Genomic DNA, 288,358 nt, shown 5'->3' with positions numbered 1-288,358 from the left:
GCTCCACGGGAAGAAATCAACAGTGTTTGTACTTATTGATTCATTGGTTTTATTTCCTCGCCCACTGTAGCGAGTGAATCTGCCTGTAGTGAAACCGGAGGTAACGTTAGCTGGGAGGCTAGCGGAGGCTAGCTGGCTGTGCTTCCCTCCGGTCATGCTGCGGCTAACGCTCCGCTAGCCTCCCAGCTAGCCCCGGCTCTCCGTCTGGATCCAACCGGAGCACCGAGCCCCGGTTTGTTATTCAGGTTAAAGTGGGTAGAAGCAGCGGATCTGTCGGGCAGCTGAGTGAAGTGGAGCCTGCGGAGGAAACACCGGGACCGTCAGGATGAAACAGTCCGCAGAGGAACTGCTGTGTTCGGCTGCAGAGATAGGAAACACCTCGACTGACAGGATGTACCACTCTGTTTGAAAAAACGTTTTCTTTTTGGTTTATAACAGCTATTGGCAACCAGCGTATGAGGTGCATTACCGCCACCTTCTGCTTCGGACTGTGGACCAAAGATTAAATCCTGCACATTACTCCTGTCTGTCTGATAAACTCAAAGAAAACTACTGGTCCTCCCACTTGGCAGGTTCATGTGTTTTAATGCTGAGCTCCTGAACTCCAGTCTTCATAAGTTCTTCCTTCATATATTGTCTTTCTTGATCATTAGTACAATCTATGATTGCAGGTGTAATAGTCTCCTCAGCCAGGTGGATAAAATGTGCACATATATCGGCATCGGCAAAAATGAGATGGAAAATATTGGATATCGGTAAAAAATCCAATATCGTGCATGCCTAAAACACATATACAGCCAGATATTTCTGTGATTTAAACAGCTGTCTGTGCAGATTACGCTTCACTAAATGCAACAGAAATAAAAAAAATAAAACATGGGGTCTCCGTGAGACACTCAGAGTCAGTGTTGACTGCTACATTTAATAAAATGGAAGCGTTTCTGTTCCATGAGTCAAAATGAAATTGTGTTAAATACTTGTGATCTCAATATTGACCAAAATAATCGTGAGTATGATATTTGCCATAATCGAACAGCCCTACTTTAAAGCCAACAAATGTCTCACAACCATCCTGCTGTGACTTCACTTAAAGGCACGGCCTGGTCCCAACATGCTTCATCCTCTGGACGTGTTTTTGTTAAAAAGTGCCTCAAACATAACTGCTTAGCCACAGTTTCCAACTTTCATCTAGCTGTTAGCTACATGAAACTGCGGTGTGACAGTGCGTGTGCGATGTAGCTTAACTTCAGTCACGTACAGTAAGACAGGAAGTTTCCATGAATCTGAAGTTTGGGTGGGGCACAAAATCCCAATTGGACAGACAGTGCCCCCCAGTGCCCCCCTGTCCTGCTGGCTGTGATGTCAGCGTTCTACAGATATCATCCAAATGTCACCACAACATTCAGACACATATTCATGTCAACACTGATTTATAAAAAATACTTTAAACACCTGTATTGATCTCTGCACCTGGATCTCTGTGTCCCTGTGTGTGTGTGTGTATGTGTGTGTGTTCTAAAAAATAAATATCAATGATCAGACATTATTCATTAAACACATTAAATAAAATAATAAAGAAATATTTCTCCGTCAGCAAGTAAACTTGATCAATTTAAAACAGATATTAGTTGAGAGGATCTTCTGTATACAGATGTGACTCTTTACCAAAAATTATAAACATTCATTTACTTTAAAAACTAACAGTGGACATTTTCTACAGTTTCTACAGTCAGTGAACTGACCTTAGAGTCTCCAGTCTACAGTCTGGACTCTCCTTAAGATCAGACAGCTGTTTCATGTCCGAGTCCTTCAGGTTATTTCCTCTTAGATTCAGCTCTCTCAGATGGGATGAGGGGTTGGACTTCAGAGCTGAGGCCAGAGAAGCACAGCTGATCTCTGACAAACTGCAGCCACTCAATCTGAATAAAGAATAAATGACGTCACTTTAGAAAACAAAGTTCATGTTTGAAATCATGCAAAGTTTCATAATCTGTTCAGAGCTGAAGAAGGTTTAGAATGTGGAAGTTTAGAAAATGGAAACTCCAAACAGCTGAACCCAACAGGATGCAGGTTAAAGACTTTAAAATACAAACAGTGAAAAAGAGCTCTCATTAATATTAATGACAACATGCTGCTACTTCAATAAAGACGTAGTGACTTCACCTCTTAAACTCTGCAGCTCCACCAGTGACTCCATCTATACAAACTCATGTTGCTCAGCCAAACACAAGTTAAAAATCCACATGAATATTTCAGATTCTACTCAAGATCCCAACATTTATAATGATATCAAATATGTCAGCATGGATGTTGGGAAAATAAGAGGAAAATGATGTTTAACATATCGACATTATTTACATTTAATGGAATGATGTCGCCATGAAAAAAATCACAGCATCTTGTGTTTAAATATTTCTGTTAATATAAACACTGCACAGCTTCATAATAGTGTTGGAACAAGTAAATACTGGATATTATATTTGTTGCTGTCTGATTGAGGTTTTTGGTTTAAATTTAAAGAACAAAATTTAAAGTGAAGTAGGGCTGGGCAATTAACCGAAAATGTATCAAGACCGACATTAAGACCCTCTCACTGACTTAATCTTTCTCATGTTGGTTAAGTCGGTTAATAATTTCCTCAATGTGTGCGTTCATGAACTGTCCCTTTAAAACAATACTATGTTGTGTTCAGTCATGTGCCTCCGCCCCGTCCAACTAACGTTAGTGCGAGTTCACTCAAAGCAAGTTGGCACCATGGATGACACAAGCACTAACACTGAGCCAACAAATAGGCCTCAACCTGAGCAGCTTATGACTAAAAAGAATACTGTGTCTGTGGTTTGGACACATTTCAGCTTCAGTGAAGACGACAAAGAGCAAAAATAAGTCAAATGTAAACACTTTGGAAAAACAATTTCAGTGACCAAAGGTAACACCATCAATCTGTTTAATCACTTGGAACACCACCACATTACCCAATATGAAGAGTTCATGGCTCAAAAAAAGAGAGAGACTGACAAACGCTAAAGCGCTTCCACAAAGCAGCTGACACTAACACAAGCATTTACAAATGCCGCACATTATGCAAAGGATTCAAGAAGATGGAAAGAAATAACTGATGCTATTGCATATTACATCATGAAGGATATAGATCCCGTAGCCACTGTGGAACATAGTGGGTTTAAACATCTTTTTAAACCCTTGACAAAAGATACACTGTGCCATTGCAAAAATATTTTTCCCAAAAAGCGGTGCCCAACATGTACAAAACATGTCGTGAGAAGGTAGCTGCTGAACTCAAATCTGTTCAGTACTTTGTAGGAACGTCTGATCTCTGGTCAAGTACAAGGATGGAGCCATACTTGAGCCTTACGTCGCACTACATTGATGATGAATGGAACCTGCGCAACAGATGCCTGAAGACGGCATATTTTGCAGATGATGACACATCAGAAAAGATTGCACAGGGCCTGAGAAATATGCTGTCTGCATGGGACCTCATGGAATAGAACCTCATGACCATTACGACAGACAACAGCACTAATGTCGTCAAAGCTACACAGCTCAATGGACGGACACGGGAGCAATGTTTTGGACACAGGTTGCACCTGGCAATCGATAGGCAACACATCAGCTGATCAGACACTATGCTACAGTTGAGCTAGAGCTATCTTTTAGTTCACTTTAAATAAATACTGTAACAATAATAATTAACTATTCATATAGCACTTTTCTTAATGTTACAATGTGCTTCAAATTACAATGTTAACTTCACATTACAATGTAAAACAACGCTACAATGAGTCATCATTAAAGTAGAAATAAAAATTACTCTAGAAGTCTGTTATTTATCTATTATTAATTAAGTAGCTTTGAATCAAGAGATTTCTCCTCATCTATTATTTTGCAAGTTTGTTAAGTCTTTAGGTATAAGTCAAACCCTCAATAAAATAATAATTCATCTTTTCATGTGTGTGTATTTAGGAAAATGCAATGGAAGATCAACGTGTGCAGCAGGAAATGAGGGTTTGCAAAAAGATTGTCAGTGCTTTTTCCTGTTGTTGGAAAAAGAAGAAGGCGCTTGTGAAGGCACAACAAGAGCTGAACCTGCCACAACACAAGTTGAAAACTGCATGTGCCACCAGATGGGGATCAATGCAAATGATGACTGCAAGGATCCTTGAGCAAAAGAAAGCCATCACACAGGTCCTCGGTGATGATGAGAAATCAAGGCAACTTGTTCCATCGTGGGCTGACCTGGATGTCTTAGAGGCTGTCAACAAAGCTCTCTCCCCATTGATGGAGTTCACAGATGCCCTGTCAGGAGAAGAGTATGTGACCATTTCATTTGTGAACTCTGTCCTACACATCCTCCATTCATGAGTGCTGGCTGAGGAGGAAGATGACATGGAGCTGACTAAAACAATCTAAACCTGCATCCTTGAGTACCTTAAGGAGAAGTTCTCAGAACCCATCACAGAAGAGCTACTGGAAGCATACACTTCTGCACACCATGTTCCCACCATTCAGGAAGAAGTCAGAACAGAGATGATGGAGTCAGCAGCTGCAGTCCACAGGGAAAGTATCCCAGAGAGCACAGAGCCGTCTACGTCTTCATCAGAAACAAAGAAGCTTAATCAGCAGTGTTGCATTAACATTTTCACACATGGTGTTATTTAAAATAATTTATTTTGTTTGCAAGAGATGCAAGTTATTATTTTCTACTTTTTTTTTTTAGGGAACTTGCTTTTTACTTTAGAACTAAAATGTGACCTTTTTCACAAGACATCTCCATTTCAAGTGATGTGTGCTTTGATTTCAACTGTTTGAAATATTCAATAAATAACCATAAATAGTATATCTGTGTGTGTTTCAAAAATTAATTAAAAAACACAAAGTTAACATATGTTTCATTGGAAAAAAATATCCCAGTAGTTCAGCATGTTTACAGTACAGACCTTGTCAGAGAACTATGAGGGCAGTGTAAAAAAAAAAGCATATAAAAAAAATAATTGTTCATTAATCATAATCGAGGTAAAAGTTTGAAATAATCCTGATATTGATTTAGTCATATCGCCCAGCCCTGAAGTGAAGGTGAAATTTAATGTAAAAATCAAGAGTTTCAGGGGTTCAGAGTGAATTATCCAGTGTAGATTTTTCTTGTTATATGAAGGTTTTAAATGTGCAGCTCAACATTGTTCTGACAGTCAAAGGACTAAACCACTGAAGAAGAAAATAGATCCTCAGTGTGGATCAGCATAATATCAGCTTTATGTCTGCAGTTTAGTGTCACCACAACTGTCACATCATATTGATCTCAGCAGAGAAGTAAAAAATGGTGTCTTACTCCAGATACTCCAGTCTACAGTGTGGACTCTCCAGAAAATCACACAGCTGCTTCACGTCACACACGTCGTTTCCAGACAGATCCAGATGTCTCAGATGGGAGGGGTTGGACTTCAAAGCTGAGACCAGAGAAGCACAGCTGGTCTCTGACAACCTGCAGGAACTCAATCTGAATAAAGAATAAATGATGTAGATTAAAATCCATTTATAATCCAATCAGATGTGTTCAGGTTTTAAAAGGTGTAGTTCAACATTACTATGTCCTCATCAATGAGTTTTTCACTAAAAAATTGTGTTATTGTGGATCATCATGATGTCAGCCTTCTACAGACATCATCCAAATGTCACCACAACATTCAGACACATATTCATGTCAACACTGATTCATAAAAAATACTTTAAACACCTGCATTTAGATCAGTGTGTGTGTGTGTGTGTGTGTGTGTGTGTGTGTGTGTGTGTTCTAAGAAATAAATGTCAATGATCAGACATTATTGTGTAAAAAACATTAAACAATATAATAAAGAAATATTTCTCTTTCAGCAAGTAAACTTGATCAATTTAAAACAGATATTAGTTGAGAGGATCTTCTGTATACAGATGTGACTCTTTACCAAAAGTTATAAACATTCATTTACTTTAACAACTAACAGTGGACATTTTCTACAGTTTCTTTAAGAATCAGTCATCTTTTATAACTACAGACTAAACTTTGTACAGTAAAAAAATGAAAATATGGAAAAAAGAAAATGAACTTCATGGATGTAAGTTGTGTATGTTCATGAATTAGGTTCAGTTGTTAAACATTAAGATCAACAATAGTAACAGACAGTCAGTGAACTGACCTCAGAGTCTCCAGTCTACAGTCTGGACTCTCCAGAAAATCACACAGTAGTTTTAATCCTGAGACTTTCAGGTCGTTTCCTCTTAGATCAAGATCTCTCAGATGGGAGGGGTTGGACTTCAAAGCTGAGACCAGAGAAGCACAGCTGGTCTCTGACAACCTGCAGAGCCACAATCTGAATAAAGAATAAATGATGTAGATTAAAATCTATTTATAATCCAATCAGATGTGTTCCCGGTTTTAAATGTGTAGTTCAACATTACTATGTCCTCATCAATGAGTTTTTCACTAAAATGAGCAGAGTAACTTTGTGTTATTGTGGATCATCATGATGTCAGCCTTCTACAGACATCATCCAAATGTCACCACAACATTCAGACACATATTCATGTCAACACTGATTCATTAGATTAGATAATTTTTTAGTTTGAACATGTTAAAATAGCAAAATAAAATATATAGGCAGCAAAACAAAAGAAATAAAAATAACAGCAAACTTTCAGTAAGCAACACAAATAATAACCATTCAATGAAACTTTTCTAGTCCTACCCCTTTTTATAATTTATCAATCAAATCAAAGCTAAAAAACATTCAAAACAACACAAGAGAATAAAGATAACTTGCATAGAACCAATAACAACAAACAAAAACAACACAAGTCAAAAAGACACTCTGTACCAAATCATATTATTCCAGACCACCTCTTTGTTCATCCATTCTATATCTGTTCAATATGTTATTTTTAAAGATTTGTTTAAACTTACTTAATGTTCTACATGTTTTCATCTCTTGGTTGTTCCATAGATTAACTCCCTTTATTGTGATAAAAATGACAATAATAATAATAATAATAACAATAACAATAACAATACTACTACTACTACTACTACTACTAATAATAATAATAATAATAACAATAATAACAATAATAATATTTATTGAGTTGACTTCCATGAGTTCATTCATAAAATTGATTCATAAAATGCTGCTGAACTCATTCAAGTCTGAAATTAGAGGATCAATATGAAATCAGACATGTTGAACTAAACCTGTTCATTATTTATTACATGACCTCCTTCTTCCTGTATTTGGTAGTTTAGTAGGTTTGTGTAATTAAAACATGTTATTGGTGGCAGTAATGATTCCTCCTGTCCATGCTGACTGTGAAGTGGTCTCTTCCTAACACAGCTACACTGTAGGAAATGAGTTCATAAGTTCAGCTGAAGCTGATATGAGGCTTTGACAGTTTGGTAGACTCCCGCTTGATTTGTCTGACTCAAAGTTACAGACTATTTAGTTCAAAATTCCCTCTTTGAGTTATGATCCCTCCACTGCAGCTCAGCAAGGAAACACTGAAGAAACACAAAAATACTTACTTGATATGTGTAACTCAGACTGCTGAAGACTCATATTAGTTTAAACTTTGGAAATCATTTTTACATTTAAATTCTAAATTCAATTTAAATTCTACAGATTTGTGCTCAAGGAAATCCCAAAAATGTATTAACCAAACATGTGAACTTCAGTGAAGGATTTGAATTGAATATATAGAAAAAACTGCCAAAGCTACAGCCAGTGAACTGACCTCAGAGTCTCCAGTCTACAGTTTGGACTCTCCAGTCCAGCAGATAGAAACTTAAATCTTGAACCAGTCGGATCATCCTTCAGGAAGTTTGCACTCAGGTCAAGCTCTCTCAGATGGGAGGGGTTGGACTTCAGAGCTGAGGTCACAACTTCAAAGTGAGTCTCTGAGAGTTCACAGCCAGAAAGTCTGTAATGACACATATATGACAACATATGTTATCATGAAAGAGGACACTTTCTATTTACTTCCTGCATTTGATGACAAAACAGTTTGACATTCCCTATTTTGATTAACATTTGCTCTTCACATCAGTGATTCAGCTCATCTTTTTTAAAATATATATTTTTTTTCTGAGGCATTTTATTCCTTTAATGTAAAGCGACAGTTGCGAGATAACAGGAAACGAGAGGAGAGAGAGAGAGACAGGGAATGACATGCAACAAAGGTCAGCCACCTGAATCAAACCACTGATATTGTGATTATATGACATGTATCTTAACCAGTAGGCTACCAGAGCACTCCTAGTTCAGCTAATCGTATCTCACTGTGCTTGGATGAAACAAAAATTGTCATCACTCTCTCTCATACCTGCAGACTTTTAATCTTTGTTTTGCTTTAACCTTGCAGATGAAGGGAGAGAAAATGGAGTTACATTGAGGCTTCCATAATGTGCTCAGTCTGTCTGTGTGATCTGATCCCATGTCTGTCTCCACAAAGTCAGCATGAGGCATCTTGATAAGAAAAACATTTTTACTGTCCACTATTTTTAGTTTTTAATTTGACTGCAGGATATTTTTACTCAGTTCAACTCAGTGAACAGTTACAGTTGAGAAAGATCATCTCTCATTGCTACCTGCTGTTGTCAGGTTCACATCCATAAGCAGCAAAATTTAGTGACAGTTGACAAACACAAATGAAACAAATGGCTTGACAATATTAGACCTGTACATAATCAAATATTAATGTAATTCAATATTTAGATGTGCAGGACAGACGACTGCATGATGTTTAGTTGTCAACATTCTTTTCTGAGAATCTGAAAAACTGATTCAGCACAAAACACATTTAACAAACCAATAAGGTTGAATTATTTTCAACATGATGTCATCAGAAAGATGTTATCAGGGTATCAGCATTAAAATATAACATTGACCTTTAATGTGTATAAGATCTCTTTAAACAGTCTGAATTCTATCATTCTGCTCTTATATATTCATCAGACCTCTGTGCATTTCCTGCTACTACTCTTCTCTACACCAACAAGAGAGAAAACACCTGAGAGTTTCTTTCTGTGACTAACAGAATATAAGAAAGACTTAAAAACAAGACTGTGTAACATGACTTCCCTCTTTAAAATAAAAAGTTGAATTCATGAGAAATAAAAGGCACCATTGCTCGGTTCAACACACTCAGGGGTTTTGTCTCGTATGACCAGTAGTTTACTGAGGCTAATGTTGGTTAATGTTAGCAAACTTTAGATATTGTTGTATAACTGACATTATACAACAGGTAGTTCTGACCAAGCAAGACATTTAGAACGTGCTCAAATCAGCATGACAGCACACTGAAGCTGAAATTATAGTTTCTGCGTCCGTGAGGGTCCATGTGACGTAAATTTCATCAACTTGCTCAAATGAATAATGCCTCATCACTCTTTTCATATTGCTGACCAAGTTTTATATACATTAATGTAAGGTGTTAAAAGTTAAACCCTCTTTTTGTTCATTTAAAGAAGAAACAGAATCCTACATTAAAACATTGTCTACCTCATGCAATAGAAAAGCTGTGAAGACTATAAATTTGTGCTCCAAATTTAATAAACTAATATAATTGTAATGTGCACATTTATTTTTTATATCTTTATTTTCTACTGCACCATTTTCATTTCATATTTATCTGTAATCCCTGGCGTTGTATATTTGTTTGTTTTATATTTCTGTTATATTACTCCATTTATGTTATCTGTATGTGATATTGAAGTTGAATTAATAAAAATATCACTCCGCCGTTCATTAGAACTGTAGACCGTTTATGTGTTGTGTTGCTTTGCTAGTGTCTTTGGGTTATTTTGTTTTGTGGGGATCTGCGGTGAAAACCCGGAGCGGAGTTTTGAGTTTTCCTCCTTTTATGTTTGTGAAACTGGATTGAACTGAACTGATTAGGGGTTGTGGGGAAAACAAAACGGACCCTTTACCGAGTGGATTGAACTCTGAGACTGTGGGACGAGTTACACACACACACACACACACACACACACTGAAAAACCCGAACCCTTCTCCACTCGTTATCGTTAACCGGCTCCCCCATAAACAGTAAAACTGAATCATTTTCCCTTCAGTTGAGTTTATCTCAGCTTCCACTCCGGCATCCTCCATCAGCCGTGCCGGTGAGTCGGTGACACGAAGCTACTAGCTTAAAAATGTCTGTGAAGTTTGCGGACGTAGCAGCTAAATCTGTCCATGGAATTTTTTTTCAGCGGATATCTTAGTTACAACAGGATTGAGCTAGCAAAGCAGTTTTGTGTTTATAAATGTCGTATTTATTCAGTTTGGGAAATGTCGCGATCTCTAGAAAGCATTAGCTCAAGTTGGCTGGCTGACTCAACAGGGACTAGAAATCGTCTCTGTTGCTTGGTCGTTACTAAGGGTCAGTCTACTTGCTGGAGTAGTAAACTGGGTTTCATTACATAGCAGTCTAGTGACGTGAGTGATTGTTTTCCAGGTATTAGTCATATCACTATGTATTTCCATAGAAACGGATATAACACAAGAAAAAAGTTTTTTTATTTTTAGAGCGAACTGCCTCACAATATAAATACATTTTGTTTATATCTTTTATTTTGTTGGTAAATGTTGTATAATCGCAATATTACCCTCGAGGGTGTGATTTACCGTCATTGTTGACACGACAGTGATGCGGTAAGCATCACGTGTAATATCACTTAATTACTGAATCAGTTTGGTGATTTGCTGATCCCTCGTGCTCACTATGAAATGACTCAGAAACCATTAAGAAAAATAATGATGATGAAAGCAAATCTCTCTGACTTCAGAAATCACCTTTGGAAAATGATACAGATCTTATTTTAAACTCTTAATCATAGCAGTAAAAACAGTGTCTGTCTGATTATATATTATTTGCAGAAGCTTCTCATGTAATAATAACTTCACTACATTCACTGATAACTGTAAAATACTGATATATGTTCTGTAATAAAACCTCAACCACAATCTCTAAAGTCCTTCATTTGTTTTACCAGGTTTGAATGACGCCTCCGTCACCCAAAGGAAGATAAATAGAAGAAAAGACTGTAAAATCCAATAATTACTAGAAATAAATAGATTAACTGAATGACTTTGAACTGACTGAATTTGAAACAGCTCAAGAACATCTGAGATTAAATATAACTGACATATTATTTCAGCTATGAACAAGTAGAGCACTATTTTAACAATAATGAGAATTTTATATTATTTATATTTGAAGAACTAAACTACTAATCTGCACTGATTTATAATGTTAATCACATCTGGACTTACAGAGCCTTTCTGCAGTTCCTCACAGCTGGGATCAGTCTCTGTCGTCCCCCCTCTGATGTGTTGTACTTCTGCAGGTCCAACTCATCCAGAACCTCCTCTGACATCTGCAGCATGTAGGCCAGAGCTGAGCAGTGGATCTCAGAGAGTTCCTTCTCTGATCTGTTCTCTGACTTCAGGAACTCTTGGATCTCCTGATGTACTGAGAGGTCGTTCATCTCCATCAGACAGTGGAAGATGTTGATGCTTCTGTCAGGAGAGATATTGGACATGTATATGTTCATCTCCTTCAGGTTGTTGATGGCTCTCTGGATGGTTTCTGGACTGTTCTCTGTCTGACCCAGCAGGCCTCCTAAGAGACCCTGGTTGGACTCCAGAGAGAGGCCATGAAGGAAGCGAGCAAACAGGTCCAGGTGGCCATTTTTACTTTGGAGAGATTTCTCCATCGCTCTCTTCAGGAAGTCATCCAGAGATGAGTCACGGCTATCATTATTTCTGAAAAAAGCAAGAATTTTCCTGAGAATTGATTTGCTGCATTTGAAGTCTTCTCCCAGGAAGTCCTTCAGTACCTCTGTGTTGCTGCTGGTGTAACAGTGGTACATGTAGACTGCAGCCAGAAACTCCTGAATGCTCAGATGAACAAAGCAGTAGACTGTTTTCTTGGAGAACACTTTCTCTCTTCTGAAGATCTCTGTACAAAATCCTGATAACACCGAGGCCTCTGTGACATCAAGACCACACTGCTCCAGATCTTTTTGGTAGAACATGATGTTTCCTTTCTGCAGTTGTTCAAACGCCAGCCTCCCCAGCTTCAAAAGAAGTTTCCTGTCAGCTTTCGTCAGCTCCTGTGGACTCGTCTCATGTCCCTTATCATACTTGTTCTTCTTCCTCTTTGTCTGAAGCAGCAGGAAGTGTGAGTACATGTCAGTCAGGGTCTTGGGCAGCTCTCCTCTCTGGTCTGTAGTCAACATGTGCTCCAGAACTGTAGCAATGATCCAGCAGAAGACTGGGATGTAACACATGATGTGGAGGCTCCTGGATGTCTTGATGTGTGAGATGATTCTGCTGGACAGCTCTTCATTACTGAATCTCTTCCTGAAGTAATCCTCCTTCTGGTCGTCAGTGAAGCCTCGTACTTCTGTTACCCTGTTAACACATGCAGGAGGGATCTGATTGGCTGCTGCAGGTCGGGAAGTTATCCAGATGAGAGCCGAGGGAAGCAGATTCCTCTTGATGAGGTTTGTAAACAGCACATTGACTGATGACTTCTGTGTGACATCAGATACGACCTTCCTGTTGTTGAAATCCAGTGAAAGTCTGCTTTCATCCAGGCCGTCAAAGATGAACACAACTTTACAGTCTTTAGACTTGAGATTTTCTGCTGTGACCTTCTTTAATGTTGGATGGAATTCATGGATCAACATGAGGAGACTGTACTGCTCATCTTTGATCAAGTTCAGCTCCCTGAATGAAAGTGGAATCACCAGACTGACATCTTGGTTTTTCCAGTCCTCTGCCCAGTCCAGAGTGAACTTCAGCACTGAGAAGGTTTTTCCAACACCAGCGACACCGTTCGTCATAACGACTCTGATGTATTTCTGTTTGTCAGGTAAGGGTTTAAAGATGTCGTGACACTTGATTGGAGTGTCATGGCGGGTCTTCATCTTGGAAGCTGTCTCAAGCTGCCTCACCTCATGTTGGGTATTAACGTCTTCACTCCGTCCCTCTGTGATGTAGAGCTCAGTGTAGATATCATTGAGGAGGGTTCTTTCATCTTCATCAATTCCTTCAGTCACTTCTTGAAATCTCATCCTCAGACTGTTCTTATAATCTGAAACATCCTGCAGACCAGTTTCTGCTGAAAGAGAAGGAAAATATAGATTTGAACATCTATCAGTGTGTTTACATGCACTTACATAACCAGGTTACTCAGAGAAACCAGGTTATGTGGGTAATCTGGGAACATGTTAACATGCACAGTAGAAACCTGGTTACTGTAAATCTGTGTGTACAAGCAACCAATCAGTGATCAGATTTCTCCTCTACACTGACCTTATTCTCAAAGCATGACTTTCTTATTTTATCAGTATTAGTGATAGAAGACGTTTGTTAGTCCTGACTTTTTCGTCTGTTTTGCTTTGTGTGTCTGAGTCAGAACTTTTCCTCACAACATGAATGAGTCTGAATTCAACAAACAGTGAAATGTTAAATGGTGGAAACCAACTTATTTAGACTTCTATAGGACACTTTGTGTTAGTTGAAGTTTAAGTTGGACTTTAAATACAAGCATAAATCACTGTGTAATGATCTCTCCTTTCATTCAGCTGCTCCACTTTCCCATCTACAGCATTGTGTTTTATTACATGTTATGTATTTACAGTGGCGTGTTCTATGTAAAACATTGGTGGGGCACCAACTACTTCAATAAATAGGCTGCATAGCAGGAAAACTACTACTACTACTATTGAGAGAGAGAGAGAGTGTGAATGAGTGAGAGAGAGAGAGAGAGTGAGTGTGTGTAAGTGCGAGAGAGAGAGAGTGAGTGAGTGAGAGTGAGAGAGAGTGAGTGTAAGTGAGAGAGAGAGAGTGTGAATGAGTGAGAGTGAGAGAGAGTGAGTGTAAGTGAGAGAGAGAGTGTGAATGAGTGAGAGAGAGAGAGTGTGAATGAGTGAGAGAGAGTGTGTGTGTGTGAATGAGTGAGAGAGAGAGAGTGTGAATGAGTGAGAGAGATAGAGAGAGAGTGTGTAAGTGAGAGAGAGAGAGTGTGTATGTGAGAGAGAGAGTGTGTGTGAATGAGTGAGAGAGAGAGAGAGAGAGAGTGTGAGTGAGAGAGTGTGTGTGTGAATGAGTGTGAGAGAGTGTGTGTGTGTGTGTGAATGAGTGAGAGAGAGAGTGTGTGTGTGTGTGAATGAGTGAGAGAGAGAGAGAGAGTGTGTGAATGAGAGAGAGAGAGAGAGAGTGAGTGAGAGAGAGAGAGAGTGTGAATGAGTGAGAGTGAGAGAGAGTGAGTGTAAGTGAGAGAGAGAGAGTGAGTGAGAGAGAGAGAGAGAGAGTGTGAATGAGTGAGAGTGAGAGAGAGTGAGTGTAAGTGAGAGAGTGTGAATGAGTGAGAGAGACAGAGTGTGTGTGTGAATGAGTGAGAGAGAGAGAGAGTGTAAGTGAGAGAGAGAGAGTGAATGAGTGAGAGAGATAGAGAGAGAGAGAGTGTGTGTGTGTAAGTGAGAGAGAGAGAGTGTGTATGTGAGAGAGAGAGTGTGAATGAGTGAGAGAAATAGAGAGAGTGTGTGTAAGTGAGAGAGAGAGAGTGTGTATGTGAGAGAGAGAGAGTGTGTGTGTGAATGAGTGAGAGTGAGAGAGTGTGAATGAGTGAGAGAGAGTGTGTGTGAGTGAGAGAGTGTGTGTGTGAATGAGTGTGAGAGTGTGTGTGTGTGTGAATGAGTGAGAGAGAGTGTGTGTGTGTCTGAATTAGTGTGAGAGAGTGTGAGTGTGAGTGAATGAGTGAGAGAGAGTGTGTGTGTGTGTGAATGAGTGAGAGAGAGAGTGTGTGTGTGTGTGAATGAGTGAGAGAGAGAGTGTGTGTGAGTGAGAGAGAGTGTGTGTGTCTGAATGAGTGAGAGAGAGAGTGTGTTTGAGTGAATGAGTGAGAGTGAGAGAGTGTGTGTGTGTGTGAATGAGTGAGAGAGAGAGAGAGTGTGTGTGTGTGAATGAGTGAGAGTGAGAGAGTGTGTGTGTGTGTGTGTGAATGAGTGAGAGAGAGAGAGTGTGTGTGTGAATGAGTGAGAGTGAGAGAGTGTGTGTGTGTGTGAATGAGTGAGAGAGAGAGAGAGAGTGTGTGTGTGAGTGAATGAGTGAGAGTGAGAGAGTGTGTGTGTGTGTGAATGAGTGAGAGAGAGAGAGTGTGTGTGTGAATGAGTGAGAGTGAGAGAGTGTGTGTGTGTGTGAATGAGTGAGAGTGAGAGAGTGTGTGTGAGTGAATGAGTGAGAGAGAGAGTGTGTGTGTGAATGAGTGAGAGAGAGAGAGTGTGAATGAGCGAGAGAGAGAGAGAGTGTGTGTAAGTGAGAGAGAGAGAGTGTGTATGTGAGAGAGTGTGTGTGAATGAGTGAGAGAGAGAGAGAGTGTGTGAGTGAGAGAGTGTGTGTGTGAATGAGTGTGAGAGAGTGTGTGTGTGTGTGTGAATGAGTGAGAGAGAGAGTGTGTGTGTGTGAATGAGTGAGAGAGAGAGTGTGTGTGTGTGAATGAGTGAGAGAGAGAGTGTGTGTGTGTGTGTGAATGAGTGTGAGTGAGAGAGAGAGTGTGTGTGTCTGAATGAGTGTGAGAGAGTGTGAGTGTGAGTGAATGAGTGAGAGAGAGAGTGTGTGTGTGAATGAGTGAGAGAGAGAGTGTGTGAATGAGTGAGAGAGAGAGAGAGTGTGAATGAGTGAGAGTGAGAGAGAGTGAGTGTAAGTGAGAGAGAGAGAGAGTGTGAATGAGTGAGAGAGACAGAGTGTGTGTGTGAACGAGTGAGAGAGAGAGTGTGTGAATGAGTGAGAGAGAGAGAGAGAGAGTGTGAATGAGTGAAAGAGATAGAGAGAGAGAGAGTGTGTGTAAGTGAGAGAGAGAGAGTGTGTATGTGAGAGAGAGAGAGTGTGTGTGTGAATGAGTAAGAGAGAGAGTGTGTGTGAATGAGTGAGAGAGAGAGAGTGTGTGTGTGAATGAGTGTGAGAGAGTGTGTGTGTGTGTGAATGAGTGAGAGAGAGAGAGTGTGTGTATGAATGAGTGAGAGAGAGTGTGTGTGTGTGTGTGTGTGTGAATGAGTGTGAGTGAGAGAGAGAGTGTGTGTGTCTGAATGAGTGTGAGAGAGTGTGAGTGTGAGTGAATGAGTGAGAGAGAGAGTGTGTGTGTGTGAATGAGTGAGAGAGAGAGAGTGTGTGTGTGTGTGTGAATGAGTGTGAGTGAGAGAGAGAGTGTGTGTGTCTGAATGAGTGTGAGAGAGAGAGTGTGTGTGTCTGAATGAGTGAGAGAGAGAGTGTGTGTGTGAGTGAATGAGTGAGAGTGAGAGAGTGAGTGTGTGTGAATGAGTGAGAGAGAGAAAGTTGCTTTCATCTTGGATGTGCGTTGTGAATTAAAGGACATTATGGATGGTAAACCAGACGTGGCTGCTGCAGAGCAAGCGGCTGCTGCAGCCTCGGTGAAAGAGGGAAATGTTAATGAGCCAGAATCTGTAAAAAGTAAACGGTCTATTACATTAACACACAAAGCTCTTGTTGCAAAGGTGGAAAGGTTACAAAATGTAAGAAAAGACAAATTAAGTAAGGCTAAAAACCTAAGAAATGTAACTCAAGAGCTTATGCAGAGTGGTAATGCAAAAGAGATAAAACATACACTGGAAAAAATTGTGCTTTTGTGTGGGGAAGCCAAAGATGCTCATGTGGCTCTGTTGCCTTTAATGTCCACTGAAGAAAGTGACAAACAAAACACTTGGTTTGCTGCAAAAATGCTTGTTGGAAATGGTTTAATTTCTGAGGTTGAAAAATGGTTGGTAAATGATCATTGTGGTGAGGATGGTGATGATGTTCACCCTGATGACAGCATATCAAATGTTGCCAGTAGACATTCTCACCGAAAAAGCACATGTAGTGGTAAAAGAAGTAACAAAAGTGGTAAAACCAGTAATAAAAGTGGCAAAACCACAGCTTCATCTTGCATTAAGGCAGAAGCAGAAAGGGCTGCACTTCTCGCTAGAGCTGGCGCTTTAAAGGAAAGGCATGCTCTAGAGGCCCAGGAAGAGCAGCTGAGAAGAAAAAGGGAGCAGCTTGAGATTGATGCTGAAATAGCTGCATCCACTGCAAGGCCAGCAGTTTTTCAAGCTGCCTCAGAATGTTCCAGTAACTCACAAGGACCTACTGATGGAATGAATTCTTACTTGCAAAGGAAGGAAGAACAAAACCTAAATTCCAAAGGACTCAATCCTGCAGCAAACTCATTTAAACCATACACGTGGAGTGCAATGCCACAAAGCAGCTTCTCAGTAGCCCAAAAGGATTCAAGTGCACTGAACGCACCCTCTGAGGGAAAAACACATCAGGTCTTTGGATCAAAATATGAGACAAAGTGGAAAAAGGAAACAAACATCTGGAACAATGCAGTTTGGAGATACACAACAAAACCTCTCTCTGCCAGTCAACAATGTGCAGCCTGCATCAGTGGAGCAACAGCATTTATATTCTGTACCAGTACAAGGAGACCTGTGCACCATAATGCACCGAAAAAATGAAATCACAGCAGCTCTGGTTCAACAACAGCGCTTAATGTCCTTGCCTTCTCGAGACATTCCAGCATTCGACGGTGATCCTCTTCAGTATAAAACCTTCATAAGAGCTTTTGAACATAGTGTGGAATCAAAGGCTAGCAAAGCTGACTGCCTTTATTTTTTGGAGCAATTTACAAGAGGGCAGCCCAGAGAATTGGTGAGGAGTTGTCAGCACATGATTCCTGCCAGAAGTTATCAGCTGGCAAAAGAGCTTCTCCAAGAACACTTTGGAAGCCAATATAGGATTGGTGCAGCCTACATGGAGAAGGCTTTGGCTTGGCCTGCAGTGAAGGCAGAAGATGTGGGAGCACTGCAAACTTTTTCTCTATTTCTGCAAAGTTGTTGCAATGTAATGGAGGAACTTCAATATGTGCAGGAGCTGGACATGCTAACTAACATGACAGCAATCATGATAAAGTTGCCATTTAAGTACAGAGAACAATGGAGGATACAGGCACATGAAATACTCGAGAGGTACAATCGCAGAGCTTGCTTTAAAGACATGGTCTCATTTATCGAACGCCAAGTTAAGATCATTTCTGATCCACTTTTTGGGGACATCCAAGACACGATAAGTGGTTTGCCTGCAGTAAAGAGTGTTAACAAACCACATTCAAAGTTCAGCAAGGTCAGAGGTAACAGCTTCGCCACAGTTACTGTAAGTGATGCAGCCAAGGGATGTGGAACTCCGAGCTCAGTCCCACCAAGGCTGGACTTAAAGGGAATCATTCAAGAAGCATGTGTTTGCTCCTCTCAGTTTCACAGACTGGAAGAGTGTCCAAAACTGAAAGGGAAGAAGCATTGGGACAAAATTGACTTTTTGAAGGAAAAGGGGATGTGTTTTGGCTGCCTAGGTAGTGGACACAGGAGCAAGGATTGCGACAGGTGCTTAACTTGCAAAGATTGTGGTCAGAACCATCCTACAGTGCTTCATATCTCTGGAAAGATAAAAGCCATCACAGGAAATGAACACACTAAGGGCACAGCACATGTTAAACCACCTGCATCAGAAACTTGTGGACATACAGGGGCCGGAAAGGAGGATAGCATTTTGTCTATCTTGCCAGTTCAGGTTAAATCCATCAGGGGAAGCAAGATAATACAAACATATGTGTTCCTGGATCCTGGGAGAACGGCTACTTTCTGCTCAGAACATCTTATGCAAAGGCTGAACAATACTGGTAGGAAAACCAGTTTCCTTTTGCGCACTATGGGACAGGAAAGGGTTGTTTCCACTAGCACCCTGAATGGTTTGGAGGTAGCTGGTCTTGGCAGTAACAGCTTCTACAGTCTCTCAGAAGTATTCACACAAAATAAAATGCCTGTGACCACCAGTAACATTATCACACAGGGAGAATAGCAGAAATGGCCATATGTCTCAGAAGTGCAGATCCCATGCATTGATACTAATGTTGACCTGTTGATTGGCACTAACGCCAATAAGGTATTTGAACCATGGGAGGTCATCAACAGCAGAGAGAATGGACCATATGCAATACGAACTATACTTGGCTGGGTAGTTAATGGTCCCCTTCGAGATGGAGAGAGCAGCAGGCCTAAAACAGGATTCTCGGTGGCTGCTGTCAATAGGATTTCTGTCTGTAAGCTGGAGGAAATGCTGAGCAACCAATACAGTCATGACTTCAATGAGCGAAGTTCAGAGGAACAAGGAGTGTTGAGAGAAGATATTAGATTCTTAAAGATGATGGATGAGTCAACACAGCTGCAGGATGGACATTACAGCTTGAAAATGCCCTTCAGAAAGGACCAGCTTTCGCTTCCTAATAACCTTTCTATGGTTAAGCAAAGGCTGCTGGGTTTAAAGGGGAAGTTCAGGAAAGATGAACTATTCCACAAGGAATATACCAGCTTCTTCACTGATGTAATTAAAAACGGCTATGCAGAGAAAGTGCCTCAACATCAGCTGGAAGGTGAAAATGGAAAGCTCTGGTATATACCCCATCATGGTGTTACGCCATCCCAAATAGGGTACATTGCGTGTTGTGTTTGACTATTCAGCTGAGTTTAAGGGAACTTCACTCAACAGCCAGCTGCTACAAGGCCCAAACCTCACTAGTTCATTGTTGGGTGTTCTAACCAGATTCAGACAGGAGCCAGTGGCATTTATGGGAGACATTAAATCTATGTTTTACCAAGTTAGGGTGGCTGAAGAGGACAACAAGAGGCAATGTGAACCAAGAGATTGAAGAATTTCGAATGGCAGTTCATTTGTTCAGGGCTGTCTCTTCCCCAAGTTGTGCCAGTTATGCACTCAGGAGAACTGCAGAGGACAATCAGGCTAACTTCTCACTAGAGGTTGTGGAAACAGTCAAAAGAAACTTTTATGTTGATGACTGTTTGAAGAGCTCGCGCTCAGACGAGGAGGCAGTTGCCATGGTTCAAGCTCTCACTGAAATCTGCCAAAAGGGAGGCTTCACTTTGACAAAGTGGATCAGTAAGAGCAGGGCAGTACTGCAAACCATTGAAGAGGAGCATAGAGTGAAAGACTTGAAGGAACTGAATCTGGATAGAGATGAGCTTCCAGTCGAACGAGCTCTTGGGCTGCAATGGTGTGTGGAGTCAGACACATTCAAATTCAAAATGGCGATGAAAGAACAACCACAGAGCAGGCGAGGAATGTTGTCCATAATCAGCTCGGTTTATGATCATCTGGGTTTTCTTGCCCAGTAACCCTCCCAGCCAAAGTCAAGCTGCAAGAGCTCTGTCGGAGACGTTGTGGATGGGACGACAACATACCTGCAGACATCGGCCATCAGTGGAGAAGGTGGCTGGAAGACCTGAAAAGGTTGGCAGCATTCAAAGTTGAAAGATGCATTAAGCCCAAAGACTTTGGACAGCCCATTAAGGCACAGTTGCACAACTTCTCTGATGCTAGTCAGGATGGATTCGGTACTGTTACTTACCTCAGGATTGAAAACTGTAAGATGGTCCATGTTTCTTTCCTGTTGGGTAAGGCAAGAGTTACCCCTCTAAAACCAATAACCATTCCCCGTCTGGAGCTTGCGGCTGCTGTTCTGGCTGTGCGGGTAGATCAGATGTTGAGAGCGGAGTTGGAGCTGCCACTGCATCAGTCAACTTTCTGGACGGACAGCACTGCAGTGCTTAAGTACATAAAAAATGAGGATAAGCGTTTCTACATATTTGTATCAAATAGAGTAACAAGTATTAGAGATGCAACTCAAGTCTCTCAGTTGAGGTATATTAATACCAAAGACAACCCTGCAGACTATGCCTCCAGAGGTATGAAGGTTGGAGATCTGCTGAATGGGGGTAGCTGGATTGAGGGCCTGAAGTTTCTCCTTGACCCAGAAAAGAATTGGCCTGCAGACATCACAGAGGTCACAATTGCAGATGATGATTTGGAGGTCAAAAGAGAAGCTACAGTAAACACCATCATTACTCAGGGCTCTCCGACTGCTACAGATCAGCTCTTATCATACTTTTCGGATTGGAGGAGACTCAAAGTGGCGGTGGCATGGTTTCTCAAATGGAGAATTCTGCTGCAGTTGAAACAAAAGAGAAAGGACTTACATGCTCTTGAGCTCCACAGAAAGGAGGCAGGTGGATCATCTCTCAATGTGTCGCTGGAGATGGAGAGGGCCAAAAGAGCCATTGAAAGCCAGATGTTGTCAGCTGAGGATCTCTTAGATGCTGAAATGGCCGTCATTCGCTACAGTCAACAAAAGAAGTTCAAGGAAGAAATCGCTGCCCTATTAGCTGGAAAATCTGTGTCTAGAGACAGTTCTGTGTACAAGCTTGATCCACGTTTGCAGGATGGATTTTTGAGAGTAGGAGGACGATTGAGTAATGCTGCTTTGCCAGAAGAGACTAAGCATCCACTCATTCTGTCAAAAGATCAATACATCTCCATGCTCATATTGAGGCATATTCACCAACAGGTGGGTCATGGTGGAAGAAATCACACTCTGTCAAAGCTGTGCAACAAGTTTTGGATAACAAATTCCAATGCAGCTGTGAGGAAAATCATATCACAATGCGGCTTCTGCAGGCGACATAAGGGAAGAGTAGGCGAGCAAAAAATGGCAGACCTACCGAAGGAAAGGCTTCTTCATGATCTCCCTCCCTTTACAAATGTCGGAGTAGATTACTTCGGGCTTTGGAAGTAAAGAGAGGTCGAAGTAAACGTTATGGTGTCATCTTTACCTGTCTTGCAAGCAGAGCCATTCATCTGGAAGTAGCTCCATCCCTGGACACCGATGCATGTATTAATGCTATTCGAAGGTTCATCAGTCGAAGAGGACAAGTGTCCAGTATGCGTTCAGACAATGGAACCAATTTTGTGGGAGCAGAGAAAGAGCTGAGGGAAGCGCTATCATCATTAAATCACAACCGGATACAGGGAGTTCTGTTGCAAGATGGCATCCAGTGGAACTTTAACCCACCTTCAGCATCACACCATGGTGGTGTCTGGGAACGTGCTATCCGGATGGTGAGGAAAGTTCTCACTTCTGTGCTGCACTTGCAAACTCTGGATGATGATGGTCTTCATACAGTCCTGTGTGAGGTCGAGTCTATATTGAATGGTCGTCCCCTCACCAAGCTCTCAGACGATCCTAATGACCTCGAGCCTCTCACTCCTAACCACATTCTTCTGATGGAAGGGAAACCAGTCATGTCACCTGGACTTTTTAACAAGGATGATGTATATGTGAAAAGGAGGTGGCAACAAGTTCAGTACATTGCAGATCTATTTTGGAAAAGATGGGTACAGGAATACCTCCCTCTGCTGCAAGAACGCCAGAAATGGAATCAGAAAAGGAGAAACTTCATTCCTGGAGACATTGTTGTTGTAATGGATTCTGCTGCTCCCCGTGGTTCTTGGCTTCTGGGCAGAATTTTGGAAACTTTCCCAGACAAAAAAGGGTTAGTACGCTCTGTGCATCTCCAGACGAAGACAAACGTCTTGGAAAGACCTGTCAGTAAGCTTTGTTTGTTGCAGGAAGCAACAAAGCAATTAGGGATGAGGTATAGTGACCTCCGCAAAAAAAAGGGTTATGTTTACAAATGTTTGAATTTTTTTTTTTGTTTGTTGTTGTTTGGGTTCACTTTTATATGCATGTCACTCAAGTTATGGCTCTATTTGTTTACACGTGAAGGTAATTGTAATGTCTGTGGCCATTCAATTAGGGGCCGGCGTGTTAGAGCCATTTGTATCTAAAACTGTGTTAAGGTTACTCCCTGGTTGCCACAGTAGGTGGCGTACTGAACAGCAGCATACGGAAATGTATATGTAGCGGAAGAGGCAATTACTCCTCAGGTGTGCTGCTTACCGGGAGAAGCACACAGTTTTTTGACCGCCGTTTAGAGGCTTATCTTTAAGCCTTTTGTTGTTTTCATGCAAGTTATAAATATAAGTGTATGCATAGCAAATGCTTTATTGGTGCACGTTGATAAATAAACACATCTGAAGCGCAAGTCCGAGGATGTTTGATTTAGTACATGGAGCCGTCGCATGACAACGCGTCAATTACATGTCTTGGTAACAGCCCCTCACTGTGGCTTAGGTTTTGTTTTTGTCGAAATCAAGTCACTACAATGAGTGAGAGAGAGAGAGAGTGTGTGTGTGTGTGTGTGTGAGAGAGAGAGTGTGTGTGTGTGAGTGAGTGAGAGAGAGAGTGTGTGTGTGTGAGTGAGTGAGAGAGAGAGTGTGTGTGAATGAGTGAGTGAGTGTGTGTGTGTGTGTGTGTGTGTGTGTGTGTGTGTGAGTGAGTGAGTGAGTGAGTGAGTGAGAGAGAGAGAGAGAGAGAGAGGCCTAAATAAATCAACAGGTAGTTCTGATCGATCGATCATCTGATTGATCAACTAGACATTCAGAACGAGCTTGAATCAGCATGACAGCACACATAGCGGCGCTCAAATGAAAGAAGCCTCATCAGTAAACATTCACTCTGCAGTGCATGTGGAACTCGTCTCACAGTCTCAGAGTTCAGTCCACTCAGTAAAGGGTCCGTTTTGTTTTCCCACAACTCCTAATCAGTTCAGTTCAATCCAGTTTCACAAACATGAAAGAAAGACAACTCAAAGCTCTGCAGTTCCCCCACAAAACAAAACAAACCAAAGACGCTAACAAAGCAACACAGTACATAAAATAAAGCCAGCAGAAGCGTCAGATAGGTCGGACCACCATGTTTAACTACATATCTTCAAACGTTACAGTTACGACTGAAAATGACAACAGAAAAAAAACAGTTTGCCACGTTCACAGATCTCCACAACTCAATCAACCACCAGTCATCTACCCGCAAGTGACTGTTGTTGTTAGCGTGACGTCACAGACTGTAGTTCTAATGAACGGTGGAGTGATATTTTTACTGATGAGGCTTTTTTCATTTGAGCGCGGCTACGTGTGCTGTCATGCTGATTCGAGCTCGTTCTAAATGTCAAGTTGACCAATCAGATTGCTTGGTTGAAACTACGTGTTGTATAATAACTCATAACTCATGTAATAATGTATGAAATGTATGTGACACTGCTTTTCAGATTCCTTCTCCTAACTTACCTTTTGGTCCTGAGGGGGAGTTTTGTAAACGCTGCACCAGATCCTTCCTGCTGATCTTTTCTAAAACCTTCTTGGTCAGCTGCAGAGCTCCATGATCCTGATGTTTGTGTACCATTAGATCCACTGTTTCCTCCCTTCCTGCTTTCTCCAGCTGAGCCACTGGGATGCCTTTAAAGCCCTCCAGGATGTCATCCTCCTTCAGGAACCACTTGAAATTCTTAAACTCATCTTCTTTTAATTCCTGCAGAGTTTTCCAGAGGTCCTCTTTAAGTTTCTCCATTATGCCCCCCTGCTGAAAATAAGAGACATTTTAAACAGGAAGGACATGTATTCAGTTCTCATCTCATGACACTTTACCAGTATGACTTCTGTACATGTGCATGTTAAATGTAAATCATCTACTGCTTGAACAAACACGTCACAACTTTGGTTATTTTCATAGTTTCAGTCTTTCATCACTGCAAAACTCATGACAATCCACATTATCACCTGAATTCTAGCTGAATACATTTACATCCTCTGTGAGGAAGCAAACAACAAACTGAAGCCACGTTCCAAGTGTGAAGCTTTTGATGTCTGTATTTCATATCAGATGAGTATTTCTCATTTTTATTGTTGCACTGTCGGTGAGCAGTATCATGTTTTTACGAAGTGCTGCCCTCTGCTGGTATTACAGCACATTTAAGGATAAACTTTTCTATTTTTACGTCACATAATCTCTGAACAAGACATTGTTGAAGGATGAACCTTCTTACTGCCTTTCTTGGAATGATCTTCCATTATACAATTATTTAAAATTATCTATATTTTTTACAATATATGTGCCCTTGCTCACAGTTGGCCCAACATAGAATAACTATTTTCTAACCATCCAATGCCAGCACTATGAATCCTTCAGACATAGAATCAGTAATATAGGTGGCGTCGTGAATGCATAACTAAAAGAGCACTCCACTGATTCAGCACTGCTTTCCTATAACAGCTGGAGAGTTCCTGCTTCAGCAAATCATTTAATTGCTTTTAGATCAAGTTTAGTAACAAGTTTTATATTTAATTCAATGTAAAGAATCTGGGAACAATTTGGTCAATTTTCAAGTCAATCTGAAAAACCAGAAAACTAAAATCAACAAACAAAACTTTGGGAGAAGCTAGCTACCTAACTGGCTAACTGGTACCTGCAGTCCAGGTCTTGTTCTGGATCTTTTTCCACACTGGGGACAGGAGGAGTCTCCTGATGGAGCAGACTGGTCCCAGTATGAGCTGATGCACTGTCTACAGAACCAGTGTCCACAGCTGGTAGAGACTGGATCCTTCAGGACGTCCTGACACAAAGAACAGCAGGACAGCCGCTCCTCCACAGAAACACCCCTCCTCTTCCTCTTCCTCTTCCTCTCTCTGTGGACATGAACACATTCTTTATGACATATGACATTAGTGGCGGCCAACCGACAGCTCACAAGTTGATGCAGCTCTTTCCCTCCATAAACAGTCCAGACTGTCAGTATTTGGACAGTTACACAGTTTTTTGTTCTTCAGGCTCTGAGCTTCAACACATTCAGTTTGAAATAAAATAATATATATTATTATTACAAGGGTTCAAAAGTAATTAGACAGACACAACAATGTGGCAGCAAAGGCAGAGAAGAAGAAGAAGAAGAGTGCAAACTAGTAAACATGGATGTAAACAATGCAGGATTTAAAATACCAGCTTCAAAAATCGACTTTGCAAATGTTTCATGAGGAGGGAAATGGATTCAACACATTTGTTAGACCACAAGGATTCACACAATGTGTTTTGGCTCCTTTAAGCTTCTATGAGACATTAAAAGTCAGGAAAAATAAGCAGGAGGCAACTGAGCAGAACAGAAAAGTCCACTTGTGAAAAATAACAGACTGCTGCTCTTTAGTCTTGTGTTGTGGTGCTGAACAGAGAGCTCTGCTAAATATCTTCATAATGCATCTTTTCATTTGTGTTTCTCTCTCTCACTGTTTCTGCTATAATCTCTCTCCCTCTGTGTCAGTGTCATACAACAGTTTTACACATTTGACTTTTCCCAAACGTTAAATGTCAGACTCAGTTTCCTCTGCTGCAGTGGTCAGTCTGCAGTGATAAATCAGCTGCAGCAGGCTGTTTGTATACATTTACATTACTTCCTCCAATATTTTGTGTCTTTGAACAGGAACACGTTATGACACATTTTACCTTCACAAAGTCCTTTAGTAAATAAGGAGACACAATGTCCACAGAAGCACCGCCGTCACTAACTAGATAGTAGCTTCTTATTAGTTTGCATCACTTTAACTACAACCATGTGTGTTTTCCAGCATCACAAAGATAAACTTTGACTCTGGTTTAAATCCAACAAACTGGGTGAATAAATGTTCATTTGACTTATAAAAAAGGAAGCTAAAGGTCAACGAGAATGCTGAGCTTTAAAGTTTCATCAGGAGTCATTAATAAAACCATCAAACACATCATGTTAGGAAAGTAGTTTAAACACACACACAAAGGGCGACCATTTACTGCATACTGCCGATAGAAACTGAGTACAATCAGCCACCGTCAGTAATCAACACAAACACATATTAGACTGTCAAACCAATAACTAACAGCAGTCAGCGTCAGACAACCTTATCATACTTTCACAGCTACCTGCTGTTTCTGTAGTGGTGACAAAATGTTAAAGATGTCCATAGTAGCAGTGAATTAAACTGAAACTCCCTGCGCTCTCCGGGGAAAGTATTACGCCAAACTTCCTCTAATAAATATGACATATTAACAATTCCTTACGTGTCCGCAAAAACACATAATTCTAGAAACACAAGATAAAAGGCGTCATATGTCGACAGTCTTCTTGTCAACTCGGCATTAATTTAATCCATAAAGATAAACTATATTTGTGAACAAATTTTACATTTTGGATTTTGTCGCCTCAACTCGCCACCAGCCTCCGTTGGTTAGCTGCACTATTTTAGTGGGAGAAGACGGTGGGAATGAGAGGCGAACAGTTTCAAGAATTACATTTCTCACTAAAATACGTGCTGGACGGTGGATCAGATACACGCAGAATTAAACACCGACTCGTAACATTGTTAATTCACCGTCCATCGTGTGTGACGGTATTTGAGGATTTATTTCGGTCGTTATAGTCACTTTGCTGCTTCACGTTTGGTGCTGGACTACGGAGAGCCCCTGGGGTCACATAGTAGAAAAAAAACTCGATGTGTAAATCCGCACTGGACAGAGCGCACCTTCACTATTTGCATGAGCCAAAACTAAAGACTCAGGATAATATTAAACATGTTTGATTTGATCGGAACGTCAAGACGAGATAAAGACTGAGTTGAGACGCTCGGACTGAGTTTTTTGACCACCTTACACCAAACGGTGGAAATGACGAGAGCGCGCCACAACTCTGGCAAAACTCTCATGATTTTATTCCGACATTGGAAATTTGTCTGCGACAGTGACATCTTTTGAAAAGTGGTTTGGTGTGAGGCCGACATGAGTCCTTCTTTACTGACTTCTCTCTATTTTAAACGAACCAGCGTTACATCACTGAGAGGACGCAGAAACCAGGAAAAGAAAAAAGGAAACAACGTTTGAAGACGTCAACGCTGTAATTTCATATTTTTCTGACACAGTTTAATCAACTAAACAATGAATCAGAAAAATAATCATCAGATTGATCAATAATGACAGTAATCATTATTTACAGCTCTAATATTAACACTCACCCTGCCTCAGACTGTTTTCCTCCTTCTGCTCTGTTGACTTTAAAATGGAGTCTGAAGAACAGACTGAATACTTTCACTTTCAGTGTTCCTCCCTGTTTGTTCCTCCCGCCTTCTTTTTTACCGGAAGTCACGTGTGTGTGTGTGTGTGTGTGTGTGTGTGTGTGTGTGTGTGTTTCAGATTTAGGATCAGTTAATTGGGGACAGAAACCATCTCTCTGTATAAAACAAGGAATCTCTGTCTGTCTGTATGTTTGTTCTTCGTATATCATATATCTGAAGCAATTTCACTCCACTGGCACTTTAGTGATTTTATCAACAAGATAACAAAATAAAGCAACTGCACAGAAATAACGGAATAATGCTTCAAATATAAATAAGTGGCTTAATGGGGTTTCAGTGCATCCATGTGAAGTCGTTAACATACTGTCCTATTTCATCTGAACCAGACATCACACTTAAGGAAGAAGTTCTGTCACATATTGTAAGAATAAAGTGGTTTGTATGTTTAGAAGAGGACATGGTTTAATAACGGTCATAAAGATAATATATATTTATATAATTATGATTTTAACAGAGTGCTCACCTGGACTTTTATTTTATTATATCCATCACATCTGTTATATTTCACTTTCATATTTTGATCATCTTTAAAGTATTGACTGTATATACTGTTACATATGTATCTACATTGTGTAAATGATCAATATACAATTCATTTTAACATACATGGACAATGTGTCCAAACAACCCACAGTGGAAATATGAAAGAGTAAAGGAGGCCGATTCTGCATCTTGAGACAGTCGTCTATAGAGTCTGAGCAGTAAACACTAGTGGAAACAGCGTCACATTGTGCCCAAAAAATATGTTATCACCATTTATATAAATGAAATTGTGTCTTCCATACGTGGCTGCCAAACCCATCGGTACACGGACGATACTATTTTATACTGTATCGCTGGTTCTGTTCAATTAGCCATCTGAGAAACTGCAACATTCCTTCATTAATCTCAAACTGATACTTAATGCAAATAAAACAAAATGTATGTTTTTTTCAAGATCTAAAAACTCAGACTACAGCAATCTGCATATCTCTACTGTCAATGGTTCAAACATCTAAAGGGCATCTGGCTCGACGACTGATTCACATTCAATCACCATATCAAGAACCTTGTTGACTAATTAAAACACAAAAATGACTTTCTATACAGAAATAAATCCACCTTCCCTCCGATCTGTAGAAAGAGGACTGTTGAATCAACTATCTTATCAGTCAGATTATAGGGAAGTAATTTACAGAAATGCTGCTGCCTCCACACTTTGGCCTTTAGACTCAGTTTACTACTCAGCCAGGAGATTTATTACCGGTGACGCCTTCAACACTCACCACTGTGTCCTCTATGATAAGGACAGCTGGCCTTCTCTGACTGAGACGCAATAGTCACTGGTATCTGTATATCTATAAAACCCTGACTGGAAAATTACCATCATACATCACATCTCTGTTATACTGGAACTCTGGTCCACTTCTAACCTGCTCCAGTGACTGTCTGGCTGTTCAGGTCCTTCGTGTCAGGACTGAACTTGGAAAGAAGCTTTTAGTGTTGGTGCAGCAAACTCATGGAAACTCTTACAATGTGACCTAAAACTGAATACTCTCACACCTCTTGGACACTTCAGGATATAATGAATAACTGTTCACTGCCTGTCTGTAATTGTTTTAACTGATTTTGTTGACTATGTATGTTTCCTTGTTTTTTTCTGTTTGTTTGTTTGTTTGTTTGTTTTTCCATGTGTAATCTCGGCATCATTGTAAATGAAGGTCACCCTCAAAGGTTTTCCGAGAATCTTAAATAAAGTTTGAAATGAAATGAAATGAAATCGATGACTAGACAGCAAACAAAAAGGAAAATCTTTCACTACTTTTACAGCTTCTTATTAGTTTACATGACTTTAACTACAACCATGTGTGTTTTCCAGCATCACAAAGATAAACTTTGACTCTGGTTTAAATCCAACAAACAGACTTCAAATAAACATCTGAGTCGTTCTTAACTGTGACTTCTCTCTATTTTAAACCAAACCAGTGTGTCACGTTACATCTCTGTGAGGACGCAGAAACCAGGAAAAGAACAAAGGAAACAACGTTTGAAGACGTCAACACTGATTTCTGACACAGTCTAATCAATTAAACAATTAATCTGAAAAGTAATCATCAGATTGATCAATAATAACAGTAATCATTATATGCAGCTCTAATATTAACACTCACCCTGCCTCAGACTGTTTTCCTCCTTCTGCTCTGTTGACTTTAAAATGGAGTCTGACTGAATACTTTCACCTTTACTCTCTACCTGTTTGCTCCTCCTTTACTGGAAGTCACCTGTATGTGGTTATGTGTGTGTGTGTGTGTGTGTTTGTGTGTGTGTGTGTGTGTGTGTGTGTGTGAGTGTGTGTGTGTGTGTGTGTGCGTGTGAGTGTGTGTGTGTGTGTGTGTGTGTGTGTGTGTGTGTGTGTGTGTGTGTGTGAGTGTGTGTGTGTGTGTGTGTGTGCGTGTGAGTGTGTGTGTGTGTGAGTGTGTGTGTGTGTGTGTGTGTGTGTGTGTGTGTGTGAGTGTGTGTGTGTGTGTGAGTGTGTGTGTGTGTCATCATTTAAAGTCACTCTGGTGAATATAATATTACATATTAAATGTACGTATGAATATTAGGATGTTTGACTTAGTTGTCTTAACTGGATTCAGGGCCGACATTTAATCATTTAAGCAAGTAAGTAAAGTTTATTATAAAGCGACTTTTTAGGTCAGACGTCACAAAGTGCTTCACAATAAAAGATGAAGAAAATAGAGACACAATATAAGAATAGTAAATAAAATAGAATCAGATAAATAGAACACTACTACTCAAAGGTAAGTCTGAACAGGTCTTGAGCTGCTTTTTAAAGGCGTCCACAGATCTTAAATCCAATGGGAGACAGTTTCAAAGTGCAGTCAAAGACTCAGACTGCTTTAGTTTGGAGTCTGGAGCAAAGAGCAACCAACCAACCCTGATCAGACCTTAAAACCCTGCTGGTAACCCACTGCTGATCAGTGCTGGAGAGGAACTGACTACAGAGTACTATATTTAAATATAGTTTTGAGGTACTTGTACTTTGATTTAGTATTTCCATGTGATGCTACTTTATACTTCCACTCCACTACATTTCAGAGGGAAATATTGTACTTTCTACTCCACTACATTTATTTGACAGCTTTAGTTACATTTCAGATGAAGATTTGACACAATGGATAATATAACAAGCTTTTAAAATACAACACATTGTTAAAGATGAAACCAGTGGTTTCCAACCTTTTTGGCTTTTGACGTCTTACAAAAAGCAGTGCGTAGTCGGGGTCACATTTAATCACACAGAATCTGAATAAGAATCACAGAATCTGTAATATAGCTGGCGTCATGAATGCATAACTAAAAGAGCACTAAAGCCATTCAGCATTGTTTTCCTATAACATTCACAATGGATCGTTTAAAAAACAGTATTGAAATCAAATCAGCAGAATCACATATATTTTATTCCACATGTTCTTTTTTCCTGTCAAAACTTGGTGCCTACATTACCCACAATGCAACGCGATTCGATTCAGTTTTTGTTGAGTACTTTCTGTCTTATCCTTCCCTCAGTGACATAATGTGCTGTCACTGTAAAGACCAATTAATGCACTTGCACGTGCACGCGGCTCCATTCCTCCTTTCTTCAGAGGTCCGCGGGGTCCATGTACCCTCCGGCCAAAGCTCTGTTAAATGTTTTTGATAACGGGATAAACAATTATACTATTCATTATTTCATTTATTTTCTGTTTTTCGTGTGGATTAAAAAAGCAGAAATTCATGTGCTTTTTCCGTTTTTGTCTTCAAAGCGGTTTTATTATTATCTGCACCAATTGACCGCGGGCATCTGATTGGCTCACAGGGGCCGCTTGTCTCACCTATCGTCACACCTACATTCAAGGATTACTTCCGGTCATGGCCGCGCACAGATCCCCTCTAAATGCACGTTTGGCAGAGGCGCCAACTCACGAGGAAGACTCTGTGTTTATGTAAATACACAGCATATAGCTTGAGAGCCATATATAGTGATTTTACTGTATTGTCCTAGACGAAAAAACTAAATACGCTAGCCTATGTAGCTAATGTTAGCCATGTTATGCTGTGTGCCCTTGCTTCATAAACACTTGTAGATGCAGGTGAATGTGACTCCCCTCGTTGAAACCTCCTGATAGATGTAACAGCGGAGCAGAGGAGAGAGACTGAGGTAGCGATGTAACCGACCTGCACGCTGGTATTTGATTTTTTTTATTTTTATGAAACAAATTATTGTAAAAAATCCACTATTTGTGCTTTGCTGAATAACGTATTTGTATTCGGGCACACCCCTAGTGTACACTTAAAGCAACCCAAATAACCATCACTCTGACAAAACACTCAATGCAGAATGAAACAGATAAAAGAACAGGATGAGTTAACAGACGTAGCTTAACCATGTTATGTGATCCTACTTCAGTCACTTTAACAATAAGTATTACTGGGACCACTACAGAAAATTGCAGATGAACATTTAATATTGTGGAATTCACATTTAGACACCGACTATCCCTGTAACACATTAATCATACAAAGTTCAGTCTTATACCAGGTTTTGATCTAGTCTTGTTTTACATAGCAGCCACTGAGCAACATTAGCTTCAGTGTGGAGTGGTGTCTCTGTCCATGTGAACAAATATGAATCTCTTTAGCTGTTCCACTTTATTCACCAGCAAGTCTCTAAATGTGTAAAACCAAAAAAATAGTTAAAACACTGTAAAAGGCTGATTGGAGCAGAGGGGAACTGCAGAGTCTGGTAATAATTTACTGTGGGTTCATCACTACGTGCAACCTTCCACATCACATGTACAGTCCTCATCTAATCCTTTGTTCATATAAAAATGTGAATTATACAGATATAGATTTAATGATTATTTCATCTCAGGCCTTCTCACCAGTGCAACTGTTCAAGACCTTCACAGTAAATGCAACTCAAATCATCTGCAACTTTATCAGACAGAAAACAAAAGCTCCAGTATTTTCTGTTGTTTTTAAAGGTTTTAATACCTTTTTCCTGCCGTTACAAAAATGCATCTTGCTCCTTCTTTAAAAATAAGTTGTAACTTACAACATTTAATTATGGTCTAAGTATCCTTGGTACCAGAGGAACATACTCATTTATTTACCATTTTCTTTTGACATTTTATTGCCACAGATATAAACAACTTGTATGGGGTGAACAGCAAGGATTGGTCAAACAACACTGGAAAAAGTCATCTTCCTAAATTCAACCTCACCAGAATGAAACAAAGAGAATTACATATACAATTTAAAGACCACCAATATTGAGGGATTTTATACTTGAGCACAGATAAATGTGTTTTTTAATATGTATTTAATAAAACTCACCAAGCAGGATTCAGAGTTCAGATTCAGGATTCAGAGTTCTTCAGATGTAGAAAGATGAACGATACAGTTAAATTATTCCATCTTACACTTCAACTAAAGGTTGTCTTTGAGTTCCCAGATGAAGTTTCTGCTCTTTAGTCACGTAGAGGAAGATGCTGTTTTGACCTCAGCTTGTTCTTTCTGCTTCATGTTGAATTCCTCCCCCCTTAAAAAGCTACGTGCATATTTCACAAACCGCCACTTCCTGTCATCTTTCAGTTTTGTACAGGAACGCCCATGTCCCTCTTGCTTACTTCCTCTTTCAGGGACTCTACATGAGCACAGGAACGAAGCATCAGACCACCTCCAAAAAGATATATAAGTAGAAAACAAAACATAATTCACATGTATGGTGGGAGATGTGCTTCCTTCTGCTTCAGCAAGCTAAACCTTCTTCAACTTAGTTATTACTACAATTATAAAATAAAAGGGTTAGAAAATTCATCTAATTTTCATGCCTACATCTCATCCTTGATAGTTAAAGTCAACTACAGCACACTGTGAAAACCACACGACTGATGCTGATGTTCAGAGAAAGATCTGACTTCCCTTTTGCAGACTGAAACTCTCTCACAAGAATTTTCGCCGGTCTTTACCACACATGAAGAAATGTTTAGTACATGTTGTACTTCCTGCCTCTGTCACCTTATCATTCTTGTTAGGGGCTTTTATTTCCCATAAAAGCAAAGGCAAACTTTATTTGCATTATGATTCTTTTCTGAGAGGCGAGAGTGGAACATGCACAAAGTTAACAGATAAATCTACAGACTGAGGCTGGATGCACATTATACGATGATTTGTTGGAATAAAGAGCAAATCTGACTGCATAAGCAACAATCAGAGTTAACAAACATATAATTTAGGTGTAAATTATTAAGAGTTTGATATTTTAAACTCTAAGGACTGTATGAGTGAAAAATAGAAGTACAGAAATCTCTCGTGTAAAATAATCTAAACTTTGGCAGAGAATTGTGTTCATGTAGAATCACATCAATCATAACTGAGAAACTTGGTTGTTGGGCCTTTAAAGACACTTTGATTTGTATCTCGTCCTATATGGAAACAATCAGCTCACTCATTAAATATGTGGCCTTTGCTGTGTGATGAAGCTCCACTGCCTGTTTTATCTGAATCTTGATCTGGTTAATATCAGATTAAAAAGATAAAATTGTAACAGTTTTTTATAGTTTTTATAGACGATAGCAGAGACGTTCTTTATTTCAGGCGGGAAAACGCTGCATACTATATATTATAATAACTAATGCAGGGGACAATTTTCTGCAGAATATGAACTTAAAGTACCTTTTTTCTGATAAATCTAGAACTTTCACTTTCTTCTTTTATTTTTATATTTTATCCACAGTTATCCAACAAAACTGCACAGAAAACACAGACCACAACATACGAAGTCTGACAAATAAATGGGTGAGACAAAATTAAACTACACAGATACACATACATACAAATATGCACATACATCCACAACAAATAATACTTATTATGGTGCTGATTGAAACTCCACAAAATAGGATTAAACAGCTTCCTGGACTTTACAGGGTTTCTGCAGGTTCACCAGATTAAATTTAAGACTTTTAAAGACATTTTTAATATCACAAAAATGCAATTTAATACATGTTTCACTGTCACAGTATTAAAGATATCAATAAAAACTATTAATGATCATAAGGGCTGGAATTATTTACCTGGTGCAATGTGAAATAACTGTCAATTTAAATTAATTTCACATTTTTGTCATCACTTCCTGTCAGTTTATAACAATCATAACTAATGACTCATTAATGATGAGCTGGATGTGGATCAGCAGCAGATGAATTAAATGAGGATCCCGTTTCTGTTTTTTGTTTTTTCTTTTTGTTTGTTTCTAAAATCAAGAAAATCTCTGAGACACAAAGCTGTGCAGTGTCTGTGTGAGTGTATGAACATTGGTGGTGGAAGTGGTTGTGATACAAGGGGCACCAGCTAAACTCTTGCCTTGGGCACCAAACTGGTCACAGCCGGCTCTGCATACAGTAAAATATTTTGGACCCTCTTCAAAGAAGTATAAATAAATAAATCTGTGCTGTTTGGAGTAGGGAATTACCATTTAAAGACTGATATTTATACAGCATTAACCTGCTTTTGATTTTTGGAAAGTGCCACATTCATATCAGAAAATTCTCAATCCAAACACCAAACTTGTATGTTTTAATGCCACTTTTAGTATCTGGATACTCTGAACTATACTGCAGAGACTTGCTATGCCATAAAAACTGTCTCTCATATACGTTCAACCCTCAATCATTTGTAGCATCATTTGTTTTTTACTTAATATTTACCTGTGATGTCTGCATCGCATATCTTAGATCCAGTTTTGTTTGCTTCTCCTATTTTTTATTTTATTTTTTATCTTTAAAGATTTATTTTTTAAAAAGTGCATCATATCATTAATTAAAACATTTTTTCTACAACACATTAATCCCAACTTAAACCACAAATAATGAATTATGTAATAATAAAATATATGTTAAAGGCAAAGTGTGTGATCTCAATGTAAAGTTAAAAACAGGATTGAAACCTCCTTTGCACTTGAATCATACATACAGTATAAATCCCCAACGTCACCAACTAGTGGAAATAATCTTCTGGTCAATATTTCTGTAGAAGTTCACACTGTGTGTTGGGAACATGTTTCACCTCATTTGCAAAGTGAGATAATTTCTCCACTTGAGTTCATTTTGACACACCAGCTCTATAATGTTCAGATCATTTGTTATCATGTTGATATGTGAAATATATGTCAAAATATATCATATTTCCCTTTTGTTTAACATGTAAACAATATAAATTATTGTAAAAAATAGTGCAAAACTAATTAGAAGTCATTAATATTTTTTCACCCGTCTGCAATGTAGAAATCAAATCTCATTTTAATGTTGACTCATCTGTTTATATTTGTTTATGTCCACTACAACAGACATTTTCTGTGAAACATATTAAAATGTATTTTCTCTGTAACGGTTTTATTAACTATTAATGTGTTAAGTAGACACATGGGAAACCTTCTCGTTTCTCATCAATTTCTGGAAGTTTTACATTTAACAGAAGTTCAGTCATTTTTGTAGGTGTACAGTGTAATATTAAAATTATTAATGAATTAACTTGCTGACTTTTATTTACTTAGTTATTGGTTTATTTAACAATGAAAATGCATATTAATAAACATATTAATCTAATTTGATCTAGTCTTGTTTTACATAGCAGCCACTGAGCAACATTAGCTTCAGTGTGGAGTGGTGTCTCTGTCCATGTGAACAAATATGAATCTCTTTAGCTGTTCCACTTTATTCACCAGCAAGTCCCTAAATGTGTAAAACCAAAAAAATTAGTTAAAACACTGTAAAAGGCTGATTGGAGCAGAGGGGAACTGCAGAGTCTGGTAATAATTTACTGTGGGTTCATCACCACGTGCAACCTTCCACATCACATGTACAGTCCTCATCTAATCCTTTGTTCATATAAAAATGTGAATTATACAGATATAGATTTAATGATTATTTCATCTCAGGCCTTCTCACCAGTGCAACTGTTCAAGACCTTCACAGTAAATGCAACTCAAATCATCTGCAACTTTATCAGACAGAAAACAACAGCTCCAGTATTTTCTGTTGTTTTTAAAGGTTTTAATACCTTTGAAAAATCAGCTTGTTCTTTCTGCTTCATGTTGAATTCCTCCCCCCTTAAAAAGCTACGTGCATATTTCACAAACCGCCACTTCCTGTCATCTTTCAGTTTTGTACAGGAACACCCATGTCCCTCTTGTTTACTTCCTCTTTCAGGGACTCTACGTGAGCACAGAAACGAAGCATCAGACCACCTCCGAAAAGATATATAAGTAGAAAACAAAACATAATTCACATCTATGGTGGGAGATGTGCTTCCTTCTGCTTCAGCAAGCTAAACCTTCTTCAACTTAGTTATTACTACAATTATAAAATAAAAGGCTTAGAAAGTTCATCTAATTTTCATGCCTACATCTCATCCTTGATAGTTAAAAGTCAACTACAGCACACTGTGAAAACCACACGACTAATGCTGATGTTCAGAGAAAGATCTGACTTCCCTTTTGCAGACTGAAACTCTCTCACAAGAATTTTCGCAGGTGTTTACCACACATGAAGAAATGTTTAGTACATGTTGTACTTCCTGCCTCTGTCACCTAATCATTCTTGTTAGGGGCCTTTATTTCCCATAAAAGCAAAGACAAATTTATTTGCATTATGATTCTTTTCTGAGAGGCGAGAGTGGAACATGCACAAAGTTAACAGATAAATCTACAGACTGAGGCTGGATGCACATTATACGATGATTTGTTGGAATAAAGAGCAAATCTGACTGCATAAGCAACAATCAGAGTTAACAAACATATAATTTAGGTGTAAATTATTAAGAGTTTGATATTTTAAACTCTAAGGACTGTATGAGTGAAAAACAGAAGTACAGAAATCTCTCGTGTAAAATAATCTAAACTTTGGCAGAGAATTGTGTTCATGTAGAATCACATCAATCATAACTGAGAAACTTGGTTGTTCGGCCTTTAAAGACACTTTGACTTGTATCTCGTCCTATATGGAAACAATCACCTCACTCATTAAATATGTGGCCTTTGCTGTGTGATGAAGCTCCACTGCCTGTTTTATCTGAATCTTGATCTGGTTAATATCAGATTAAAAAGATAAAATTGTTTTTTATAGTTTTTATAGACGATAGCAGAGACGTTCTTTATTTCAGGCGGGAAAACGCTGCATACTATATATTATAATAACTAATGCAGGGGACAATTTTCTGCAGAATATGAACTTAAAGTACCTTTTTTCTGATAAATCTATAACTTTCACTTTCTTCTTTTATTTTTATATTTTATCCACAGTTATCCAACAAAACTGCACAGAAAACACAGACCACAACATATGAAGTCTGACAAATAAATGGGTGAGACAAAATTAAACTACACAGATACACAAACATACAAATATGCACATACATCCACAAAATATAATACTTATTATGGTGCTGATTGAAACTCCACAAAATAGGATTAAACAGCTTCCTGGACTTTACAGGGTTTCTGCAGGTTCATCAGATTAAATTTAAGACTTTTTAAGACATTTTTAATATCACAAAAATGCAATTTAATACATGTTTCACTGTCACAGTATTAAAGATATCAATAAAAACCATTAATGATCATAAGGGCTGGAATTATTTACCTGGTGCAATGTGAAATAAATATCAATTTAAATTCATTTCACATTTTTGTCATCACTTCCTGTCAGTTTATAACAATCATAACTAATGACTCATTAATGATGAGCTGGACGTGGATCAGCAGCAGATGAATTAAATGAGGATCCCGTTTCTTTTTTTGTTTTTTCTTTTTGTTTGTTTCTAGAATAAAGAAAATCTCTGAGACACAAAGCTGTGCAGTGTCTGTGTGAGTGTATGAACTTTGGTGGTGGAAGTGGTTGTGATACAAGGGGCACCAGCTAAACTCTTGCCGAGGGCACCAAACTGGTCACAGCCGGCTCTGCTTACAGTGAAATATTTTGGACCCTCTTCAAAGAAGTATCAGTAAATAAATCTGTGCTGTTTGGAGTAGGGAATTACCATTTAAAGACTGATATTTATACAGCATTAACCTGCTTTGGATTTTTGGAAAGTGCCACATTCATATCAGAAAATTCTCAATCCAAACACCAAACTTGTATGTTTTAATGCCACTTTTAGTATCTGGATACTCTGAACTATACTGCAGAGACTTGCTATGCCATAAAAACTGTCTCTCATATACGTTCAACCCTCAATCATTTGTAGCATCATTTGTTTTTTACTTAATATTTACCTGTGATGTCTGCATCGCATATCTTAGATCCAGTTTTGTTTGCTTCTCCTATTTTTTATTTTATTTTTTATCTTTAAAGATTTATTTTTTAAAAAGTGCATCATATCATTAATTAAAACATTTTTTCTACAACACATTAATCCCAACTTAAACCACAAATTATGAATTATGTAAATAATAGAATATATGTTAAAGGCAAAGTGTGTGATCTCAATGTAAAGTTAAAAACAGGATTGAAACCTCCTTTGCACTTGAATCATACAGACAGTATAAATCCCCAACATCACCAACTAGTGGAAATAATCTTCTGGTAAATATTTCTGTAGAAGTTCACACTGTGTGTCGGGAACATGTTTCACCTCATTTGCAAAGTGAGATAATTTCTCCACTTGAGTTCATTTTGACACACCAGCTCTATAATGTTCAAATCATTTGTTATCATGTTGATATGTGACATATATGTCAAAATATATCATATTTCCCTTTTGTTTAACATGTAAACAATACAAATTATTGTAAAAAATAGTGCAAAACTAATTAGAAGTCATTAATATTTTTTCACCCGTCTGCAATGTAGAAATCAAATCTCATTTTAATGTTGACTCATCTGTTTATATTTGTTTATGTCCACTACAACAGACATTTTCTGTGAAACATATTAAAATGTATTTTCTCTGTAACGGTTTTATTAACTATTAATGTGTTAAGTAAACACATGGGAAACCTTCTCGTTTCTCATCAATTTCTGGAAGTTTTACATTTAACAGAAGTTCAGTAATTTTTGTGGGTGTACAGTGTAATATTAAAATTATTATTGAATTAACTTGATGACTTTTATTTACTTAGTTATTGGTTTATTTAACAATCAAAATACATATTAATAAACATATTAATGTTAGTTAAGAAAATAGCATGCAGCACATCATACTACATTGTCAGCTACTATTTAAAATATGCGACACAGAAACACATCATACAAGACATATAAAGCAATAAATTGGGAAATATTAATATTAATATAAATTTAGACACTAATAGAAACATGAAGAACAGAAGCACAGACATGAAAAGCACAAATAGTTCATAAGATCCTGAACAATAATCACTGTGACTGAATTAAACATCAACTTGTAACAGTCAATCTAAAATAAACACTCACATGACTACAATGAGTGTTCTAACTTTACAACCCATCAGATCAATATTGTCATCAATCGCCTTTTAATTTCACTCCAGACTGAAAAGCGAGGTGTGCATTTATATTATTAGATTGTTTGATATTTAAACGGTAAAATGTTTTCTTACTCCACTTCCTGTTTTGTTAGTTATGCTGCTCTTCTGTCATGTCTTAATCTCTTACCTGGAAACTTATTTATCACAAGTTGACAGTTATTGATCACCTCTTTGCTTTGGGACTTAAGTTGTCTCATTTTATACAACAAAAGTAGGTGATCAATCATCTTTCTGTTCTTTCTGTTTATTGAGTTTGAGAGAGAGAAGTTGTTAATGACCAATTTAGGTTAAAAGCAGATGCTGTAAGCTTTTAATGGCCTTTAAATCACAGTGTTATTGTTAGTTACAGATGTGGAAGTTATGTATATAGTGAAGTTGTTGGAAGTGATTTGCTGTTAATTGCCATGATTGCACTAAACTATAATGATGTGTGGTGAATGGTGAGGCAGGAGCTGTATGACATGCAGGTGTTACCAGTTAAGGCTCGGTGTGCATGTTATCTTTATTAGTAAAGTTAAATACCATATTCTTGTAAAATCTATGGTTAGATCTAATAGTTATTATACATCTCAACTTTTCTTTATGTTGTGCATAGTAGTAATGAAAGATAATTTACATTATTATATGATTTGATTGATAGTGGTTGAACTACTCTTTGCTACTCGTTATTTTTCATCACTTTGGCTGATAAGTTAAATTAGTGATTATTTCCTCAATAATGTGCATAAGAGTATTATTATTTGCAGTTGTTTCACTCGCTATATATTCCTTTTATATGTGTTTCAGAAGCACACACCCTCCTATCCTCATACACCTTTAAATGAGGCAACAATGAAGGTTCAAGTTCAAGTGGAAATGACCAAGTTTGTCATTTAACCCCTAAAACTAAGAAACAGTGACTAATCAGACGTCCTGCAGCGATTCCTCTCTTCACATCAGCAGTTAGTAACCTTGAGATAACCTTCAGATAACCTTGAGCAACAACAAATCTGCCAGTCTTGAAGATTGCATGCTGTTATTTGTCAGCAGAGGGAATGCTAACTGTTAGCTTGTGGATGACAGAGTAACATCAGACAGCTTGATGATCCCTGACTGTTCCAGGATCAGCAGCTTGGACAGCGGTTGTGTCTCTTTGCTGCAGAATGTTGTAATGATCCACCTGAGCTGTACAGGAGAGCAGGAGGAGGAGAGAGACTGGAGACTCTCAAACCTTTATCACACATCAACACATTATTTTACACCAAATACCTTTTCAGTTGACTGTAGCTTTGATGTGATTCAGAAGACTCCAGAGAGATGAATCAAGCCACCGAGGCTGAAATGTTGCTTAACAGGTTAACTGTTCACAGCATGAAGCAAAGAAACACACTGTATTAAAAACACAACAAGCACAGATCAGAAACACCTGCAGCTTCATCAAATTCCTGCTTTACAAAGAAAAACACACCTGCCAGCTGTTATTTAGCTGCACTGTACATAGACAAAGTCCCAGCCATAAGTATCTGTGCTGTATGTGTCAGAGCAGGACTGACTAACATTTATCAGTTAGACTCAACAACATGAACAGTGACGCTGATCAGAGAGTGAAATCTAACGCTGCATTTTACATGTGAAAGCAGAACTGCTCCAAGTATCAAAAACACCTCACTGATATTCATTATTAACATTACACAGGACAACCTGATATTTATTGATCAGCATTGATCACAGAGACACACTGGTACAACTAAATATTAAAGTGAACACAGACTGAGCTGTCTGACCTTAAACCAGATGATTTGTTCTCACCTTCCTCTGAAGAAAAACATCCACCATTTTATTCAAATCCAAGTCGGATTCATTTTCCAAATGACAGAACTGAGATGTTTTCTTGGTTTTCTTTAGAGACGCACAAATCTCACTTTTTCTCTCCTGATACTGACTCTCAGTACTCAGAGTATCTGCTGATACTGAGTACCGATCAATACCACTGCTCTCTTTTCCCCCAAATTACAATCTGTAAACCTGATTGGGATCATTTTAATGTGAGAATATGAGGTCAGAGATGTTGTGGCAGTAAAAACTGAGTCAGCAGCTGCTGAGACTGAATGAATGTTGAAAAACCAGCCACAGTTTGTGACCAGTAATAAGAATAAAAACTAAACTGAAACTATTTCATTCATTCATCATCATTTATCATTAATGACTTATTATTATGGCAGCTTGAATCTGCTGAAAATACAGTCTTTTAAAAGTTGATTCATGAGTTTTATCCTGTAACATTTTTCCTTCAGAAGTTAAAAACGATACTGATGTGATGTTTTCTTTCTGTGAATTACAACCTGAAACTGTTTCTCTCTTATTGTGGAGCTGCAGATTCACCCATAAACTCTGGAAAGACATGAAGACCTTCATAGTTCAAAACTTTTCCCTTTTCTTCAAAGATGTTATTTTTAGTTTCTATTTACATGATAAAGACAATGACTCTTATTTAACTTATGAATTTATATTTTATTATTGCAAAATTCTACATCCACAAAGTAAGTTTAATAAAACAAAACATCCGTTTAGAGCTGCTAGGATTAGTAGATTAATCAAACAGAATGGGGAACTATTCTGATTATTGTTTATAGTTCTTTTATGAAAAAATGACAAAATAATGGTTCTAGTTTGTCAGATGTGAATATTTTCAGTATATTTTTTCACTGCTATAATAGTAAACTTGTTAACTTTAAGGATCATTTTATTTCAGAAAAAGCTGCTCAGCAATAAAACCAACATTGTTAAGCGTTCAGCTGATTGAGGCAGTGGAGGAGAACAAACACCTCGAGATCTACACTGATAACAAACTGAAGTCAAACTATCACACTGACTTTATTTTGAAGAAAAGACAACAACGGCTTCTTTGATTCTGACTGTTTTATGTTGAGATCTTTTTATACGTTTTTTATTCAGTGTTATGACATTCTGCATCCTCTGTTGCCATGGTAACGCTGATGCTGCACAGAAGGACTTGCTCAGCACAATAAACGGCGCTGAGCAAGACAGCCTTACCGACATCTACCAAACCCGGAACCTGTCAAAGACTGAAAACCTGCTGCTTCACCCACAACACCCTGTTCAGTGAGCTTCAGCTCCTCCCATCAGGCCCACGTCTTCAGGCCTCCAGCTGCAAAAGTAACAGAGCGAGGAATTCCTTTATCCCATCAGCCATCGCTCTCTATAACACACAGCAGCACATAAAAACTCCTAGTACTCACAGCAGTACTGTAGTCAGTGGAAAGTATGGTATTGTGTATATTTCTGGGCTGCATTGTGTCTTCTCTCACATTGAATCTTTGTACTCCAGGAGCACTGCTGGACGCTGCTGTGTAGTAGTTTAGTGTGTTTTATGAAGGATGTGTGCCATGTGTGGACGATGTCTTGGATTGCTTTTTTCTTCTTAGTGTGTGTTTTTCTTTTATTGTGTTTGTTAAGTTTTGGACAAACACTGCAAACCAATTTCTGGATCACATGATCTCACCTACAAGTTTAAATTATATAGTTATTGTTAAAGCCACCTGATTGGCTGATCAGTGTTTACTTACAGCCTGATGCAAATGACTTGTTAAATATCGTTATGAGATATAAACTATTCATTTTGACATAATAATCATCATCATCATCATCCTCATCAACCTTTATTTAAACAGGGAGGGCCTTTGAGAACAAGCTCTCTTCTACAGGGACGAGTAGCTACACTACATATAAAAGCTCATGAAAGTTACAGTAAACATCAGCAACAAATCATATATAAGAACAACAGAAACCATAAAAGTACATATAAAAACAATTAAAGCCACAAAAATAACAGTATCAACAGATTATACAACAGCTGCTTTCAATTTAAATTGATTAAAAGAGATTAACTCGTCTAATTTTACAAGCTTCTGCAGATTGTTCCAGTTGTGTGGAGGAAAGTATTTAAAAGCCAGTTTCCCAATATCAGTACTAACATGATGATCTTTTAAGACTGAATAGTCTTTGGGACCAAGTACAATGTGACAATGATCTATAGTTAAAAAGACATATAAAAGCATATAAAAGCTGGATACCTTTAATATTTACACACAGAGCAACTCTGAAATGTCATCTGGAGCCATGAAGAGTCCTTAAAAGTAATCAATCAAATCTTTCCAATCAATCCTAAAACAAACAGGTAACCAGTGAAGTGATGATAGAAATGGAGTAATATGATCTCTTTTCCTGCTTTTACTTCAAAGTCTGACAGCAGCAGTGTTCTGTGCTGGTTTTATAGATATTATTTGAATATGTTTTAATGGTGAAAACAGGACTGGACCAGCTGCTGATATGATCATCAAAACTTAGACTGGAATCAAAAAATACAAAGTTTTTCACCACAGAACCAAGATATGATTTGACCTGCATGCAGGTTTTTTGGACCAATGATAAATTCTTTCTGAATTGAACTGAATGAAATTTGTGGACATCCAATCTGTCACATCTGTCACATCTGGGCCCGTATTTATCAAGCGTCTCAGAGCAGGAAATCACTCCTAACTGGCCAAAAATGATCAGAGTGACGCATCTCTGCTTCTACTTTTAGGAGAAAAAGCCTTTTATCAACTTTCCAAACTTGGTAAATGATTCGTATCTCTGCCAATATTTCGGAGCTGCAGGAGATGGAGTTCAGGCAGAGATATTCCCTGAGAGGAGAGATGTTTTGGGAACGCTTGATGACACTGAGCTTATTAAAAGATTGTTTGGACTAAAACAGAATCATTAGTGAGACTGACTTTGTGTGTGATGCAGAGGAGAACACATGATGTTTCTACACAACATCATTTAAATAAATACAGAACGTCCTCACAATGTTACACTTTATGGTAACGGAGAAAATGCAGCTGTGCAACAGTGACGATTCTGTCAGAAGCAACAATGATGGAAGTCATGAATCAAACTTTGATCTGGCTTAATGCACGTCGTAAAGATAATGAGCATGACGAGGGTCCTCAGTTACAGCCCACTAAAACTTTGATTTACACACAATCATGTCAGCTGCATAATGAAGGATATCTCAACTTCATTACAACAGCTCAAATATTTTATAGGCTTATTTTTTATTGAGGCTCCTTCAAATAACAGCAGAGCTACAGCCTGATATTTGAGAGAGGAGGATGCACCTGAACAATATATGTTTCTATTGTTACGCTGTATTTACCTTCATGTAGAGAACACAAGTTAACTTGGGGTGTAGTTGAAAGAGGAATTGGACAGTGGAAGAGAAGATGTTCTTCATGGAGAGGGTTTGCAACATGTGTCTGTGCAATATGTGCAAGATGCAGCACTATTACAGGCTGTGAAACCATGTGGCTGAACCAAGATCATTTCACACAGCTGAGTCTAATTACCTGTTATCTTCATTAACATATAGGCTACATTTATCTCTCAGGCTTTCTTTACACTTTGTAAATATCATCTTATAATGAATTTTGGCATCATAGTTTTGTTCCATAACCTTGGTAAGTTACCTGCCTGGTTACCTGCTTATACACATAATATACCAAATTACCACTGTTTCATATTTCCAGCTGAGACTGTGAGAAAACTACAACACGTCATCATTATTTCTACTTTGCTGCTCTGACTGTGGTAAAACAGCCACGTCTCACTCTCTCCCAGGAGTAATCCTTCTCCTGCTGACAGTCACAGTAAATTCTCTTCTGCTTCATTAATTAGTTTTAGTCCTCGTTAACTCTCAGTGTGATTCTGAGACGCTTGATAAATATGGGCCCAGGGTCAGAGTCTGACTTATAACACCTGTTTATTAATCTTTTCTGCATCAAACAGCTCATGTATAACACATCTGTAAAGTGCTGATTCAACCAAATCCAGAGATAACTGTTCAGTTTGTAGTCAGTTAAGAGACTTAAGTGAAGATGACAAAATCCAGATCCAGACTCCGGTCCAGATGGATCATCAGGATCCAGCTGATCCTCTCTCAACACACACTCCTGGATGTTCACTCACACTCTGACAGAGATCACCACTCCCAGCTGATGAGAGAAGAAGAAACAACAGAGGTCATAAATCAGTGTTTAGTGAGACTCACTTCATCAGCTGTCAGTCAGTGATGCAGCACATCCAGTATAAAGAGCAGCAGGGACTTCAGTCCTGTTCAGACCAGAAGTGGAACAGCTGTGCAGCGTAGCCTGCTTCCTCTCAGCTCTCATGTTAACGTGGTGGAGTGAACACACTGAGCTCCAAGCTCACACACCTGCACAGACTTTTGCTATTAAGTCTGTTTACTCTGCAGATTTCACTCAAGTACACAGAGGAAATAAAGTGCTGAGAGTCATGAACACATCATTACTGCAGAAACAGAGACATTCACTCATCAGTTTACTGATGGATTTACTGTTGATACATGTCAACTGTTAGAAAAGTTGAAAGCTACAGAGTCTCTGTGGGATTGAAGATCTTTCCTGCTGTTAAATCATCACATGACAATCAGTCAGAGCTCTCAGCTAAACAGCTGCTGTGATTCCTGGACTTCAGCAGAGGTTCTGGTCTGTATAAAGACCACATGGTTACTAAACGTAATGATGCTTGTGTGAAATCAGAGCCAGTGATTTGCAGGCTGCAGTCAGACTGATCTTAGAGCTCTGACAAAGATGAACTGATCAATTCTTTAGTGTTGAAATGAGAGAACAAACACTTTCAGATCAGATTTGATGGTAGAACAGTTTGATGATGAGGACCACTGTCTCTATACATCTTGTAAGGCTGTCAGCTGTAATCCAGCTTTATTTCCTGCAGACATGAACACAACAACAACAGTCGTCTTCACATCAACTCAAACACATGATCACAACAAGCTTCTGGCTGATCTGATTGGCTGACTGTTCTCTCTCTCTCTGTCTTTCTGTCCAATCCTGAAGCCTGTCACCATTCTCCTCTCACAGCTTCACTGAGGAAAGCAGCCACTGAGAAGGTTGAAGGTTCACCAGGAAATACTGGATCTTTGCTTTGATACTAACTGTGTTTAATACAATACTGCTGAAACCAGCACAGACTGACTCCAACTCTCTACTGACCTCAGATCCTCCAGTCTACAGTCTGGACTCTCCTTAAGATCAGACAGCTGCTTCACGTCCGAGTACTTCAGGTTATTTCCTCCTAGATACAGCTCTCTCAGATGGGATGAGGGGTTGGACTTCAGAGCTGAGGCCAGAGAAGCACAGCTGGTCTCTGACAAACTGCACTCTTCCAATCTGAATAAAGAATAAATGACGTCACTTTAGAAAACAAAGTTCATACTTGAAATCATTCAATGTTTCATAATCTGTTCAGAGCTGAAGAAGATTTAGAATGTAGAAGTTTAGAAAGTTGTAGATGTGATCTCTAGATCCCCTACGAGACAGCCAGAGTCAGCTGACCATCCTGAGTCACCACAGTCCCGTAAACTGCGGCGGGTCCACAGACTGAAACTATTCACGTCACGGTTTACGGGACTGTGGTGACTCAAGGCAGCTAATATAGCAGCTAGCATCTACGTTACTTTTACACTTAAAATAAGATTTTTGTGCACGTTGTAATAACTGGATTTAAACAAAGTGGACATTTTACACATCATGCTGCTCTAACTGAACCATTTACAACAAGTAACCACTGCACACACACAACACAGAGCACATGTACATGTTTACTGAGTAAAGACACAAATGCAAAGATCCATCTCTGGATTTCAATAATCAATTATTGATCATTCAAATAAGAATCGCAATTAATCTGAAAATCTATTTTTTTGTCCTAAAGTTTAGAAGATGGAAACTCCAAACAGCTGAACCCAACAGGATGCAGGTTAAAAACTGTCAAATAGAAAAGATAAAAACAGAGTTTCAGAGGTTCAGAGTGAATTATCCAGTGTAGATTTTTCTTGTTATATGAAGGTTTTAAATGTGCAGCTCAACATTGTTCTGACAGTCAATGGACTAAACCACTGAAGAAGAAAATAGATCCTCAGTGTGGATCAGCATAATATCAGCTTTATGTCTGCAGTTAAGTGTCACCACAACTGTCACATCATATTAATCTCAGCACAGAAGTAAAAAATGGTGTCTGACCTCAGATCCTCCAGTCTACAGTGTGGACTCTCCAAAAAATCACACAGCTGCTTCACGTCACACACGTCGTTTCCAGACAGATCCAGATGTCTCAGATGGGATGAGGGGTTGGACTTCAGAGCTGAGACCAGAGAAGCAAAGCTGGTCTCTGACAACCTGCAGTACCTCAATCTGAATAAAGAATAAATGATGTAGATTAAAATCCATTTATAATCCAATCAGATGTGTTCAGGTTTTAAATGTGTAGTTCAACATTACTATGTCCTCATCAATGAGTTTTTCACTAAAATGAGCAGAGTAACTTTGTCATTGTGTTATTGTGGATCATCATGATGTCAGCCTTCTACAGACATCATCCAAATGTCACCACAACATTCAGACACATATTCATGTCAACACTGATTCATAAAAAATACTTGAAACACCTGCATTTAGATCAGTGTGTGTGTGTGTTCTGAAGAATCAATATCAATGATCAGACATTATTCATTAAAACACATTAAATAATATAATAAAGAAATATTTCTTGTTCAACAAATAAACTTGATCTAGGGCTGTGTGGTTAATCAAATTTAACTTCCGATTACGATTTTGGCTTCCAACGATTATGAAAACAAGATAATGGAGATAAAACGATTATTGTTTATTATTGTCATTTCGCAGTGAATCTCTCGTTTTGTCTTGTGTTATAAATCCAGCAAACCTCTTTCCTTTACAGCGGTGCGCTTTCGCTCCTCCTTAAACGCCTCCGACAGGCGTTGAGCGTCTCTGTCCACAGACTAACCTGCCTTCACCAGGCTGACTGACAGCTGGGATTTACTGAACCTAAATAGTTTGCATGTCGGCTCCACGGGAAGAAATCAACAGTGTTTGTACTTATTGATTCATTGGTTTTATTTCCTCGCCCACTGTAGCGAGTGAATCTGCCTGTAGTGAAACCGGAGGTAACGTTAGCTGGGAGGCTAGCGGAGGCTAGCTGGCTGTGCTTCCCTCCGGTCATGCTGCGGCTAACGCTCCGCTAGCCTCCCAGCTAGCCCCGGCTCTCCGTCTGGATCCAACCGGAGCACCGAGCCCCGGTTTGTTATTCAGGTTAAAGTGGGAAGAAGCAGCGGGTCTGTCGGCCAGCTGAGTGAAGTGGAGCCTGCGGAGGAAACACCGGGACCGTCAGGATGTAACAGTCCGCAGAGGAGCTGCTGTGTTCGGCTGCAGAGATAGGAAACACCTCGGCTGACAGGATGTACCACTCTGTTTGAAAAAACGTTTTCTTTTTGGTTTATAACAGCTATTGGCAACCAGCGTATGAGGTGCATTACCGCCACCTTCTGCTTCGGACTGTGGACCAAAGATTAAATCCTGCACATTACTCCTGTCTGTCTGATAAACTCAAAGAAAACTACTGCTCCTCCCACTTGGCAGGTTCATGTGTTTTAATGCTGAGCTCCTGAACTCCAGTCTTCATAAGTTCTTCCTTCATATATTGTCTTTCTTGATCATTAGTACAATCTATGATTGCAGGTGTAATAGTCTCCTCAGCCAGGTGGAAAAAAATATGTGCATATATATCGGCATCGGCAAAAATGAGAGTCAAAAAGTAATTGTGTTAAATAATCGTGATTATGATTTTTGCCATAATCGAGCAGCCCTACCGTCTATACAAACTCATGTTGTTCAGCCAAACACAAGTAAAAATGTCGAAAAGACTAAAACACGACACATTTATATGTTTTAGGTCTACATGTGCAAAACAGTTGAGCAAGAATAATAAAAGACCTGCATCACTTGCAAGAGCTTCATCATTATGTACATTTAAAACACATAAATGCTATCCCATAATGCAACACATGGACTGTCAGTACCTGCTGTTTCAACTTTATCACTTTGAGCACAGACAGCAGAAACTGAAAGTCTGCTCATTAGTTCATCTGCACTGTTTGTATTTGTGTTGACATCAGTGTGATACCTGCAGACAGCTGCTGGCTGGCGTTAGCTCCCCGGCAGGTAGAGACAGACTGAATACAGTAGAATCTGCACACTGTTCAGTCCACTTCCACGCTTTCACATCTCGTAGTCAGAGATAATATCTCGTTAACAAACACAAACCCAGAGCTCAGATCAGTGTGTGGAGTCTTTTTTCAGTCTGTTCCTCTTGTAGATGTGATCTCTAGATCCCCTACGAGACAGCCAGAGTCAGCTGACCATCCTGAGTCACCACAGTCCCGTAAACTGCGGCGGGTCCACAGACTGAAACTATTCACGTCACGGTTTACAGGACTGTGGTGACTCAAGGCAGCTAATATAGCAGCTAGCATCTACGTTACTTTTACACTTAAAATAAGATTTTTGTGCATGTTGTAATAACTGGATTTAAACAAAGTGGACATTTTACACATCATGCTGCTCTAACTGAACCATTTACAACAAGTAACCACTACACACACACAACACAGAGCACATGTACATGTTTACTGAGTAAAGACACAAATGCAAAGATCCATCTCTGGATTTCAATAATCAATTATTGATCATTCAAATAAGAATCGCAATTAATCTGAAAATCTATTTTTTTGTCCTAAAGTTTAGAAGATGGAAACTCCAAACAGCTGAACCCAACAGGATGCAGGTTAAAAACTGTCAAATAGAAAAGATAAAAACAGAGTTTCAGAGGTTCAGAGTGAATTATCCAGTGTAGATTTTTCTTGTTATATGAAGGTTTTAAATGTGCAGCTCAACATTGTTCTGACAGTCAATGGACTAAACCACTGAAGAAGAAAATAGATCCTCAGTGTGGATCAGCATAATATCAGCTTTATGTCTGCAGTTTAGTGTCACCACAACTGTCACATCATATTAATCTCAGCACAGAAGTAAAAAATGGTGTCTTACTCCAGATGCTCCAGTCTACAGTGTGGACTCTCCAGAAAATCACACAGCTGCTTCACGTCACACACGTCGTTGTAAGACAGATCCAGATATGTCAGATGGGATGAGGGGTTGGACTTCAGAGCTGAGGCCAGAGAAGCACAACTGATCTCTGACAACCTGCAGCCAATCAATCTGAATAAAGAATAAATGATGTAGATTAAAATCCATTTATAATCCAATCAGATGTGTTCAGGTTTTAAATGTGTAGTTCAACATTACTATGTCCTCATCAATGAGTTTTTCACTAAAATGAGCAGAGTAACTTTGTCATTGTGTTATTGTGGATCATCATGATGTCAGCCTTCTACAGACATCATCCAAATGTCACCACAACATTCAGACACATATTCATGTCAACACTGATTCATAAAAAATACTTTAAACACCTGCATTTAGATCAGTGTGTGTGTTCTGAAGGATCAATATCAATGATCAGACATTATTCATTAAAACACATTAAATAATATAATAAAGAAATATTTCTCCTTCAACAAATAAACTTGATCTAGGGCTGTGTGGTTAATCAAATTTAACTTCCGATTACGATTTTGGCTTCCAACGATTATGAAAACAAGATAATGGAGATAAAACGATTATTGTTTATTATTGTCATTTCGCAGCGATGCTCTCGTTTTGTCTTGTGTTATAAATCCAGCAAACCTCTTTCCTTTACAGCGGTGCGCTTTCGCTCCTCCTTAAACGCCTCCGACAGGCGTTGAGCGTCTCTGTCCACAGACTAACCTGCCTTCACCAGGCTGACTGACAGCTGGGATTTACTGAACCTAAATAGTTTGCATGTTGGCTCCACGGGAAGAAATCAACAGTGTTTGTACTTATTGATTCATTGGTTTTTATTTCCTCGCCCACTGTAGCGAGTGAATCTGCCTGTAGTGAAACCGGAGGTAACGTTAGCTGGGAGGCTAGCGGAGGCTAGCTGGCTGTGCTTCCCTCCGGTCATGCTGCGGCTAACGCTCCGCTAGCCTCCCAGCTAGCCCCGGCTCTCCGTCTGGATCCAACCGGAGCACCGAGCCCCGGTTTGTTATTCAGGTTAAAGTGGGAAGAAGCAGCGGGTCTGTCGGCCAGCTGAGTGAAGTGGAGCCTGCGGAGGAAACACCGGGACCGTCAGGATGAAACAGTCCGCAGAGGAGCTGCTGTGTTCGGCTGCAGAGATAGGAAACACCTCGGCTGACAGGATGTACCACTCTGTTTGGGGGGAAAAACGTTTTCTTTTTGGTTTATAACAGCTATTGGCAACCAGCGTATGAGGTGCATTACCGCCACCTTCTGCTTCGGACTGTGGACCAAAGATTAAATCCTGCACATTACTCCTGTCTGTCTGATAAACTCAAAGAAAACTACTGCTCCTCCCACTTGGCAGGTTCATGTGTTTTAATGCTGAGCTCCTGAACTCCAGTCTTCATAAGTTCTTCCTTCATATATTGTCTTTCTTGATCATTAGTACAATCTATGATTGCAGGTGTAATAGCCTCCTCAGCCAGGTGGAAAAAAATATGTGCATATATATCAGCATTGGCAAAAATGAGTCAAAAAATAATTGTGTTAAATAATCGTGATTATGATTTTTGCCATAATCGAGCAGCCCTACCGTCTATACAAACTCATGTTGTTCAGCCAAACACAAGTAAAAATGTCAAAAAGACTAAAACACGACACATTTATATGTTTTAGGTCTACATGTGCAAAACAGTTGAGCAAGAATAATAAAAGACCTGCATCACTTGCAAGAGCTTCATCATTATGTACATTTAAAACACATAAATGCTATCCCATAATGCAACACATGGACTGTCAGTACCTGCTGTTTCAACTTTATCACTTTGAGCACAGACAGCAGAAACTGAAAGTCTGCTCATTAGTTCATCTGCACTGTTTGTATTTGTGTTGACATCAGTGTGATACCTGCAGACAGCTGCTGGCTGGCGTTAGCTCCCCGGCAGGTAGAGACAGACTGAATACAGTAGAATCTGCACACTGTTCAGTCCACTTCCACGCTTTCACATCTCGTAGTCAGAGATAATATCTCGTTAACAAACACAAACCCAGAGCTCAGATCAGTGTGTGGAGTCTTTTTTCAGTCTGTTCCTCTTGTAGATGTGATCTCTAGATCCCCTACGAGACAGCCAGAGTCAGCTGACCATCCTGAGTCACCACAGTCCCGTAAACTGCGGCGGGTCCACAGACTGAAACTATTCACGTCACGGTTTACAGGACTGTGGTGACTCAAGGCAGCTAATATAGCAGCTAGCATCTACGTTACTTTTACACTTAAAATAAGATTTTTGTGCACGTTGTAATAACTGGATTTAAACAAAGTGGACATTTTACACATCATGCTGCTCTAACTGAACCATTTACAACAAGTAACCACTGCACACACACAACACAGAGCACATGTACATGTTTACTGAGTAAAGACACAAATGCAAAGATCCATCTCTGGATTTCAATAATCAATTATTGATCATTCAAATAAGAATCGCAATTAATCTGAAAATCTATTTTTTTGTCCTAAAGTTTAGAAGATGGAAACTCCAAACAGCTGAACCCAACAGGATGCAGGTTAAAAACTGTCAACTAGAAAAGATAAAAACAGAGTTTCAGAGGTTCAGAGTGAATTATCCAGTGTAGATTTTTCTTGTTATATGAAGGTTTTAAATGTGCAGCTCAACATTGTTCTGACAGTCAATGGACTAAACCACTGAAGAAGAAAATAGATCCTCAGTGTGGATCAGCATAATATCAGCTTTATGTCTGCAGTTTAGTGTCACCACAACTGTCACATCATATTAATCTCAGCACAGAAGTAAAAAATGGTGTCTTACTTCAGATCCTCCAGTCTACAGTGTGGACTCTCCAGAAAATCACACAGCTGCTTCACGTCACACACGTCGTTTCCAGACAGATACAGATGTCTCAGATGGGATGAGGGGTTGGACTTCAGAGCTGAGGCCAGAGAAGCACAGCTGATCTCTGACAAACTGCAGGAACTCAATCTGAATAAAGAATAAATGATGTAGATTAAAATCCATTTATAATCCAATCAGATGTGTTCAGGTTTTAAATGTGTAGTTCAACATTACTATGTCCTCATCAATGAGCTTTTCACTAAAATGAGCAGAGTAACTTTGTCATTGTGTTATTGTGGATCATCATGATGTCAGCCTTCTACAGACATCATCCAAATGTCACCACAACATTCAGACACATATTCATGTCAACACTGATTCATAAAAAATACTTTAAACACCTGCATTTAGATCAGTGTGTGTGTGTGTGTGTGTGAGAGAGAGAGAGATTATTGTGAAGGATCAATATTAATTATCAGACATTATTGTGTAAAAAACATTAAATAATATAATAAAGAAATATTTCTCCTTCAGGAAGTAAACTTGATCAATTTAAAACAGATATTAGTTGAGAGGATCTTCTGTATACAGATGTGACTCTTTACCAAAAGTTATAAGCATTAATTTACTTTAACAACTAACAGTGGACATTTTCTACAGTTTCTTTAAGAATCAGTCATCTTTTATAACTACAGACTAAACTTTGTACAGTAAAAAAATGAAAATATGGAAAAAAGAAAATGAACTTCATGGATGTAAGTTATGTATGTACATAAATTAGGTTCAGTTGTTAAACATTAAGATCAACAATAGTAACAGACAGTCAGTGAACTCACTCCAGAGTCTCCAGTCTACAGTCTGGACTCTCCAGAAAATCACACAGTAGCTTCACGTCTGATTCCGGAAACTTCATTCTTGAGCTTGACATGATGTCTTCAGAAAGATCCAGCTTTCTCAGATGGGAGGGGTTGGACTTCAGAGCTGAGACCAGAGAAGCACAGCTGATCTCTGACAAACTGCAGTCAGTCAATCTGAATAAAGAATAAATGATGTAGATTAAAATCCATTTATAATCCAATCAGATGTGTTCAGGTTTTAAATGTGTAGTTCAACATTACTATGTCCTCATCAATGAGCTTTTCACTAAAATGAGCAGAGTAACTTTGTCATTGTGTTATTGTGGATCATCATAATATCAGCCAGAGCGGCGCCAGACAATTATCAGCAGGGGGGCACAAGGTCGTCACGGGTGGGCACTCCTTTTTACATGCTCATAGATCAGACATTTCCTTCTTTTTTTTTGGTAGTTTAACGTAAATGAGTCAGATGAATGGCTTTCTATACATAAAAGAAGAAATAACACAATAAAGTGGAAACTGCTTATATTGATCACATCTGTCTGGATCAAATTGATCACTATCAACAGATGATTATTATAACTGATTTTTAAACATTTTTTCTTTATTTCTCATGCAGAATACCATCTAATTGACATTTGTATATTTATTACATGAATATAAAGTAATGAAACGAGCAGCTTCTCTATTTAATGAATTTTACTGACTGTTTCAAAATACAGTACAGCTGTTTAAACGCTGGTTGTTGTGTCACTGCTGCATCTCGTTGGCTGGTTTTTGGCAGTTTGTCATGAGCTTCGAGGAAACAACGTTTTTCATTGAGAGAAAATGATTTTCTTTTTCCCGTCATGATTTCAATGTGCAGGCAGCAGCAGCCTCAGGTCACCAGCTGGAAGCAGACGGGTTACCACGAGGCAGTAATGGTGCCGCAGCCGCCAGCAACATATCAAACATGTTTCATGGGAGTAAAATAAAAAAAATAGAATTACTGAAGTTGTACAATTTTTTCCATATGTTTTCATGTATGAAAAGACCCAAAATGAACACTGTACTTGATTAGTATAAGCAAACTATTTAAACAACATTTGTATAAGAATGATTCAGTCTCAAGCTTTGTGATCCATATAAGCGATTGATCACTGTAACTGTGATCAATACAGGCGGTTTCCACTGTAATAACCAAACCAACACTGCATAACACTTGAAACAAATTGAACAATGAATATGTTACAGTTCAGAACTTCCTCACAGAAACCACAATCCTAACATGCCACGGCGGGCCAGGATAAATAACACTGGCTTACCTGCGGCTACTATTCCTACACAAGGCCGAGTCTTCTGGGCTTTGAGTTGGAAAGGTTGATTATGTCTTTGTAATCACAAGTCTCAGTTAGTTCTCTTTCAAAAGACAAAAACGTCAAGTTGTTCAGGTGTCCAGTCAACATGGATGATCTGATGCGCATCTGGATCTGTTGTTACACCGTATTTGGTGACTGAAGGGTCCTTTAGAGTAGGAATGTGCGATTAATCGAATTTTATTTTTTTGGCTTCCAACGATTATGAAAACAAGATAATGGAGATAAAACGATTATTGTTTATTATTGTCATTTCGCAGTGATGCTCTCGTTTTGTCTTGTGTTATAAATCCAGCAAACCTCTTTCCTTTACAGCGGTGCGCTTTCGCTCCTCCTTAAACGCCTCCGACAGGCGTTGAGCGTCTCTGTCCACAGACTAACCTGCCTTCACCAGGCTGACTGACAGCTGGGATTTACTGAACCTAAATAGTTTGCATGTCGGCTCCACAGGAAGAAATCAACAGTGTTTGTACTTATTGATTCATTGGTTTTATTTCCTCGCCCACTGTAGCGAGTGAATCTGCCTGTAATGAAACCGGAGGTAACGTTAGCTGGGAGGCTAGCGGAGGCTAGCTGGCTGTGCTTCCCTCCGGTCATGCTGCGGCTAACGCTCCGCTAGTCTCCCAGCTAGCCCCGGCTCTCCGTCTGGATCCAACCGGAGCACCGAGCCCCGGTTTGTTATTCAGGTTAAAGTGGGTAGAAGCAGCGGATCTGTCGGGCAACTGAGTGAAGTGGAGCCTGCGGAGGAAACACCGGGACCGTCAGGATGAAACAGTCCGCAGAGGAACTGCTGTGTTCGGCTGCAGAGATAGGAAACACCTCGACTGACAGGATGTACCACTCTGTTTGAAAAAACGTTTTCTTTTTAGTTTATAACAGCTATTGGCAACCAGCGTATGAGGTGCATTACCGCCACCTTCTGCTTCGGACTGTGGACCAAAGATTAAATCCTGCACATTACTCCTGTCTGTCTGATAAACTCAAAGAAAACTACTGCTCCTCCCACTTGGCAGGTTCATGTGTTTTAATGCTGAGCTCCTGAACTCCAGTCTTCATAAGTTCTTCCTTCATATATTGTCTTTCTTGATCATTAGTACAATCTATGATTGCAGGTGTAATAGTCTCCTCAGCCAGGTGGATAAAATGTGCACATATATCGGCATCGGCAAAAATGAGATGGAAAATATTGGATATCGGTAAAAAATCCAATATCGTGCATGCCTAAAACACATATACAGCCAGATATTTCTGTGATTTAAACAGCTGTCTGTGCAGATTACGCTTCACTAAATGCAACAGAAATAAAAAAAATAAAACATGGGGTCTCCGTGAGACACTCAGAGTCAGTGTTGACTGCTACATTTAATAAAATGGAAGCGTTTCTGTTCCATGAGTCAAAATGAAATTGTGTTAAATACTTGTGATCTCAATATTGACCAAAATAATCGTGAGTATGATATTTGCCATAATCGAACAGCCCTACTTTAAAGCCAACAAATGTCTCACAACCATCCTGCTGTGACTTCACTTAAAGGCACGGCCTGGTCCCAACATGCTTCATCCTCTGGACGTGTTTTTGTTAAAAAGTGCCTCAAACATAACTGCTTAGCCACAGTTTCCAACTTTCATCTAGCTGTTAGCTACATGAAACTGCGGTGTGACAGTGCGTGTGCGATGTAGCTTAACTTCAGTCACGTACAGTAAGACAGGAAGTTTCCATGAATCTGAAGTTTGGGTGGGGCACAAAATCCCAATTGGACAGACATTGCCCCCCAGTGCCCCCCTGTCCTGCTGGCTGTGATGTCAGCGTTCTACAGATATCATCCAAATGTCACCACAACATTCAGACACATATTCATGTCAACACTGATTTATAAAAAATACTTTAAACACCTGTATTGATCTCTGCACCTGGATCTCTGTGTCCCTGTGTGTATGTGTGTGTGTGTTCTAAAAAATAAATATCAATTATCAGACATTATTCATTAAACACATTAAATAAAATAATAAAGAAATATTTCTCCGTCAGCAAGTAAACTTGATCAATTTAAAACAGATATTAGTTGAGAGGATCTTCTGTATACAGATGTGACTCTTTACCAAAAATTATAAACATTCATTTACTTTAAAAACTAACAGTGGACATTTTCTACAGTTTCTACAGTCAGTGAACTGACCTTAGAGTCTCCAGTCTACAGTGTGGACTCTCCTTAAGATCAGACAGCTGTTTCATGTCCGAGTCCTTCAGGTTATTTCCTCTTATATCCAGATATCTCAGATGGGATGAGAGGTTGGACTTCAGAGCTGAGACCAGAGAAGCACAGCTGATCTCTGACAAACTGCAGCCACTCAATCTGAATAAAGAATAAATGACGTCACTTTAGAAAACAAAGTTCATGTTTGACTCATGCAAAGTTTCATAATCTGTTCAGAGCTGAAGAAGGTTTAGAATGTAGAAGTTTAGAAAATGGAAACTCCAACCAGCTGAACCCAACAGGATGCAGGTTAAAGACTTTCAAATACAAACAGTGAAAAAGAGCTCTCATTAATATTAATGACAACATGCTGCTACTTCAATAAAGACGTAGTGACTTCACCTCTTAAACTCTGCAGCTCCACCAGTGACTCCATCTATACAAACTCATGTTGCTCAGCCAAACACAAGTTAAAAATCCACATGAATATTTCAGATTCTACTCAAGATCCCAACATTTATAATGATATCAAATATGTCAGGATGGATGTTGGGAAAATAGGAGGAAAATGATGTTCAACATATCGACATTATTTACATTTAATGGAATGACGTCGCCATGAAAAAAATCACAGCATCTTGTGTTTAAATATTTCTGTTAATATAAACACTGCACAGCTTCATAATAGTGTTGGAACAAGTAAATACTGGATATTATATTTGTTGCTGTCTGATTGAGATTTTTGGTTTAAATTTAAAGAACCAAATTTAAAGTGAAGTAGGACTGGGCAATTAACCGAAAATGTATCAAGACCGACATTAAGACCCTCTCACTGACTTAATCTTTCTCATGTTGGTTAAGTCGGTTAATAATTTCCCCAATGCGTGCGTTCATGAACTGTCCCTTTAAAACAATACTATGTTGTGTTCAGTCATGTGCCTCCGCCCCGTTCAACTAACGTTAGTGCGAGTTCACTCAAAGCAAACTGGCACCATGGATGACACAAGCACTAACACTGAGCCAACAAATAGGCCTCAACCTGAGCAGCTTATGACTAAAAAGAATACCGTGTCCGTGGTTTGGACACATTTCAGCTTCAGTGAAGACGACACAGAGCAAAAATAAGTCAAATGTAAACACTTTGGAAAAACAATTTCAGTGACCAAAGGTAACACCATCAATCTGTTTAATCACTTGGAACACAACCACATTACCCAATATGAAGAGTTCATGGCTCAAAAAAAGAGAGAGACTGACAAACGCTAAAGTGCTTCCACAAAGCAGCTGATGCTAACACAAGCATTTACAAATGCCGCACATTATGCAAAGGATTCAAGAAGATGGAAAGAAATAACTGATGCTATTGCATATTACGTCATGAAGGATATGGATCCCGTAGCCACTGTGGAACATAGTGGGTTTAAACATCTTTTTAAACCCTTGACAAAAGATACACTGTGCCATCGCAAAAATATTTTTCCCAAACAGCGGTGCCCAACATGTACAAAACATGTCGTGAAAAGGTAGCTGCTGAACTCAAATCTGTTCAGTACTTTGTAGGAACGTCTGATCTCTGGTCAAGTACAAGGATGGAGCCATACTTGAGCCTTACGTCGCACTACATTGACGATGAATGTAACCTGCACAACAGATGCCTGAAGACGGCATATTTTGCAGATGATGACACATCAGAAATGATTGCACAGGGCCTGAGAAATATGCTGTCTGCATGGGACCTCATGGAAGAGAACCTCATGACCATTACGACAGACAACAGCACTAACGTCGTCAAAGCTACACAGCTCAATGGACGGACACGGGAGCAATGTTTTGGACACAGGTTGCACCTGGCAATCGATAGGCAACACATCAGCTGATCAGACACTATGCTACAGTTGAGCTAGAGCTATCTTTTAGTTCACTTTAAATAAATACTGTAACAATAATAATTAACTATTCATATAGCACTTTTCTTAATGTTACAATGTGCTTCATATTACAATGTTAACTTCACATTACAATGTAAAACAACGCTACAATGAGTCATCATTAAAGTAGAAATAAAAATTACTCTAGAAGTCTGTTATTAATCTATTATTAATTAAGTAGCTTTGAATCAAGAGATTTCTCCTCATCTATTATTTTGCAAGTTTGTTAAGTCTTTAGGTATAAGTCAAACCCTCAATAAAATAATAATTCATCTTTTCATGTGTGTGTATTTCAGAAAATGCAATGGAAGATCAACATGTGCAGCAGGAAATGAGGGTTTGCAAAAAGATTGTCAGTGCTTTTTCCTATAGTTGGAAAAAGAAGAAGGCGCTTGTGAAGGCACAACAAGAGCTGAACCTGCCACAACACAAGTTGAAAACTGCATGTGCCACCAGATGGGGATCAATGCAAATGATGAGTGCAAGGATCCTTGAGCAAAAGAAAGCCATCACACAGATCCTCGCTGATGATGAGAAATCAAGGCAACTTGTTCCATCGTGGACTGACCTGGATGTCTTAGAGGCTGTCAACAAAGCTCTCTCCCCATTGATGGAGTTCACAGATGTCCTGTCAGGAGAAGAGTATGTGACCATTTCATTTGTGAACTCTGTCCTACACATCCTCCATTCATGAGTGCTGGCTGAGGAGGAAGATGACATGGAGCTGACTAAAACAATCAAAACCTGCATCCTTGAGTACCTTAAGGAGAAGTTCTCAGAACCCATCACAGAAGAACTACTGGAAGCATACACTTCTGCACACCATGTCCCCACCATTCAGGAAGAAGTCAGAACAGAGATGATGGAGTCAGCAGCTGCAGTCCACAGGGAAAGTACCCCAGAGAGCACAGAGCTGTCTACGTCTTCATCATAAGCAAAGAAGCTTAATCAGCGGTGTTGCATTAACATTTTCACACATGGCGTTATTTAAAATAATTTATTTTGTTTGCAAGAGATGCAAGTTGTTATTTTCTACTTTTTTTTTTTTAGGGAACTTGCTTTTTACTTTAGAACTAAAATGTGACCTTTTTCACAAGACATCTCCATTTCAAGTGATGTGTGCTTTGATTTCAACTGTTTGAAATATTCAATAAATAACCATAAATAGTATATCTGTGTGTGTTTCAAAAATTAATTAAAAAACACAAAGTTAACATATGTTTCATTGGAAAAAAATATCCCAGTAGTTCAGCATGTTTACAGTACAGACCTCGTCAGAGAACTATGAGGGCAGTGTAAAAAAAAAAAGCATATGAAATAAATAATTGTTCATTAATCATAATCGAGGTAAAAGTTTGAAATAATCCTGATATTGATTTAATCATAATCGAGGTAAAAGTTTGAAATAATCCTGATATTGATTTAGTCATATCGCCCAGCCCTGAAGTGAAGGTGAAATTTAATGTAAAAATCAAGAGTTTCAGGGGTTCAGAGTGAATTATCCAGTGTAGATTTTTCTTGTTATATGAAGGTTTTAAATGTGCAGCTCAACATTGTTCTGACAGTCAAAGGACTAAACCACTGAAGAAGAAAATAGATCCTCAGTGTGGATCAGCATAATATCAGCTTTATGTCTGCAGTTTAGTGTCACCACAACTGTCACATCATATTGATCTCAGCACAGAAGTAAAAAATGGTGTCTGACCCCAGAGACTCCAGTCTACAGTGTGGACTCTCCAGAAAATCACACAGCTGCTTCACGTCACACACGTCGTTTCCAGACAGATCCAGATGTCTCAGATGGGATGAGGGGTTGGACTTCAGAGCTGAGACCAGAGAAGCACAGCTGATCTCTGACAACCTGCAGGAACTCAATCTGAATAAAGAATAAATGATGTAGATTAAAATCCATTTATAATCCAATCAGATGTGTTCAGGTTTTAAAGGTGTAGTTCAACATTACTATGTCCTCATCAATGAGCTTTTCACTAAAAAATTGTGTTATTGTGGATCATCATGATGTCAGCCTTCTACAGACATCATCCAAATGTCACCACAACATTCAGACACATATTCATGTCAACACTGATTCATAAAAAATACTTTAAACACCTGCATTTAGATCAGTGTGTGTGTGTGTGTGTGTGTGTGTGTGTGTGTGTGTTCTAAGAAATAAATGTCAATGATCAGACATTATTGTGTAAAAAACATTAAATAATATAATAAAGAAATATTTCTCTTTCAGCAAGTAAACTTGATCAATTTAAAACAGATATTAGTTGAGAGGATCTTCTGTATACAGATGTGACTCTTTACCAAAAGTTATAAACATTCATTTACTTTAACAACTAACAGTGGACATTTTCTACACTTTCTTTAAGAATCAGTCATCTTTTATAACTACAGACTAAACTTTGTACAGTAAAAAAATGAAAATATGGAAAAAAGAAAATGAACTTCATGGATGTAAGTTATGTATGTTCATGAATTAGGTTCAGTTGTTAAACATTAAGATCAACAATAGTAACAGACAGTCAGTGAACTGACCTCAGAGTCTCCAGTCTACAGTCTGGACTCTCCAGAAAATCACACAGTAGTTTTAATCCTGCGTCTTTCAGGTCGTTTCCTCTTAGATCAAGATCTCTTAGATGGGAGGGGTTGGACTTCAAAGCTGAGACCAGAGAAGCACAGCTGGTCTCTGACAACCTGCAGAGCCACAATCTGAATAAAGAATAAATGATTTAGATTAAAATCTATTTATAATCCAATCAGATGTGTTCAGGTTTTAAATGTGTAGTTCAACATTACTATGTCCTCATCAATCAGCTTTTCTCTAAAATGAGCAGAGTAACTTTGTGTTATTGTGGATCATCATGATGTCAGCCTTCTACAGACATCATCCAAATGTCACCACAACATTCAGACACATATTCATGTCAACACTGATTCATTAGATTAGATAATTTTTTAGTTTGAACATGTTAAAATAGCAAAATAAAATATATAGGCAGCAAAACAAAAGAAATAAAAATAACAGCAAACTTTCAGTAAGCAACACAAATAATAACCATTCAATGAAACTTTTCTAGTCCTACCCCTTTTTATAATTTATCAATCAAATCAAAGCTAAAAAACATTCAAAACAACACAAGAGAATAAAGATAACTTGCATAGAACCAATAACAACAAACAAAAACAACACAAGTCAAAAAGACACTCTGTACCAAATCATATTATTCCAGACCACCTCTTTGTTCATCCATTCTATATCTGTTCAATATGTTATTTTTAAAGATTTGTTTAAACTTACTTAATGTTCTACATGTTTTCATCTCTTGGTTGTTCCATAGATTAACTCCCTTTATTGTGATAAAAATGACAATAATAATAATAATAACAATAACAATACTACTACTACTACTAATAATAATAATAATAATAATAATAATAATAATAATAACAATAATAATATTTATTGAGTTGACTTCCATGAGTTCATTCATAAAATTGATTCATAAAATGCTGCTGAACTCATTCAAGTCTGAAATTAGAGGATCAATATGAAATCAGACATGTTGAACTAAACCTGTTCATTATTTATTACATGACCTCCTTCTTCCTGTATTTGGTAGTTTAGTAGGTTTGTGTAATTAAAACATGTTATTGGTGGCAGTAATGATTCCTCCTGTCCATGCTGACTGTGAAGTGGTCTCTTCCTAACACAGCTACACTGTAGGAAATTAGTTCATAAGTTCAGCTGAAGCTGATATGAGGCTTTGACAGTTTGGTAGACTCCCACTTGATTTGTCTGACTCAAAGTTACAGACTATTTAGTTCAAAATTCCCTCTTTGAGTTATGATCCCTCCACTGCAGCTCAGCAAGGAAACACTGAAGAAACACAAAAATACTTACTTGATATGTGTAACTCAGACTGCTGAAGACTCATATTAGTTTAAACTTTGGAAATCATTTTTACATTTAAATTCTAAATTCAATTTAAATTCTACAGATTTGTGCTCAAGGAAATCCCAAAAATGTATTAACCAAACATGTGAACTTCAGTGAAGGATTTGAATTGAATATATAGAAAAAACTGCCAAAGCTACAGCCAGTGAACTGACCTCAGAGTCTCCAGTCTACAGTTTGGACTCTCCAGTCCAGCAGATAGAAGCTTAAATCTTGAACCAGTCGGATCATCCTCCAGGAAGTTTGCACTCAGGTCAAGCTCTCTCAGATGGGAGGGGTTGGACTTCAGAGCTGAGGCCACAACTTCAAAGTGAGTCTCTGAGAGTTCACAGCCAGAAAGTCTGTAATGACACATATATGACAACATATGTTATCATGAAAGAGGACACTTTATATTTACTTCCTGCATTTGATGACAAAACAGTTTGACATTCCCTATTTTGATTAACATTTGCTCTTCACATCAGTGATTCAGCTCATCTTTTTTAAAATATATATTTTTTTTCTGAGGCATTTTATTCCTTTAATGTAAAGCGACAGTTGAGAGATAAAAGGAAACAAGAGGAGAGAGAGAGAGACAGGGAATGACATGCAACAAAGGTCAGCCACCTGAATCAAACCACTGATATTGTGATTATATGACATGTATCTTAACCAGTAGGCTACCAGAGCACTCCTAGTTCAGCTAATCGTATCTCACTGTGCTTGGATGAAACAAAAATTGTCATCACTCTCTCTCATACCTGCAGACTTTTAATCTTTGTTTTGCTTTAACCTTGCAGATGAAGGGAGAGAAAATGGAGTTACATTGAGGCTTCCATAATGTGCTCAGTCTGTCTGTGTGATCTGATCCCATGTCTGTCTCCACAAAGTCAGCATGAGGCATCTTGATAAGAAAAACATTTTTACTGTCCACTATTTTTAGTTTTTAATTTGACTGCAGGATATTTTTACTCAGTTCAACTCAGTGAACAGTTACAGTTGAGAAAGATCATCTCTCATTGCTACCTGCTGTTGTCAGGTTCACATCCATAAGCAGCAAAATTTAGTGACAGTTGACAAACACAAATGAAACAAATGGCTTGACAATATTAGACCTGTACATAATCAAATATTAATGTAATTCAATATTTAGATGTGCAGGACAGACGACTGCATGATGTTTAGTTGTCAACATTCTTTTCTGAGAATCTGAAAAACTGATTCAGCACAAAACACATTTAACAAACCAATAAGGTTGAATTATTTTCATCATGATGTCATCAGAAAGATGTTATCAGGGTATCAGCATTAAAATATAACATTGACCTTTAATGTGTATAAGATCTCTTTAAACAGTCTGAATTCTATCATTCTGCTCTTATATATTCATCAGACCTCTGTGCATTTCCTGCTACTACTCTTCTCTACACCAACAAGAGAGAAAACACCTGAGAGTTTCTTTCTGTGACTAACAGAATATAAGAAAGACTTAAAAACAAGACTGTGTAACATGACTTCCCTCTTTAAAATAAAAAGCTGAATTCATGAAAAATAAAAGGCACCATTGCTCGGTTCAACACACTCAGGGGTTTTGTCTCGTATGACCAGTAGTTTACGGAGACTAATGTTGGTTAATGTTAGCAAACTTTAGATATTGTTGTATAACTGACATTATACAACAGGTAGTTCTGACCAAGCAATCTGATTGGTCAACTAGACATTTAGAACGTGCTCAAATCAGCATGACAGCACACTGAAGCTGAAATGATAGTTTCTGCGTCCGTGAGGGTCCGTGTGATGTAAATTTCATCAACTTGCTCAAATGAATAATGCCTCATCACTCTTATCATATTGCTGGCCAAGTTTTATATACATTAATGTAAAGTGTTAAAAGTTAAACCCTCTTTGTTCATTTAAAGAAGAAACAGAATCCTACATTAAAACATTGTCTACCTCATGCAATAGAAAAGCTGTGAAGACTATAAATTTGTGCTCCAAATTTAATGAACTAATATAATTGTAATGTGTACATTTATTTTTTATATCTTTATTTTCTACTGCACCATTTTCATTTCATATTTATCTGTAATCCCTGGCGTTGTATATTTGTTTGTTCTATATTTATGTTATATTACTCCATTTATGTTATCTGTATGTGATATTGAAGTTGAATTAATAAAAATATCACTCCGCCATTCATTAGAACTGTAGACCGTTTATGTGCTGTGTTGCTTTGCTAGTGTCTTTGGGTTATTTTGTTTTGTGGGGATCTGCAGTGAAAACCCGGAGCGGAGTTTTGAGTTTTCCTCCTTTTATGTTTGTGAAACTGGATTGAACTGAACTGATTAGGGGTTGTGGGGAAAACAAAACGGACCCTTTACCGAGTGGATTGAACTCTGAGACTGTGGGACGAGTTACACACACACACACACACACACACACTGAAAAACCCGAACCCTTCTCCACTCGTTATCGTTAACCGGCTCCCCCATAAACAGTAAAACTGAATCATTTTCCCTTCAGTTGAGTTTATCTCAGCTTCCACTCCGGCATCCTCCATCAGCTGTGCCGGTGAGTCGGTGACACGAAGCTACTAGCTTAAAAATGTCTGTGAAGTTTGCGGACGTAGCAGCTAAATTTGTCCATGGAATTTTTTTTTTCAGCGGATATCTTAGTTACAACAGGATTGAGCTAGCAAAGCAGTTTTGTGTTTATAAATGTCGTATTTATTCAGTTTGGGAAATGTCGCGATCTCTAGAAAGCATTAGCTCAAGTTGGCTGGCTGACTCAACAGGGACTAGAAATCGTCTCTGTTCCTTGGTCGTTACTAAGTGTCAGTCTACTTGCTGGAGTAGTAAACTAGGTTTCATTACATAGGAGTCTAGTGACGTGAGTGATTGTTTTCCAGGTATTAGTCATATCACTATGTATTTCCATAGAAACGGATATAACACAAGAAAAAAAGTTTTTTTATTTTTAGAGCGAACTGCCTCACAATATAAATACATTTTGTTTACATCTTTTATTTTGTTGGTAAATGTTGTATAATCGCAATATTACCCTCGAGGGTGTGATTTACCGTCATTGTTGACACGACAGTGATGCGGTAAGCATCGCGTGTAATATCACTTAATTACTGAATCAGTTTGGTGATTTGCTGATCCCTCGTGCTCACTATGAAATGACTCAGAAACCATTAAGAAAAAAAATGATGAGGAAAGCAAATCTCTCTGACTTCAGAAATCACCTTTGGAAAATCATACAGATCTTATTTTAAACTCTTAATCATAGCAGTAAAAACAGTGTCTGTCTGGTTATATATTATTTGCAGAAGCTTCTCATGTAATAATAACTTCACTACATTCACTGATAACTGTAAAATACTGATATATGTTCTGTAATAAAACCTCAACCACAACCTCTAAAGTCCTTCATTTGTTTTACCAGCTTTGAATGACGCCTCCGTCACCCAAAGGAAGATAAATAGAAGAAAAGACAAAAAATCCAATAATTACTAGAAATAAATAGAATAACTGAATGACTTTGAACTGACTGAATTTGAAAAAGCTCAAGGACATCTGAGATTAAATATAACTGACATATTATTTCAGCTATGAACAAGTAGAGCACTATTTTAACAATAATAAGAATTTTATATTATTTATATTTGAAGAACTTAACTACTAATCTGCACTGATTTATAATGTTAATCACATCTGGACTTACAGAGCCTTTCTGCAGTTCCTCACAGCTGGGATCAGTCTCTGTCGTCCCACCTCTGATGTGTTGTACTTCTGCAGGTCCAACTCATCCAGAACCTCCTCTGACATCTGCAGCATGTAGGCCAGAGCTGAGCAGTGGATCTCAGAGAGTTTCTTCTCTGATCTGTTCTCTGACTTCAGGAACTCTTGGATCTCCTGATGTACTGAGAGGTCGTTCATCTCCATCAGACAGTGGAAGATGTTGATGCTTCTGTCAGGAGAGGTATTGGACGTGTACGTGTTCATCTTCTTCAGGTTGTTGATGAGTCTCTGGATGATTTCTGGACTGTTCTCTGTCTGACCCAGCAGGCCTCCTAAGAAACTCTGGTTGGACTCCAGAGAGAGGCCATGAAGGAAACGTACAAACAGATCCAGGTGACCGTTTTTACTTTTGAGAGATTTCTCCATGGCTCTCTTCAGAAAGTCATCCAGAGATGAGTTACTGTAGTCTTCTCCCAGGAAGTCCTTCAGTACCTCTGTGTTGCTGCTGGTGTAACAGTGGTACATGTAGACTGCAGCCAGAAACTCCTGAACGCTCAGATGAACAAAGCAGTAAACTGTTTTGTGGAAGATCACATTCTCTCTTTTGAAGAACTCTGTACAAAATCCTGATAACACCGAGGCTTCTTTGACGTCAAGACCACACTGCTCCAGGTCTTTTTGGTAGAACATGATGTTTCCTTTCTCCAGTTGTTCAAACGCCAGCCTCCCCAGCTTCAGAAGAACTTCACTGTCAGCCTCCGTCAGCTCCTGTGAACTCGTCTCCTGTCCTTCATCATACTTGTCCTTCTTTCTCTTTGTCTGAACCAGCAGGAGGTGTGAGTACAGGTCAGTCAGGTTCTTGGGCAGCTCTCCTCTCTGGTCTGTAGTCAACATGTGCTCCACAACTCTAGCAGTGATCCAGCAGAAGACTGGGATGTAACACATGACACGGAGAATGCTGGATGTCTTGATGTGTGAGATGATTCTGCTGGACTGCTCTTCATCACTGAATCTCCTCCTGAAGTACTCCTCCTTCTGGACGTCAGTGAAGCCTCGTACTTCTGTTACCCTGTCAACACATGTCAGAGGGATCTGATTGGCTGCTGCAGGTCGGGAAGTTATCCAGACGAGAGCCGAGGGAAGCAGATTCCCCTTGAAGAGGTTTGTCAACAGCACGTTGACTGATGACTTCTGTGTGACATCAGACACGATCTTCCTGTTGTTGAACTTGAAATCCAGTGAAAGTCTGTTTTCATCCAGGCCGTCAAAGATGAACAAAACTTTACAGTCTTTAGACTCGAGCTTCTCTGCTGTGACCTTCTGTAATGTTGGATGGAAATCATGGATCAGCATGAGGAGACTGTACTGCTCATCTTTGATCAAGTTCAGCTCCCTGAATGAAAGCGGAATCATCAGACTGACGTCTTGGTTTTTCGAGCCCTCTGCCCAGTCCAGAGTGAACTTCAGCACTGAGAAGGTTTTTCCAACACCAGCAACACCGCTCGTCATAACGACTCTGATGTCTTTCTGTTGGTCAGGTAAGAGTTTAAAGATGTCGTGGCACTTGATTGGAGTGTCATGGTGGATCTTCATCTTGGAAGCTGCTTCAAGCTGCCTCACCTCATGTTGGGTATTAACCTCTTCACTCTTTCCCTCTGTGATGTAGAGCTCAGTGTAGATCTTGTTGAGGAGGGTTCTACTTCCTGATTCATCAATTCCTTCAGTCACATGTTGACATTTCCTTATTAGACTTTTCTTATATGGATCTGAAACCATCTGCAGACCATCTGCTGAAATGGAAGAAAAATATAGATTAGAACAACTATCAGTGTGTTTACATACATTTATGTAACCAGACACTCAGAGAAACCAGGTTATGTGAGTAATCAGGGAATGTGTTAACATGTACAGTAGTAACCTGGTTACTGTAGATCTGTGTGCACAAGCAACCAATCAGTGATCACACTTCTCCTCTACACTGAAGTTATTCTCAAAGCATGACTTTCTTATTTTATCAGTATTAGTGATAGAAGACATTTGTTAGTCCTGAATTTTTGTTCTGTTTTGCTCTGTGTGTCTGAGTCAGAACTTTTCCTCACAGCATGAATGTGTCTGAATTAAACAAACAGTAAAATGTTAAGTGGTGGAAACTGACTTATTTAGACTTCTAGAGGACACTTTGTGTTTGTTTAAGTTTTAGTTGGACTTTAAATACAAGGATAAATCACTCTGTAATGATTTCTCCTTTCATTCAGCTGCTTCACTTACCCTATCTACAGCATTTTGTTAAGTACATGTTATGTATTTACATGGCAGAGAAATTGACATTCTCCAGGAGAAATCTACCTGGGGAAATAATAAAAAATAATTAAATAATAGATTTAATTTGTTCTGCACTTTTCATTCATGTTGAAACTCAAAGTTTCTCTGATCCACAACCTCGATTACAGTAACCAATAACAATTACTTTGTAGGACCACCTGTCAGAATTACATCACTGCCCACCTGACAAGAGTTCATTCACATTTTCCACAGTTGCATCCACAATCTTTCAATAACCCAATGATGACTCCCCAAATTAACCACACAGTGTGAAACCAGCCTCCAGGAAGTCCTATATGTTGTGTTAAAAGCTCTATAGTGACAGAGCAACTTTGTGTGGAAAAGAAAAACCACTATGTATTAAACGGTTTATATCTCCCACACAGTTCTTTCTATGTTGACGTAAACCTACTGAAATTAAAGCTGAGACTTTAATGTAGAGTCAATTATTTTATTTTAAATTGAATGTGCTGAAGCACAGAACCTGAAGAACTGAAAAAATGTGTAACTGTCTGTTACTGTTTGGACTGAATCTAAAATTATGAAAAATATAAAGACACAGGCTGTTTCTCCTCACAGATCTGCTGTCTGGATGTGATGTCATGTTTGTATCTTCCTGTGACCTTCTGCTCCTGAGCCGATGTTTGACAACTCCCTCACCAGATCATTCCTGATAACTGACAGAACAACTTTGTGTGGAAAAGGAAAACCAGGATCCAGGGCCGGACTGGCAAAATCATTCAGGCCAGGAAATATAGCACGAAATACAGTCCCAGTCAGGCCACTTTCTAAGCGGGGAGTCTGAGGGTCCCCAACTAGGAACATTTTAGTTACAAATACTTGATTTCCTGCATTCTGGTGAATTTTAGTGCATGTGAATAACAAACTAATGAGCCAACATCTGCTTAGTATAATGTACTGTTATGAACCTCAAATAAAACCAAAACTGCACATCAATAAGGAGGGAGACAACACAAGGACTAACTTTCGACAGTTTCGATAGTTATTAAATAATAAATAACTAAATAAATGACTAATATACTAACAAAATAGAAAATGTCTTGTCCCTGCAGGTTGCTCTGAAGTAGTGGGCTTCTGTACTGCTGTGGCATCAGTGCTACTCTCTCCACCTTCAAAAAGCAAAAAGCAAAAGCACAACACACCAGATCTTTTAATGTACCAATATAATACAGTTAACAACTCTCTCCATCTATTCAAGGAACACAGCAAGAGCACAATACCCTCCTCAGTTTACTGATATACACTAACAGTTAACCATCGAAGGTTAAAATAGCCCTTTAACCAACACAAACATTAAATAACACAGATCTTTAACTTTCAACAAATGACAGTAGCTTGAATAGTGACAGAAGACGTTGTGTTGTCTCAATAATTTTCAATTATGAGCTCAAAGTATGAACTCACTGACTGAGATTTTCACCAAAATGCATTAATTTTCAAATATTCACCACATTAACTAGACTAGATATGCCAATTATGCCATCAATGTATTTGAGGAAGTTAAGGGAACAAACACTTTTATTATTGATTATCCAGTTTTTTGGCAGCTTTAACATTAGCTATGTTAGCTAGGTAGCTAACGTTAGCTAGCTAGCACGTTTATTTACTGACTTACATGGCGGCATTTAGCTGCATCTCCTGCAAGCACCTTTCTTTTTTCTCTTTCCCTCTCTGCTCCACCCTTCCTCTTTTTTCCACCGTTCATCACCGTCATTTATCCTCTAAATGTAATTACTGCCAAATGAAACCTCTCTCTCTCTCTCTCTCTCTCTCTCTCTCTCTCTCTCTGAAATTCAAATTCAAATAAGCTTTATTGGCATGACAGATAAGAAACCTATATTGCCAAAGCAGTACAGAAAATTATAAACATTGACAGATGATTAATAATTATACAATAATCTCTCTCTATCTCTCTCTCTCTCTGCGGGCTGCGGCGGGCCGTTTAGCAGGCCAGGCCACCGGGAAGAGTCCCGCTGCCAGTCCGGGCCTGCCATGACCCTCTTCTGGAGCAAGCCCTGAGAGGGACCTGGAGGCCACACCAGCACCGATCTGACCCAGTTAAACTTTACCCACAAAAGCAACATGGGGTTGCTGCCATGCTGGCTCACTGGGGTTTGTTGCATTGCCAGTCAGATGGTGGATGAAGGTAAAGGTCTTGGTGTTCAGACCCCAGACCACCTTCATATTCACTTGAATGAGAAAGTGTGTCCAAACTTTTGACTGGTACTGCAGGTCTGCTGGTCTCATTGAAGAATGACGTTTGCAAGTACTGGACATATTACATAATAATGTTTTTTTAAGTGATGTACTTATTTTGAGGATCTCAGAATTCGAATAATGTATTGATTTTTAGTTTTTATCCTGAGAACTTTTGATCACAGTATGTTGAATTATTTGGTGCTGTACAGCAGCAGCTGTGTGTGTCCAAGGCAAATTTCCCGCTGAGACAATAAAGACTTATCTTATCTTATTTGTAGCCAAGTATGAAGTGGTTGAGATAAGTTCTAGAGGCTGTAAAAAGTTCTTTATCTCATTATCTCGTCTGGGTCCCCAGTGAGAAAGTTCAAGTATCTTGGGCTCTTGCTTCCCAGTATGGGTAAGATGGAGAGTGAGACTAACAGATGACTGGTTGCAGCAGCAACAAGGATGCGGCAGGTAAAAACAGGAACACAGTTGTTGTGTTTTCATGTTGTGAGCCAGTTAACCAAATTTATTTTAGCTTGTGAGACATTTAAGAAATATTCTTTATCCTGCTACTTTTTGATGAAGGTGGTACCATAAAGAACGATAAATCAATCTCTAACATTATTTCTACATATTTTTGTTAACACATTACTATTAATAGAACACTATAACTCATAACTCATGTAATAATTTATGAAATGCATGTGACACTGACTTACCTTTTGGTCCAGAGCTGGAGTTTTGTAAATGCTGCACCAGATCATTCCTGCTGATCTTTCCTAAAATCTCGTTGGTTACCTGCAGAGCTCCAGGATCCTGATATTTCTGTACCATTAGATCCACTGTGTCCCGCCTTGCTGCTTTCTCCAGCTGAGCCACTGGGATGCCTTTAAAGCCCTCCAAGATGTCATCCTGCTCCAGGAACCACTTGAAATCCTTAAACTCATCTTCTTTTAATTTTGCCAGAATTTTAAAGAGATCCGCTTTAAGTTTTGCCATTATGGCCTCCTGCTGAAAATAAGAGACATTTTAAATAGGAAGGACATTTATTCAGTTCTCATCTCATGACACTTTACCAGTATGACTTTTGTACTTGTGCATGTTAAATGTAAATCATCTACTGCTTGAACAAACAGATCACAACTTTGGTTATTTTCATAGTTTCACTCTTTCACCACTGCAAAACTCATGACAATCCACATTATCACATGAATTCCAGCTGAATACATTTACATCCTCTGTGAGGAAGCAAACAACAAACTTTTTGAAGCCACGTTCCAAGTGTGAAGCTTTTGGTGTCTGTATTTCATATCAAATGAGTACATCTCATTTTTATTGTTGCACTTTCGGTGAGCAGTATCATGTTTTTATGAAGTGCTGCCCTCTGCTGGTATTACAGCACATTTAAGGATAAACTTTTATATTTTTACCTCACATACCTCTACAGGAGTTCATGAATGTTCAGCTGATAACGTTGGACGCTGAGAGGAGCTGTTTGTCCTGCAAAAACCTGAAGGGAAAATAATAATGATGAGATACTACACTTCACCATTTTCATTCCTGGTGCTTAAACTGGGAGGTCAGAGGTCAGCTGCTGATCATGAGCCAACAGACATACAGTGTCTTTCTCAAGGACAACTCAGAGGGAAAGATGCTTGTCAACATTATGATTTGAGGAACCACTGAACCTCTTGTATCATCTACTAGTGCTGCTACAGTTGTTGGTGATAAACACTCATCCTGTTTCCTCTGGTTGAGCTAGATGCCAAAACCTGCAGGAAAGTTTATTTATACAGTAAATTTCATACATAAAGGCAGTTTAAAGTGCTTTACACAATATATTGAAGTAGAGAATAATGACTGTCTGCTGTTTTCACAATTCCTGGAGTCCGCTCAACTTCTTCAGCTAAACACCAGGAAAGGAAGAAACTGTGGCTGCACCTCACAGCAGGTATTTTTGCTCTTTGATTGAAATGTCTCTGAACAAGACATTGTTGAAGGATGCACCCTCTTACTGCCTTTCTTGGAATGATCTTCCATTATACAGTTTTTTAAAATTGTAATATATATATATATATATTTTACAATTTTATGTGCCCTTCCTCACAGTTTTGGCCAAAAGTAGGATCACTATTTTCTACGCATCCAATCTCATCACTATGACCTCCTCAGACACAGAATCTGTAATATAGCTGGCGTCATGAATGCATAACTAAAAGAGCACTGAAGTCATTCAGCATTTCTTTCCTGTAACATTGCCGGATTCACAATAGATAGTTTAAAAAACAGGATCGAAATCAATGCAGCAGAACCAGAGATATTATTTTTTATTCCACACGTTCTTCTTTCATGTCAAAACCTGGTGCCTACATTACCCACAATGCAACTCAATTCACTCCACTGTACTGATTCAGGTGTGAGTGTCACAGGTTTAACTCCTCCAACTGGCCTGAAATCATGTTTCAAAAAACAGTAAATGAACTGCAGATACACTGCAGCTGACAGAAAGAGGATGTCATATTATACAGAGAAATATTAGTTTTTTCTTGGTGAATAAATGTTCATTTGACTTATAAAAAAGGAAGCTAAAGGTCAACGAGAATGCTGAGCTTTAAAGTTTCATCAGGAGTCATTAATAAAACCATCAAACACATCATGTTAGGAAAGTAGTTTAAACACACACACAAAGGGCGACCATTTACTGCATACTGCCGATAGAAACTGAGTACAATCAGCCACCGTCAGTAATCAACACAAACACATATTAGACTGTCAAACCAATAACTAACAGCAGTCAGCGTCAGACAACCTTATCATACTTTCACAGCTACCTGCTGTTTCTGTAGTGGTGACAAAATGTTAAAGATGTACATAGTTGCAGTGAATTAAACTGAAACTCCCTGCGCTCTCCGGGGAAAGTATTACGCCAAACTTCCTCTAATAAATATGACATATTAACAATTCCTTACGTGTCCGCAAAAACACATCATTCTAGAAACACAAGATAAAAGGCGTCATATGTCGACAGTCTTCTTGTCAACTCGGCATTAATTTAATCCATAAAGATAAACTATATTTGTGTACAAACTTTACATTTTGGATTTTGTCGCCTCAACTCGCCACCAGCCTCCGTTGGTTAGCTGCACTATTTTAGTGGGAGAAGACGGTGGGAATGAGAGGCGAACACTTTCAAGAATTACATTTCTCACTAAAATACGTGCTGGACGGTGGATCAGATACACGCAGAATTAAACACCGACTCGTAACATTGTTAATTCACCGTCCATCGTGTGTGACGGTATTTGAGGATTTATTTCGGTCGTTATAGTCACTTTGCTGCTTCACGTTTGGTGCTGGACTACGGAGAGCCCCTGGGGTCACATGGTGGAAAAAAAACTCGATGTGTAAATCCGTACTGGACAGAGCGCACCTTCACTATTTGCATGAGCCAAAACTAAAGACTCAGGATAATATTAAACATGTTTGATTTGATCGGAACGTCAAGACGAGATAAAGACTGAGTTGAGACGCTCGGACTGAGTTTTTTGACCACCTTACACCAAACGGTGGAAATGACGGGAGCGCGCCACAACTCTGGCAAAACTCTCATGATTTTATTCCGACATTGGAAATTTGTCTGCGACAGTGACATCTTTTGAAAAGTGGTTTGGTGTGAGGCCGACATGAGTCCTTCTTTACTGACTTCTCTCTATTTTAACCGAACCAGCGTTACATCACTGTGAGGACGCAGAAACCAGGAAAAGAAAAAAGGAAACAACGTTTGAAGACGTCAACGCTGTAATTTCATATTTTTCTGACACAGTTTAACCAACTAAACAATTAATCAGAAAAATAATCATCAGATTGATCAATAATGACAGTAATCATTATTTACAGCTCTAATATTAACACTCACCCTGCCTCAGACTGTTTTCCTCCTTCTGCTCTGTTGACTTTAAAATGGAGTCTGAACAACAGACTGAATACTTTCACTTTCAGTGTTCCTCCCTGTTTGTTCCTCGTGTGTGTGTGTGTGTGTGCGTGCGTGTGCGTGTGTGTGTGTGTGTGTGTTTCAGATTTAGGATCAGTTAATTGGGGACAGAAACCATCTCTCTGTATAAAACAAGGAATCTCTGTCTGTCTGTATGTTTGTTCTTCGTATATCATATATCTGAAGCAATTTCACTCCACTGGCACTTTAGTGATTTTATCAACAAGATAACAAAATAAAGCAACTGCACAGAAATAACGGAATAATGCTTAAAATATAAATAAGTGGCTTAATGGGGTTTCAGTGCATCCATGTGAAGTCGTTAACATACTGTCCTATTTCATCTGAACCAGACATCACACTTAAGGAAGAAGTTCTGTCACATATTGTAAGAATAAAGTGGTTTGTATGTTTAGAAGAGGACATGGTTTAATAACGGTCATAAAGATAATATATATTTATATAATTATGATTTTAACAGAGTGCTCACCTGGACTTTTATTTTATTATATCCATCACATCTGTTATATTTCACTTTCATATTTTGATCATCTTTAAAGTATTGACTGTATATACTGTTACATATGTATCTACATTGTGTAAATGATCAATATACAATTCATTTTAACATACATGGACAATGTGTCCAAACAACCCACAGTGGAAATATGAAAGAGTAAAGGAGGCCGATTCTGCATCTTGAGACAGTCGTCTATAGAGTCTGAGCAGTAAACACTAGTGGAAACAGCGTCACATTGTGCCCAAAAAAATATGTTATCACGTTATTTTCCCTCTCACATATCAAAGTGTAATTTTCCAGAAGTATTTTCTAGCTGACAGAAGCTGCTGCCTGGACTTCAGCCTGATATGACCTGTATGACCTCATCATCAAAATACTTTAAACCTGATGTCTTCACATTATTTTGTGTGCAAACAGGTCAGTTGTGGATGTGGCCTGCTGTGACTGCAGGCTCAGTCACCAAAGACTTCAGTTTGTATTGTATTATTATTATTTTATTGTATAATCTGAACTGTGTATTAAATAATATTTAAACATTGGAAATGAAACATGAAAGGGAACAATTGCTTCTTAAAATATAAAAATATTTCAGTCTGTTGAGGCTTAAATTAAACTCACAGTCACTTAGTCTCCATTTATTTGTTGTATAAAATTATTATTGAATTCACTTGATAACTTTATTGGTTGATTTAACAATGAAAATGCATATTAATAAACATATTAATGTTAGTTAAAAAAATAGCATGCAGCACATCATACTACATTGTCAGCTACTATTTAAAATATGCGACACAGAAACACATCATACAAGACATATAAAGCAATAAATTGGGAAATATTAATGTTAATATAAATTTAGACACTAATAGAAACATGAAGAACAGAAGCACAGACATGAAAAGCACAAATAGTTCATAAGATCCTGAACAATAATCACTGTGACTGAATTAAACATCAACTTGTAACAGTCAATCTAAAATAAACACTCACATGACTACAATGAGTGTTCTAACTTTACAACCCATCAGATCAATATTGTCATCAATCGCCTTTTAATTTCACTCCAGACTGAAAAGCGAGGTGTGCATTTATATTATTAGATTATTGGATATTTAAACGGTAAAACGTTTTCTTAATCCACTTCCTGTTTTGTTAGTTATGCTGCTCTTCTGTCATGTCTTAATCTCTTACCTGGAAACTTATTTATCACAAGTTGACAGTTATTGATCACCTCTTTGCTTTGGGACTTAAGTTGTCTCATTTTATACAACAAAAGTAGGTGATCAATCATCTTTCTGTTCTTTCTGTTTATTGAGTTTGAGAGAGAGAAGTTGTTAATGACCAATTTAGGTTAAAAGCAGATGCTGTAAGCTTTTAATGGCCTTTAAATCACAGTGTTATTGTTAGTTACAGATGTGGAAGTTATGTATATAGTGAAGTTATTGGAAGTGATTTGTTGTTAATTGCCATGATTGCACTAAACTATAATGATGTGTGGTGAATGGTGAGGCAGGAGCTGTATGACATGCAGGTGTTACCAGTTAAGGCTCGGTGTGCATGTTATCTTTATTAGTAAAGTTAAATACCATATTCTTGTAAAATCTATGGTTAGATCTAATAGTTATTATACATCTCAACTTTTCTTTATGTTGTGCATAGTAGTAATGAAAGATAATTTACATTATTATATGATTTGATTGATAGTGGTTGAACTACTCTTTGCTACTCGTTATTTTTCATCACTTTGGCTGATAAGTTAAATTAGTGATTATTTCCTCAATAACGTGCATCAGAGTATTATTATTTGCAGTTGTTTCACTCGCTATATATTCCTTTTATATGTGTTTCAGAAGCACACACCCTCCTATCCTCATACACCTTTAAATGAGGCAACAATGAAGGTTCAAGTTCAAGTGGAAATGACCAAGTTTGTCATTTAACCCCTAAAACTAAGAAACAGTGACTAATCAGACGTCCTGCAGCGATTCCTCTCTTCACATCAGCAGTTAGTAACCTTCAGATAACCTTGAGATAACCTTGAGCAACAACAAATCTGCCAGTCCTGAAGATTGCATGCTGTTATTTGTCAGCAGAGGGAATGCTAACTGTTAGCTTGTGGACGACAGAGTAACATCAGACAGCTTTATGATCCCTGACTGTTCCAGGATCAGCAGCTTGGACAGCGGTTGTGTCTCTTTGCTGCAGAATGTTGTAATGATCCACCTGAGCTGTACAGGAGAGCAGGAGGAGGAGAGAGACTGGAGACTCTCAAACCTTTATCACACATCAACACATTATTTTACACCAAATACCTTTTCAGTTGACTGTAGCTTTGATGTGATTCAGAAGACTCCAGAGAGATGAATCAAGCCACCGAGGCTGAAATGTTGCTTAACAGGTTAACTGTTGACAGCATGAAGCAAAGAAACACACTGTATTAAAAACACAACAAGCACAGATCAGAAACACCTGCAGCTTCATCAAATTCCTGCTTTACAAAGAAAAACACACCTGCCAGCTGTTATTTAGCTGCACTGTACATAGACAAAGTCCCAGCCATAAGTATCTGTGCTGTATGTGTCAGAGCAGGACTGACTAACATTTATCAGTTAGACTCAACAACATGAACAGTGACGCTGATCAGAGAGTGAAATCTAACGCTGCATTTTACATGTGAAAGCAGAACTGCTCCAAGTATCAAAAACACCTCACTGATATTCATTATTAACATTACACAGGACAACCTGATATTTATTGATCAGCATTGATCACAGAGACACACTGGTACAACTAAATATTAAAGTGAACACAGACTGAGCTGTCTGACCTTAAACCAGATGATTTGTTCTCACCTTCCTCTGAAGAAAAACATCCACCATTTTATTCAAATCCAAGTCTGATTCATTTTCCAAATGACAGAACTGAGATGTTTTCTTGGTTTTCTTTAGAGACGCACAAATCTCACTTTTTCTCTCCTGATACTGACTCTCAGTACTCAGAGTATCTGCTGATACTGAGTACCGATCAATACCACTGCTCTCTTTCCCCCCAAATGACAATCTGTAAACCTGATTGGGATCATTTTAATGTGAGAACATGAGGTCAGAGATGCTGTGGCAGTAAAAACTGAGTCAGCAGCTGCTGAGACTGAATGAATGTTGAAAAACCAGCCACAGTTTGTGACCAGTAATAAGAATAAAAACTAAAGTGAAACTATTTCATTCATTCATCATCATTTATCATTAATGACTTATTATGACAGCTTGAATCTGCTGAAAATACAGTCTTTTAAAAGTTGATTCATGAGTTTTATCCTGTAACATTTTTCCTTCAGAAGTTAAAAACGATACTGATGTGATGTTTTCTTTCTGTGAATTACAACCTGAAACTGTTTCTCTCTTATTGTGGAGCTGCAGATTCACCCATAAACTCTGGAAAGACATGAAGACCTTCATAGTTCAAAACTTTTCCCTTTTCTTCAAAGATGTTATTTTTAGTTTCTATTTACATGATAAAGACAATGACTCTTATTTAACTTATGAATTTAGATTTTATTATTGCAAAATTCTACATCCACAAAGTAAGTTTAATAAAACAAAACATCCGTTTAGAGCTGCTAGGATTAGTAGATTAATCAAACAGAATGGGGAACTATTCTGATTATTGTTTATAGTTATTTTATGAAAAAATGACAAAATACTGGTTCTAGTTTGTCAGATGTGAATATTTTCAGTATATTTTTTCACTGCTATAATAGTAAACTTGTTAACTTTGAGGATCATTTCATTTCAGAAAAAGCTGCTCAGCAATAAAACCAACAGTGTTAAGCGTTCAGCTGATTGAGGCAGTGGAGGAGAACAAACACCTCGAGATCTACACTGATAACAAACTGAAGTCAAACTATCACACTGACTTTATTTTGAAGAAAAGACAACAACGGCTTCTTTGATTCTGACTGTTTTATGTTGAGATCTTTTTATACGTTTTTTATTCAGTGTTATGACATTCTGCATCCTCTGTTGCCATGGTAACGCTGATGCTGCGCAGAAGGACTTGCTCAGCACAATAAACGGCACTGAGCAAGACAGCCTTACCGACATCTACCAAACCCGGAACCTGTCAAAGACTGAAAACCTGCTGCTTCACCCACAACACCCTGTTCAGTGAGCTTCAGCTCCTCCCATCAGGCCCACGTCTTCAGGCCTCCAGCTGCAAAAGTAACAGAGCGAGGAATTCCTTTATCCCATCAGCCATCGCTCTCTATAACACACAGCAGCACATAAAAACTCCTGGTACTCACAGCAGTACTGTAGTCAGTGCTGCACAGTGGAAAGTATGGTGTTGTGTATATTTCTGGGCTGCATTGTGTCTTCTCTCACATTGAATCTTTGTACTCCAGGAGCACTGCTGGACGCTGCTGTGTAGTAGTTTAGTGTATTTTATGAAGGATGTGTGCCATGTGCCGGCCGGCTCAAGGCATAGGCCATATAGGCGGCCGCCTAGGGCGCCACCTTGTCTGGTGTGCGCTGGTCTCCCTCAAAGGAAAAAATAAAATAAACAAATAAAAAATAGATAAATAAAAATTTGTCGTTGGGCGCTCCTCCTCATTTTCTGCCTTGGGATAAAATATGAAGAAATACACGAGGAAAGGTAGAAATACACTTTGCACCATTGTTCCTCACAATGTTTCATCTGCTCTGCACCTGTACTGTGGCACTGAAACAGAGATGATGTATCACAAAGTCCGTGACGAGATGTCAAGAGGCAAATATTCACATTTATTTCATAATGAAAAGGTCCAAATCTTCAAGTGCACAAGGAAGAAAAACAGGAGGAGGAAAAGAAAGCCAATGTAGAGGTTTGTCGTCTTCTGTTGACATTAAAATGCCGTTTTGTGTGTGATGTTAGATGTTTCATCTGTATGATAGCTGCTGGACTCAGATAACGTTACAGATTGAAGGATATGAATCTGAATGGCAGCCAGTAGCAGCTATCTGGATAACTGCTCCTTCCTACAACGTAAGGCACTGTGCTGAAATTTCACTGACCAATATCAGTGATAATAACTAATGCAATTTCCATAAAAACATAGATTTCTGTTCTGAGTTGCACCAGTTATGTATATATTTTAGTACAATTCTATCATTTAATACACAGCACTACATTTTTAATTTAATAAGAGTCTATAAATGTTTAATCTAAATAATTTCAAAAACTACTGTCAACCTATCCCAAGAGAGGCGTCTTTTCTTACCTTAAAGGAGCACCAGTATACCTCAGTGATTAGCACGAGTCAGGAACTTTGGTTGGAGTGTATAAAAATACAAACCAGTTTTATTTGGTTTTACAAAGCAAGCGTTCTAAGATTACAAAAATAGTAAAATACAAAAATTAAAAATTAAAGAGAGTCTCTAAGAGATCTCAAAATTAAAATCTTTTTAAAAAATGTTTTTAAAATTAAAATCTCAAAATTTTTAAGGCTTTTCACCTCCTCTTCCTTGTATTACCACATATTGTTTAGCTTCAACACATCTGACAACTTCATGACTTTACATAAAAAGATGAACATTCTGTCACGTATAAGGTACAGAAAACTTTTGTTTTTGAGGTCGTTATCAAAGGATTTCTGCAAGATGCAGGAACACAGCTCCTGTATTGCTTCAGAGTTTCAGGTGGTTGCTTAAGTTTGCCATGTTTGTTTGTACTTTTATGGTCATTTCTAGAAGGGACAGTTCTTAGTTTGGGACACGTTGCACACGTTAAGCAAATTCATCAGAAGCTGGTGCAACACATTATGTTAATTTGTCTCCAACTTGAGTGAAAAACAGTTTAGAAAAGGCCTGAAAGTAGGCCTGAATAGAGTTTGTCTCGGCCACATATAGTGGAACTTTGAAGAGACTCAACGACTGGAAAAATTGCAGTGAAAAACTCAAAACCCATGAGAACAGTCCAGAACATTTTAGGCACATGACATCATGGCAGGAGTCATCTATCGAGTGTAATCTATGAATAACCAAGTGCCAGTGTCTGTATGTTACTAACAGGTAGTTGGTAATATTTCATTATTTATTCATTTTTTGATACATGATTCGTTTTTTAGAGAAATTAATTTTAAATTCTAAAAATAAAAATATATATTTTTGTCTTGAAAGCATTGTGGTGTCTGATGTTTGTTTTCTATATTTTTACTGTAGAATGAGCGAGTGGTGACGAGGCAGCACTGGTGGGGTAATTTGGGTGGAATGTGGTTGGGAGGGGGCATTAAAATGGCTAGAGCCGGCCCTGTTTGAATCTATTGTACAAACATCATAACAATATGTTTGTTTCCAAACATCAACAACAACAACAACAACAACAACAACAACAACATAACACTGAGCTGGAAACTTGAGAAGAGCCAGTTTGTAATCTCACTACTCAGCGGGTTTGTTTGGCAAAATCTACACAAACTGTGACAAAATTATGATGTGAGGTTAGAAGAACTGCATGTTCAGGGTGGATATTATTTTCAATCTACACATCACTTTTATGAAATGGACAGAATACATTTGTGACATCATGAAAATACAACTGATGATAATGGAAACTTTTTTCCCCTTATGTTTCCGGTGGGAAAGCTGTGTCACTTTATCACAGGTCACATATTTGTCTTAAAAAAATCAGTTGAGATTGGCAGAAACACAATCAGACCTCCAATACGACGGCCAGTGGAGGTGAAAGCATAATTATACTTCACATTAGGCTGGTGCTGAACTTCTGGTATAAAAAAATGTGTGTCTCTTCATGTCTGCTGTTGTGCTCGTCATTTATGGCTTATTATTAATATAAACACACTTATTTAGGACGGTCAAAATGACATCCAGCAGGAAACTGTACTATAAAATATAAGTAGAAAATGCAAAGTAGCTACGTAGACTGAGCTCAAACAAACAAAAACCAACAGCAGACAGCTAAAAAATAATGATCCATCTTCCTCTTTCTAAACCCTGTTGCTCTATTTTCATATTAATTCATTAATTCATTTTCTCCTCTATGGTGTGTTTGTGTGAATGCAGCAGTTAAACACAAACAAAAAGGAAATGATCTGACATTCAGAAGCCTTCGCGGGCGAACCATTGCGCTCTGGCGACCACGTCGTTGGCAAATTCACTGTCTATGTCTTCATATTTCTCCAGAAGAATGCCTGTTATGTAGCACGTCAACGCTCCTAAAGAGAGAGAGAGAGAGAGAAATGTTATTATAGGAATACATGTGTATGTAAAACATCTGTTATTTTCTGTGGCATCTATAAATGAAGCTTTGTATATATTATTATATATACTGTGTTTATTTACTGATTTCCTACATTTTCCAGAAAGCTTAAGTCAACTTCCAGACAGCATATATTTTTCTGGAAGTTGTTTTTAGGCCACAACTAACAATTAGTGTCATTATAAATTAATCTGATCCAATTTATCCATCAATTATTTGATTTATAAAATGTCAGAAAAAGGTGAAAAATGCCCGTCAGATGTTCTCAGAGTCCTTGTTGACGTCATCAAATTGTCCAATCAACAGCTCAAAACCCAAATCCTCACATTGTAGGAGAGAAATTTGGACAAAATTCTTTAAAACGTTACTTAAACAGTTAATATTCTGTCAATTGATTAAGTGATTCATTGTTGCAGCTCTACATTCTGTTGAAGTTGCACTAAAATGATTTTCTTTCCTGCTGTCCAACCAAATATGGGACCAAATGGGTCAAATAATCAGTATTTTCAGCCAAACAAACTTAATAATAAGGAATTTTTTCATAATTGAAGATACAAATTACAAATTTGAGGGATTGATTTATCAAATATGTAACCAGAAGTTAAGTAGCTTTAAAGTATCTCTGCAATGAAGTTAAGTGTTTATGGTGACTGACAGGAAGAATGAAACTGTTTAATTAGTGTAGTTAGTTCATGTAAAATGTGCAACTTGAACTGTTCACGATTTTCGCAACAATTCAACAAATCACGAGTGATCACACAGTGAGGAAATGAGGTAGCAGTCGTCCACGTTTTTTTACCTTTGAGCTGCTGTTCTTTGCTCCAGTTCCTCTTCCTCATCCGCATGGTCTTGATGAGCCCGATGAAGACTCTGATGCCTTGTTCCAAGTGATCCCTGCCGAACGGGTCGTCTTTCACTGCGTGGTAATCTTTATTGAGCTGCACAAAAGAGACACAGAGTCTTCACGTCTGTTTCATTACCCAAAACTGGATGTTTTCTTTATTTTATGGCTCACCAGCTACACAGCACCGTAGTCTCGAGATACCAGACAGACGGAGATCTCCGCCGACTGATTGTCTGGGGATTTCTAAATGCTCAGTAGTTGCTTGAACGGCCGCTAACAAACTTACACCCCTTACATTTCGTCAAGGGCATGGCTTATTGGAAATGATGCTCTCCTCTCCATTCTCCTCCACAGTGAACTGCATGTTACCGCCCCAATATGAAGGGCCTAAAGACTTTGGATTGTTTTTTTTTTCTAACTCTCTAAATGTTTCCACTCGGTTTTAACAATAAAAGCTGGGAGATTGTTCTCAGTCTCAAAGTGTTTAGACACTGACTGTGAGTCTAACAGCACCCAACCATCATGCACAAGGTCAGACAGACAAAAAAATCTGCAGTCTTTGTCGACACAAGACACACACCTGAAACAAGGATTTTAAATATGACTAGGAGGTAATGAAATGTTAATTTTATAAGTCTCCCATCTGATCATAATCCATTTTCAGTAGTTTAAAACACTGTAGAAGTTTTTGCACCAATTTAACATTAACTGGTTGAAAGTCAAATTTTCAGACATTATCATTTTATTCATTAAACGATTTTTAATTAATTGTCCTGAAATTTAATATCTGATCAAATCATTTCATTTGTAGGTTTTTCACCTTTTATTACAAAATAGTCATTAAAATAATTGTACAATATCACAAGGTTTTGAAATTCAGTTACCTTCTAATAAAGTACAACACAACAAGCTTCGTTTGATCACGTTTTTTAACTTATTCCTCATGATGTTCACATGATGAGCAACAAAACTGTTAAGAAACATGAACACCAGCTCCATCAACATCTTTCAACAGTTCAAACTGCTCTGTGATCAGAAGGAGACCTTCACACAATTTAGGAGATAAGAATAATGTTGCGGCCGAATGTGACAGAATATAACAAGATGTAATGAATCACATGGTGGAAAAGTGGTTCTATCATTAAAAATAACAGGATAACAACAGTAAGAATCAACACAGACACACCTGCATGAGGCCGAAGCAGTTCGGGTTGCTCTGTCCGAAGCCGTCAGGTCTTAGTTGGGTTCCTGCCTGAGACTGTCTGGAGATGATGGCGCCGATCAGAGCCGGGTGAACTTTGAGTCTGCAGGAGAAAACAGCTAACATGACTTTAATAGTGTTTAATTTACCTCAGCAACAATTAATGAAACTATATCATTAGGACAGTCCTGATCAGGCTACTTATATTTATGTAGTTACATACACAAGATACTGCCTGAGATACAGTATGATGAGATATATATGTATCTGTCCCATTAAAATAACGCTCTCTCTCTACACTGTGGACTGTCAAAAAGGCAAAAATGCCCCAAAATAAATAAGTACAGACGCAAAAAACTACAAAGATGCAGAAAAAAAAAACTACAAAAAAATCTATCAAAAAATGAATAAAATGAGACACAAAACTGCTAAAAAGATGCAATATGACCAAAAAGATGAAAAAAAGGCTACAGAGACACAAGACGACCACAAAGATGATGTCTAGTTGAACTAAATACAGAAGTTGCAGCCTCAGTTTTTCCACGAATGTCAGCACCTTCTGGTTCTGCACAATATCACTGAAATGACGCTGCCCTCACTGTGAATGTTTTTATTTAAATGCAGCAGGTTTGAGTTGCTGTTTTACATACTTTTCTCCTACACTGATGATGTTGTCTTTGTACTTCGACATCTCCTCTTGGTCTCTCTCTGCCAGCCTCGCAGAACCTTCAACACCGACCAGATGTTCATCTGAAGCAGAGAGTCAGACATGTGACTGTGAAGGTTGTAGTAGTAGTAGTAGTAGAAGTAGTAGTAGTAGTACAACAGACTCTGTCTCCAGAACTATAAGAACCCAACATAAGATCAGTTATTTCATCTTAATTATGAGATCAAGATGAAATATCCTTTATGACCATCAATCAGGTGACGTCCAGATGAACGTGGCAGTAAGAAGTTGTTTGTTGATGCAAAGCAACATTTTCTCCCACAAAGTCAGTCACAAGAAAAGTTTGTTTTTGTCAAGATGATCTTTTAATAAGCTCAATGTCATCATGATTTCCCTCCCACTGAAATACTCCTGCAGCTCCTAACAGGAGCCTAAATATAGGCTGTTACAGGCTTTACTTCCCAAGAAAACTGATAAAATGATTTTATTCCTTCTCAGCTCTTCCCATCGACATGGAGGTGAAGTTCCTGAGTATATAAAAAGCTTCCTGTCTAGGTGAACTGACCTGTGCCGTGCAGCGGGTTTGCTCTCATTGTTTCCTCAGAAGCTCCTGTTGTGTCCACCTTGGTGATGTCTCCATACTCTGAAACACACAGATCACACTTGTTCAGCACCGTCTCATCACTTAACAATAGACCTTAATACAATAGACCTTAATATCACAGAAACTCACCAACAGTATTTACATCACTGGAAGATTTTACTGAACTAGAGCTGCAACAATTAGCTGATTAATCAATTGTCCGCTATTTACATTAATTGCCAATTGTTTTGAGAACTGATTAATTGTTTTGAGTCATTTTTTGAGAAGAAAATGTGTGAATATGTTTCTTTAGTCTCTATGACAGTAAACCGAATATCTTTGTTGTGGACAAAACAAAACACTTGAGAACGTCATCTTGGACTTTGAGAAACACTGATTCACATTTTTCACCATTTTCTGAACCAAAATAATCAATTAATCAAGAAAATAATCAAAAAAATAATCATTAGTTTCAGGCCTAAACTGAACTATTTTGATCTCTGGTTTAAAAGGAGACTTTACAGTATTTAACTAAAATCCTGACAGGAAACAGTGTTTACCTGTGTATCTGTCATTACCTGCAAAAACAAAACAGAAAACATCAGTTTAGGAGCAAATTATTGTTAAAAAAAAACATAAATAAAATAATATATGTATAACTAATTATAATAATAAATAATAATAATTATATACTCATTGTTTTCTCAGAAGTTCCTTTTGTGTCCATGTTTTTGATGTCTCTGTTCTCTGAAACACACAGAAGCAATCACACCTGTTCAGCACCGTCTCATCACTTCTAATGACAGTGAAGACGTCATTCTGGTCAGTTCAGAGCTCTACTATTGGTTCTGATTCTCTCAATCGTCCTCGTCTGTTTCTACCCAGATGGGGTGAAGTTATTTTCCTGGAAGTGACATCACTCTAACAGACGTTTGAATCACAGAAACTCACCAACAGTATTTACATCACTGGAAGATTTTACTGAACTAGAGCTGCAACAATTAGTCGATTAATCGATTAGTTGTCCTCTATTAAATTAACTAGGGCAGTGCCCGTTCAAAATGTGCCTGTTCGAGATGGAACGATTTCTCAACACCTAGAGAGAGTTGTGCCCCTCCCTTAAACGCCTCTCATACAGACTATTGGTAGACGCTACAATTTACCCATGTTCCCTAAACGCCTCACGTGCAGAATATCTGAAGACTATAATTTTGAGCTGAGCTGAAGTTGATGGGATGAACTGTAGTGCCTGTTCAAAACATGCCTGAGACATCTTGCACTGTGTCTTGAACATACATACAAAGTTCCTGCGTGTGAGAAACGGAAACAGAGCTGAACTCTTTAAACCTTTTTCAGTTCATTCTCTATGGTAGCTCTCATCAGGTACTTGCTGTCACTGTTTCATCTCATATCATGCAGTACTTCACTCATGGTTCTGACGATGTCACTCGTAATTAACAACCCCGCCTCTTTCACATGAACGCGCTTGTAGATGGAAAACCTAGAGTTGACTGAGCTGGGTGATAACCAGCTCCATAGTTCTAGTTATCTGGATGGACAATGTAAGGCTCAGTGAATGAAAAGATAATGAAAAGATGTCCTGGGTATGCTGAACTTGCTTCGTAGTACAGGCCTCAGGTTACTCAGAGAAACCAGGTTAACTGACTTATTTAGACTTCTAGAGGACACTTTGTGTTTGTTTAAGTTATAGTTGGACTTTAAATACAAGGATAAATCACTCTGTAATGATTTCTCCTTTCATTCAGCTGCTTCACTTTCCCTATCTACAGCGTTTATTAAGTACATGTTATGTATTTACATGGCAGAGAAATTGACATTCTCCAGGAGAAATCTACCTGGGGAAAAATAAAAATAATTAAATAATAGATTTAATTTAATTTAATTAATTTTTAATTAAACTGCCAGTCAGATGGTGGATGAAGGTAAAGGTCTTGGTGTTCAGACCCCAGACCAGACTTCATATTCACTTGAGTGAGAAAGTGTGTCCAAACTTTTGACTGGTACTGCAGGTCTGCTGGTCTCATTGAACCATGACGTTTGCAAGTACTGGCTTGATTTCTAAACGTCCGGTGACACGAGAGGATCTCAGAATTCGAAGAATTTATTGATTTTTAGTTTTTATCCTGAGAACTTTTGATCACAGTATGTTGAATTATTTGGTGCTGTACAGCAGCAGCTGTGTGTGTCCAAGGCAAATTTCCCTCTGAGACAATAAAGACTTATCTTATTTGTAGCCAAGTATGAAGTGGTTGAGATAAGTTCTAGAGGCTGTAAAAAGTTCTTTATCTCATTATCTCTTCTGGGTCCCCAGTGAGAAAGTTCAAGTATCTTGGGCTCTTGCTTCCCAGTAAGGGTAAGATGGAGAGTGAGACTAACAGATGACTGGTTGCAGCAGCAACAAGGATGCGGCAGGTAAAAACAGGAACACAGTTGTTGTGTTTTCATGTTGTGAGCCAGTTAACCAAATTTATTTTAGCTTGTGAGACATTTAAGAAATATTCTTTATCCTGCTACTTTTTGATGAAGGTGGTACCATAAAGAACGATAAATCAATCTCTAACATTATTTCTACATATTTTTGTTAACACATTACTATTAATAGAACACTATAACTCATAACTCATGTAATAATTTATGAAATGCATGTGACACTGACTTACCTTTTGGTCCAGAGCTGGAGTTTTGTAAATGCTGCACCAGATCATTCCTGTTGATCATTTCTAAAATCTTCATGGTTACCTGCAGAGCTCCAGGATCCTGATATTTCTGTACCATTAGATCCACTGTGTCCCGCCTTGCTGCTTTCTCCAGTTGATCCACTGGGATGCTTTTAAAGCCCTCCAGGATGTCATCCTGCTTCAGGAACCACTTGAACTCATTAAACTCATTTTCAGTTAAGTTCTTCAGAGTATTCAAGAGATCCGCTTTAAGTTTTGCCATTATGGCCTCCTGCTGAAAATAAGAGACATTTAAATATGAAGAAAATGTATTCAGTTCTCATCTCATGACACTTTACCAGTATGATTTTTGTACTTGTGCATGTTAAATGTAAATCATCTACTGTTTGAACAAACAGGTCACAACTTTGGTTATTTTCATAGTTTCAGTTTTTCACCACTGAAAACTCATGACAATCCACATTTAAAGTTTCATCAAGAGTCATTAATAAAACCATCAAACACATCATGTTAGGAAAGTAGTTTAAACACACACACAAAGGGCGACCATTTACTGCATACTGCCGATAGAAACTGAGTACAATCAGCCACCGTCAATAATCAACACAAACACATATTAGACTGTCAAACCAATAACTAACAGCAGTCAGCGTCAGACAACCTTATCATACTTTCACAGCTACCTGCTGTTTCTGTAGTGGTGACAAAATGTTAAAGATGTACATAGTAGCAGTGAATTAAACTGAAACTCCCTGCGCTCTCCGGGGAAAGTATTACGCCAAACTTCCTCTAATAAATGTGACATATTAACAATTCCTTACGTGTCCGCAAAAACACATAATTCTAGAAACACAAGATAAAAGGCGTCATATGTCGACAGTCTTCTTGTCAACTCGGCATTAATTTAATCCATAAAGATAAACTATATTTGTGAACAAACTTTACATTTTGGATTTTGTCGCCTCAACTCGCCACCAGCCTCCGTTGGTTAGCTGCACTATTTTAGTGGGAGAAGACGGTGGGAATGAGAGGCGAACAGTTTCAAGAATTACATTTCTCACTAAAATACGTGCTGGACGGTGGATCAGATACACGCAGAATTAAACACCGACTCGTAACATTGTTAATTCACCGTCCATCGTGTGTGACGGTATTTGAGGATTTATTTCGGTCGTTATAGTCACTTTGCTGCTTCACGTTTGGTGCTGGACTACGGAGAGCCCCTGGGGTCACATGGTAGAAAAAAAACTCGATGTGTAAATCCGTACTGGACAGAGCGCACCTTCACTATTTGCATGAGCCAAAACTAAAGACTCAAGATAATATTAAACATGTTTGATTTGATCGGAACGTCAAGACGAGATAAAGACTGAGTTGAGACGCTCGGACTGAGTTTTTTGACCACCTTACACCAAACGGTGGAAATGACGGGAGCGCGCCACAACTCTGGTAAAACTCTCATGATTTTATTCCGACATTGGAAATTTGTCTGCGACAGTGACATCTTTTGAAAAGTGGTTTGGTGTGAGGCCGACATGAGTCCTTCTTTACTGACTTCTCTCTATTTTAACCGAACCAGCGTTACATCACTGTGAGGACGCAGAAACCAGGAAAGGAAGAAAGGAAACAACGTTTGAAGACGTCAACGCTGTAATTTCATATTTTTCTGACACAATTTAACCAACTAAACAATTCATCTGGAAAATAATCAGCTTATTGATCAATAATGACAGTAATCATTATTTGCAGCTCTGATATTAACACTCACCCTGCCTCAGACTGTTTTCCTCCTTCTCCTATTTTGACTGAATACTTTGACCTTTCAGCGCACACATACACACATATACATCAGTGGTGGCTGGTGACTCAAAAAATTGGGGAGGACCGGAGGAAAACCAACATGGAATCTTACAACAAACCTCCTCAAACTATATCATTGTCCCACCTGATGAAATCTGAGGGGTGGGGGGCAATTTTATATACCAATAAAACAATTTGCTTCAAAAAACAAAAACCCCTGAGTGGTGAAAAGGCTGCTTCTTTAAAGACATTTAGCATATACATAATGTCTCTAAACAAAGAAGTGCCCATTTTAGCCATGGAGTGGTTCAGATGTGTGGTTTTACTAACAAAGTGAAATTCAAACATAAATTTGTTGTCACAATAGAACAGTACTATTACTGTTCTATTGTAACAAATTGATGTTCTCATCAAAAACAGACAAGATATCACATGATTTACACGTGTTTCCTATGTATTTTCTTGGTATACAGAAATATATAAAGTAGCACAAAGCTTATAATATGATACAGGTTCAGATCAGTGCTGAATACTAGAAAGACTGAACACTAAAATCATTCACAGATCTAAAAGTGTAGGTTCACATCAGAAAGTATTAATGGATGTATCAAATACATGACTCACACACTCTTATCTATATGTACGATATACAAAATATAGTCTACAAAGCTGACATGTTAACACTAGGGGTGTTAACATGAACACAAAACGGTTCGGGTCGTATCACAGATTTGAGTCACGGATCAGATCATTTTTAGGATCAGCGAAAAAAAGGGAGGAGACAAATAAAACTTTGTTTTCCATTTATTCTGTTACACACTTACAGCCAGAAACAGCAAGGAACTTTTGCCCATGGTCTAAAATGAAAACAACATTTAAGATGTCCAATGTTTAAATAAAATAAAATAAAATATATAAAATATCCAATGCTCAGTTATTGCAATAGGAGGCACGAAACCTTCCTCTTTTAAACATTGAATGAAACAGCCTCTGTCCACATCATCAAAACTGGATGATAACAAACATTCACCGCCAACGTCAGTTAGCAGCTAGATGCTAATTAGCTTCTCAGCTGCGGCACATTAAACAGCAGGTAAACAACTCAAATGTCACATCGGACCGTTAGATGCTGGTTTGATCGCTGCTCTTCAAAGTCCCTGTTAGCGACACGCTGTCTGCCCATGACTTGTACTTACAGCTTTTTGTTTACTGTGTCTTAACTGAGACATTAAATTTTGCAATTAATCCGCAGTTCATATACCTGCCGAACCGTAGAGGGCGATCCATACGGATCACGGATCAACTACAATCAGTTACACCACTAGTTAACACTAGTGATTCTGGTTACTTTAAGCTTATTACTCAATATACGTCTCAACTTAAAAACGAACTAAAGAAACTGTCAGAAGCAAGCAGCCAGACCTCCTGCACACTAATCATACAACATCAACAGGTGACTGAACAACCACTCAATTAAAAACGAATGAATGAGTGAGTCCAGACAGCTCACTGTAACTTCAACAAGCAAACTAACGTTACCCACAACACATTATATGATATCTGCTGCATTCTTGTTAAGGAGATAAAAAATACAAAAAACCCACACAGAGACATTTAACCATTAGAGATTAAATTAGCGACCAAAGAGACACAGAGAGAGAACAGGACAGCCTCCCTTGTAACGTCTTTTTACGTGTCATGGCCAAGCACAGATTAGCATGAAAAAAAAAAAGAAATACATTGAGTCCAATGTAAGAGATCCCGCCCTGTGGCGGTCAGCAGGCACCCGCCCTCCTCTGTCCCCCCAAATGTTTCAGAGAAATCTGTAATTTAATCAAAGTAGTCGCATGTCAATGGCGTCATACCTCCTCTACCAAAGAGTAAACACGCACAAGATGCATACGGCGACGCTGTGTTTGTCCGCTACAATGTCGTCTACCAAAGAGTAACTTACACACATACAAGATAATACATCGGCGTTGTGGTTGTTCCACACATACTGTTATAAATGGACTTTTATTCAGTTTTAAGTCACATTTTCATGATAAATTTAGATGGCTTTTAACTATATCTTTTAGCCGGAAGAAGGATTTTAGTCATTGGATGTCTGGATCTTAAGTTATCAGAGAAATACACTGGGCAAACGTTAGCGGCAGCTCGGCTAACAGCCCCTCCAAGATGTCCGGAGGTAACCAAATATTGTCGGAGAAATATTGATTTTTTTAGGCGAAACAGCTTTAATTAGTATTTTTAACTATTTTAATCTGCGTGTACGTTTGTTTTTGGAGAGGAGGAGACCTCTGCGGATAATTCGGCTCACAGGAGAAACCGACCGAATGTCTGGATCTTATGTTATAAGAGAAATAAACCGAACAAGTGTTAGCAGCAGCTCGGCTAACAGCCCGTACTGGACGTCCGGTGGTCGCCGTACATCGTCGGAGAAACACTGTTTTTTGTGAAACAGCTTTATTTAGTGTTTTTACCTGTAATCTCCGGGTCCATTTGTTCTGGAGAGGAGGAGACCTCTGCGGGTAATTCGGCTCCCGGTAAAAACATCCCGAATGATTAACACTGGAGTAGACCTAATCCCATCCCGGTGAAGCTGGTTATTTAACGACGAAGACAACAACTCCCATGATCCCTTGCTACTTCACACCGTCATCACACTCCGTCATTTGTTATTGTTTTGATTGAGACCCATAGCGGCTGAAATGACATATTGTGCGTTTAAACAGAATTTCAGCAATGGATTTTTTCCAAAGAAGAGAGAAAAAATACTTAATAAATATTGAGATTTGGTAATGGTTTATTTCAACCAAATATTCTTTTTTTATATTTTGATCTCCCTTTTGCCTCTCAAAAAATAGAGGAGGATCAACCTCCTCTGCCTCTATGGACCAGCCTCCACTGATATACATATATATACACACATGCTGCTGTCATAGACTTAGCGAAAGCATTTGACACAGTCGACCATTCTCTACTTGTAGATAGACTGCTCACCACTGGCTTCGATAGGGATGTTTGCAGATGTTTCCAGAGTACTTCTGTGACAGACGTCAGTGTGTGAGGGGTGGGGAAGCCCAGTCTGGATTCTTGCCTGTTACTAAGGGGGTGCCACAGGGATCCATTCTGGGCTCTGTCCTGCTCACCATTTATATTAATGAAATTGTGTCTTCCCTACATGTCTGCCAAACCCATCGGTACACGGACGATACTATTTTATACTGTGTCACTGATTCTAATCAATTAGCCATCTGAGAAACTGCAACATTCCTTCATTAATCTCAAACTGATACTTAACGCAAATAAAACAAAATATATGTTTTTTCCAAGATCCAAAAACTCAGACTACAGCAATCTGCATATGTCTACTGTCAATGGTTCAAACATCTAAAGGGCATCTGGCTCGACGACTTATTCACATTCAATCACCATATCAAGAACCTTGTTGACTAATTAAAACAAAAAATTGATTTTCTATACAGAAATAAATCGATTGTTGAATCAACTATCTTATCAGTCAGATTATAGGGAAGTAATTTACAGAAATACTGCTGCCTCCACACTTTGGCCTTTAGACTCAGTTTACCAATCAGCTGTGAGATTTATTACTGATGACGGCTACAATATTCACCACTGTGTCCTCTATGATAAGGTCGGCTGACCTTCTCTGACTGAGAGACGCAATAATCACTGGTATCTGTATATCTATAAAACCCTGACTGGAAAACTACCATCATACATCACATCTCTGTTACACTGGAACTCTGGTCCACTTCTAACCTGCTCCAGTGACTGTCTGGCTCTTCAGGTACTTCGTGTCAGGACTGAACTTGGAAAGAAGCTTTTAGTGTTGGTGCAGCAAACTCATGGAAACTCTTACAATGTGACCTAAAACTGAATACTCTCACACCTCTTGGACACTTCAGGATATAATGAATAACTGTTCACTGCCTGTCTGTAATTGTTTTAACTGATTTTGTTGACTATGTATGTTTCCTTGTTTTTTTTTATGTTTGTTTATTTGTTTGTTTGTTTTTCCATGTGTTGTTCCATGTGCATCTGATTTCTGACACAGTCTAATCAATTAAACAATTAATCTGAAAAGTAATCAGTTGATTGATCAATAATAACAGTAATCATTATTTACAGCTCTAATATTAACACTCACCCTGCCTCAGACTGTTTTCCTCCTTCTGCTCTGTTGACTTTAAAATGGAGTCTGACTGAATACTTTCACCTTTACTCTCTACCTGTTTGCTCCTCCTTTACTGGAAGTCACCTGTATGTGGTTATGTGAGTGTGTGTGTGTGTGTGTGTGTGTGTGTGTGTGTGTGTCATCATTTAAAGTTGCTCTGAGTTTTCTAGAATCACTTACAGCTTAAACAGCAAGTGGCGAATATAATATTACATTACATTTAATATTACATATTAAATGTACGTATGAATATTAGGATGTTTGACTTAGTTGTCTTAACTGGATTCAGGGCCGACATTTAATAATTTAAGCAAGTCAGTAAAGTTTATTATAAAGCTACTTTTTAGGTCAGACGTCACAAAGTGCTTCACAATAAAAGATGAAGAAAATAGAGACACAATATAAGAATAGTAAATAAAATAGAATCAGATAAATAGAACACTACTACTCAAAGGCAAGTCTGAACAGGTCTTGAGCTGCTTTTTAAAGGCGTCCACAGATCTTAAATCCAATGGGAGACAGTTTCAAAGTGCAGTCAAAGACTCAGACTGCTTTAGTTTGGAGTCTGGAGCAAAGAGCAACCAACCAACCCTGATCAGACCTTAAAACCCTGCTGGTAACCCACTGCTGATCAGTGCTGGAGAGGAACTGACTACAGAGTACTATATTTAAATATAGTTTTGAGGTACTTGTACTTTGATTTAGTATTTCCATGTGATGCTACTTTATACTTCCACTCCACTACATTTCAGAGGGAAATATTGTACTTTCTACTCCACTACATTTATTTGACAGCTTTAGTTACTTTTCAGATGAAGATTTGACACAATGGATAATATAACAAGCTTTTAAAATACAAAACATTGTTAAAGATGAAACCAGTGGTTTCCAACCTTTTTGGCTTTTGACGTCTTACAAAAAGCAGTGTGTAGTCAGGGTCACATTTAATATATATAATATATATATATATATATATATATATAATGTATAATGATATATCAGTCAGAGGGACCAAACCACTACTTTTACTGCAATACTTTAACTACATCAAGCTCATAATACTTATGTACTTTTACTGTAGTAGGATTTTTCATGCAGGACTTTTATTTGTAATGGAGAATGTTTACATTGCTGTATTGGTACTTTAAAGGATCTGAGTACTCTTCGTCGTAGTGATGAAGGTTTTACTGTTGATGTAATTCTACCTGATCGACACTAGATGACAATGTTGTGTAGAAAGAAAATCCTTTTATTTACAGACTCAGTGTTCAAAATGTTCCAGGTAACTTTAAAGGACGAGTTGACAGTTTTTCACGTGTGTCTTAAAACAGCAGTCAGGTGTCCATATGAAGAGTGAAAGAGGTTTTCCTCGCTGTAATCATTCCTCCTGTTCATACTGGATATTAAAAGATCCTTCAAATGTGCTTTCAATGGAAGTGATGGAGACCAAAATCATATCAGGTGGATATCTGACACATTTACAGTCTTTTTAACAGAGCTAAAAGAGAGTGAATATTGGTGGACAGAAACACGACTCCAAATGAATGATAATGTTGATCCGTAACTGCTGGATGTGGAAACAATCACCTCACTCATTAAATATGTGGCCTTTGCTGTGTGATGAAGCTCCACTGCCTGTTTTATCTGAATCTTGATCTGGTTAATATCAGATTAAAAAGATAAAATTGTAACAGTTTTATAGTTTTTATAGACGATAGCAGAGACGTTCTTTATTTCAGGCGGGAAAACGCTGCATACTATATATTATAATAACTAATGCAGGGGACAATTTTCTGCAGAATATGAACTTAAAGTACCTTTTTTCTGATAAATCTATAACTTTCACTTTCTTTTTTTATTTTTATATTTTATCCACAGTTATCCAACAAAACTGCACAGAAAACACAGACCACAACATACGAAGTCTGACAAATAAATGGATGAGACAAAATTAAACTACACAGATACACAAACATACAAATATGCACATACATCCACAAAATATAATACTTATTATGGTGCTGATTGAAACTCCACAAAATAGGATTAAACAGCTTCCTGGACTTTACAGGGTTTCTGCAGGTTCATCAGATTAAATTTAAGACTTTTTAAGACATTTTTAATATCACAAAAATGCAATTTAATACATGTTTCACTGTCACAGTATTAAAGATATCAATAAAAACCATTAATGATCATAAGGGCTGGAATTATTTACCAGGTGCAATGTGAAATAAATGTCAATTTAAATTCATTTCACATTTTTGTCATCACTTCCTGTCAGTTTATAACAATCATAACTAATGACTCATTAATGATGAGCTGGACGTGGATCAGCAGCAGATGAATTAAATGAGGATCCCGTTTCTGTTTCTTTTTTGTTGTTGTAGTAGTTGTTTCTAAAATAAAGAAAATCTCTGAGACACAAAGCTGTGCAGTGTCTGTGTGAGTGTATGAACTTTGGTGGTGGAAGTGGTTGTGATACAAGGGGCACCAGCTAAACTCTTGCCGAGGGCACCAAACTGGTCACAGCCAGCTCTGCATACAGTAAAATATTTTGGACCCTCTTCAAAGAAGTATAAATAAATAAATCTGTGCTGTTTGGAGTAGGGAATTACCATTTAAAGACTGATATTTATACAGCATTAACCTGCTTTTGATTTTTGGAAAGTGCCACATTCATATCAGAAAATTCTCAATCCAAACACCAAACTTGTATGTTTTAATGCCACTTTTAGTATCTGGATACTCTGAACTATACTGCAGAGACTTGCTATGCCATAAAAACTGTCTCTCATATACGTTCAACCCTCAATCATTTGTAACATCATTTGTTTTTTACTTAATATTTACCTGTGATGTCTGCATCGCATATCTTAGATCCAGTTTTGTTTGCTTCTCCTATTTTTTATTTTATTTTTTATCTTTAAAGATTTATTTTTTAAAAAGTGCATCATATCATTAATTAAAACATTTTTTCTACAACACATTAATCCCAACTTAAACCACAAATAATGAATTATGTAAATAATAGAATATATGTTAAAGGCAAAGTGTGTGATCTCAATGTAAAGTTAAAAACAGGATTGAAACCTCCTTTGCACTTGAATCATACAGACAGTATAAATCCCCAACGTCACCAACTAGTGGAAATAATCTTCTGGTAAATATTTCTGTAGAAGTTCACACTGTGTGTCGGGAACATGTTTCACCTCATTTGCAAAGTGAGATAATTTCTCCACTTGAGTTCATTTTGACACACCAGCTCTATAATGTTCAAATCATTTGTTATCATGTTGATATGTGAAATATATGTCAAAATATATAATATTTCCCTTTTGTTTAACATGTAAACAATATAAATTATTGTAAAAAATAGTGCAAAACTAATTAGAAGTCATTAATATTTTTTCACCCGTCTGCAATGTAGAAATCAAATCTCATTTTAATGTTGACTCATCTGTTTATATTTGTTTATGTCCACTACAACAGACATTTTCTGTGAAACATATTAAAATGTATTTTCTCTGTATACATTATGTATATGTTCTCTGTTTTATTAACTATTAATGTGTTAAGTAGACACATAGGAAACCTTCTCGTTTCTCATCAATTTCTGGAAGTTTTACATTTAACAGAAGTTCAGTAATTTTTGTAGGTGTACAGTGTAATATTAAAATTATTATTGAATTAACTTGATAACTTTATTGGTTGATTTAACAATCGAAATACATATTAATAAACATGTTGATGTTAGTTAAGAAAATAGCATGCAGCACATCATACTACATTGTCAGCTACTATTTAAAATATGCGACACAGAAACACATCATACAAGACATATAAAGCAATAAATTGGGAAATATTAATGTTAATATAAATTTAGACACTAATAGAAACATGAAGAACAGAAGCACAGACATGAAAAGCACAAATAGTTCATAAGATCCTGAACAATAATCACTGTGACTGAATTAAACATCAACTTGTAACAGTCAATCTAAAATAAACACTCACATGACTACAATGAGTGTTCTAACTTTACAACCCATCAGATCAATATTGTCATCAATCGCCTTTTAATTTCACTCCAGACTGAAAAGCGAGGTGTGCATTTATATTATTAGATTGTTTGATATTTAAACGGTAAAACGTTTTCTTACTCCACTTCCTGTTTTGTTAGTTATGCTGCTCTTCTGTCATGTCTTAATCTCTTACCTGGAAACTTATTTATCACAAGTTGACAGTTATTAATCACCTCTTTGCTTTGGGACTTAAGTTGTCTCATTTTATACAACAAAAGTAGGTGATCAATCATCTTTCTGTTCTTTCTGTTTATTGAGTTTGAGAGAGAGAAGTTGTTAATGACCAATTTAGGTTAAAAGCAGATGCTGTAAGCTTTTAATGGCCTTTAAATCACAGTGTTATTGTTAGTTACAGATGTGGAAGTTATGTATATAGTGAAGTTATTGGAAGTGATTTGTTGTTAATTGCCATGATTGCACTAAACTATAATGATGTGTGGTGAATGGTGAGGCAGGAGCTGTATGACATGCAGGTGTTACCAGTTAAGGCTCGGTGTGCATGTTATCTTTATTAGTAAAGTTAAATACCATATTCTTGTAAAATCTATGGTTAGATCTAATAGTTATTATACATCTCAACTTTTCTTTATGTTGTGCATAGTAGTAATGAAAGATAATTTACATTATTATATGATTTGATTGATAGTGGTTGAACTACTCTTTGCTACTCGTTATTTTTCATCACTTTGGCTGATAAGTTAAATTAGTGATAATTTCCTCAATAACGTGCATCAGAGTATTATTATTTGCAGTTGTTTCACTCGCTATATATTCCTTTTATATGTGTTTCAGAAGCACACACCCTCCTATCCTCATACACCTTTAAATGAGGCAACAATGAAGGTTCAAGTTCAAGTGGAAATGACCAAGTTTGTCATTTAACCCCTAAAACTAAGAAACAGTGACTAATCAGACGTCCTGCAGCGATTCCTCTCTTCACATCAGCAGTCAGTAACCTTGAGATAACCTTCAGATAACCTTGAGCATCAACAAATCTGCCAGTCTTGAAGATTGCATGCTGTTATTTGTCAGCAGAGGGAATGCTAACTGTTAGCTTGTGGACGACAGAGTAACATCAGACAGCTTGATGATCCCTGACTGTTCCAGGATCAGCAGCTTGGACAGCGGTTGTGTCTCTTTGCTGCAGAATGTTGTAATGATCCACCTGAGCTGTACAGGAGAGCAGGAGGAGGAGAGAGACTGGAGACTCTCAAACCTTTATCACACATCAACACATTATTTTACACCAAATACCTTTTCAGTTGACTGTAGCTTTGATGTGATTCAGAAGACTCCAGAGAGATGAATCAAGCCACCGAGGCTGAAATGTTGCTTAACAGGTTAACTGTTGACAGCATGAAGCAAAGAAACACACTGTATTAAAAACACAACAAGCACAGATCAGAAACACCTGCAGCTTCATCAAATTCCTGCTTTACAAAGAAAAACACACCTGCCAGCTGTTATTTAGCTGCACTGTACATAGACAAAGTCCCAGCCATAAGTATCTGTGCTGTATGTGTCAGAGCAGGACTGACTAACATTTATCAGTTAGACTCAACAACATGAACAGTGACGCTGATCAGAGAGTGAAATCTAACGCTGCATTTTACATGTGAAAGCAGAACTGCTCCAAGTATCAAAAACACCTCACTGATATTCATTATTAACATTACACAGGACAACCTGATATTTATTGATCAGCATTGATCACAGAGACACACTGGTACAACTAAATATTAAAGTGAACACAGACTGAGCTGTCTGACCTTAAACCAGATGATTTGTTCTCACCTTCCTCTGAAGAAAAACATCCACCATTTTATTCAAATCCAAGTCTGATTCATTTTCCAAATGACAGAACTGAGATGTTTTCTTGGTTTTCTTTAGAGACGCACAAATCTCACTTTTTCTCTCCTGATACTGACTCTCAGTACTCAGAGTATCTGCTGATACTGAGTACCGATCAATATCACTGCTCTCTTTTCCCCCAAATTACAATCTGTAAACCTGATTGGGATCATTTTAATGTGAGAATATGAGGTCAGAGATGCTGTGGCAGTAAAAACTGAGTCAGCAGCTGCTGAGACTGAATGAATGTTGAAAAACCAGCCACAGTTTGTGACCAGTAATAAGAATAAAAACTAAAGTGAAACTATTTCATTCATTCATCATCATTTATCATTAATGACTTATTATGGCAGCTTGAATCTGCTGAAAATACAGTCTTTTAAAAGTTGATTCATGAGTTTTATCCTGTAACATTTTTCCTTCAGAAGTTAAAAACGATACTGATGTGATGTTTTCTTTCTGTGAATTACAACCTGAAACTGTTTCTCTCTTATTGTGGAGCTGCAGATTCACCCATAAACTCTGGAAAGACATGAAGACCTTCATAGTTCAAAACTTTTCCCTTTTCTTCAAAGATGTTATTTTTAGTTTCTATTTACATGATAAAGACAATGACTCTTATTTAACTTATGAATTTAGATTTTATTATTGCAAAATTCTACATCCACAAAGTAAGTTTAATAAAACAAAACATCCGTTTAGAGCTGCTAGGATTAGTAGATTAATCAAACAGAATGGGGAACTATTCTGATTATTGTTTATAGTTATTTTATGAAAAAATGACAAAATAATGGTTCTAGTTTGTCAGATGTGAATATTTTCAGTATATTTTTTCACTGCTATAATAGTAAACTTGTTAACTTTGAGGATCATTTCATTTCAGAAAAAGCTGCTCAGCAATAAAACCAACATTGTTAAGCGTTCAGCTGATTGAGGCAGTGGAGGAGAACAAACACCTCGAGATCTACACTGATAACAAACTGAAGTCAAACTATCACACTGACTTTATTTTGAAGAAAAGACAACAACGGCTTCTTTGATTCTGACTGTTTTATGTTGAGATCTTTTTATATGTTTTTTATTCAGTGTTATGACATTCTGCATCCTCTGTTGCCATGGTAACGCTGATGCTGCGCAGAAGGACTTGCTCAGCACAATAAACGGCGCTGAGCAAGACAGCCTTACCGACATCTACCAAACCCGGAACCTGTCAAAGACTGAAAACCTGCTGCTTCACCCACAACACCCTGTTCAGTGAGCTTCAGCTCCTCCCATCAGGCCCACGTCTTCAGGCCTCCAGCTGCAAAAGTAACAGAGTGAGGAATTCCTTTATCCCATCAGCCATCGCTCTCTATAACACACAGCAGCACATAAAAACTCCTGGTACTCACAGCAGTACTGTAGTCAGTGCTGCACAGTGGAAAGTATGGTATTGTGTATATTTCTGGGCTGCATTGTGTCTTCTCTCACATTGAATCTTTGTACTCCAGGAGCACTGCTGGACGCTGCTGTGTAGTAGTTTAGTGTATTTTATGAAGGATGTGTGCCATGTGTGGACGATGTCTTGGATTGCTTTTTTCTTCTTAGTGTGTGTTTTTCTTTTATTGTGTTTGTTAAGTTTTGGACAAACACTGCAAACCAATTTCACTCTTAATCTTAATTCTTCTCTATTTTTTTGACATTTCATAGACAAAATGAGTAATAGAGACATCTCTAACTAGATTTACTCTCCTCTCCTCACATGTTTTAAAATGTCTGTTTTCATGTATTTATTCCTCCTTGTTGTGTGTGTTCAGTCTGAATGGGTTGCTGTTTTCTTGTATTGTCACATGGTGGCGCTGTTTCCTTGTTTGTATATTTCACTTGATTTCAGCAATAAAGTTAAAGAATAAAGAAAACACAGACAATCTAAAGTTAGTAAATTTCCTGGAAAGAACCAAGTACTTTAGCAGTAATTTATAGGTCAAATAAAGACAGTGTTCAGTTGGTTCACTTCCAATGAATGAATTCCAGTTGCTAAGCTAGCATAAGCTAAAGTCGTTTAGTCAGTTCACAGCAGGTCAGACAAACATGCAAACATGTTTCATCTGCAGAAAAACACACAATTCAACATATATGAGAATAAAGTTTCCAATAATAAATGACTGATGAATAAATATTAACTCAGGTGGAAATGGAAATCTATAAATAGACCAAATTACACAGACAATTTATTCCCTGGAAACTTTGAAGAAATTAATGAGAAATTATAAGAATAATGGAGCTTTAAAATAAAGCATAACCATAAACTCAGATGGCGTCCTGGTGGTCCAGTGGTTAGACAAAAAACATCTAACAGATCCACAGAAACAAAACTAAGAACACAGATTCAATCAAATATGCTTCATTTATACACAAAGACAAAAACAATGACTACAATAAAAATAGATGTTATACATGAAGCTGAAGCTTGACACAGAATAAAAACACTGCAAGTTCATTTATTTCCACAGATGTTTATTAGAATTTGGTCTTTGTTTCCCACCACCATCATCCCACCACCCTCCCTTCACAAGTCTATAAAACTTCTCAAAACCAACGTTACACAATGTTTTACACAAAACTAACAAACATACAGGAAGAAAATAAACCAGTAAAACACACATTAGATTCACATTTTAGATGTACAGCATATAAAACAACAATAATCAGTAGATCAGTGGATAAAATGAGTTTGAAGAAGTGATTTAAAGGAAGATAATGACTTATCAGACTGAGCTCCTCAAACAGGTTGATCCAGAGCCCTGACAGCAAAGACCAGGACCCAAATTTATCTGTGCTGATAATCAGCACTAATTCATTTCCCATCACTCAGTGTCAAGTTATAGAAAAACAAGCTGCATTCATGCAAATGGTGGCTTTATTTATTTCATGATTCATTAGTTTTAAACTGCTGATGGCAGAGATATATTTCAAAGAGCTGTAAAGACACATAAGTCAACAGCAGGTTTAGCTGGAGATGAGTTGGACAGTGGAGAAGATACATTTCATGGTTTAATGAAGTTGTGCCCAAAGTCTGTTTGCATCATTATCACTGTGTGCAGTGTTGTACAATACATGCAAGATGCTGCACTAATGCAGAAAACAAGATGTAAAGGATGTGATTGGATAGAGCTGGATCACATGATCTCACCTACAAGTTTAAATTATATAGTTATTGTTAAAGCCTCCTGATTGGCTGACCAGTGTTTACTTACAGCCTGATGCAAATGACTTGTTAAATATCGTTATGAGATATAAACTATTCATTTAGACATCATATTTTTGCATCATCATCAACCTTTATTTAAACAGGGAGGGCCATTGAGAGCAAACTCTCTTTGACAAGGACGCCCTGAGTCCAGTACATATAAAAGAACATGAAAGTTACATTAAACATCAGCAACAAATCATATATAAGAACAATAGAAACAATAACAGTACATATAAAAACAATAAAAGCTCTTAAAAATGAAAGTATCAACAGATTATACAACAAACAAGCCAAAGACATCAACATAAGGGACAACATCAATTCAAACACAACTGCATTCACACTGATCTATGTCAGTCAGAAGAGATTTCAATTGATTAAAAGGGATTATTTTGTCTCATTTTACAAGCTTCTGCAGATTGTTTCACTTCGTACTTAAAAGCCAGTTTCACAATCTCAGTACTAACATGATAGTTAAAAAAACATATAAAAACATATAAAAGCATATAAAAGCTGGATACCTTTAATATTTACACACAGAGCAACTCTGAAATGTCATCTGGAGCCATGAAGAGCCTTTAAAAGTAATCAATCAAATCTTTACAATCAATCCTAAAACAAACAGGTAACCAGTGAAGTGATGATAGAAATGGAGTAATATGATCTCTTTTCCTGCTTTTAGTTCAAAGTCTGACAGCAGCAGTGTTCTGTGCTGGTTTTATACATATTATTTGAATATGTTTTAATGGTGAAAACAGGACTGGACCAGCTGCTGATATGATCATCAAAACTTAGACTGGAATCAAAAAATACAAAGTTTTTCACCACAGAACCAAGATATGATTTGACCTGCAAGCAGGTTTTCTGGACCAATGATAAATTCTTTCTGAATTGAACTGAATGAAATTTGTGGACATCCAATCTGTCACATCTGTCACATCTGTGCCCGTATTTATCAAGCGTCTCAGAGCAGGAAATCACTCCTAACTGGCCAAAAATGATCAGAGTGACGCATCTCTGCTTCTACTTTTAGGAGAAAAAGCCTTTTATCAACTTTCCAAACTTGGTAAATGATTCGTATCTCTGCCAATATTTCGGAGCTGCAGGAGATGGAGTTCAGGCAGAGATATTCCCTGAGAGGAGAGATGTTTTGGGAACGCTTGATGACACTGAGCTTATTAAAAGATTGTTTGGACTAAAACAGAATCATTAGTGAGACTGACTTTGTGTGTGATGCAGAGGAGAACACATGATGTTTCTACACAACATCATTTAAATAAATACAGAACGTCCTCACAATGTTACACTTTATGGTAACGGAGAAAATGCAGCTGTGCAACAGTGACGATTCTGTCAGAAGCAACAATGATGGAAGTCATGAATCAAACTTTGATCTGGCTTAATGCACGTCGTAAAGATAACGAGCATGACGAGGGTCCTCAGTTACAGCCCACTAAAACTTTGATTTACACACAATCATGTCAGCTGCATAATGAAGGATATCTCAACTTCATTACAACAGCTCAAATATTTTATAGGCTTACTTTTTATTGAGGCTCCTTCAAATAACAGCAGAGCTGCAGCCTGATATTTGAGAGAGGAGGATGCACCTGAACAATATATGTTTCTATTGTTACACTGTATTTACCTTCATGTAGAGAACACAAGTTAACTTGGGGTGTAGTTGAAAGAGGAATTGGACAGTGGAAGAGAAGATGTTCTTCATGGAGAGGGTTTGCAACATGTGTCTGTGCAATATGTGCAAGATGCAGCACTATTACAGGCTGTGAAACCATGTGGCTGAACCAAGATCATTTCACACAGCTGAGTCTAATTACCTGTTATCTTCATTAACATATAGGCTACATTTATCTCTCAGGCTTTCTTTACACTTTGTAAATATCATCTTATAATGAATTTTGGCATCATAGTTTTGTTCCATAACCTTGGTAAGTTACCTGCCTGGTTACCTGCTTATACACATAATATACCAAATTACCACTGTTTCATATTTCCAGCTGAGACTGTGAGAAAACTACAACACGTCATCATTATTTCTACTTTGCTGCTCTGACTGTGGTAAAACAGCCACGTCTCACTCTCTCCCAGGAGTAATCCTTCTCCTGCTGACAGTCACAGTAAATTCTCTTCTGCTTCATTAATTAGTTTTAGTCCTCGTTAACTCTCAGTGTGATTCTGAGACGCTTGATAAATATGGGCCCAGGGTCAGAGTCTGACTTATAACACCTGTTTATTAATCTTTCCTGCATCAAACAGCTCATGTATAACACATCTGTAAAGTGCTGATTCAACCAAATCCAGAGATAACTGTTCAGTTTGTAGTCAGTTAAGAGACTTAAGTGAAGATGACAAAATCCAGATCCAGACTCCGGTCTAGATGGATCATCAGGATCCAGCTGATCCTCTCTCAACACACACTCCTGGATGTTCACTCACACTCTGACAGAGATCAATACCGCCATCTGATGAGAGAAGAAGAAACAACAGAGGTCATAAATCAGTGTTTAGTGAGACTCACTTCATCAGCTGTCAGTCAGTGATGCAGCACATCCAGTATAAAGAGCAGCAGGGACTTCAGTCCTGTTCAGACCAGAAGTGGAACAGCTGTGCAGCGTAGCCTGCTTCCTTTCAGCTCTCATGTTAACGTGTTGGAGTGAACACACTGAGCTCCAAGCTCACACACCTGCACAGACTTTTGCTATCAAGTCTGTTTACTCTGCAGATTTCACTCAAGTACACAGAGGAAATAAAGTTCTGAGAGTCATGAACACATCATTACTGCAGAAACAGAGACATTCACTCATCAGTTTACTGATGGATTTACTGTTGATACATGTCAACTGTTAGAAAAGTTGAAAGCTACAGAGTCTCTGTGGGATTGAAGATCTTTCCTGCTGTTAAATCATCACATGACAATCAGTCAGAGCTCTCAGCTAAACAGCTGCTGTGATTCCTGGACTTCAGCAGAGGTTCTGGTCTGTATAAAGACCACATGGTTACTAAACGTAATGATGCTTGTGTGAAATCAGAGCCAGTGATTTGCAGGCTGCAGTCAGACTGATCTTAGAGCTCTGACAAAGATGAACTGATCAATTCTTTAGTGTTGAAATGAGAGAACAAACACTTTCAGATCAGATTTGATGGTAGGACAGTTTGATGATGAGGACCACTGTCTCTATACATCTTGTAAGGCTGTCAGCTGTAATCCAGCTTTATTTCCTGCAGACATCAACACAACAACAACAGTCGTCTTCACATCAACTCAAACACATGATCACAACAAGCTTCTGGCTGATCTGATTGGCTGACTGTTCTCTCTCTCTCTGTCTTTCTGTCCAATCCTGAAGCCTGTCACCATTCTCCTCTCACAGCTTCACTGTGGAAAGCAGCCACTGAGAAGGTTGAAGGTTCACCAGGAAATACTGGATCTTTGCTTTGATACTAACTGTGTTTAATACAATACTGCTGAAACCAGCACAGACTGACTCCAACTCTCTACTGACCTCAGAGTCTCCAGTCTACAGTCTGGACTCTTCTTAAGATCAGACAGCTGCTTCACGTCCGAGTAGTTCAGGTAATTTCCTTCTAGATCCAGCTCTTTCAGATGGGATGAGGGGTTGGACTTCAGAGCTGAGGCCAGAGAAGCACAGCTGGTCTCTGACAAACTGCACTCTTCCAAACTGAATAAAGAATAAATGACGTCACTTTAGAAAACAAAGTTAATTCTTGAAATCATTCAATGTTTCATAATCTGTTCAGAGCTGAAGAAGGTTTAGAATGTAGAAGTTTAGAACGTTGTAGATGTGATCTCTAGATCCCCTACGAGACAGCCAGAGTCAGCTGACCATCCTGAGTCACCACAGTCCCGTAAACTGCGGCGGGTCCACAGACTGAAACTATTCACGTCACGGTTTACGGGACTGTGGTGACTCAAGGCAGCTAATATAGCAGCTAGCATCTACGTTACTTTTACACTAAAAATAAGATTTTTGTGCACGTTGTAATAACTCGATTGAAACAAAGTGGACATTTTACACATCATGCTGCTCTAACTGAACCATTTACAACAAGTAACCACTGCACACACACAACACATGTACATGTTTACTGAGTAAAGACACAAATGCAAAGATCCATCTCTGGATTTCAAGAATCAATTATTGATCATTCAAATAAGAATCGCAATTAATCTGAAAATCTATTTTTTTGTCCTAAAGTTTAGAAGATGGAAACTCCAAACAGCTGAACCCAACAGGATGCAGGTTAAAAACTGTCAAATAGAAAAGATAAAAACAGAGTTTCAGAGGTTCAGAGTGAATTATCCAGTGTAGATTTTTCTTGTTATATGAAGGTTTTAAATGTGCAGCTCAACATTGTTCTGACAGTCAATGGACTAAACCACTGAAGAAGAAAATAGATCCTCAGTGTGGATCAGCATAATATCAGCTTTATGTCTGCAGTTTAGTGTCACCACAACTGTCACATCATATTAATCTCAGCACAGAAGTAAAAAATGATGTCTGACCTCAGAAACTCCAGTCTACAGTGTGGACTCTTCAGAAAATCACACAGCTGCTTCACGTAACACACGTCGTTTCTTGACAGATACAGATATGTCAGATGGGATGAGGGGTTGGACTTCAGAGCTGAGGCCAGAGAAGCACAGCTGATCTCTGACAAACTGCAGTCTTCCAAACTGAATAAAGAATAAATGATGTAGATTAAAATCCATTTATAATCCAATCAGATGTGTTCAGGTTTTAAATGTGTAGTTCAACATTACTATGTCCTCATCAATGAGTTTTTCACTAAAATGAGCAGAGTAACTTTGTCATTGTGTTATTGTGGATCATCATGATGTCAGCCTTCTACAGACATCATCCAAATGTCACCACAACATTCAGACACATATTCATGTCAACACTGATTCATAAAAAAATACTTTAAACACCTGCATTTAGATCAGTGTGTGTGTGTGTGTTCTGTAGGATCAATATCAATGATCAGACATTATTCATTAAAACACATTAAATAACACAATAAAGAAATATTTCTCCTTCAACATATGAACTTGATCTAGGGCTGTGTGGTTAATCAAATTTAACTTCCGATTACGATTTTGGCTTCCAACGATTATGAAAACAAGATAATGGAGATAAAACGATTATTGTTTATTATTGTCATTTCGCAGTGATGCTCTCGTTTTGTCTTGTGTTATAAATCCAGCAAACCTCTTTCCTTTACAGCGGTGCGCTTTCGCTCCTCCTTAAACGCCTCCGACAGGCGTTGAGCGTCTCTGTCCACAGACTAACCTGCCTTCACCAGGCTGACTGACAGCTGGGATTTACTGAACCTAAATAGTTTGCATGTCGGCTCCACGGGAAGAAATCAACAGTGTTTGTACTTATTGATTCATTGGTTTTATTTCCTCGCCCACTGTAGCGAGTGAATCTGCCTGTAGTGAAACCGGAGGTAACGTTAGCTGGGAGGCTAGCGGAGGCTAGCTGGCTGTGCTTCCCTCCGGTCATGCTGCGGCTAACGCTCCGCTAGTCTCCCAGCTAGCCCCGGCTCTCCGTCTGGATCCTACCGGAGCACCGAGACCCGGTTTGTTATTCAGGTTAAAGTGGGAAGAAGCAGCGGGTCTGTCGGGCAGCTGAGTGAAGTGGAGCCTGCGGAGGAAACACCGGGACCGTCAGGATGAAACAGTCCGCAGAGGAACTGCTGTGTTCGGCTGCAGAGATAGGAAACACCTCGGCTGACAGGATGTACCACTCTGTTTGAAAAAACGTTTTCTTTTTCTTCTTCTTTTTGGTTTATAACAGCTATTGGCAACCAGCGTATGAGGTGCATTACCGCCACCTTCTGCTTCGGACTGTGGACCAAAGATTAAATCCTGCACATTACTCCTGTCTGTCTGATAAACTCAAAGAAAACTACTGGTCCTCCCTCTTGGCAGGTTCATGTGTTTTAATGCTAAGCTCCTGAGCTCCAGTCTTCATAAGTTCTTCCTTCATATATTGTCTTTCTTGATCATTACTACAATCTATGATTGCAGGTGTAATAGTCTCCTCAGCCAGGTGGAAAAAAATATGTGCACATATATCAGCATTGGCAAAAATGAGTCAAAAAGTAATTGTGTTAAATAATCGTGATTATGATTTTTGCCATAATCGAGCAGCCCTACCGTCTATACAAACTCATGTTGTTCAGCCAAACACAAGTAAAAATGTCAAAAGACTAAAACACGACACATTTATATGTTTTAGGTCTACATGTGCAAAACAGTTGAGCAAGAATAATAAAAGACCTGCATCACTTGCAAGAGCTTCATCATTATGTACATTTAAAACACATAAATGCTATCCCATAATGCAACACATGGACTGTCAGTACCTGCTGTTTCAACTTTATCACTTTGAGCACAGACGGCAGAAACTGAAAGTCTGCTCATTAGTTCATCTGCACTGTTTGTATTTGTGTTGACATCAGTCTGATACCTGCAGACAGCTGCTGGCTGGCGTTAGCTCCCCGGCAGGTAGAGACAGACTGAATACAGTAGAATCTGCACACTGTTCAGTCCACTTCCACGCTTTCACATCTCGTAGTCAGAGATAATATCTCGTTAACAAACACAAACCCAGAGCTCAGATCAGTGTGTGGAGTCTTTTTTCAGCCTGTTCCTCTTGTAGATGTGATCTCTAGATCCCCTACGAGACAGCCAGAGTCAGCTGACCATCCTGAGTCACCACAGTCCCGTAAACTGCGGCGGGTCCACAGACTGAAACTATTCACGTCACGGTTTACAGGACTGTGGTGACTCAAGGCAGCTAATATAGCAGCTAGCATCTACGTTACTTTTACACTTAAAATAAGATTTTTGTGCACGTTGTAATAACTGGATTTAAACAAAGTGGACATTTTACACATCATGCTGCTCTAACTGAACCATTTACAACAAGTAACCACTGCACACACACAACACAGAGCACATGTACATGTTTACTGAGTAAAGACACAAATGCAAAGATCCATCTCTGGATTTCAAGAATCAATTATTGATCATTCAAATAAGAATCGCAATTAATCTGAAAATCTATTTTTTTGTCCTAAAGTTTAGAAGATGGAAACTCCAAACAGCTGAACCCAACAGGATGCAGGTTAAAAACTATCAAATAGAAAAGATAAAAACAGAGTTTCAGAGGTTCAGAGTGAATTATCCAGTGTAGATTTTTCTTGTTATATGAAGGTTTTAAATGTGCAGCTCAACATTGTTCTGACAGTCAAAGGACTAAACCACTGAAGAAGAAAATAGATCCTCAGTGTGGATCAGCATAATATCAGCTTTATGTCTGCAGTTTAGTGTCACTACAACTGTCACATCATATTAATCTCAGCACAGAAGTAAAAAATGGTGTCTGACCTCAGAGTCTCCAGTCTACAGTGTGGACTCTCCAGAAAATCACACAGCTGCTTCACGTCACACACGTCGTTTCCAGACAGATCCAGATGTCTCAGATGGGATGAGGGGTTGGACTTCAGAGCTGAGGCCAGAGAAGCACAGCTGATCTCTGACAAACTGCAGTCTTCCAAACTGAATAAAGAATAAATGATGTAGATTAAAATCCATTTATAATCCAATCAGATGTGTTCAGGTTTTAAATGTGTAGTTCAACATTACTATGTCCTCATCAATGAGCTTTTCACTAAAATGAGCAGAGTAACTTTGTCATTGTGTTATTGTGGATCATCATGATGTCAGCCTTCTACAGACATCATCCAAATGTCACCACAACATTCAGACACATATTCATGTCAACACTGATTCATAAAAAATACTTTAAACACCTGCATTTAGATCAGTGTGTGTGTGAGAGAGAGATTATTGTGAAGGATCAATATCAATTATCAGACATTATTCATTAAACACATTAAATAATATAATAAAGAAATATTTCTCCTTCAGCAAGTAAACTTGATCAATTTAAAACAGATATTAGTTGAGAGGATCTTCTGTATACAGATGTGACTCTTTACCAAAAGTTATAAACATTCATTTACTTTAACAACTAACAGTGGACATTTTCTACAGTTTCTTTAAGAATCAGTCATCTTTTATAACTACAGACTAAACTTTGTACAGTAAAAAAATAAAATATGGAAAAAAGAAAATGAACTTCATGGATGTAAGTTATGTATGTACATAAATTAGGTTCAGTTGTTAAACATTAAGATCAACAATAGTAACAGACAGTCAGTGAACTGACCTCAGATACTCCAGTCTACAGTCTGGACTCTCCAGAAAATCACACAGTAGCTTCACGTCTGATTCCGGAAACTTTCCTTCAGACAGATCCAGCTTTCTCAGATGGGAGGGGTTGGACTTCAGAGCTGAGACCAGAGAAGCACAGCTGATCTCTGACAAACTGCAGTCAGTCAATCTGAATAAAGAATAAATGATGTAGATTAAAATCCATTTATAATCCAATCAGATGTGTTCAGGTTTTAAATGTGTAGTTCAACATTACTATGTCCTCATCAATGAGCTTTTCACTAAAATGAGCAGAGTAACTTTGTCATTGTGTTATTGTGGATCATCATAACATCAGCCAGAGCGGCGCCATACAATTATCAGCAGGGGGGCACAAGGTCGTCACCGGTGGGCACTCCTTTTTACATGCTCATAGATCAGACATTTCTTTCTCTTTTTTGGTAGTTTAACGTGAATTTCTATACATAAAAGAAGAAATAACACAATAAAGTGGAAACTGCTCATATTGATCACATCTGTCTGGATCAAATTGATCACTATCAACAGATGATTATTATAACTGATTTTTAAACATCTTTTCTTTATTTCTCATGCAGAATACCATCTAATTGACATTTGTATATTTATTACATGAATATAAAGTAATGAAACGAGCAGCTTCTCTATTTAATGAATTTTACTGACTGTTTCAAAATACAGTACAGCTGTTTAAACGCTGGTTGTTGTGTCGCTGCTGCATCTCGTTGGCTGGTTTTTGGCAGTTTGTCATGAGCTTCGAGGAAACAACGTTTTTCATTGAGAGAAAATGATTTTCTTTTTCACGTCATGATTTCAATGTGCAGGCAGCAGCAGCCTCAGGTCACCAGCTGGAAGCAGACGGGTTACCACGAGGCAGTAATGGTGCCGCAGCCGCCAGGAACATATCAAACATGTTTCATGGGAGTAAAATAAAAAAAATAGAATTACTGTAGTTTTACATTTTTTCCATATGTTTTCATGTATGAAAAGGCCCAAAATGAACACTGTACTTGATTAGTATAAGCAAACTATTTAAACAACATTTGTATAAGAATGATTCAGTCTCAAGCTTTGTGATCCATATAAGCGATTGATCACTGTAACTGTGATCAATACAGGCGGTTTCCACTGTAATAACCAAACCAACACTGCATAACACTTGGAACAAATTGAACAATGAATATGTTACAGTTCAGAACTTCCTCACAGAAACCACAATCCTAACATGCCACGGCGGGCCAGGATAAATAACACTGGCTTACCTGCGGCTACTATTCCTACACAAGGCCGAGTCTTCTGGGCTTTGAGTTGGAAAGGTTGATTATGTCATTGTAATCACAAGTGTCAGTTAGTTCTCTTTCAAAAGACAAAAACGTCAAGTTGTTCAGGTGTCCAGTTGTTACACCGTATTTGGTGACTGAAGGGTCCTTTAGAGTAGGAATGTGCGATTAATCGAATTTTATTTCGATTACGATTTTGGCTTCCAACGATTATGAAAACAAGATAATGGAGATAAAACGATTATTGTTTATTATTGTCATTTCGCAGTGATGCTCTCGTTTTGTCTTGTGTTATAAATCCAGCAAACCTCTTTCCTTTACAGCGGTGCGCTTTCGCTCCTCCTTAAACGCCTCCGACAGGCGTTGAGCGTCTCTGTCCACAGACTAACCTGCCTTCACCAGGCTGACTGACAGCTGGGATTTACTGAACCTAAATAGTTTGCATGTCGGCTCCACGGGAAGAAATCAACAGTGTTTGTACTTATTGATTCATTGGTTTTATTTCCTCGCCCACTGTAGCGAGTGAATCTGCCTGTAGTGAAACCGGAGGTAACGTTAGCTGGGAGGCTAGCGGAGGCTAGCTGGCTGTGCTTCCCTCCGGTCATACTGCGGCTAACGCTCCGCTAGTCTCCCAGCTAGCCCCGGCTCTCCGTCTGGATCCAACCGGAGCACCGAGCCCCGGTTTGTTATTCAGGTTAAAGTGGGAAGAAGCAGCGGGTCTGTCGGGCAGCTGAGTGAAGTGGAGCCTGCGGAGGAAACACCGGGACCGTCAGGATGAAACAGTCCGCAGAGGAGCTGCTGTGTTCGGCTGCAGAGATAGGAAACACCTCGGCTGACAGGATGTACCACTCTGTTTGGAAAAAACGTTTTCTTTTTCTTCTTCTTTTTGGTTTATAATAGCTATTGGCAACCAGCGTATGAGGTGCATTACCGCCACCTTCTGCTTCGGACTGTGGACCAAAGATTAAATCCTGCACATTACTCCTGTCTGTCTGATAAACTCAAAGAAAACTACTGCTCCTCCCACTTGGCAGGTTCATGTGTTTTAATGCTGAGCTCCTGAACTCCAGTCTTCATAAGTTCTTCCTTCATATATTGTCTTTCTTGATCATTAGTACAATCTATGATTGCAGGTGTAATAGTCTCCTCAGCCAGGTGGATAAAATGTGCACATATATCGGCATCGGCAAAAATGAGATGGAAAATATTGGATATCGGTAAAAAATCCAATATCGTGCATGCCTAAAACACATATACAGCCAGATATTTCTGTGATTTAAACAGCTGTCTGTGCAGATTACGCTTCACTAAATGCAACAGAAATAAAAAAAATAAAACATGGGGTCTCCGTGAGACACTCAGAGTCAGTGTTGACTGCTACATTTAATAAAATGGAAGCGTTTCTGTTCCATGAGTCAAAATGAAATTGTGTTAAATACTTGTGATCTCAATATTGACCAAAATAATCGTGAGTATGATATTTGCCATAATCGAACAGCCCTACTTTAAAGCCAACAAATGTCTCACAACCATCCTGCTGTGACTTCACTTAAAGGCACGGCCTGGTCCCAACATGCTTCATCCTCTGGACGTGTTTTTGTTAAAAAGTGGCTCAAACATAACTGCTTAGCCACAGTTTCCAACTTTCATCTAGCTGTTAGCTACATGAAACTGCGGTGTGACAGTGCGTGTGCGATGTAGCTTAACTTCAGTCACGTACAGTAAGACAGGAAGTTTCCATGAATCTGAAGTTTGGGTGGGGCACAAAATCCCAATTGGACAGACAGTGCCCCCCAGTGCCCCCCTGTCCTGCTGGCTGTGATGTCAGCGTTCTACAGATATCATCCAAATGTCACCACAACATTCAGACACATATTCATGTCAACACTGATTTATAAAAAATACTTTAAACACCTGTATTGATCTCTGCACCTGGATCTCTGTGTCCCTGTGTGTATGTGTGTGTGTGTTCTAAAAAATAAATATCAATTATCAGACATTATTCATTAAACACATTAAATAAAATAATAAAGAAATATTTCTCCGTCAGCAAGTAAACTTGATCAATTTAAAACAGATATTAGTTGAGAGGATCTTCTGTATACAGATGTGACTCTTTACCAAAAATTATAAACATTCATTTACTTTAAAAACTAACAGTGGACATTTTCTACAGTTTCTACAGTCAGTGAACTGACCTTAGAGTCTCCAGTCTACAGTCTGGACTCTCCTTAAGATCAGACAGCTGTTTCATGTCCGAGTCCTTCAGGTTATTTCCTCTTAGATTCAGCTCTCTCAGATGGGATGAGGGGTTGGACTTCAGAGCTGAGGCCAGAGAAGCACAGCTGATCTCTGACAAACTGCAGCCACTCAATCTGAATAAAGAATAAATGACGTCACTTTAGAAAACAAAGTTCATGTTTGAAATCATGCAAAGTTTCATAATCTGTTCAGAGCTGAAGAAGGTTTAGAATGTGGAAGTTTAGAAAATGGAAACTCCAAACAGCTGAACCCAACAGGATGCAGGTTAAAGACTTTAAAATACAAACAGTGAAAAAGAGCTCTCATTAATATTAATGACAACATGCTGCTACTTCAATAAAGACGTAGTGACTTCACCTCTTAAACTCTGCAGCTCCACCAGTGACTCCATCTATACAAACTCATGTTGCTCAGCCAAACACAAGTTAAAAATCCACATGAATATTTCAGATTCTACTCAAGATCCCAACATTTATAATGATATCAAATATGTCAGCATGGATGTTGGGAAAATAGGAGGAAAATGATGTTCAACATATCGACATTATTTACATTTAATGGAATGATGTCGCCATGAAAAAAATCACAGCATCTTGTGTTTAAATATTTCTGTTAATATAAACACTGCACAGCTTCATAATAGTGTTGGAACAAGTAAATACTGGATATTATATTTGTTGCTGTCTGATTGAGGTTTTTGGTTTAAATTTAAAGAACAAAATTTAAAGTGAAGTAGGGCTGGGCAATTAACCGAAAATGTATCAAGACCGACATTAAGACCCTCTCACTGACTTAATCTTTCTCATGTTGGTTAAGTCGGTTAATAATTTCCTCAATGTGTGCGTTCATGAACTGTCCCTTTAAAACAATACTATGTTGTGTTCAGTCATGTGCCTCCGCCCCGTCCAACTAACGTTAGTGCGAGTTCACTCAAAGCAAGTTGGCACCATGGATGACACAAGCACTAACACTGAGCCAACAAATAGGCCTCAACCTGAGCAGCTTATGACTAAAAAGAATACTGTGTCTGTGGTTTGGACACATTTCAGCTTCAGTGAAGACGACAAAGAGCAAAAATAAGTCAAATGTAAACACTTTGGAAAAACAATTTCAGTGACCAAAGGTAACACCATCAATCTGTTTAATCACTTGGAACACAACCACATTACCCAATATGAAGAGTTCATGGCTCAAAAAAAGAGAGAGACTGACAAACGCTAAAGCGCTTCCACAAAGCAGCTGACACTAACACAAGCATTTACAAATGCCGCACATTATGCAAAGGATTCAAGAAGATGGAAAGAAATAACTGATGCTATTGCATATTACATCATGAAGGATATAGATCCCGTAGCCACTGTGGAACATAGTGGGTTTAAACATCTTTTTAAACCCTTGACAAAAGATACACTGTGCCATTGCAAAAATATTTTTCCCAAACAGCGGTGCCCAACATGTACAAAACATGTCGTGAGAAGGTAGCTGCTGAACTCAAATCTGTTCAGTACTTTGTAGGAACGTCTGATCTCTGGTCAAGTACAAGGATGGAGCCATACTTGAGCCTTACGTCGCACTACATTGATGATGAATGGAACCTGCGCAACAGATGCCTGAAGACGGCATATTTTGCAGATGATGACACATCAGAAATGATTGCACAGGGCCTGAGAAATATGCTGTCTGCATGGGACCTCATGGAATAGAACCTCATGACCATTACGACAGACAACAGCACTAATGTCGTCAAAGCTACACAGCTCAATGGACGGACACGGGAGCAATGTTTTGGACACAGGTTGCACCTGGCAATCGATAGGCAACACATCAGCTGATCAGACACTATGCTACAGTTGAGCTAGAGCTATCTTTTAGTTCACTTTAAATAAATACTGTAACAATAATAATTAACTATTCATATAGCACTTTTCTTAATGTTACAATGTGCTTCATATTACAATGTTAACTTCACATTACAATGTAAAACAACGCTACAATGAGTCATCATTAAAGTAGAAATAAAAATTACTCTAGAAGTCTGTTATTAATCTATTATTAATTAAGTAGCTTTGAATCAAGAGATTTCTCCTCATCTATTATTTTGCAAGTTTGTTAAGTCTTTAGGTATAAGTCAAACCCTCAATAAAATAATAATTCATCTTTTCATGTGTGTGTATTTTAGAAAATGCAATGGAAGATCAACGTGTGCAGCAGGAAATGAGGGTTTGCAAAAAGATTGTCAGTGCTTTTTCCTGTTGTTGGAAAAAGAAGAAGGCGCTTGTGAAGGCACAACAAGAGCTGAACCTGCCACAACACAAGTTGAAAACTGCATGTGCCACCAGATGGGGATCAATGCAAATGATGACTGCAAGGATCCTTGAGCAAAAGAAAGCCATCACACAGATCCTCGCTGATGATGAGAAATCAAGGCAACTTGTTCCATCGTGGGCTGACCTGGATGTCTTAGAGGCTGTCAACAAAGCTCTCTCCCCATTGATGGAGTTCACAGATGTCCTGTCAGGAGAAGAGTATGTGACCATTTCATTTGTGAACTCTGTCCTACACATCCTCCATTCATGAGTGCTGGCTGAGGAGGAAGATGACATGGAGCTGACTAAAACAATCAAAACCCACATCCTTGAGTACCTTAAGGAGAAGTTCTCAGAACCCATCACAGAAGAGCTACTGGAAGCATACACTTCTGCACACCATGTCCCCACCATTCAGGAAGAAGTCAGAACAGAGATGATGGAGTCAGCAGCTTCAGTCCACAGGGAAAGTACCCCAGAGAGCACAGAGCCGTCTACGTCTTCATCAGAAGCAAAGAAGCTTAATCAGCAGTGTTGCATTAACATTTTCACACATGCCGTTATTTAAAATAATTTATTTTGTTTGCAAGAGATGCAAGTTATTATTTTCTACTTTTTTTTTAGGGAACTTGCTTTTTACTTTAGAACTAAAATGTGACCTTTTTCACAAGACATCTCCATTTCAAGTGATGTGTGCTTTGATTTCAACTGTTTGAAATATTCAATAAATAACCATAAATAGTATATCTGTGTGTGTTTCAAAAATTAATTAAAAAACACAAAGTTAACATATGTTTCATTGGAAAAAAATATCCCAGTAGTTCAGCATGTTTACAGTACAGACCTTGTTAGAGAACTATGAGGGCAGTGTAAAAAAAAAAAAGCATATAAAAAAAATAATTGTTCATTAATCATAATCGAGGTAAAAGTTTGAAATAATCCTGATATTGATTTAGTCATATCGCCCAGCCCTGAAGTGAAGGTGAAATTTAATGTAAAAATCAAGAGTTTCAGGGGTTCAGAGTGAATTATCCAGTGTAGATTTTTCTTGTTATATGAAGGTTTTAAATGTGCAGCTCAACATTGTTCTGACAGTCAAAGGACTAAACCACTGAAGAAGAAAATAGATCCTCAGTGTGGATCAGCATAATATCAGCTTTATGTCTGCAGTTTAGTGTCACCACAACTATCACATCATATTGATCTCAGCACAGAAGTAAAAAATGGTGTCTGACCCCAGAGACTCCAGTCTACAGTGTGGACTCTCCAGAAAATCACACAGCTGCTTCACGTCACACACATCGTTTCCAGACAGATCCAGATGTCTCAGATGGGATGAGGGGTTGGACTTCAGAGCTGAGACCAGAGAAGCACAGCTGATCTCTGACAACCTGCAGGAACTCAATCTGAATAAAGAATAAATGATGTAGATTAAAATCCATTTATAATCCAATCAGATGTGTTCAGGTTTTAAAGGTGTAGTTCAACATTACTATGTCCTCATCAATGAGCTTTTCACTAAAAAATTGTGTTATTGTGGATCATCATGATGTCAGCCTTCTACAGACATCATCCAAATGTCACCACAACATTCAGACACATATTCATGTCAACACTGATTCATAAAAAATAGTTAAAACACCTGCATTTAGATCAGTGTGTGTGTGTGTGTGTGTGTGTGTGTGTGTGTGTGTGTGTGTGTTCTAAGAAATAAATGTCAATGATCAGACATTATTGTGTAAAAAACATTAAATAATATAATAAAGAAATATTTCTCTTTCAGCAAGTAAACTTGATCAATTTAAAACAGATATTAGTTGAGAGGATCTTCTGTATACAGATGTGACTCTTTACCAAAAGTTATAAACATTCATTTACTTTAACAACTAACAGTGGACATTTTCTACAGTTTCTTTAAGAATCAGTCATCTTTTATAACTACAGACTAAACTTTGTACAGTAAAAAAATGAAAATATGGAAAAAAGAAAATGAACTTCATGGATGTAAGTTATGTATGTTCATGAATTAGGTTCAGTTGTTAAACATTAAGATCAACAATAGTAACAGACAGTCAGTGAACTGACCTCAGAGTCTCCAGTCTACAGTCTGGACTCTCCAGAAAATCACACAGTAGTTTTAATCCTGCGTCTTTCAGGTCGTTTCCTCTTAGATCAAGATCTCTCAGATGGGAGGGGTTGGACTTCAAAGCTGAGACCAGAGAAGCACAGCTGGTCTCTGACAACCTGCAGAGCCACAATCTGAATAAAGAATAAATGATTTAGATTAAAATCTATTTATAATCCAATCAGATGTGTTCAGGTTTTAAATGTGTAGTTCAACATTACTATGTCCTCATCAATCAGCTTTTCTCTAAAATGAGCAGAGTAACTTTGTGTTATTGTGGATCATCATGATGTCAGCCTTCTACAGACATCATCCAAATGTCACCACAACATTCAGACACATATTCATGTCAACACTGATTCATTAGATTAGACATTTTTTTAGTTTGAACATGTTAAAATAGCAAAATAAAATATATAGGCAGCAAAACAAAAGAAATAAAAATAACAGCAAACTTTCAGTAAGCAACACAAATAATAACCATTCAATGAAACTTTTCTAGTCCTACCCCTTTTTATAATTTATCAATCAAATCAAAGCTAAAAAACATTCAAAACAACACAAGAGAATAAAGATAACTTGCATAGAACCAATAACAACAAACAAAAACAACACAAGTCAAAAAGACACTCTGTACCAAATCATATTATTCCAGACCACCTCTTTGTTCATCCATTCTATATCTGTTCAATATGTTATTTTTAAAGATTTGTTTAAACTTACTTAATGTTCTACATGTTTTCATCTCTTGGTTGTTCCATAGATTAACTCCATTTATTGTGATAAAAATGACAATAATAATAATAATAACAATAACAATACTACTACTACTACTACTACTACTACTAATAATAATAATAATAATAATAATAATAATAATAACAATAATAACAATAATAATATTTATTGAGTTGACTTCCATGAGTTCATTCATAAAATCGATTCATAAAATGCTGCTGAACTCATTCAAGTCTGAAATTAGAGGATCAATATGAAATCAGACATGTTGAACTAAACCTGTTCATTATTTATTACATGACCTCCTTCTTCCTGTATTTGGTAGTTTAGTAGGTTTGTGTAATTAAAACATGTTATTGGTGGCAGTAATGATTCCTCCTGTCCATACTGACTGTGAAGTGGTCTCTTCCTAACACAGCTACACTGTAGGAAATTAGTTCATAAGTTCAGCTGAAGCTGATATGAGGCTTTGACAGTTTGGTAGACTCCCACTTGATTTGTCTGACTCAAAGTTACAGACTATTTAGTTCAAAATTCCCTCTTTGAGTTATGATCCCTCCACTGCAGCTCAGCAATGAAACACTGAAGAAACACAAAAATACTTACTTGATATGTGTAACTCAGACTGCTGAAGACTCATATTAGTTTAAACTTTGGAAATCATTTTTACATTTAAATTCTAAATTCAATTTAAATTCTACAGATTTGTGCTCAAGGAAATCCCAAAAATGTATTAACCAAACATGTGAACTTCAGTGAAGGATTTGAATTGAATACATAAAAAACTGCCAAAGCTACAGCCAGTGAACTGACCTCAGAGTCTCCAGTCTACAGTTTGGACTCTCCAGTCCAGCAGATAGAAGCTCAAATCTTGAACCAGTCGGATCTCTATTCAGGAAGTTTGCACTCAGGTCAAGCTCTCTCAGATGGGAGGGGTTGGACTTCAGAGCTGAAGCCACAACTTCAAAGTGAGTCTCTGAGAGTTCACAGCCATAAAGTCTGTAATGACACATATATTACAACATATGTTATCATGAAAGAGGACACTTTATATTTACTTCCTGCATTTGATGACAAAACAGTTTGACATTCCCTATTTTGATTAACATTTGCTCTTCACATCAGTGATTCAGCTCATCTTTTTTAAAATATATATTTTTTTTCTGAGGCATTTTATTCCTTTAATGTAAAGCGACAGTTGAGAGATAAAAGGAAACAAGAGGAGAGAGAGAGACAGGGAATGACATGCAACAAAGGTCAGCCACCTGAATCAAACCACTGATATTGTGATTATATGACATGTATCTTAACCAGTAGGCTACCAGAGCACTCCTAGTTCAGCTAATCGTATCTCACTGTGCTTGGATGAAACAAAAATTGTCATCACTCTCTCTCATACCTGCAGACTTTTAATCTTTGTTTTACTTTAACCTTGCAGATGAAGGGAGAGAAAATGGAGTTACATTGAGGCTTCCATAATGTGCTCAGTCTGTCTGTGTGATCTGATCCCATGTCTGTCTCCACAAAGTCAGCATGAGGCATCTTGATAAGAAAAACATTTTTACTGTCCACTATTTTTAGTTTTTAATTTGACTGCAGGATATTTTTACTCAGTTCAACTCAGTGAACAGTTACAGTTGAGAAAGATCATCTCTCATTGCTACCTGCTGTTGTCAGGTTCACATCCATAAGCAGCAAAATTTAGTGACAGTTGACAAACACAAATGAAACAAATGGCTTGACAATATTAGACCTGTACATAATCAAATATTAATGTAATTCAATATTTAGATGTGCAGGACAGACGACTGCATGATGTTTAGTTGTCAACATTCTTTTCTGAGAATCTGAAAAACTGATTCAGCACAAAACACATTTAACAAACCAATAAGGTTGAATTATTTTCATCATGATGTCATCAGAAAGATGTTATCAGGGTATCAGCATTAAAATATAACATTGACCTTTAATGTGTATAAGATCTCTTTAAACAGTCTGAATTCTATCATTCTGCTCTTATATATTCATCAGACCTCTGTGCATTTCCTGCTACTACTCTTCTCTACACCAACAAGAGAGAAAACACCTGAGAGTTTCTTTCTGTGACTAACAGAATATAAGAAAGACTTAAAAACAAGACTGTGTAACATGACTTCCCTCTTTAAAATAAAAAGCTGAATTCATGAAAAATAAAAGGCACCATTGCTCGGTTCAACACACTCAGGGGTTTTGTCTCGTATGACCAGTAGTTTACGGAGGCTAATGTTGGTTAATGTTAGCAAACTTTAGATATTGTTGTATAACTGACATTATACAACAGGTAGTTCTGACCAAGCAATCTGATTGGTCAACTAGACATTTAGAACGTGCTCAAATCAGCATGACAGCACACTGAAGCTGAAATGATAGTTTCTGCGTCCGTGAGGGTCCGTGTGATGTAAATTTCATCAACTTGCTCAAATGAATAATGCCTCATCACTCTTATCATATTGCTGGCCAAGTTTTATATACATTAATGTAAAGTGTTAAAAGTTAAACCCTCTTTGTTCATTTAAAGAAGAAACAGAATCCTACATTAAAACATTGTCTACCTCATGCAATAGAAAAGCTGTGAAGACTATAAATTTGTGCTCCAAATTTAATGAACTAATATAATTGTAATGTGTACATTTATTTTTTATATCTTTATTTTCTACTGCACCATTTTCATTTCATATTTATCTGTAATCCCTGGCGTTGTATATTTGTTTGTTCTATATTTCTGTTATATTACTCCATTTATGTTATCTGTATGTGATATTGAAGTTGAATTAATAAAAATATCACTCCGCCATTCATTAGAACTGTACACCGTTTATGTGCTGTGTTGCTTTGCTAGTGTCTTTGGGTTATTTTGTTTTGTGGGGATCTGCAGTGAAAACCCGGAGCGGAGTTTTGAGTTTTCCTCCTTTTATGTTTGTGAAACTGGATTGAACTGAACTGATTAGGGGTTGTGGGGAAAACAAAACGGACCCTTTACCGAGTGGATTGAACTCTGAGACTGTGGGACGAGTTACACACACACACTGAAAATCCCGAACCCTTCTCCACTCGTTATCGTTAACCGGCTCCCCCATAAACAGTAAAACTGAATCATTTTCCCTTCAGTTGAGTTTATCTCAGCTTCCACTCCGGCATCCTCCATCAGCTGTGCCGGTGAGTCGGTGACACGAAGCTACTAGCTTAAAAATGTCTGTGAAGTTTGCGGACGTAGCAGCTAAATTTATCCATGGATTTTTTTTTTTCAGCGGATATCTTAGTTACAACAGGATTGAGCTGGCAAAGCAGTTTTGTGTTTATAAATGTCGTATTTATTCAGTTTGGGAAATGTCGCGATCTCTAGAAAGCATTAGCTCAAGTTGGCTGGCTGACTCAACAGGGACTAGAAATCGTCTCTGTTCCTTGGTCGTTACTAAGTGTCAGTCTACTTGCTGGAGTTGTAAACTAGGTTTCATTACATAGGAATCTAGTGACGTGAGTGATTGTTTTCCAGGTATTAGTCATATCCCTATGTATTTCCATAGAAACGGATATAACACAAGAAAAAAGTTTTTTTATTTTTAGAGCGAACTGCCTCACAATATAAATACATTTTGTTTACATCTTTTATTTTGTTGGTAAATGTTGTATAATCGCAATATTACCCTCGAGGGTGTGATTTACCGTCATTGTTGACACGACAGTGATGCGGTAAGCATCGCGTGTAATATCACTTAATTACTGAATCAGTTTGGTGATTTGCTGATCCCTCGTGCTCACTATGAAATGACTCAGAAACCATTAAGAAAAATAATGATGAGGAAAGCAAATCTCTCTGACTTCAGAAATCACCTTTGGAAAATGATACAGATCTTATTTTAAACTCTTAATCATAGCAGTAAAAACAGTGTCTGTCTGATTATATATTATTTGCAGAAGCTTCTCATAAAAATACTCAAAATACTGATATATGTTCTGTAATAAAACCTCAACCACAAACTCTAAAGTCCTTCATTTGTTTTACCAGCTTTGAATGACGCCTCCGTCACCCAAAGGAAGATGAATAGAAGAAAAGACTGTAAAATCCAATAATTACTAGAAATAAATAGAATAACTGTTTTCATTAACTTAACAGCTATAAACTTAAAAATCAACATTATTTACACTCACAACATTTGAAACAACTCAAGAACATCTGAGATTAAATATAACTGACATATTATTTCAGCTATGAACAAGTAGAGCACTATTTTAACAATAATAAGAATTTTATATTATTTATATTTGAAGAACTAAACTACTAATCTGCACTGATTTATAATGTTAATCACATCTGGACTTACAGAGCCTTTCTGCAGTTCCTCACAGCTGGGATCAGTCTCTGTCGTCCCCCCTCTGATGTGTTGTACTTCTGCAGGTCCAACTCATCCAGAACCTCCTCTGACATCTGCAGCATGTAGGCCAGAGCTGAGCAGTGGAACTCAGAGAGTTTCTTCTCTGATCTGTTCTCTGACTTCAGGAACTCTTGGATCTCCTGATGTACTGAGAGGTCGTTCATCTCCATCAGACAGTGGAAGATGTTGATGCTTCTGTCAGGAGAGGTATTGGACGTGTACATGTTCATCTTCTTCAGGTTGTTGATGACTCTCTGGATGATTTCTGGACTGTTCTCTGTCTGACCCAGCAGGCCTCCTAAGAGACTCTGGTTGGACTCCAGAGAGAGGCCATGAAGGAAACGTACAAACAGATCCAGGTGGCCGTTTTTACTTTGGAGAGATTTCTCCATGGCTCTCTTCAGGAAGTCATCCAGGGATGAGACACGGTAATCATCATCACCATCATCATTGTCGTCATCACCATCATCATCATCATCATCATCATCATCATCATCAGAATCAGAATCAGAATCTTCTCCCAGGAAGTCCTCCAGTACCTCTGTGTTGCTGCTGGTGTAACAGTGGTACATGTAGACTGCAGCCAGAAACTCCTGAACGCTCAGATGAACAAAGCAGTAAACTGTTTTCTGGGAGGTTGCATTCTCTCTTTTCAAGATCTCTGTACAAAATCCTGATAACTCCGAGGCCTCTGTGACATCAAGACCACACTGCTCCAGGTCTTTTTGGTAGAATATGATGTTTCCTTTCTCCAGTTGTTCAAACGCCAGCCTCCCCAGCTTCAGAAGAACTTCACTGTCAGCCTCCGTCAGCTCCTGTGGACTCGTCTTCTGTCCTTCATCATACTTGCGCTTCTTCCTCTTTGTCTGAACCAGCAGGAGGTGTGAGTACAGGTCAGTCAGGGTCTTGGGCAGCTCTCCTCTCTGGTCTGTAGTCAACATGTGCTCCACAACTCTAGCAGTGATCCAGCAGAAGACTGGGATGTAACACATGATGTGGAGGCTCCTGGATGTCTTGATGTGTGAGATGATTCTGCTGGACAGCTCTTCATCACTGAATCTCCTCCTGAAGTACTCCTCCTTCTGGGTGTCAGTGAAGCCTCGTACTTCTGTTACCCTGTCAACACATTCCTGATCTAGGATCTGATTGGCTGCTGCAGGTCGGGAAGTTATCCAGATGAGAGCCGAGGGAAGCAGATTCCCCTTGAAGAGGTTTGTCAACAGCACATTGACTGATGACGTCTGAATGACATCAGACATGACCTCATTGTTCTCGAAATCAAGTTCAAGTCTGCTTTCATCCAGGCCGTCAAAGATGAACAAAACTTTACAGTCATCGAGCTTCTCTGCTGTGACCTTCTGTAATGTTGGATGGAAATCATGGATCAGCATGAGGAGACTGTACTGCTCATCTTTGATCAAGTTCAGCTCCCTGAATGAAAGCGGAATCACCAGACTGATGTCTTGGTTTTCCGAGCCCTCTGCCCAGTCCAGAGTGAACTTCTGCACTGAGAAGGTTTTTCCAACACCAGCGACACCGCTCGTCAGAACAACTTTGATGGTGTGTTTCTGTTGGTCGGGTAAGACTTTAAAGATGTCGTGGCACTTGATTGAAGTGTCATGGTGGATCTTCATCTTGGAAGCTGTTTCAAGCTGCCTCACCTCATGTTGGGTATTAACCTCTTCACTCTTTCCCTCTGTGATGTAGAGCTCAGTGTAGATCTTGTTGAGGAGGGTTCTACTTCCTGCTGCATCAGTTCCTTCAGTCACTTTTTGATATTTCCTGCTCAGATTAAACTTATATGTATCTAAGGCCTTCTGCAGTCCACTATCTGCTGAAAGAGAAGAAAAATATAGATTTGAACAACTATCAATATGTTTACATGCATTTATGTAACCAGGTTACACGGAGAAACCATGTTACGTGTGTAATTGGGGTGTAACACTGCCACAAGTGTGAGGGGAAGAGTAATATATAGATATCTAAATTGTATGGTTTAATACAAAAAACCCTTGCAAGGTTAAACCTCTGATTAACTCTATCCCTGTTACCCATACTTTTACTCTGGTGTGTAGTTTCCTGTAGGGAACACTGGTCAGAAAACCTGTGGCAGCCATGATCACAAGTGTAGGGGTGTGGGCCAGGGAACAACAGAGAGAATTGTTTGGGGCAGAAAAAAAGAAAAGCAAAGGGAGAAATGCTTCTGGAACGAGACAGAGGAGATCTGTGAGATCCTGGCTGTCTTCAATAGATAAAAAAAGGCATTTAGCTCCTTTTTTATGGTGATTTCTCATCCATGTGGAGATAAAAGGAGATTCTGTGAATTGAGGACTATAACAATTGAGCTGAGGACTGGAGATCAACTCTAGGTCGGACCCGTTCCCTGTTCTACATCCGGCGAGTTTGATTCTTTTGGACCCTTTTTCTTCTTTTTTGCAATGCATTGCTGTTCCTGATTCTATTCTATTTTTGCATTTTGAAGGGAGGACATATACATCCATTTTTGTTTTTTTGGGACATTTCACTTGGACTATGTGAGCAGTATAAGGAGGTTTTTCTTTGAGTTGGACTAACATTGGACATTCAAATGGATGCTTAATGTGTGAATTTATTCTGTTTTCTTGATACATTGTTGTGTTTGCATACATTTAAGTTTCCAATTAGTACATTTGTTTGTCAGCGTCAAGAGAGCTTTAAAGACATCCAAAACCAAATATCCTCATTTAACCTGATTGTATAAAAGGCTTGGACATTTATGGGTGCTTATCACTTTAATACTCACATTATCAGGCCGTAAGAGATGACGTATATTTACTGCGCTAGCATTTACCATTGTGTGTGGGTGAAAGGAGCGAGTGCTAATGCTAAGGTGTATCGTGTTGAGGTTAAGTTCACTCACCTGTGACGACCCATAAGTCTTTTTTTGAGCATCCTTATTTTGCCTGTGTGGTCCAGTGGTATTCCCAGTATTGCGTCAATGACTAGAAGTAAGTGTTTGTTATTCTGTTGTTATGTTTACACCTCGTAAGTTTAACTACATATTTACATGTGTCCAGCGTGACGAGCGATACTTCCGGTGTTGTTACGGTGCTCATGCAATAATTTTCTGGAGGAAGTATTAAGTTAGTTACGGTAATCTTTCATATGTTTAAGTTAAAGTAGTATTGTTTACACTATTGTGACGAGTTAACTTAATAACACCTCCATTTAGGAAAATGTCCGTGGTGTGTGGTCGCCATTATGTAGTACTTTATTTGATCAATAGGTGTCGCCATTATACTTTGTTATACTTTATGTGACTTGGTCAGTGATATATATGAGAAGTTTGTTTATTTCGCTGAGGAGTATTCTCATCTGTATGTAACTCAAGTATTATTCTGTTAAATGGGGACTGCGATGCTTTGATATATTTATGTTTAACTGAGTCTCAGTGGCACCGTGGGTGTATATATTTCTTTATTCATGCTTAACCGTAATTATGACCTGTTGCGGTCAATATGACAGTGCCTAATGGTGATTTATTTGTTATTTCAGACTGATGACAATACTAGTGTTGAACTGCCGATAAACACAGCTGGACCACAGCACAGTTCAGAGAAGCAATTACGTCTCTTCATCCTCATTCCTGTATCCTGACCGATACACCATCCTGTTTACTGTCAAACCCTAAACGAGCTAGCCCTGCCTAATAAGCTCTCTAACACTGATCTTAGTAAATAGATCACAGTAGCTCTCTAATTGTAATTGTAACTAAGTTTAAAACTTAAGCTGATTGCTACAGGGGTAACGTGTTAACATGCACAGTACTGGTTACTGTAAATTTATGTGTACAAGCAACCAATCAGTGATCAGATTTCTCCTCTACACTGACCTTATTCTCAAAGCATGACTTTCTTATTTTATCAGTATTAGTGATAGAAGACATTTGTTAGTCCTGAATTTTTGTTCTGTTTTGCTTTGTGTGTCTGAGTCAGAACTTTTCCTCACAGCATGAATGTGTCTGATTTCAACAAACAGTAAAATGTTAAGTGGTGGAAACTGACTTATTTAGACTTCTAGAGGACACTTTGTGTTTGTTATAGTTGGACTTTAAATACAAGGATAAATCACTCTGTAATGATCTCTCCTTTCATTCAGCTGCTTCACTTTCCTATCTACAGCGTTTTATTAACTACATGTTATATATTTACATGGCAGAGAAATTGACATTCTCCAGGAGAAATCTACCTGTTGAAAAATTTTAAATAATAATGCAATAGATTTAATTTGTACTGCACTTTTCCTTCTGATCCACAACTCTAATTACAGTAACCAATAACAGTTACTTTGTAGGACCACCCATCAGAATTATGTCACTGCCCACCTGACAAGAGTTCATTCATGTTTTCCACAGTTGTATCCACAATCTTTCAATAATCCAATCCCCAAAATACCCGCACAGTGTGAAACCAGCCTCCAGGAAGTCCTGTATGTCTCAGAGCCGCTAACGTCTGTTGGTCAGTGGAGGAGATATTACCAGATTTAACGTGGGCATCAGCTTATGTAGTTTTGTTTGCATCATTGTATGATTGTTTAGTCTGACATCATGTGTATCTGTCACGTTACTTTTGAGCACTATGTGTTAAAAGGTCTTTATCTCCCACACAGTTCTTTCTATGTACGTAAACCTACTGAAATTAAAGCTGAGACTTTAATGTGGTATCAGTTATACTATTTTAAATTGAATGTGCTGAAGCACAGAACCTGAAGAACTGAAAAAATGTGTAACTGTCTGTTACTGTTTGGACTGAATCTAAAATTATGAAAAATATAAAGACACAGGCTGTTTCTCCTCACAGATCTGCTGTCTGGATGTGATGTCATGTTTGTATCTTCCTGTGACCTTCTGCTCCTGAGCCGATGTTTGACAACTCCCTCACCAGATCATTCCTGGTAACTGACAGAACAACTTTGTGTGGAAAAGGAAAACCAGGATCCAGGGCCGGACTGGCAAAATCATTCAGGCCAGGAAATATAGCACGAAATGTAGCCCCAGTCAGGCCACTTTCTAAGCGGGGAGTCTGAGGGTCCCCATCTAGGAACATGTAAGTTACAAATACTTGACTTCCTGCATTCTGGTGAATTTTAGTGCATGTGAATAACAAACTAATGAGTCAACATCTGCTTAGTATAATGTACTGTTATGAACCTCAAATAAAACCAAAGCTGCACATCAATAAGGAGGGAGACAACACAAGGACTAACTTTTGACCAACAGTTATTAAATAATAAATAACTAAATAAATAACTAATATACTAACAAAATAGAAAATGTCTTGTACCTGCAGGTTGCTCTGAAGTAGTGGGCTTCTGTACTACTGTGGCATCAGTGCTACTCTCTCCACCTTCAAAAAGAAAAAAGCAAAAGCACAACACACCAGATCTTTTAATGTACCGATATAATACAGTTAACAACTCTCTCCATCTATTCAAAGAACAGAGCAAGAGCACAATACCCTCCTCAGTTTACTGATATACACTAACAGTTACCCATCGAAGGTTAAAATAGCCCTTTAACCAACACAAACATTAAATAACACAGATCTTTAACTTTCAACAAATTACAGTAGCTTGAATAGTGACAGAAGACGTTGTGTTGTCTCAATAATTTTCAATTATGAGCTCAAAGTATGAACTCACTGACTGAGATTTTCACCAAAATGCATTAATTTTCAAATATTCACCACATTAACTAGACTAGATATGCCAATTATGCCATCAATGTATTTGAGGAAGTTAAGGGAACAAACACTTTTATTATTGATTATCCAGTTTTTTGGCAGCTTTAACATTAGCTATGTTAGCTAGGTAGCTAACGTTAGCTAGCTAGCACGTTTATTTACTGACTTACATGGCGGCATTTAGCTGCATCTCCTGCAAGCACCTTTCTTTTTTCTCTTTCCCTCTCTGCTCCACCCTTCCTCTTTTTTCCACCGTTCATCACTGTCATTTATCCTCTACATGTAATTACTGCCAAATGAAACCTCTCTCTCTCTCTCTCTCTCTCTCTCTCTCTCTCTCTCTCTGGGCTGCGGCGGGCCGTTTAGCAGGCCAGGCCTGCCATGACCCACAAAGGCAACATGGGGTTGCTGCCATGCTGGCTCACTGGGGTTTGTTGCATTGCCAGTCAGATGGTGGATGAAGGTAAAGGTCTTGGTGTTCAGACTCCAGACCACCTTCATATTCACTTGAATGAGAAAGTGTGTCCAAACTTTTGACTGGTACTGCAGGTCTGCTGGTCTCATTGAACCATGACGTTTGCAAGTACTGGCTTGATTTCTAAACGTCCGGTGACACGGTTCCACCAGCAACACGGACACGCAAACAAGTGATGCATGTTTTTTTAAGTGATGTACTTATTTTGAGGATCTCAGAATTCAAAGAATTTATTGATTTTTAGTTTTCATCCTGAGAACTTTTGATCACAGTATGTTGAATTATTTGGTGCTGTACAGCAGCAGCTGTGTGTGTCCAAGGCAAATTTCCCTCTGAGACAATAAAGACTTATCTTATCTTATTTGTAGCCAAGTATGAAGTGGTTGAGATAAGTTCTAGAGGCTGTAAAAAGTTCTTTATCTCATTATCTCGTCTGGGTCCCCAGTGAGAAAGTTCAAGTATCTTGGGCTCTTGCTTCCCAGTAAGGGTAAGATGGAGAGTGAGACTAACAGATGACTGGTTGCAGCAGCAACAAGGATGCGGCAGGTAAAAACAGGAACACAGTTGTTGTGTTTTCATGTTGTGAGCCAAATTTATTTTAGCTTGTGAGACATTTAAGAAACATTCTTTATCCTGCTACTTTTTGATGAAGGTGGTACCATAAAGAACGATAAATCAATCTCTAACATTATTTCTACATATTTTTGTTAACACATTACTATTAATAGAACACTGTAACTCATAACTCATGTAATAATTTATGAAATGCATGTGACACTGACTTACCTTTTGGTCCAGAGCTGGAGTTTTGTAAATGCTGCACCAGATCATTCCTGTTGATCTTTTCTAAAATCTCGTTGGTTACCTGCAGAGCTCCAGGATCCTGATATTTCTGTATCATTAGATCCACTGTGTCCCGCCTTGCTGCTTTCTCCAGCTGAGCCACTGGGATGCCTTTAAAGCCCTCCAGGATGTCATCCTGCTCCAGGAACCACTTGAAATCCTTAAACTCATCTTCTTTTAATTTTGCCAGAATTTTAAAGAGATCCGCTTTAAGTTTTGCCATTATGGCCTCCTGCTGAAAATAAGAGACATTTTAAACAGGAAGGACATGTATTCAGTTCTCATCTCATGACACTTTACCAGTATGACTTTTGTACATGTGCATGTTAAATGTAAATCATCTACTGTTTGAACAAACAGATCACAACTTTGGTTATTTTCATAGTTTCAGTTTTTCACCACTGAAAACTCATGACAATCCACATTATCACATGAATTCCAGCTGAATACATTTACATCCTCTGTGAGGAAGCAAACAACAAACTTTTTGCAGCCACGTTCCAAGTGTGAAGCTTTTGGTGTCTGTATTTCATATCAAATGAGTATATCTCATTTTTATTGTTGCACTTACGGTGGGCAGTATCATGTTTTTATGAAGTGCTGCCCTCTGCTGGTATTACAGCACATTTAAGGATAAACTTTTATATTTTTACCTCACATACCTCTACAGGAGTTCATGAATGTTCAGCTGATAACATTGGATGCTGAGAGGAGCTGTTTGTCCTGCAAAAACCTGAAGGGAAAATAATAATGATGAGATACTACACTTCACCATTTTCATTCCTGGTGCTTAAACTGGGAGGTCAGAGGTCAGCTGCTGATCATGAGCCAACAAGCATATGATTTGAGGAACCACTGAACCTCTTGTATCATCTACTAGTGCTGCTACAGTTGTTGGTGATAAACACTCATCCTGTTTCCTCTGGTTGAGCTAGATGCCAAAACCTGCAGGAAAGTTTATTTATACAGTAAATTTCATACATAAAGGCAGTTTAAAGTGCTTTACACAATATATTGAAGTAGAGAATAATGACTGTCTGCTGTTTTCACAATTCCTGGAGTCCGCTCAACTTCTTCAGCTAAACACCAGGAAAGGAAGAAACTGTGGCTGCACCTCACAGCAGGTATTTTTGCTCTTTGATTGAAATGTCTCTGAACAAGACATTGTTGAAGGACCCTCTTACTGCCTTTCTTGGAGTGATCTTCCATTATGCAGTTTTTCAAAATTATATATATATATATATATATAATTTTACAATTTTATGTGCCCTTCCTCACAGTTTTGGCCAAAAGTAGGATCACTATTTTCTACGCATCCAATCTGATCACTATGACCTCCTCAGACACAGAATCTGTAATATAGCTGGCGTCATGAATGCATAACTAAAAGAGCACTAAAGTCATTCAGCATTGCTTTCATGTAACATTGTCGTATTCACAATAGATAGTTTAAAAAACAGGATCGAAATCAATGCAGCAGAACCAGAGATTTCATTTTTTATTCCACACGTTCTTCTTTCCTGCCAAAACCTGGTGCCTACATTACCCACAATGCAACTCAATTCACTCCACTGTACAGATTCAGGTGTGAGTGTCACAGGTTTAACTCCTCAAACTGGCCTGAAATCATGTTTCAAAAAAAAAAAAAAAAACAGTAAATAAACTGCAGATACACTGCAGCTGACAGAAAGAGGAGGTCATATTATACAGAGAAATATTAGTTTTTTCTGGGTGAATAAATGTTCACGTGACTTATAAAAAAGGAAGCTAAAGGTCAACGATTAATTGATTGGGCCCACATTTCTCTTCCGGCCTACATACCGCGTGGAATGATGGCACTTGGGCGGTCCGCTCCTGTTTGCTAGATCCAGGCCACAAGCCTGGTTTGCTTGTGGCCTGGATCTGGCAAACACTGTGATTTCATATTTTTCTGACACAGTTTAATTAAACAATTAATCTGAAAAATAATCAGCAGATTGATCAATAATAACAGTAATCATAATTTTCAGCTCTAATATTAACACTCACCCTGCCTCAGACTGTTTTCCTCCTTCTGCTCTGTTGACTTTAAAATGGAGTCTGAAGAACAGACTGAATACTTTCACTTTCAGTGTTCCTCCCTGTTTGTTGAAGGCAGGAGGCCTTCTACTTTACTGGAAGTCACGTGTTTGTGTGTGTGTGTGTGACTTTTCCCAGTGGCCTGGCCTGATAAGTGGCCCGCCGCAGCCTGCAGATTTTTTCTTTTCTTTTTTGGACCCTGAATGACCCTGAAATATTAATTTTTTCTGAATAAATGTTCATTTGACTTATAAAAAAAGAAGCTAAAGGTCAACAAGAATGCTGAGCTTTAAAGTTTCATCAGGAGTCATTAATAAAACCATCAAACACATCATGTTAGGAAAGTAGTTTAAACACACACACAAAGGGCGACCATTTACTGCATACTGCCGATAGAAACTGAGTACAATCAGCCACCGTCAGTAATCAACACAAACACATATTAAGTTGTTAAACCGATAACAAACAGCAGTCAACGTCACACAATCTTATCATACTTTCACAGCTACCTGCTGTTTCTGTAGTGGTGACAAAATGTTAAAGATGTACATAGTAGCAGTGAATTAAACTGAAACTCCCTCTAGAAACACAAGATGAAAGGCTTCATATGTCGACATTCTTCTTGTCAACTGTGTGACTTTTCCCAGTGGCCTGGCCTGATAAGTGGCCCCCTGCAGCCCGCAGATTTTTTCTTTTCTTTTTTGGACCTTGAATGACCCTGAAATATTATTTTTTTCTGAATAAATATTCATATGACTGATAAAAAGTGAAGCTAAAGGTCAACGAGAATGCTGAGTTTTAAAGTTTCATCAGGAGTCATCTCAGATACGGAAGTGGGCCACTTCAGGCAATGATATGGCACTGCTGGTCTTCTTCTGGCCCGGACAAAAGGGATATGAGCCTGAAGTGGCCTACCTGTAAAATAACAAATATGGCCCAAATATCCCAAAACAAATGTGGACCATTTTTGGCAAAGGTGCGGTGCTCTCGGCGATATGTGAACTGGATGTGACCCTAAAGTCGACCATTTACTGCATACTGCCGATAGAAACTCAGTACAGCCAACGTCAGTAATCAAGACAAACACATATTAAGTTGTTAAACCGATAACAAACAGCAGTCAACGTCACACAACCTTATCATACTTTCACAGCTACCTGCTGTTTCTGCAGTGGTGACAAAATGTTAAAGATGAACATAGTAGCAGTGAATTAAACTGAAACTCCCTCTAGAAACACAAGATGAAAGGCGTCATATGTCGACAGTCTTCTTGTCAACTTGGCAGTAATTTAATGCATAAAGTTAAAATATATGTGAGTAAAAACTACAACTAAAAATACAACTCGATTCACTCCACTGTATAGATTCAGATGTGTTATGTTAGCAGAGAATAACGTAGCCTGGAGCTGGAGCCTCCAGCAGAGATGAAGAGCTACAGAGGTCTGGTCATTTTCAAACTTCCAAGTTATATATTATATTATGGCTGATACATAAACGTGTAGCTGGTCATATGGAGATAATTTGGACTACTTTGTACACTGTTTTCATCCATATAAATGCATATTTTTTAAAATGATCATATAATCAAATTTGTAGGTAAAATCTTTGCAAAGTCAATAGTTACTCCAGCTGTCAGATACATTTAGTGCAGTAGAGAGAACAGACACTGACTCAGAGACTTTGAACATTAATAGTAACGTGTTATTAACACTCACCCTGCCTTATACGTCCTGTTTTCCTCCTTTTTCTCTGTCGACTGTAAAATGGAGTCTGAACTGAATGATTGTATAATTTCACTCTCAGTGTTTCCTTCCCTCAGAGTTGCTCCTCCCCTCTACATATCCTGTACTTCAGTACTGTGGAAGATTTAAAACATCTAAATAAAAGGAATCAAACAAAGAAATAAAGTAAAATACAATAAACACTATGAAGTGTATTTACTTTTTAGGTAGTTATTTACAGTGTTAATCATTGTCTGTAATAGCTGTCATAATTGAATAAAACATGTTAAAAGGACAATTATTGAGCTTTTTGAGTTTAATTAAACTGAATGAATTATTTTTCATTCATTCAACTCTGATTCTTATACTTCATCAGTCCCTGTTACAGACGGACTGTAGTATTACAGTGTAGAGATGCCATTTTATGTAGCCCCAGTTTTATAGTAATATGAATAGTAGCAGTAAGACTAATACTGGCAGTAATAGCAACAGTTGCACTAACAGTGATATAATAGTAACAGTAATACTATCAACTCAGAGCTCAAGACTCAAGACAAACAAGTCTGCACAAGTGAACAGGAAGACCTGGGAGTAGCAGCCAGTAGTGAGAACAGGAAGTGATCTTGACTGTAAAATGGAGACTGAAATGAATGATTGTATAATTTCACTTTCAGTGTTTCCTTCCCTCAGAGCTGCTCCTCCCCTCTACATCTCCTGTACTGCAGTACTGTGGAAGATTTAAAACGTCTAAATAATGCTCTCTGAGAGATTTTTACTATTTAAAATTTTTAGTACCTCAGTGCATGAGTTATTAGATAAATGTTTGTAATTAATTGATCCACCATACATAAAATCATGAATCTTTTTAAAAATCATTTTGCTTGGTAAACCATTCCAGTCTATCTGTAAATGTTGATGCTGTGTAATAAAGTCTCCATATACCAGTTTGTACAGAGGACCATGTCTGGCTCTCCCTCTCCTCTTCCTCCACATGGAGAGATCTCCAACCCAGAGAGCATTTCTGGAGACATTTTTAACAAAGGCTACTTTTAATCTGGTACCAAACTCAAAAGCTCCCAACCCACCATATTCTTTGCTTTTATATCATAAATCTCGTTTGGTGACTTCTCTAGTTGTTCAGCAGATTAAATTAACACACTGTTTGTTTATTTTTGTTATCATTTTGTTGGCTGGAGGGAGGATGTTAGCCAAAAAGAGGAGTTTGGACAGGATGAATGTTTTGACTATATTTATTCTTCATTTGTAATTAGTATTTTTATTTTCCCATTTCTTTACCTCTTCTTTAATTTCACCCAGTTTTTTCTCCCAGTTTATTTCACCACAGTCTTTGTTGCAGATAGTCAATCCTAGTATTTTAATTTCTGGTTTGATTTGAATGTTTATATTTTGTCTGTTACTTTCCTCTCCTATCCAAACTCCTTCAGTTTTGGCATGGTTTAATTTTGCTCCAACAGCTTGCTCATAAATAAGTAAATGATTTACTAAAGCATCCATCCCAGCTTGATTTTTAATAACCACCGTGACATCATCGGCGTAGGCAATGGCTGCCACTACGCATGCCCCACAGATGTGCCTGTGATGCGGCTGTCAGAATTTATTTTTGATATTAAGGGACTGATGGCTAAGATATACAGATCAGCGCTCAGAGGACAGCCCTGCTTCACTCCTCTCTCCACCTCAAACCTTTCTGATAAAACCCTGTTTACATTTACACAGACACTAGTTTTTACATACAAACACCTTTTTTATACAATAAGCATAAAACACCTTCATGAAACGAGTCCCCCATACAGCTGCTTTGCAGACCTTCATCAAACATGGAGGTGAGTTGATAGAACTCAGTTGGTAGACCATCTGGACCAGGACTCTTCCCAACATTTAATTGTCTGATGGCTTGAACCACCTCTTCTTTATTTATTTCTCCAATAAGTGGAGTAAAAGTCAACAGACTGTATGAAGGGACACCTTTCAAAAAAGTGCTCACAATGTCTTTGTCAGTTTCTATTTTTTTTGTATGCAATGACACATAAATCTTTAATGGCCTCTCTTTTCATATCTTCACAAATAACAGTATCACCTTCTTTGTTTTTAATGAGTTTAATGAACTTACTTTCATGTTTTTTTTGACCGGAATTAATGGCATGAAGAAGATTTCCTCTATTCTCTATATCTGACTGTTTATATATATTATATAATAATTCATAATTAAGGGTGTCTATTTGTGTTTTTAAATTTAATATTATTTTTTCATCTATAGTAGATCTTTGTTTCTTCTGTTTTAAACTAATATACTGATTTATTAATGTATCATACCTTATGTTCTTTAGTTTATTCAATTCTTTACACTTAAATTTGAAAAAATCTTTTATTCTATATTTTAGTATTTCCCATAGTTTAGTATACGATTTAATTAAAATATTTAATTTAGTCACCTTATGAATTTTTGTTTTAGTTCAGTTATCAAATCTTTATTTTGTAAACTCTGTACATTTCACTTCCAAAAACCCTTGTTTACTGAGGTTCCAGATAACACAGAGGTTTTAACGAGTAGATGGTCAGAAAGATCATTCAGAATTGTTCCATAGTGAAGTACTCTGAAATTTGAAGACACATATATACGATCAATGCGAGTTTTAGTTTTTGAATCGAACCTGGTAAAGTCTGTACCAGAGGGGTTAACAGCTCTATACATGTCAGTTAACTTTGCTTGTTGACAAATTTCTTTTAATAATTTACCCTCTGGGCGCAGTTTAAACACTGTGTTGGCAATTCGGTCATTTTCTTCTGTAACTATATTAAAATCTCCACATAAAATAATGTTAAAACCTACCAACAAAAGCTCTCTAAGTCTTTTAAATAATTGACATTTCTTTTGTGCTTCTGGAGCAGTATAAACATTAATAATACAATATTTTTTACCTAGATAAAAACAGGTATTATGTCTCTTCTCCTTATTATATTTACTTCATGATTTTAAAAAAATATACCAATTCCATCTGCCTTATTCTTCCCTATTGATATTACACATTTACCTTTTGTCCATAAATTACTAACATCGTTCACATCATTGTTTGTGTTTAGTCTGAGTTCTTGCGTACGGTTCCTTTCTAGAGTCTGTACTCAAAGAAACCGATCTTTCCCCTAACCCTAACCAAGTGGTCTTTGTGCCTAAACCTAACCAGACCTTAACCACAGCGTTGTCACACCATAAAACATCATTATTCAACGGGTAGAAATGTTAATGTGCTACGTTTGTAGAAATGTTGACATGATACGTGATTCATGTGTTGAAACGTAGATATTCAACGTTTCTGTGGTTTGCAGAAACGTTCAATGCCAACGTTTTCTTCTGGCGACTGGGTTGTACGTGGTGACCCCCGATTCTACAGAAGTTATCATTGGGAAAGGGGAACGAAATGCAAGAACCAGAAGTTGTACAAGACAGTCATGACACCATATATGGAATTGTTATTGATTATCTTACGCCTGGGACACACTGGATGCGTGAACCTCAGCAGTGCGTCGCTGAACTGCTGCGTCTCTCACGCTTGTAGCGTCCACACTGGAAGCGTGTCTGCTGCGGCACTTCTGCCACTGGCAGCCCTATCTTTCTATCGTCTTCCCTGTCTATTTCTGCTGAGAACTGCACGCGTCACGCGGCGAAAATAGGCGAGACCTCGAATTTCTAGATGAAGTGACGCAGCAGCCTCGCGTGAGACAAAATGAATGCCAAAATGAAAAGCAAGGGGTTCCTCGACACACACGCGCTGCCCGTGTGTCCCAGGGGTCACAGGAAACAGGTGTCTGCAGACAGTGAAGTGTGATTTTAGTAATAACTTCACCTGCTAAATTAGGATCTGCTTTCTTTCTTTAAAATCAGTGTGAATTATCCAGCTAATAGAGTTGGGAAGTAAGAGGAGCTACTTTGGGCACCCCTGGTTCCTGGAGTAAAAATCCCATTCATTTTTCACATAGACAATGTTACATGACTCATAGTTTGAGCACTTCTACAGCCTGGATTGGCATGAAACTCTCCTGGTTAAATCATCAGTACAAAAGATGAATAACTGCATTAGAAAATATCTGGTTTACATGTCACTCAGTGCAACGCTGTGACTCATTGACGTGTTTTTATATGTTTTTGGACAACAATATAGTGTACTGCAGTGCTGTAGTACTTTGGTGTCTAATAAACCTTTAAACTCAGATCTGTTACTCAAACTGTCCATCATGAATGTTATTCCACTGTCTCACCAATACCTGAGACAACTGTGATAGTTGCCAAACCATAACAAGACGTTCAGGTACAGTAGTTGTGTACTTGTCTGTTATGTTATTAACCACAGTGGCACTGACATGAAAACATAGTAAAATGTTGTTAAATTAAGAGTATGAAAGAAAACTCCTACTGGCATCTCTACCCTGTGGTACTGTATTGATAGCCCCAGTTTTGTAGTAATGTTATCAGTAACAGTAAGAATAATACTGGTAGTAATAGCAACAGTTGCATTAATACTAGTAGCACTAACGGTGATATAATAGTAATAGTAGTACTATCAACTCAGCACAAGACTCAAGACAAACAAGTCTGTACAAGTGTCACACCCATTGGGGAGAGAACAGGAAATAGCAGCCATTGGGGAGAGAACAGGAAATAGCAGCCAGTAGTGAGAGAACAGGAAATAGCAGCCATTGGGGAGAGAACAGGAAATAGCAGCCAGTGGTGAGAGGACAGGAAGTGCTCTATGGCTTTAAATATCTTTTAAACTCTGTCACCTCGACACAGATCTGCTTCTTGACTCAAACATGAAGCACAAAATAGATTTTTTATCAATTCATAAGTCAAAAGAAAGTTTTACATTCTCTCAATAGTGTGGCAAATATTGAAAATGTTCTTAGAATCAAACACAAAAATGTCCCCAACAGATGTCTTCCCTCTACAGTCCACAGGGAAATGCTGACTTAGAGACTTACATTAATAGTAACGTGTTATTAACACTCACCCTGCCTTATACGTCCTGTTTTCCTCCTTTTGCTCTGTTGACTGTAAAATGGAGACTGAACTGAATGATTGTATAATTTCACTTTCAGTGTTTCCTTCCCTCAGAGCTGCTCCTCCCCTCTACATCTCCTGTACTGTGGAAGATTTAAAACGTCTAAATAAAAGAAATCAAACAAAGAAATAAAGTAAAATACAATAAACATTATAATGTGTATTTCCTTTTTAGGTCAAAAGGACAATTATTGAGCCTTTTGAGTTTAATTAAAGTGAATGAATTATTTTTAATTGAGACATGAATTTCCATGCCACATTAAAATCAAACCACAGCACAGAAAACAAGCAAAGAGGTTTAAGGTGTTTCAACTTTTTAAATATACTTTATTGAGTTTTTGCAGAGGAAAGTTACAAAGTACATAAAAATAAATAGAATGAAATGATCAATCTCCATCATCATTATAATACATCATCAACAATAATACATCATTAAATAACAGTGATATGTGAGACATTATGTAGGTAAAAGTAAGAAAACAACTTAAATATTTTTTTAAGGAACATATTCAATATAATCGTTAATCTTAATCATTAACATAATAATACATTGTCAGCAGCAATACATCAAACAACAAAAACACAGAGAATACACTTACAATGTTAACAAGTGTCAAAGTCTGAGTCTCTTTTGTTACCACTGTACATATTATTGTCCAATAAAATTCATGATGTGACCTTTGGCATTCTTTCTAGAAAGACACCATACATCACTTCATTGTAGTTTACATTTACATTAAAACCAACACCTGCCAATTTCCCCCACACATCTTTAGATCTTTGACATTTTAGGAGTAAATGTTCAATAGTTTCATTCTCGTTATAATTTTCAATAGGGCACTTTTCAGTTTTGACATAACAGCTTCACTTGATAACTGCTCAGACTGCTAGTCTCCCAACTGAATTTTGCCGCATGGTGTCTTGTTTTTACTAAAAATATTTTTAATACATACCTGTGATTCAGAGTCATCTAAATTTGCGTAGGGGAACACGCCGCCATACATGTTATCTTGTAGTTTAATATATATATTTTTACTAGACATTTCGACCCAAACAAACTTAGTTATAAAATCACTGTACATAAGTTTATAATATGGAACAGAGCTTCTTGCACATCCCTTTTTTTGGTCCAGCTCAGGGCTTCACCAATCCACATGGCATTTCTTTTAATACCTACTGCAATGTTTTTACAAAAAGCTATCTTTAATTTTAAACCTAGGTCTACAGACCGCCATCTTTTTTACTATTGTATAGTAACTGCCTCTTTTGTAACTTCCCTAGTGGTCCCCCATATAAAATTGACTGCCATTTTATTTATTGTTTGTTTTTTTGGAGGGAAAAAAGTAGCTAAAAATAACAATTTAGATAAAATAAAAGTCTTTATTATTAATACTCTAATTTTATAATTATTTGATTTATTTTCCCATTTTTGCAGTTCCTCTTTTATCTCCCTTTCCTTGCCATCCCAATTTTTTTCATAACAGTTTTTATTACTTATTTGTACACCTAAAATCTTCATGTCGTATGTCTCTTCTTCTAAACCAGACTCCTTCGGTTTTGTTATGATTGAGTTTTGCACCAGATACTTCTTCATATAACTTAAAGTGTTCATTTATTATGTCAAGTTCATTTTGGTTTTTAACTTTTACAGTAATATCATCAGCATATGCTAGGACTACCACCTGCTCCCCATTACTGGTTTTTGTTCCACTAAACCTGTTACCGTCCTTAATTCTCTTCAGGAGTGGATTTATAGCTAAGACATAGAGGGCTGCTGATAAAGGGCAACCCTGTATAACACCTCCGCTAATTTCAAATGTTTCTGTTAAAAACCCATTAACATTGATTTGAACTATAGATTGTGCATACATTAGTTTAATAACATTAATTAAATCTTGTTCAAATCCATACACTCTTAACACCTCCCACAGATATTCCTGAGATATAAAATCAAAGGCTTTCTTTTGATCCAGGCCTATAATGAAGAATTCATCCCCAGAATTGTTACTGATTGTATCTCTCAATGTTGCTAAATTATCCCACATCAGCCTTCCCTTGATAGCACATGTTTGTTCTTCTTCAATTACTTTTTGCAGGGTATCATACAGTCTATTCATAACTATTTTTGCAAGTATTTTATAATCAACATTCATGAGTGTGATATGTCTCCAGATATCTATTTCATATTTCTCTCCTTTCTTATAAATGAGTGATATAATACCATGATTCCAACATTAAAGACTGAGATTAACAGGTCTGTAATCTCATCTATACATGTTTGATAAAATTCACTAGGAAGTCCATCTGGACCAGGAGCTTTACCTTTATTTAATTCTACAATTGCTCGTTTAACTTCATCTTTAGTAATCTCACTTCCTAATGAACGTAGGTCAACCTCATGCTTTTTAACTGAATCAAGAAATGCACACAATTTAGAAACATTTATATCTATTTTCTTATACATTTTTTCACAGAGTTCTCTAATCGTTTCCCTCTTTGTTTGCTTATCTTCTGCCCATCATTATTTCGAATTGCAGCAACATGTTTATTCTGTAGTTTCTTTTTATGTAAGTTTGTCAGGCTATAATTATTACCGGGACTGTCTATATTGTTATCTATACCTGCCTGTAAACGACGGCAATGAGAGACATCATTATTCATTTTGGTCAATTCCGATTCAGTTTCACTCAAAGTATCTTTATCATCTTCTGTTTTATTTACTTTTATTTGTGGATCAACATACTTTAACATTAACACTCTATATTTTTCATTTCGTTCTTGATTCAGAATTTTACGTTTATATTTAAAAAAAAATACACACATCTTTCTTTCATGATCTCCCACAAATAAATATCAGATTTGGTTAATATATTTAAAGTCTTCATAATTTTAATTTTGTGCTTCCATTCTGCAAACATATTATTATCATTTAAACAATTTAATTTCCAGTACCCTTTTTTTATTAGTTTTGCCAAAACGTAAAAGTACTTCTACTGACTGTCTTAAGTTCAGTGATTGTACCTTAGTCAAGAGTCAAGTCAAGGTTTACCAGGAAATTCGATGATTTAATACTTCATCACTGCGGGGCCTTAACTGGATCAGGCATGATTAGTTTGGTGGATTTTCTCAAAGGAATAAGGTGTTTAAGGTGTTTCACTGTTGTCCAGCAGAGAGCAGCATAGACCTGCCAACACTAAATACAGAACTGCCATTAGTTTTCATGAGGAGGTGCAGGGCAGCTTTTTGAAATGAAAATGGTGATTTAATTTAATTTGAAATAAATTAGAGAGAAAAGGCTAAATAATTGTCGTTTTACCATTGATTTTCTTTTCATTATGACACAGTAAATACGTACATAATTTTAGGGAAATACATATAACAATGTGTGCTGTAGTTCAATGTAGTTATTTTTTAGATTTGTTTGCAATTAGATATTTTAAATCTTCCATACAGTACTGCAATGTTGAAGAGTCTGATAAACCTTTAAAACTGAAAAATAGATAACAGTAATTGTTCTGAGTGAAGATATGATCACAGTTTACTTGTCAACCATGGATGTATTAAATAAGAGCCTTTATAATACATCCATGTTCTCGACATACATCTCTTTGGCTCGAATTCTACACACTATTATTGTCCTCCAGGCAAAGTATATAATACAAAGGTTCCTACCTGCATAACCTTCTTGTGCAGCCTAATGCTACAGTAATAGTAATACTAATAACAGTCATAACACTTTCAGTAGCAGTAATAGTAGAAACACTATCACTGCCATCATCAGTTAATCATCATTAATAATTTAATTGATTGCAAATATATTAATCAATGACATAGAGGAAGAAGGACATACGTCTTCCTCTTTGTCTGAACCAGCAGGAAGTGTGAGTACAGGTCAGTCAGGGTCTTGGGTAGTTGTGTTGTAATATAAGTTATCAAATGACATTAAAAAACTGAGTCATCTTCAGGTCAGTTTACAGTAGAAACCGTCTCTCACTTTGTGGTGCAGGTTCTGCACAGACAGCTGTTTATTGCGAAGGCCTACTTTGGGTGTTGAATATCCTGCTGCATGCGTTATGAACTTATTTACCTGATCTCCCAGTCTGTCTGTGAGCTGCCTGTTTCACTGCAGGCAGACTGGTAGCTCACTCGCTACAGTGGGCGGAGAAATGAAGCCAATGAATCAATATATTGAAGAGGAGAGCGTTATACCTGTTCAATCCACACCTACTCCGACCTGCATTCAGTGTTTCTGTCTACAGAAGCAGCTGCAGATCCTGAGAGGACAAACTGCCTTCAGCAGGCTGACTGACAGCAGAATGAACTGTTGTAAATTGTTGTTTCTGTGTTTGTGTCACAAATCCTTGCTTACTCATGTCATTTATACATGAGTAAGCTGATATATGTTTTGGTTACTATTGTAACCAAAACATATATCAGTAATTAAACAAGGTTTATATATATATGTGTATATATATATATGTGTGTGTGTGTGTACCAACCCTGATCAGACCTTAGAAACCTGCTGGTAACTCACTCCTGATCAGTGTTGGAGAGTAACTGAGTACATTTACTGAAGTACAGTTTTGAGGTACTTGTACTTTACTTGAGTATTTCCATGTGATGCTACTTTCTACATTTCAGAGGGAAATATTGTACTTTCTACTCCACTACATTTATTTGACAGCTTTAGTTACTTTTCAGATGAAGATTTGACACAATGGATAATATAACAAGCTTTTAAAATACAACACATTGTTAAAGATGAAACCAGTGGTTTCCAACCTTTTTGGCTTTTGACGTCTTACAAAAAGCAGTGTGTAGTCGGGGTCACATTTCACATGTCTATGAGTTGTTAACAGCTCCACCAAATAGTGATTTTTCCCTCTAAACTTCTCACATGCTTTCATTTCAATAAATTTTCAAATGATCCAATATTTCACCAAAAATCAAAGATTAGAGAAAAAAATCCAAAAACTGAAAACAGATTTGTCTCGTGATCCTATGGAAGGGCCCGACCCCTAAGTTGGAAACCACTGGATTAAACTAGCTAACTTATGTTAGCTGGTAACATACGTTGGACAGCAGTTATGTCCAACTTACGTGACTAAACTGTGGGAAATATTAAAATATAGAATAAAATATTTATTTAAATTGAAATGCAAAGAATTAAATAAACATAAAAACAAAAAGTATGATGCATTAATAAGTCAATATATTAGTATGGAGCAGATGAAACAGATCAACTATTGATGAAGAAACAATATTAAACATAAAAACACAGAGATACACTTAATTATGGATATTATATAAAATATATAAACATATCTACATATCTTCAAACATACAGTTCAATAGCACCACACACCTACTACGACTGTTACTGCCACCACTGTGCTAACACTTCTTACGCAGAGATCAATAATCATAACTCAGACACGTTTACCAAACTATACACGACGACTATATCAAACAGCAAGCGGACATTATCAATCAGTTAAGGAAGGAGCCGCGCTGGTGACACCAATTAATCAGATAACTACAAACACCTTCATTATCTAAATAAACTGGTCAATCTCTTCTTTAACTTAGATGCAAACACAGAGCACTAAACTGCAGCCTCGTCACTGTTCCCCTCTGACTTCTACTGTGCAGGTTACTGAGAGACACTCATCACATGGACCTTCACATAGTTGATGAAATAAAGCTTTATATAAAATGTGATGTAGCTATAATTTTATACTATCTCTAAGATTATATAACCATCAGTTATTTCTCACTTTTGATGACACGATTTTAGATTGTGTCATCACTAACCTCACTTATCTTCTCATTACAATCTTTATATTTTTAGCTTTAGCTGCTACTTGGAAACACCATTATATTAATGTGAATACACTGGTGTGATGCACAGTGTGATGTACCCTGTCAGGCTCTGTTGCCACAATTAAAATGTAAGTTAAAATGTATGTTTATGGGGTTAATATGGCCAAAGTACAACAATATGACAACATGTTCTCTCAGCTTCAAAAAACTTGAAGTTGTGATGATATAAAAGTTCTCCTCAGTTCAATCAATCCTTGAGAGAAGGTTCGGACAGTGCAGACACACCAAGTTTACAGTAATACGGATTCCTGGTTTCCAAAACATCTTGTCATTTTTGGTATTCAATTTTAGTTTTTAAAATGAGTACAACTTTAAGTTGTTTAGTGTTATCATGGCTCAATGATTACATATTAAGATCATTTCATTATAATGAAAATGTGGGAGAAGATTAAACACATAAAATGATAATCTGCTGAGGATTTGCATTTGTATATTTATTTGCTATATTGCTTCCTTGAAAGGATACTAGACATATGTAACAGACATAAATTGACAGAAAGAAAGGTAAACAAAGGTCAACAAAGGGGTAAACAGAACAGTAAAGTTAACACACAAGGAAATAAATATAAGGACGAATGGGGAGAGTATAATGGGAGTTTAGCTCCAGTCAAAAGTGGCAACATGGTAGTTTAATTGTATTTATTTGTGTATAATAATTTAGAGTTTATGTGTTGTTTGCTAACTCTCTGGTGCTAACGAATTGTAATAGCTAATTCTAACAAAGTTTTAACTTTTTTATCTTGCCTTCTGTCTGTACTTTTCTGTTTAGAAAACAAATTAAACAGCTTTGGACCATCAGTCAAGATTGATTATTTATTCGACTGAGACGCTATAATAAAATACATATATTGTATTATATTATATTATATTATCTTATATTACTAATATCTGTCTCAGCAGCATTTGATTTTTCATCATGCCACGGGGTTTGATCATTGTTTAATTGAGTGAGATCAAACACTCACATCGTGTGAATTTAATACACCAAAAGTTTAAATGTAAAACGTGTTCATCCTCATCTCTTATGATTATTAGTTTTGAGACAGATGGCAGCAGGCTGTGATTCACTGAGCTGCTAACACCATCAGACCGGAGCCACTGTAGTTGTTATGGTTACCAGCAGTGAGACCACGAGCAGCTCAGCCAATCACAGGAGGGCGGCAGCACAGCAACATTTGCATGGAGCCTGTATAAATAAAGCTGCTGTTCTTACCGCCGAGTAACGTTGCAGAAAAAATGCCTGAACCAGCGAAGTCAGCGCCCAAGAAGGGCTCCAAGAAAGCCGTGACTAAGACCGCCGGCAAGGGAGGCAAGAAGAAGAGAAAGACCAGGAAGGAGAGCTACGCCATCTACGTGTACAAGGTGCTGAAGCAGGTCCATCCCGACACCGGCATCTCCTCCAAGGCCATGGGCATCATGAACTCCTTCGTGGGGGACATCTTTGAGCGCATCGCCGGTGAGGCTTCCCGCCTGGCACACTACAACAAGCGCTCCACCATCACCTCCAGGGAGATCCAGACCGCCGTCCGCCTGCTGCTGCCCGGTGAGCTGGCCAAACACGCCGTGTCCGAGGGCACCAAGGCCGTCACCAAGTACACCAGCTCCAAGTAAACCCGCTGTTGGTCCCAACAACTCAAAGGTCCTTTTCAGGACCACCCACACCTTCACCTCAGAGCTTCAGTCCTTCATGATGTTTCTTCAAGTTTATATATTGTGACTGTTGGTTTCTGGTTAAACCTAAATCAGTTTTCCAGCTGGTTTATTCAGACTCAAAATAAAAACAATCTGTTGGTTCAGTTTGTAATAAAATGGTAGCAGCAAACACAGAGCTGTTCAGACTATAAACGGACACAATGTTCTCTGTCTAGACATACGCATGTTGGGGAAGGGAAATATTAACACATCCAACAAAATTATACCCAGTGCAAAATATTTAAATATAATACCCTTATTTTATTTTGATCCACATGTAATGTGGAATAGACAAGATTATATACCAACTAATATTTATCATGTGTCAAATGTTAGTATTATAATGGGTTTTCCCAATAATTGTTTTTTTGAACATGTATATGTTAAGTATACAAACGGGTAGATTATGTGTTACTCTCTTTATTTAGTTTAAAATAACAGAACTACAGGAGAAGTAGCAGTTTTGTCCACTTTTTATTTTATTTTAGACACACAGCCAATTTAAGTGTATATCATGTGTAAATATGTCTTATTGCTTCATATACTGTATTCATATTACATTTGACAATAAAAATATTAGTTTATATATTATATTACAGACCAAACTCACTTTTTTCATTTATGTGAAGCTTAACAACGTCTAACATATATAAAAAAAGAAAACAGATATACTTGAAAAAGTAATAAAATATAAAGAACACTTCCAGACTTATAGTATAATAGTTAACTTTTGTTCAGTCATTGGTCACTTTAAGTGGTTCATGATAGAAAGAGAATTGATCTCAATATCAATAGACAGATATTGCACTGTTGAAATGGCCGAAATGATGGATTATCAGTGCTTTATACAACTAGAAAGTTTATTTTTTTAAAAAAAAGAAAAAGCATGTATATACAGTAACAGAACAGTGTTATTAATACAGTGACATAACATGTTAAGTTATTGGGCTCAACATCAAAACATTTCTCCATCCTTAAAATCATTTATATAAGACACAACAGTCAGAGAAAAGGACATCATTTAGATGGACATATCATTACTTTGATAATTCTCAATGTGTGGTGTAATATTTTATGTTCTTTCCTCACAGTAACCTTTATAGCAGCCAACACTTATTGTGAAAAGTTCTCTACTGATCAACTTCAGTGTAGAAACGAGTTCTTCAACCATTCATACAAAATCTATCCTTAAGTTTTTAGTCAAAAATAAACAGTCACAATATCTAAAATTAGGATTATGATTGACACTGAACATCATGAAGGACTGAAGCTCTGAGGTGAAGGTGTGGGTGGTCCTGAAAAGGACCTTTGAGTTGTTGGGACCAACAGCTGGTTTACTTGGAGCTGGTGTACTTGGTGACGGCCTTGGTGCCCTCGGACACGGCGTGTTTGGCCAGCTCACCGGGCAGCAGCAGGCGGACGGCGGTCTGGATCTCCCTGGAGGTGATGGTGGAGCGCTTGTTGTAGTGTGCCAGGCGGGAAGCCTCACCGGCGATGCGCTCAAAGATGTCCCCCACGAAGGAGTTCATGATGCCCATGGCCTTGGAGGAGATGCCGGTGTCGGGATGGACCTGCTTCAGCACCTTGTACACGTAGATGGCGTAGCTCTCCTTCCTGGTCTTTCTCTTCTTCTTGCCGGTCTTGGTGGCTTTAGAGACGGCTTTCTTGGAGCCTTTCTTCGGTGCTTTGACTGGATCAGGCATGATTGATCGTTGAATTTCCTCAAACGAATAACGATTCCGGCTCCAAACGGCCTCTATATATCCATCTGATGCAAACTTTACTGCGCTGTTGCTCGCACAGGATTGGTTGACTCGTTGTTAGCGAGACTGAGCATGCGCAGCGCCCCAACCCTTGAGAATCGATCTGACCGCCTTTTTACTGAAAGATCCGCCTCATCTGAAGAGTAGCCACAGTTTATAATATAATATGCTGTACAAAACCCATAACTATAGAGACATAAACATGTTATATTTAGATTTAACATTCATTCAAGCTGATATGTTTTATTAAAAAAAAAATCCATGAATAGATTTTATGTCATTAATCCTCAATCAAAAGTTGCTGGTGCTTTTCTCTCTGGAATAATAATACTGTAATAATACACTGTAATGATGTTAATATGAATTTTATTGATTCTCCCAGCTGACACATGAAGATGGTGTTTCTCTGCTCAACAAAAAGAATAATAGTGATTCCTGCACTCTTCCAACTGAATGTAATGTCACCTTTTACTGGAACAACTTTATTTCTAATATTTCCTGACTTTACCCCACAAATACATGATGAGAAATGAAGTAAAATATGTTTCCTTTAAAAGTTAAGTTACAGATTTTTACCCTGCTAGTTACTCATTTACAAACATTGTCTAGAAAATTCTTTACTAAAACCTCTAACTTTGCTCTGCTTCACTTTATTAGCATCAGACTTGGCACAGATAATGTTCAGATGTTGTTTTATGGTTTGCTAGAGGTTTGGGGGTTGCAACTACATAATCATAATGGAGACATTCACGCAAATACTGAACAGTTTTTTTAAGGCGGACATGTAATCTTTCATTTACTCTGACCCAGAGTAAGTGTTACTTTTATCAAGATATAAAGATTATTCATATAAACCTTGTAGTTGCAGAGATATACTAAATTTATTTTGAGTTTGCCATTTTCGAGAAGGGGCCTGAGCCAGAGGACTAGAGATTAAGAGGTTAATCATGAGCAGAAAAAGAATGAATGAATAGATGAATAGAACGGTTTATGAAACTTTTGTTTGTTTGTGTTTTGTACTGCTTTGTATGTTTTGTTTAGTTTTGTGTTGTAATGTGCAGATTTGTATTATTGAGTATTATGTATTTTAAATGCACATCCAGGAATGAGAACTGCAAACTAGCTTAATCTGTAAATCGATGTATGAGGCAGAAGTTCACACTATGTACAAATAAACATCTCTTGAACAATAACATTGAGGATTTTTCAGGCAGGTTTCACTATAATCAACATGTATGTCCAATATGTTTTAACTTGCATTTCTGTCTACGGCAGGCATGAAATAAATAAGACCTTTGTGAAAAGTATTCTTAGAGGAAACCTGCAGATAGTCTGCTTTTGGTTTAAGTGTAAAAACACAAGAAAAAAAAAACTCAGTAAAACTAGAGTTACAGCAGGAAGCTTTACTTTTGTATGACATGATAATTCTGCCTTAAGAGTACTTTTATAATTTGGTTCTGTTCAAGACCTACAGACACCTCGTATATAGCAATAATAAACACAAGCAGCATAGTTCATAACAGAACAGCTTTGATGTCTGGCGCCAAAGTTAAATTTTATTCTAATGTGCAGCTATAACTGTTTGACAGGATATCGTCTCTTAGAGGAAGTGGCGGCTCTTAAAAGAGCCTTTGAGTTCTTGTCTCAGTGGATCTGGATCAGGTTTAACCTCCGAAGCCGTACAGGGTGCGGCCCTGCCTCTTCAGCGCGTAAACCACGTCCATGGCGGTCACGGTCTTCCTCTTGGCGTGCTCGGTGTAGGTGACGGCATCACGGATCACGTTCTCCAGGAACACCTTCAGCACACCGCGGGTCTCCTCGTAGATCAGACCGGAGATACGCTTCACGCCGCCGCGGCGAGCCAGACGGCGGATGGCGGGTTTGGTGATTCCCTGGATGTTATCACGGAGGACTTTACGGTGACGCTTAGCGCCTCCTTTACCGAGTCCTTTGCCGCCTTTTCCTCTTCCACTCATTTTTAACTGATCTCTTCTCGATCAAGACGAAAGTTAAATATAATTCGCGTCGGCAGAGCTTCTTAATTTAAAGCGTGTCTGCGGACGTAAGGGAGGACAGGCTGCGTCAACTTTACTGGGCGGAGCCAGATTCAGCCTCGCTTACGTAGTTTCGCCTCCATTTTGTATCTTTCTCTGTGATATTTGGCAGGTTAACCTGACAGTTAACTTCCTGCTGCTGGTTAGAAACAGACTCTCAGCTGTAGTATTTGTGTTGTTCTAACTGGACATGAAAAGAAGCTGAATGTGATGCAGCTCCTCTCATATCATATTATATAATATAACTCGCTGTACTAATGCATCAGGCAGAAGGAACTTGATGTTTCCCTAGCATGACAGTTGAAGTAACATTATTATGTAATTATTGTAAATAGTGTGATTTTTCTGTGTAGTGAGAATAAAAGTTTGTTTGAAATGAAAGCTGTAATGCTCACATGTCCATTTTATCTCAGTCCCTCATTTGGTGAAAGTAGAGCGACTATACTTCTAATTAAAAACAATATGACAAAATGTAATTTTAGACATTTTTAAACATTTATCTATTATTTTATTCATGTATTATATTATTTTTATGGACCTAAGACTTTGGTAAAGGTATGTATGTAAAGAGTTAGGGATAATTTCTATAATCGGAGTTAAAATATTTCAGCTCTTGGGCCAAATTATCTCTTGACACAGTGCTCTACGTCATACTACAGAAAGCTGAAATTGTTCTGAACATTTTGATATGAAACACTTGGGTATTATTTTATAGGCAAGTGCCTTTAAAAGGCAAATTTAAGAAGATATATAAAAATGGGGAAAGTATCCTTCGACCCCAGAGGTTAACCAACACTTCACATGACCTCCATCTGACAACAAATAAAAGATTTTAAAATGGAGGACGGCCTACTATGGCGGGAAATACTTCACAACAGTATGTAGATGTGTGTGTAAATATATGTGTACGTGGGGATACAGGAAATGCCATGAATGCCTATGTGTATCAGTTTTTACAGGGCCTCGTATTTATTCAACTATTAAAAGTAAAATTCTGGATTTAAGTGAAAATGCTTCACTTTTACTCACAAACGTCACAAAAAAAAAAAGTTTTATCAAACTTGTTTTGAGTGTAAAATGCTGTTAAATGTCAGAGAGCTGCAGAGGTGTGTTCAGAGTAGATCCTTGATGACTTCATTTCATTGACCAGGATCAATGATACATTACTGAAACTGTACCATTAGGAATAGAGTCATTTTAGGCGATTATGTTATTTGTATTTGAATGTTTGATAGGATATTACACCACTTTTTCCTTTTATTTATATTTATCAGGGGTGCAAACAAACAAACAAAAAAAACATTGATTTTATTTCCAATCATTTTCTGATCATCTTCATTGTCTACACTTGTCAGCGTGGAACTGAATCCTCCTGATGTGATCTCTGGAACGTCTCGCTACATCATTGTTTCCATTTCTGACAATTTCCTGTTATTTCAGCCCGATTTATACATTAAAAATATATTCGATTGTTGTTCATTTCACATGTTAATTATTCCTGGACATTTTAGGATAACTTTTTGACTCTTAAGTTGGTTCTATAAAAGAGTAGCTTCATTCTACTACAGGGGTTTATTATTATATGTAATCTGATTGTATAATCTGGAATTAGGACACATGGAGAAATGGATCTATGTGCTCCTGGCAGACATGTTGATTCAGCACAACAGCAGCTCATAAAAAGTAAACTGAGGTAAAAACAAATAAATAAATAAACCAAAAGGCTTTTTTTGTCATTTGAGAAAAAAAAAACAAACATAATATAGCACTGTAATGATATACCATACAAATATAGTTGATCAAACATAACTAATCTTCATTGTTCAATGAGGAACCTGGTAATTGTTTTAATTGCAGGTTTTAAGTGTCGACTTTTAAGCCTTTAATTCCACAAACTCGTTTGTAATACTCTTGGTAAGAATTAAAGTTATATTATTTCTCCCTTACATGTAAACATCTAATTGTTACTCTTAACAAGACTTTATTGATCCCCAGAGGGTAAATTTGCATGTTACAACAGTGCAGGAAAAAAGGAAAGTGATAAGATCTACAAGTAATGAGATTAAATCTATATACACACACACACACACAATACTTGAACTATACACACACAATTTAGCTGACTTGTGGATTGTAAGAAATGGGCAAAAGTGAAGGATCTGATAGATGTAGCTATAGTTATACAGTCTGTTATATAGGAGAAATGATACAATATTAAGTTAAATATGCAGTAAATGTAATAATTGTACCAATATGTAAAATACTGTAATGTCACAATTCTCTAGTAAAGAAACTTGCATACTGAAGGCTTGTTTTGTCATAATTAAGTCAGATACCAGTATGGCATCAATATCATAGTTTAAACACATGACTTATGTCAGCTATTGATAAGACCGTAAGGAAACGCTCTTTGATGAGGTGGTTGGCTCTTAAAAGAGCCGTTGTTGTGTTGTTGAGGAGCCGGTTCCGTGTTTACTTCTTGGCGGGCTTCTCGGTCTTCTTGGGCAGCAGCACAGCCTGGATGTTGGGCAGCACGCCGCCCTGAGCGATGGTCACTCCGCCCAGCAGCTTGTTGAGCTCCTCGTCGTTGCGGACAGCCAGCTGCAGGTGACGGGGGATGATCCTGGTCTTCTTGTTGTCGCGGGCAGCGTTTCCGGCCAGCTCCAGGATCTCAGCGGTCAGGTACTCCAGCACCGCCGCCAGGTACACCGGGGCTCCGGCACCGACACGCTCCGCATAATTACCCTTCCTCAGCAGCCTGTGGACTCTGCCGACCGGGAACTGAAGCCCGGCCCGGGAGGAACGGGTCTTTGCCTTCGCTCTGGCCTTACCGGCGCCAGTTTTTCCTCGTCCAGACATCTTGTTTTCGTCGTTCTTCAGATTACAGAAGTACAATGCCCTTTGTCACCGGAAGCCTGGGATATATAACCCCAACGGCTCACTAGCTGGTCGTTCATTGGTCAGATGGAGCTTCAGTGTGATCGTCCAATCAGAAGCGATTATGGCAAGTTACTGCCGGAACTACACAGTTTCCGGCCTGAGTAATGCAAAACAGCCACGATAAATAATAAGGTTTATTATAGATTATTGACTGGAATTTAGTGCAAAGTGAGGCATTACAAGATGTGTTTGGATCTGCATTTAAGTCTTTACTATAATAATAATTCTTAATTATTTTTAACTAATTAAATAGGTTTATGAGAGTGAAAACAAAGAATATGGCGGTCTGGGTGCTGTAGATGGTGACAGATGAAAAATCTGCCGCCATCACCAGAAATGCTCTCTGTGTTGGAGATGTTGGAATAAAAAGTGTAATAAAAGAAGAGGCAGGGCAAGACACAGCCCTTATTATAAATTATTATACAGGAATTTTATTACACAATACCAACATCTACAATAGACTGGAGTGTTCTGCCCAATAAAATGATGTCTAATAAAATAAATGATTTTAAATATGAGGGATTTATTAATTATCAAAATTTAACTTATAATGAAGGCACAGTGGTGATTAAAACAAAAACAACAAATATGTCAGAGAGCATTAAGGATGTCCGGTGGCTGATATCTGTGGGAAGACGTTGGTTACGTATCATAACCCCAGATCCTATGAGTATAGGCTTCGCCCTCTAAGAGCTGTTGCTATTGGGTTTAGGGCGAAGCTGATGTGGTCAATGCTCCACTGTGCCGCCACAGTACACAAGCACGTAAACACACACTAGTTCACAACTCCATTAGGGCAGAGCACAATAAAATTAAATAAAAAGGCATAAGGCATGCTATGTTGTCACCCTGTTCCCGCCCTGTGTGAATGGTCAAAGTGAAAACATTACACTCATTCACCTGGCACACCTGCTGCTGTGGAGAGTGGGGACGATAATTACGCACTGTAAAAATGTCCCAAACGTAAGCAGAGCAGGTGATGAAAAGGGCGAAATAGCCCACTAATCCACAAAGATGTGAGCAGAGGAGGATACACATGGTGCACACAGGTGTGCACAGAGAGCGCATAAGCACACATTTCACACACATTTCACACACAGTGAACTTATGTTGGGAGAGCACGCAGGGTCGACTGTTACGTACTGTGGCAGCCCCAGAGACTCATTCAAATAAGTTAAAAGAGAGTTTGAATATGTGCCAGCTTGTAGCACATATAATGGCTCTCTACCAGATGAATGTGTGTGTGTAACGCGCTCAGAGCTGACAGCGTGTCACTGATCGTTGAGCACGTTCAACACTGAGTGAGTCAGGGAGGACTCAGACACGTCGTGTAAGTAGAACTGAATAAAAGGAGACGGTGAAGCCCACGATGCTGCCTCACAAATGTCTGCCGCTGCCATCCCTCTGAGGAGAGCTGTGGAGGAGGACAAGGCCCTCGTAGAGTGTGCATGAATGCCCAGCGGGGGATTCACCCCAGCTGCAGCATATGCCTGTGTGCTAGTGTCACACAGCCAGTGGGCCAAGCGCTGTTTTGTCAAACAGCTGCTGAGGCTTGCTGTGCGCGTCACATAACGAGACAACGCATGCAATGGGCAGAGACAGCGTGACGTTTCCTGATGCCTTTCACCATCTCAGGAGGAAGCACGCCGGGCTGCCTAGTCATGGCGGAGACAGCAGAGGAGAGCAGGGCAAAGTTGTTAGCAGCTGCTACTGTCTGTGCAGCACACTGGTGCTCAGTAAGGCGGGTGGTAACTTGGTCCAGGGGAGAAGGTGGCGTAAGCTTGCGTCTGCTTCTAGTGATGGGACGACAGGGAACCCATGTTCTGTATCCCTGTGAACTCTGGTGAAGGGATTGTAACGAGCCACCGGTGCCTTCAGCTTTCCAGGTTCGGAAAAAGCTGCATCAATAAGCGGCCGAAACTCTGTGGCACGAGGCCACACCGGGAACTGCCTGGACGGGATCTGCCAGCTCCGAGACATAGACATCACCTCCTAAAACGCTGTGAGCAGGTGCAGGTGGATCTGCCAGCATAGGAATATCCTTCAGGTCAGCCGCCATCTTAATAATGCTCGAAAGATCTTGGAGGAGAGCCTTGGCTGGAAGGTGGCCAGCAGGCTGTGACGAAATAGCCACGCGAGCAGGGCTCCCTTATCGTTGTCGAGCTCCAGGTCTCCCGACGGGGAGAGGGGAGAGCCGGGGGGGCTGCCAGCGATGGAGGAAGCTGAGTCATCGGACTCGTGCCCAGCACCGTGCACCATCTGGTTGGAAAAATCCACGGCTTATTCAACTGTGAAGCTAGCACGGTCATCCCATTTGTCATCTCCATCGCCCTCTAGCTGCAGCGCTGCAAAGGCCTCCGCTTGTCGTCACAGGTCTTCCGTTGGCAGGCGAGCGCTGAAGGCGCATGTTGCCCGGGCGGTGAGTGCCAGTCCTGCGTGTTTGGCACCGAGGCATGTCTCGCAGCGGGGGTGGAAGTCAGAGGCCATTGTGTAGCCGATCTGACAGTAGGGGCGCAAACATACCGCTCTGGCAGGGTGCTGAGTCTTGCTTGAAGACATAACCTCCAACTGCATACAAACGCTGAGGAAAAATACAAATATAGTTGATATTTGTATGGTATATCATAACAGTGCTATATTATGCTGAGGAAAAAATGGGAGCAGATCTCTGGTTACACCGGTATAATATACCGTGGATGTGGACCTGAGAGGGGCAACTGTGCAGGGCACAATGGCGCGAAAGATCATCTTCACGACTGCACATGCACGTGGGGATAAACCCAATAGAAACAGCTCTTAGAGAGCGAAACCTACACGAAATAGAAGTGGTTATGATGTTGGGCGTGAATGTGGGATTCGGCCTCAGAGTAGCTGCGCTCCCGTCATCTCTGATAACGAGACAAGAGGGAGAGGCTGAAAGCCCACATAAATCACTAATTCTCTTAGTCGAAGTCAGGGCTAGGAGAAGTGCTGTCGTTAATGACAGCTTTGAGAGAGATTTGCAATAGAGGCTTGAAGGGGGGTTCCCCCAGAGCGCATAACACCAGGGGTAAATCCCATTGTGGTGTCAAAGAGAGATCTCTGTTGCCTGACTCCTTTTAGAAAGCACTTAAGCAACGAGTGTGCAAGAACAGATCTTTCTCCATATCCTTCATGACAGGATGAAATGGCTGCAGCATAAGTTTTAACCATCGGTAGAGCCAAAGCCCCTCTCCACACACCAAACCTAATTTCTCCAGGAGCTCCCGTTCAGGGGCCAGACCCAAAACTGACTTATCAACAGGAATTGTAGGATTTCACCGTCCAGCTGCAAGAGTGCGTCCCTGTGCCATGGGAGTTGCCATGGTTTCCCTGATAGCAGCTGTATCATTGTCAGGAACCATGACGTACTTCTTGTGCCTGGAGATGACGGGCACATGAAAACAAGCGTCTTTTAGGTCGATGGATGTGAACCAATCACCAGGATGCACACATTCCAGCACGTTTTATGGTTAACATGAAACGGCCTCTTCATTATGGACTTGTTGAAGAGAGATGGGTCCACCCTTGCTCTCCTCGCCTGGGGAAACTCGGGAAATAGCTCCCTTTTCCAGGAGCTCCGACGATTCTGCCATCAGAGCAGCTATCTCCGTCTGAGATGACATGACAGTCTCCAACACCCCGCTGAATGGAGAGAGAATTAATCTTTCCATCCATTTGTTCATGGAAAGCAGACTTTGCCACGCTGAGCAGCGCTCTGAAAGCAGGCGTGCAAACGTTTGTGGAGCCTCTGTGGACATTCCTGACAGCCATTGTAACATCCTCACTGCCGCTGTATGAATCGATAGCTCGCTCGACACAGCCAATGGGAGGGCAGGGATGAAAGGGCTGCATGGGAGGATGCGTGACAGTGAGTGTGTCAGCATCTGCGCAACCAGACTCTGAGTCTGATTCATGCCATGGCGAGAAACCTCCACTAACTCGCACCGATTGGTGGGAAGTAGGGTGGGCGCAGAGAGGCGGAGAGTGTGTGCAGGCTGTTGTGCACATTTGGGAAGAGAAATGATGCTCATAAAAACATGAGAGAGTGACAGGACTGCCTCAGCGACTGATGCACTGTGTGAGAGTGCAGCAGAGGTAACGTGTGTCTCGGCACAAACAGTTGCTGTTTGAGAGGAAACTGCTCTTAAGTGACAGATGGGTGTGTCTGAAAAGAGCCGTTTTGTTTGACAGATTCTGGAGAAAAACACACTTCCCCCGCATCCTGTCGATATATCTCAGCTGTTTGTGAGGTGGCTCAACCGGTGGGTTGGACCAAGTGCAGGCCGGGCGCCAGCCTCTGGCGGCGGGACGGCGTGGAGCTTGTTGAGCCGTGGCTGGAGGACGCTGTGGTGGAGGAGGAGGCTGTGCAGGTGCGGGCCGAGGTGCAGCTGCAGCACTGGCTGTGGGGCGCCTCTGTCTGGAGCATGTGTCCCGGCGGTCGCGCCAGGAGTCTTGAGTCTTCTCACTGTGTGTGGTGGCGCTCTGAGGGAGCAGCCCAAACAGCCCCTTGGGGCTGATGGGGCCATCCAGCAGCTCCTGTCAGATCTGCACTGGGAGCTGGGACATGTGGAGCCACATGTTCTGCTGCAGTATCGTTTGCCACACCATAATCCAAGCCTGAGCCACTGTTGTCGCTGTGGAGAGGGTCAGGATAGCTGATGTCTGACGCTGTCTCTGGACGGAGCACGCTGGGCTGCTTAGCCATGGCAGAGAGAGCAGGGCGATGTTGTTAGCAGCTGTCTGGGCAGCACACTGGTGCGCAAGGTTTGCGTCTGCTGAAAAAAATCACTTTAAGCAGCAAAATGGTGGCTAGACTCTCTTCCGGGTCCAGAAAATGCTGCATCGATGAACGGCCGCAGCTCAGTGACACAAGGCCACACCAGGAGTTGCCTGGACGCTGGCTCCGGAGGTCTTCAATCCTATTATTTATTTATGCTAGAGATAGGCTGTTCACACAGTGCATTTCCCAACACTGTGTGACATCAGATGAATAACATTTTTTCCCCTCATGTAGGAACATGAGTTAAGAGGAGGTGGAGGAGAAGTTGCCACACAGTGGTGGTTTATAACCAAGGGCGTAGGTTTGGTTTATCTTTGATATGAGCATGTTTGTTGGATGGCCAAAATAGTTCTGTATGTGCACTTGCTGTCTATCTCTCTTTTCTCTTTCATATGCACACATGAACACACACATAAAGAGCCTGACTCTGCAAAATGTTTACTTTAATAAATATGTATGTGTTGACTTGCCTGAAACCAAACTTGTAACATATTTTTTTCTGAATGAATTTTTACATTTCATTCTATTGATATAAATCTGAGACCAAATAAATATTCAAAATTGACATTTCATAGACTGTTACAATAAAAGTAAAACAAAATAAAAGTATAATAACCTGTAAGTACTGTTAAACCAACTGTCTGCTGTAAGGTTTTCAAACCTCACCTGAGATTCTGCAGCTCTGTCCTTTCGGTTTGTTGATTGATATCTTTGAATCATCTCCAAAACTTCTACACGTATTATTTTTCATTCAACTCCTGAACTCATGGCTACATCTTTCACTATGACATCGGCGCTCACCCGAGAGGCTGCAGCTCACCTGTCTGTAGGCTGCTGCTGGATTTTCGTAATAAAATGATGCCTGACAGTCACAAACCGATCAGTTGGACAAGCTGTGGCTTATTTAGCTTATAAATGATGTCCGTGTCTTAATGACACAATAACTCTGCTCCTGATCCACTCATGTAAAAAGGGAGAGACGGCATTAAATAGTTAATATTTCTCCCACTTATTTAAAAATTAGTTTATTATGATTATTATTATCATTATACACTTTATTTATATAGTACCTTTTATAACAAAATGTAGCTCAAATTGCTTTAAAAGAAAAGATATTAAAACAAAAAGACAGATATTTAAAAATAAGAAACATTAAAACAATAAAAAAAACAACAATAAACAATAAAATCCTAAAAAGATAAAAATAGGTAAAATCATAAGGAGTTAAAAAAGACAATATTGGTGGTAAAAACAACTGATAATAGTAAAAGCAATTTTAAGATATAAAAACCATGAAACAATATAAAAGAAATATCAAATAAAGGTTAGATTAATTAAAAGCAAGACCATAAAAATAAGTTTTGAGCTGCTTCTTGAAATTATCATCAGAGGTTGCTTGTCTAATATGCGGTGGGAGTCTGTTGCAAATCTTCGGTGCACAGACTAAGAAAAGCTGCTTCAACGTACTTTTTGCAATTTATTTGTGGCACATTTAGGACGCCAGTTTTAAGCGGCCTAAGCAAACTGTTTGGAACATACTCCACCAAGCAATCTGAAAGATATGAAAGTGCTAGACCATTTTGGGCTGTAAAAACAAATAAAAGAATTTTAAATTCTATCCTCAACGTTACACATAGCCACTGCAATGACGCTAATACTGGTGTAATGTGTTCCCTTTTGCTAGTTTTGGTTAAAAGTCTTGCTGCTGAATTTTGAACGAGTTGCAGCTGATCAATGTTTTTTTTTTGTTTTTTTTTTGGTAAACCAGTATAAAACACATTACTTCACATTAATCATAGCGTGAAAATACAAAGGCATGAGTCCTAGCATCTTCCAAAGACAGGTAGGGTCTGATTCTTGCAATGTTCCTTAAATGATAAAAAGCTATCTTTGTAACATTACTGATATGACTTTTAAAATTCAGTTCAGAGTCAAGGATAACACCAAGTTTTTTTACTTCTGGTTTAATCTGTAGAGCCGGATTTCCAAGCCTGCTTAAAATTTCTTCTCTTTGTGCATCTGTGCCAATTATAAGAACTTCTGTTTTGTCTTGATTTAATATAAGGAAGTCACCACTCATCCACTGTATAATACTAGAGAGGCAATGTATCAAGGGATTTAGGGCCTCCTTATCATCTGGTGCAACAGATAAATATAACTGGGTGTCATCTGCATAACAATGAAAATTTACACCACGGTTGCAAACAATTTCTCCAATTGGAAGCATACAGGGAAAACAGTAGTGGACCAAGAATTGAACCCTGAGGAACACCAAAGAGAAAATTGCTCTTGTCTGAAACATGTTCACCAAGGCTAACAAAATAGCATCTGCTAGCGAGGTAAGTATTAAACCAGTTCAGCATGGTTCCAGAGAGTACAATTCAACTTTCAAGTTGGTTTAGGAGTATCTCATCACAGATAGTATCGAACACAGCACTTAGATCAAGAAGAACAAGGATTGAAATATTTTATTATCTGTGCTCACTCTAAGATCATTTATTACTTTTACAAGTGCTGTCTCAGTACTATGTCCTCTTCTAAAATCTGACTGGAATTTTTCATGGATGTCGTTTGGATTGTTTCCAGAACAATTTTATTAGCTAAGCTCAGTTGTCAGAGACACTTTGGTTCTTTTTTTAAAAGAGACCTGAATTCACTTTGGGAGGCATATTCACCTACAGTAGAGTTATTCAATCAAATGACATGTCCAAGCAACAATCACAAATTAGCTATCAACACCCAATGCCTGAAATTTAAATATAATAACAAGTGATGTTAGTTTTGTCCGGTGAAGTCAGGTAGTCAAATCGAGTATCCCCCATATCCCGTTTTTTCAGTCTTTATCACAATGTCTCACCTTTTGCAGAGAACACACAAACCTGGCAACCCTCAAATTGCCCTTTGAAGTTGTGAAGATCGGCCAAAATGTCCTCACAGCACAGAAATGTCATCACAATGCTGGTTTTCAACTGAAATTGGTTCTCTGAAAGATAGACAGACATGCATACAGTTACACACACACACACACACACACACACACACACACACACATTTTGATGGTTTTGATGTTGATATACTGTATTTCATCTAATAATATGTTGTTGCTAATATTGCTGTTCTTTGTGTATTGTCCAAATATTTGGTCAATTTGTATTTTGATGCTTTGGCAAAATTGTTCTTGTGACTTTCAGGCCAATAAAACCATAGAATTGAACTTAGCAAAGCAGAGTAGTGTAGAATAAAGTAGAGTAGAGTATAGTAGAGTAGAACAGAGTAGTGTACAGAAGATTACAGTAGAATAGTGTATTATAGAGTACAGTAGTAAAGCGCAGTAGAGTATAGAGTAGAGTAGAGTAGAGTAGAGTGATAGAGGCTCAGGGGTCAGAGGGGAAAGGCCTCCCAGCATCATCGCTGATGATGTCGGCCATCTTGGATTGTAGCGGGGAAGAAAGATTGATGCGGTGAGCTCCTTTTTTTATTCCTTTACTTTCTTTTCTCGGCGATGATCAGTTAGAGCCGCCTGGTGAAGAGCCCTGCGGATAAATGATAGTTAACCACGAAATCCGGCTGTGAACGAAAGTGGAAATAATTGTGATTTTTGTCCAGAGGTCCGCTTTCGCTGCTTTCTGTTGTTGTTTTGGGAGCTAACCGACGGAGGCCCCAACCGGGACACAAACACAGCAGCCCGCCGGTCCGCTCTCCTCTCGGGCAGTCTGTTCACACAACTGCATCTTAACCGATTTCATCGGCTCACCAACTCGTGTTATACCGGCTCAGAGGTGCTCCAGCTAGGGCTTTTAACGTTGTTTTTAGCCGAATAGCGCGCTTGGTTGTGTTAGCTTGGATGCTAACGCTCCCATGTATTCGAATAGAACTAGCTGTTAGCATTTAGCTGTTAGCTTCCGCTACGGACTCAATGTATGAGCAGCTAACAAAGTAACACCAACTGTTATATGTGTTGAGACTTTACAAAGTGAACACTGGGCACCGTAAGTCGGTTTATTTGGGTTTGAACACCCTAACGGGATGTTTTATGTTAGAATTAGTCATAGTCATTAGCATTAGCTTCGTGGCTAGCATTAGCCTTTTGCGACAGTGCTGCAGCTCTTAACGTCGTTAGCTCCTAAACAAGAACAGGGAAGCTTAAAAAGCACTCGGCTGGCAACACACGGAGCCTTCCCACCAGAAACACACCGGTAATACACACTTTTATATAATATTTTAACCGTGTAAGCTCACAGTTTTTCACATTGTTTGGCGCTGTTGCACCGTCGGCAGTCGGCTAACCTAAGTTACTCTAGTAAACAAAAATATTTCTGAGAGATTCCTGTGGATCTCTGTGTTTACATCGCCTCATGTTTATCAGGGATGACAGACAAACTACAGACTAGCAGCTTTTCATCATGGTTTAAACATTTTATAGCTGGCTGCTAGCCGTTTACTCTGCCTGACGAAAGCTGATTACTACGGGGGAAATTAAGTCAATTTTAAAATGTCCAGAAAATAGTACTATTGCTTCATGTGATTGCTCCCAAATTATCGCTGAAATCGTTTGATAAAACTGTTGTATGTTAACTGGATATTGTGTTCACTCGTTTGTAGTTTGTGACAGTTGTGTTCATCTGCTTGTAATGTTTGTGTTTATTGTTGTAACAATGTTTATGCTGCTCTCTTGATCATCACTCTTGTAAAAGAGATTTTGATCTCAATAAGACGTTTACCTGGTTACATATATTCAGGGCTTAACAATACACTTAACTTATTAGAGTTCGTTTTTTTTTCTCAGATTCTCCGTGGAAATCTGTTTCAGGTTTCTTTATTGTTACATCTCATTACGCAAGTATAAGAGAGTAAAAATATTAGGTTTCAGCTTATCCACAATGCAATAAGGAAAAAAATAAATATTTAAAACTAACAGATAAAAGTATAAACAACAAGAATGACTGTATATAAAGTGAAGTGTGGATGTTCTACCTAAAATATATATGAATATCTATATGTGTATGTACATATATGTGTGCTTACGTGTGTGTGTGTGACATCAGGCAGGCTACAGGCCATCAGTGTCCGTTGTTCATAAGCCTGCGATACAGCTTGCCAGACAGTAGCAGCTGAAAGAGTCCATGGTTGGGGTGTCTGATGTCTTTAATAATCCTACGGGCCTTCCTGACACACCGCCTGTCGTATATGTTGTTGATAGACTCACAACGACTATTACCAGGATTCAACCCGTCTGCTGGCGTTGTAGTAATAAGGGAAGTGCTGATATCTAATTTCATGCCATAATTATCACAGTAAATGGTATTATCATGATAATCAGCATTTCCTGAAATCCTTCTGTTAGTTGTTGGTAACATATAGTTCCGTTAGTTTGTGACAGTTGACTGGAAATTACTTTAAATTCAGGTCCGTGTCTGTGACTCTTAGATTTCTATGCACTCATTCATAATTTTAAAGTGAATTACAGTTCATGCATTTTGCAGCAAATTCAACAAATTGTATGACCATTTACAACACATCTCTGTAGTGTCGGGCTGCAACTAACTATCACTGTCAGTATTGATTAATCTGATAGTCTAATTGATTTATTGTTTAGTGTATGAGATGTCAGAAAATAGCAACATCACAGATTCCCAGAGCTCAGGTTTGTTATCAGGTTGCTTGTTTGTCTGCCAAACTATTCAAAACCAAAGTAATTCAGTTCACTATCATTGAAGACTAAGAATTGTTGGTTTGTGGTGTTGGTATAAACATTATTCTCACTGTTAATCAATCAAATATACAGTAGTTGTTATCTGTCGATCAGCTTTCGGGTTAATCTACTAATCATTGCTGACCTGATCTAAGACACCACAGTTACAGTCTCTACTGAGACTAGTTCCATACACATCGATGTATAAAACGCATCATACAGTCTCTCCTTAAAGAGTGTTTCAGATGCTGTTCGACCATCAAGTCTCTTCAGTTCTGACCGTTTTCCCGTCTTGTCTGGTTTCACAGGTGACACGCGGCATGTTTGGTGCTAACCGGAAGAAGTTTATGGAGGGAGGGGTAGAGAGCGACTATGCGGATGACTCCAGCCTCTACTACAGCCAACAGTCCATGTTCCCTCCACACCGCCCTGACAAAGATGTAAGCTCACAGAACATCCTAAACATCCTAAAGTCTTCTGTAAGATCATTTCAAAAAGTATAAAGACTTAGAAGAGCTGTTAAAATTGAATATTTTAATGTTAGTGTAACTCTAGATCTGCTGGGATTACATATTCTAAAGAAGGAAGAGAAAGTGTGATTATGTAATATAATAATAGAGGGTGTAGACTTGTATCAATACTTTTACAATATCAACTGAAATATGTCCATAACACTGATTATTGAAGCACTGAAAGCGGCACTACATGTCTGGTTAGTTTCATAATTGTGTTTTCTTATTCTTTGATCAGCTTGTTAGTGATTGAAGTTATTGTTTAGCAGCTTGTGTTTAGACAACATTTAACATCTGAGATTTTTGGTTTGTTACAAAGTGTTTTGTAGAAAAATATGTTTATATATCTTGTCGGTATCAGAACCAGAACTTAGAAACGTATCGCATCTGCACGAGTGTTGAAGATTTTCAGCTTTAGTGTAGACGGACGTTTATTTTTGTCAGACTTATTTATTTTGTCTTTACGTATCTTCTTAATTACAATTATCCAACATAACATTTTTTCCCCAGTGGACCACTTGGCCAGTAGATCAGAGTTTTACTGACCTCTTATGTATTTTCACTGCTCCGGCAGCCAAAAAATGAAAATAACTCATTTTTTTCCTCATAATTTTGGTGATTTATTCATAATATACATCATACGTACAGCAGTGAGGTTGTTTTCCTGTAGTTATGGTTTCTTTATGTTTTGTCCTTCCTCTGCTGCTGGTAGAGAGGAGGGGCAGGCTGGTGTCGACCTCAAGTCTACAAGAATCCAACTCATTTTAAGATTCTTAGCTAATTAGACTTAATCGTTACGTCCGTTGTGATCCCGTTAGTAACAGTTCTCTATTAGCATAACGAGCTCCGTATAGCAGCTGTGGATGAGAGCGGAGTCGCCTGCTGGAAGCTCATGTTCTGCTTGTTTAACGGTTGTTTGATAAAGTGCTCGTACCGTCTTTCTTACTGCAGGATTTAGTTGTACTTACGACAGCGAGCAGTCGTAGTCGACTCGATTTAAGTACAACATGGAGTCTGTTTCATTCTGTCTGCTCTGTGTGTGTGTGTGTGTGTGTGTGTGTGTGTGTGTGTGTGTGTGTGTGTGTGTGTGTGTGTGTGTGTGTGTGTGTGTGTGTGTGTGGGGCACTCAGTTAACGTCGTCAGGAGATGTATATTGTTACGTCGTTTGGCGTCATCCAGCTGTAGAACTACGAGGTTAACTGATGTGTTTGTGTCTCTTCTGTCTACAGATGCTGGCGTCTTCCTCTGCGTCCTCAACGGGTCAGCTGTCACAGCTAGGAGCCAGCTTATATGGCCCGCAGAGTAAGACGAACACACACGCAAAGATCGAATTAAGCAGGAAAATTAATCGACAACTATTTTGATAACTGATTAACTGTGAAGTCGTTTTTGGATTCTTAAATGTAAGAATCTGCTGCTTCTCTCAGTCTCACATGATGGTAAATTGAATATTTTTGGACTGTTGATCAGACGAATCAGGACATTTAATGACGTCACCTTGCTCTCCAGCATGTTGTGATGGAGAATTTTTACTTACTCTGATTTATTTTCCAAACGATTCATCAAGAAAATAACTGGCGGATTATTTCATAATCAAAATAATTGTTAGTTGCAACACTACATTACTGTTGATTATTTTAATAAAGCGTGAAAGTTTAAAAAGACACTTTGAGATGAAGTTACAGTACATGAACGATGTAGACGAGGTGTTAGTTTGATGAGAATAAACACTTTGTTGTTTCCTCTCTCCCTCTCTTTCTCTCTGTTTCTCTCTCTCTATTTATCTCTCTCTCTATGTCTCTGTCTATGTCTCTCTCTCTCTGTCTCTCTCTCTCTCTCTGTCTCTCTTTCTCTGTTTCTCTCTATCTCTCTCTCTCTCTCTCTATGTCTCTCTCTCTCTCTCTATGTCTCTCTCTCTCTCTCTCTCTGTCTCTCTCTCTCTCTCTCAAATTCAAATAAGCTTTATTGGCATGACAGATCAGGAACCTATATTGCCAAAGCAGTACAGAAAATTATAAACATTGACAGATGATTAATAATTATACAATAGTATGTAAATATAAACAGTCATATTAAATACAATATAATAAAAGGCATTCTCTCTCTCTCTCTCTCTCTCTCTCTCTCTCTCTCTCTCTCTCTCTCTCTCTCTCTCTCTCTCTCTGTGTGTGCAGGTGCTTTGGGATTTCCCATGCGTGGTATGAACAGCAGTGCAGCACCTCAGTTAAGTCGAAGTGGACTGAACCAATCTGCCAGCCAGCTCCCCAGTCATGCCAGTACACCCAACGCTGGCACAATGCACACACCTCCCTCGCCTAGCAGGTACAACACACACACACACACACACACACACACACACACACACTCTCTCTCTGGCAGTGCATTTACGGGTCTGGAAAACATTTAAACTAATTTATTAAATCAGAATGCTGTTAAAACGGGTTAATTCCAGCTGGAAATCTCGTCGTCTTCACTGCTTGTGGCTTCAGTCTTAAAGTCTCTCTCTCTCTCTCTTTGTCTCTCTCTCTCTCTCCAGGGGTATTCTGCCTATGAGTAGCAGGAGCGTGCTGAACCACAGCCAGCAGGTGGGGGGTCCGACGGGGCAGCCGATCGGGATGGGAGGAGGGGGAGAGAGGGGAGGTGGAGGAGGGAGGAGTGGCAGCATGGGGAGTCCCAGCCGGTCATCACCCAGCATCATCGGCATGCCCAAGCAGCAGCAATCACGGCAGCCTTTCACTATCAACAGGTAACACACACACACACACACACACACACACACACACACACACACACACACCTCAATGCTGCTTCGACCTTTCATGAATCACACCGTCTGAGGTCGTTCTCTTAAAGGATGATTCCACTTCATCACAACTCATCGATAAGAGAGAGCTGGGAACACATCACTAAACCAACGAACCAAGAACATCTTGAGAACCTGCGTTTCAAGGGACTAAATTTAGCTCCTGTATGAGGTTCGCTGATTGGTCAAACGCCGCGGACACCACGGCTGCTTCAACTCGCGCACCGCCATGTTCATAAAACGAGGAAGTACTCCGATGTCGATGAGAAGACATTTCTTGTTGTTTATTAAGGTTAAAAATAAAGTTAGGCTTGAGAGAACCATCAAAACACTCAGAGTCACGTCACAGTAAATATAAAGAACAGGACGACTCGTTTTTTTCCTCTTCAGAATTTCTTTTTAGTCCGTCATTGGTCTAATTTGCGTAATTTTCACGATTCTTCAGGAAATTGAGATTTGTTCCTCTGGTTCTGTACTTCCTGGAACCGGAAGGTGACCGGTTAAAAACATGACACAAAGTATCTGTTGTAAACATCCATCACAGTTTTCCTGACCGGTGTGATGGACCACTCCTATCTTCTCCAGTCGGACTTCGTTGTAGTGATGTCGCTCAGATCTCAGTAACGGATAGAAAAGATGGTCTAAACTCTGATAATATAAGTCGTGATGGTCCTAAACCATCATGGGCAGTTGAAATAGTTGTGAAAAGTTTGAAATATTTTAAATAATAATAGTTTTAAGGCACTGTTATCGATCTTAAACGGGTTTAATCTCTTGTGATTTCAGTTCTGTATTATTTTTTTTTAGGATTGCAGCTCTGAGAATAATCCATCTGTCTGTTTTGTGTGTGTCAGTATGTCAGGGTTTGGGGTGAACAGGAATCCAGGTTTCAACATGAACAACTCACTATCCAACAACATCTTCAATGGCACAGGTAAGAAGATACCAGTTTGGCTTTAATGGTTTCGTCTTTTTTTTGGGTAGAACTTCAAATATGTTGAACTTTTCTGTCATTTCTGTCTCCAGACGGCAGTGAGAATGTGACGGGGTTAGACCTGTCTGATTTCCCGGCGTTAGCGGACAGGAGTCGAAGGGACGGAGGCTCGAACCCCACCCCGCTGCTGAACCCGCTGGCCGGCCGGGCGCCGTACGGTACGAGTATGTGTGTGTGTGAGTGCGAGACCATAAAAGTCCTTTTACTTCACATTACATACATAATTTTTAACCTTCAGTTTCAGCGCACCACTGACTGCTTTCACCTCCTTTTTTTCCAGTTGGCATGGTAACAAAGCCGTCCAGTGAGCAGTCGCAGGACTTCTCCATCCATAACGAAGATTTCCCAGCTCTCCCTGGGCCAAACTACCAAACAAAAGACCCCACCAGCACCAGCGAAGACAGCAAACCGGTTAGATTTCCTGCTTCTCCACGTCTGTATTTCTCTGTTTTTGATCCGTAAAGGGCTGGCATGGTGGAGCCTACTCAAGTCTATCTCCTCTGTCTTTTTAACTTAATATGAAAATGTGAACCTCGTGGCTCCAGAGCGAGCGATTGTTGAGGCAGTACTCGTTACGACGTCACACCAGAAAGTCAAATCAAATGTGCAGGAAGTTTTAGCGTGAGCTCACCGCCGCCGCCGCCGCCGTAACTTCTGTAGTCGCAGTTTGTATTCCGGCCGGATGACGAGCGAAGCAGCACGCTGGAAGTGTTGCCGGTTGTTCAGCAGCTGAAAAGTCTTTACAGCCTTCCAGAGGATGGAAATTTACATCAGGAACGGCTGAAATTCATTTTTGGAGACAGTCTTCCCTCCGTTATCGGCGAGCGGTCGTGTGTTCGACACGTTTTGCAGCCGACTGTCTGCTTAACGAGACTCAGCTGCAGGATTTTCAGCTGGATGAAGTTTTAAAACATGGTTTCTTTCTGTTACTCAGCTAAAGGAATAATGTATCTGTGCTAAAGCTAAGCTAGCAACCTCCAGCTACGTTTGAAAACAACAGGATTCAGGATCAGACTCCACTAGATACTGTCTAACATCTCCAGCTGCAGACATTACTGCAGGTATTCATTAGGTCCTATTCTGATTGGCTGAGGGTGAAAGTCGGGCCACACCTCCAGCCAATCAGAGTAGCTGCTCATCAATAATGCAGATTTTATGTAAATATCTTCAGAAACATCCTGTTGGAGGACAGAGAGGAGTCTGGGCTGTAAGGAAAGATGGATTTGGAGACATCTAAACAACTTTTGTTAAATAAAATGTCACAGATATGTTTAAAAAAACTCACATTTATAAAAAGGAGTCAAAAAAGGCTGTAATACCAGATCTTTAACTTGTCTTCTGCTGTTACTTCATGTACTATTTTTCATCATGGTGTCCTTTTCTTGCTTAACTTTCTACTGTTTTTTTTTTAATTGTTTTGTTTTTGTCCCATCAGAATCTGAACTCATCAGGAAAGCCCGCCTCTAACTCAGATGGTCCTAAGTTCCCCGGCGATAAGAGCTCCGTGGCGCCGAGCAACAACAACCAGCAGAAGAAAGGGATTCAGGTGCTTCCTGACGGTGAGACACACACACACACACACACACACACACACACACTCATCCACACACGGAAACGATGAAGTCGGGGTGTCAGTGACAGACTAACTCGTCTTAATGTGTGTGTGCGTGCGCGCCAGGGCGTGTGACCAACATCCCGGTCGGCATGGTGACGGACCAGTTCGGAATGATCGGCCTGCTGACGTTCATCCGGGCAGCGGAGACGGATCCCGGCATGGTCCACCTGGCACTGGGCTCTGACCTCACCACGCTCGGCCTGAACCTCAACTCACCTGAGTACGACGAACACACACACACACACACACACACACACACACACACACACACACTGGCTGCTTTATAACTGAGCCAACAAGTAGTACAATGAGTCGACAGAAAATTAATCGCCAAATATTTTGATAATTAATTGTTTTTAGTCATTTTTTAAAGAAAAATAATCTGGTTCCAGCCTCTCAAATGACTATTTCTGTTCTTCACTGACAGTAAACTGAAAATCTTTGGGACAAAACAAGACGTGAGGATTCTGGGAAAGGTGTTTTGAAAAAAGTAAAGTAACTTCAGGATATGCAGCAGACTAAATGTCGCTCCACCGCTGCTGCTACACATTTTTTTTTATCCAGATCATGAAGTTGTGTTGTAGATTTATTAATGTGTTATTTGTGCAGCCACATCGATTTATCGGTTGATCGACAGAAAATTAATCTGCAAACATTTTGATAAACGAACAAATCGTTTGTCATTTTTGGTGCAAACATGCCAAACATTTGCTGGTTCGAGGCTCATAATTTATGAGAATATGATGCTTTTCTTGGATGATAAATTACAGTAAAGTTTTGGACTGTTGGTTGAATAAAATAAGGACGGATGTTGAAATGAGCGTTTTTTTTAAACAGCTCCGGTTGTTTGTTCCTTCCAGGCAGCCGTTCAGGCCAAAGCTGCGTTACTGTCAGAGCAAAAACAACCACAGATGATGTTCGTTGTCGTGTGTTATGTAACTCAAGCTTTAAGTCTCTAAAAGTTTAATCCCGCTGTGATGCGACACTTCTGACTGAATCTAGAATCAAAGCAGGAAACACACAGGAGTAACAACAAGTCCCAGTGAGCCCACACACACACACACACACACACACACACTAACATGTACATGTAAATAAAATGCAGCCGTGACTCATGTCATTAATGACATCTCTGCTTGTTCTTCTATGACAATCCACAAAATCCACGAGAGCATTGAATCTGTTTGCAGTCTTCTCATTTTTTAGGTTTTATCAGCTGCATCAACTTGTATTTTGTGTTTTAACTGAACTATAAAGTCGACACTTGGCTGTTTTTATTTTTTTAAAAGTAAAGGTTGTATATTTTTTGCTGTTCAAAAAGAGACAACAGAGTCTTTTTAATCAATAAATGATCTAGTTTACTGAGCACATCCTTCCATCCCAACCTGGATAAGTGGATTACTGACCAGCAGCTAACTGTCCGAACCTTAATCAGGATTTACAGACATTCAGAGCCGAGCAGCGACTCGTCCTGTCAGTTAACTCAGTCAGTGAAGAACTAAACTGCTGTTAAACTGTTTTACTGTTAGTCATCAGTATGGTTTATAATATCCTGTCTAATATCAGTAATTTTAATAGTATTTTGGCCCATGTGACCTCTCCTCTGATGATTCAGTTTTATTGATTATTGTCTTTTCATTGCATCATAATAACGAAACTCACTTCTGCTTCTGCAGGAATCTCTATCCTAAGTTCGCGTCTCCCTGGGCGTCAGCTCCGTGTCGACCGCAGGACATAGGTGAGTTTGACGCTTAAACGTTGTATATTTATGGAGTGAATGTTGGACTCCCGTTCATCGGGCGGAGACAAACACAACTTCAGTGACTCGTAGACAAAAAAGGAGCTCGGTTTGTTCACAGATGTGAGCGAGAACGCAAAAAAAGACACAGATAAGATCGAGCAGCAACTATAACTGAGTAGAAGATGGACAGAACGTTAATTATTCCAAGAATAAATGTCAAACGTTCTCTGCTTCCAGCTTCTTAAATGTGAGGATTTGCTGTTTTTCTTTGTCATGAACAACATGACAAGTTGAATATCTTGACGTCACCGTCGGCTCCAGGCTCTGTGGACACCAGTTTTCACTATTTTTGAACATTTCATAGACAAAATAATTATTAGATTAATCGATAATGGAGATAATTGTTAGTTGTGGCTTTAATTTCAGCATTTGAACTGTTTGTCTGTCGGTTTTGGAGTTTTTCTGCCTCCAACCAGTTAAATCGAATTAAAGCATCTTGAAGTTTTGACACTCAAGACTCAAGAGAACTTAAACATAAATATCTGTATCTTAAATAACATTTAAGCTTTTTCAAAAAGTCAATATAAGGTGCATTTAAAAAGCAAAGGATTTGATCAGTTTAGATTCTATAATTGTTTCTCCTCCTTTTTTTTGAATCATTTCCTTCATCAACACCTTCTAGATAAACTGCAAGATTAAAACAAGTTCACACAGAGACTTGACAGTGTTTTTCTTTTTGCTTCTCTTCCTGCAGACTTCCACGTCCCCTCAGAGTATTTAACCAACATCCACATAAGGGACAAGGTATGTCCACCAGAAAACATGAGAAGGATCCTTTTTATTTGATCTCGTTAGAGGAAAAGGAACCGTAGAATAATTCAGTCCGCCTTTATGTCTGAGCATCTTATTTTACTACTTTCTTCTGTGCTAGAAATATTGTCTTATATCCGTCCACGATTGTGATTGAATGAAGTGATAAATGTCTCACTTTAACCTTTAAATCCACACTCTCATGTCTCCAGTTAGCAGCTATTAAGTTGTCTCGGTATGGTGAAGATCTGCTGTTTTATCTCTACTATATGAACGGAGGAGACCTACTACAACTCCTGGCTGCAGTAGAACTGTAAGTGAACGCTGTGAATGTTTATATATTCATGCGGTCGAAGAAGAACTGACGTCACTTACAGGTTTGTCTGTCGGCGTTCCAGCTTTAACAGGGACTGGCGGTACCATAAAGAGGAGCGGGTTTGGATCACCCGGGCTCCAGGTATGGAGCCCACGCTGAAGACCAACGCCTACGAGAGAGGGACCTACTACTTCTTCGACTGCCTCAACTGGAGAAAGGTTGCCAAGGTGATCATACACACACACATATTTCACACTTGTTACTGAGATACAGCTGAGTTTAACGCAGGATGACGTCAAATCTCCCTTTACCGTCTTTTGTTATTCTTTTCTTATTTTGTCCAGGTGATCAGCTTAACTTGTAATTCATCATAAAATTGTGATGTAAGAGAGTTTGTGTGATCATTGTCATTAAAGATCTTTCATGCATTTTATTATCACTGAAAATGACTCATCATACCTGAAGAAGACAACACACCACCAATACAATAAACAGCCGTTTCATTAAAAAACATAAATTATGATTGTAATTGACTAATTACTTATTCAGTTAAGGGCTCTATACAACTTTAGGGCAACCGTAGTTGTATCTTTTAGTCTTTTTTTTACTAGTAGAATGTCTTAAATTAGCGTTTAGATGATTCAAACTACAACTTAAAGCTGTATTTTTAAAAATAATCTCTCAAAACAATGATCTTAATTTAACAATCTTAAAATTAAGGCTGCAACTAACGATTTGTTTTTGAATATCAAGTAATCTGCCAACTATTTTCTGGATTAATGTCTGTAAAATCTAAAAAAAATGCCCATTAAAATGTCTAAAAGTCGAAGGCGACGTCTGGAAAAGTCTATAATGGATGAATAAAAAATGAATAAAAGGAGTAAGTAACCATGGAGATAGTCGCCGACGTCGCAGCTCTACTTCATAAATTTATACAGACGCAGAAGTAAAACTCTCTTATCTGTTTTTTTTTTGTTTGTTTTTAGGAGTTTCATCTCGAGTATGACAAACTAGAAGAGCGACCTCACGTTCCCTCCACCTTCAACTACAATCCTGCCCAGCAGGCCTTCTGATTGGCTCTCCCTCCTCCTGCCTGCCTGCCATTGGCCCTCCTGGCTCATCAGTCATCACCCCTCTAGGTTTTTCCACCTCCACACACTCAAAGTGAAGCTGGCCAATAAGGACTTTTTGGACTCCTGGCCACCCCCCCACCCCCCAAACACCTTTCTGAATAGACTTTATCATTTTAACTTTTCTGATTTTGTTTTTCTTTACCTCATTCTCTCCTTTTTTTTTTAAATTTTTATTTCCCACCCCTCCTCCATGAGTTTGGTTTGGTTGATCTGTTATGTGGAGCACAGACTTAATGTCAACAGACAGCACAGTACAACACAGAGACTCAGCACTGTAAATAACTGTCCATCTGATCGAGTGATTCATGTTTCTATTCAGTCTTAAGAATCGACTATTTTTGTCTAGTAAAGCTTTTAAGAAGAACCAGATTTTAACACAGGATTCAATCACCTGTCAGGATGGATAATTATTTCACACTGTGTCACGCCTCTCTGGCATTTTTGGCAGGAACTGAAAATATTTATCATTTTTTTGTCTATTTTTACCAGGTTTTCAGCATTACAGATCACACACACACACACACACACACACACACACACATCAGAAGACAGTCGACAGTCAGGAGAGGAAATGCAATGTACATTGTAGCACTATTTCTTAATAAAAGAAGAAAAAATATCTTTTTTTGGTTTGTTTATGTTATGTGGTGATACATGAAGCATTTTAAAGGCTCAACTTTTCGGTTTTTGACCTAATTTATCAGGCAGAAACAGCAGCTTATTAATTATAGACAGATACAAGCTGAGAAACGTCACTGACTGGGACGTGTTTGGCGTTTTTAATGAACCGTTACTGTTTTTCACAGTTGGCTTGTTATTTACCTCGTAAAGGATCAGACTGACGTTATATACATATCTTTTCTTATTGTCAACAAATCCCGACAACAAAAACAACGTAAATCTTTAAAAAAAAAATTTCATGAACATATAGTTTAATTTTTCAAAAAGGCTCAGTAATTTCCTAAAACAGCTGATCGCTGTAGTTTTCAGCAAACAAACAGAAGGAAATGTTGCATTTGTTAGTTGCATTTTTGAAAAAAAATCAGAAAACAATCAACGTAATGTATTTATATTTCATATCTGTTTGATCATCACTGTGGAAAAATTTTCTGGCTAAAATAAAATCTATAAAACCTTAATTCTTAAAAAAAAGTGAAAAAATCTGCAGGTATAATGAGAATATCAACAGAAATCAACATATTAAGTTTCTGCATCTTGAAAGGAAAGAAGAAGGTTGATGCTCTAAATAGATTTTAGAAATTAATTTAAATAAATTGATTTACATTGTAAAATGTAAGGAATAAGAATATATCAGGCTTTAGATACAAACACAATACTTGATAGTAGATCAGTTTGTTGGTTTGGAAACATGAGATTTGTTGACAATTAGAAAAAATATAGAAAATAGAAAATCATGTTCTTTACATGTCAGCAACAAAATTCACAGAAACAACAGATGCTTGAATATCACAGCTCTGTGGATTAAAGTAACTAGAATTTAAAATGCCAGAGTATCCTTCATACACACAGATTTCTCTGTTTTCATTGTCTGCTTTCTCATCTTTTCTTTTTTTTTTTGGTTTAAGATCCATTTCTACTCTGTTTCTTCACATTTTAATATTTAACTCCCTTTTTTTTAAGTTCTTTTGCTTTTTTCTCTTCTACCTCCCGCATTTATTGGCAGTGTTTATTCTCTGCCTGGCAACAGTCAAACCAATCAGGCTTTCTGATCATCATAAAGGTTCACCAAAAGGCAAAAGTAACCAAAAAAAAAAAGTCCCTATTTTAAAGGTGCACTATGTACGATTTGTTGGCCTGAATTTTAGTTTAAAACATTCAAAAATTAACAAAAATTATCAACAGAATGTGAAGAACATGTCAGACATATTGTGTTGCAGAGATGTCTACTGAAGTTAGCACCCAGCTAGCTAGCGCCGGTCCGTCCTGTCCTGTAATACCACTGTGTACCTCAGCAGGCGATGGTGAGTCACTGTAGCGTCCAGTCTGTCCTCGGTCCAACAACAAGAGAGGAAGAAGAAGTAGCGTCGCCCCGAGCAACCGGCCAGCAATGGCGGAGATTTTGAGCCATGCTGAAAGCTGCTGTGAGTTTCGCTGTAGGACTGTTTAATATGTTACTTCAAGTTTTTTCAGGCGAGAACATTTAGATTCCCAATATGTGGTCAGTTATTCCAAATAACGCCTGTTTGGCAATTAGCTCCGACATGGTTGGAGATGCCGCTGCTGCAGCCGCTGGCCGGGTGAGACAGCCGGTTATCTCAGCTGCATCATCTAATGTTGACGACGCCATCGCACAGATTCTCTGTAAACAGTAACCTTTATGCAGTGAGAATTCTGAGAGTGGTGGTGGGTTTAGAGGAGGGGGGGGGGGGTGGCCAAATCTTACATATTGCATCTTTAAGGCTAAGTATCATATTTTTTAAATTTTTATTTCCATTTCATGACATTAGTTTTAAATTCCCTCCAGGAGGCACCGATGTTCAGTCATGTGTATATATATATTTTCTATATATACATACATACGAGGCAGTATTTTTAAGAAAAGTGGAAAAACAAAAAGAGAAATAGTCAGAAACGAGGAGGCGCTCCCTCCTCTGGCCGCCAGTAAACGATGCAATACTAGACTTCCCGTTACCACGGAAACCACCATGGAGACGGTTTACAGGGGACCATGCCCGACTCCACCGACACCAACCTTTTAGCAACAACAACAACAACCGCTGTGCCGCGACGCGACGCGACGGCGGCGACATCTGTTGCCGTGACTACAGGGGCCAGCTCGTTCACACTGCAGCAGCAAAGCCAAGGACACGCCCACAGACCCATGTGACCTGTTCGAGAAGATTTTGATTGGAGGATGAGGACTGAGGCGCTTGGCCGTTGGCTGTTTTATTAAATATGGCAGCTAGTGTTTTAATAGAAAAAAGAATAAAATAAATATTCTGGTAATGAAACTGAACGAGGAGTCCTGAGTGTTTTTTTTTTCTTGTCTTTGTGGTGCAAAAATCTTTTGTTTTCCAGGACGGAGGAGCTCCAGAAGGTCCGACGACAACCTTCTTTTTCTTCAAACATAACTTTTAAAACACTCACTGTAAATATTATATTATATTATGTTACGTCTAACATATTTCTGACTCAGTGGAGAAAGCTTTTAGTGGAGCTTTTGTTTCTTTTATTGTCAGATCTGTAATTATTGATAGAAAACTGAGATATCAGTCTCATATGGGGCAACAATTAATTATCGCATTTTTGATTAATCAAGTGTTTGGTCAATAAAATAAAGTCCGACCGACAGTCTAAAACCCAAAGATTTTCAGTTTACTGTCACACAAATTTTCACAATTAAAACGCTGGTAACAAATTAATTTTCTTCCGATTGGCTGATCAGTTAATCAGTAGTTTCAGCTGTAGTTTTATATGTTTGTATTTAAATATAAAATGTTTATGTAAAAGTTCAGAGATGCCCTCCAGACATGTTTTAAGACGCTTTGAATAATAATTTGTATCTGACGTTTTGTTTTGTTTTTGTTTGGGTTTTTTTTCGCAAAAAAGTGAAATCACCTTGTTAAAACCTTGAATTACTTCGAACTGAAATCTCCTTCATGTAAAAATCCTGAATCTCTGAATATGTAAATGTTGATGATGATGATGATATCTCCTTCATCACTTCATCCTCCGTGTTTGTGCTCGTAGGTAAACGTGTTAAACTGAGATTTAAGGTGAGTTCAGAGAAACTTTCCTCTTTTAACAGATGAAGATGAAAACAAACTGCACAACCGTCCAACTGAAGAGTAAAAAAAACTGTTTTTTGTTTGGAGGAGGATTTTAAAATGAGCGACTTCTGACTCGTTTCTTCCCGAATTATAAACAAGAACATCTTAAATAACCGATTTACGTTCTGCCTGACAGAAATATGTATTTACATGAGCAGCAGATCATAAGATTATATTAGAAAATGAATTACTGTTGTCACTAAACACAGTCCACACTCCTCACTTCAAGGTCCACTTAGTGACTTTTTTTTAAAGAACTTTCAATCATTTCACACATCTTCATCAGCAGGTGAGAGTTTGCTCAGTTGTTCTCATGGACTTGTAGCACTTAAGTTAAACTTCAGTGTTAATTCTTGACCTTGAAAACAGCAGCTGACAAAACATTAATAATAACTTTATCTGTAAAACATCTTTCATGCAAATATTCTTTACAATACGAGATCAAAAACAACGTATGGGCAAAATACTAAATGACATGAATGAAAGCTCCGGAGCAGCTACTAAATGGACCTTGAGGTGAGATCGTTTTGTCAGCTGTGTTTCAGTAGTTCGTCCTCAGGAGGGCGCTGTAAGCTAAAGGAACCTCAACAGGCAGGCGAGCAAGTCAACTGCACTGATTAAACTGACGCTTCAATCTTTATTTAATCTATAAATTATCGATATATATCATATTTTATGTTCTCAGAATCTCTTATTTACATCCACTGAAAGGATTCATGTTGGATAATATGAAGCAGAGAAGATTATTGTAATATTTCTGCAGCCAGGAAACATTTTGTATTATTACACAACACTGAACGCTTCTAATTTTGTCGAAAGCAAATTGATTAAATTGACTTTTCATTACTGTTAATTTTCCGCTCCAAGCAGCTGAATGTGTGATGACGAGGTGACGGCTGAAGAAAATGAATAAAATGAAGTTTATTGGAGACTGTTCTGGGTCAAGGGCTGGTTTATAGCCTGCAGGTAAACACACACACACACATACACACACCATACAGACGCTAAGCATTCTGGTAAAAGCAATAAAGACTTAATGTGGTGATAAAAGCAGAAACCGGCAGATTTTACTGCAGCAGTAGAGACACAGTGGAGATTAAAATCAGCTGTTAAATTTAGAGGAAACGACTCCAAACTCTCAAACCAACCGAAAAACAGAAGAAAGAAAAACTGCAGAGTGATGGAGGAACTAACGTTGCATCTGATCACATCATGTTTGCGTTCAGATGATCGACTAACCTGCCAATTATTCCTTCTCGATTAATCAAATAACTGTATTACCAATGAAATATCAATATCAGAGCCCAAAGTGATATCTTCAAATTGAAAGTTGTTTTTTTTTTTTTTTGTTAAACAGTCAAAAACATGAAGATATTTAATTTACAATAATATGTGATCAAGAAAAGCAACAAATCATCTTATTTGAGAAGCTGGAGAACGTTTGAAACCTTTTCACTATTTTTGCTTGAAAAATGACTGAAATTGTTATTTTTCTGTCGATCGACTAATCTTCTACATGTATGTTTATGATTTGGTGTAGATATGTATCCACACGTGCACATACGTGTTTTTATTACCTTGTTTCATCTCAGTAATATTCTATTATTTAACTGGTTGTTGATCAGCCTCAACGCTGTTCTGTCTTAACAGTTATTTTACTGTCGCTACTTTTATTTAAATCTGTCCTGGTTTTGTTGCTCTATGAAGCACTTTGTAATCAATCAATCAATTCATGGACTAATTGCTTGAATTAAAACAATGATATGCTTTGTTGGAACATCGAGTCCTTCATCTTTTACATCACTGATTTAAAATATCAAACATCCCGAGAGACGATCAGAAACGTCACCTTCGTTTAGACCGCAGGGACTAAAACTTTCTCCACTGAATAGTTCCAGGAACTTTTGTATTTGACGACCGACTTGTTGGAGCTGTTTCTCTCTTATCTTGGTCCAGTTCTGGATCATCGTTTTTCTGAAAATGCTAACTTTGTTTTCAAGAAGTACAAACATCACAAATAAAATGTTTGAAATCGATGATGACGCCAGATGTCAAAGTTCACAAAGATCAAGAATGTCTGCACCCGAATTTAATACAAACAAACAGCAAGTGAAGATGAGGAGACTGTAACCTTCCTCACATCAATACATGAAACTAACAGAAGCGTCATTTTTCCATCATGGTTTTTCTTTGACTGTCGCTCTTTTAATGACGTCATCCCGTCGTGTCTTCTTCTTCTTCTTCTTCTTCTTCTTCTTCTTCTTCTTCTTCTTCTTCTTCTTCTGCGGCGGTTTAACGGCACCGACTGTTTATCTCCTGATATTCACACAACAACAGCAGGTTAGAAACATCACAGGAAACATCAGGTAGAGTTCCTGAGTTACTAAAATTGTTCCTGGTGCTCTGGAAATATTCTCACAGGACGTCTCAGTCTTCAGTGCTGAACTTCACACAAACTCAAGACTCATAACTGCTTTTTTTCTTTCATTTGCTTGTATTTAGTTTGTAAATTCTCTGCATATATAGTTTCCATGCCTCCTGATATTCAGTTAATATAAATATAATGTTATTAGTGTTTAAATAGCAGTTATGCAACGTATCTAAAAAAAAAAAAAAAAGTGTAACAAAGAGTGTGAGAGTGAGTGGGCGAATGTGAGAAGTTAAAACTGAAACTTACTTTCTTATTAAAGCAGATGAAGAAACTCCTCTTTTAAACATCACAGTCACACAACATTAACTTAACTGAAAACAACATCACGACTCATGACGTCTTTTTGTTGTTACCTTGTCTCATACAACAACAACAACAACAACAACAAGTTTCCTGTAATCTGTAATGAATCAGTCATCAGTCGGAGCTCCACAGCTGTTGAGATGCAGCAGAAACTAACATCCAAGAGTTAAAGAAACTTGAGTTGCTGAGTTTTGTTCCTGCAAAAAATATCAAGACAAACTACTTCATTTAAGTACAGAAGTTACAAAACCTTTATTATTGTGGCTTCAGTACACGATTAAAAACCAGACTGATGTGTATCGACCCAACACTCGTCTGCCTCAAGGTCAAACAATCACAGACCGACCAGTAAATACACTCAATCACACACATGAGACTCTGCAGAGAGTATTGATGAAAACAAAGATACTTGTGGATTGTCTCCAAACAATACAAGTTAAAGAACAGTAAATTTAAGTCATAATAATAATAATAATAATCATTCTGGGAGATTGACAGATGGATATTTATCCTTTGCTTTTTACTACTCTCTGTATTTCCTTTAATGATGATAATAATATCTTTATTTGTTCAACAAACAGGATTAAAACATCTGTGACAGTTTATTCTTGACTATGTGAAAGCAGTGTGATAAATTCAGCTGTTTATTATTTGTTGCAAAAACTAATTATCTAATAATGTTAGTTATATAAAGTTATAGAAAAAAATTAGATTAAAACAACAATGAAAAGTTAAGCTACACAATTGTGAACAACATAAACCAAGACTATTATATGTAATTAAATAAGGTAAAACAATTATAAAGGCGATACTTAATAGAGAGACTGTGTTAAATTAATGCAGATAGGGAACAAAATCCATTTAAAATCACTAAAACACTTCAAGAACCAAGCATCCACATCATTACTGTTTGTGAAACAGTATTTTAAACTTTATACAACCTGTTGAAATTTAGTCGTAACTTCCTCGTTTGTCAAATTACAGGACTGACTGTCGTTTTGTGTTCGGCTTCTGCTGCTGTCAATGTTTGGAGTCGAAATAACACATTGAACGTAATACGCTGCCCTCAGTATGATGGTGCAGAACAGGGCTGCAGCATCACTCCATTACATTTTTTTCCATCACAATGCTTTGAGAGTGGCAGCCATCATCTCCATAATGAGGGATATTACCTGCCGCTGGTGGGATTTTCAACCAAATGTTGCCTTTGCAGTGAAAGCACAGCCGCTCTTTGTACAGCAGCACGACTTCTGCTGTTTGAGGACAGCGGGAGCAAATATTGTGCAGCCTGATCGCATCGTCTGAATGTTGATTTGAGTCAGACGATGCCCTTTTCTATCTGTTCTGTTTTATTTTCTGAAAGCACAAATCCAGTCCAAAGAGGATACCAACTGTCGACACAGTCTGCATCATTTACATCCTTCATGCTAATACATCTCTGGAGATGTGTATATATATATACATATATATATATATATATATATATATGTATATATCAATTCCCTCCATTTTGCTTGCTTACATCCAGCCTGAGTTTTAATCTCAGGTGTGCTGAGTGATATTTTCTGTGCTCTTCCTCATATTGCTGTTTTCTGATGCTCGGTGCTTGTGAGCGCTCTGCAGAGACACGTGTTCCTCCACGCTGATGTCCGTTATTATTTGTAATCTTTTGATCCACAGAGATGATAATAATCCTGCCACATGCCTCCCTGATTACCAATGCATAATGCTGAGGCTTTATTCTGGAGCCTTTCAGTGCTTCACGTTTATGCAACAGGCCGAGACAGAGCCGCAGCAGAGGGAGATAATACCGTACGTCCACTAGAGGTTGAAGGATATCATTGTTTAAAGGTCAACACTGATATTTTTACCATGCAGCTGCAAAAAAGTGACAGGATTCAATAACTTCACTATTATTTGACCATTTTCATAAAAAGAAAACCCTTCCAGTATTCAGTGTTTATTGAGGGAAAGACTCTTAAATACTTAAACAGCATTTCGATGATGAAACTAAATTTTTCCCCTGCAACAAAACTGATCAAATGTTTGAACTGCAGATAAAAAATGACACAAGTTCTTCCTTTGTGACAACATGCTGTGCAGTCTAGCATTGTTCAAACCCACAGAACTTTATTTGTAATTCTGGTGGACATCTGGAACATTGCAAATATACCAAATATGTCAAGCTGAAATTTGCAAGCGTATGAGTCTAAAATGATACACAGGACATATATCAAATGTTTACATTGGAGGAAATGGTGCAGCCATAGAAAGTCCTCTGATTTTGAATATTTCACTCAGTGTCAGAGCTGGAACGAGATGTATCAGGACTGCAACTAATAATTATCTTTATTATTGACTACCATCACATGGTTAAGAGAGACTCTCAAACTGGCTGATTTATCTGACTTTCAGTATACTCCAACAGAAGTGTTTGTTGGATGGTCAAACTGTGTCTGAAACCCCTGTGATAGTTCCTGAAACTTTCTGAAACAGTGCATACATTTCGAGCATACCCTGACCTCTAGCCTCCTTCAGCTCATTGTTTTCTTTCTGGCTGCACATGGATGGTGTGGTTCAGTCCCTTAGACTCTCCAAACTTGCGGTAAAATTATAAGCAGCTATTTCCAGGAGACAAGTTCTGATGAACACCATTGTACATGACCTGCCCTGCACCAAGCAGCGGACAAAGTTAGAGACTAGCTGGTGAAGAAAGTGGAACATCTAGCAACTAAAGAGACAGATTTTTTTTCTCAGGAATTGGTGGAGACCAAACCAGAGCTAAAAGATTTTGGACTTACTGTGTGTTCAGACAGCACACAAAGTGAATTTTAGAGGTGGCATGATTGCATACAAAGCCAATGGAAAGATGAGATTAGGCACAAATTGCCTCAGGGCAGTGCAAATAAACACAAATGTGTCCATGTGAGCAAAACATTTGTGCATATCTTGGGGATTTACGTATCTACTTAAACGTAGAGGGACTAGAGGAAAAAGGAGAAAGGCAAAAATTTGTCTTTCAAAGGCGAAAATTTGCTTCAATTTCTTTCTGGACACCTTTACATCCATCAGTTGGACACAAACATGACACCAATGGGACGATCATGTTGTTCTGTGTCTACTGGATGTCTAAATAGGTTGCTGTTTGCTAACATGTTAGCCAGAACAACTTGATAAGCTTCTGTTCCTGTGTTCAGCAGTCTTTCTGCCCCCTGGTAGTTAACAAATGATTAAAAGCAGCCTAAACTATGCTGTCCTACAGGGATCCGTTCTTGGGCCCTTACTATTTTCCATTAACATGCTACCACTTGGTCACATTAGTAAGAAACACAGTCAGTTACCAGTTCTATGCCAATGATTCACAGTTATATCTCCTTTGACACTAACGACATCAATCAATTAAGTAATCATAGAAGATGAGAAATGTGGACGATGGTGTCTGTGTTTACAAAAAGAGTCTGATATTTGGACAGGCTGGGACAGACCACCGGCCAGCAGGAACATCATAACAGCTTCTGCACAAACACCTAATAGTGTGTTTGATATGGTTTTTGGATCCTCAGCCCTCGGCGTGTCAACAAGTGCCTTTTTTACACAGGCTGGACTCTTCACTGCAGGCTGAAAAGGAGAGAAGTCAATACATCTCAGTCAGCTCATTGATCGTTGGTCCCTGGAGGCCATTTTGGACGGCTGGTTGCATCTTTAACAGCGATCACACTCTAGCAGTCCACACACACACACACACACACACACACGCAAACACAAACACGATGAAATGAAACTTTATCGATCCACGTAAAGACACTGTGTCATCACAGCAGCAAGTAATGAAGTACAGTAAAGATAATAGACATTATAGATGACAATACACATTTAAAAACACATCATTCAACAAATACAACGACCCAGTGAGTTTCTATTATAGAAAACAGCAAGATAATGTTCCTGAAATTACATAACCGTGAAAAATAATAATACATGTAGGGTTGGCCGATATGTGGTAATATTACCGTAATGTCTACCATCAGAGATTTATACTGTGGTTGCCATTGGTTTTATTTTTGCATCATTATGTTGCATTTTCCTGAATTGTCAGGTAATTAGACAGAAACTGAATTAAACAAAAACAGACATTCCCATGTTGTGATTTTATCCTTAAACTGTTTCCCAACTTGTTTTCAGAAACTTTGCTTCATCAGCGTATACATACATATATATATATATATATATATATATATATTAGGGTTGCAGCTAGTGATTATTTTCATTATCACTTAATCTGTCGATTATTTTCTCGATTAATCGATTAGTTGTTTGGTCCATAAATGTCCACAAACGTCCACATCAGTCCACAACCCAAAGATATTAAGTTTACTGTCATTTGTCCAAGCAGCAACCTCCGGGGCTGAAAAATGAAGCTAACGTGGAAGTGCCAAAAACTGCAGTTCCTTGAACGGCCACTTGAGGCTCCAAAAGTGAGTCAATCCCCATAGACCTCCATGTTAAAATGCCCAACTTCACAGCAGAAATAAACATGTTTATATTCTGGTACAGACAGTGATTTTTTATAACTCACCCATTTAAATTTTATGAGGGTAATAATTAAGGACGTGGCCACTTTGAGTGACAGGTCACTAACCGCTAGGTGGCTTATTTCAGCAACCAGGCTTCATTCAGCCGCCTCAGCTCCACCTCTTTGTCCATTTTGGATTAGCTGGAAGTTAGGTGATGTCAGGTACTGCCAAGATGGCGCCAGCCGGAGACGCCCACTTTAAGCTTCAAAACCGCTCTCCAGAAACCAATGGGTGACGTCATGGTGGCTCCATATTTTTTACAATCTATGCATTTGTCGATCTCATCTACTACAACTGAAATGTAGAGTTTAAAAATATCTACCTTAATGCCTGTCCAAGTAGTTTATGTTTTTCTACAGTAAGCACCAAAGGTTTATATTAAAACTTTTTTGCTTGAGACCTGTTAGCTTTAGCCTAAATATTTTAGCATTACTGTATATCATGTAATTATGTAGTGATCGTGTGCATATTTAAGACCCTTTTACAAGATTCTAAGTTTAAACAACATTAAAAAGTCAGCTGCAGGCAGTTTTTTAGCCAGTTTGCAGATTTGTAATGTTAGCATTAGCTTACACTAGCTAGCTGATAAAATCTGCTGGCAACAGCTGTCATTTAAGACGACAAAATCACCTTCTGTTGGCCAGAAATGAGAAGCTGATTTTGTTTACTTCTGTGTGAAAACAAAGACCCTTTGTTTAAAAAATTATATTGATGATAATCATTCCACTGTTAGCATTGTAAACTGCTTGATGTGCTTTGGTATTGATTAAGGAGGTTGAGACTTAGCAAACAGTGAACAAGTTCATTCTTGGCCTTGAAGTTGACAAAATAATCTCATCACAAGGAACATTTAGTCGTTGTTCTGAAGCTTTTTGTAAAGACTAAAATTTCCATTTACTATTTACTTACTTTTTTTATTACTATTTATTCAGTATTTAAGTTAACGTGAACGAGAAGTCAAAATGCTTAAAGTACTCAGAAAATTCAGTCCAGTTTTCCAAATTAACCTTCGGTGAGATTATTTTGTTAACTTATTTCATTAAATATCTAAAGATGGAAATATGCTCCCGACAATCATCAGTGCAGAAAAAAGTTACTGTAGATGTTATTTTTGTTTGATTCGAGATTGGCAGATTTTGAAAACTTAAATTGTCAAAATCATTAAAACTTAGGTTTAATCTCGATGTTCATCTCATTGTGTTCAGTAAATATTTTATCAATAACTGCCTGGTATTGGTAAGTTGATCAAGACCCTACTTTTTTAGTATATTTGTCCTTTATAAAAGCAATCATGAAGCCCTGAGAAACGGAGGATTCTGAGAGAGAGTGATGTGCTCTCCCTGCACTAAGAGGCTTATCTCATCCAGCATGTAACAGTGAGAGAACAACAAGCAGCCAGTGGCGAAATAACATATAAATCTGGATTGAATCATCAGGCCACCGTGACGACCGAGCATCACTGAACCTGCAGACAGAAACAGAGAGCGAGAGAGATGAAACCACAGAAACATCCCAGATATCTGCAGGCTGCACTACATGGCCAAAAGTATGTGGACAACTGAACACTACACACATATCAGTATAATAGTTTCACTTAAATACAATTTTGAGGTACTTGTACTTTACTTGAGCATTTCTATACTTGATATTTCTACTCCACTACATTTATTTGACAGCTTTAGTTACTTTTCAGATGAAGATTTGACACAATGGATAATATAACAAGCTTTTAAAATACAACACATTGTTAAAGATGAAACCAGTGGTTTCCAACCTTTTTGGCTTTTGACGTCTTACAAAAAGCAGTGTGTAGTCGGGGTCACATTTCACATGTCTATGAGTTGTTAACAGCTCCACCAAATAGTGATTTTTCCCTCTAAACTTCTCACATGCTTTCATTTCAATAAATGTTCAAATGATCCAATATTTCAGCAAAAATCAAAGATTAGAGAAAAAGTCCAAAAACTGAAAACAGATTTGTGTATCAGAACTTTGTTTTTTCTTCTTTCCTCTCCCATTAATCATCTCACCACCCCTCAGATTTATCTGCTGACCCTTTGGAGGGACCCGACCCCTAGGTTGGGAACCAGTGGACTAAACTAGCTAACTGTATATAAAGTAGTGTAAACTAGCTCCACCTCCAGCAGCTACAACAGTAACATGCTGCTCTAACACTGATGCTTCACTATTAATAATCTAATGATGTCATATATAATAATATATCAGTCAGAGGGACCAAACCACTACTTTTACTGCAATACTTTAACTACATCAAGCTCATAATACTTATGTACTTTTACTGCAATACTTTAACTACATCAAGCTCATAATACTTATGTACTTTTTACTTTAGTAGGATTTTTCATGTAGTATTAATAATATACTTTATTACACAGTCATGGCAGTTGATTCTCTGCAAAATTAGTATTTTTACTTTTGATATTTTCAGTAAATCTAGCTGATAATACATTTTAAATGCAGGACTTTTACTGATGGAGTATTTTTGCTACTTTTACTGAAGTAAATGATGAGTAGCCTACCTCAACCACTGCTATTAAGTGAAGTTCATTTGCGTGAACTGACCCTTTAATATGGAAAGTTGAGGGTTGTTTTGTAGTAAAAGGTTTTTATTTTTTCTTGTGTTACTTTCTTTTGCAACAGAGACTTAAAATGAGCAGAATAAATGACAGAAATTAGGAGGGAGGAAGCTCACGAGGAGAGGAAGTGAAAATAGAAGATAAATAGAGGCAGTAGAGTCTGAAAGAGAGAGAGAGAGAGAGAGAGAGAGAGAGAGAGAGAGAGAGGGAGGGTAAATGAAGCCAGAGGCAGATAAAACCGATTCAGAGACAGAAAGCAGCCGGTGTTTAAACTCAACAGTTTCTCAGCAGCAGGCTGGCAAACGCCTCCTCCTCCTCCTCCTCCTCCTCCTCCACCTTCATCATCCTCCATCCTCCTCTTTTTCTCCTCCGCCTCCTCCTCCTCTTCCTCTCCTCCTCCTCTCCATGCCGGCGGAGGTCTCCGCGGGGCTGCCATGGCGAAGATCCGGGTGTCGTACGAGTACTCCGAGGCCGAGGACAAGAGCATCCGGCTGGGGTTGTTCCTGATCGCCTGCGGGATCCTCAGCCTCTTCATCCTGGGCTTCTGCTGGCTCAGCCCGACCCTGCAGAGCCTGCAGAGCAAGCCGGCCAACTGCACGGTGAGCCCGGGTACCAGCTCCGCGCAGCCGCCGGTGGTGGTGTCGGAGCTACGGACTGTAGTAGTTGTTGATGTAGTAGTAGTACTTAGTAGTAGTTGGAGGGTTAGTGGATGAAGTATTAGGGCTCAATAATATATACTAATAATAGTGACGTAACTTGTGACAGTGGAGTATTTGTGCTTATGTTTAGTAGTTGTATTATTGTAGTAGTAGTTTTGGTGTAGGTTGTGTACAAGCAGCTGCTAGTATTAGTAATGTAGTATTTTTTTAATGATATTAAAAATATTGTTAGTATTTTTTGTGTATTAAAAATATAATATCCAGCTTTTAAGTAGTAACTGTTTTACCTGTATGAGTTTTACTGTTAAGATAAACTAGTTACTATTATGAGTGTAACAGTAATCGTAATAATAGTGACGTATTATCACAGTGGAGTATTTTAGTAGCCTAGTTGTATTATTGTAGTCGTTGTTTTGGTATCAGTGGAAGTGTTGGCAATAACAACAGTAGTACAAGCAGCTGTTAGTATTAGTAATGTAGTATTTTTAGTGCTATTAGTGTCCAATTCAGGTGTAGTTGTGATAGTACTAGTCGCTGTGGTAGTATTTTTCAAGTGTGTCTTAAACCAACAGTCAGGAGCCCAAATGAACATTAAAGCTGTTTTTCTTCCTGTAATCATTCCTCCTGTTCATACTGACCATTAGAAGATCCCTTCATAATGACCTTACAATGGAAGTGATGGAGGACAAAATCCACAGTCCTCCTTCTGTGCAAAAAATGTATTTAAAAGTTGATGCTAAAAAGACTGTAAATGTGTCAGATATCCACTTGATATGACTAACTCAGACTGATGAAGCTGAATAGAAGCTTCACAGAGACTTTTAAATGACTGTGTGGACACACTGTGGATTTTATCCTCCATCACTTCCATTGAAAGCACATTTGAAGGATCTTTTAATATCCAGTATGAACAGGAGGAATGATTACAGACACCTGACTGCTGGTTTAACACACACTTGTCCTTTAGTTTATTGTATAGTTGCTTCAGCAATATTAAAACTAGTTACTATTATGAGTATTATTAGTTTATTGGGGTTACTATCAGTAGCAATACTAGAAGTATTAATAGATTATTGGCTGAAATGATTAGTTAAAAATAGAAATTTTGAAGATTTGTCATTGATTAAGCAAAAATACCAAAGAGGCTCTGATATCAGCTTTTCCAATTTGATGATTTATTTGTTTTATCTAATCTAAGTTAAATATTTTGGCCTTTGTTGGATTGAACAAGACATTTGAAGATGTCACCTACTGTTCAGCTCAGGGATATTTTGATAGACATGTTTCACAGTTTTCTTTTTGGCATTTTATAAACTTCATGAATTTATTCATTGAAAAAAAGAATCGATAGCAAAAATTAATTTCAGCACAAGTGATAATATAGAGGTTGGAAGTGGTGAATATGGCTTTATTCAGTTTGGTCTCACGTACAGCATGAGAGGAACACAGAACATCTCTGAACATCATGATGATTATGTCATATGTGAGTTTACATACATGATATTGTCATATTATTGGAAAACGTCTTTATTAAAATTGTGACAGTAATTGATGATGGTAGAGTACCTTTATTAGCTGACATCATACTGTCCTGCTGATGAAAATGTTAAAACCATTGTTACCTGCAGAGCTGCGACAATCAGCTGAATAATCGATCGATCAGAAATTAATCAGCATCAACATTCTCTCGTTTGAGCTTCTCAAGTGTTAAATTTGCTGCTTTATAATTTAATGAATATATTGGGGTTTCGGGCTGTTGTCGGACAAAACAAGACACTTGATGACATCACTTTGGGCTCCAGGAAACTGTAAGAAGGATTTTTCTCTGTTTTGATGTCATACGGTTCAGATGGTTAATCTACTAACTGAAAAAGTTGTAGAGATAGAAAATAATCATCAGCTGCAGGCGTATTTACATGTTTTCTATCATTTGAGTGAAGGTGCTCTGTGTTAATCTCCTTCAGACACTTGAAACGAGTGAAGTGTAGAGTGATGAATCAGCACAGGAACTAATACACACCAGTTTTATTAATTTGCTGTTAACATGAATAATTATGATGGACAGTGAAGGTGATCAGATCAGTCACCCTGAGATGTCAATCAAACGTCACACTGACGCTGGAACTGTACGTTACTGACTGATGGCCGACCTGAAACTCTGTCCTGTCATTACTTCATTATTTCCTTTAGTTTTGGTGTTTTTACTAAAACAGTTTCTGATTCTTCTCCATTAAAAGTGAAGTTCCTGTTTTCCGTAACATTACTACAAAATTGTATTTACATCTAATTCACTTGTACTTTTCAGGTTTTTGTTCTGTTTCGCAGACAGTTTCTCAACTATACAGCTGCAAGATAAATATGTTTTAATAATCTATTAATCAGTTTATTATTTTCTAGTCAATAAACTGTCAGAAAATAGTTACAAATGCCCGTCACAATGTCACAGAGATGAATGAGTCAATGATATAAAACTGCAAAACAGCAAATCCTCACATTCGAGATAGTGGAAGAGCAACGTTTTTGCTTGAAGAAAATGACTCAAGCAATAATTTGAATATTGAAATAGTTGCTGTTAAAAATCAATTAATTGTTGCAGCTTCATTCCCAATCAATCTGTTAAAATCTGTAAAATCGCTTCATCTCTGACTTTTTGTTGTGGTCACTGACGGCTGATTCATCATTTGTCAAAACAACCAATCAGAGTTTAGCAGGCGGGAATTAAAAGTAGATAACCCAGCTGTTCCTGAACCAGAAAAATGGTGACATACATGAACGAACAACAACTCTTATATATTAATTGTAGCTTTATTGTCAACTGGAAATGATGCAATGACGAGATGATAATCGGGCCAGGTTTTTACATCTTTAAAACAACACTGACATATTTTAAAGGTTTTGAATATAATGTATCATATTTTTTATTCCATCTGGAGCTTCCTTCACTCCCAAAAGAAGAATTCAAACAGCTTGTACAACATCGTAACAACTAACCGACTAAAAACTGTGTCGTGGGCCGTTAAATGTTGAGAATCCTTGTGTGAAGGTCAAATTAGAGTTGAAACAACTGGTTAATTAACTGGTTTTGCAAACAGTTTTGATAATTGTGTAAGCCATTTGTCAATCAAAAATGCCGTTTACTGGCCCCGACTGCTCAGATATGAAGTTCTCTGTTTTATATCACAGCAAACTATCTTTAAGTTTTAGACGAAACAAGAAATGTTTTCACTATTTTCTGACGTTTTTAGACCAAACAATTAATCTATTAATCAAAAATAATTGATAGATGAATCAGTAATACAATGAATGTTAGTTGCAGCCCTGCTATGTCATAATTTTAGTGATGACTTTGCTGTTTGTTTGGTGTTTTTTTATATTGAAAATGGGTCCCTCCATTCTGAAGCAAAACATGACCTTTGGTTTTCACACACAAATTTAACATTATTTGAAACGACAGGTCAACCAACTTCAAGCCTTTTTGCACTTATTTAGTCATCAAACATATTTAGTCATTAATCTGTTTTGTTTTACGAGCCAATACAAAGTGTGTTTTTGTACCTTCAGGTCATTTGGATGTGCAGGTTCCTTCATGCTGTGTCACTTTCCACTGCGGATTATTAAAAGTGTTTGCACAGCCTTTTAAAGCCACTGGGAGTTTTCAAATTGCAGGCGGCCACAGCTTGCACTCCTGTTTACTGCGGATGATGAATTCATACTGACTTGATTTATGTGGCTGTTAGCTTATTGCATCGTCCTGGAATAATGTTCATGCATTATAGAGAGTGGAAGACTTTTTTTTTTTGTGTTTGTTTCTAAAAAACCAATGTCATGTGGCAGTGAGAGTGATGTCATTCACTAATCCACTGCTTAATATAACATAAATCACAATACTCTGACTTTATTGTAGCTCTCCAACCTTTTGAGTGATGAAGAAAGCTTTGACTTTTATCAAATCTGCGTAGATTGATTGTGTGTTACACGTTTATTGATATTTACTCTCATGCATGCGGTTGTTATTTATGTTATGTCTCTGTTAATGCACAGAAGAATTGCTGCAATCAGTCTTCATTTTTATTTGAAATATCTTGATCATTCAGGTCACGTTCTCTGACATATTCAGGCCTGACATCCAAAGATATTGTTTTGTCATTATTCAGTGTCTACGCACATATTGATAGCAGTTATATGTATGAACAATTGTTCAGTAAGCAGTTTACAAAGACAACAGTGGCTGATATTGAAACATTGGGCCCTTGATTTCAGACATAAGTACAGTTACGAATGATTATTTTCATTATTGATTAATCTGTCGATTATTTTCTCATCGTTTGGTCCATAAAATGTCAGAAAATGGTGAAAAGTGTCAATCACTGTTTCTCAAAGCCTGAGAAGCAACCTAAAATGTCTTGTTTTGTCTCAACCAACAGTCCAAAAACCCAAATACATTCAGTTTACTGTCATAGAGACTAAATAAACCAGAAAATATTCACATTTAAGAAGCTGGAATCAGAAAATTTGGATATTTTTTTCTTAAAAAATGACTTGAAACAATGAATCTAATGATGTCATATACAATAATATATCAGTCAGAGAGACCAAACCACTTTTACTGCAATACTTTAACTACATTTTGCTGTTAATACTTATGTACTTTTACTTAATAAGATTTTTCAAGCAGGACTTTTACTTGTAATGGAGTATTTTTACATTGCTACGTTGGTACTTAAGTTAAGGATCTGGGTCAGAGAGAAAAAAAAGTGGCTAAATTAAATATACTTAAAAATAGAAAATATTCTCATTGTCTGTTTTCTGTCCTCCAGGTGGTGTCGGTGTTGCGTCCTGAGGAAATGTTCGAGTGTGTGTTTACCTGCGGTGCGGACTGTAAAGGGACGTCGCTCTATCCCTGCCTGCAGATCTTCGTTAACAACTCGGAGTCCAACTCTGTGGCTCTGCTGCACTTTGATGAGCAGCAGCTGGTCCTCAACCCAAAGGTACCGACAAAGTGCTTTTTATTCGTTCACTGTGGTGTGTTAAACTTACAAATGATAGCAATGTTCTTTGTTTTAAAAGTTTCATGTTGAGATTTACATAAAAACTTCAACTTCACCACGTTTTCAAATTGCAAATGTTATTATATCAACCCAATGTACGTTTTTTTTACACTTTAGCTTGACTTGAGCCAGCTAGCAAGAGTTCTGCTGGATATTTGTGAAAATTGTGGCAAATTAGAAGCTTTGTTGAGTTGATGTTTGCTGTGTTACACCTTCAACAACTGTAAGCTAGCTAGCTGATATGGCTAACATTAGCTTTATCATCAGTGTCTTATCAGTCCAACAGATGCAGATTTATATTCTCTTATTCTTTAGATCTAGAATGATTAGTTGATTAATCAGTTAGTCGCCAACTATCGCCAACTATTTTGATTATCAATTAATCGTCTTGAGTTATTCTTTAAGAAAAAAAGTAAAAATTCTCTGATTCCAACTTCTCAAATGTATTTTCTGGTTTCTTTAGTCCTCTATGACAGTAAACTGAATATCTTTCGGTTAAATGAACCAATAAATAAAAATAACGTTGCCAATGCTACATCAGTATTAAAGAGTGAGACCGCCGTCCGAAGAAAAACGGCTACTAGCAAAAAAGGTGGAAGTGGCGTGACCTTGTTATACAACCACAAAACTTTGAAGTGGATGGTTGACTCAACAAATGTCCAACTTTTTCATGGGGGATCTCCGTTATGTTTCCTGTTTCCTTCCTACTGTCAATGTTGGTTTCTCTTAACTGCAACTGTCATTTAAAAGTCTCTGTGAAGCTTCTATTCAGCTTCAGCAGTCTGAGTTAGTCATATCAAGTGGATATCTGACACATTTACAGTCTTTTTAACATCAAATTCCCTCTTTGTGTTTCCTCGGACAGTGTTTCCCTGTTGAGCTGTGCTGGAAGTATAGTAACAAAAAGAGGGACTTTGGCACTAAAAAGACTGTAATGTTGAAAGATATCTACTTGATTTGACTAATTTGGACGCTGAAGCTTCATATTAGCTTCAGATCAACTTTTGGACTGTGGATTTTGTCCTCCATCACTTCCATTGTAAGGTCATTATGAAGGGATCTTCTAATGGTCAGTATGAACAGGAGGAATGATTACAGCAAGAAAAACAGGTTTAATGTTCATTTGGGCTCCTGACTGTTGGTTTAGGTTGACTTGAAACAATGTGAACCCGTCATTTAACCAGCGATGACAGACCTGGAAACACTCATATATATTGTTTTTAAAGGAAATAAGAAACAACATATTAAGTTTGAAGTTTCAAAGGCTGCATCAATGATCACTAAGGTTTTAGACAAACTAAACCAAGTAAACATCATGAATGTGAGGCAAGACATTTATATAAAGATATGGAGATATTTGTCAGCGTATCTGTGTAGAGTTAATGGATTTCCCAATAAAAAAAGAGAAAAAAGGCAATTAAATTTCAGTTGATTGATGACTTTATTTCTAAACTTTTAATGTCAGACAGTTAGTAAATTCATTCATACTGGTTGTGGGTGAACTGGTTAGAGTGGTTGACGAGGATTTAGCACCACGCATCAAAAAACAGGTGAATCAGAAGTTAAATGGCTGAATGCTGAAACACTTGAAGATAAAAGTGGATTGATGTTTGTATCGCAGCATCTGAAGTCATGAGCTGAACAGAAATAGACGGAGTGAGAATGAACCAGTGAGACACAACAAGTGACCCTCAGTGTGTGAATGAAGGACTTAAAGTGAATTAAGGACTTTTGTACATGTCCGACTGAAAGGAGGAGACGGGTGGGTCCAACACAAAACAACACCAGCACAGACTCATACAGTACTCAGTGGGACGTGCACCTCTTCCTCTCCTCTTCTTCTTCTTCTTTGGTACACGTCCGCAGCGTCGCTACAGCAACAGAATAAATATAGAGGAGGGAGACGGCGCGTCATCGATGCCGCTCAGTTGCCATGGCGACCGTAATGGAGATGATGTGGAGAGACAGAGAGAAACAGAGAGAGAGAGACGAGTCACGCTTCATTCAGAAATCCTTTAAATGTCTAATAGAGAGAGAGAGAGAATATTAGGATGGATGTCACAGTCTCTCTCACTCTGTGACCTTTTATATATAACTAATGAGAGAGCTTCAAACAGAAAACCTTTAATGCTCCACCCCCTCCGAGGTCTGAATATGAAGAATGAATACTTCATTAACATGTTGGAGAGAAGACAAAACCCCCCAGTGTTTCTGTCCCTCTCAAATTAATATTTAAATATGTGGACCAGGATCCATAATCCAAACAAAACATAGATCAGTTTGTAACGATATGAGGTCTCTTTTACACCTGTTGGTTGGTTCATTTGGTCCAGATCATAGCCTGTATATAACCGGTGTGATGTCACCTGTTGGTTTCATTGGAGCTCAGAGTTGCAGGTTATGGTCGGCGCCATTTGGAGCCAGGACCTTCCAAATAAGGAGTGCGGAGTGTTACTTTCATGATCTCAGTTATGCGAACACAGCAGGTACTAATCCAGTAACATTAAACTTAGTGAAATATTGCCACAATAGTCCGAGTCAGTGTGAGCCAACTGTCAATCACAGCTGTCAATCAACACCCACACGGCAGACATCAAAGCTACTATAAGTCTTCAAATCTTATTAACGGAGCAATCATTTCCTAAATGACCACCAGCACACTTATTAGAGGGTCTGAATTTAGAGATTGAGACCAGAATGACTCGTTAAAAAAATGATTGACTCAGTATTTCTAGAGAGAAGTTGAGTCTTTTTGAAAGGGAGTCAGTTGGAGCATCTAGCGGCCGTCGACGGCACTTTAAAGCCGTGTTTCCACTACATGATACCAACTCGGCTCAACTCTACTCACTTTTGGTACCAGCTACTTTTCCGGTTTTCCACTGCATGTAGTACCCTCTCAGTGGGGGCGGGGTTTACAGGGATGATGGTTGCTGATTGTTATTTTCTAATTGTTTCATGGTGGTTACGTTCTAAAACACAGATAAATGACCATCAAAGACTCAACAGATGATTTACTCTGGAGACAGATGGTCCTCGACGGAGGTGATATCAAAAAAAGTACCAGATACTGTACCTGGTACGTCAGCCTCAAGACGCGGTGGCTGCTGATTGGTCCAGATAAAGTGTAAACATAAAGTCATCTGGACCAACAGGTGATGGAAGAAAATCTCATTCTGGTGACTGACAGCAAGAAATGCAGCACTTTACTGAACCCTCATATGTTTATTCATCTTCTTTGGAGTCACAAAGAGCTCACCAAGATAATGTGGTATTTGTCTAAACCAGTGGTTTCCAAACTTTGAGGTGACGGGAGAGACGTGACAGAACTTGTACTCTTGCTTTGAAGCATAACTCAGTCAAATCTGAACAGATATGAAACATGTTTTTAATCAGTGTGATTAAAAACGAAGAAGAAGAAGCTGCAGAACTTGCCTGAGAATCATCACATGTTTAAGTTTTCTTCAGTATCAAAGTGATCCAGTGACAGTCGTCTGTACTTTCATGGCAACACTGCAAACAGGAGCTGCTAGAAGCTCATCCAGTATCTTTAATGGAGACTATTTGTCAAACTGTAAACACGTACTGGTTAAAGTTGTAGCTCACAGTTAACTCACTGAATCCATGGCAACGTTACACTTCCTGTTCACATCCCCTAAAGCATTATGGGAACTGTAGTTCCAAAACTGAGAGCTTGATTACCTCCAAATCAAAGTGAGACAAGGAACGAAGAACAGTAACAGGACAAGTTCTATTCATAAGAACTTTTTTCAATACTTTTATGACATCACTAATGCTAACTTACATATATACATATTGGAGATAAATACTGAAGTGTCTGGACAACAAACATATAAAAACATATCATAACTTTTAGTGATAATGGATAAAACTATGAAAGTATGATCCAGGTTATTAAAACGTGGGATTTTCCTTTGACTCTGTGACCTTTTACCTGCGACTAATGAGAGAGACAGACGGACAGACGGACAGACGGACGCAGAGAGTTAATTGCACTGGCGTTTATAACGGACGTCGTCCCTGTAGAACAGCTGACTGGGAGACAGATGAAGAGAGAGAGAGACCTGCAGTTAATTGGTGTTGTGTCTATAGGGGGCGATTAGTTAATGGAGCCGCCTGTGGATCAGATGACTGACATGACATTAAGATCAACAGCAGCAGGACTGTTACAGAAACCAACCGTCTGTGTGTGTGTGTGTGTGTGTTTGTGTGTGTGTGTGGTAGTGTTAAAGGATAATTCTGGTTTATTACGACTTATTTTTGTAAATTTTTCCATAGTTTCCCCCCAGTAATAACCATTTTTTTCATGATCGATACTTTGTTGAATGTTTCCTTGGTTAATCGTTTGGTCGTTTGGTTTATAAAATGTCAGAAAGTGGTGAAAATTGTCTGAAAATAACTGTTTCCCAAAGTCCTCAAATGTCTTGTTTTGTCTTGATCAAGGGTCAACAATCCAAAGATATTCAATTTACTATCAGTGAAGACTAAAGAAAGCAGAAAATATTCATTCATATCATATTATATTCATATGAAAAGCTTGAACTAGAGAATTTAAACTTTTTTTCTTTAAAGTTGAAAAATAAAAGATGAAGTGATAATGAAAACTGTTGACAGGCTCATATCTGAGATCTGAGAACATGATAATGTCACTAAAAAAACGTCTGGTTAGTCAAACTTATTTGGAAGATAAAACATCACTTAACAGCAAAATTATGTAACATTCACTACAGAATACAGATGGATTTTTACTCACATTTAAGTATTTTCTAACATTTTCTTTACTTTATAATTTATATGGATGTTGCTGTAAAGTGTGATGGGTCACTGGTTACTGAAGGGTTTTTCTCCATTCTGTATTCCTATTTTTTAATTTTTTCTTTAAACAATCTCTTCAATATTACTGATATTACTTAATATTACTCTCCCGTATAATGTAAAGATCCTATAGGTTTATATTCTGACCACCAGTTTCAATTATATCAACTTCGTTTCTGAGAAATCACATTTTGTCTGTGATTTTTTGGCCTGGTGGACGGGTAAGAAAACTACAATACCCATGAGCCTCGGCTGCCTCGGTGGAGACTCACGCTGCAGATTGCAAAATCAGTTCTCTCAACATTGTAATCTTTAGAAAAAGAGGTAGCGCTGTGCTCCAGGACTGGGCTGTTGAAGATAAGGGTCATCACATAGAAGGAAAAAACAAACTTTGGTTTTTTAATTGTAAGTAGCCATGATGTATAAAAGCTTTTTAACTTAATCTCAGAGTTTTTTCATTTCTGCACCACGTATGAAGTTTGTTTTTTCCTTCTATTGTAATCTTTAGCTTCTGCCCGCCGTTAGCGGCGCATGTGATTGGCCGTCTCCTGCTGAAATGCACCCTGGGAATCATAGTTAACTTTTACCCCAGAATTTTTATGTCCACAGTCTTGTAGCTTCGACTTCTTACTAAAGAACCAGATATTTTCTAACACAGCTGTTCATCATTTGTTCTGATGAATCAACCAGGAGAGTCTCATATTGATCATAATTGTCATTTTTTATAGAAAAAAATTCCCAAATTCTCTGATTCCAGCTTCTCAGATGTGAATATTTTCTGGTTTCTTTAGTCTCTATGACAGTAAACTGAATATCTTTGGGTTGTTGACTGTTGTTTGGGTTTTGGGAAACAGTTATTGACATTTTTCACCATTTTCAGACATTTTAGAGACCAAACGATTAATCGATCAATCAATAATGAAAGTAATCATTAGTTGCAGCTCTACAGCATCTATGCATTTAATGATGTCGCCTCATTATCAAATAACTTCACTGGGATTTATTTTGGAGTCACTTTGAGAGAAACAGAGCACGTCCAGTCAGAAGCTCTGATATTTGTTTTCACACCTGAACACGGTGCTTTATTTACGTTGTGCGTGCATGAACACACACCTGTACACACACACCTGTACACACACACCTGTACACACACACACACACACACTGCAGCTCAGCTGTGTGTAGAAACTCTGGTTGTCCAATTACTTTTTTTTTTCTTCCAGACATTTTCTCTGCTCTCGTCTCCACAGTTCATTTATGTTCCTACAAAAATGAAATGAACCCATGACCCCAATAAACGGCCGATGGTTCAGGAGGTGTGTATCACAGAGTGTGTATGCGTGTGTGTGTGTGTGTGTGTGTCTCCCACTGTAACTTTCTTTGGAGGTTATCAAACTGATGTATCAATGCAGCTCGTCTGCTCATCTCAGATCCAGCTGCTCCTATAAAGACACATTTTGGTAATATGCCATTTATTAAAGAAAAGACTCTCAGACTTATTTATCTTCCAAAATAGCTCCACAAAGTCATACGAATCAAAACACAAAGAGACAAAGACACGCTAACAGAACTCAAAACCGCCCTGTAACGTTTCCCTGCGTCAGACAGTATGTGGATTTTATTTAAGGAAGGAAATATCAGCTTCATTAGTTCAATTATGAGTCAAAACTAAAGTATAAAAGCAGCCAGAGTGTCATTAGAACTGCAGTACTGTAAAAATAGTCAGAACACATAGAAACTCTGATGTACCTACATTTTTTGTGGGATGTTATCTGTATTCAAATCGAGCGTCTGAGGATAGAAGATGTTATATTGCTGTACAGATTTTAAAGCTTCCCGACGCAAGTTTGGGATTTGATATATTAGATATTCAAGTAAATAAAACTGACTTGAATCAATATGATCGGGAGGATGTTGACAAATCGATCCGGTGTGTGAAAAAAAAGCAAATGTTAGAAAGTAAATAAATGAATCATGTGACTGAAACGTCACTGACGAGCTGAAAACATCAGATCTGTGTGGAGCGACGATGATGAGGAGACTGTAACCTTCCTCACATCTGTACATGAAACTAACAGAAACGTCATATTTCCATCATGTTTTCCAGCGTTTGAGTTTTGACTGCTGCTCTTCTTGTGGATTAAAACAAACATTTTCACATTTTCTTTCAAATCTGCTCTGCGTATCGGGTGGAAACCTGCTTCCTCTTTCTGTCTTATACTCGATTCTCTCTGAGTCTGTTTGCAGTTTATTGCTCTGAGCTCATAATGTTCCCTTGGCCTTCTATCAAGTATAGACATAACTCACCGCTCTCACACACACACACACACACATTAACACACACAGTATTAATGTAGCCAACCTAGCTTGGCTTGGCAGACTCCATTAAACTAGAAATGGATTGAATGGTGTGTGTTCATGTGTGTGTGTGTGTGCGTCCGCATGTATTTTACTTTATCAGTACACACACACACACACACACACACACACACACAGAGGTCTACTCCAGCTACATTTTCCCAGAGTCCTTTTCTGCCCACATGTAATAACGGCATCCTGAGGTGTGTGTGATTGAGTGTGTGTGTCTTTATATGCCCTAAAGATAACTACCAGTGTGTGTGTGTGTTTATGTGCATCACATAATATATTTCATAAGTGCTGAAATCCCTGATTGAAGTCTTAACAACAAACTAAAGCAGCTTTAGCTTTGGAGGAGATCTGTAATATCTCAACACACACACACACACACACACACACACACACACACACACACACACACATGCTGCTGATGCAGATGTTAGCTTCCTGATGGGGATTACTCCACATGTTTGTGGACCAGTAACGATGGCTGGTTTTGTTGCAGTGGTTCTGTAAATGTCGACACAGGTGTCCACATATGTCACATTTTATTTTTTTTAACAGTTTGTTAATAAATTTGTCTCTTTTATTGAGTCTAGTCTTCATTTGTTGGTGGTGTTGTATGTAGCTTGTGGCACTGCTGCACTTTTTAGTAGCAAGTAGTTTATTAATAATAATAATCTTTATTTATATAGCACCTTTCAAACCAGCGTTACAGAAAGAAAAGCTGCATTAAAACAAACCAATGACAGCACTCCGATGTAATAAATCCAGCAGTGAAAGTAGGAAAAAAAGTAGAATAAAATACCCAAAACATAATAAAAAAAGATTTTTTAAAAAAAGGTAAAATAAACAAATAAAAGACATAAAACAGAGTAAAAATGGAAACAAAAAACTTAACATTAAAAAAAAGGCTTTTTAAAAGCATTTTAAGAAATTATTTGCAAGCAGTATCAGTAACATAAAATTGATCACAATTTGACATACAGTTATAATCCCAGTAATCCCAGTACCAGTTCCCAGTCCCATACGCAGACAGGTAGTTTGATTTCAGTTACATCTCTGTGTGAAGCCGCAACAATTAGTCGATCAACAGAAAATTAATCGCCAACTAGTTTAATAATCGATCAATCGTTTCAGTCTTTTTTTTTTTTTTTTTTTTTTTAAGAAAAAATGTCCAAATTCTCTGATTTCAGCTTCTTAAATGTGAATATTTTCTGGTTTCTTTTGTCCGTGATGACAGTAAACTGAATATTTTTGGGTTTTGGGCTGTTTTTAGGTTGTTTTGAAGATGTTTTAGGTCTACATTTTGCATCTTGGACTTTGGTAAACAGTGATCATCATCTTTCACCAATTTCTGACGTTTTATAGACCAAGCGACTAATTGATTAATCGAGACAACAACCATCAGCAAAGGCTGATTCCAGCAGCCTCTTCAGCAAGAACTAAATGCTCAAGTTCAAATACAGTTTTCGAAGTGTGGCGTCGTCATGAGTGATGACCAAACATTTTTGTGCCCCTGTGTTTGACGCTTCGATACACCAAACATTCTCTGTTTCTCAAATATAAGATTTTTTTTTTGTTTGTTTCATATCATAGTAAACAGAAGATCTTTAGGCTTTCATTAAACCACATTAAGGGTTAATATTTTACACTGCACTGTTACTTTTATTCTCTTGTTTTATCTGTCGTATTACCCTTTTTAGCTTCTTTTTATTTCCAAATTGAACACTTTTTAATAGTTTTTATACGTCTTTTAACTTGTGTTGCTTTTATATTCTGTTTTAATGCCTTTTATGCTCTATGTAAAGCACTTTGAATCGCCTTGTTGTTGAAATGTGCTATACAAATAAACTTGCCTTGCCTAGGTTTAGGGTCACTGGTTGGGCAAACGAGACATTTGAAGACGTCACTTTGGGTTCTGGAAAAGTGTAATTGACATTTTTCTTTTACAATTTATTGACTAAATGATTAAACAATGAATTAAGCACATAATTAGCACATTAATCAATAACAAAAATGGCCACTAGTAGCAAGTTGACATTGCTATGTATGTGTATGTGTTGCTCCAAAATAAATACATGTTCAGCTGAGATTTAAAAGCCAGAAATATTCAGTATAACTACTAATTGAGCCGTACTGTAGGTACTGATCAATAATCACATCAATGCCTGGAGATTTACTGTGAGTATTCTGTGACAAGCAGCGGAAGAAAAGACAAATCTCTCTATACAGGAGATGAATTAGAGTCTCTTTCTTCCAGTTCCTGTCATTTAAAGAGCAAATCAGCACTAAATCCTGTGTTTTGAGCTGTAAAATGGAGATCCGGCTTCTGAATAGAGAAGAGAGACATGATGAACGGAGAGAGAGAGAGAGAGAGACAGAGAGAGAGAGGAAGGAAGAGGGGAGATGAAGGCAGGTGGGTGGTTTCACTGAGCCAATTACTCGCCGAGTAATTTCCTCGTTTATGACTTAATTATGTTATGAATGTAAATGACAAGAGCTCCAGGTACCCAGAGGGCAGCGCTGTTCGGCTGACTGACACACACACATTTTGTATTCATTTACCCACCCTGACCTCTGACTTTCACCGTTATTCTAATATTAACAATGAACTCTGATCCCAAACTAATCATTTTAAGTAACAATTGGCACAAAGTCCTCACTGTGGAGGCTGAAAAGGGCCAAAAAACGAAATATTCATTTATGAAAGTATGTGTTTCTGAAGGGCGGAAACGAAAAAAACCCACTTAATTTAATCACTCAGGAATGACAACAGCAATAATTATAGTATATGTGTGTGTGCGCTGCTAACTTAATCTAATTAACTGTAATGAGGCAGAGCTTCTGGAGCTCAAGGACGCCAGGGGGGCCATCGGTGTCTCCCTGCCCAGCCAGTAGCCTCTGTCCCTGGGGATACACTCTCCTCTCTACATCTCTCTCTTTTTCAGAGCAGAGAATCACCCAAAATTGTTCTTAAAGTAAAGTTATTGGTGACATTTTCCTGTAACAAGAAGCCTTTGTTCATCCTGTCCTCATAACTGTGTCTCTAAAGGAAAATTCAGGTTTATTCAGCCTCATATTTCTTATTTTTACAAGTTTCGGCTTTCATTCGTTTCAGTTACACAGTGAAGATCTTTTACACAAACGTCAGTCCAAAAGTGCAGGGACATAAGCAGTCAGATAGCAAACACATTTTTACTTATTTGTGAGAGAAAACAAAGTCAAATGTTAAAATGCAACAGTACAAACAGGACAACATTCAACACAAAATGCTAATAATAAAACAATATACACATGGGAGTAGATTTGGGTCTAGATTATTCCTACCAATAATAATAATCTGAAAAGATCTCGTCACTTTAACACCACACAACATTACCGGTAAAATCTATGCAGAACTGCCAGGTTTCTGTTTTTTCTGTGAAGGAGTGCTATGATAGGTTGAAAGAGATGGATATGGAGGATACCCAATTTGATGATCTGGCAACCCTCAACTCATAGAGCTTGTCCGCGACTACTCTCACCTATATGACGCTTGATGTCGCTGCTGCCGCTTTTTCTGCTGTGATCTCAGCATCAACAGTATCGTAACCTCCTCGAGAGTCGCCATGGTTACTGTTTACGTTGTGCAAAAAACGGGGGTTCAAGGAAGATATTCTGGTGTTGACAAGGGATGATTAGAGCCCAATCTGCCCCCTAGTGGATACAGTTTTAAAGTACGCAAGCAAGAATGTGAATAATGACACTGGAATCACGTACGTGTTGGTAAAAAGCAAGTATATCAGTGGCTTGAGGTAAATATGCTCACTATAGAGTTTTTAATTAACGATCTAATATGCTAATATGTTTAACACAAACAACTACAAACTGAAAATAACATAATTTATCAAGAATTTCTGCAAATAGTATATGAACCCCAATATAATGAGTTACAAACCAAACCTTTCAGTTTTTTCTTATAATTTGTACCAAATTGCATCACTCTCTCTGTAAAATGTCCTGAAAAATAACCATCAGATACCTGCAAGTTACTGCGAAAACTTCAAGGAAATTCGTGTAAGATTAAAGGACCTGTGTAACAAAGTGTTACCGAAAGCTGCTTGCAAACAATCTGTTTTCTAGTTTAGTTTGGAGGACTTGTTTTAAGGAAAGTATTTTGTTAAGATTGTGATAGTTTTATCTGGAGAGATCCTCAGGCCTTTTCTCCTCCCAGGTAGTAGGGCAAACACACTCACACCTGCTTAAATAAGCACAGTCTGACCTGCTGATTCATCACTGTCCTGTTCATCCGCCCTCCAGAGGATGAGACAGACAGACAGAGAGACAGACAGAGAGACAGGTCGATGCAGCCTCATGTTAATCTGTTTTGCAGTGTGCGGAGTTATTATCTATTTAGATTCATAATAAGGTTGTACGACGGAAACACACTGACTTCCTTTTATAATGTCAGCAGACGTCTGGACAGTTAATAAATTCATATTTTTATATTTTTTGCAGAAACTGAAGCTTTTTTCAGTGAATGCAACGCTATGTATCTGGAGAGCTGCGTACACTTATTTTGGTTGGATAACAAAAAACACACAAACACACACACACTTGCGTTGATGAAATTAAGGTTTTGGCAATGTCTGAATACATAATTTAACAAAAATAACTTAAATAACTAAAATTATGAAGACAGTTCTGAGAAGCAGATGAACTTTTGAAAGCAGCCCTGAATAATTTAAAACATAACTTTAAAAATCGAATGCAAATAATATAAATATTTTATTTTATTATGCTCACATTCTGTCACATCACCACTGAAAACAGCAAAGTTTCACAGAAAATTCAATTAATCTCAGTGGAATCGCAGCGATCAGTTGATTCGCTCGCTGGAGCAACATGAACCAGTGCAAATCTTTTTAACAAGTTTAACTTTGATTAAATATGAGACACAATTTTGCATCGTTGAGTCCAAAACTCAGGAAGCTAACATTTACTGTTTTGCTCCATCCAGTTAGATTTAACCTCCTCTGATGGAGAATAAACAGCTCAACAAACGAGGAATAGTTTGCAGACAGTAATGAGATTCAAAAACATCTTCTTTCACAAAGTCGTGCTGTGGGGCGACGGCGACTTTACACTGTTAACATGTGATGACCTCAGTGTCCTCTTTCTTCGCTCTGCTGCTCCTAAACTTCCAGCAGGACAAAGTTCACTTCTTCATTACCAACCAATCAAAGAACCTCTCTCCTTGACTGATCCAGTCAGGATGGACTGTGTTTGTGCTGTCAGCCTGTCTGGAAATGATTGATGCCCTCACGCTCACAGTTCATTGTTTGTGCTTGTGTGTTTTGTCAGTAAAGGTAGAGTCAGTGATTTTGGAGAAAGACTGTTTAACACACTTTTTGTCAAATTCAGCTAATATCTCCTCACGGTCCGCTAGCTGTCCGTTCAGTGTGTGTGCTCTGTAGATGAGAACTAAACACGACACTATTCCAGCCAATCAGTGGGAGGCGTTCATGCTCGTGCACAGGACAGGGAGGAGTGATCAGAGCAGCTGTTGAATGGTGGGAGGGCTGGTGAACTGGAGACAGAGAGGCTGTGGCTAATTCATATAGAAAGTGTTTTCTCATAGAACAGATACACTTCCATGTTATTAAATCTATGAATCTATCAATCCACATTGAATCCCAGACAGTCTCACAGAGACCAGCCGCGTTTTTTTACGCTCCGAGTCCGTTTCTGTTGCGTTTAGTGAATCTGAGCAGGCAGCTGTATGTGTGTTTTTAACTTTAACTTCAGTTTATTTAAAGTGCAAAGCACCCAGAGAGTCTCTTTATACTTTACAAGTCAATAAGAATGACAAGAGAAAGAGGATAAATGAGGCACACGATAGTAAAAATACACACACACTCAGACATATATACCAGTAGTAATGTTAATATTACAACACAAGGTTTAGGTTATTGAGATTATACAGCTTTAACAGGGTTGGAGCAGATTCATGTTAAAGAGAAAAACAATTTGTGGTTCGTGTTCCCAGCCGGTGAAATTAGGAATAGTCATAGTAAACAGAAAAAAAGACGTGTACCTTGTTAACCATATCAATGAATCAATCAATACAAACACTATTGATTTCTTCCCTCGGAGCCGACATGCAAACTATTTTCAGTAAATGTCTGCTGTCAGTCGGCCTGGTGAAGGCAGTTTGTCCTCTCAGCTGACAGACGACGGAGACGCTGAACGCAGGTCGAGTGAGAAGTGAGGAGGCTGCAGAGAGGCGAAGAGTCTGGACCGACTGTTGTGCTCATATGAGGGTTTTTTTTTCTCCGCTTGTGATAAAGTGTGAGAGGAACAGAAGTGACTCTACAGCTGACGCATCGCTCTGGATTCCACCATATTTCTCTTTTGGTTGTTGCCATGGCAATGGGTGTCCATGAATTGGGGGAGGGGGGCGGAGCTTCTGAAGGAGCTTGAGGGGAGGGGTTTTATTAATTGGGTGTTTAGTTCAAATATCATCAATCTCTCTCCAGAATAACTGACTCGACTTTTAAGCAGCTCATTCAAGAAAAGTTTGGACTTGAGGTGAAACTATTACTCAATCAACAGAGAATTAATTGGCAACTAAAATAAATAAATTAATTTAATGCAAATGATTCATTTCAGTATTTTTCAAGTATATTTTCTGTATATAAAAATCTCTGCACACCTGAGTGTGTGACAGCTGCATCGGAGGAAAGTGCAACTTTAAAACTATGAGAAGAACTGCTGCACCGCCTCGCTTACTGCTGAAATATTTATGAGATCATAACGTTCAGTCTGTCCAACCTTCATCAGGTTTAAGGGCAGCAACACTTCCAGATATATACACATATAGTAGACGCCTCGATCATCCAATCAGAGGACCACTGACTGGTCTGGCTGATGAGCACATTGAACTTACTCAAAGCATATGCGTCACCAGTCAGAAAACAGCATTACAAAAATAAGAAAGATACAAAACGACAATATAATGATGTAAATAAATCCATGTAACCTCAAAGTGAATTAACATACTGATATATCATGAATCTTACAGTGTTATCAAACATATTACATTCATTATATATAAAAAAGTCGAAGGGGAGGAAGATAAATTAGGGATAAAAGTCTTAATTTGTCAAAAACTGTTTTCAATGTCATCATACATTAAATATATCTCCTAATTGGCATTAGATACAATCGCATAAATAAATAGTATAATTAAGGGCAAATTCATCAGTGAACCTATACAGTGATATCCATGTAATTTAAATAGTAAAAGAAACATTATAGAGGCTAGGGATAAAATAGTTCAGAGGACCAATAGACGTAATCAATCCATAGATGTTATTAAAAAAACACTGTAAGGGATGTGAAAAAATGTGAATCTAGACATATTAATGAAGGCATTACAGAACAGGGAAGACTAACTTATCATTTTTGTTAATACTCAGCTCCAGAATACACTAACTGGTGTAGGTATTTGTCTAATAAATATAGCCTCACATGTAGAAGTTATAACATTACATTAAGTAGAAGTTCATCATTCAGTCTCTTGGGAGACAAAGTCTGTAACATAAATATCCAGAACGCTTCCCTCCCGATCACGTTTTCAGTCTCCAGACAGTAGTTCTGTGTAAGTTCTACACTGAAGCTCTTTGAGGAATTTATAATGTAGTACAAAGTCAAGAAGTTGTGATATGTAGCCCAACAAGCTAGTGAAGCTGTAAACAGCGTTCCTGCACATGCTCAGTGACGTCTGCCTTACACAGAACTACTCTCCGGAGACTGAAAACATGATGCTGTTATTAGTCTTTGGAGCCGTTTCTAAACAACATGACCAAACTCTTCATGATGAAGGAACATGTCACCCAGTGCAGCGCTGTGACTCACTGATGTGTTTTTAATAAGATATATCAGCTTTGATACACACACAACACTTGTGAGTAGATCAGTTCATTGTTGGTTTGGATCCAAACATGAGATTGTTTACAATAAGAAAAATATAGAAAATCAGCAGACATATCCTTTAAAATATGTAAGAATCATCATATATTATTTTCACTGTCTTGATTTCAGCCACCAACAAACCAAACCCTCTATAAGTGCGTCAGTGTGTCCATGCTTTGAATATCAAGAAGTGAAATAACACTGAGGGTAGAATTTAAATGAGTTTAGATCTGCTGTGTTCATCCTGTAAGCAGCAGGCCGTCGTTTTTATAAATCCAGCCGCATATCAACACACACACACACTCCAGATTGATCTCATTTAGACCATTTATTAGAGACCTAAATACACACACGCGCGCACAGACGTAATTGTAACCTCAGCCTGTTGGCATAGCAACCTCAATCATCCGGCAGGACGACCCTCTTATGACGTCATCAGGCGAGGAGGGTTTGATTGGCTGGATGATGAATGGCTGCTGTGCTGAGCAGCGTAGTAAGCTAACAATTACCTGAAACACAGACAGACATAGAGAGCCTGCACCGAGTAGTTAGAGAGAAAAACACATCAAGATCTGATCATAGAAACATCACACAAGCAAAACAAGTGTCCCTATTATCACTGAAAACATCACAGTAAGCAGTAATATGGGTAATTATTGTTTTATTGCCTTATATCTTACTTTAAAAGAACAATTTTCCTTCTATATTTATAGTTTGCTTCATGAGAATGATCATTTGAAAAGGTGATGTATGATTTTAATAGTTTTACAGGACAGAAAGTCAGAAATTTTGATCAGTGTCCTTAAAAACGCTAAAAAAAAATGACCTTTATCTGTCTGTTAAAGTGATGTGTTTTATCATTCAGACATACTGGGCTCTACTCACACTTGACAGGACATTTACAAAAAGAGACACGAACGCTTGTGTGATATTTGTCACCTTGTGAGAAACAGAAAGAGCAGCAGTGAGTTAAACATGTTCTGATAAGAAGGAAAACAGGCTGCGTCACTGATGAATTTTTAAAACATACTTTACTTTCATTGAAGTCTTTAAGATCTGATATTATGGTTCTTTTTTTAATTCATTTTTATAAATACTTAGTCTGTGATATTTTATTCACCAAAAGCTGTTTCTTTAAATCCATCTTTCCTTACGGCCCAGGTTCCCCTCTGCAGGCTGTTTCAGAAGCTATTTACATAAAAATCTGCATTATTAATAACCACCTCCTGGAGGTGTGGCCCCCACCTTCACCCCAAGCCAATCAGAATTCGACCTGATGAATAATACAGATTTCCTTATTTTCCTAATGACCATTGTGAGTTTGGCTGCATAGAAACTCTCCTGGATAATATAACGACCCTACAGGTTTATATTATGACCTCTAGAGTCATTTCAACTTTTTTCCTGAGCAATCACATTTTGTTTGTCATTTTGGTGGACACTTAAAAAAATACTACAATACCCATGAGCCTTAGCTGCTGTTACTATGGAAAAGAAGCCAAAAGAATCTACATCTGCAGATCGTAAAATCAGTTTTCTCTTCATCGTAATCTTCAGCTTCTGCTTGCTCGTTAGTGGCACACATGACCGTAATTTAAGCTATGTGATTGGATGTTTCTTGCTGAAGTGCACCTTGGGAGTCGTAGTTAATTTATTCCCTGAAATTTTTACGTAAACAGTCTTGTGCCTTCGACTTTTTATCAAAGAGCCAGATCATTTCTATCTAAATTCCTCATCTTTCATACTGAATGATGTTGATCCAAGCTATAGAAGTTATCTAAATATGGGTCACGTAACGCTGTCTATGGGAAAAATAAATCAGATTCTTACTACTGGAACCAGGGGCGCCCAAAATATCTCATCCCTCTTCACATCTCTACCAGATCAGACTTGTTATGAGCAGATACTCGATGTTAAATGACTCTAATCAGGATCAAAAGCAAATAAAAATGTTATCAGATTGGTGTAATGTTATGGAGACGAATGGTAGTTTGGGTTGCTATCACTACACACACACACACACACACACACATACACACAAACACAGCCCTCTTCTCTGTACCAATCCCAATCACATCATCGTCATAGCAACCATTTGATCCACAGTAACCAGCCAGGCACCAATCAACCTCCTGCGATGTGAATCCGTGTGTCTGTGTTCATGTTTAGAAGCTGCAACTGAAAACCAAGAGGAAGATGCAGACCCCCTCTGAGCCAATCAGCAGCGAACTTATCACCTTGTTTTGACCTTATGACAGCGCCCTGCGCTGGCTAATAACGGCCATTTTTAGAGAAACAATCCTTCAAGTTTTATCAAAATCTGATCATCAGTCTAACCTGTTGTCCTCCAGCTCAACTGCCTGCATCCTAAAAGAAAAAGAAAAAAATAAAATAAATAAATAGCAAGAGTAAAAAATTAAAATTTGGTTCAATCTTTGTTTCACTCTTACTAAATTATACAACAAAACTTACTTATAACCACAAGCAGCAAACAGAAGCTGGACTTTAGTCCGACAGTTTAGTCATGAAGGGAAAAAAGTGATTTAAAACATTTTGTATTTGTTCAGGATTCATCATTAGAGAAGATATTTAAATTAACAGCACAGATAGTAAAAGATGTTGATTTTGCTGAAGATGTTGCTAAATTTTATAGATTATAATCTTTATTTTATCAGCATTTGATGGCTGTATTTTCAAAATAAAACTCTTTCTACAGGATCTCCTGGACAGACTTCCTCTTAAAAAGTGATGGAGGCTTGTTTCCTTGTGTCTACAACTCAGATTCGTCTATAAGAAGTAATGAATGAGTGATCGAGGGGATGATTTAAGACATCGCCTATGTTTGCTTAGTTATTATGGAATTATATGGTCAAACTTTTCATGATTCTGAGCATCTATTTGGCTCAAAACTGCCAACAGGACCTAACGATGACCATGTTGATGTGGTTGAAAGCTCCATAACAAGCGAGTTAAGTGGACCGTGAGTTGAGATTTTGTCGAACGCTGAGTAGTTTTCTTCGAGGACGTTTGTGGCTGAACTACAGATGACCGTCGTGTCTCTCTTTGTGTCTCAGTGCTCGTTCGTGCCTCCGTGTGAGAGGGACAACCAGAAGAACAGAGACAGGGTCCTACAGTGGGAGGATTACTTCACCAAAGAGGTCAGCAGCCAGTCCTTCACCTGCTTCTTCAACCAGCAGAGGAGGTGAGACACACACACACACACACACACATTTATTACACTGCGGTCTATTTTAAGGTGTGATACAGATAAATTGGAAACGGGATGTGTGATGCTGTGAAATTTGCCTCGGTGACAGATCATTGTTTCCACAGGAGATTACAGATGGCAACCAGCAGCATTACTGAGGCGTCTCTTTTTGACAGAACTGTTTCCACTTCACAGTTTGCTGCTTGTGACCTTAGACCCCTCAGAAATGACCCTTGACTTCAATTTAACAGTCCTCCACAACTCATAGCTCCATTTTTTTTAATAACATTTTTGCTGCTGCAGAAGATTACAAACTATAACAGGAGGAAGAAGCACAATCGTGTTTTGAATCTTCGGCACCATTTTAAACTGAAACTCTTATAAAAGCACCACAATGTTCAAAACTTAATCGTGGATTCAACTTAGTTTATAGGGAGGTCACATGAAACAAAAACAGAAAATAGTGAACTCAAGACATCACATGACCACACTGAAACATGAAACAAGTGATTAATATATATATATATATATATATATATATATATATATATATATATATATATATATATATATATATATATATATATATATAATAGATAAAACATATTTTTAATAGATAAAAGTTTGTCTTTACTTCACTTTTTTCCTGTGAATAATTGGATAATTTGGCTTCTTCAACATTCTAAAATTATTCAAACTAATCCAGGACAATCCACTGGTGACAAGTAGACATTTTATTTAGAGCTGCAACATATATTTGATTGGTCGATCGACAAAAAATTAATGGCCAATTCTTTTAGTAATATTTAAGAATAAACAGTTCTTTGGTTCCAGCTTATAATAATACAATATAATATAATATAATATAATACAAATTAATATTATCTGGTTTATTTAGTCGTCACCAGTAAATATGAATAATGAATATATTTGGATTGATGACTGTTGGTTGGGACAAAACAAGACAATTAAGAATAGTGATCAACATTTTTCACTGCTTTCTGACATTTTATAGACCAGGTGACTAATCGATTCATCAAGTAAATAATCGACAGATTAATTGATAATAAATATAATTAATAGTTGCTGCCCTAGTTTCATTTTTCAAGCCAAAAAGTTTGGTAATAACTGTCATTGAGGCTACAGTGTTCATGATACTCCAAAAAAACAACAAAAAAAAGACAACTTACTGGTGAATTAGCTGGTTTTAGAGGAATAATCCGCTTGTGAGCAGAAAAGTGCTCAGTTTGATTTTGACTTCTCTTGTGTACAAGTCAGGAAGTCACCAGAAACGTTAAGGATTTATCATGAGTGTGCTGATCCATTGATAAATCTTTCTAGTTTACGTCTGTAAGCTGTATTATATGTTCTGCTGTAATCAGGTGATGTGTGCGAGCATAAAAGGTGTAAAAATCTGGGGATGTGGAGTTAGACAGAAGTGGAGGCCACCAGCATAACACACCTGAATCTCAGACCAAACTGTCAGGGGTCAAGTTGCATTGTGGGTAGTGTAGGCACCAGGTTTTGACGAAAAAGAAGACAATCTGACAATGTTATAATGCTCTTTTTTATTTACATTTTCAATTTACGCATTAAAAAACCTGAGTGGAAATGCAGAATATTTTTAAAAAATTGCAAAATATTGCAAAAAAAGTTATTGCAACAAAGTGTAATGTAAACAGACTGAGTGAATAAATGATAACGTACGTGAATCATGTGACTTAAACATCACTGAAGAGCTGAAAACATCAGATCTGTGTGGAGCGATGAAATGAATACATGAAACAAACAGAAATGTCATATTTCCATCTTGTTTTCCATCATTTGAGTTTGACTGTCGCTCTTTTAATGACGTCATCTCGTTGTATCACCGGCTGTTAATCTCTTAATGTTCACACAACAGCGGTAGACAGAAACAAGCATTCATTTTAATTTTCTTTTGCTGATATTCTGGGACTTTGGTTAAATTTGCACTACAGTTAGATGGAAACCTGGCTACGATAGCAGATTAATCACATGTCCTATCAACTATCAAACATGGGTGTAGTGTTTGTTTGTCCACATACTTTTGGCCATATAGTGTATGTGCTGTGTATACTGTAGGATTATACAGCAGAAGGAACTATAGAGTCTCCCTGAATCCTGTAACATAAATAGTTATTAAATAAAGTAGAACAGGTGAATTGATTTATAATGTTTGAAGGACTTTTCTTTTTAGCCTGTTATTCAGGTTACTGCGGGCCTTTTATGAAACACAGCTCTTTTTTTTTTTACACTGTGACTAAAAATTGATGAGACGCAGAAAAACAGAGATCGTCTTTACCTTGTCAGCTTAATCCTCCTGTTATTCACACGCGATGCTTACCTGTGACCTTGGCTGGTTTTATTTTTATCTCTGCACCAGAAGGATCAGAATGAGGAAACTCTGCTTCATAAGAGAGCCCAGTGGGAGCTCATTGATGCTGCAGATAAGCTCCCGTTTGGTATTGTAGAAAAAAACTGGAACACACAAAAAGGGTTTTTTAAAGTTAAAAAAAGGAAGGAACTGTCATTTTGTGTTGATTTTTGCGGCCCCTGTGGACAAAAGCGGTAGTGTTTTCCCAGAATGAGGACTACATTTCCCATGAGCACCACCCCCTCATGTCATAAAGATCTTAGTTAACACGTGCATTTGTTTAGGAAGCGAGTGAAAGAAGGAGCTGCTTATTTTTAAACACAGCTGTTTGCAGGATGCATAGGGACGAGGTAATGTATCTATTTGTGTCTGTGTAAGATTAGTAATTGTAATATGAGGATGGTGAAGCAAAGTAAGTACTGTTTTAGTACCGTTCATACACCAAGGCAGAGCAGCAGCAGCAGCGTCTGCTCCGTCTGTGTGTCTACACGAGACGTGTTCAGGTGCCGTTTTGTGTATCGTTACCTGCGTGTTGGAAGTGTTCAGAGCTCAATACACAGTGACTGTAGTTTTGCGTGTGCTTTTATTGTTTGTTTATTTCTTCTTTTTGTGATTTCAGGCCTGACGACGTGTTGTGGCGCCGTTCCCATGACACCAGCGTCCTGCTGCACTGCGTCCTCTGGCCAATGGTGTCGCTCCTTCTGGGCACGCTCATCGTGCTGCTGACGGTTTGCGCTCGCTCCCTGGCCGTGCGAGCTGAGGCTCTCCAGAAGAGGAAATGCTCCTACGAGGTGTGCCAAGACTTGGGGACCGTGGCTTCAGATCGCCGTGGCAACAAAGCCGCTGACCCCCTCACAACAAACTCTGACCCCGAGCTGTCGTCGCCCTCTAGGACCCTGCCACTGTTTGCAGTGCCGGTGCGACGCCGCGATCGGGAACATTAAGACAGAGCAGAAAGTTGATTTCACGTCTTAGGACGCAGATGAGCTGGTGGGGGTCACAAAGCTGGCTGAGGACGCCACCGACAACCTGCTGCCGTCTGGTTTGTATGATCAGAAATGTCCAAATGAGACACAAACACGAGCAGAGGATGACAGGAAATCCACCCTGTTGCCTATAGATTTCAGCTGTAACTCTGCAGAGAAACATCAGCACCTTTCCTCTGATTTTAACTGAACAAATTGGATGAGCGGAGACTCACGGATGCTGCTGAGTTTAATCTTATTGAAGGGTTATTTAAATGAATGACACCAGTGCTGTGATAGATGGTACGATGAATCAGTTGTCTGATATGTTGGACTCTGCAGTCTTCTTTGTAGCTCTTCTATAAACTAAGCTTTCCTTCTGTAGCTCACTGCTTCTTACTCCAGTCCCAGTAGCCACAAATATGACTAAATAGAGAGCTGAAGTCTTGACACCACTTCCTTTCATAGGCTTCTGTAAGTCAATGCAATCTTTCATTGAGGGTTTATTTTTGTTCCTTGGGGTTTTAAGATAAATGAGTACCAACATCAGCGTGATTTTAAAAATGATTCATTTGTTAGCAGTTAAAAAAAAAACCAACTAAATACAACTCATGAAGTTTTACGAGTACAGCAGTGTGCAAAATGTGTCAGTGTAACTGTTGGTTTCTTCCAAATTCTTCATATTCTCCAAGACTCTCTTCTAATGTTGCAACTTTTTCGATGTAATCTATGCTGTCTAAAAACATCTGCACCATTCGGCCCACATGTCCTTTGTTCTGAGATATTTTGGGGGCATTTTTGTCTTTATTCAACTATCTTACAATAGAATCATAGAGGGGAGAGTTTTGGAGATAGAAGGATTTTAGTCTTAATTTTAGTCTTTACTGTGCTGAATCAAACAGGGACAACAAGGTCTTATACATGTAATATGCACCCTAACCACTAGTCCACCAGGATGCCCTGTTACAGCCGTGTGTGAACTAGACTCGCCTTGAATTGCCTCATTTTGTCGAGCTGGTTTAATCTGCAGAGATCTTGGACTTGTGGTTTCATTAAAGGCCACTAACAGCAGAAATACTTAATAAACAAGAGCATCAGATCATTTTTATCTAGATATATGTAGTGAACCACACAACGTACTGTTCAGTCAGGTCATGATTTGTAGTAATTGTCAATGGGATTTATTTAAGCTTTTGTACGTTTGGGGCATAGCTCAGAAGTCTGATGAGAGAAAAAGTAAATGTTAAAATATAAATACATGATCTGTACATACTTACCTGTTTATCTTTTACGAGCTCTTTTTATTTCCTCTTTTCATAATCATGTAACCCACAATAGAAAAGTAACCTCATCGTTTGACATGAGAAAACAAATATGTAAGTTAAAGTCCTGCTTTCATAATGTTACTTAAATATGCGTTAACAAGTTTTAGAAGCAAAATATACTTCAGAAATGAAAAGCAGCAGCACTCATGATTAAAGGAATGATAAGTGAACCTGTGAGCAGTATTTTAACATTGTAGTTTAGTCTGACCACTGCTTTATACTGTTCCAGCTATAGTAATGTATATTATTTCATGAGCTTCTCTCATGTTTAAAATAAAATAAAACCCAAATATGCAGAGTGAAAACCAGCCTGCAGAAAAATATAGTGGAGTAAAAAATATCTCCATCTGAAATGCGGTACAGGAAAGAAGATAGTCTTTAGTAGTACCAGTAACTCAAACAACAAGGATATTGGGAAACAGAAAAGTTGTTAAATTCATGTAAGTCTTCGGAAAACAGGAAGGGTAAGAGGTGAAAAATAAAAAGAGCCAGTAAAAGGTAAATCTGGGATTCATTTTTTATGATATATTTAAATTATTGAACTTTATTATTTATTTATTTATATATTCAAATACACTCTTGACTCATCAGAGGGCCCATTAGTGGCTCCTGTTGCTTCAGGGACTCCAAACCGCCTGTTTGTTAATGATGTGAGAGCTCTTTGGACTATGAAGGTGTTTGCTGACAGCAGAAGCGAACCCCAGGCTCATATGTTGGAGGTTAAACTGGGAGCAGCAAACACTGCATTCATCAAATCAAACCAAAACAAAGAGGGTATAGAGGGTTCATATACAGCATTAGAGCATTCTGACATCAGTAAAACCAACTGCGACATGAGTCTCCCCATTGATTTACCATAATAATGACTGAAAACAGACACTGAGCTAGAAAAGTTGCAGTCGACCCTTCGATCAAGTCGCAATGGTTCAATTTGAGACCAAACTGGGAAATTTAGATCATTGAACCAGATTTCTCAGAAAGGAATAAAAGGATATTGTAAAACAAAAGTCCTGAAACAAAGCAATGTGTTGGTACACTACATGGCCAAACATATGTGAACAGCTAAACATTCCTAAGTATTAGAAACATCTCTCAGTATAACTGAATAGAGTTCAGCCTCTAAAACTGAACATAAGGTTCATGAATGTTGGGATGCAGTATTTTAGTTTTATCTAGGTATATTTAACAAACTGGCAAGTGAGTGTAAAAATGTAGATGTCACCTCATTTTTTGATATTGCAAAACATTATTGAATGTGTACAGTAAAAAAATGGAAATCTCACAGCATGCTAGGCCGGTCCTAAACCCACTTGGCGTACCCCTATTCTCAAAGCACCTTTAGACCGCGACAACAACGATCATGTAAGTTTATTGCAAGTCACCCTGTGCAAGATTGTCACAATCTGTGTCAGACCGTACTGTAATATCAGTGTGAAGCTGTCAGATTGTGCGCCAAATGTGTGGTGAATCACAGTGCTACAATTGAAATAGAAAAAAAGTAAATGAAAGCAAAGACGTCATCATCTCGTCGCCCATCTGCACAGCACTCAAACTTCTTTTTTGTTTCACCACCAATCGTTTTTGATTTGCCATGGATGTATTAAATGTGTTTTCCCACTAAACCTTATTCAAAAACTGCACTTACGAAATGTAAGCCATCATTTCGTGTCTTATTCTGATTGGTTGGTTTGTAGTCGTGGATCGTAGCAGTCTTTGGTCTCCAAAGCTCCAAATCGTCCGCCAGTGGACGAGTCTCACAGTGAGATCTAGGACACTCTTTTGCATTGATGACCAAAGATTTTGCCACATTTCTCTCACGATTGTCAACTTTCATTTCAGACTGTAGGATTAAAATTGATCAAAAATGCAGTTAACAGCCCTAGCCCAAAAGTACAGCAATTTGTGGACAGTTGTGTGACTTTTGGCCATATAGTGTACATTGTGCACCAAGAAATGGGACAAAGCTTTGGATCACACCATTATCCAGCAGGTCGGTAATCAACATTGGCCTTCACCCTCATGTGTAATACGCTCAAGTCACGCATTTGGCTTTACTGCACTTGAGGAAGCTTCAACAAGAGTCCTTTAATCAGCCAAAACATCACGCTAAAACACAATCCTTATCAATCAAGACTTTGAATCTAATTAAGAAGATAATGAAATGTCTCTGCATGTTAAACATGAATGTTGTAGCTCACTGAACTGAACAGCTCCAGGATGAAAACAACACACGGCCAGCGCCTCAAGGCCTTTCAAACGTCGCCTTCAGCAGTAATGAGGACAAAATCTAGTCCATGTGAATAAAGTAGGGTGCAGATGGCCCCTCTCGGTTTCTACCCTGAGTTTAGACTGACAGTGAAAGCTGACAGCCGACCAAAGTGAGGAACAGGAAAGTGTATAAAAGAAATCATGTGTAACTGGCAGCACTTCAGGAGACACTTTGTTCCTTTTTCATGCAGCAGCTTGTAGGCTTCATTCTGGTAAAAATGGCTCTGATAAAAATCTCGGGTGATTTGTGTCTTAAATCACCAGTGACTCAGCTCCCCCCCCCCCTCCTCCCTCAGTGTTTTTGTAGCAGTCAGGACTGAGGACTAGCTGTTGTGGTATGAAACTGAGCTGCTTTTAAGTGTTTTGGTGTTTAGACCAGCAATAAGACCAGATAATGATGTGTTTTGTTGTCTTGTACGTCAGGGTTTGTCTGCTGAAAGTAGAGGAACCATTTTTGTCGGAGCTGTTCCTCTCAGTGTGTAGCACAGGTCCAACCTGTCATTTTAGACACTCTGGCATCAATGCACTATAATATCTGTCTGTATGTCTGTAATATAAAGTTATAAGTTCTGCAGCTGTAGAACGTATTGATCTCTGACGTGCAGGGCCGCCACACTGACTTCTGTATTTGCTTTTGGTTGTGAGTTGACTCCTGCAGAGTTAAATGTGATTGAACTGAATTGTTTATTCAGGAAATGTTTATTGTCTTATTCATTCATTTTTTCACAGTAAAATAACAGAAACAGCAGAGAAGGACGGATGCTACTTTACTCTAGTGAGAGCAGGCGTAATAATGGATATTAATGACAGTAAAGTGTTTGATAAGAAGCTGTATAATTTTCAACTTGTGAAATATTGTTGTTAGCTTGTCATGAAAGCTCCCACAGTTTATGTTTACAACACTGCCCACACTATTTCCTACATACAAGGTTCAGGTTTCTATTCATTGTACTGGCTTTGAGTATCTTGAACAGTGCAAATCAACTCTTATAAACTAAATGTCTCTTATTTGCATGTGAGCAAATCCAGTTTGATTGTACCGTTAGGAAGGGCTTTCACACCAGAAGCACAAGCTTGACATTGTGCAAAGCAAGGACATCATTTCTAATGGTGAGAGAGGCTGCATGGGTCAGCGCCAGACTTATTTCAGTTTACTTCTGTAAAACATGTCAACGGGGCAGTTACATGGGAGTGTTCACCTGTTGACTAAAACATTTGTATCATAAAGTGTTTCCCAGTGTTCACATGTAGGTGATGTTATTTGGTGAAACAGGGAGAGATGAGCGTTGTGACTCTCTACATTCTTGTACAATAATCTGTATTCTTCTTCTTTCTAGTTCGACACACTTACACTGATTTCTAGAAATGAAACTGAAGAGGAAAGTGCAATTATAATGTTTTAAGAAGACTTTTTGAAAGCTGAATGTTTCCATGCAGAGCCAACAATAGAACTGCTATCATCAAACGTGATTCATCCTGTATCTGAGGGTGTTTTAAATCTTCAACTGTTGTCTCCAAATTTCTACAGTTCTCTCTCCAACATGCCTGACAGTCTAAAAATTACCTGGCGTGATGCTACTTGTTGCTTAGCAACAGCCACAAGGCTGGGTGATGTGGCTGCCAATGAAAACTAACAGCCGAACTTTAGTCTGCGGCTGCTTCTGTTCTCTGTGTGAACTGACTGTTGTTGTAAATACATAATTTCCTCCTCAGGTTCGGCTGTGGGACGATGTTTTATCACCATGTTTTGTGGTAAACTTGAATGTTGCTGTACGCTGCTGTAGCACATCTGGTTTGTGGAAAAGAAGTTTGTTCTGTGTTGATATCTGTGAGTCTTCAGATTTGTGTTAAGCAGGAGTAGAAAACGTTCCTCTGTAACGACTGAAAAACAAACTATGAATGTAAAAGATTATTTATTTCTCCTTAGACATCATGGACAAAAGCAAGAGAAGTGTTTTAAAGTTTCCCCAGTCTTAAGGCCTGGTCACACCAGTGTTTCCATGTAGTGGCTAATTCAATTTACTCCACAGGAATCGTCACAATCAGTCATTTCCATAACAGAACAGGCAGATCAGTCACTAGATCCCAGTAGCTCTACAAGATTATTGGTCTTTTTATTTGTTTGTTCTGTAATAGAAGGCCTGTTTAAAGACTTTTGACAAATTTTGTATATTAATTTGTTCACACTCACATTTTTTATTGAACGTTTTAAATATGCAGAGGCGGAGCAAATTGCGTTCAGATGCCGTAAATGTTTTGACCGCAATATATTTCTATTGTGCTGTTTTCAAAACGATCCAAGATATTGATAGTTGCATAAAAATGTGTTAATAACTGGAAAATAATTGTTGAAAATCAAATCAAATTCAATTAAAATTTCATTTTGAGATTTTCAGGGGGTCAAAGCTGTCAGTTAGGCCTTGTTCAGACTGAGAGCCCAAATCAGTTTTTTGGCATATCCAGATCGTATCCAGATTGATTTTAGAAAGTCTGGACAGCAAAAAAACACATGAAATGCAATTTTGCAATTTTTGGATCCAAGCCACATCTGGAGGTGGTTTGAAATGCGATTCCAATTGGATTTCTACAGATGTGTCTCAGTCCGGACGCTCTGGCCGCTCAAATTGGATTTCAAAGTGTCTTCTGTATCGCTCGCAATGCAACACCCAACAGCAACCTCAAATCCAGAGTGACGGAAGTGCATTGAAGCGGCTCCATGCTGCTACTAGCAGTGAACAACAGTCTGTAGACAGATGCTGAAATAAATTGTCTGCTGGTACTTTGGGGCGAGACCTCTGTACAGGCAAAGCTGGAATTTCTCTGCCTGCAGTCTAAACAAAGCCTTAGACCCCAGAGACGTCTTGTATTTTAGACATTGACACTATTTTAGCTTATTAGCTGTGTGTCACCATCCAGTTTTATTTAACCTCTTCTGTCGGTGTAAAAACTGCAAAATAAAAGAAGAATGGTTTGCAGACAATTATGAGACAGGTGTTTATTTAAAATAGATCTTTTACATGAACTGTGTGAACTTAATGTCCCGTTAGCGATTGAGCTAAGCTAACGAGAGAGTTTTATTTTCTCTCTTCCATAATTTCTCATTGAAATGGTGTACAATAGTCAACAAACTGCCCAGGTGGAGTAAACAGAGCGGTAGAGGGCAGCTATGGTGACTGCATGTCTGTAACTGGCTAGCATGTTAGCGGTTAGCTCGCCAGCTACATCAGTTCACCAACTACTCAGTGAGTAATCGCTATGTTACAAAGTTACTACAACCAAATATTTTTGCTGTGCCACTTTCTGGTGTGACCAGGCCTAGATAGATATCTGTGCACAAGTCTTAAATGACTTAATCAAGTATTTTGTTTTACACTCAGAGCTGCATCTATGAAGCTAAACTGAAAAGTGAAAAACTAACGTTATAATGAATATTTTATGGAGCCCCGAAGGCAACATGTGCTTTTTAAGGCTCTCATGTCGCCTTCAGGGCTCCATAAAATATAACTTGTTTGCTGTCATTTCTACAGAAATGATAATTTCTGTAGAAATGACAGCAGAAAGTTGTGGGTAATTTTTAACTACTAAAAGGGCATCTTTCCTGTGTGAGCAAGAAAGTTTTTTGTGCACAACATACTTTCTCCTGAGCATTAAGTAGTTTCCTGTGTAAACAACAAACCCTCTTGTTCACTTTGTAACTATTTCTGTCCTTAGTTTGACAAATGCTCTCCAAACAGTTCCGACAGCCACAAACCAACAGCAGTTTCCAAAGAAAATTCAGTGATGCTGCCATTCAGTCGCATTTTAGAACGTGATGTGACATTTAGAGGCATCAGGAAAACACACGAACAGACTCGGATTCTCACTAGGAGTGAATGATCCTGAGTTGTACGACTCCATGAATGTGACTTAAAACAAAAAGGTCAAATCCGTGTGTGAACATTAAGGACACTGTTATTACTGCATCTGCCTCCGTCTTCCCTTCTAGAGATACTTACTTTTTTCTTTCTTTCTTGCTTCATCTTTTATCCCCTGTATTTTTCCTCTTTTACTTCTTTTCCTCCATTCCCTCCTTTTTAATGCTGGGCAATGTTTAAATCATTATCTCAATGTTAATAAGAATATTTTCTAATATTGATATATAGTGTGTCAAAAATGTAGAAACAAAATCATCTTTTAAATAGTCATAGAAATGCTATGAACTGTGTTATCACTGTTTATAAGTGTAAAACCAAAACTTCTATAACTAATTCTCTTCGTTTTTAATAACTTTGCTCAGAAATTGGACAAAAAAAATTGTAGAACAACATAAGATCATAATATTCAACCTTACTTCTTTATTTTACTCTTCCCTGTTTTCATCCTCTATCATTGTGTTTCCAACCAGTATTTTTTTTGTGCAAAAAATACAAACCTGTTGGACAGAAACGTTGACTTCGACGACAAATCAGTGACACAAATTAAAATCGCTGTGAAAGAAAGCATACACGCACTTTTATGAAGCCGATTTTTTCCAACTCATTTTTTTCAGTTTTGACATCACTAAAACTTGTAAAATCCCTGAATCATCCATTCTCTCCAAAGAAAATGTAGCTTCTCTGTAGCATTTTTGTGTGTTTTTATGAGACTTAACGAGCTGTTGTCATCTTTCTGTCCGAGATGAATAATGTTAGATTTTCTATCTAAAGCCATATGCTAATCTGTGAACTGCAGTAGCAACTAAACTCTGTGTTTCACTTCATCACCACAGAAACTGAAAATGTTAAATTATATTATTTCAGATGCGGTTTTGGTATTTATTTAGATTTTAATTGATTTTTACCCCTGAGTTAATCAACACTGTATAATGTAGTCTTTCATTGACTGTATTATTATCATTATTGTATTTATTATAATAAGTGTGCAGGTGTCTCCTTTTGTTCTTTCTTCATCATATCTTTGTACTTTGCACTGTGTTGTCTGCAGGTATTTTGTCGTCCCTTCATCCTCTGTACCTCAGCATTGTACCATGTGACCCAGGTAGCCGCTTTGCCCGTGTTTTAACGATAATAATGATAACTATAGTGCCTAATAGAGATCTTTAAATAAAAACACATTTTGTCTTCAATCTGAACGTCTCATTGCAGCTTTTTCTGCCCCTTTGAACTTCATGTTTTTGCAAGTTTTTTTTTTTTTTTTTTAAAGTCTGATCACAAAAGAAAATCTGCTTACAAGTCACAATCTACGGTGGCCAATAAGGGCAAACATCATGCAACTTAAGAAAACACAAGCAAATTAAGAAAATTGTCAGGTTAGGGAAGCAGGAGTGGACCTAAACACAGAGGCTGGAATGCAGATTTAATGAAAAAAAATCTCCTTTAATCGTGGATGTCATGAACAGGCAAACAGAGCTGAACAGAACTAGCAGATGAAACAACAAATGATCCAACAAAGACTCAACTCAAAACCAGACCTTAAATACAGACTAAACTAATCAGGGAATGGGGAACAGGTGACGAGACACGAGGGAGTGATTGGCTGAGGAAACACAGGAAGCAGGGCAGGGCTAACGAGGGTGAAGCAGGGCAGGTGAGGAGGAGAACATGAACACACAAGGGAAACACAGTAACAAAACTAAAACCCAGAAAACACAATACTCTAAATACAACCCACACCAACCCGTCCAAGAACCACCATGAACCTAAACTAAAGTATACAACACACCAGGCTAAACAACAAAAGGCAGTCCAAACCCACCACCCAAATATAACAAGAAAACCCACATGAACTGAAGGACTAAACAGAAGTGCAAACCAGGAGACCCCAAAGACCACACAAAGTCCAGGCAGGGTGTGACAAAAATATCTTCATCACTTTGTTGTAAATACCAGAACACATTACAGAAACGACAACAGAAAAGTGTTTCTAGAGGAGACTTAAAAGTGACGAACACTTCAATAACTCATAAGCAAAATGTTGTTAAAACACAAACGAGGCCTCTTTCCTACCGTATTTCCAATTAATTATATATTTTTTAGGTTGAACAACCACAAATTATTTGAACTACTTTAATGAAGTTATTTTATTTAAGCTCTATTTGACACAAATGAGTAGAACTAACTCGATTCAAGTACATTACATAGATGTTTTTAGTTTGAGTTGGACCAACAGGAGAAAAGCAAGTTGTACATTATATAACAATACATTATAATGCATAGATGTAGTTGGTTTGAGTTGGGCTACATATATTTATTGGATAGAAATTCTGCCCACAATTTAATTGAGTTCATCCAATGAGTTGTTTTTTTTTTGAGTGTAGTGAGGTACTCTATGTACAGCCGGCTGTGAGACGAGTGCACAGGGACTGTCTAAAAAGTTCAACACTACAAAGAGCTACTTCAAACAATATTCAATAACCCCTAAACCTTTTTTCCAAAGTGGTGTCGTATAACCAACAGCAGACTACTGATGTGTGAAGTGATTTTGGGGACACCACACTGTATAAGAGTGAAGTTATTGAATATATTATAATATTATCTTTGTAACATTAACATGCTAATATTATCTTTGTATATTAGCATGCTAACGTTAGCTTTTGGGAAGAGCAAAAAAAAAAAGGAAAATGAGAAGAAGAAACAAAGACAAGAAAGAGGAAGAACAGTGATGGAGGATGTTGACCGTAGTACAACGTCCCTGTTTCAAATCTAGCTGAGGATGATTGTTGTTGCTTTTTGTCTCCACCCTCTTTTCCCTCATTTCCTGTCACCTCTCCACTATCTGCTATCAAATAAAGGCTTAGATGCTCACTTTAAAAAAAGGCAAGAAGAAAGACAAGTGGATGGAAGGAAAGATTGGAAAATGGAAGAAGGAAAGACGGGAAAAGGGAATGAAGAATGAAAAAGGTCGAGAGAAAGCTGCTACATGGATATTACAATGATGTGTGTGTGTCCTTTCATCTGTCCTCCCTCTTCTCCATTCATTCTCCACTCTTTTCATTCATTCAATCCCATCTAAATTGAGAGAGTTGAATAGCTTCCCACTAGACAAGAACAGGACACATCACACACACACATACACTTGTACTTGTATTGCCTGAGTCAGACCACTTGTTCTTCTAATCAATGAATATTCAATGACTCTCAAACACAAGCACATTGACCATCTCTCACCTTGGACGGCGGTGTTAATGCTGGGCCACTTATCCTCAGTTCTATTAGGATGAAACACAAACAGACACACTCTCCAACACAGGTATAACATGTTTTATCCTTGTACAGCTGGAACCAACCATCAACCTACACAAACATTGTCATCACCAAAATCTGATCACATTTATTCATTCAGGCCAGTCAGTGTATTATCCTAGAAATCCTGTCTATTAATGTATATTTAATGTACGTCCAGCACCAAAGCAGGAGACAGTTTGCACGTTTCCATCCACCTGTTTTTAATCATACAAATGTGAAAAACAAATTCGAAATACTGCATAAGAAATTGATAAAAGCAAAATGCTAACTAGAGTTGCAGGTAAGTCTAACGGGGTCGAAGCAATTAAAAAACGCTGTATTCTCTGATATTTGTTTAGCAGGACAACAATTCCTCTTAAAAGTACATAACGTTTGAGGTGGAAAAAACAACCAGTCACCAGAATCATTTGATCATCTGTTTTTCAGCATATCCTGTCACCAGTGTTACTTCAATTCCATCTCCATCCACCTGTTTTTATGTGTTTTCAATTTGCAAAAACAACAAAACAAAAAAAAATGTGCATGAAAAAGTCGAAGTATTGCAAAAATGATTTTACGCTTGTCTGAGGTGTAAAAGCAGTTGTGTGGATAAAAATCAAACGCAAACCATAGACTGTATAAAAATATGGACGTAGTTACCGTGACGTCACTCGTTGGTTTCTGAAGAGCGGTTTTGAAGCTCAAAGTGAGCCGCTCCGGCCGTCGCCATCTTGGCAGTACGTGATTCTGCCTAACTCTCAGCCAATCAAAAATGGGCAAAGAGGCGGGCCGAATGGCTGAAACAAGCCACCTAGCGGCTGGCGAACCTGTCACTCAAAGCAGCCATGTCCTTCATTATGCAGAACTTTACAGCTTAATAAAATTTAAACGGGTGAGTTAACAAAAAAATTCACCCCCGTACAGTTGTCATGAAAGAGGAAATTAGCTACAGAGACCAAAACCGTTGTTTGTACCAGACTGTAAACATGTTTATTTCTGCTGTAAAGTTGGACATTTTAACATGGAGGTCTATGGAGATTGACTTGCTTTTGGAGCCTCAAGTGGTCGTTCAAGGAACTGCAGTTTTTGGCAGTTCTTCCACATTGGCTTCATTTTACAGCCCCGGAGGTTGCTGCTTGATGTAAACAGACTGAGTGAATAAATGATGACGTACATGAATCATGTGACTTAAATGTCACTGAAGAGCTGAAAACATCAGATCTGTGTGGAGCGATGATGAGGAGACTGTAACCTTCCTCACACCAATACATGAAACTAACAGAAATGTCGTCACATTTTCCACATGGTTTCCCATCATTTGAGCTTTGACTGTCACTCTTTTGATGACGTCATCTTGTTGCAACAGTTTAACGGCACCGACTAAAGAATTAGCGCCACCTGCTGTTTAACTGCTAATATTCACACAACAGCAGTGGATGGAAACAAACATTAAGAATTAGATTTTCGGCATATTTGATTAAAATGTGTGTTACATTTGGATTGAAACTTGGCAAGTTTATCCTTTTAGCAACGCAGAAAGTAAGTATGTTGAAGTCGGGGTGGTGGATTAACATGTAAGGCATCAGTTTAATTTAAAGTAGTTCACGTCCTGTCACAGACTACAATTAATATAAGCTTCTTATTAACCAACAAGTTTTCTCCTCAACCCTTAACTCAGTGTTTTAGTTACTTAACTTTAACCATACCTTACAGTTTAGACCTTCACCTTCACCGTACCGTAGTTGCCAAGACTAATTGTTGTCATTGAATATAATCTGCAGTTTTACAGAATCATCCAGCATCACATTCTTGTCTGGTGGGTTGCATCACAACTGAGCTTCACCGATTAGTTGATAAACTGATCAGTCGATCAGCAGCTGCAACTAACAGTTATTGTCAATATCAGTCAATTAGTCATTTGGTCTATAAAATGTCAGACGATGGTAAAAAAAAAACAAAACAACAACATTGATTATTGTTTCCCAAAAGCCCAAGATGCAACCTAAAATCTCTTGTTTTGTCCACAACCGAAATATATTTAGAAACCAGAAAAAATTTCACATTAAAGAAGCTTATTTTAAACAATTAATCGAATATCATTACAGTTGGGGATTAATTTTCCGTCACTTAATCGAATAACTGTTGCAGCTCTAGTCGACTGACAGAAAATGAACAGACAGCTATTTTGATAACTGATTAAATACTTTTGGAACGGTCGTAGCTTCTCAGATGTGACGATTTGCTGCCTTTCTTTATTATATATAACAGAGAATTTGATATCTTCTAGGTTTTGAACTAAACAAGCAAACTGAAGGCGTCACCGTGGGTTTTAAGACATTGTGAATGACGTTTTTAACATTTCATAGTCTAGAAGATTAATTGAGAAAATCATCTCAATTGATAATGGAAATAATCATTATTTGCTGTATCCCGGCGCCATGCAATGTATAAATCTCAATATAATAACTTTCTTTGACTTCCTCATAAATGTTTCCTAAACATTTGCATCTGCTAAAAATGGCTTAGTCTCATGATTAATTTAATTCGTTTTTCCTTCTTGCTTCCTCGGCTTTAATTGCTTCTGATCTGAACAAACAGTGAGCAGACTCATCAGTTACAGCAGCTGCTGTAGTGCTCAGGTGGACTGATAAACCTGCAGACTCTTGGTCCTCTGTGGCCATTTAACACTTCTGCTGTGAAGGCTTGAGACAACACTTTGTGAGCCGCCTACTCTCACACCCATAAATATGAACAACACTAAGATCAGCAGAACGAGAGCCTAATTGAAGACAGTGCATCAACTTCCTCCCTTCAGCTCTGACATCTAAGCAAAAAAAAAAAAAAAGACCTGAAATAACCTCAAACATAAGATGAAAAACAGGACAGGAGAGATTCAGGAGCATATTTCTTCACTTTTGCTGGAATTTCTGTAATAATTCTTTTTTGTTTTCTGTTTTAAAAAAAAAAAAAAAAATACTGGATATTTTTATCTGGAGCTGTAGTCAATTAATCGATTAGAAAATTAATCAGCCACTATTTTGACAATTGTTTGAAAAATATTTGATGGTTCTGGCCTCTCAAGTGGGATAATTTGATGTGTTTGCTTGTCTTGCATTATAGTAAATAAAAATATTTTGGGGGTTTTGGACTGTTGCTCAGACAAAACAAGACATTTGATCAATGATGAAACTTAATCAGTGATGAAAATAATAGCTTATACTCAGATTATACTTATACTCAGCAGATACTCAGATACAGTAGAAAAAGTAAAATATAGACAAGTCATGTAGATTGTAACTGGCATCAAACACCATCTGCATGTTTATGTAGCCCAGTCTAAAAAAGTTTCATGTTAGACAAATAAATAGTGATACATAAATGCAGTTAAATACAGTGTAGGCAGATTAATAAATCTTCGTCATTGTGTTGGTGAAGTTAGGCAGTTCAAGTAGTTTGTTTGCTGTACATAGAAGCGTTTATCGCACAACCTAAACTCCAGAGGGCCTAAAGTTGTCCATTTTGACATTTTGTTAATTGCACTGGTTGTTACCAACTGGTCAGCCAGTTGGAAAGGTGGAGAGGCGGGACGTAGAGGACGCGATGGGCTGCTCAGACGACAAACAGGAGCTGTGTGAAGATTTATACGCTGTTGAAGACATTTATGTTCATTACATCGGTGGATGCAGAGTTTTACCAAGAGTAACAGACATAACAGCAACCTGCAGAAGGTAAATAACCTGTGTATGTATTGTTGTATCGCTTCATCAGGATGTAGTGTGTAAAAGATAGATGCTAATCGTGATTAGCGCGCTAATTACGTTAGCACATATTTCGCTGTTTGTTGCTAATATGTGTTCATGTCAATTAGTTTAAAGCTCAAAATGCATTCAGCATGAGAAGTAAAGGAGCTTTAGGACGAGTTAAGTGATTGAGAAATACCGTCATGTACGTTTAATAGACTGAGGACCAGGAAACACTCGTTGGACTCTATGGAGGAGTTGATGTCTCCCGCCAGCCTGTAACCTCACTCATCATTCCCCTCATCCTTCATCCATGTTTCAACTCAGGGATTTGTGAGTAACAACTAACCAGTCCATGTGCTATTTTATGTGGTAGCTTGCATTCGCGAGTGAAGCGGCCATTTGTTTCAGGTCACTACGCTCCGAGCAACGACTCAGGCCTGCAACGTTTTAAGGACACTGTTTAATTTTGGTTGCTGTGTGAGGGTGAGTTTGTGTGTGTGTGAGTGTGAGTGAGTGAGTGAGTGTGTGTGTGTGTGTGAGTGTGTGTGTGAGTGTGAGTGAGTGAGTGAGTGTGTGTGTGTGTGTGTGTGTGTGAGTGTGAGTGTGTATGTGAGTGTGTATGTGAGTGTGTGTGTGTGTGTGTGTGTGAGTGTGAGTGAGTGAGTGAGTGAGTGAGTGTGTGTGTGTGTGTGAGTGTGAGTGTGTATGTGAGTGTGTGTGTGTGTGTGTGAGTGTGGGCCTTAAAGTTTGGAGCTTCGCTATCGGTAAATAAGATAGAAAAAGGTCATAACCTCTGAGAAAGGTTTGAAAAGCAAAAGGGAAACACGTCTAAGTTTGTATAATATTTTTATACCTGTTTTATTTTATCAATTGGTTTACATATACGTTTCATTAACTAAATTAATTATTTGCATTTAAAGCACCGTGTGTGTCATCTTTACATTTCATTAAGGTGTGATTTGAGTTAAAAAAACAAAACAAAACAAGGAATAGTAATCAAAACATAATTCTTAGTGGGATTTAAAATGAGTGATTCTTGCTATACAGTCCTGCTAAGTGGAGGCACCGACTTATATTTGTAGTTCATAGTTGAGTAAAAAGATTAAAAGCTGGTAATTTAATTTCAGTTACACAGGTAAACATACCCAGGGCTGCGCCCATAGTACTGCAACTGTTTTACAGTTATACAGGCAAATCTTCATCCTTTGATATGTCAGTTCTATAAAGCACCAATTTCACCATGAAATCCGCCCAGTGTATTTGTTGCTGCTGGTGATTATTTAATGTGCACTTATTGAAATCTCAAACAAATTGAAGAAACTGAAGAGCATTTTTGATTTGATAAATAATCGCTGAGTGGTGACAGTCAAAAACTGTAGTACAGAACTGTACAAACCATCATCTCAGGTGTTATTGGGTTGTTTTGATTTGTTGTTGAGCTAATTGGATCTTTATGAAGTCAACTGCCATCTAAATATTCCTTCAAGTTTGTTATTGTTGGTTTTTTTAAAAATGCTGACACAGTGAGGCTCATTACCTGTGTCAGCTGACGGACTGTGACCAGGTCTCAGTGACTCTTGATCATTTAACTTCTCTCAGACTGAGGAGCTGCTTTTAGTACTAAAATGTTTTGTTTATTACTCTCAGATCAAACACTTAGCAGTCCTAAAGTTAGGATTGAGACGCTGCTCATTTTAGGAGCTTTTAGCCTGAGGATGTTTTGCAGATACAACCTCAGATTGCTTCATTTTAACACAAACCAAAAAGGTCACTGGTCTACAGCAGCACCATCGTCAACCTTTATTACATTTAGATATGAAACAACAAGACTGCAGTTACTCAGTTGCAACTGTTTTGATTATCGATTCTTCTTTTTCTTCATTTTTCAAGCAGAAGTTTATGTAATTGTCATTCTAACCATATCATCATGTTCCAGCTTTTCAAATATGAAGATTTGCTGCTTTTCTTATGTGATGGTACAGTAAACTCAAGCAACAAGTTGGACAAACCCAATTGGAAGACTTTTTGATGGGCTTTTTCGCTATTTTCTGACATTTTATAGATAATCAATTCATTGATAAATTGAGAAAATAACCTGCAGTTTAATCAATGATGAAAATCATCATTAGTTGCAGCCCTATTTTACATTTTCTTGTCTTATTTTCACTTGTAATTTACAATTTTCCACTGCTGTTTTTTTTTTAATTATTACCACATTTAAACCTGACACCCTGAAGAAGAACTCTACATTATTAACACACAGTTCTTTATTGACAATCAATGCATCCAAATTACTCCATTTGGGAGTCTGACTCATTTTTACCCTTATTTTCTTGTTTTTTAAGACATATTCATTGAAAGAACCACTCTTGAGGAGAGGAAAATACACCGTGGCATATGGAGAACCCTTAACTTCCTCTAGTCTCTGCCCTCTTTAAGCTCCCCCCCCCCCCCCCGTGTCTTCTTGTCTTAATGGAAGTTTTAATGTGCGTGTAAAAAGTGAGAAATGAAGTAATGTAAAATGTCAGCCTTTCTGATACCGGAGGTTTTGAAAGGTCAGCGCGTCAGAGATTCTGCATCACCATTAAAACTGACAGACAGAGTTCGTCCAGTTTCTCAGGGTGCTGACGGGAATGAGAATCTGGTCTCCTGTGAAAAACTGTGTTTAATTATACAAGTTCAGCTTGAAGTCGACATCAAACAACTCTCCCGTCTAAAGGACTAGGACTGCAACTAATTATCATTTTCATCATCAATCAGTCTGCATATTATTTTTAATTGTTTAGTCTGTAAAACATCAGAAAACTGTAGAAAATGCCCATAACAACATGCTAGAACACAAAATGACGTCATTGAATGTCTTGTTTTTTCCAACCAAATCTCCAAAACCCCCAAGACTTTTTCAATTTTTTGATAACCATCAAGACTAAAAAAAAAAAAAGTGTGTTCTTGTGAAAACAGTTACATGTGTGTGTCTAGTCTTTGTAGGTTTTAATAATCGTAAGGTCTATTTCCAGTTTGTTGTTTGCTGCTGTTGGTCTGGCTTGTTGGGTGTTGGGTTGGATTGGTTGCGTAGAAATACTTTGGCTTTGGTTGTTAAACACAATGGTGTTAGTATCCCTTAAACATATTAAATGAGATAACAGACTGTTTGTTCATAAGAATTTTGATGCTGTGGATCTCAGCCAATTTGGGGCTTCAACTACCAGTGATTTTCATCATTGATTATTCTGTTGGCAATTAGGAAACATTAGGGATATTTCAGAAGCAGGAACCAGAGAATTGTTGACATTTTTTCTTGATAAATGACTTGAACAATTAATTAATTAATATTCTGTCGTCCAACTAATTGATTTATCAACTAATCATCACAGCTTAAGGTTGTGGAGCTCCTCATGGCTATGGATGCCATGACCTACTAATATGAGGAAACGATTCTTAGGAATCACTTCACTGACGGTACGATTTATCTTCAGATTTATACCAACCCTTATAAGAACGTCTTCCTTTTGCACACAACCTCCTGTGTGTTGGAAAATCTTTTGTGATGTGAACTTATTGTAACTTTGGAACAAGTGTAGAGCTGCAACAATTAGTTGATTAATTGATCAACAGAAAATTATTCGCCAACTGATTTGAGAACCGGTAAATTGCTATAAGTCATTTTTCAAAAAGAAATGCTAATATTAAAGCTGCAAGCAGCATTGAACGGGCCTTTGCACCTTTATGGGCTTATAATATCTAAACCGTTCAAGTTATTACGACGTTTTTCCACAACCTTTGTTCAGCACAGTGTCATAAGTCATGTATTCAAGTTTGAAGCCGATACCATTAATGGAGGAGATAGTGTTTCTTGGGGGTCCAAAATTGGCGCAAAGTCGTACTTTGATGGGCAGATTGCGGACTTCCTGTTGGATTTAGGTCAGGGATGTCAGCTTATGATTTGTAGGTCTTGATGAGACGAATAATTGAGTTTTGGTTCGATCCCTCTACGACATTGCTACGGGCTGTGGTGGCCATATTTGATACATAGGTGGAGCTATAGAGCACATTTTGGCACTTGGAGGGATAATTTTTACATTTTATCAAATTTTTCACCAGACCTGATGTGCGTGCCAAATTTGGTGAGTTTTTGAGCATGTTTAGGGGGTCAAATTTGGGGTTGAAGTGGCGTAATAATAAAGAAAGAATAATAAGAAAGAAATAAACACACGTCCCTTTGGGGCTCAGGCCCTAATTATCTGCTTCCAGCTTCTTAAATGTGAATATTTCCTGGTTTCTTTGGCCCTCTATAACAATGAATTGTATATTTCAGGGTTGAGGAGCTTGGTTGGGACAGAACAAGACAGTTGAGGTTGGGAATTTTATACATTTTACAACATTTATAGACCAAACAACTTATTGATTAATTGAGAAAATAATCAACAGATTAATCAATAATGAAAATAATCATTAGTTGCAGCCCTAAGAATGTAGTCATCTGTTACAAAGGCTACGTTCATACCAGCTGGACTTTGGGACTGACTGGAAGCTGGTGGGGCGTTGGATGATTTCTAACTTTGCCACAGTATAACTCTGCCAGGACAGAGGGGAGAACGAGCTGGATGTTTGGACCAGAGGGATTTTGGCTCAGTTCGACCTCTCTGACAGGGACTCCCTGATGCCTGCTGTATCTGGGTTACCCAGTTCTGCTTCAGCCTCAGTGTGCCCTAGATCAATATGGAAATCAGATGTTTGAAAATCGGCTCCACAGATGCTGACTAGAAAAGAACAAAAGTAGCAAGACTTGATCTTTTTTCTTGCCTCAAATGCCTTTCCCTGTCTTTCCACAATTTCCTTAAGGCTTTGTCAAATATATTATCAATATTATTATTATTATTATTATTTGCACCAGCTATGGTCACCTCATGGGGAAAGCTACTGGGCACAAACACAAAGGTTTTTAAAGTGTTTTAAAAACCCAACAATAAAACAGAAATGACAGATATTAGACCAACCAAATATATAATCAGCACAAAGTCATACAATAATAAGAATACTCAGACTTTTTGGGAAATGCTTGTTTGATTAGAAAATCAATATCGATTTTATCCTCGAGCTTCCAGCACACAGAGGTCTGGGACATGTTTAGCTGATGATTGGACAATTATACTGTAGGTTCAAGTGTCTTTGGTGCGTTTTAGTTTAATTTAGGTTTTCAAAAGATTGAAAAGATTCCTGAAATTGTAGCTCAAACTTTGTAGATGACATGGCAGATTTTGCTCCCTCCTCTTTATGTGAAAACGTAGAATTCATTTAAAGTCAAACTGTTTATTTAACCTTTATACTGCATGTTTGCTATCAAAGAATACAGGAAGCTCAGGGGTAAAAATGCAGATTTTAACACATCCTGTCACCGATTTTTAAAAGGTGCTGATGATTCTCAGCTGTAACCGAGTTTTTGGTTTTTATTGACTTTGCATAAAACAATGGTAGGTCTGCATGAGACTTAACTTTAACGTCTTAATTACTAATGTTTATAGTTTTTAATTTGTACAGTTTGCTCTGAATCATTGATTTTTAAACAAACATTTGAAGAATGTTAATGTCAGGAGATTGTATCATCACAGTACAATTTTACAGAAAAGTTAATAAACTAAATTGTTGAATTATTGTCTAGCTCAATTCTAGAAAAAAATACCCTGAAATGTTCATTTTTGTCGCTGTGTAAAAACAGTATAAAACAGCTATGCAAGGAAATGTTCAAATCCAGTAATTGCAGGGTCATTAGCATCCAGAGACCTCAATCTGCTGTTGCTGCAGAAGTTAATGAGAATTAACCAAGGGTTAATACGTTGAAAAACAGATCATGTAAAAGCTAATGAGGATTTTAAAAATAGAGTGGGGTCCAGAAGTCTGAGACCACTTTCCAACTTGAATGGGAAAGTGGTCTCAGACTTTTGGACCCCACTGTATATGTAAAAGTTTGGAATAATTATTTTTTTTAATGTTATGTAAATGTTATAATTTTATAAGTTATGCAAAAGTTATAATAAAAGATAATAAAAAGTTAGAAGATATGTCTTGTAAAAATTATTAACATGTCAAATTACAAAATAACATTTGTAAAAGTTTGGAATATAGAAGCTAATAAGCTTTTTTTTTTACTTATAAAAAGTTGTAATTTAATAGCTAAAAATTTAGTTAAAAATTTAAAGATGCCTTATTTCTGTAAAACCTCTAAATTAAAAAAAACTAATAAAGTTTTGTAAAAATTATAAACAATTTACAAAATTATCCATGTAAAATTGTTGAATATAGATTTTTTTTAAGCTATGTAAAGGTTATAATTTTTAAAGTTTGAAAAATTGAAAAAAGCTGCAGTTCTGTAAAAGTTAAATAAAAAGAAGCTCATGAAAAGTTTAAAAATGTTTTGTAAAAAATTATAAGTTTCAACTAAGTTAATGGCAATTTACAAAATGATTTCTGTAAAAAGTTATAACTATACAAGTCAATCAACATTTTAAAAAGTTATAAAACTAAGGGAAACTTTAAAAGTATATTTTAAAATTTTTACTAATGTATAATTAGACTATTGATGATAATGAATGTGTGTCACACTTAATGTTCCTCTCAAACACAAAAACTGACAAAACACACACAAGCATAGTTTGGCAGCTATTTTTAATTAGCACTTTATGATCCAGTTTCCAGTAATCTGACAGCAAGTTTACATTCTTTTAGGGCTGGGTGATATGTCCTAAATCAATATCATTAATCAATAGAATACATTTCTAATTTCAATATCTCTCACAATATGACAAATGTATGCGCAATCATACATAAAAGTTTACATCACAAATTTTGATAATTTTTTTGTTAGACTTTAAGTACAGTTTGATGGGAATGATAAACGTACATTATATTTTGTTAAACTATTATATTTAAAGCTCATATACTACTACTACTAATAATAATAATGATAAGGTTTCCTCTGAAAGATAAACAATAATATTGAACTATTGCCCAGCCCTATATTCTTTTCAGTAATTCAAACCAATGATCATTATGTCCCTTAAAAATAAATCCATAAAATGCATCGTATACAAGCCTAAATTGTTTAAAATCCTCCAGCAGTTGAGTCAAACATTAAGAGAATAGTGTTTACCAAATATTTCATAAAGTTTAATGGCAAATGTGAAATTTTAATGCTTTTTAAACTTAAAAAAAAGTCTTACAATATCGGGTTTTCTTTTGTTCAGACACTCATGGGATTAAAAAAAAGTCACATTTTTATTCCAGAAACTCAATTCAGTCAACTAGTAATGTATTTTAAAGGGGAAAAAATTAGAAGTTCCTTACAGAAGCGTAATGCATGCGCTGGAGGAAAAAAAGCCTCGTTTTTCTGCATTAACAAGATAATTGTAATGAGTTTCAGATATCTTGTTAATTCACCAAAACAGCAGTTTTTTTCTCAAGTGAATGCATCACGCTTCCATAATCCCTGCATGATATTCAGACTTGTGCTTTCATTTTGTTTAAAGTTTTCAACTTTTATGAACAACTTCATGAAAGAGGTATATGTTTAGTGTTTTTTTTTTTTGTTTTTTTGTTTTTTTTTAGAAATAAACGACTCAAAAGCTGTACTAACAGTAAGTTGAAGTCTGAATACAGCAGGTTATATTGCTCGCAGCTACATGAGAAGTGTTTTATTTCAAATATCTAAATACACAGCATGAAAAAAGTTGACATACAGTATATATATTCATTATCATGTTAAAAAAAAGAGTATTCCATCAATATTTACATACAGCAATATGTGTAACTTTTTAAATAAACAGCTTATATGGAGCAGTGAGTGAGGACTTAAAATAGAGGGTATAAAAAATAGATGGCTCTTTCCTCCCCTGTGATCAGTCAGTTACATCACGGATAGCTGCTATGCTATCACTGCTAGCTAACATCAGATCTGAACACACCAACGACCTGAGTTCAACCCGTGTTTCCTTTCAACATTAAAGAAAATCATGATCTACTTTGATTAAGAAATTGGACTCTTAATGCAAATTCATCTCAAAGTGACTCATTTTTAAAAGTTGAGTCATGAGTGGGGGATTTTGAGAAAGTCTCCAACAAGTAAAGCAAATTATTAAAAAGGTGCAATAGACAACATTCAGCTCCACTAGCTCCACTAGATGTCAGCACAGAATCTCGATCCACATTTGATCAGCACTGCCTAGTTTGACAGTTTGATCTGAGTTTCTGTCAGTTCAAGGACCGCTTTCTTTTTTTCCAACTTTATTGAGTAAACCACGCACACACATTTGTTTTGGTCTAAGATGCTGATGCTCTGGTGCAACATCTAGTGGGGCTGAATGTCTTGTATTGCACCTTTTTTAAATAACTGCAGACTACATCTATTTAAAAAAAACCAAAACAAAAAAACGTCCCTATTATCCTAAAAAATTTTTCATTGTAATTAAAACATTATCTGCATTTACTCTCAAATTTCCATTAACAAAGGTCAAGATCACTGTTAAAAACTAGTGGAGAATAAATAAAATTTAGCAGTAATTTAAGTTTTTCTTTTCGTAACCAGTGACCTATTATATCATTTGTATGTTTTCTTATTTTTTTGATCACGTTTACATGACTGATTTTCACATTTTGTCTGATGTGTAGCTAGCTTTCTCTGTTAACTCAGATAGTTTTTTATTGTTATTACTGAGCTAAAAGAGCAAAGTGTCTTCTCTTCTTGAATCCATGGATGTCACTGTATGTTTAGCGTCCAGTGTAGATGAAATCTAAAAAGAGACAAACAGGAAAAACAAGCAGATTAGTTGAAGGGCAAAGTAGAAATGGTCAATTTTTTAAAGGTCTATTCTTTTATCCATACTTGGAGTAACCTGAGAGTGAGATTGGCGGAGTGGAAATTTGGTGTAATTTATAGTAAATATTTAAAAAACTACAAATATTTGCTATTTAATGTTGATTTTAAGCTGTATAATTATCTATTTATAAAATTATATTTATAATGAAACCATTTACAGAATTTAAAAATGAATATTGTCAGATAGTGGATGATTATAACAATTTATACCTGTTTGTACTGTAGTAGCAATGTTGAAAATTAATGACTTTTTATAGTAATATTGGAAAATTACACAATTTTGCATGAATGTGATTAAGTACCTTGAGTTTACAAACACTCACATCTAGTTGTTACTTCTTTAAACATTCAATTTCTTGACAGATTGTATGGAAACTGTCATAATGTTAGAAAGTTGCAGATATGGTAACACAATATTTTTTATCCATCATCCACTCGCACTGTTTGATAAGTTACATTTTAATAACCGGCTGAATTTAGATTTCATTTAATTAAATGGAAAGAATTTACATGATTAAAATAAATCTTTACTCAATTAGTAATATTAGATCTGCAATGATTAGTCAATTAACTAAGTGACAGAAAATTATTCAGCAACTATTTTGATACTTGATTAATCATTTTAATTAGTTTTTAAAGCAAAAACATAAAACATTTGCTGGTTGCAACTTTTTTCGGTTGAAACTCTTCTGTGTCATATGTTGATAAACTGAATATCTTTTACATTTCTGACAGTTAATCAGACAAAACAAGACATTTGAAAAGCTCTAAGAAATTATAACAGACATTTTGTACTATTTTCAGACATTTCATTTAATAGACAACATGATTAATCTATAATTAAAGCTGCAAGCAGCGTTGGACGGGCCTTCGCGCCCTTGCGCACGTCGGGCCGCGGCGCAGTCAGTTGAGCTTGTGGGAACCAAGAAAACGTTTGGAGATGATTAGTGTGAGAGTCTTTTGACACACAATACTAACCAGTGTCTCTCTGTGAGCCCACCCCTCTGTTCACAGACAATTATGAATTATGAAATCAAAATATTGTTAACCTTAATCAATAATTCAGGTACCAACTGTAGGATCTGCGAAGAACACAATTAATTATTTGCTATAATTATCAATTATCAATAATAATTAACTATAACAATTAACAGAATTATTAATATGAACTAACAAGCACGGAGCACCACCCGGAAACCAGGACCAATAACCGAACAAGGTAATCTCATTAATGGGATTTCACCTAGAATGCTAATATCTGCGAGATATCAACATTCAAGGGTGAACAAAGAAGGGTTGAATTCAAGCTCTGACTCCTTTAATCAGCCACTTCTCACAATATGTTACACACAATAATGACAAAAGAACTTCTCTTTAAACATATGACATTGTTTATTAAACTTAGCAAAATTAACACAGTTAACAAATACTTCATTCAATAAACAGCTATTCTAAAATCTAATTCTACCAAACAAAACACAAACAGCTTTGCACAGAGTTGGACACTTGCAGGGGAATGCGTGTATGTATGTATGTGTATGTATGTACGTGTGTGTGTGTGTGTGTGTGTGTGTGTGTGTGTGTTAGTAGCAAGAGAGGAAGGAGGGAAAGCGATCGTGAGAGGGAGAGAAGCGGCTCTTTTTCCACAGAGAGCGCACGTACGGACGGCAGTCTGTAACGCACGTTGTCTGGTTTCTGATCGACAAATCAATTTACTTTCTCACTCACGGTGGCACAAAAGTAGCAGGTGTCCCGACCGGGAAAAACACAAAATAGTCTAGCGCGGTGAACACAACTAACAGGAAGCAAACTTAAAATACTCCTCAGAGTAAAGCAGAGAAAAATGGACTCGGCGGTCCGTCAACTCACACAACAAGAACAATAGCAATAAAGCTAAAAAGGCTAAATGCTAAACAACAGCAACTGATGCTGAAAAGAACACACAACTAACACTGCCTATGCCCAGACTTATGCCTCTTACTTGGTCGCTTCAGAAAGTGCGCAGGTTGTGTGTGTGTGTAGTCCGTCTTAATGTCCATCTTTGTTCTTGGCTCGGAGGCAGACAGTGCCGTTCTCGCACGTCGGCGAAAACACGGCAGCTGGCTCTGAGTGGAATGGCGGAGAGAACAGCAGAGACAACTCGGCGAAGACGCGCAGGGCAGAGCCGGTCCACGTTATCCCGAAGTAACTTCATTTCTTCTTTCTCGGGGGAATTTGAGGACGCTGGTTGCAGCAGCGGTCTCTCTCGGATCCAGGAATGTGTTCGGGTGAACACGGGCAAAGTCTCGTCTCGTCCGACGAGGGGAGTCTTCGATGAGGGGAAAACATGTTCGTGGGGTAGTTAAGCTAACTCACAGGGGAACAGGAGTTACCCCTAGCTCAGTGACATGGGAAAGACGTGTAGTTCGGGCGTGCTCGCTTATAAAGGGGTGGTGATGTCATGGCTGTGTCCTCGAGACGCTCCGCTGTACAGGAGCGTCTCCGCCAATGAGGGACCAATGTGGACTGCTCCCTGCTGAGGTGTGAAAATCGCAAAGCATCCTTGGAAATGGAGTTTGCTCCACCCTCTGTCACAGGCAGTAGATGTTTACTTTACCCATCCCCCCCCTCCCATTCTCTCTCTCTCCCTCACAGTTGGAAGGAAAGATTTCAAAGTGATCTTCTTGTGGAAAATCCTCATAAATCCCATAACTTTGGCCAAATCCTACATAAAAATATCATTTTTTTGTAGGAATTTTCGTCGCGAATCCATTGATACAGGTTTGAAAGTGGTGGGACTCATAGTTTAGACGCCAGATGCCCCAGTTTGGCACAAAGTCCATGCCCAGAATTTGCCTCCCCATTGGTTTACATTGTAAGGTGTAATGTCGCACTCCAACTTTCAGGGCTTACTAAATCTAAACCGTTCGAGTTATTACAAAGTTTTTAATAACTTTTGCTCAACACAGTGTGATAAGTCATGTATTAAAGTTTGAAGCCGATACCATTAACGCCCTAGGAGGAGATAGCGTTTATTCAAAGTCCAAAATTGGCAAAAAAGCATACTTTGAAATTGACATAGCAGATTTCCTGTTGGATTTAGGTCAGGGGTGTCAGCGTATGATTTGTAGGTCTTGATGAGACGAATAATTGGGTTTTGGTTCGATCTCTCTACGACATTCCTACGGGCCGTGGTGGCCGTTTTAGATACATAGGTGGCGCTAGAGAGCACATTTTGGCACTTTGGGGTTTAATTTTTACATTTTATCAAATTTTTCACCATTCCTGATGTGCGTGCCAAATTTGGTGAGTTTTTGAGCATGTTTAGGGGGTCAAATTTAGAGTTAAAGTGGCGTAATAATAAAGAAAGAAACAAACACACGAAAAACAATAGGGTCTTCGCCCTTTGGGCTCAGGCCCTAATAAAAATAATTGTAAGTTGCAGCTCTAGTTAATATTATAGAATATATTATATAATAGGCTCCACTGCAATGCTGAATACAAATATTTTGGAGACTGATTTCTCGTAATAGTCCCCACAAGTTTAAAATAAAGTAGGGGTTAACTTTATAATAAATATCATGAAGGTGGTGTTTTTGTGTGAGTCTCACCGCGGCAGTACTCAGGGTTGAAGTTTTCATAGATGGGGTACAGAGGATTCTCCTGTTCGCTGCGATGTTTCCTGGCTCTCAGGACGTCCCGCACGCACTGATGCAGGAAGGCATACTGGCACTGCAAAACACACAAAGAATGTGGAAAGTTTAATCAAAATCTTTTTATATGGATCACTGTATTGGCTTGACAATGTTTAATTCATCAGGAAAAAGTTTTGTTTTATATTACATACATAAATACACTCTCAGTTTGGTTTGGACCAATATTTACTGCTGTTTTAGCTCTAGTTTGGTCTAAAATTTCCTGTTGTACCTTAAGTTTTGTCCAATATTCACTGTTTTTTTAATCCTAGTTTTGTCCAAAATTAGCTGCTATTTTAGCCCTGTTATGGTCTAATATTTACTGCCATTTTAGCTCCAGTTTGGTCCAAAAATTATTGGTGTTTTAGCTCTGGTTTGGTCCGATATTTACTGGCGATTCCAGAAAGAAGATTTAACCAACTGAATCAATCTTAACTAATCCTGAGTGTGAAAACTCTTTTAGTTCTAGTACTAGGGACAAAATGCATTGGCAGCAATTTACCATAAAATACAAACACCTTTTAGTAAAAAAGACAATTGTAACCTCATTCACTGATAAAGTAATAATGGTAATCAGTTGAAAAGGCTGTATAACGTTTTTTTTAGTCTTTAATACAACTGAAATGTGACTTTATTAAAAACTTGGACAGGGTCTTGATGGAGCACTCCTCAGCTGTATGTGGGGGTGTACCTCGGTCTGGACCATGTGCTGGCGGTGCAGGCGGAGGTCGAATATACAGCCGTACAGGTCAATGGTTCCTTTGGAGTCCATCTGCTGTAGAACTCGATCCAATGCAATAAATGTCCCTGTACGTCCAACCCCGGCACTAGACACAAACACATACACCGTAAAACTTCAAACTATAGATCCGTCATACCTGAAATGCAAACTGAAACATGTACAGTGTAATGCAATATAATACAACAGTCCTACAATAAGTTTTGGATGTGTTTGGCTTTGTTCACCTCATTTATAGGTGGAAAGAATACCAGCAAATCCTTAGTTAGGGCTTGTTAAACTTAACAGGAATGCAATTACGCCAATGGTGCTGAAATAATCAGTTGATTAAAGATAATCACCAACAATTTTGATTGTTTAAGTCAGTTATTAAGCAAGATTTGCTGCTTTTATATCATTGTAAAGTGAATAAGTTTGGATTTCGGACTGTTGGTCGGTCATAAGACATTTGATGACATCACCTTGAATGTACAGAGAAAAGCTGCAACTAACAGTTATATTTTGATTATAGATTAATCTGCCAAATGCTTTGTTGATTAACTGATTTATTGTTTGATCAATAAAATAGTGAAAAACAGCCATAAGAAGTTTCCAGAGCCCAGGCCGGCGTCTTCGAATTGGTTGTTTGTTCGAACAACAGTTTAAATCCTGAATATTTTCAATTTCCAATCATCGACAAACTAAAACATGAAATCTCCACAGTTGTAAGGACGTAATCAGCAAATTTTTGTCATTTTTACTTGAAAAATGTTGCTGATGAATTTTCTGTCAATCAAATAAACAGTTGACATAGTGCTTCAGTTCTACTGGTTTCCGATTAAAATCAAACAGTTTTAATGTTTTTTTGTAAACTCCCAACTAATCAAAGGTTAGAGCTGCAACAATAGTCAAATAGTTAATTGATAGAAAATTAATTACCAGCTATTTTGATAATCAACAAATGATTTAGTCATTTTTTTAAAGTAAAAAAAGCTGAAATTCCCTGTTTCCAGCTTCTTAAATGTGAATAAAAAAATTGTTTTTGTTTAATACCACAGAGGATTATGCACACACACACAAACACACTCTGTCCTACCTGCAGTGTACAACAGTGGCTCCGGTGCTGGGTGATCGGTCCACGTAGTCCCGGACCGTCCTGACAAACTGGATCAGGGACTGAGTGCTCTCTGGGACTCCGTGATCGGGCCACACGGTGTAGTGGAAGTGACGCAGCACACGAGGGTAACTGCAGCCACTCTCCTGTCAGGGTGTATTGATTATGTATTATTAAAACTCTGAATTATTTAACTCTGAATTAACTTGCAAGAGAAAAAGAACTAAAGATCAGTAGTACCGAGGTGATCTTGAACTCTCGGATGGTCCACTCTGGCAGGACGGACTCTGACAGCATCTGAATGACCAGGTCACCGTAGTACAGCGGCTCTCTGTCTGCAGGCCAGTACTGATCACACTTCACCTGCAAAACACAAACCAAAACCACATTCATATGCTTTTAATGCTCCAACTAATAGTTATGTTCATTACATTCTTGATTAATCAAGCATTTGATCTTTAAAACATTTGACAATGGTGGAAAAACGCCCATCACGTTCTTCCAGAGCCCAAGTTTTCAAATGATTGTGTATGACGGTACAGAACCCAAAGATGTCAAGTTTATAAAATGATTATAAAAGACAAAGAAAAACAGCAAATCCTGACTTTCAGAAGCTGGAACCGAGCTGCACCTGAATCAACATTTTCCTGTCCCATGGGGGTCTGCATTTTATTTTGTCATGTGCTTGTGGTTTCCCGCTTTCCCTCATCTATAGATACATTTTTAGAAATACTTATTATAACTAATGTTTCTTCTTCAACACACCTCACCTACAATTATGAAAAATATATTATTCACAGCCCAGTTATAGCACAGCTCAGCTCCTCACACTAAACTTCTATAACAGCCTACTTGACTCTCATGTTTTACCTTTTTAAGACTCACATTCCAAAGTCTTTGTTCGTCATGTGAGAGATCATACATGAACCAAAACTTACATGATCTGTGAAACCTGCAAAGAGATTAATGTCTGCTTTATCCTCCAGTGTGCGTATTGATGAGGTGTAGCGAAAACTGGGAGAATAATTACATTCCACAATTACATCAAATATATTTTACTAAATATTTAGGTCTCAAAATAATATCAGTAGCTACAAATCATCACTGGAATCATCTAATCTACTCTATTGTAATATTTTTTTTACTCCTGTGTTGTCTTCTGTCTCTGCCTGTCTTGCTTTTCTACTGACTCTCAAATTTTGTGGGAATCTTTCCATTCAATTGTGATATTTCTTATATAAAAGTGAAAAAGTTTGGTCAAAGGGTGGCAGTGGAAATGTCAGCTTGCCTACAACTCTGAGGACCCTGACAGTTCATTTTATAAGCAGCTATTAAGACATCAGTATCCTCAGTAGAGCTGCAACAATCAGTTGATTAATCCAGTATTTGATCGACAGAAAATCAATCAACAACTGCAGTATTTTGATGATCTCATTTCTGTACTTTTTCAATTAAAAATACCAAATATTCTCTGGTTCCAGCTTCCCAAATGTAAGGATTTGATTTCAGCTTTTTCACATTTTATTTATTTTTTTTAAATATTCATTCACTACATTAATAGATTAGTTGAGAACATAATCAGCAGATTAATCGCTAATGAAAACAATCATTAGTTCATTACTCTTGAGCACAGTTTTTTTTTGAACGAACAAAAACAAGAGGATCAAAAATGTAATCACTGACGACTTACCCGTCCCTTCTCCACGCATTGCGTCACCATGACGATGTTGTAGACGCCGTGCTCCCACACCATCCTCCAGAAGTCGTCCTTGGTGCCAGGCAGCGGGCCCTGGGTGGCGATGTACTCCCTCCGGTAGTTATTACCCTGCGGAGGAGGGGCGTCTGAGTGAGTATGTGTGTGTGTTGAGTGTGTATATATGTGTGTGTGTGTTGAGTGTATGAGTGTGTGTACATACAGGTATGTAGCTGGCGTTGATGTAGTCGGAGCAGGGGTCGTCCTCCAGGTACGACAGCTTCACTCTGGTAGAATCATCTAGAAAACAGAAAATCTAATTATCTTCTAAACCTAGCAGATATTATAAGTGTGAGAAGTCTTTTTTTATGAATAGGGTTTTAATGTAGTAGTTCACATCAAAGTTGTTTTTAAAGCTGTATAGATTATTTTAGCCACTTTGGGGGAAGAAGAACTCCACAACATCTGATTCATATTACTTTATAAAGGTTTTTATGGCTAATATGTTAGCAAACAGTTGCTTATTTCCACATCCAGCAGTGATGGAGCAACATTATCATTCATGTGAAGTCGTGTTTCTGTCCACCTGGTGAATATAAGTCCAATATTCACTCTCTTTTAGCTCTGTTTTTGGTCTCCATCAACTCCTGAGGGAAATATCTGTCTCTTTAGCTGCTAGATGCTGTACTTTCTTAACCAACTAGTCTCTAACTGTGTCTGTCAGCTGTTTGCTGCAGGGCAGGTAGTGTACAGTGGGTTTTCCATTAGTTGATGAACCAAAACTAGAAGCTAAAGGAGGCTGAAAACGTCTGTAAAGCTGCACAGTTTGTGATATATATTTGTGGGTTCTACAATATGAGCCACGAACCCTCTTTCACATTACTTACTGTCATTTGAAACATTGTTGAAATAAAAATATTTATTAGAGCAACTTTAATGCTTTGTGTAAGAGTAAAAAACAACAAATTTTAAAAATGAACAAGAATCAAGGTTTAACTTTTATGGTGTATTCACACCAAATGCAAAGTGTATTCTTCTTGTGGTGCCATTACATACAAAGTCAATGCAAAGACACTCAGCGACCAAGCAGCAACCTCTGGGGCTGTAAAATGAAGTCAATGCAGAAGTGCCAAAAACTGCAGTTCCTTGAACGACCACTTGAGGCTCCTAAAGTGAGTCAATCCCCATAGACCTCCATGTTAAAATGTCCAACTTTACAGCAGAAATAAACATGTTTACAGTCTGGTACAAAAAACGGTTTTGGTCTCTGTAGCTAATTTCCTCTTTCATGACAACTGTACGGGGGGTGAATTATTTTATAACTCACTCGTTTAAATTTTATTAAGCTGTAAAGTTCTGCATAATGAAGGACATGGCTGCTTTGAGTGACAGGTCCGCCAGCCGCTAGGTGGCTTGTTTCAGCCATTCGGCCCGCCTCTTTGCCCATTTTTGATTGGCTGGGAGTTAGGCAGCGTCACGCACTGCCAAGATGGCGACGGCCGGAGCGGCTCGCTTTGAGCTTCAAAACCGCTCTTCAGAAACCAACGAGTGACGTCACGGTGACTACGTCCATATTTTTATACAGTCTATGTCGGCGACGCGAATGACGATGTAAATTTGCGATATATGGATCATTCACATGAGGTGAAAATATTCAACTTGAGCAAAAAATTTGCGCGTATCACAGGACTCTGCAGAGTGTTGTGAGTGGAGAACCAGAGGGACGGAAACAGACAGCTGCTGAGCGCCAAGGAGCTTTTGTTTGTCCAATTAGTCGTCCAGAACCCAAAGATATTCAGTTTACAATGATATAAATCAGATCATTTGTGATTGATAAATAACCTGATTTATTAATCAACTCATCGTTTCAGCTCTACAGTGAACCTTTTGGTGGTTAAACCATGAAGGGCAGATTCCTCACAGGTAAACACTTACAGTTATTGTCTGAGTGCAACTGAAACCATTTAAACTTTTGTTACAAACTAACACCTGCATCATGACAAACAAAATGACACAAGGCTTTTTTTTTTTTTTTTAAATCACATTTAACAGTTTTTCTCTTTTATTGTTCAAAGTGAGAATATTTGTTGAAATGTTAAATGTATTTTCTTTGGGTCACAGCTGAACCTCTTCACATTTACAAAGTGAAAAACAATGATTCATTTTATTGTGTGTGTGTGTGTGTGTGGGTGTGTATGTGTGTGCACGTGTTCTGACAGTTAATTATAGAGCTACATGAATCACATTTTTCTGTTCGTATAGAAAATTGGCTTCAGTTACACATGACTGACACTTAATGACTTTATATGAACTGAGATACCGATTGACTCTAACAATAACACAAACACACACACACACACACTGATATCAACTGTTTAAATATAAATAATGTCATCACTTTCTGTAATGATCATGAAAATCTATTTGACCTGGTGTTGTAAACTCATGAGGGGAATATTAAGATTCTTGCAGAATCTATGACATTAATGACTGTTTTACCTTATATTATTGTCTAGTATTATACTCCATTTTACTTTTATACTTTTTTAACTATATGATTTTATTTGCTTCATTTCAACCGATAGACTGTATAAAAAAATTAACGTAGCCATCGTGACGTCACCCGACGGTTTGCGGACTCCCGTTTTGAAGCCTCGAGTTTGGCGTTTTGACCGTCGCCATCTTGGTTTTTTTTTTGGAGCCAGACGTGATGAGAAGTGACCATATTTGGACGAGAGCGTGGCGCTGGGGACGAGCTCCCCGGGGTCCGACTTGTGACTTGTCAATCTAAAGGTAGCCACGCCCTAAAGCACACGCTGCTTTATCGTCTATTTCAATCTAAATGAGATCATAATTTACGGAGGAAAGGAGGACGGAAGTGAAGTGAAAAGGAAGGAAGTAGGAGAAGAGGTCTCAAGCCTCATACTGGTACATCACTGTCACCATGGGAACAGGTGCAGTCTCATTAATTAAAGCTCTTAACGAATTCATTTGTTTTTCATTTCATTTAGGGACTCAATTTGACTCCATTTAAGCTGATTTTTATATTCTTTTTCTTTCTTGTATGTAATTTGTTGCTGCAGGGGAGAAAATTAAAGCCATTTAATCAAACGACACACACGGTGATGCATCAGTACTAACATGGCAGGATGTTGTTGTAGCGGTTCTTTCCTCGGTTCTCCGGCAGTCGGGCGACGTCCATCGTCTGGTTGCGGCCCACGTCCTTCAGATCCTGCACAGACACAGTATTTTCTTGTGAAATGAATGCACATTCTGTAAAAAAACTGTCACATCTCTTTCTCCACAACTTTAGAAGAGACTGCATCAGGGTTTTACTGGAAAATTTGTGTCGACGCATCACGTCGTAAACTAAAATTCTGATCTCTTTTGATGGGATTATCTCCCAGTCACACTAAAAAGTGTCACGATAAAATAGATATGTGGCGCTCAAAGTTTGGTGACCATCATCGGCACACGAGGTAAGTAATCACCCGGTTAGATATTTGATCTGACGTATCACTGCAACTATTACTGTTACAACAAGTGAGGCAAGATAAGAAAAAAGCTAAATAAATGTAGTTTAAAGTTGATTTAGATGTGGAAGGTCAGTCCACAATTTTCAAGTGTGTCTTAAAGCAGCAGTCAGGTGTCTGTAATCATTCCTCCTGTTCATACTGGATATTAAAAGATCCTTCAAATGTGTTTTCAATGGAAGTGATGGAGGCCAAAATCCACAGTGTGTCCACACAGTCATTTAAAAGTCTGTGTGAAGCTTCTATTCAGCTTCATCAGTCTGAGTTAGTCATATCAAGTGGATATTTGACACATTTACAGTCTTTTTAGCATCAAATTCCCTCTTTGTGTTTCCTCGGACAGTGTTTCCCTGTTGAGCTGCAGGTGGAAGTATAGTAACAAAAAGAGGGACTTTGGCACTAAAAAGACTGTAACGTTGAAAGATATCTACTTGATTTGACTCATTTGGACGCTGAAGCTTCATATTAGCTTCAGATAAACTTTTAAATACATTTTTTGCACAGAAGGAGGACTGTGGATTGGTATTTTGGATGGTACCCTGACTACTACTGTGTGCTATGGGCATCATTACATGATGCCATCGGGTTAATGGACTTTATTGGATTATTATTTTGATTAATCTTTTAGTCTATAAAATGTTAGACAATTTAAAAATAACCTCCATTTCTCAGAGCCTCAGGTCATGTAAATATATTAATTTACAATTATATTCAAACCGAGAAAACATTTGCTAGTCAGATATTCAACTCTGAAAACTGCTGTTGTGATCAGGCCCTTTAAGCGTCCCACTAGAGTCCACTCTCAGTTTACTACTGATATTAAAAACGTGTCGAAATGTCTCTTTTACCTCAAACTCCTCTGACAGCAGGTAGTTGGAGTCGGCCTGAAGTTTGTTCAGATGGGACTCGAAGTGACAGGCTTTGATAGGACTGCACAGATACAGACAGACATATCACGTTAACCGTCACATTTCAAGATTTACAAAAAAACAATCCAACAATTCTGACTATTTATCAGCTTTGAAACTTCCTTGTCAGTTAAAACTCGATGCAAAATAAAGAGACTCTTACCTGGTGACTCGACGGTTACTGCAACACAAAGACAGACAGTCAGTTATTATTGTTGTACATATACAGGCAAATATGAGTCTGTTATCACACAGTTAGAGGCAGTTGGTGGTTAATTAAATATTTAATCAATATATCTGAAGAAAAACATGATATTCATCAGTCAGCAATCTGAACTGATACCAGAAGTAGGTCACACCAATAACTTGAGAGCAGATATTTAATAAATACATACTTGTCATAATTCTCAAACATCGGAGGAGCTTATTTAATCAATGTCCAATCCTGTTATAACGATAACTATTATCCATTCCTGCTATTAATAAAGCACAAATTAATTGTCAAACTGACACTTAATGAGCTGCGCTGAGCATACAAACACACTCAGAGTAATTAACAGCTGCTGTGACTGTGGCGGGTGAATGATGAGGTAATCAGAGAGAGAGAGAGACTTTATTGGAAACTAATACTTCACACACTCACATATTGGACGTAGGAGGTATTGGAAACTAATCTCTCTCTGTGTCTGTCTCTCTCTCTCTCTCTCTCTCTCTCTCACGTATACTGAAGAAAAATAAATAGAGCCACACACACACTTACCTCCTGACACCCATATATATCCCTGAAGCCGGCACCTCTTTCCACATACTCATCCTCACCACCGGGTTCTCCTGTACAGCCCTACACACACACACACACATATATAAATAAGACAATATATACACATAACAAACTGCAGACAGCATCTTACAACAACATTTAGTGTTAGTTTTCCTCTTATGGAGAAAGTCAAACTGTTCATGACTCATAACAGGTCGTATGTTCAACATAAACCTGCATTAACTGATGGTAAGAACTCTGACATATCATCAGCTTTCCAGTTGACATGTTGAACTTGTTAGCAAACAGTTGCTTATTTCCACATCCAGCAGTTAAAACATGATCATCACATTGCTGATGTCAATAATTACTTGTGGGGTTCCTCAGGGTTCTATTCTTGATCTTTTGTAGTTTCAATCTAGTTAAAGCTGCTTGAAATGATGTTTTCTGTCCACTTGTTTTCAGCAGAATCACCTCTAAACATGACTTCTGTCATATTATCAGCTTATAGAGCAGTTGTGGCTAACATGTTAGCAAACAGTTGTTTATTTCCACATTTAGCAGTTACGGAGCAACATTATCATTCATGTGGAGTCGTGTTTCTGTCCAATATTCACTCTCTTTTAGCTCTGTTTTTACTCTCTACCAACTCCTGAGGGATATATCTGGCTCTTAAGCTGCTAAATGCTCCACTATGTTCACCAGCTAGTCTACAGCTAACTGTGTCTGTTTGCCGTTTGGTGCTGAGCAGGTAGTGTACAGCGGTTTTTGACAGCTTTTTCTCTGAAAACGACGCTATGAGACGCTGAGAGTGAACCAGAACAGTAAAGTTTCAGCCGGACAGATAAACAATGAGCTGAATGAAACTCACTATAAAGCTCCGTAAAGCCGAGAGGAGCTGCAGAGTCTCTGATAGATTCATCACTACGAGCCACAACCGACACACTGACACGTCACACATTGTTATAAAAATATTGATTATAGCCAAATCTGTTTTTTTTTTTTTTTTTTACATGTTTTCCTTTAAACTTTTCTTAAGATTTCCTTAAAAAACACAAATTATTGAACAAATTAAACCATCTGTCAACCCTCTGAAACTCCAGCATCGTATTCCTGAAGGAGCTGAGACGTTCTAGAAACAGAAAAGAAGAAAGGAGAAGCCTAAATAAAGTTAAAGTTACAAGTGTTTTTTATGATTGATTCATGATTCAATCATTTTTATTTTATGAATACTGTAAATATGATCAGCTGCTGTTGGCGCCGTCATTCCTGTTCCACATGTAGTTTTCCTGATCTGCTGTATTACAAAAACAACCTGACTGTTTATTAATTGGTCAGCTGATCTGACAGGACAGTAAACACACTGGATCAAAGGGGTTGTTGCCGTCCAGTAAAAAACGTCAGCAGAGGATACACCTGTGGCTCCTCGTCTCCTCCGAGGTGCATTTTATGGATTGAAAGATCCTCACTGATGTCGGAGGGAGAAGGATTTCCCAGTCAGAGCCGGAGGATGGAGGAGCGAGGACGGGAGGAAGCATAAATTAGCTGAATGAAAATCACCCTCTGTGGTTCTAAGCCAATGAATCTTTTAATGGGCCTAATTAACTCAATACTCTAAATGAACAGAGACTTATATGAACACAACTAAATGACTGGAGTGTTAATTAGAGGTGTTTGTAGCTCTACTTTTTAACTTCGGACACAGACAAAGACTTCCAAATATCAAACTGTTCCTTTAAGACCTGGTTCTGGGGTTAAGGTTAGAATAAGGTCTAGAGACTGAGGGTCCCCACAAGTACAGCAGTGCATACGTGTGTGTTTTTGTGTACTTACACTTTGCGTAGCCGCTGTCTGTAAACCAGCAGCGAGACGACGGCCACCATCATACCGATGAGGAACATCCCGGCGCTCAAACCCTCCACGACGCCACCTAGAGGCTCTGACGCAGAACGACACACATCAATAAACAGGTCGGTACAGGAAGTGTGTGTGTGTGTGTGTGTGTGAGGTGCTCACCTGCGTGCGTCCTGAGTGGTGTCGACAGGTGCGTGTCAGTGAAGAGTGGCTGAGGAAACTCTTTGTGGTTTTCATCAAACAGTCTGGTGAAAGCTCGTACACTCAGCCTACACACACACACACACACACACACACACACACACACACACACACACACACACACACACACACACACGTCATTAGTAATTCTAAATGAAGGGATTTGCTGCCTTGCTCGAAGGCGCTCCGTCAGGCTGCATATGTGTGTGTTTACCTGTAGGAGGTCTTGGGTTTCAGCGGTCCGTCGCAGAAACCGCCGTAGCTGTCACTCAGGTAGAGGTCGTCGTCATGGTAACGATCACAAGCCCCACCCAGCCGGTCTCCTCCTGCCCCCAGGTTCACCTCCACCACCTGATCAATTCATTGATTGATTGAATTGACACACAAAGTCGACACAAACATGTACAAATAAAACTCATGTCATAGTTTCTCTCAGTTTTTCTTCTTTTATTTTGTTCTGTATGAAGTAGAGCTGCAACTAACAATTATTTTCATTATCGATCAATCTGTTGATTGTTCTCTCAATTAATCAATCAGTCGTTTGGTCTATAAAATGTCAGAAAATGATCTGTATCCCAAAACGGACGATGCAACCTGCAGCGTCTTGTTTTGTCCAACCAACAATCCTCAACCCAAAATTTACTGTCATATAAACAAACCAGAAAATATTCACATGTTGACATGTTTTCTATTAAAAACAAAAAGAATCAAAACAATAAATTGATTATCAAAATAGTTGCCGGTTAATCAGCTCATCAATTTCTTCATTGGATCATTTTTTTGCAAATTAGTTAAAAGTTGATTAACTTGTTCATTTGTAGGAATTTTTCCCACATCAGTGTTCAGCATTAATTATGTCGTTAATGTTATATTTATATTATCAATATTATTATTGTAGTTTCTGATATTTAATCACTTTGTCGTACTTGTTGTGTTGATTGTGGTAGATTTAGTCATTACTGCTCTTGTCTGTTGATGCGTTCATAATTGTTTTAGTTTTATTAGCACTGCTGTTATCAGACTATTTGTATAAATAGAAATAAACAAATTAAATATATTAAACAAACACTATTAACTTTTTTTTTTCAAAATTGTTTCTACAATTATGATGTAATAAGTTTGTTTTATTTTCTATAATTTCCTTCCTGTTTGTCATCCTTGAGATGTTTTTGTTTTTGAATATCAGCTTATAATCGCAATAACAAACTACGAGTCATGTAACGGTATCTAGAGCACATTTACATTTGAGTGCTCTGTATAGTGCACAAAAAAAATGCACAATTACAATTTTTAGGAAGACAATGTGCTACAGAGAAGAGGTCGAAAAAAAATGTTTCTATACAAGAAAAAATGTTCTTGTATATTAAAACGTTACTCGACTTCCCTTATTGGTTCCATTAATGATCACATGACTACAAGCTTTTGTCATTACTGGTAATTATTTTAGACTGCTAATTAATATATATAAAGAAAAAAGTAAATTTATATCTACTTAATCCTCCAAACAGAAACCATTTGTATTTTCAAAATTCTGAACAAAAACCTAAATGTTTCCTTGAGTTACTGTCGTTTCCTGTGTTACCTGTCCGCCGGAGGTCTCGCTGTCCTGCGGGCAGCGGCTGGAGAAGTAGGCGGTTTGATAGGCTCTGACGGAGGAGTTGTTGATGTAGTCGCGGTAGGAGGGCAGAGGGTGGCGCTGCTCCGGCTGCAGGAGCTCATTGGCTGTCAGAAGAGACACGAACACGTCAAGAGGACGACATGAAAACGGCAACACTTAACGATGAAAGTCTAGACTTTGTTCTCTGGCTTAAATCTGTTTCTGTGATTTTAGAAGTGTATTTAGCAAATGTTTGGAACTTCCTGAGTATATCTGAGTTATTTAAAGTGATTTAAAACGTGTGTATGTACTGTCAGACTCGGCCACGATGACGGCAAAGTATCGCACGGCTCCGTTTGCGTCGCTGAACCAGGAGCAGTTGAAGCGGAACAAGATGGAGGATGAAGTGACCTTGGACGACCTCTCGCTGACACGCACACTGGGGGGCGGGACCGGCGGACCTGGGAGGACATGGGTTGGTTACACAGACTGTCAATCAAATAATAAAACAGCTTAAAATGTACTCTGTGTGTATAGAAATCTGTGTACTTTTATGTTCTTTTGTTTGTCCCTTTTTAAACTTATTTTTGTTGCTTGTTCGACTGTAAATTAATTTGCTCTAATTTCTGATATTTGTCTCGAGGAGCTTTCTTTGTTCTGCTTTTTGACAAAATATTGAATACAGGTAAGTTTTTTTGTTTTGTTTGTAAGTATGGAGGTTCATTTCTACCAAAAAATAGATGAAATATGTATAACAAAAATGAGAAAGGTCAAAATTTCAGCTTCCTATCTCATAATTACAACTGTATTATCTTAAATTTATAAAGTCTTACTGCTATTTCATAAGTTACGGAACCATCATAATTTTTTGCTTAGTATGTCAAAAGATAGACTAAAGTCAAAACTATGAGATAATAACTTTATAAGATATTAAGTCAAAATTAAGTCTTATGATTTACTATCAAATTTTCTTACCCAAGAACTTCAGTCACAGTTCTGACTTATTTTCTGTAATTTACAAATAAGAAGTTCATAATTATGAGAAACTAAGTTTAATTATTGAATTACTCCATATAATAATATAAATTATAATTTAAATATATTTTTAAATTATGAGATGGTGAATCATTTCTATCAGGCAAACTTTTCTTCATTTTTTGTATTTTTATTTTTCTCTCAACTCTGTGTTTTCTCCACTTTTCCATCATCTCCTTGTCTCTCTCTTATCTTGGGAAATGTCACAAATACATTTTCTTTAAAAAAAAACTTTTCGGGGGAGGGGGGGGGGATTTTTTTTTACTGTTTCTGTTTCCAGTCCAATTGTGTCAGGATGATTTATAATGCAGCAAAGAGAGAGAAAGAGGGAGAGAGAACGAGAGTTGAACAAAGAGAAGAAATAAAAAAGACTGTAAATCAGAAGGGAAAAAAGTTTTCAGACTGTGATTTTGGGTCACAGCGACTTTTTGAAAAAAGGGCAAAGAGTGAAAAATAAGAATCAAGTGACATCTCCTTATTTTGCCACTGTGAATACACTTAAAAAGTTCCTTTTATTCATTCTCTCTGTCTCGTACCAGAAGTTCAAACCTGACCTACTTATAACATGATTTATACTTTACTAAACATCAGTGGTGGAAAAATGTATTCAGATCCTTTACTACAGTAGAAGTACATAAGTGTTATGAGCTTGATGTAGTTAAAGTATTGCAGTAAAAGTACATAAGTATTATGAGTTTGATGTAGTTAAAGTATTGCAGTAAAAGTACATAAGTATTATGAGCTTGATGTAGTTAAAGTATTGCAGTAAAAGTACATAAGTATTATGAGCTTGATGTAGTTAAAGTATTGCAGTAAAAGTACATAAGTATTATGAGCTTGATGTAGTTAAAGTATTGCAGTAAAAGTAGTGGTTTGGTCCCTCTGACTGATATATTATTATATATGACATCATTAGATTATTAATAGTGAAGCATCAGTGTTAGAGCAGCATGTTACTGTTGTAGCTGCTGGAGGTGGAGCTAGTTTACACTACTTTATATACAGTTAGCTAGTTTAGTCCAGTGGTTCCCAACCTAGGGGTCGGGCCCCTCCAAAGGGTCAGCAGATAAATCTGAGGGGTGGTGAGATGATTAATGGGAGAGGAAAGAAGAAAAAACAAAGTTCTGATACACAAATCTGTTTTCAGTTTTTGGACTTTTTCCTCTAATCTTTGATTTTTGCTGAAATATTGAACATTTATTGAAGTAAAAGTAATTGTTTTGCAGAAATTCTTCCACTTAGACTGATACATTAATACTAAGCTGGAAGGATCTTTAAGAGTTTACACACAAACTTCATCCTGTTGTTCCCTCTGTCTCTGTCCCTGGTGAGCAGCCCTATTTAAAGAGACTTTTTATTTAAACAACCGACTCAACTACAGCACCTGAGGGGAGTGTGTGTGTGTGTGTGTGTGTGTGCGTGCGTGCGTGTGTGCACTCACGGTCTATCATGGTGACAGTGGTGTGTGTTGCAGGTGGGCTCATGTGTCCAGCCGACGACACTCTGACTGTCACCGAGTATTTCCGGTACGCCTCCAAGTGGTCCAGCGTTACCGCGGTGACACCCCCCGCCAGCTGCAGTGCCGAGGTCAGCTCCCCGTCGTCATGGCGGCGACACTCGACCTCGTAGGAGTCGAAGTCGGAGAGAGGAGGCGACCAGGAGCATGAGAGGGAGGAGGACGAGACAGGGAAGCAGTGGATGGACTTCAGAGGAGATGGACCTGGAGGAGGAGAGGAAACAAGGAGAGGAGGAGAGGAAACAAGGAGAGGAGGAGAGGAGGGCAGGAGAGGAAACAAAGAGAGGAGGGGAGGAAACAAGGAGAGGAGGAGAGGAAACGAGAGGAAACAAGGAGAGGAGGAGAGGAAACAAGGAGAGGAGGGGAGGAGGAGAGGAAACAAAGAGAGGAGGGGAGAGGAAACAAGGAGATAAGTAGGAGAGGAAGAAAGGAAAGAGGATGATAGGGTAGAAGGACATGAAAGGAGAAGAGAAAGAAAGTAAAAGAGAAGAGAAAGTGAGGAAGGAGATTGATGAGGAGAGGGGAAGGAAAGGTAAGCAGAAAAGGAGAGAGAAGGACATGAAAGGAGAGTGAAGGAGAAGACAAAAGGAAGGAGAATGGAAAGGAGAGGACAGGATGAGAGAAGAGGAAAGAAAAGAAAAGGAGGTGACCGAAGAGGAGAAAACGTCAGGAGATAAAGAAAGGGGAGGACGAGGAAGAGGAGATAAAGGAAAGTCAAAAGAAAAGAAGAAAGAAAGGAGTTACAGCAACAAAAGTTGAGTGTGTCTTTTCTTATTTTCCGCTCCGCTGACAGTGAACTAGTTTTTGCTGAGTCACAGTTTTATTACATTTCTATTTTCACATGAAGCTGGACTCACACAAACACACAGTGTGACACTACGCGTCTGTGAGCGATGAGTCCGCCGCTGTTAAAGGTAACGTCCCTGTTTTATTTGTCCTGATCAGATGATAAACGCAGCGTCTCTTTAAGGGAAGATGAATGAGTGTGAGAGAGAGAGAGAGAGGACACAAACAAGACGCTGGAGGAGAAACATTTTTCATTTTCTGGCTCGTGGCAGACTGATAAATCTGTACTTATTTATATAAAAACAACCGTCACCTCTTCATGGATTTAACCTAATCCCAACCGACGCAGTCTGGATACTTTTTGTATCCGTCTACAGCTGCAGTGATTAAAAGAAAATGAAATCAGCGACTATTTTGATCATCAGTTGTTCATTTCGGTCGTTTTTCAATCAGCATTTTTGGTTCCAGCTTCTCAAATGTGTCATACGTGACAATAAACTGAATATCTTAAGAAGTTCATTGATTAAGCAATTCATCAATTATTCAAGAAAATAATCAGATAATGTAAAGACTCATTAGTTGCAGCTCTATATCCGTCCCAAATCCCCAAAATTGCCCTGAGCTCAGTGTGTTCGGTACATTTAACCTATAATCTTTCAAAATAAAAGTTAAAATAGTAATTTATTGATTACGTCATGTTTTTTGTAACATGTATATTTTCATTTTCGTGCCTTTTGAGAAAATGAAGACTGTGATAATGAGTCGTGTGTTTATCACAGCTGTGAGCACTCAGCAGCTGTACTGAGCGAACCTGAAGAAGCTACAGGCGAAACACCTTGTTGGCTCTTAATAAAGTCACAGTAAAGTCATTACTGTGTTGATTTTCACCTGATATGTTCCTGCGACCGACCAGCACCTGACTGAAAATACTGGCTGTGCAGGACGAGTTCTGTCCTTTAGTCATTTATTACATTTTAAATCAAAAGTAATGAAACTGCTGATTCGTCTGACTAAAGGAACAAACGACATAAAAACGTTCTGTATTGTTCTTACTGTCAACAACGTGTTAATTCGTCTCTCAATAAACTTTACTGAAGACATGAATCTTTAACAGCTCACAAATATACAGTTTCATGTTTTAAAAAGGCTCAATAATTCACTAAAACAGGAGGAAATAGTGCGTTTTGTCTTGGGGACTACTTTCAGTGGCGGATGAATCCACATTTAGTGTTCTAGTGAACATCTAGTGAGTCAGTTCATCGTTGGTTTGTACAGGTGAGTGACAATAAGAAGATTAGAGAAAATCAGCAGCCTAATACTTTAAATAGTTATTATTTTGATTGTATTTTAGCGACTGTACTTCCTGTGTAATCTTCTTCTCTTTTGGAGAACATTTTAGAAATCTTGCACACTAAAATCAAACTGCTACCAAAGTTCTTGCTGCACAACAACGAGTTAGAGAGAATTCACCAAAATATCTTTTCTCCTCTGAGAGCGTGTCACCATCTATTTCTGGTAAACACTGCGTCACCTCTTCGGTTGACCTCAGCTGACAGAAACCAGGAGGCAACGGAGAGAAACTGGGTCAGTTTATACATATTTATGTGTGTTGAAGCCTTTGAGTTTTAATTCCTTTCTGGCGATCGGTTTTGATCCCTGCGGTCAGTCAGACACACAAACACACACAAAATGTGATTAAAAATGGATTCAGAGCCGGAGAGACAGACAGACGTGTGTGTTCTCCTTTCACATTCAGGACCTTTGTTACGTTGCCATCTAGTGGTCAGAAGGGAAAAACACATCATGTGTTCTTCCAACTTTGTGTCAACAGTTCATGTTTGTCTCTTTCCTGTTTTAGCTCTACAGTGTGTTTAACAGTCGTTTTTAACTTCCTACGTTTGTAGGATTATGACAGAAACACTATACCAGTCATCAGGCTGCTTGTTTTTTTTTTTTTTTTTTTTTTTTTTTTTAAATTTCAGGACAAGTTAGGCTGTTCAGAAACGACACAATGTTGCATGTCAGTATAACTAGATATGCTCCAGGAGACTTTTTATGGGGGAAAAAAGCTGAAAATATAAATGTAAATTTTGTAATTTTTCTTGTCTTAATCAGTAATTTTAAAGCTTTAGTTTAAAAGAGTTTTATTTGTTTTATTTTTTATCTATTTTATGTATAAGTCACCTATAACTTGTATCTCGGTGAGCATTAGTCTGCTGATCCATATTAACCGTCTTGTCAATCACCTGTAAAACCCTTTGAATTACATTCAGCTTGTATGAAAGATGCAACTGTATATAAATAAAATTTGATTGATTTTAAGAAGCTTGAAATCATCAAAGAGATCCATGAGATAGACAGAAAGACCTTTCTAATGATTTATATTATATCATAATGATATTAATGCATAATATGTATTTGTTGGAATAATCAACATTGCAGTTGTTTGATTTAATTTCATCCTTTTCTTTTTGTTTCGTGCTTCACATTTCCTCCAGTCATGCTTCATACGTAGATGTAATGCTGCCTGGCAACAATGTTTTTGTTTCTTTTGTTGTTATTGACGTAAAAAAACAGCATCTCAGCTCCACCTACTTGTCCTGACGCTCCTCTGGATTGGCTGACTCCTGACTGTGGGCCCGCCCCCGGCCCCGCTGACGGTCGTCACGGTGAAGTTGTACTGTCGCCCCGGAAACATCCCGCCCACGACGCGTCTGGTCAGGTGAGTCTGTGTGATTGACAGGCGGTCTGGAGGAGTCCACTGCAGGCTGAAGTTGTCGTAGTCTCCGGAGGCGGGACCAGACCACGACAGCTCTATCGTGTCATTGGTCGGGCCTTGTTTGACGGACAGGTGAGTGGGTGGCTCTGGTGCTATAAGGGGAAAAAAAATTATCTATTAATATAAAAACAAAAGTATCTTTAATTATAACAAAAGTCACTCTGCGTTTATCTGTTTTCTTACTGGTGCGTCCAAATGCTGAGATGTTACTGGTCAGCTCCCCGCTGTGTGTGATGACCTCAGCGCGGTACAGCCTACCAGGGGTCAGCCCGGGGAACATGTGACTCCTGTGCTCCGCCCCCAGCGTCTGAGTCCCGAGAGTGGCTCCAGAGACGTCGTACAATACCACCTTAAATCACACACACGCAAGGAAATGTACAAGATTTAGCACGAAGGACACAAAAACAGAAGAAAGAAAACGTCATTCAAACTTTTTTTTTTTCCCTGTGAACGTAAACACCGAGGCTGGTGAGGTTTATTTGTATTGTTGCAAAAAAAAAATTTCTGTCATGTTCAACCACCTCTCCCTCTTTCCAGGTGGTTTCCTATAATATTGTTTCATGTCCTGCTGTAGTTTGTCTGTTGCGGCCGGAAGGTTTGGAGCAGATCCAGACGGCATGAACAAAAAGTTTAAATGCTTTTTCCAGACAACAGCAGCGCTGTTAAAGGACGGGTTCACAATTTCTCAAGTGTGTCTTAAAACAACAGTCAGGAGCCAAAAATGAAATATCAGAGAGGATGAGGTCAACAAGTTAGAAGATGTATATTGGGAGTATTTTCATTGTAAATGTATTTGTAGGGTTATGTTTAGTCTAAAAAGCAGCGTGACTCTGTTTGTTTACCTCGTAGCGGCTCCAGCTTCCCTCTCCGTGCTGCCAGCTGACCGTCAGTCTGTCCGTCCGTCCTGAACTCTGAACCTGCAGCGACGAGATGGGAGACGGGACTGCAGAGCAGAGGGAGGGATGGAAAGATGGAAAAAAAAACATGATCATGATGAGCTAAGAAACTATTTAAAGGGTAAAAATACAAAAAGACATATAATACAGAAGATGGTGAAGAAGAGCAAAAGAGAAGATCAGATTAAGATTAAAATAAAATGAGGAATAAAAGAGGAAGAGGAGAGCAAAAAAAAGAAAATGATGATGTTAAGAAAAACAAAGAGGAAAAAGAAGATGAGAAATGTATGAAATCAAAGACGGAAGAAGAAGAGAACAAAAAGTGAACGAGAAAGAAAACAATCAGGATCATAAATGAGATGTTGAAAAGAAAGAAGATAAACAAGAATGAGGATTTGTGGGAAAAGAAGATGAAGAAAGAGAAGATGAATATATCAATAATTAATAATAATACGTAGACTGACCGGTTCTGGCGAGTACGGAGGAGTCGCTGTTCATGCCTCGGCTCCAGCTCACCACCTGCAGTCTGTACAGACTTCCTGCTCGCAGGCCGGAGAACACACAGCTGTCTGCAGCTGGACCGACCTTCTGCAGGTCCACTAACTCACCAGCAGCCTAAAACACACACACACGTTACAATATCACACTAACACAAACTGCAGCTGTAGTTAAAGATGAAGCAACGATACAAGAACCGTCTGGAAAACTGAAAAAAAAAGTCAAATATTTATGTTTGAAGTACAGAATCTGCCTTAAAGCAACTTTTATTTGGTTAAATCAGTGTCACATGGATCGTCAAAGCTCCACCCACCTGCTGATGATCCTTCCTGCTTCCCGCGGCGCCCTGTCTGTGATTGGCCGTCGCCTCCGCAACGCTGTAGAGCGACAGGTCGTAGATGTCGACGTGTCCGTCCGAGGGACGCCAAGAGAAGGAGAGAGAGGAGCAGTTGGACGCAGTGACTGTCAGATTGCTGACAGCAGCCGGACCTGAGAGAGACACAGAGGTTTGTTTGAAATAAAAGAATCCTGGAAAGATCAGTTAAGAGCCGGCGATGGTCGCACAATCCAAACAAACTTCGTCATAACTTTCCACCAAACTTCATTAAAGTTTTTACGATAAACCGTAAGTTCAGCTGAAGGTCAACAGAAGCACTGGAACCGAAAAATAATGTAACACACAAAGGTCTTTAAAGCAAAACTATGTAACTTTTAAATGTACATAAAGTTCATCCTCTCATAAATAAACAAGATTTATATATAAGCAACACTAATCATCGACTTCATCAATCCTAACATCTGTTTCTGGCCACTACATCTGATTTTTCGGGCACTTCTTTACAACCCTTTGGTGATTAAAGTCTGTGAGGTTTTACTGCTCAGGGACGACAGAACTGGGCCGTAAACTTCCATAAACTGAGGAGCACAAACCATAACATCACTTCCTTTATTGTCATGATAAACGCAAGAAATCCAACAGCAGAGTTCCAGAGAGACCTTTTCTTTAGTTACAGTAAAGACGGACACAGAGTCGTAAGGCTCTTCCTGTCTACATGTCCAAGTGTCTTTGAGCAAGATTCCCCCCCAAACCCCTGATATAACGTGTTGACTCACGTGTTTGTCCCTCTGCTGTGGCCTCCAGCGACGGGACGCCGCCGCTCAGTGTCACCACGCGGATGCGGTACCACTTCCCAGACGTCAGGCCGCCCAGCCGCTCGCTGCGACTCTCCACAGCGACCGACTGATTGGCCAGAACGACGCCAGCCTCGTCCAACAGCTGCAGGCTGTATCCATCGTACACGCCCACCGGCCTCTCCCAGGTGACGGTCAGGCTGTGGGTGGTGTGGTCGTTATCTGCCTGCAGGGCGGTGACTCTGGCCGGGGCTGGAAACACATGACAATCAACAATAATCAATATTCGTTCTCCTCAAACATGAATCTCTATATTTAAATCAATCCAATCGATCGAGCAGTCTCTCACCCGTCCTGCCGGTGGCTTTGTTGCTATTGGTCAGCTTCCCACTCAGCGATTGGACGGTGATGGTGTAGGCGTGGCCTGGGGTCAGATCCAGGAAGTCCAGGGAGGAGACGTGTTTGGGGACGGGACGAGTCTCGACCACGACGCCGTCCTAGAGACAGGAAGTGACAACAGAATATATCATCTATTATTACGTCCGTCACTGATTCCTCTAACATCTTTTATTAATGTTGTTGTTTGTTTACCTCACCATCTAGTTATATAATTGGTCCACGTTTCTTTACATGTAATCTCTATAAATAAACTGACTTGACGATATTGAATATTGAATAAATACTGAATGGTGCAGCCTGACGTACCGTAGAGGACAGCGAGACGATGTACATGTCCAGGTCTCCGTCTCCAGGCGTCCAGGAGACCACCAGCCCCCCCACAGAGTCCATCAGGTTCGGCCGAGGAGCCAGGTGGAGGTTTCCTACCGCACTGGGAACTGGAGAGGACAGAAACCAGGTGGAGGGGAATCTGGAGTCACCACAACTGGACTTTTTTGCAGAGTCAAAGTGTTAAACCTGATAGAGGAAGAATAACCGGTGGTCCTACCTGTCCGTCCCTCAATGAACTGAGGTCTCTGGTACGGACCGCTGAACGTCGACACCACAATCTTATAAAGCCGTCCTGGGGTCAGAGAGGTCAGTTGGTGATGTCGCACCTCGCTGCCCAACGTGACCGGAGGATAAACACGAGTGTCGTTGAAGAGCAGAGTGACCTGGAGACAAATAGTGAGATCATTAAAGAACAGGATCAAAACCTCACAGCTTTCATTAGCCAAACAGGAACAGTCCTGGAGTTATTAAGATCTAAAGGTTCATCCTCTGAGAGGCAGGAAGTCATATATATAATAGTCATAATATTTATTTTGTACTTGTGTAAGTGGAAATTATATTCTTTTGAGTCACCAAAGCCCAAAATATCCATAAAAACTTCAATATAGAGAAGTAGAGATAGTAGAAAGTACTCTGAAGAGTGTTTATTTATTTATTTATTTATGTGAAAATGTTGGAAATTGTCAGTTTAAACATGTAAACAGTATCATTTATGTATTTTTCCCCCTTTAACTTCAGTCGGACACCTTTCTTATATTTTTACATGCAGTCTGAAGATGTTGAAATGAGAAATTGTTCACATTAATTCTTGAATGTCTCTAAGATAGAAGTAAGACAAACATCTGATCTTAATAAACTTAAACTTAAAACCACTGTGTGATAGAGTTGGTCAGTAGAATCATATCATGATGGTATCATGATGTTAAAAAGTTGTTTTGTAATAATTCCAAGTAAACACTAATTAAAAATGATTTATTATGCTTTTTCTGATGTAAAGTATAATAGTGGAACACAGATCGTTGCATCCAGCATCCATTCAATCATTTTATATGTGATTATGCAGAAATCTATGAAACATATTGTTACCACATTTATCCCAATATTTAGCATTTATAATCAGAATATAAACACCTGTAGACACCTGTAAGTTTTTGCTGCTGTATAAACAGATAATAAATAAAATATAATGAAACACAGTTGTAATTATATAACATATGTTTTATTATTTCTTCAAATGTCCGAATGTCTACTTATAACTGCATTAAATGCTGAAGATACAGATTTAAACCTGAGATTTAAGTCAAAAATGTTACTATTAAAGAAATCTGATGTGTTAAATCAGCATCAGATAACGAGTATTTAACTATTTTAAAATGACTTCATGCTGTTTGCTCACATATACAGTCAAGATGCTAGTTTAGCTAAGCTAAGCTAAGCTAAGCTAAGCTAAGCTAAGTTCACTGATCAGCACACAGGAAACTATAAAAACCCTCCATGAATTTGTCTCATTCTGGTTAAAAAGAAAAACTGCTCAAAAACACTTATTTCTTTAGTACCAGATGATGTAAAAAAAAATATAGTAAACACCTCATAGTGGTCGACATCTCCCGGGGCGGGACTCCAGGTCACAGTCAGATCGCCTGTTCCTGTGTTGCCTAGCGACAGATTGCCCACAGCTGCTGGAACTGAAGGAAAACAAAACTTTGACTCAAAATCACCAATAAAAAAAACGGATACAAAACACAAAAACACATCAATTTCACATCATCACTGGATAACTGCTCTAGTTTCTCTGGTTTCAGACTCACAGGTGCGTCCATCGGTGGACACGCTGCTGACGTAGCTGCCGCTCCAGGTTTCCACGGTGACGGTGTAGAGTCTCCCGGGCGTCAGGGACGAGAAGACGCACTCGTTGTGTCCGGCGGAGACGCTCTTGTTCTGCAGCATGCTGTTGTTGTAATGGATCAGAACCACGTAACGGTCCATATCTCCAGCTGCATGACGCCAGTACACCTGAACACACAACACAATACTGCTCGTACTACTACTGCTATATATTATAATATATGATAATATATATTGCAAACATAATTTTATCAAAGAAATGCACGATCGATCAATTAATGTTTGAGTTCATGTCAATGTTGACCAGTAAGTAGAGCTGCAACGATTAGTCGATTAATCAATTAGTTGCCAACTATTAAACTAATCGCCAACTATTTTGATAATCAATTAATTGCTTGGAGTCATTTTATAATTTAAAAAAATGTCAAAATTCTGATTTCAGCTTCTCAAGTGTGAATTTTTGCTGGTTTCTTTAGTCTCTATGACAGTAAAACCAAAAACAAATCAATTAAGTGATTCTGCAGAAAATGAGACCGTGTTTGTAAATGAAACAAGTCTTGATAAAGACATTTATACTCAAACATCTCAACCTTAACTTCACTAATATGTTGTATAATCTAAGTTCTTATACTCCTGAAACAAACGCACCTTGAGGAAGTCGTCTCTTGCAGAGTGAACCGCTGTTGGGTTTTGCACAGTGGCAGGTTCTGCAAAACAGAAAATATATAAAATAATACTGAAAGACATGTTTCATATCATTACTCTCTGAGGAAGAAATACTCAGATGCTTTACCTCAGTAAAAATACCAATACAGCAATGTAAAAATACTCCTGCATGAAAAACCCTACTACAGTAAAAGTACATAAGTATTATGAGCTTGATGTAGTTAAAGTATTGCAGTAAAAGTACATAAGTATTATGAGCTTGATGTAGTTAAAGTATTGCAGTAAAAGTAGTGGTTTGGTCTAAAATCACTATTTGGTGGAGCTGTTAACAACTCATAGACATGTGAAATGTGACCCCGACTACACACTGCTTTTTGTAAGACGTCAAAAGACAAAAAGGTTGGAAACCACTGGTTTCATCTTTAACAATGTGTTGTATTTTAAAAGCTTGTTATATTATCCATTGTGTCAAATCTTCATCTGAAAAGTAACTAAAGCTGTTAAATAAATGTAGTGGAGTAGAAAGTACAATATTTCCCTCTGAAATGTAGAAAGTAGCATCACATGGAAATACTCAAGTAAAGTACAAGTACCTCAAAACTGTACTTAAGTTAAGTACTTGGTTAAATGTACTTAGTTACTTTCCACCACTGACTCACAGATTATATGATAATTGGAGCATGAGGAAGTAAATAAATGAACAAACATGAACTCATGTGAACTAGAAGTTAAATTAAATATATATTTATGTTTAAACTCAAGTCTATCTCATGTCTTACGTGTCCGGGCTTGAACCGTGGTGGCGTTCTCCAGGCCGCCGCTCCTCGTCACTATGAAGACCGAGTACAGCCGCCCGGCGACCAGCGAGCTGAAGGAGCCCTCTGGTGGTGAGGAGCGGGACACGACCAGCGTGTGGACGATTCGACTCCCGTCCTGAAGACGCACCTGGTAGCTGTCGACCACGCCCACCGCGGGACGCCATGACACCTGCAGAGCGTCCGACTTGCCGCCGTTAGTGACGGTTACCTCGGAGACCGATGCCGGGCCTGAAAGTAAAATATGACCGGTGGTTATTAAAGTTTAAAAATTAGAAAAGAAGAGTTTTAAATTAAATAAAACAATTCATCTACCGGCTTCTACCTGAGACCGGCCTTTATTTATCTAAACACGTCAGTGTATCCGGCCAGTAGAAGAGACTCAGCTGTTCAATAAAGTTTTGGGTGAGTTCATATTTTTCAAATCCCATCATCATTGAGTATTTCTATGACGTCATGTCACTTTGCCATACCTTGGCGTTTCCTGAAACAACGCCCCAGGAGAGGAGAGGGGGGGCTGGCGGCGGGATTGGTTTTTGTTTTTGCCAACCAGAGTGCTAATTGGTTGGCATAACACACACACACACACACACACACAAATACACAGTCTGTCCTGAAAATAACTGGGGTATTATATAGTAACACAATAGGTGCTTTGAGCAGGAAGGTGTGTGTGTGTGTGTGTGCAGGAAGCCTTTGAGCAGGGTATTGGGAGTGTCTTTGTGTGTGTGGAACATTCCAGACCTCCTTTTTGGCATTTAAGCTATTGTTCTAAAAACTCTCTGATGTTATCACAACACACACACTTTTACTGAGACACACACACACGCACACACACACGTTGTGCAGAAGTTACACTGAACTTGAAATATTAGTTATAACTCTAATAGTAAAAGTTATGGTTTTCACACCAAAATACAATGTTTAATGCAAAGTAAAAGCAGGCTAATATTACTATAATAAGCTACGTTTTGTAATTACTTTTTAAAAATATAGAATAACAACTTAATGACTCCGTCTTATGAAATGTCGTGTTTACTGTAATGTGTTTTGCACCTCAGGGCCACCGTATTTAACTATTAAAAATGTCAAATGTCGATACTGTTTTTATGATATTAAACTATTTACATACATGATGCATAGATTAAGTTATATCATCAGTTCCAGTGTGACAGGAACAAACTTTCTGCTTGATTGTTTTGTGGAGACAAAACTGAAAGCAGCAGGAAAATGAAGATGAGTCGTGGTCTGAGAGACATAATCGATATAAATTGAATCTCATACAAGTTTAGTCAGCGTTAAAGCAGCCATTTATTCTTTGAGGGAGATCATCAGGTCGCTGCTTGGACTCTGATTGGCTCCTGCATGTTGTGCATGTTTGCTGTATCCAAGTTAGCTGTCAATAAACGGAATAGTAAATAATAGTAAACGGAAGCTACAAATTCACTTCACTCATTAAGTCCTACTGCAAAGATTAAGAGCCACTTCACATTGCTTATAGTGATAACGGTATATTAAATTCAACTAATATGAAATAACAACTTGCCCATGAAATTATTCTTTGTGCCTTGAAAATAAATATGTTATTACTTTAAAAATGGAAAAGACAACAGCTACTGAAAATTCCAATTAAATCGATGTGAAATCATACGGGGAGATGTTTTACAAGCAGTGAGAACCACGTTTTGAGGCTGAAGTATCAGAGTCAACCCTGTTAGCGCAGTTCAAACTTATTTTATATACATATAATGTATCACTCTTCCTCCAAAATCCTTCCTCTTCATCATCGTCCACATTGACAACATCTCGTATTAATGTATTAACATTTCTCCCGAGTTGTTTTAACTTTACAGCACTGCTGAAAACAATAACAGATGAATCTACTGTTATCAGTCATGGGAAGAAAAGCCATAATCACAATGACAATTCTAACAAAAATAAACTATATTCATCATAATCTCAATATTAACTTTTTTAGCGTTCTTGTTTTGTCGGAGGTTTGTTTCTCGCTCGGTTGAGGAGGTCAGAGAGTTTTTCCGGTTAACAGCAGCTGAATGTGCTCGAGGGGAAACAACACAAGTCTTGCATGGGAATATTGTCACACAATAAGAGCCTGACTGCCAATCAAACAGTCTTACGTAACAGTGTGTGTGTGTTTGTGTGTGTTTGTGTGTGTTGTGAACTCTCCACATTTTCTCTCAAGTCTTAAACAGTAACAACAGTCGCCGTTTGAGTCTCTGGTGAAAACAAACTTCCACTTGTCATATTTGTGTTAATACTTTTTTTCATTGTGAGAAAAACAGATTTTAATCTTTTCATCAATTAAACAATGAAGTCTGTAGAAGGAGGATAACCGGAGCTTTAACCTCTGGGAATTTGGTGAAAGAAAAGACTGTTTGTGTTTCTTTGTAATGGCATTTTTTTCTCAACAGTTTTATTTCATGATGTCACCGGGTTGAGTTTAAATTATTCATTAATTTATACGTTTATTTCATAAAGTTGTTTTTTTTTTTGAAATCCTAAAAATCAGCTCAGAGGAATAAAAGTTTAAATATGATTTTAAGTCGGAGCGGCTCACCTGTGCGTCCTTCGAGGCTGGTGGTTTTAGACTGAACCCCACCGCTGACAGTGGCGGCCTGCAGCCTGTAGAGGGCGCCGGGTGTTAAACCAGCCAGCAGCAGAGAAGAAGAACCAGCTGGAACGCTGCGGTTCTGAACCACAACGCTGTGGAACATGAGGAATGTTTAGTAAATTAACAAATCATTTTCTCTTGTTTTTTTTTTTGCTATTTTCCTGCAACAAAAGCGGAACTTTAAAAAAAATTTTAACTTTTTTTAACTTTTTTTTAATTATTTTTTTTTACAAAGAATAGAGTTTAAAATGCTGTTGTTACAAAAAGATCTGTGACCCATCTCTGCTATCAAAATATATGACCATTTAAAAAAAAAAAAAGCTTTTGTAGCATTGTTAAAACTGGTGGGTTAACCAAACAAAGAGAACCACTTAGTAGCTGTTCTGAAGCTTTCAATCGTATCACACAGTCTTCCTCGACACATGGAGTCGCCCATTTTTTAACACTAATAATCTCAAATCCTAAAAAAGCTCTTAAAAAACTGACATATTTTAACATTTACATTTCCATGACAGGTGGGCGAACTTAATCTACTGATGAAGAGTGTGTGATACAGCTGAAAGCTCAAGAAAAAGCTACTAAACTGTTTTTGACAAATGCTATTTATGTCAAAGTCAAGAATAAGCGTTTAATCTCGGCTTTTAAGTTGTTAAAAAATAGATTTTTCTCTCTCTCTCTCTCTGTGGAGCTATATGCTAGCAGTTTCCCCCTGCTTCCAGTCTTTGTGCTAAGCTAGGCTAACCGCATCCTGAACTTGCCTCTGCTCTGGATGTGCTGAGATGGAACTGACATCTATTTCTTATGAGTCTTATGAACAAGAGTTTCTAAAATCTTTGCAGTTTCCTGGTTTAGAAACACACACCTGTCCTGCAGCAGGGTCAACGTGTACGAGTCCACGTCTCCCGGTGGTTTTTGCCACGATGCCTGAAGGCTGTCGACTCCAGAGCTACTCAGGGTGATGGTACTCAACGCCATGGGAACTGCAACACACACACACACACACACACACACACACACACACACACACACACACACACACACACACACACACACACCGTACAGTTGAGATACATGCATGTGAGGACAGTGGTTTTATATCAGTTTAGCTAATAACTGTCTGAATACATAATGCACATTTACAAACTAAAAAGGCTCAGATGCTCATTTTTGTCTTTTATTCACTATTTTAAAGTGATTTCAACTTTCAAATTTGAACTTTAAAAGGTTTAAATTTAAATATAATGCTGTATTATGTGTATTGCTGAGTTTGAAAATCATTACACTACTTTATTATTTATACTTTTTTTTAGATTAGCGTTCATGCTAAGCTAAAATAATAAAGACCTCACCTGTCCTTCCCTCCAAAGACACAGAGGTGTTCTGTTTCCCGCTCCTGGTCGTCACGGTGATGGTGTACCGTCTCCCAGGTGTGAGAACATTGAACGTGCACTCCCTCATGTTAGGCTCCACCTCTCTGGTATCCATGGTGACATTATCTATCAGATACAGGAAGCAGTAATTATAATAATGATGAAAATATATCAGAGAGTTAAAATCACTGCTAAATAACCTTTTTTTATTTTTAAATCTGATTGAGGTGGTCCGAATGGTTACCGTGGCGAATTGTCAGGAAGTAGCTGTCACGTGACCCCGAGGGGGCGTGGCTCCACATGGCGCTGAGCGAGGTCTCGTCCGAGTGTCGTATGTGGAGGTCCAACACCTGAGCAGGAGCTGCAGAGAGACAGTAGATCTGAACTCAACGGTGTTCAGGTTCAGGCCTTTTCAGATTCCCTCTGCGGCAATTTCATCTTTAAATACTGTAATGATTTCAGTAATGGAGTGGATGTATTTTCATTTATTTATGCAGTAATATATATTTTATTTTTTACATTTTTAATTTACTAGCATATTTCTGTAGTTATGTTTCTGTATTTTAGTAAGTGATATATTTGCCATCATATATTTCTGCACAAATATATAATTACTTTCAGTTTATATTCTGTCATATATTTTGGCAGTAACATATATTTCTTATCATATTTCTGTAGTTATGCGTCATTGTATTTCTGCCATATATTTCTACAGTAAAATACATTTTCTGATATACAGTATATTGGTGCAGTAGTTTATATATTAGTAATATCTAGTTGTATAAATTTTCCATTCTGTAATCTCTGTTATCTATATCAGCAGCTATATACATTTCCAGTCATGTACTGTATTAATGCCGTTATGCATTTTTCTATCATTCACTATATTTCTGCAGTTTTGTGTGTTTTCTGTCATGTATTTGAATAGTAAAATATATACATGTTTTTGCAGTAATAAGCATTTTCTGTAGATATGTTTCTGCATTTTAGCAGTGATGTAATGTATATTTCCTCTACATATTTCTGCAGTTTCGATCTCTTCTTCCTGCAGTAGTGTACAGTATTTTTTTTTACTGTATATTTCTTTAATCATGTTTCTGTATTTCCTGACATATATTTCATCTCACCTGTTGATCCCTCACAGCTGCTCTCAGCCATCAGTCCTCCGCTCTCTACTCTCAGCACAGCTCTGTACAGCTTTCCAGGCGTTAGTCCCGTCCCAGGAAAGCTAAAGTTCACAGCCTCCCTGTCCAGAGCGGTGCTGACTAACTGCTGGGAACCGTCGAACAGGAACAACCTGTAGCCTTCCCAGCGGCCGGCGGGGGACGACCAAGAGAGGAGGAGGCCACCGGAGGAGGAAGAGGAGGAGGAGGAGGAGGGAGACAGGGAGAGGAGAGACGCCGCCTCTGGAGCTGAGACAAGACAAAGATAGAGTAAAGACAAGGAAAGGAAAGAAAAAAAACAACACTACAGAGCATCATCATCATCATCATCATCATCATCTCACCTGTTCTGGCGGTGATTTCTGATTGGTTTGTCAGCCTGCCGCTCTTTGACATCACAGCAACCTGATAGGCTGAGCCGGGGGTCAGCTGATCGACGGTGACTTGGGCGGCGTCCCCAGGAAGGGTCGTCTCCCACCGGCTCGAGTCATTGGACGAGAGGGTGACCGTGAGTGCTTCCAGGTCACCTTCTGGCTGTTGCCACGACAACCGCAAGCTCGTGCTGTTGTTGAAATCGGCGGTGAGGTTGGAGACAGCCGCGGGGACTAAAGACAGAGAGATTCAGATATTAACATTTCTTTCCTTTCTTTCTACCTTCCCTCCCTCCTCCCTTCTCTCTCTCTCTCTCTCTCTACCTGTCCGAGCCTCGATCGTCCTGCTGTTCTGCAGACCGCCTGCCTCCGTCACCATGGTAACGTTGTACAGCCGTCCAGGCGTCAGGTTGACCAGCGTGTGTTGCGTCGCCGTGCTCTCCAGCGTCTCGTTGATCAGCACACCTGCAGACACACAGGAGGGGAAAAAAGAAAGAAAAAGGAGGATTATAGCTGCATTTTATGAGCTTAGTGATTAATGTAAAGTTTTGAATGTGATCAACTCTCAGATACAGTAAATGTAGAGTACAAGTACAAGATTTGCCTCTTTAATTAAAGACTACAGGGTTTATACTCCCGTCTGCTCAGTCAGTAAATTCACAGTTGATTGTGCAACAGTGTACATCCTGGTTCATAGAAGTGTTTCATTGTCTATATATGATTTCAAAAAGAGATAAACTTTTGGTTCAAACCTTTATGAGGTTTCTATTTCGTTCTAACCTTTGATCGAGGGTGTAATTTCCACTGGTGACAGGATCCTATTTTAATCCACATTACTTTTAGTTTCAGTTTGATTCGTTTACTTTAATCTGTCTAAACGACTTCCTCTCACTATCCAACCGCCAAAATCCACATGACAGAAGCTCTGAGTTCATCGAAATCTCAACATGTTCATCTGAGTCTCCTTTATTAAAACTTTAAAAGCAGTAGCCAAGTTATTTTCTTCCCTTTTTTTCGCCTCTCAGGCGACATGCACACGGCCCTAACCTCTTCATCTCAAGTCTCTTGTTTGATATTTCCTCGCTCCTCCCTGGAACAGGAAGTCGTTCTGGTCCGCCATTTTAAAGGCCGTCTCGAAGCTCTTGTTTCTGCTCAGAGGCAGCGAGGACGCTGCGGCTGATCAGACTGATCTGATGCGTCACAACATCACGGCGGTTTCATATCGACGTGTTTTCTGATTCATCGTCTAGTTAAAAATCTGTTAATTGTTGCTCTGATCAACATAAGAATCATAAACAACTTTCTTCATTTATTAGAAAGATTTTTTCTTTTCATGAGATGTTATTATGGATAAAATTAAAGTCAGGAAGAGTCTGTCTGTCAGCAAGAAACACGTTTTAAACACATTTTTATATTTTGTCATTTCAATTCCAGGTTTGATATGAGTTGCATAATTTCCTTTTTCCCTGAAACATTTAGCCTAATAAATAATTTCCAGTGTTCAAAAGACACTCTGATCAGATTCTGGGTTATTAAAAGATGAATTCATGCAAATAATTAATACATAATATAAAGGCATCCTGTCACTATAAATGGTTCATGTAACAGCACACGTGTGCAGCAGTTAAAGCCGACTGACTGTCTCGTGTCTCGTGGATGTTTTGTCTCTTTGGTTTTTTTTTTTGACGGGAGAAGCTCTCCTGCTGACCGACAGCTGTTCTTCCTGTCGGGGGTAAAAACATGACAGATGTACCTGATTGATCCGGACTCTGAGGACGTTCCCGCAGCTGCAGCCTGAAGCGCTGCGTCCTGCCGGGGCCGGCCTGCCACGAGAGACCCAGGCTGCTGCAAGTCCTGGAGGTCACTGCCAGGCCGCTCACTGCTGACGGCCCTGATACAAAAACACACACACACACACACACACACACACACACACACACACACACACACACACACACACACACACACACTGTCAGCTACAGAACAAGGTGTGAAGCTGACAGCTGATGTGTTAAATCCACAGAAACTGTTTCCAGTTTGATTTAAAGGAAATCACAGAAACTGTTTCTGTCGACTCTGATGAATCTTTACTGGATCCCACTGAGTGGAAACATGAAAAGATGGGAATTCATGTCACTATATAAATGAGAAACTGGACTCAACCACAGGTGTTTTGTACATGTATGTATTTATATGAAGTGAAACTCATCTAAAATCATAAACTTAAACCTGCATTAACACTAGTTCTCAGGAGAAACAAGTCATGAACACAACGCTGACACATCATCACCTTTTAAGTTGATATGTTGAGCTTGTTAGCAAATTATTTCCACATCCAGCAGTTACGGAGCAACATTATCATTCATTTGGAGTCGTGTTTCTGTCCAATATTCACTCTCTTTTAGCTCTGTTTTTGCTCTCTACCAACTCCTGAGGGAAATATCTGGCTCTTTAGCTGCTAAATGCTCCACTATGTTCACCAGCTAGTCTACAGCTAACTGTGTCTGTTTGGTGCTGAGCAGGTAGTGAACAGCGGCTTTTTACAGCTTTTACTCTGAAAACGACGCTATGAGACACTGAGAGTGAACCAGAACAGTAAAGTTGCAGCCGGACAGATAAACAATGAGCTGAAACTCACTATAAAGCTCCGTAAAGCCGAGAGGAGCTGATTCATCACTACGAGCCACAACCAACACATTACACACTGACAGCTTGTATATCACTATATAAAATATCGATTATAGCCGCTTTAAAACTCAGTGAGTGATGATGGAGGCAGAAACATCAGACTGAAAATAGCTGCAGACCAGACACTTGGTGTTTGTCTCAGTGTGGCTCACAGGGTAGAGATGTCATAGCCTGATAATATTGTTTGACCTCAGGTTTGAAGCACCACTGGCGACACAGTGACACAAACATACACATGAACCAGTTAGACCACTGAGAGAGGCATTGTGGGAAAAAAAACTCGGGAGTAGGAGTGTTTTTGAGTGTGCGTGTGTGTGTGAACTGGACTCCTACAGCGCTCAGACTTTGATGACAAGGCCACAGATTGAAGTGATGGATCCTTTTCCTGCTGAAAAAAAACCTTCCTGCTGCCTGAACTGAAACATGTTCGACACAGATAAATCACATTAAAGGAACAGTCCTGCAGTTTGGAACGCAACGTGGAAATCTTCTCTCTTTATGATCAACATGTCTCTGCAGCGGACACACAAGATCTGATCCGAGGAAGACAGACAACAAGAGGTCTTGTCCTCCATGTTTTTTTTAAAGGCACTAAAACACCAATAAAAGAGGAGAAGTTGTATGTTGTCTGTGGTTCTGGTAAAGCTTTCTGAGTGCGTTAAAACAGCCGCCCCGCAACGCTTCACACCACCGTCCTATTTGTAGCATCGATGCCCCTGAAAGAACGCATTTTTATTCCAGAGAAAAAGTTGTACATCAACACAATGTTCGCCCAACTACAGACCTTATTTACTAGTTCGTGGAGGCTTTTCACTGTAGTTTTAACTATTAACTATACTTGTGCTTTTATCTACAAGTAAAAAAAAACAACAATTAATTAATGGTTGATCTGCTGCTTTTAAAACATAATCTCACCGCTAAAATTATTATTTTTTTAAAGTTATGAATCAAAATAAACAACTACAATGGGCAAATCACTCATTTTTGTTGTCCAGCCTGTACTGGTAGAACTGGAGTTACATCCAGGTAACTAATATACTGATGTGCTGCAGCGCTATGCTTCCTATTGGTGCTACGGAGCACAATGTTAGCAAATCACTGAGCGCTGAGGTCACATGGCTGGAAGGTTTTTGGCTACGACATCACGTGTTTTTAACAGTTCTTTATCTTTTTCCTACCTGTTTCTTGTGCTGCTGTAACATGTTATAAAAAATGTTTTCCTCTTGGCTGAGGAGGAAGTTGGAATATTGATTAAGATAACAGCTGAATAACTTGAAGGTTATTTTTGTATTTTGTGTCTGTTGAACACACCTGTACCTGTAAGAGTTAGCAATGCTACTGCTCAGGTCGGAGACGTTTGAGGTTAAATAGCCAGAAGTTTACACCCTATTCACAATATTTAGTCAAATATTCTGTTCTGCTCTATTGTTTCCATCGGTTTTGACCTCTTTTGAAGTAAAAGAACATGACACGACCTCCTTGTCATGTTGAGTCTTTGTGTGTGTGTGTGTGTGTGAGAGCTAATGTCATGTAGCTTCCCCTCTCTGCGGCTCTGTGATTAGCTACAGGAACCACTGCCCTGCTGAGAGAGAGTGATAGAGCAGTAAAAGTGTGTGTGTGTGTGTGTGTGTGTGTGTCTCAACACTGGCGGGCGTCCAGAACAGAAGTTGGACCCTCAGTGTGTATTTCCATCGTGGGCAGAGCTCAGGGTTCAGCCATTTCCTGCCTCCATTGTTTCTTTGTTCTGTGGGAAGCACTGGGAAAGGGCGTGAGGGTGTGTGTTAGCGTGTGTTTGGGAAACAGGGTGTTACTGCACCCAACTGAGTCCCGACAGTAACCTTCTCAGCAATGCAAAACACTTTACTGTCGTGTGTGTGTGTGTGTGTGTGTGTGCGTTCTTATCTTTCGAGGCACACTGACCTTTAGTATCTCACATAACTTATTTTTACCTGTTTTAACTCTTCAGGTAGACATTACAAGTGTTAGCAGGTTTTTTTTAAAAAGGATAGATTCACAATTCGTCAAGCGTGTATCAGGTCAGGTGTAATCATCGCAGTAATCGTCCCTCCTGTTCATACTGCACTGACTAATAACAGCGTCACGTTTTCAGTCTCCAGAGAGTAGTTCTGTGTAAGGCAGACGCCACTGAGCATGTGCAGAAACACGGTTTCTGTTTACAGCTTCGCTAGCTTGTTGTGCTACGTATCACAACCTCTTGACTTTGTACTACATTATAAATTTGTCAAAGAACTTCAGCCCAAAGTGACGACAGCTTTACACAGAACTACTCTCCAGAGACTGAAAACTCAACGCTGGAGCCGTTTCTAAACAAACTCCTCATAATGAAGGAACATGTCTATGGAACAGAGGAATAAGATATATCAGGCCGTGGATACACACACAATACTTAATAAAGAAAACATTTTATCCTTAATGAACTTTGTCAGTAAATCAAATCATGTGTGTTTTTTATATTTTTTGTGTTGTGTGACAAGCTAAATGTGCATCACTGTGCCATCAGAGGTGATAATAGCTAACGACACTAAAATAAGACCTGATAATCTTCATTTTGGACACGGGAGGAAATGTTTGGACAGACTGAATCAGGACTTACGGGTGTGCAGGGTGAGGTTGGCCGTCTCCCTGTCGCTCTGGGATTGAACCTGCAGCTGGTAGGCAGTTCCAGGCTCCAGTTGATCCAACACACAGGTGAAGAAGTCGCCTCCTGCGTCCTTGCTCCCTCCATCCTCACCTCCTAGCTGGTTGGTTCCCAGATAGTTCACCACTGTCTCTTCCCGCTTCTCCTCTCCTCGCTCCTTTCCTCCGATATCATTAGTCTCTATCTCCTCGTCTCCTCTTCTTCGTCTCCTGCATTCTGCGCCGTCTGCTCCGGTGTCCGGAGATGTCATGGTGAAGGAGCAATCCCGTCCATGTGTGTTCACTGTCAGTGATATGGAGTCCAGACTGGACACTGGTTCAGAAACAAAGATGCTACATGGAGCAGACTGATCCTCTGTGGGAGCTGCACTGCTCAGATCCTGACAAGAGACGAGACACGAACATCAGTTAGATGAAGAACTTCAAAGGTGTCCATAGTAACAGTGAAAGAGGTTTTCCTCGCTGTAATCATTCCTCCTGTTCATACTGGATATTAAAAGATCCTTCAAATGTGTTTTCAATGGAAGTGATGGAGGCCAAAATCCACAGTGTGTCCACACAGTCATTTAAAAGTCTGTGTGAAGCTTCTATTCAGCTTCATCAGTCTGAGTTAGTCATATCAAGTGGATATCTGACACATTTACAGTCTTTTTAGCATCAAATTCCCTCTTTGTGTTTCCTCGGACAGTGTTTCCCTGTTGAGCTGCAGGTGGAAGTATAGTAACAAAAAGAGGGCACTAAAAAGACTGTAACGTTGAAAGATATCTACTTGATTTGACTCATTTGGACGCTGAAGCTTCATATTAGCTTCAGATAAACTTTTAAATACATTTTTGCACAGAAGGACTGTGGATTTTGTCCTCCATCACTTCCATTGTAAGGTCATTATGAAGGGATCTTCTAATGGTCAGTATGAACAGGAGGAATGATTACAGCAAGAAAAACAGCTTTAATGTTCATTTGGGCTCCTGACTGTTGGTTTAAGACACACTTGAACAACTGTGAACTCGTCCTTCAAGAGAACATTTTATTTTGAACTTGGGTCTTGTTTTTATTATCTCCACTAGCTCCTTCACAAACCCAAAATCTGCAGCAGCTTATAGTTTTAAAGGTATTTTGATGAACTAACTGATGTCTATTGTCTGACCAGAATAATCAATGTTTGCCTGTTCTGCTCTGTTCCTATTTTTTTGCTTTACATATGTTAAAGTAGACACTGTTGGATTTAAATGTTGGTTTCAAACAAGGCAAACATTTTATTGTTTGAATTTGTATTGTTTAAAATATATAAAAATTAAAAGTGTGATTAATTTTTTAGTTAAAATCCTTAAAACCAAAAAACAATGGACCTTCTCTGTTGGTGCCAAGAAAGCATCAAATGGACTGCTGTGGTAGTTAATCAGCTGCGGTTATTTAAAGAACTCTAACTGCAGTGTGTCTTTTAATCGATGTTTTGGGTTCAAACATTCAACCGACCTTTGACCCTGTGTGACTTAAGTGATAATACAGTTGGTGACAGACCCCGGTTGTTCTGAGCACTATAACCTTTAATACAGGAAATTAGAACAAAAACATTAAATAATTTGTCACTGATAAAGGAGTTCAGGGAGTTCAGAGGCGACAATGCTGCTGGGAGGAGAGAGACAGATAGACAGACAGGAAGAGAAGGAAATGACGAATGAAACTGCATAAATATCAGTGTTGTTCATGGATACTGAAGTAGTGATCCAGCGGAGACAGACGTTTACAGATAAAGAAACCTGCAAGCTGCTTTTAACGATTACACGATTACATTCATCCTAATTTGAAATAGTCTAGTCTACCATATATGTGTGTCCAGTACAGACATGTTTAGCCTAGTTTAGCACAAAGACTGGGAGCCAATGTAGAAATAGAAATGTAAAAAGAGACGGAATTTTAGCAGCAATCAGCATCGGCCGATTTGCTGGGCGAACGCCAAGGGGGTCTTCAGACCAACGTCAGCTCTGCGTGAAAAAACGCAGCCCTCCCATTCATTTGAATGGCGGCGGTGTGTTTGCGCAGTGGGGGTGTCACCGCCCAATGCTCGGCAAAAAGAAACGCAGCAGTAGTTGGGGTAGTTGTTATTTTTTGTTTGATTCTTAGTTTTCTTAGTTCTTGTTTTTGTACAGTATATTTTTTCTATTTTTTACTTTTTTTTTTTACAGAATAAATTCATGATTTATTATAACCGATCTTTTATCTTCGTAACCTGCGCGTCACTAGTGGCCTCCGCCCAGCGACTACAGATAAAAATGAGCTTTTAGCGATATCTGGTGCAATATATGTATTGTGCATTGTACCTGCTAAATAAACAATGAAATAAATAAATGATAAACCTATAAACACATTAATCTGTAGCTCTAACTGGTCTTCATCGATTGTATTTCATTGTCTCACTGGTACCCTAAAACAATACGTCCCCACCACTGCAGCAGTGTTGATTCTCAGTGGGATTGACAGTACTATCAACAGTTTGACATCACACACAGTCAAAGTTCAAAGACAATAAAAAATATATATTTTTTAAAAGTTTTAAGCAACATGCACAGCTGTCTGGCTAGTACCACTAGCAAGTGTCACAAATGTTACAAATCCTACAGAATCACTCATGCTGAAACTACAGTTGATTAATCAATTAGGTGTTAGACAAAGAAATTAATCAGCAATCATTTTTGATAATTGATTAGTCATTCATTAGTCATTTTCAAGCAGATCTCTGTTTGCAGCTTTTCACGCATGTTTTAAACTGTTGGTTGGACAGAACAAAACATTTGAAGACGTCACCTTGTGAATTGAATTTTTTTACCACTAACATTTTACAGGGTAAACAATTAATTTAAAAAAAAAAAAGAGATAGGTTAATTGATAATTTTTTGCAGCTCAGACACATAATAGTTTTATATACTGCATATTTAATTGTTTGGGATAACAGCTCCCACATTAGAAAGAATAATTCTCACAGTATCTCTGGTGAACGCTGAGGTTTAATCATAACTACGAGGTGTCATCATTTTTGTAAGACTTCATCCCTGTTTACATAGAGAACAAGATCTCAGGAACTCTGATGGCTGAAACAACATGAAAAAGTTTCCTCATAAGAAATAATGCAACATCTTCAGTGTCGCCTCGGTTAACCAAACAGTCCACTTACTAATAACCTACTTCCTATATGTGCTTAACAGAAACAATATTGAGTGTTTAAGCCCTTAAATGACGACTAGATGAGCTCATCTGTTTCTGCAGCTATAGTGGCAGCGATTTATGTAACATCTTGATCTTCTTTATTAATCAAGAAACAATTAGATATTTTGTTGCCATATATACAAAGTCTCTTATGAGTAAAAATCATAACAAAACAAAATCGATGGAAAAAAAAATGTCTTGTTTATATTTTCATCATGTTTTACATCATATAAACATTAAAAATGTAATATTCAATTCTGAATGTTATTGTTCACTTCTTAAGGAAAACACTGGCTTTGTTTTGATATTGAGATTTGAGTTTCTTGTTGTAATAACAAAGATTTGAGAAATATTTTCATTTACTGATTTAATGCTTTTTAAGACCCAAACAAAGAAAATTGAATACCTTTTCCACCACAGATCAAATGCACATTCAGGTTGGGTGATATGGTTTAAATCAATGACGATACTAATATGGATTATTTTTTTCCAATATTGATATATACATCTCCATATAACAAACATGCAAATCACATATAAAATGATCTAAATGTAATAATCAGAATGTTCAGTGCAATGAACTGTGTTGCAGTGTTGTGCACATGAAACAAAACCTCACATTACTAGTTTTGGTGTCTTAATGTTCAAGTAAAATGTAAAAGTGAATCTTATAAACTCTCAAATAACATGTTTTCTCACCAATTATTGCACAAAAATAGACATTAATTGATTGATTTTCCACATGGATCATAAACATATATTGGGATCAGACTCACCTGGAGCAGCAGCAGTGAGGTGAACCACAGGCACCAAAGATAACTGTGAACTTTACATTTCAGCATTTTTATCCTCCTTCAGATCCTCAGACCGAGCAAACACCACCATAATCCTGAGGCTGAGGTAGAAGATGTGCGTTTATATTCACTATCTTATAGTTAGATTTCGGGAAATATCCTTCTCTGCTGTCGCTGTGGTCGTCAAAGGAAATAGTATCCTTCTGTTGGAAAAGAAAACAGCTGGAAAACAACTAGTTAAATATCCTTTTTTTCCTTAAAACTACAAAAAAAAATGTTTTCAGTTTTTCTTAATATTTATTCTTTTGTCCGTCGTCTCTTCTTTGTCTTCTGTCCATCCTAATCTCAAACCTTTCAGATCTAAACTCAGTCTTTCCTCCCTTTTCTCCGGACTCCCTCCCCGTCTCCCTTCCTGCCTGTCTGTCTGTCTGTCTTTCTGCCTGTCTGTCTCTCAGTCAGACTCTATAGTGTCGAGGTTGGGAGTCACTAACGGACTTCCTCAATCAAGCCAACAGCTCTGTGACTCACTGCAAAGGCACAACTACAAACTCCTAACTGGATGACGGCTATAAATAGTCCTGCACTACAATAGCAGCACACCTAGCTGCACTAACAGCAGAGGTAGATGTTATAAATAGAGACAAATGTTTGATTTATTCCCACTGAGACGGGATCATTGCGGACTTTCTGTGTCTTTTCTCTTGTCGTCTTTTGATGAGGCTTCATTACTGCTTCTCAGGTGTAAATTTAGTTTTGGCTCCACATGCATCCCTTCTTTTGCTTTTGGTTTCTGGTTTGCAATATTAGTCATATCGCTGCTAATATTTAAGAGTTTTCAAATTAATCTTTACAATTATGTCTTATTGGGTCTTAAATAAAACAAGAGGAATGTGGTTTGCAGAGATTTTGTTATTTTGTTTTTGTGGTGCTTGCTTATTTTTTGTGCTGTTATTTCTATGAATAATTTATTGACATGATCATTGGTTAATTATCTTGTAATCTCAAGATAAACACATTTTCTCCTGATCACCACTCAATTATTCAATTTTTTCCTCATTACCCGTTTTGTTTTTTCTGGTGCTTAAATTTATTTTTTGAAACTATTATTCTAAAAAAACAAACAATCAAAAAAAACACCCATTCCGTTGATACTTTGGAGGACATTTTGATAATCGACACCATTAAAAGTATGACAAATTAGGTATTATCAGTTACTGTTTGCAATGTACCCATGGATGTACAGACAAACTATTGATTACTTTGATACTGAAGAAAACCTAAAAACGTGATGATTCTCAGGCAAGTTTTACTGTTATAAGAAGCTTTTTCTAGGATTTCAAAGTGGATTTATGGATGTTTATACACAATGGACATTAGAGATTATGATATCCACAGAAAGTATACATCACACTGAATGTGTGTTCAGATTTGACTGAGTTGTGAGTTTTAACGCAAATTGCTGTAAATGGGCTAAGGGTTAAAGGAATTAAAAATTGCCTCTATGAGCTGTGATTCATGTCCACTGCTGCAGCAACTGCTGATTGTGTAGGTGAGCAGGTGAAATCAGCAGGCCAAACTACTAAAAGTAACTTCCACTGGTAAGTACCTGTCGCTTTAACCCTAAGTGATATCATATCCTCACACTTGGAAAACCTCTGAATTAATGTTTTCCCCCACCTGAATGCAGGATGAGTCATCAAAGGTTGTTTTACAGTTAGATAAAAGAGAGACTTTGATATATACATACTCAGAAATGCTTGTTTTTTTTAATGTATATTTTACATATATTAAGAGATGACAGAACATTTAACAAAGGGAAAAAGGATTAGAGCTTGGAAAAGTTTAAGAAGAGTGTGGTAGCCCAGAGCAGCCAAGGTTGCTAATAAGTTTTTATTTATTTATTTATTTTTTTTTATTGTCTCCATGTCAAAACTTAATTCTTGTCATCTCTAGATTTTCAGTCTTTTAGTGCTCTTGTTAGTTTCTACAAACAGCCTCAGTAATTAAAAGTAACCAATATCTCATTATTATGATTTTTCTTTTTCTTTTTTTTAAAGCTATAAAGTATTTTTCTCATAATCAAAAGTCTATTACTGGTAAATCTGTTGTACTGACATCCACAGAGGTTGACTTTTCTATTATGTAGCATTACATGTTAAAGGCCAAACTGCTTTTGTTTCAGTTGGTAGGCGCTACTTTTAGTCATCCCCACCTCTTTCCTTCCT

The 288,358-nt window shown here is 38.3% G+C and overlaps 10 protein-coding genes and 3 long non-coding RNA genes across 24 annotated transcripts in view; 6 read left to right on the top strand and 7 right to left on the bottom strand.

Moving 5' to 3' along the window:
• The window catches only part of LOC122975243 (NACHT, LRR and PYD domains-containing protein 14-like), a 37,585-nt gene extending 11,812 nt beyond the window's left edge, over nucleotides 1-25,773 (bottom strand). Inside the window, exons 1-7 of one of the 2 annotated variants that reach the window (XM_044343584.1) lie at nucleotides 25,319-25,773; nucleotides 24,144-24,432; nucleotides 11,316-13,170; nucleotides 7,777-7,962; nucleotides 6,192-6,365; nucleotides 5,348-5,515; nucleotides 1,743-1,919 (exon numbers count right to left, since the gene is read on the bottom strand). In XM_044343584.1, coding sequence (XP_044199519.1) covers nucleotides 1,743-1,919; nucleotides 5,348-5,515; nucleotides 6,192-6,365; nucleotides 7,777-7,962; nucleotides 11,316-13,170; nucleotides 24,144-24,423 — 2,840 coding nt within the window. In that variant the 5' untranslated portion in view covers nucleotides 24,424-24,432; nucleotides 25,319-25,773. Of the gene's footprint in view, nucleotides 1-1,742; nucleotides 1,920-5,347; nucleotides 5,516-6,191; nucleotides 6,366-7,776; nucleotides 7,963-11,315; nucleotides 13,171-24,143; nucleotides 24,436-25,318 lie in introns of both variants that reach the window. The other variant, XM_044343583.1, reaches the window with a different exon arrangement.
• A 19,292-nt stretch (nucleotides 25,774-45,065) lies between these two features.
• Nucleotides 45,066-143,230, bottom strand: LOC122975244 (NACHT, LRR and PYD domains-containing protein 3-like). Of its 4 annotated transcripts, XM_044343585.1 has the most exons (16): nucleotides 143,179-143,230; nucleotides 138,149-138,309; nucleotides 135,038-135,108; nucleotides 134,319-134,610; nucleotides 132,659-132,721; nucleotides 71,844-71,906; nucleotides 68,438-70,244; nucleotides 64,885-65,070; nucleotides 63,310-63,483; nucleotides 62,468-62,638; nucleotides 58,817-58,993; nucleotides 55,264-55,458; nucleotides 54,404-54,574; nucleotides 51,522-51,692; nucleotides 47,610-47,786; nucleotides 45,066-46,568 (listed from the first exon to the last, which is right to left on the bottom strand). In XM_044343585.1, exons 4-16 carry the CDS (start codon nucleotides 134,596-134,598, stop codon nucleotides 46,556-46,558), a joined length of 3,648 nt encoding a protein of 1,215 aa, XP_044199520.1. In that variant the 5' UTR covers nucleotides 134,599-134,610; nucleotides 135,038-135,108; nucleotides 138,149-138,309; nucleotides 143,179-143,230; the 3' UTR covers nucleotides 45,066-46,555. The 4 variants fall into 4 exon arrangements, with proteins under 4 accessions (XP_044199520.1, XP_044199521.1, XP_044199523.1 ...); XM_044343586.1 differs by lacking the exons at nucleotides 132,659-132,721; nucleotides 134,319-134,610; nucleotides 135,038-135,108; nucleotides 138,149-138,309; nucleotides 143,179-143,230 and adding exons at nucleotides 73,701-73,992; nucleotides 74,421-74,491; nucleotides 76,898-76,940; XM_044343588.1 differs by lacking the exons at nucleotides 71,844-71,906; nucleotides 132,659-132,721; nucleotides 134,319-134,610; ... (1 more) ...; nucleotides 138,149-138,309; nucleotides 143,179-143,230 and adding exons at nucleotides 73,701-73,992; nucleotides 74,421-74,491; nucleotides 76,898-76,940.
• On the bottom strand, nucleotides 105,163-124,288 carry LOC122975251 (ribonuclease inhibitor-like). 3 transcript variants are annotated; one of them, XM_044343598.1, is made up of 7 exons: nucleotides 123,739-124,286; nucleotides 122,148-122,321; nucleotides 121,298-121,468; nucleotides 117,693-117,869; nucleotides 114,192-114,365; nucleotides 113,348-113,518; nucleotides 105,163-108,389 (listed from the first exon to the last, which is right to left on the bottom strand). In XM_044343598.1, the coding sequence occupies exons 1-7, from the start codon at nucleotides 123,936-123,938 to the stop codon at nucleotides 108,377-108,379; spliced, it is 1,080 nt and encodes a 359-aa protein (XP_044199533.1). In that variant the 5' UTR covers nucleotides 123,939-124,286; the 3' UTR covers nucleotides 105,163-108,376. The 3 variants fall into 3 exon arrangements, with proteins under 3 accessions (XP_044199533.1, XP_044199536.1, XP_044199534.1); XM_044343599.1 differs by lacking the exon at nucleotides 105,163-108,389 and adding an exon at nucleotides 112,914-113,092; XM_044343601.1 differs by lacking the exon at nucleotides 113,348-113,518 and having other exon boundaries at nucleotides 123,739-124,288.
• LOC122975268 lies at nucleotides 129,178-132,031 on the top strand. The gene is made up of 2 exons (XR_006400601.1): nucleotides 129,178-130,324; nucleotides 130,872-132,031. It is a non-coding gene; the product is annotated as an uncharacterized LOC122975268 (long non-coding RNA).
• Nucleotides 143,231-150,336: 7,106 nt separating the features above from the next.
• Nucleotides 150,337-150,901, top strand: LOC122975263 (histone H2B 1/2). The gene has a single exon (XM_044343617.1). It carries the CDS (start codon nucleotides 150,348-150,350, stop codon nucleotides 150,720-150,722), a length of 375 nt encoding a protein of 124 aa, XP_044199552.1. The 5' UTR covers nucleotides 150,337-150,347; the 3' UTR covers nucleotides 150,723-150,901.
• A 776-nt stretch (nucleotides 150,902-151,677) lies between these two features.
• Nucleotides 151,678-152,609, bottom strand: LOC122975264 (histone H2B 3-like). Its single transcript, XM_044343618.1, has one exon. It carries the CDS (start codon nucleotides 152,504-152,506, stop codon nucleotides 152,138-152,140), a length of 369 nt encoding a protein of 122 aa, XP_044199553.1. The 5' UTR covers nucleotides 152,507-152,609; the 3' UTR covers nucleotides 151,678-152,137.
• Nucleotides 152,610-154,127: 1,518 nt separating this feature from the next.
• On the bottom strand, nucleotides 154,128-154,587 carry LOC122975267 (histone H4). Its single transcript, XM_044343622.1, has one exon. The coding sequence runs from the start codon at nucleotides 154,540-154,542 to the stop codon at nucleotides 154,231-154,233; it is 312 nt and encodes a 103-aa protein (XP_044199557.1). The 5' UTR covers nucleotides 154,543-154,587; the 3' UTR covers nucleotides 154,128-154,230.
• A 2,455-nt stretch (nucleotides 154,588-157,042) lies between these two features.
• Nucleotides 157,043-157,517, bottom strand: LOC122975259 (histone H2A-like). Its single transcript, XM_044343611.1, has one exon. It carries the CDS (start codon nucleotides 157,477-157,479, stop codon nucleotides 157,093-157,095), a length of 387 nt encoding a protein of 128 aa, XP_044199546.1. The 5' UTR covers nucleotides 157,480-157,517; the 3' UTR covers nucleotides 157,043-157,092.
• Nucleotides 157,518-165,738: 8,221 nt separating this feature from the next.
• LOC122975248 (CCR4-NOT transcription complex subunit 2-like) lies at nucleotides 165,739-178,596 on the top strand. 3 transcript variants are annotated; one of them, XM_044343596.1, is made up of 15 exons: nucleotides 165,739-165,822; nucleotides 168,362-168,493; nucleotides 169,795-169,867; nucleotides 170,740-170,887; nucleotides 171,102-171,311; nucleotides 172,223-172,302; nucleotides 172,395-172,520; nucleotides 172,643-172,773; nucleotides 173,798-173,921; nucleotides 174,041-174,197; nucleotides 175,654-175,715; nucleotides 176,473-176,522; nucleotides 176,741-176,841; nucleotides 176,927-177,071; nucleotides 177,831-178,596. In XM_044343596.1, the coding sequence occupies exons 2-15, from the start codon at nucleotides 168,374-168,376 to the stop codon at nucleotides 177,915-177,917; spliced, it is 1,614 nt and encodes a 537-aa protein (XP_044199531.1). In that variant the 5' UTR covers nucleotides 165,739-165,822; nucleotides 168,362-168,373; the 3' UTR covers nucleotides 177,918-178,596. The 3 variants fall into 3 exon arrangements, with proteins under 3 accessions (XP_044199531.1, XP_044199529.1, XP_044199530.1); XM_044343594.1 differs by having other exon boundaries at nucleotides 172,395-172,538; XM_044343595.1 differs by lacking the exon at nucleotides 165,739-165,822 and adding an exon at nucleotides 165,865-166,557 and having other exon boundaries at nucleotides 172,395-172,538.
• Nucleotides 178,597-184,054: 5,458 nt separating this feature from the next.
• On the top strand, nucleotides 184,055-227,779 carry LOC122975252 (calcium-activated potassium channel subunit beta-4-like). 4 transcript variants are annotated; one of them, XM_044343602.1, is made up of 6 exons: nucleotides 184,055-184,134; nucleotides 190,513-190,622; nucleotides 192,091-192,272; nucleotides 197,150-197,320; nucleotides 215,605-215,732; nucleotides 218,753-227,779. In XM_044343602.1, the coding sequence occupies exons 2-6, from the start codon at nucleotides 190,613-190,615 to the stop codon at nucleotides 219,075-219,077; spliced, it is 816 nt and encodes a 271-aa protein (XP_044199537.1). In that variant the 5' UTR covers nucleotides 184,055-184,134; nucleotides 190,513-190,612; the 3' UTR covers nucleotides 219,078-227,779. The 4 variants fall into 4 exon arrangements, with proteins under 4 accessions (XP_044199537.1, XP_044199540.1, XP_044199539.1 ...); XM_044343605.1 differs by having other exon boundaries at nucleotides 191,738-192,272; XM_044343604.1 differs by lacking the exon at nucleotides 184,055-184,134 and adding an exon at nucleotides 188,942-188,977.
• Nucleotides 227,780-233,458: 5,679 nt separating this feature from the next.
• On the top strand, nucleotides 233,459-248,381 carry LOC122975269. Its single transcript, XR_006400602.1, has 4 exons — nucleotides 233,459-233,621; nucleotides 233,852-233,966; nucleotides 248,000-248,139; nucleotides 248,291-248,381. It is a non-coding gene; the product is annotated as an uncharacterized LOC122975269 (long non-coding RNA).
• On the bottom strand, nucleotides 242,260-286,520 carry LOC122975241 (receptor-type tyrosine-protein phosphatase beta-like). Its single transcript, XM_044343582.1, has 40 exons — nucleotides 286,116-286,520; nucleotides 282,092-282,515; nucleotides 278,543-278,680; nucleotides 277,114-277,254; nucleotides 276,763-277,023; nucleotides 276,383-276,667; nucleotides 275,500-275,616; nucleotides 275,235-275,381; nucleotides 274,748-274,865; nucleotides 273,832-273,977; nucleotides 271,218-271,484; nucleotides 270,421-270,479; nucleotides 269,736-269,940; nucleotides 269,515-269,612; nucleotides 268,145-268,310; nucleotides 267,904-268,034; nucleotides 267,548-267,695; nucleotides 267,181-267,450; nucleotides 266,381-266,556; nucleotides 266,034-266,184; nucleotides 265,516-265,616; nucleotides 264,857-265,022; nucleotides 264,490-264,765; nucleotides 261,034-261,312; nucleotides 258,869-259,018; nucleotides 258,543-258,682; nucleotides 257,175-257,311; nucleotides 256,922-257,028; nucleotides 256,739-256,844; nucleotides 254,906-254,986; nucleotides 254,309-254,326; nucleotides 254,086-254,167; nucleotides 252,846-252,936; nucleotides 249,928-250,004; nucleotides 249,702-249,836; nucleotides 248,252-248,374; nucleotides 247,994-248,157; nucleotides 246,871-247,006; nucleotides 246,096-246,216; nucleotides 242,260-242,419 (listed from the first exon to the last, which is right to left on the bottom strand). Exons 1-40 carry the CDS (start codon nucleotides 286,179-286,181, stop codon nucleotides 242,397-242,399), a joined length of 6,027 nt encoding a protein of 2,008 aa, XP_044199517.1. The 5' UTR covers nucleotides 286,182-286,520; the 3' UTR covers nucleotides 242,260-242,396.
• On the top strand, nucleotides 251,233-258,985 carry LOC122975271. Its single transcript, XR_006400604.1, has 2 exons — nucleotides 251,233-251,627; nucleotides 258,875-258,985. It is a non-coding gene; the product is annotated as an uncharacterized LOC122975271 (long non-coding RNA).
• Nucleotides 286,521-288,358: the final 1,838 nt, after the last annotated feature.

The sequence above is a fragment of the Thunnus albacares genome, chromosome 23, assembly GCF_914725855.1.
Source record: "Thunnus albacares chromosome 23, fThuAlb1.1, whole genome shotgun sequence".
Lineage (NCBI taxonomy): Eukaryota > Metazoa > Chordata > Actinopteri > Scombriformes > Scombridae > Thunnus > Thunnus albacares.
Note: the sequence above shows the minus strand (reverse complement) of the source record. Positions and strands in the feature narration are given on the sequence as shown.

Coding starts and splice junctions, on each gene's coding strand:
- LOC122975241 (XM_044343582.1), bottom strand. CDS start 286,181: ATGCTGAAATGTAAAGTTCACAGTTATCTTTGGTGCCTGTGGTTCACC. Junction 282,516..286,115: donor CCTCACTGCTGCTGCTCCAG/GTGAGTCTGATC, acceptor GTCTCTTGTCAG/GATCTGAGCAGTGCAGCTCC. Junction 261,313..264,489: donor CCAGAGGAGCGTCAGGACAA/GTAGGTGGAGCT, acceptor CTCCTCCTCCAG/GTCCATCTCCTCTGAAGTCC.
- LOC122975263 (XM_044343617.1), top strand. CDS start 150,348: ATGCCTGAACCAGCGAAGTCAGCGCCCAAGAAGGGCTCCAAGAAAGCC.
- LOC122975248 (XM_044343594.1), top strand. CDS start 168,374: ATGTTTGGTGCTAACCGGAAGAAGTTTATGGAGGGAGGGGTAGAGAGC. Junction 171,312..172,222: donor CAGCCTTTCACTATCAACAG/GTAACACACACA, acceptor TGTGTGTGTCAG/TATGTCAGGGTTTGGGGTGA. Junction 176,523..176,740: donor ACATCCACATAAGGGACAAG/GTATGTCCACCA, acceptor TCATGTCTCCAG/TTAGCAGCTATTAAGTTGTC.
- LOC122975244 (XM_044343585.1), bottom strand. CDS start 134,598: ATGGCAAAACTTAAAGCGGATCTCTTTAAAATTCTGGCAAAATTAAAA. Junction 62,639..63,309: donor TGTAGACTGGAGACTCTGAG/GTCAGTTCACTG, acceptor TTCTTTATTCAG/ATTGAGTTCCTGCAGGTTGT. Junction 51,693..54,403: donor TGTAGACTGGAGGATCTGAA/GTAAGACACCAT, acceptor TTCTTTATTCAG/ATTGATTGGCTGCAGGTTGT.
- LOC122975252 (XM_044343602.1), top strand. Junction 197,321..215,604: donor AGCTGGTCCTCAACCCAAAG/GTACCGACAAAG, acceptor TTTGTGTCTCAG/TGCTCGTTCGTGCCTCCGTG. Junction 215,733..218,752: donor TTCTTCAACCAGCAGAGGAG/GTGAGACACACA, acceptor TTGTGATTTCAG/GCCTGACGACGTGTTGTGGC.
- LOC122975251 (XM_044343598.1), bottom strand. CDS start 123,938: ATGTGTCATTACAGACTTTATGGCTGTGAACTCTCAGAGACTCACTTT. Junction 114,366..117,692: donor TGTAGACTGGAGACTCTAAG/GTCAGTTCACTG, acceptor TTCTTTATTCAG/ATTGACTGACTGCAGTTTGT. Junction 113,519..114,191: donor TGTAGACTGGAGTATCTGAG/GTCAGTTCACTG, acceptor TTCTTTATTCAG/TTTGGAAGACTGCAGTTTGT.
- LOC122975264 (XM_044343618.1), bottom strand. CDS start 152,506: ATGCCTGATCCAGTCAAAGCACCGAAGAAAGGCTCCAAGAAAGCCGTC.
- LOC122975267 (XM_044343622.1), bottom strand. CDS start 154,542: ATGAGTGGAAGAGGAAAAGGCGGCAAAGGACTCGGTAAAGGAGGCGCT.
- LOC122975259 (XM_044343611.1), bottom strand. CDS start 157,479: ATGTCTGGACGAGGAAAAACTGGCGCCGGTAAGGCCAGAGCGAAGGCA.